This window comes from Microtus oregoni, unplaced genomic scaffold (assembly GCF_018167655.1).
Source record: "Microtus oregoni isolate MIOR12 unplaced genomic scaffold, Mior012 000007F_ref0000211, whole genome shotgun sequence".
Classification (NCBI taxonomy): domain Eukaryota; kingdom Metazoa; phylum Chordata; class Mammalia; order Rodentia; family Cricetidae; genus Microtus; species Microtus oregoni.
In genome coordinates this window covers 30,170,075-30,423,208 of record NW_024543066.1, presented here as the reverse complement: position 1 = coordinate 30,423,208, position 253,134 = coordinate 30,170,075, and the positions used below count along the sequence as shown (strand labels likewise).

The window sequence follows — 253,134 nt, the reverse complement described above, 5'->3', positions numbered from 1 at the left end:
GGAGTAGCCAGCCAGAAAATAGAGAATAAAGTTTTCATGTGGTTTTGAGTGGCCCTTGGTTTTGTGCCTAAGTAAACATCAAGGTAAAATGCCATTTGACAAATATGCTATAATAGTTTATGATGTGGGAATGATTTCTTATTAATAAAGAAACTGCCTAGACCCATTTTATAGGCCAACCCTTAGGTAGGCGGAGTAAACAGAACAGAATGCTGGGAGAAAGAAGCTGAGTCAAGGAGTCGCCATGGTTCTCCCACTCCAGACAGTTGCAGGTTGAGATCTTTCCTGGTAAGCCAGCTCGTGGGCTACAAAGATTAATAGAAATGGGTTAGATCAATATGTAAAAGCTAGCCAATAAGAAACTGAAACTAATGGGTCCGGCAGTGTTTAAAAGAATACAGTTTCCGTGTAATTATTTCGGGTAAAGCTAGCCGGGTGGCGGGACACAGCCCACCGCTCATATTTCAACAAGTTTATACCTGAGAAAGTTGTGATTAATATTAACATAAAGAGTGCTTTAGTGTTTGGAATATTTAGTCAGCAATAATATGTGTAAAATAAGCTACTGCTTAAAGGTATCATATTTTTTAAAAATTGTAAAATATTACTGTTTGTCTTTTAAAAATAAATGAATGTATAATTTTCTCACTTTGTGTTCTTAATAGATACAAATGAATTATTAAAAATTGATGGTTTTCTAAGCATTTGATTAGTCTCAAATTCACTTAGGATAGCTGGTAAATTAACATTTCCTTATTGTCTATTAACTCCATACACCATAGATGCTTGTATTGGAACTGGGATCCATCCAGCGGTAGGGCACATACTTAGCATGAGTGAGGCCTTAGGTTGGGTTCTAAACACTGCAACAAGGAACACTTAAACAAACATCCTATGTTATTTGTAACTTGAGATAACATAAGTCAATGTTCTCTTTCTTTGAAAATTTAATGTCTAGGCTAAGAAGAGATAGAATGATAGAAATTGGAAAAATAAGGGTTGAATTAAAATTCAAAGGTAGAGGGAACAGTACACTAAAAAGTGTTAATATACCAAAAACAGATAAAAATGTAACTTAAATTGAAAAGTGAGAGAGGTAACCAAGTGCGAAGTTTCATGGAACGTTGATTTGGTACATTGAGTTGATGGAGATGATGATACGTAAGTAGAAAAGAATGGCGTAAAAGTAATAAGAGGAAAAGCAAAAACAACAAAGCATAAATAAAAGTTTTCAGAAGAAGATTCATGGTAAATATAGTGACTCAAAAGCAAATGTGTTGAAAGACACAATGAAAATAACCCAAGTCATTTACTAGAAGGATTAAAAACTTGGTCAATCCCGAAATGGGTTAGTCTAATTCTTGTGCCTTGACATGTTGACGGTGATCCCCACACTCTCAGAGACAATTGTGAAGGCAGGTTTATCCAGAATTGAAACTAATTGACACTGAATGTGTTTTTTTTTTTTCCTTTTCCATGTCAAGGAAGGAGGTTTGTAAAAGGTTTAGCCATTTGTACCATCTCTATACTGGAAGCCCATTGAAGAGGTAGCTACACACACACTAGTGCAGAGCTGGTTGAGTGATTGGGCTGAGACCATTTCATAAACACAGAGGTTGTGACTCATAATCCTGTTCTTATAGTTTTCACAGTATGTGGTGGTTCTGCATTAATTCCTCTTGTTATGAAGTAGCTGTTTTCCACAACTCTCAAGGGGATCTTATAAAATCAATTGAATAACAACAGATAAGTACTTTGAGCTTCGCAGAGAGAAAACTTAAGCTTGTAATTGCCTTCTCCAACCATCTGCCTATTATTTTATAGAGTGATTTAGAGTAAATATAAGAGATGGGTTAATATTCTCCCTATCTTTTTGTCTCAATAAATTTCATAAAAAGAGACGTTGACACACTATCTATGTAGTGCATAGACAATTTTCATTAATGCCAAACATAATACAAGCAATAAAATCACTCTGTGACACATTTAAAAAAATATGTGACACCCATATACATAATCTTGCCTGAAACTATGCTTTTATATTATAGCTCACTTTTAGAATGATTTTATGTATACATTTTCCAGAAGAGAGGATAGAGTTTTATTAATTAACCTGTATTTTGAGTCCACATACAATTTTACTCACAGCAGAAATATTCAAAACTTTCTAGCTTAGTGTAAATATTCTGTCTCTTTACCTGAAATATTTGTCTTGCTGTACTAATATGTTTATGAGATCATTGAAGGTTCTTGAATATGTGAGATAGTAAGCAATTCATTTTTGCTTATTCATGTACCAAAGATATTTATTATCAAGTCGCCATGCATTGCAAAGGCAAATGCATATTGGGGAAGTAGAGACTCTGCAAGCACAAGCACGCTGGCTCCAGCAATAAGGAATTCCTAGATGCCGATTACTAGTCATTGGTAACAACGGGCCTCACCATCCATGTAATTCCATCATTGTCTCCCTAATTGTGATCAAGCTTCTCGGGGGTATGTTGTGTCTGTTTGTCCCTTGAATCTAGCTTTTAATATTGCTTCTGTGCAGAGAACATGCTTGTGGGGGGTGTTCAATGAAATGAACAGAATGGTCAATTTGTTGGGTGATTGAGACTAACATATTTGGTAACTCTTGGAAATTACTCCTCATGAATAAACTCTCCCCCATCATAAGCTATCAAGCCAGACAGAAGAAAAAAAATACTCTGTATTTTCTGATTTTTTTTTCTTGTCTGTAGAAACTAAGCTGTTAAACTTCTAGAAAGAAAGACTAAACTGAATAGTTATCACTAGAGACTGGGAAGACCAGGAAGTGGTGGTATGGGAGAAGTTAGCTCAGTGAGAGAGCAAGAATTTCTCATTTCTATAAGCAGAGAAGGAAAATATTAGTTCTTCTGATCTATGCCATTGTTGGTAAAAACTAGAACATGCTTTAAAGTTTATGGCTTTGATAGCTATGTGATGCCAAGGAAACACTCACTGCTCTGGTTTGATTGCTGTATGTTGCACACCCAGTCAATTATCCCACTTCACCCACAAAAATGCCAAAATTTTTTTACGTTTTGAAAGTTCTGAAGGGTATAAATAAGCACAAAGATGTCAGAATAGCTAAATACCATATAGATAATCTATAGTATTAAATAAATATTGTAGAATAAGTTGATGATCTTTCATGTGTGTTATGAATTTTTTAATAATGAAAAGGGATTTGAGGCATTAATTTCTTTCTTAAAATATAGATGGAGTAGAATTCGATGAGGAGTATCTCTGTGATGCCAGGGAGGTCTTCTTCATAACCCATAATTTAAGGGTAGATCACAGTTGAGAATTTTTGAGTGAGGCTAAAAAGAAAGAAAGTCATGATTGATGTTGCTATGGAAATAGATGAGGGCTCACTCAGCCCAGCAGAGGCTGTCCCAGTACAGACATGAAACTGTCACAAAAGCAAGATCTAGCAGCAAAGTGAGGCTTCGGATGCCTGGACATCTAGATGCTGGAAGGCTTGTTTTGCTTAAAGCTACAGCTCTGGTAAATAGAAGAATGATCGATAATGTTTTTCGTTTGTGCTATCTCAATGTTGTCTTTCACAGAGCCATCTCCTAATATATCTGTCTTCTAAAGAATGCCAACCTCTTGTAATTAAACTCCCTTGCCCTGCTATATGCATAATATTCTCTCCTTGGCTAACATCTATTTATTTTCTAAGACAATTCTACAATTTTATATTGGAAAGAAATTTTTTCTTTTGAAATTACTTTTTAAATTATCTTAAGGTATAGTTTCATCATTTCCCCTCCCTCTCTTTCCTCCTACTCCTATGTTTGCCTCTGGCTTTTCCAAATTTATAACCTCAATAACAATTATTTTTATTTATTCATATAAGCATATAAATGTCACCAGCTGAGGATGTTCATTTCTAGGGTTGAGTATTTTTGTGTTGGATAGCCAACCAGGCACCTCTCCAGGAAAGACTAATTCTTCTGCTCTTATCGGTTGTTAATTGTTTATAGCTCTTCCTTTAGAAGTGGGGATCAGTGAGATTTTTCCATATTTATATCAGGATGTTTAGTGCTGTTGGAATTGTCTTGCTTAGACAGTCGTATTGGGATTTCATAAATTTAGCTCATGTGCCATAAATAGAAGGTGCAGTCTCACGGTGGATGTCTTAGGGCTTCTACTGCTGTGCTATGACCATTAACAATTTAGGGAATAAAATGTTTATTTACATTTACAGTGCTGGTTACCCTATATCGCTGAAAGAATGAAGGCAATGCAGAACAGGAACCTGGAGGCAGGAACTGATGCACAGGCCCTGGAGGAATGCTATTTACTGGCTTGCTTCCATGACTTGCTCAGCATGCCTTCTTATGCCCTTCGGGAATACCAGCCCAGGAGCAGCAGTGCCTAAATTTGGACCCAACATAACCAATGATCAATCAAGAAAATATACCTATATTATTAGATTTTTTTTAAGAAAAATACCAATCCAAATTCATACTCACTCCCCTCCTCCTATTCCCTCCACACCTACCCTCCTAATAATCCACCCCCCCAACTCCCTCCAAAAACAATAGTTGCTGCAGTTAGTAGACGAGGAATGACTTGACCTTTGACCTTTTGGTGAGCCAAGTACTTTCCTATGGAGAATAAGCATTCAATGGTTTCAAATCACACCAAAAAAAAAAAAAGGAATACATGTGACAATTTTGGTTGAGCTAAATAAGTAGTAAAATTTGTGTCTTGTTTCTCTCTCTCTCTCTCTCTCTCTCTCTCTATATATATATATATATATATATATATATATATATATATATATATACCACAGGATAATCAGGAAGAGTCTCAAGAACCATTCATTCCAAGCTGGAATGTTGACTGGCTTGATCTTGTGCAGCAGGTCTCGTTCAGGCAACCACAGCTGCTGTGAATTCATGAATACAGAGGTTTGGTCACATCCAGAAGACACTGTTTAGCTCTGGTCCTTCCCAAACTGTATCTCTCTGTTTCCTCTTTCACGATGGTTTTCCCATGTTGAGCACTCTGTAGACATTTATTCTCTGCACTTTTACCAGTTGAGAGTTTCTCATCTGCCATCTGCTGCACAAAGAAACTTCTCTGGTCAGGTCTGAGAACTGATTTAATCTATAGGTACAGAGATATAAATTTAGAGGACAGTTTTGATAGTATGTCTGTCAATCTAAATAGCAGAGGAAGGTTCATCCCTGTGGCCTATGGGTTTCTCAACCATGAGTTCTTGGCGAGATTTATAGTACGAGGCTTGTATTACCTCTGGTGAACGGGGCCTTAAATCTAAGTAGAGAGTTGCTGCTTACTCCAGAATGTCTCTGCTCACTTTTTCACCCACAGGTGGATTTTGCCACACTGCTTCTTATTGTAGCTTATAATGCTGACAGCAGGCATACATGTGTGTGTATTTGTTTGTTTATATATGTGTGTGTATGTATATATATGTATGTATGTATTCTGGACTGTAATTTCTGGTACTAAGAAAGCTAACCAGTAGAAATGAAATTTCCAGATTGTTACCAATATACTATGAGCAAAGTATTTAGTATCTTCAACAATAGAAACTTAATATGAATTTACAGTGGGCAACCAGTGAATGTACCCTAGCCAAGAGTATATGCTTAGCACAAACTGGAGTCAGTGGGTTACTAAGACAATAGAGGACATGAAATTGGGAAGAGATAAATATAAGGAGTGGATCTGGGGAGTTATTGGTAAGAATGAGGACAATATAATCAAATGTGTTGTATATTTGTATGACATCCTCAAATAATAAAAAATGTTCTATTAAAAACTGTCTTTTGGTCATTTCACACACTCATACATCACTCTACAAAATATAAAATTTACCTGCTTTTTGCATGGCCCTTCAATGTTTGTTAAATGTCTAAGCCCTTCATCATGCCTACATCTACTTTGTGTGGATGACTAAAGGCCTCTTCACAGAAACTTCTAGCTTACAACAGGACACAAGACACTAGTGTCAAACTCATTACTTTGACAGAAAACAACAACAGCAACACAAAAATGGCATTTCAAAGCAAAGCTGAGTTTTCTGATTTTCCAGTATCCAGATAGGACAATTGTGGAAAGGATGTGGCTTTTACAGCTAAGATCACAGAATTATTGGATATCTGAAAGAAAGAGAGAGAATTTATCATAAAAAGCTGACATTTCTTTCTATTTTCTACTAATACAGCATAAGGATGCAAGTTCAGAATATTAAATTAAGAAATGTGCTTTAAGGGCTGGAGAGATGGTTCAGGAGTTAAGGGCACTTGTTCTTGCAGAGGACCTGGATACACTTCTCAGAATCCATAGCTCACAACTATCCATAATTACAGTTCTGTGAAGCTCAGGATTCAGTCTGAAATTTTGGAGAAATGGCATTCAATCTGAGGCTTTGTAGAAAAAGGACACGCCGTTCGTTCTGAAGATTTCATAGAGGTGAGAACTAACAGCTGGCTTTTCTGCTTCTCTGATCTTTCAGCTTTCCCCCTTAATATGTGACTCCAGGTTTTTATTAATAAGACCAATCAGAAATTGTGCTGGAGTTCTCGAAGATGTCATCTCCTCTGCTGATCTCTACAGATGTCAGGCATATAAGTAATTTCCTTGATTACATGTAAACAGAATAATCATATGCATAAATAAGTCTAAAATAAGAGGAAAAGAAAGAAAGAAAGGTGCTTTTTCTGCCTCACTGGCCAAACTACTAGGTAGAATAAAATATACTCAAACTGCTTTTATCTCTGATTGTGAACAGATTACTGAATGTTTCTGTGAATTTTCTTACCCAAGAAAATGCCAATATTATTAAATAGGCAAATATGGGATTCATTGTAATAATCACGGTACTTGGAATGTTATTCTATAATTCAATACAGTGTGTATAATTCATTTTCAAGCTTGTAATAGTTTATTTTTTGGAACATTTCAGGTGGATCACACCACCATTTCTAAGTATCTTTTATGTTTCTCAAAGAAATAATCTTCCTTCACATATCAGTCTTTCCCAGAACTTTATAATTGCCCCAGATTAGCCTCAAACCCTCAGTGAGTGTTGGGATTATAGCTGTGTGCTGCCATAGCCAGTTTGATTTATTTGATACCTGTTTACAGATAATAAGCTATTATGTTTGTTATAAAGAAAATTAGAACAAACATTAATTTTAATATTATGAAAGAGTATTTACTGAATGGGGTAGTGATAGGAAATCCTTAGAATTTTAATGTTTTCTCCCAATAGATTCTCATAAACAGAAATAAAGTGTGCTGTCTATCTAAAGAAGGCCTGGTACGTAAACAGAACCACAGAGGAACAAGAGTAATACACTCTTTTTGTCTTTCTTACTTTTGTCTTTTTGTTTCTATTTTCTGTCACAGTTACTAGTTGTTCTTACTGGAGAGGTCTAACAAATACATACACAACAATAGCAGCAAGGATTACCAAAAACAATAATTATTAACACAAAATCGAATATTTTCAGCAATCAATTCTTGGTGCCTCAGATGAGGTGAACTCTATATTTTTTTTTTGTCACTGAAATGTTTCACTTGACTTCTGAAAATTTAATAAAATGATTTTGATAGTTGATAACAGCCTCATCTTTTTTTCTTGAGAAAAGGAACACCACCAAAAATGGCTACACCCCCAACATACACACATGCATTCACTAAGACAAAAAATATCTTGGCTTGACTTCTTAGGCACCACAGTCTACAAGCTACAACTAAGTAGCTCTTTTGTGCACTATGGAAAAATTGTCTTTGTAGGATGGTGAAAATATGTTCGTTGGCAGGACAGGAAAATGTACTTAAAAAGTAGTTGTTCCAGCCATGGCATTTAGAAACCATAACAATTACCAGCATGGCTTGATAACCCTAAAGATTCAGTAGTGGCATGCATGCTTTGGTGGTAACCAACAACTGTCTGCTTGGTCTTAAGACTTGCTCAATAAACATCATTTTGAGTGAGGTAACCCAGACCCAGAAAGTTTTTTAAAGTGCTGATAAACCCAGTGGCATGTCTTGTGTTGCCTTCCCCTGGAAACATCAGACAAAATACTTAGGGAAGTAATTTAATTTGCTATATTTCCCCCTGGAGAGGCACAGTTGAGAAAGGCAAGGTAAAACAGGATCTATACTTCAGGGAAGATATATCTAAATAACATGCCAAAAATAACATGTAAATATATACATTCTGTGTGCATCAAAGAATCCCATATTTTGTGCTTTATATAGTTATAATTCTCTTATTGAAATAAATACTCTCTGTAATCCTCTAAAATATGCCCAACATTACTAACACCATTTGGGCAATGTATTTACTTTACTCATGGGTAAATTTCATCTCCTGGACAAGTTCACTTATTTTAAGTATATAAATCACTGTAACTCTTTAACCACCATGACCATGAACTTTGTATATTGTCTCCTCTTCCTTCTTTTCCTCCTCCTCCTTCTTCCACTTCCTTTTCTCCTTTTCCTTCTTTTCCTACTCCTTTTAATAAATTCAAGATTTTAAGATGAAAAATAGTGATTGAAATTTTCTTCTCTTTATTTTCCTATTGAAAATAGATTCTTCTCTCACACAATACATTATGACCATAGTTTTCCCTCCTTCCATTCCTCCCAGCTTCCCCACCTCCCTTATCTCCCAGATCCACTACCTCTCTGTTTTTTATTTCTCCAAGAGACAGCAACCAAACATGGCAAAATGGGATACAATCAGACAAAGCAAAGACCCTCATATCAAGGCTGAATGGGGAAGGCAACCCAATAGGAAGAAAAGCATCCCAAGAAGAGGCAAAAGAGTCAGAGATGAACTTGCTCTCATTGTTAGGAGTACCACAAAACACCCAGATAAAAGCCATAACATATATGCAGAGAACCTGGTGCAAACCCATGCAGTCCCTTACTTGCCACTTCAGCCTTTGTGAGCCCATATGAGAGCTTCTTAGTCCATTCAATGGGCCTTGTTCTCTTTGTGTCCTCCATCCCCTCTGGCTCCTTTCATCTCTTCTCTCTTCTGTGGAATTCTTCTCTTACGCTATTTTTGATAATTCATCTTGAATGTCAACTTGATGGTATCTGGGACCAACATGGAAAACATCCCAAGGGGTTCGACTGTGAGGGATCTTCTAGATTAGGTTAATGAGGTGGGGAAACCCACCCTGAATGTGGGTGGAATCTTTCCATGGGCTAGGGTTTTATACTAAATAAAAAAGATAAAAGGCTAAGAGAAACAGCATTCTTTACACTGCTTGAGTGTAGGTAAGGTGTAATGCAACCAGCTGCCACCATTCTGTGCTCTCAGTGATGGATTGCACCTATGAACTATTACACAAAATATACTTTTCCTTTGATAAGTTGTTTAGGTTTGAAGTTCTGTCACAGTAATAAAACATATAGCTAGTACATTATGCTTCTGTTATACTCTTCTGTGGCATGACTAATGCTGAGAGGCTTGAATGTATTTAGGAGATTCGAAGTAAGTAGTAATAAACAAATATTATTTTTTATTTATGCATAGATACATCATACACCTGGTCATGCTTATGCTGTTTTCTTTCATCAGTGTTTCATTTCTTCAATTTCTGTCTCTATTTCTCATTCAATTATATCCTAAAACTCTGTGCAATTAAAAGAGATAATGGGGAAAAAACTAATCTTAACCTGTGTATATATTTATTTATTGTGGAGTCCGTCAGATATCTCAAAATAGATTATGTAGGTGAATTCCCTAAATTGGCTTTAATTCATTCTATTATAGTTATTCTGACTCTAAAGCAAAAATCCAAATGATTCATTCTTTTTATTAACTACTCTTTTCCCTTTAAATTTATTAATCTTTAAATAGTCAAGCAAACAGAGACATTTTGACTTTACTTGTAATCATTTACTTACTCTGTATACTTGATTCTAAAAGCACCCAATCTAAAAGTATTTTAGAAACTACACTAATGGAACATTTTATCTCATACTCAAAGTATGAGCTTTATATTAAATATATATTAAAACTGTCTTGTTAGTTCTCTAGGTTTTGCCTATGAACTGTGTACTGTGGAAATAATATATCTGTAATTTATATCCTTGAAAGTTTTAAGGAACTGGTTTGGAAAATCATATGAATCAATTTATGTGGATCTAACTGGTCTGTAAAATATAACAGAAAACTTATGTACTTCATTTATTTGTTCACTTTCTCACTTGCGCTGTCCTTGAAAATCTTCCTCAGGGCATCAATGATGAGGGCCACCTCTTTATACCTATAGTCATGCTGGAAAGAACCATTGCCAATTGACTTAGATTTTCTAATAATGTCTGTACCGACCAGATGCAACCTGGCTCTGGCCACTACTCAGCAGGTTTGATATTTCTCCCTCATTGACTTCTTGGCACTTTAATCTCAAAAACGTTCCAAATCCTTTTAGCCCAGAAGTTTTCAACTCTTTCTTTCAACTCTAGCTAATGCAGATCTCTGACTTCATTGTATATCTTGTGACAGTTTAGAGAGGGTTTCCCTGTATTTCAGTAATCCTTGTGTCTTCCTACCCCTTCATATACTCTTGGGACAGAAATTATCTTGTCCAAGTATTTTTTATTTGATTTATTTGCATTTTAGAAGACTGAATACATTTTACTCTTGCAAGATTGACACCATAAATGCCATTCACCTGATTTTAAAATTCCATTCACTCATACAATTAATAAATATTAATTAGGGCTTATATCACTGGGATACTTTCTTGTAATGGAGAAAAGACAAAGAATATATAAGAGTTTACAAGATTTAAGCCAGGTGGTAGTAGTACATGCCTTTAATCCCAACTCTCAGGAGACAGAGGCAGGCAAATCTCTGTGAGTTCGAGGCCAGCCTGGTCTACAAGAGCTAGTTCCAGGACAGGCTCCAAAACCACTAGAGTGGTAGAAGACCATGACAGACCCTTACCATGTGACACTATGCTGAGCTTTATTTCCATATTAGAAATAATTAGGAGCCACTACAGTTAGAGTGAAATAACTTGCAAGATCAGACTTGCATTTTTTACTCATGATTCTACCTCGAATCAGGAAGGTGAGCAAATAAACAACAAAAATACCACCAAGAAAAGCAGAAATAGAAGCTTGACAATTGTTACACAGGTGAGAGGTGATTAATGAGAGTCATACCAAGCAATGGCATCAGTACCATACGGGCCTGGGGTTCCATTTTGGCTTCATTATCTACCAGCTGTGTGACTTCAGGCTTATTTGTAATCTTTATAACTTTAAGGTCTGAAGCTGTTATATGTGTAATTCCTTTATAAATGTATTAAAATGAATGTATTATATAAGTCACAAAGTGCTTAACCTACTGCTAATATTTAAATATTTGGCAAACTAGTGATGGTAATACAAATATTAAATCTACCTATAAAATAGGACCAACATCCCTAAATACAGAGAAATAACTCAACTTGTTAATTTAGAAATCAGGAATGTATATCACAGTTGATGGAGTAGGCTTTCTTACTGGGATGCAAAGATTTCATGACACAAAATCTGTTTATCAGATAGGAAACTTAACGATCATCCCTAAGCTTTATGTCACACTAAAACCCACAACATCTGCTCATACTTGTAGGACTTCCCACACATAGGGCCCCTTTGTTACTAATCATCTTAGGAAAATGTCCAACCCTACTCCCAACATATATAATTTAACCCTTGGACTTGTTAAATATCCAATAACCTTGAGGAGATCTTCAAACTTTTTCAGAACAGTACCCAAGGAGAATTTAACAATATTTTATTAATGACATTATGATATACTTTCTACCAACAGAGAATCCCTATGGATTTCATTCCATTTGTTTATGAATGTGTTCATGTCTCATCAGTGGGAAAGTCCTGGAGTCTCTGTGTAGGAGCAATGTTAAGGTTAGTACTACAGGCAATTGTAAAGCCAAAGCAAAGAGCAGAAAAGTAAAATCTTACTATCTCCCTAGGACTAGAACCTTGTGTACCTGGCAAATGGAATGATGTCCTAAAGATAAACCAATCCCTCAGCACCCAAGAGTTTGTCCAAAACAACTTTTTTTTTAAGTCTGGGAGGAGATATCTGCACTTGACTGATTTACTGAATATCTATGGGAGTTTTGTCCCTGCTGTACCCAAAGAACACTTCAAATCACCATTCTGATGAATCTTCCAGTTCTAGACTGAGCAGGCTTGGTTCCTTTTGGCTCAGGCTTTTTCACTACACCAAAATGTGGACAAAGATAAAGCTGTATAAATAAGTATAAAAAGTTTAGTATTTAACTGACACCCATTGCCCATACCATGCCAAGTCCTCTAAGTGAAAAATTCTGCGGTGAATGCTAAGGCAAATTTCATGAGACAGAAGAGAAGAAAATTCCCTGTAAAGAGAATTTCAGAATTGTTATATTTTAATAAAAGACAGTGAGTAACTATAATCCCTATTGAACAATGAATTCTCCTAGTGTTCTGTATGGTAGACAAGAACCTGCAAAGTAAGAAGATGGAGCCAGAAAAGAGTCTTTGACACATAGGCAAGGAGACACAACACAGACAAAGACTATTGTAGTGTAGAGATGATTGTGGATGGGAGTTGGGTGTTATGTTTTCATACATGGAGGAGGTGAAGATGTTTTCCAACTTTAAATATGATTTCATGGATTATAGATAGTGTCATTATTTTTCAAATACCCAACACTCAAATGAGTTCCAGTGATTTTCAGTGCATCTGCTAAATTTGAATCATCTTTGAAATAATCCAAGAATACATATAGTATGGGCTGGAGAGATGGCTCAGAGGTTAAGAACATTGCCTGCTCTTCCAAAGGTCCTGAGTTCAATTCCCAGCAACCACATGGTGGATCACAACCATCTGTAATGAGGTCTGGTGCCCTCTTCTGGCCTGCAGACATACACACAGACAGAATATTGTATTCATAATAAATAAATATTTGAAAAAAAAAGAATACATATAGTAGGTATTGAGATGTATGAATCTGAATTTTGACAATTCAAAGAAATGAAGTTTTGAAGTGAAACATGAGCTACTTTAGTGTAGAGAAGGTTGGTAAAAACATAAGAAGAGTGAAATATCCCAGGGAGACAAAGAGAGTATAAAGGAAGTTGAGAGTTGAGATTTCTTTGCCTTATAAAGACAAAATACAAAGTGACCATTACTAATATGGACATTTTTCTCCTTGATTCTCACAATTAGAACACCTTTTTTTCCCATCAATTTTATTCAACTATTGATTACTTCTTTATGTATGTCCAAATTAAAATATATATATATCATAAAACTGAAATTACACCATGTAATTAGCCAGGTAAGGTTACCGCCACAAATCTCTTACTGTGTGTTTACTATGTGCAAGATGTTGATTTTGGTCCTTTATGTGGAGTTCCTTCTTGTCCTCAGGAAGCTCTTGCTGAGTATAGCATCATCTTCACTTTCTTATGGAAAGAAATAGGTTAATAGAGTTTAAGAGAAAAGGAGAGGAAAGAACTCAAATTCTCACCCCTCCCCAAGTAACTATAGGCAGTAAATGGTTGTTGGGTATCTTAGTTTGGGTTTTTATTGCTGGGAAGACACACCACGACCACAGAAACTCTTATAAATGAGAACATTTAATTGAGGTGGCTTGCTGATAGTTTCAGAAGTCCAGTCCATTATCATCAAGGTGGGAAGCAAGATGGTGTGCAGGCAGATGTGGTGCTGCAGTGGTAGCTGAGAGTCCTACACCTTCCAGGAAACAGGAAGTCGACTGGCATACTGGGCAGTATCCTGAGCATACAAGACCTCAAAGCCCACCCTAAATAGAGTTACCCCCTCCAAAAAACCATACCCACTCTAGCAAAGTCACACCTCATAATACTGCCACTTCATATGAAATTATGAGGCCAATTACATTCAAACTACCACATTGGAGGAACATGAATCATGATCACTAGTATTGTATTTATTGTTAAGCTGTTCATGCTACACTACATAACTGTGATTCCATGCTCATGTAAGAAACTTAAACTCAGAGGATCAGAAGGAAAAGAAATGGAAGAAAGAAGGAAAAGGAAAAAGGAATAACCTTTCTTTAGAAATATTATAACATAAGAAAATGCCGCTGTATTTAAATTTATGAGCTAATAATATATGATTCAAGAAAGATTTTGGAAGAATATATTATTTCTAATTATATAATATTAATAACAATAATAATTGAAAATTATATAAATACATTGCTCTCAGTCCATACAATGATAACGATATGGCATATTGCATATGATTTCAGGGCTGATCACTTGGTGTTAGATAACCATTTGGGTGGCTCTTTTCCCAGGAGAACTGTTTCTCCATTTCTCAGCATTTCTTAGTACTTTGTCCAGGGTGGGGGACTTTGTGGTATTTCTTTCATTCCCAAATGAACACAAGTGAACCCAACATACATGCTAGTAATCTTTGTTTAGATTACCTAATAGCAGTAGTAAATATCAGACACTAGAACTGCTAGTAAAATATCTGTCAGTTTTTTTTTAGTTACTTTGTTTATATGCTTAATTCTATAGATCCATTATTTATGTTGTCATAATCTGTTTGAATTGTGTGTTGTAAACTTTAGAAAAAACACTACAATATACAAGAATGGCAGTTTTTTTTATACTAGAATGCATTACACTTTTACTGCAGAGTAAAGAGCTAGTGCATCAGAGCCAGTGGTTGACTGTTTAATCTGTTCATAAAAAAACAAAACAAAACTGGTCTTGGAGTCTCTGTACTCGGGTTAAATCATCTTAAGTTGTCATATGTTAAAAAAAAAGCTAGTAAGAAACTCATAACATTCGGTGTGACTTCTCCAAGTCCTAGGTGTAGTGGAAAGGATCCTCTAAGAAAAATATGGAGGTAGTTGTTTAACCTTTAACACACCTAAGGACCTGAAGCTGTTGATGCATGGTAAATGATCTTCCTGACTACAATGAAATTGACTTAAAAGGCCCAATGTATTAATAGGTTGTTTCTGTGTGTGTGTGTGTGTGTGTGTGTGTGTGTGTGTGTGTGTGTGTGTTAGGGATGTGTGTATGTCTACCATATACAGATTAATACTTGTTAGTTGCACATATATGTATATGTATATGCATATTCACACACACATATATATACATACACACATATGTACATGTAGATGACAGAATTCAAAGTTTGGAGTCTCTCATTCATCTCCACCTTTAGTTTTTGAAACAGAATCTCTACTTGAACCTATTTCTCATCATTTTGCTTAGGTTCATTGGCTGATGATTTTAAGTTCCTGCTTCTGTTCTTCCCAAATTCTAGGTTTTGAAGATGTGGCTGCCACATGTGTGTAGAGACCTGTGGGTTCTGGAGAGCTGAGTTCACCTCCTCATGTTTGCACAGCAGGCACTCTACAGATTGCAATCTCTTCAGCTTTGGGAACTATATTTTTTGATATAAAATTTAATGCCAGTAATTTGCCCATTTTGTTTGGGAGTTACCAAAAATAAGAAAAGCCCTTTACCCCTTGCACCCTTTCATGTAGAAGCAAATGCTTCCCAAACAGTATTGTTACATTTTGCTAACAATTCTCTAAATGTAGTTAATAAATACTTTTGCTAATAACTATAAAGCTTTAATATACTATCATACTTACTGAATATTAAACTTTGTAACTAACACATTCAGGTTATCTAGTACCCAACATTCACTAAGAACAGCTGCAGTGGTAAGTGACTTAAATGAACATTTAAGAAAGTTTCACTCTGCCCGTGTATGGAAACTCTGACGAATGACTTCAGAACTGTTGTTAACATTTAGCACCTTCACTTACTTGATGTTCATTTGAAAGGAAATCTCTTAGGCTGTTAATTATAAGAATGACAGCCTGGAGCAGAGTGAAATATCTATATTTTTTCCTAACAATTAAACACCTTTGATTTTAAGGTCAATGTCTTCAGTTAAGTCTTGCAGAGCTGTTAAAACACTGTTCGTGTCTCTTCAATTACTCTGGATAGACATTTAAGACTCCACAGGGAGAAACTGTGTTTCCAATATTATTGGATATACAACTGCCAGTTTTAATCCTCTCACTCTTCACGTATATTCCTTACAGTAAAAATCTGCCCTGGAGGGAAGGATGCATAGAGAACAATGGGCCTCACACCTGAGAAGCTCTTGAATAAGCACTAAAATGGTAACACCAAGTCCACTGAACCCTCAGGGTATTTCACCCAGTGATCTGGGGTAGATCCTACAGGTGATTTCTCAGGTGATCAACATCCTGCAGAAGTTGATGCTGAAGTGGTTGCTGGGGGGGGGGGGGGGTGTCACACTTTAACAACTAATAGCATTACTACAAACCTATCCAATTGGCTGTATAGGTTAAAAAGTATCTAAAATTGAAGATGTTTTGAAAGTCATACAAACAGATGTGAAATGTTGAAGCTGGTAAGAAAGGTTTTTAAGAAAATCAAAATTTATGAGGATGTTTATTTCTTTTATTTCAGTATTTTCAAAAATTATTTTATCTCACACAAGGTTGATCATACACAGTTAAAATGTTGAAGATTTCTTCAAATATACAGAAGTGCATCCACATCTTGGGACTGGACAATAGCAGCTTTATATTATTGCTCTAACAGGTTTTGAGTGACACAGGCAAGGTGTTTGGGACTGAGCCTTTTTTTCTTAAGAGAAAGTTAAAATCTGAATAGACTGAAAAATAAACCACTCTTCTTTTGATCCAAAAAATAGGGAAAGACACAGAGAAAATCCTTTCTCTTTGACCCTGGATGAACAACAAACATTAACTTGGTTGGGGATTATCAGAGAGAGATTTGAACATTGAATCATTGGTACAGATAGCAAAACCTGAACTGCAGTGAGTCACTAAGGGCTCAGTGTTGACAACTCTTCACATTGCAGCTCTAATTAGCTGAAAAACTGAGGTATGGAAGGCAGTCACAGTATGATAACATAGCTTTTTATGAGCTCTACCATATTTCTCTAGGGGACACTAGATAAAAAATAAAATGAGTTTTGGAAGGGACAGGGAAAAGATACCCACTCTCAGAAAAGCTCAAATCTTTTTTCTTAGATGATAAGATGGTTTCTAGCTCCATAGAAATAGTTAACTAGACATAAATCTCCTTTGGAGACTGAATGAATTATAAAAGGAAACATGCAAATCTAGTCTGGTCTAGCTCTGTATATGAAAAAAGGAAATACTTATTGTTGTGGGATATTTTTACACTGTGTGCAGATATGTCACTGTTATTGGTTTAATAAAGAGATGAATGAATGGCCAATAGCTAAGCAGGATATGTGTAGGTGAGACTTTCTGGAAGAGAAATAAAATTGTGGGTTGACAATGGGGCAGAGTTGCTAGGCAGAGACAGTGAGGAAGCAGGAGGTGCAAAATGACAGAAAGGTAAAAACCCACGAGGCAAAACATAGATCAATATAAATTGGTTAATTTAAGTTATCAAAGCTAATGGGACAAACCTCAGTTAAGGCATAGCTTTCATAAGTAATAATAAGTCTCTTTGTTATTATTTGGGAGCTGGCTGGTGGGACAGAGAAAGACTCCTTACAACCTGTACTCCATTCTCCTTATATTTTCTTTCAAAAGAAGAAAATATGATAATCACTTGTATGTTGTTGATAGTCCCTAAACAGAAGTTCACCAAAGTATGAGATCAAACTATACACTTATGAAATGCTTTGTCTTCCTCATCTTGCCAACATATGTGCCTAATTAATTTCTGTTATTAGTTTTTGATATTACAATAGAAGTATATCATTTTCCCCTTTCCTTTCCTCCCTCCAGACCCTCAGTGTACTCCCTTTTCATACTATCCTGAGTGAGGTGGAGGCACACAGGCCAGTTCCATAATTAACATTTGAGCTCATTCCCATGCAGAGAGAAAGGAGGGAGGAAATCTTCAAATGAACAGAGAAGTAACTAAGGTAAAGGGACTAAGGCAAAACATTATTGTCGCTAACTAAGGCGAAACAATGTTGTTAACTAGGTGAAACATTGTTGCTAGCTAAGGTGAAACATTGTTGCTAGCTAAGGTGAAACATTGTTGCTAGCTAAGGTGAAACATTGTTGCTTACTAATGTGAAACATTGTTGCTTACTAAGGTGAAACATTGAACTCAAGTTTTTCTTTTTAACTTTGGGTAGGAGAATGTTCATGAAAATAAAAACAACTTCAAAACCTTTTCACTCTATTTCAAATTTTTGGCATCTTTTCTTTTGTCTCTCACACACACACATTTCTAAACACATCAATATAACAGATTTAGTACATATAGTGATTCTTATATGTTTTTGTTTTCAGGGTTGAGCACTGAATATTTGGTAAACAATTGGTGTGCTTTACCTGGGAAGACAATGGATTTTATTCAGCTGTAAAGAATGTTGTCAATCAGGTTTGATGGTTATGGAGAGGTGGGGGCAAAGGGAGGGATATTGGTGGTGGCAAGGTTTAGACATGAATGAAATGAGAATGAGGGTGATAAGATGGGATAAGAACCAATTAACAACAAGTATGTAGAAAGGAGTCATATGGAAGCACACTACTTTGTAAGAGAAACTGACTTAAAGTTAATGCACTGAATTAGTGGATCCACACAGGACAGGAAAAGTGAGGAAGAAAGCGGAGGGCAAGAGGGGAGGGGACTTAGGAATGGGAGGAAAAAAAGTGAGAGGATAGTGTAGTAATTTGAGCGGCGGGGCTGTGTCCCCAGCATTCCCACTGCCCACAAGGCTAGCTTTACCAGAAATAATTACACGGACACTGTATTCTTTTAAACACTGCTTGGCTCATTTCTATCTAGCCTCTTCTAGGCTAATTCTCACATATTAATTTAGCCCATCTCTATTCGTCTGTGTTGTACGCCAAGACGCACTTACCGGGAAGATTCTAGCCTATGTCAATCCTGGGTGGGAGCTGAATCGCCTCCCCAGGAGCCAGGAGCATGGCATCTCTCTGAGGCATCTGCTCCCGAGAGGAGAGCTGTGGAGTCTGAGCTCACTTCCTCTTCCTCCCAGCATTCTGTTCTGTTTACTCCTCCCATCTATGTTTTAACCTATGAGGGCCAGCCAAGCAGTTTCTTTATTGCTTAACCAATGAAATCAACAGATTGATATGACATTCCCACATCAGGATAGAGAGAGGGAGAAGAGGGGAGGGAAGTGGGGAAAAAGTAGGGACAGGGACAGAGAATAATAACCTGATCTCACTCTTTCTTTCTTTACTCAAGAAAAAACTCATAGTTCTATGGCAGGAATTGATTTTGAAAGATGTTTTTATGACACTGAAAAAGAGAACTGAAACTCTTTGAAAAAAGAGTAGAAACATTTTAATGAACTATCTGGTTAAATGTTTGCGCAGGTTGAGGGTTTGAATGAATATGAGCAGATGAAGTAAAGTTAGACTTTATGCAATCTTTGTTACTTTCTTTAATTATATATCTTCATAATATTCAAACTTCTCCCATTCTTTTATTGTCCTCTTCCTGACCCTGTGTGACACAGTTGCTTTCTGTACATGTCCTATACTTGAAAAGATTCACATTATTGTTTTCTCTTTATCTTGTCTCTCTCTTTTTTTTTTAATCTACCCAACTGGTTTCTCTTCCTGTGTCTACATTTCCTTTTGTCCTAAGGATATGAATACATAATTCCTTAAACCCCTACCTCACACTAGAGTCTTACCAGTATTGTATGTCAAATTTTAAACCATGAACTTCAGAGAGAAACATAGTTTAGCCCATTAGAGATTGGATTAATTTGTGAGTACTCATTTCCTGATTGTGATGGGCACATTGTGCTTATGGGAGAGAACTCCCCAAATATTCATTTCTGCTGTTTGTTAAAAGTATAATGTTGTTCACATGAGAAGAAATAAGATAGGAGCTGCATGTGATGTGTCAAAAATCAGCAGTGTGGAGCAATTGTGTTATTCACTGTTTTAACTCGGAGCGTAATTGAGGCAGGTGGAACCATTTTTTCTGACTATGAAAGAAACCTGGGTAGATAAACAGAACCGTACAGGGAAAAAAAATCCTATAAACAAAGCTCTATCTCAGAACACAAGAAATATGGAAGGATTTCGATGACTGGGATATTGACTTTACCTGGACTTATGGTATCTTAGGTAAATAATTTTGATTGATAAGATATACAGTTATGATGGCCATGGATAAATTGGGAACATTAAAGTAAAGCATACAGTAAAATCATTTCTTGAAGTCAGAAGTTAATTCATTTTTAATTGACAGTTGGTGGCAATTGAGCATTTGACAGTTGATATGGAGCAAACGCATTACTTTCTTAATAAACAATCTTTTTTTCTTTTAACATAGCCATCAGGTATTTAATTGTGTGCAATATAATTAAATGATCAGTGTCTAGCCACAGCATATGACACACTAGAGAGAGTATAGGACAAACTTTTTATTTACTTATTTATTTATTTATTAAAGATTTCTGCCTCCTCCCCGCCACCGCCTCCCATTTCCCTCCCCGTCCCCCTATCAAGTCCCCCTCCCTTATCCGCCCAAAGAGCAATCAGGGTTCCCTGCCCTGTGGGAAGTCCGAGGACCACCCACCTCCATCGAGGTCTAGTAAGGTGAGCATCCAAATTGACTAGGCTCCCCCAAAGCCAGTACATGCAGAAGGATCAAAAACCCATTGCCATTGTTCTTGAGTTCTCAGTAGTCCTCATTGTCCACCCTGTTCAGCAATTCCAGTTTTAACCCATGCTTTTTCAGACCCAGGCCAGCTGGCCTTGGTGAGTTCCCAATAGAACATTCCCTTTGTCTCAGTGTGTGGGTGATCCTAGAGAAGCTAAATAAGAAGGTGAACCCAAAGAAAAACATATAGGCGTCCTCCTGAATATTAACCTTCATCAGGCGATGAAAGGAGACAGAGACAGGGACCCACATTGGAGCACAGGACAGAAATCTCAAGGTCCGAATCAGGAGCAGAAGGAGAGAGAGCACGAGCAAGGAACTCAGGACCGCGAGGGGTGCACCCACACACTGAGACAATAGGACAAATTTTTAAAGCGAAGGGCTTACTATCCAGAAGTGAAATCTTGAAAAAAAAATGTTGGTTCTTGAATACTTTTAAACAAAGTCAAATTAAACATGGTTTGTAATTCAAAGGAAACATGGGGACACAGAAGATGAGAGAGGACTGCTGTTTGTGTGCCGTGCTTCTCCTCTTTCAGGTAAACTCCAGTTTGTGCCCTTTTTTGTGTGTGTGTGTGTGTGTGTTTACGTCCATTTAAGTCAATGTCATAACTGCATATGACCATATCACTAATTTGTAGATAATAAAGAGATTTTATAGTTATAGACCCCTTGGATTTTAGAAATCCAGGCAGCCTCCTTGTACCCTAGTGTGTGAAGACATCCCTCATAAATTGATAAAGCACAGTACTCACACAGTGAAACTCTTGCATCACAGCAAATCTGTTTGGCACAGCAAATCTAATATCCATGTTTGTGTTCCACTAGCTCTTAGGCATTTTGTACTCATACCAATGCCTTATATGTAAGAATTTGCAACAATTATCTTATAAATGGGAGACAATTAAAAAATACAACTAAAGACTTTGGAAACCAGAGTTTTTCCACTTAAAGACTTACTTATACAGTAGATGAAACTTGAACTGATATTTAAATGATGAATGATTTGAAATGACAGAGAAAGAAGAATAATGGGGTTTGAGAGAGAAGGATCAGTGTTATACAAAGCCCCTCAAAGATAAGGAGTGTGGTCAGGTGACCTCTGTTAATTAGATCAAGAATAAGTGTATTTAGCTTATTATTTTGAAAGTATTAAAAGAAAAATTGGTGCCAGGTTTGGAAGATAAGACTATTTTGTGTATAATCAACTTTATGATATAGGACATGATGACCAAGCTTGGTCAGAACTTCCTGTGTAGCTGCATCTGTCTTCCTAACCCTATCCTGCCCTTATACACTCCAACATTCAGATCTAGCTAAAGTCATACAGTGTCCCAGCCCCATCTGATGAGCCACACTTATAGCATCCTTAACATCTAGGCTTGGGATAGACACACAACCTGTGCACCAACCCAACACCTTGTATCTACCTGGCCTTATTATGCTGACACCATATCCCAATCTTCTTGTCCCACCTGGCCTACATATAATTTGCTGCAATCAGTCCTGGTGAATCCCACTGTATCTATTTTACCTACAATCGTTATGGCAGACTTCCTCCATGTACTACAACCAGAGCCCTGACTCAGACTGGTAATCCTATCTCTGATGTGGGAGTGTCATATATCCATTGCTTTCATTGGTTAATTAATAATGAAACTGCTTGGCCTGATAGGTTAGAACATAGGTGGGTGGAGTAAACAGAACAGAATGCTGGGAGGAAGAGGAAGCGAGCTCAGACTCCATAGCTCTCCTCTCTGAGGCAAACGTGATGAAGCTCCGACCCAGGATGGACGTAGGCTAGAATCTTCCTGGTAAGTGCACCTCATGGTGCTATACACATTAATAGAAGTGGGCCAAGCAGTGTTTATATGAATACAGTTTGTGTGTTGTTATTTCAGGTAAAACTAGCCAGTGGCTGGGAGCCGGGTGGCAGGAACGCTGCCCGCAGCTCCCCTCAACACATCTCTCTCATTTCCTACCCTCCATGATTTTATTGACATTTAATGCATTTCCTTATGAGGTTTCCAGTCCCCTAAAATTTAGAAAAACTGAATACTGTTTCAGTAATAGCCATGGTTTATAAATAAGACTTAGACATTTAACAAGACTCTTAAATGTCTCTCTCTACCTTCTACTAATCAAAGTAGGTTCAAACTTAATTTTTATTACCCAAAGACAATGATATCAAAGCAAAGCTGGTATCTTGTAGAGGCTATTTTTTTTCTAAGTCTCTGCCATTGCGTTCTGTATGAAGTCTAGGAGGGATAATTAATATTGACTGAGCTACTTTGGCTGTATCCATTTTAACTTGCTTAGAGCTGTATCTAATGAGATAGATTTAGAACATTTTTCTGGCATGGCTTTGCTGACTAGCATAAAGAAAACTTTGGGTCATAATACATTTTGGGTAAAGCATACCCATAGTCTAATCTTAAAGTTTGCTTCCAGTTTCAGGAAGAGAAAAGTATACCATTATGTTATCCATGAAAATGCTCCAATACTTTATTTTAAAATCCCTGCTTCTAAGAGTGGCTTAATAATACAGGACTTTAAGAAACATCATCTATATCCTTGAACTGGCAAGCCAGCTCTAGTGTGGCAGGTATTACAATTACAGACATAAAGACTAGATGAAGATAAGGGGCTTCTGAGTTGATCACTTTGTCCTTCTTCCTTTATTGGAATGGTGATGAATGTTCCAGAGAGTGTCAAATGCATTTGGCCTTCTGCATTTTACCATTCATTCAAGGGTCAGGAACTCCTGGAACTGTTCTGTGCCACTTTAATATAGTTCCATGGTATATAGTCCACCCTTAAAAGCATTTTCAAAAAAATATTATTAATGCCAGTTATTGTGACCAAGTTTTATAAACTCTATACAGGTAAAAAAAATACACTGTCACTATACTTAGTTCTTTAATAATAACAGAAATAATAATACATGACTTGAAGTTTCAGTTGTATGTGTGCAGTAAAAATAATTTAAATGTAAGAATCAGTGAAGTTATAGGATTTACTAATGAAAAGACTGATACACTGAATAATTACGTATTTTAATTTTTTCTACTTTCACTGCTTTCCATGGTAGGATCTGTACTTTCTTTCCAGAATAAACAAGAAGCCTAGAAACATGACTAGGTAGTTATAAATTAATTTAGCTTCAGTAAATTGACTGAAGCTTAAAACAGCATGTGCTAGCTAAGTGCTTAGTAAGTGCCACAAACCGATGTTATTCCCATGGAAATACCTATTAAGTACTATTAGTCTAATTTTGCAGGTAAGGGAACTGAGGCTTGAAGGAGCTATATATCCCACCCAAAGTCAGACACATCTAATAATTGTCAGAATCAAGGTTTGAATCCTAGCAATCTGGCATTGTAATCTGTGTTTTTAACAACTGTGCAATATTCATTTGCTTTTCTGAACCTAGAAACAGTGGAGACTGTGTATGCCAGTGTGAGATGCCAGAAGTCAGTTCCAAGTGGCAGAGAGTGCAAGAATTGTCAGCTGTTAAGGAGCTCAAATAAATTGAAGCTGCTACTACTTTATAGTGCAATGGGGATAGAGATGAAGACACAGAGCAGAATCCAGATCAATGTGATGCCTGCCTTCCCAGAGCTTTACTGCAAGAATTTTTAAATATTGAAATGGAAATTTTGTGTATACGAGTGCTTTATTTGCATGGATATCTGTGAACCACTTGGGTGACTGGAGTCCAAGGAAGCCAGAAAAGTGTGTATACCATAGAGCGTGAGTTACAGACAGTTGTGAGCCATGTGGATGCTGGAAATAGGATCTAAGTCCTCTGGAAGAGCAGTTGGTGCTCTAACCTTTAAGTTCTCTCTCCAACCCCAGTGAGCCACATTTAATCAAGTTCCTACATAAATCCATTTCTCCTGAGAATCAGTTGTTTTATAGTAAAAAATGATGACAAGAAATATGTACTCTAAAGGCTTGACTTTTTCAGTAAACACTTCCACATCATTTTTAAAGGGTTTATTTCACCACATTGGTGGCTAAGGTCAGAGTATGTGAAGAGCTGTTCATGAATCCAAATGGAATTAAAGGACAAATTTGCTAACTCATCTTAAAATTGTAATATTTTTAAATGGTAATTAACTTATCCAAGCCCCATTAGTTTAGTTTTTCCAATTCAACTGTCTTGACCCAAGCATTCAGAAGAAGGTTATGTATCTAACAGATATTCTCCTTCTCAATACCCATGCCCTGCCTTTTGCTAAATAACATTGAATATCACATGTGCCCCTTACTATTATCATCCTTATTTAATCACTAATAGCCTTTTGCTTCTTTTCAAGAACTTTAGCCTTTGACTAGAAAGAACCATTGCTCCAGGGATGAAGATGAACATGAGTCATGTTTCTTTCTCCTAATCAGTGTGGAGCCCAGATCCCATGCTGCCTCTGAATACAGCCATTAGCATCAGTGCAAAAAGAAATGTCTCAGAGCTTTCATGTTCAATGGCAAGAGTTGATTTTGTTTAAAAAAAAAAAAGTCTGCCTTGCTCCTGAGCATTCATATAAGCTTGAACCTTTAGTGTTGCTAGGGGTCTATGAAGCCATCCAGCCCATCCCCTCCTTTCACTGGTTAGAAAGTAAGGTCTGAGCTTTTAAGTGAGTAGCAGAGATTTTAGGAACAACAAGAAATTGGAATCTCAGAGAAGCAGTTGTGCACACTTAGAACCATATATGCAGAGCAAATGACCCTGATAATGCATCACTTCTTGAGTGCGCATGTGCAGTATGCCTACTATGGGCCAAACTAAGCTTATGGTCCCTACTTCACATTTCACTTCCAGCCATCCTAAGTTATATGGTATTGCTTGTATTTTACAAAAAAGACATAGGATGCACAGAAGTTTTAACAGCTCATGAGTCTTTTTACAGGCATTAAGGGGGCGTGATGAACTGACAGTTTGGGCGCAGGAGTTTCTGAGTTCATACTATTCTCTCTTAGATTTGTAAGAGGAATTTCTTTTTACTAGTCATCTCCGGATTTTTGGCAAGCTTCTTTTAGTTTTTCTTTAGAAATGGTTTCACTCTTGGCCTTTTGTTATACAACATACCTACTCTTTAGATAAAGCACTGGAAAACAAAGAAACAGCAGTGACAAACACTTTCAGAGTGTTTATTTTAGGTGTGCATGTAAAGAGAAAATGGTAAATAAATTATAATCCTAAAACTGACAACTGAAATACAGGTATAGATGCTAAAGTTTATTCATTCACACAACAAATCTTTACTGAACTGCTACTCTGCCCAATGATCTCAGCTAGGTTATTGCGCTGAACAAAATAACACAGATTCCTTCTATTGATATAGCATATAAACCTGAGAAGAACACACAATAAAAATCAGTAGTGGGCACATTTATATGTAACATGTGGGGATAACTATATTTTGAAGGACAAAGAAGGGACTGAGATTTGGGGTGGAGATTTTAGGAGAAGTTGGTATTATATGTGTGTCATGTAAGAAACCAAGGAGAGCTGGGCAGTGGTGGCACACGCCTTTAATCCCAGCACTCGGGAGGCAGAGGCAGGCGGATCTCTGTGAGTTCGAGGCCAGCCTGGTCTGCAAGAACTAGTTCCAGGACAGGAACCAAAAGCTACAGAGAAACCCTGTCTCGAAAATCCCCCCCCCACCCCCCCAAAAAAAAAGAAACCAAGGAGAGTATGTTTGAGACTTTTGATAATGTTAGGACACCAGAGTCTGTGTTTCTAATACAAGGAACCTAACAATGTTGTAGAGAAGAAACTCCTGCTGACAGTCAGGGAGTTGTGAGTCACAGGGGTCAGAGCAAACCTAATGCAGAGGTCACAGGGCAAGATTGGGTTCAGTTCAAGGAAAAACTGGATGGATGGATGCTAGATATAGACTGGTGAACAGGAGGATGAAAGTATGTAATTGAGTAGGATGCAGCAACAGTAAGGACCAAGCCAAGGAACAGTTAGCAGAAGGCAAAAGAACTCAAGCAAGAGTCACTGAGTTTACACCATAGCCACATTATGCAAAATTCTGGAGAAACAAGGAACCTGGGTGTATTGAGGAGGAGAAGGGGTTGATTCACTTTGAAGAAGGCAGGTGGCAGGTTAAGTAAGCTGAAACAGAACATTAAATTTGGGGTTAGCCCATTAGTTATATAGGGTGAATATGAGGTAGCTCCCAGATAAGTGTTGTGTTGAGGTGTTTGTCTCTAGGGTGTCAACTTAGTCTTTGAGAGAAGTTAGAATAATGCGGATTCATCAATAGGTAATCCATTGATAGTTTCACTATTTGGCGGTATTATTGGGAGGTGGGACCTTGTTAGAGAAAAAGACATTTGGATTATTTTCTTAGGGCTCATGTGGATGTGGCCTTAAACTTATTCATATTATAGTAGTCACTGTATGAATATGAATAGCTTCTACTCCAACAGGCTCCAATCACCATGGTGTTATATAGGTTTTATGTCAGAATGAGCTGAGCATGGACTAACAGCTCAGAAACCATCCGCTAAAATAACACTTTCATCCAAAAGGTTTGTCACAGCAAAAGAAAACTATTTAACAGAACAGATCCTGGTCACAGTGACATGTCTTATTCTTGGATAAAGAACGGTAAGAGGGAGAACGCAGGGGGTTGACTTAAAAAAACGGAGAGCTGAAGACAACAAACACAGCAACCTGGAGGAGCGTAGCTGTGGGGAAACAAAAGTAATAGTTGCAGTTCACAGGGGAACACGTTTAAATAAATGGAGTGCTTTTAGGACTCAGGGGAATGAGAGTTGCGGAGCTGAAAAGGAAGCAATACTTTTAGAAGGTAGAGAAAAGAAAGCTATATAATAAGAAAAGGAGTGATTAAATGAAAGTTTTCTGGAAGACAAAAGGGAATGATTAAATATTTCTAATTTGAATTTTCGAATAATGTTTTAAAGCTATATTCCTGACATAAGCCGTAGCTTGAGTGTCAATGTTTTGTTGACAATATTGGACAAAGTAATACTCCTGGAGGGGTGGTGTATTTAAGAAAAATGGATCCTAGTGACCCCGATAGCAAATTGAGAATTGGCAGTTGTGTCATCAAACACATTCAAATAACATAGCACTATTTTTGTGAATTCAATTATATCTTCCAGAATTGGACTTGTGATAATGAAGCTCAAGAAGAATACAAATTCATTTATTTAAATCAGGTACAATCTCTACTGACTAAGCCTAGAAACATTATCAGGTTTTATCTTTTAGTTCCTTCCTTTTTATTCATAGTTGATCTTCCCTTTTTTCATATATTCTTCAACCTCTTTGAACACTGTTATATATAATTATTTTAATGTGGGTTTCCTTAGTTACAGTCATACCAAGTCATTCCTTCATAAAAGCATTCTTAGGTCACCTTGATCAAATTACACACGCACCAAGAACACCTCTTAAATCAAATGATTTAGACAAATGTGCTGATGATTATGCTTATTCTACATTTTGAAACTCTCTAATTAATTTATCATAGCATAACTTTTACTTCAGTACTGGAGGAACTTTATATTCTGCAATGCAACTCATGAGCTCGGGTATGATTTTAAAAGAGAAACGAAACTGAGTATTTTATGTGTCAGTCATTCAAAAAACAGGTGCTAATATTTTTCAGATGTCAACAAAAAACCATTTTTAGATATTCAAGTAAGACAATTAGACATGTAGTTCAGGTTACACTTACTAAGTGAGACATATTAGAAAATTGTCATGCAGAAAGCAGCACCATTTCTCAGTTTAGTGTTGTTATTGGCCACAGACAGGAGGGGAAAATAGCTTTGAAATAAAGAAAAGCATTTCCAAAAGCAGTGTATGGGAGAGATTTGGTGATTCTATCTCCTAATACACAAACCATCATTTATTCCACTTTGTGTTTCAAGAATTTTCCTTTTTCTTGAACTCTGCATGTGCTTGTTGATCATTTGGTCTGCTCACCATAGCTCCTTCAAAGGCAGAAGAACCACGGACTCCACCCAGGTGAATTCCATCTCTAATAAATATAGCCTGCTTCAAAAGCCTCACCTGTATTCCCACTAATACCTCAGTGGCTTTACTAAAACAAATACAAAGCAGGCAAGCGAGCAAGCAAACAAACAAAAACAAAATTAAACCTGTAAAAGGTCTTGTAACTGGCTACAGTGCTAATGTTATGGAGCTAGGGTTTTGCTACTGAGAAGAAGGGAAGGAGAAATGAAGATTTTTTTTTTGATTGTCAATGTATGTTTACTGTGATAGGACCAGGCCATGTGTACCCAATGAGATGTTTTATTAGAGGTAACTCAACATAAGGATCTTGGAAGAACTCTTATTATCAACTCCAAGAAGATATTCAAAGGAAGTGTGTGGGTTTCTTAGGGATGGGAAACTTAAGGAAGAATGTTTTAAAATCTTATCATCTGTGCACTAGTATTTTAATTTTATTTCTACTATTTTGTGTGTGTGATTCTAAATTTACTCAAAACTGTCCAAGTGGTTTCAGTCATTTATTTATTTAACTTGATTTTAAGAAATGTAGCTCCAGATATTGATGGGTTATCTGCAAATGAATTTTTACATGTAGAGTGGTTTTCTTTTTATTCCTTTAACTATTTTCCTTGTCTGGTCTAGCAATGCCTTTCCCCTAGACTGTGTATTTGGTAATATAAATAATTCATTTCATATATAACTTTCCATACACTGTTTTTGCTTCATCGTGCTAAATTTTACTATACAAGTTTGTTGATATTTTATGTAGTTCATCTTTCCTAATTTCAAATGATTTATAATGCTCCAGCATCTATATGTTTTTAATTTTCCCCTTGAAAGTTTGTTTTCTTTATAGTCTTCTTCCAAATGAAAGAAAATAAAATTTCTACTCAGATGATTCTCAAAATTTTAGTGGTTTACTAGTTTGCCTGTTGCATGATAGTAGCAATTCCATAATCTTCCATTCTTTTGCAAGCTAAAATCATAAATGCATAAATAGGAACTTAAAATCCAATGTTATACTTTTCCATTTAATACTTAATGATTACCCATGCTGTTATTAGAATACTAATACTGTACAGAAAATAAATGATGCTAACAATTTTACTGCATAGCATCAGAATATTACAAAGCATACAAGTAAAGAACGAATGCAGAATGATAAGGGTTGTGTGGGATACCAACTACCGTCATAGTTGAATGTTGGAGTGGTGACTGCCTCAATAAAAACAGTGGTTATCAAAGCTTACAGCCTTTTGGTCCCAACCCAGGAATAAAAATGCACAGACACCGGAGCCTTAGCTGGTAAGATGTAGAGATTTTTCAGATGACTGAAAATCACGTAAAACTGAACATCACGGTAAAGACAGCAATTCTTGGGGGCATACAGCAGAGTGGATCAGGAGTTTCTCAAGAAGAGAACACAACAACAGGGACAGCACATGGTTTGCAATGTGTCCCTGCCACTAGGAGAGGCAGAATGAGGTCAGCCGTATGCATGTATATGTGCATGTAAGGGATATTCCCGGTGTAACAAAGAAGACTGAGAGTATCACATAGGCCTGATGTGGGGTGTCCTTATGTATATGTGTTGCTTTAATTGGTTGATGAATAAAGATGTTTCAGACAATGGCTTAGCAGAGTAAAGTCATGCGGGAAATTCGAGTGGAGATATATAAACAGAGTAGGCCCAGTCAAGGAGACGCCATGTAGCTGCCTAAGGAGAAAATGCCAGAATATTACTGGTAAGCCAAGGCCACATGGCTACACATACATTAATAAATGGATTAACTTGAATGTAAGAGACAGGTAGCTAGGAATGCACCTAAGCCATTGACCAAACAGTGTTGTAATTAATATAGTTTCTGTATTATTTGGGTCTGAGCTGCCAGGAAATGAAAGCACAGTCTTCATTTACATAGGCCAGACTCTCTCAGATTGTGCTCACAGGCATTTACAATCCTCCATTTATTACACCCTATAATTTATAAAAAGATATGCTTGGGAAATACTGTTTCTTACACTATTTTTGTTCAAAAATTTTGAATAGAGCATCAACACTTTGTGTTTTGTGTGTTTCAAAATCACTATTTTTTATTTGTTTTTCAGTTTTGTAAAACTAAAAAGTTGGTAGTGTTGGAATTCAGAGAACAGTTCAAAAGCTATTGGGATCAGTCCACAAAGTAGGATTCTTAGTAAAGCATTCTAAGTGGAGAACTGAGATATTTTCAAATAATCAAGTATCAAAACATGATGATTGTATTCCTTGGAAACATCCTTCTCTTGAAATAGGGAAAGACAGATGTCCCTTAGCAGAGATAAAATTCTCCTGATGTAAGATATTAAAGATGAAAAGCAAATATTTTAGTTTAAAACAAATTCCACCTGAAAACATTTGATTAGAATGCAATTCAGTGAGGGAATAGGATTATTCGACACATAGTTCATAAATGTCTCAGCATCATGCTAATTTAATCAGAAGGATAGTATCAGTATGAACTTGAGAACATAGTATACATCACCAGCTTATCAGATTACAAAGAATGCCACGTGAGAAATAACATAAAAGTGAGCATCAAGTTGAGGACTCATGGGTTTTCCCCTGTCCACTTTGGTGTGTCTTTGTTATCATCACTGATCATATCACTTTTGGGTAGTCATATTGGTGAGGCTATGGATGTAGATCTGACACTATTAGAGACACAATATCCTTAATCCTCTGGTTCTTACAAATCTTTCTGTTCTTCCTTCTGCAAGGGAAGCAGGGTATATCAGAAAGTTTGATGGGAAGGTGGGGGGAATGATGTAATTGTATTATAATAACAAAAATTAAAAAAAGACTTTAAAAAATCAAATCGTACAAAACCTGGTGTCTTAGGAGCCAAAAGATGATTCAGGAACAATTTTTGCAACACGTGTGATCAGACATGAAAACAAAGACTTTATAGCATGGAGAGCAACTTTTTAATGTCACCCGAATAGAGTGTGCTTATTTTAAACATACAATATGGAAGGATTAAGAATGCATAAGTCTTAAAATTTATTTATGAGCATCTCCCCACTTCCTTTTTTAAACATCAAATTGCTTCTCTCTGCATCATACTTCCAAAAGGTTCCAGCAATAGTGATGACAATTAGGTGTTTGTGTCAAAGTAGCAAGTTAAGATGAATGATTATCAAGAAGAGTCAGTGTTCTATAAGTTTTATTAGGCACAAAAAGCTGAATCCAAGTATTCAGCATGTGAAGTGTGCATGCGATTCTCATATTTAGTGGCACTGTAGATTGTTCAAGTATCTGCATGTCGCATTTGACATAATAAAAGGTTAAGTCAAGGCGGGCGGTGGTGGTGCACGCCTTTAATACCAGCACTGGGGAGGCAGAGGCAGGCGGATCTCTGTGAGTTCGAGCCCAGCCTGGTCTACAAGAGCTAGTTCCAGGACAGGCTCCAAAACCACAGAGAAACCCTGTCTCGAAAAAAACCAAAAAAAAAAAAAAAAAAAAAGGTTAAGTCAAGATTTCTACTCTTTATAAACATTATACAAATGTCATACACATTAATCTCTAAGCAAAAGTAAGGTTACTATGTAGCATTAAAAACTTAAATCTAAGCCAATAACTTCTTTCAAATACTAACAAAGAAGTCCTACAACATGATAGCGTTAACACAGTGAGGAAGAATGTGTGTTCTAACACAAATACCCTTGACTATCTCGTGAATACATACAGTCCAGCGATGCATGTGAAATGCTGGGTGTTCTATTTCATTTTCTTTTCTTGTTTTTCTGTTGATCAAAAGAAGAAACAGGCACTTCTCTGAAGAAGCTGAGACCCATCTGCTTGTTTTATTTTTTATGATTGAAAGTTTCAAATTAATATTCAGACAATTTGTATAGCTGATCTCAAAGAACTTTAATTTTTAGATTTGGCATAGAGAAGAGAGTTAAAAATCCAGATTCTCAACTTATTTTTGCTAAAGTATTGGATGATGTATTATCAAATTGTTTCTCTTCCAAATGAAATTATTATTAGCTTTGAAAAGTTTCATCAACATAAATATACTAGAAACAGATAACAAAAGCATCCTATCTGAATTTATTTATAACTTATCTATCGACATAGATTCCTTAGTAATATGTAAATGTAACTTTCCTTTTCAAATAAACACTACTTTTTATAAATGGGTTCCACATATTCACAATTACAGAACTATCTATGGGTGCGTCTGTATTTTGTTACTTGCCTTTACTGACTGCCTTTACTGATCATTTAGAACAGTAGCTCTCAACCTTCCTAATTCTGCTTCCTTTAGACCCCCAATCATAAAATTATTTTTCTTATTACTTCATTACTGTAATTTTGGTACTGTTACGAATTGTATTGTAAATATCTGATATGCGAACTCAGTGAAAATGTCATTCTACTCCAAGGGATTTTGACCCATGTGTTTAGAACCTGTGATGTAGAAGAAAAGAAACATCTACTATTGGAAACATTAACTTAACCTTCTCTGTGATAGGGGAATTAGACTGTCAAAAACCAAACTTGTACATCTTAATTTAATAGACATTGAAGATTTTTAGTTGGATATATCAATGAGGACATTTAGAAATGACATAAAAATAGAGATAGTCACTATCCTTTATTTTATTTTATTATTTTTTTCAATACAAGATTTCTCTGTAGCTTTGGAGCCTTTCCTGTAACTAGCTCTTGTAGACTAGGCTGGCCTTGAACTCACAGAGTACTGCCTGCATCTGCTTCCCGAGTACTGGGATTAAAGGCATGCACCACCACCTCCCGGCTATTTTATTTTTTTTTTTAAAAGAAAACAAACTATCTTTTTTTCTTTCATTCTATGTACCAATCCCAGTTGCCACTGCCTCCCCTCCTCCCATTTCCTCTACCTTCCCTTAACCCCCTACACCTCAGAGAGGGTAAGGCACATTGCCTTGGGGAGGTCCAAGACCTTCCTACTATATTTAGGCTGAACAAGGTATCCATTCAAAAGGAACAGGTTTCCAAAAAGTCAGTTCCAGCAGTAGGAATAAATCCTGAATATCTTCAATATCACGATAGAACCTTCATCTAGCAACTGATGGAAACACAGGCATTGTCCTTTATACAATTTGAATGTCTATCTTTCATATGAATGTGGGGCTTCTGTGGGATGTCTTTGCAAATATCGGCAAATATCATATTCAATGGTTCAACAAAAGACAAGCAGAAAATGAAACAAACTGTAAAACTTATTTTTATTGTGTAGAATCAGAGTTTGAACTCAGTGATCTCAGTCTTCGGCATGCAAAGAAAATTCTCTAACACTGGTTTTTGGTTAAGATTTCATTTCCCATTCTATCAACTAAGTTGTAAGTCATTTGTCTTATATTCAAAATGAGTGCCAAAGCAACCAATCTCCATGATTCCTAATGTCAGTACTGCAGATATCTATGCAAGCACTCCAGGGAGTACTAGACACTAATATCAACAGGTCAGTAACTCATCCGGCTCAGTGACTTCCTTTATAGTATATATTGGGAGATTATGTAGGAAGTATGTAGGAAGTATGGAAAGCATGGTGTTGTAAAGAGATAGTAAGGCTGATATTTGTGGAATTGTGTGTAGGACTTCAGAATGCTCATTCTGCATCACAGACACCATAATCCCACAGACCTTCCAGAAATGAAGAGTAGAGAAGTTTCGTTTCCATAGATGAGAGCAGAAGGGTTACTGTATTCTACATTCAGAAGTGGAATTTTGATTTTGTCAGCACCTAGTGCCCTATCTAGACTGAAGAGACAATTTGTTCACGCCTCTCCCAGAAAAAGCAATTCATGCAACAGACAGATTTATGCTTCCTGGTCTTTAAACTGCTTAATATAACATAAGCTATGTGTTATAGTTAATCAGGAAGCAAATTATATATATATATATATATATATATAGGAATATATATTCTTGTATATATATATATACAAGCTATGCAGTTGCTATATATATTATTATTATAGAAATATATATGTGTGTGTGTGTGTGTGTGTGTGTATTCATTCCAAGAAATTCTGACATTGGAGAACAGTTTGAGGGACACATTTAAACAAAATAAACCCATTCATTTAAAGAGTTGGGGGAATTGTGCTACAACTTAGACAAGGACCTTTTCAAGTGTGAAGATCATTAGTGTCTTTATGTTTTCACCTTTGGGAATGGAGTACATTGGAGTTACTTAACTAAATCGCACATATTTCCCTTACAGTCACAGGTACATCACAAGTAAGCCACTGGTAATTTTTATAGAATTCTATATTTGATACATTATTTGTAGATCTCAAAAGCATTTAAACAGATTTGTAAGCCATCACTTAATCTGAAGGAATGAAACAACTTATGAACTACATGAACCATTTCAAATCGCACAAAACAAAGTATGAAGACATTGTTAATAATTTTAATGGCAATATGTCCCTAGAGCATTCTTTATATATTCCTCATTGTTTTTCCATATAAAGTGACATCTTAGCAAAATGTATCTATGAAATTGTAAAGGAAATTAGTCAAATGTGACTGTGACGATCAAGGTAGGTGACATTATATTCACATACCTCCATATAGATTTTTTTGTAAGCTATGGATAAACTCAAGTCATTACATACGCTATGCAATTGCTATATGATATATTCTTGATCCACCATCACAATTTTAGTCATATAAGCTATCTCTAAAGATCAGCAGTTTTTCATAAAGGTACAGAAAGTTTTTTTCATTGATATGCAAGAATCCTTGTAAGCTTAAATTTATTTTCAGTGAATGCTTATTTTTTGGCGAATAATTTAATAAATTCCAGTGTCTTGTACAGAGCTCTCTTCAATGACGTATTTTAGTTCCAATATCAAAGCTGCATTTTAATACCCTATGTTTTACTTCCCTGATATTTGCGCTTAACTAATGCCATAAAGCTTGATCCCTATGAGACACTTTATAAAGGAGAAGTGAGATTGCAAATGCTTGTAATAGGATTCTTCTTGATCATTTTCACTGAACTCTACAAAGCTGGGAGGGTGAATTGTGTGCGTTCAGTTCATGTGAGCTAGTCCCTTATTTTATGTTCGCTTGTCATTTCTGGTAGAGTTGAAAGCACTGAAGAGAGGATGCCATAAAGGGATGCTTTGATAACAAAAAAAGGAAATCATCCCTCCCCCACTTTTGCAGAGCACTCAAATGATGAGGTTGTTTCATAGAGGAGGCAGGTCAGATGCACTCAGGTTTTCAACAGTCTGAGAAGCCCTGCTGGGCAATCATTTCCTGTACTTGGAGATGACAGAAACTATTGCTACCGGTCTCAGGGAGTGTCTTGTGGTGTCTATATATACAGGTGGAATAGATACTCTGTCACCCAGAAAATCCCTCTCTCCCCACACTCTACTATCTCTGATATGCATTTATTTTATTGAGTTCATTCTTAACCCCTTGTGGTTATGAAATAACTAATAGCATGGAGCTTGTTAGACCTAAAAATAGAGATATAGAGTAATAGCTAAGCAGAATTTGTTCCAGCCAACCTGTCAATACCCCTTAATTTACTGATGGTTGCTTAGTACATTCGTTTTCAACTTTTGGATGAAGCTATAGTTAGGGGCATACAATAGGTTATTCCATTAGATTGTTTGCTAGTCCTTAGGTCCTCTTCACACTGGAAATTATATGAAATTTATTGCAAAATGGCAAAGGTTAAAATCAAAATGTTCCTCACTGATCTATAAGTGACACAAGATAGCACAATAATTATCATTTGTAAGCATAATTATATTAAATATACCCTTTATACAGACATTTTCAGCTTTCATAAAGTGTTTAAAAAATTTAAGAACAGAAGGATTTTTGCAGCTTTCTATTAGAGAAGCATTGCCATATTTGTATCTTATTTGTTTTTGTTTATGTTATATTTAAAGTATATAAAATATTTATGATTTATAGCACAACTGTTCAGAGGAGATTATACAATATAAGAATCATATACCTATATTCAGCTTTAAATACCTAAAGTATTTCATCAATTTTCTAATTTTGTAGATGTAAACACCTTGATTTCACATTATCAGACCCTTTTTATGTCAATTTTCTTAACAAACATAGTAATCGTTGTATTTGATGAATTGAGAAAAACATGGTTCAGAGAGATTTAATTTCACAAAAATGATGTGGCTTGAACATGTAGAATTCCAAAGGCTGTCACTGTTTCCCACTGTAATAAAAACTATAGAAAGAAATAGAAATAAAAATCCAGATATTCTCGTGATGTCCGCAATACTCTGAAGATCCAGATACTCCTCTTTGATAAGACAAACACATTTAAAGGCTTCCATTTCACACTGAGAAACCAGTTCTTTAAAAGTCTTACTAATCGGAGTACTACTTATCTCATTCACATCCTTTGACATTTCTATCACTCCTAAAGTGATAAGTTGCCCCCAGATAAGCATTTGTGTGATATTCAGCTCTGAAAATATCTTCACAAAAATCTGACAACCGTATATATAGCAAAAGTTCAAATTTTTTTGGTTATGCAAGTGTCTGCTTCATGTTCCAAGCCTCACGTTGCCTCATTGTGTTCCCAATATGGTTCCCCAATGTGTTTTTAAGATAACAAAGCACGTATGGGATGGTCTTTCATGTAGTTTCATGTAGTCCATGGAGTTGTTGTGGACTATTAATTCCTGGATCATTTCTTAAATAATGCTGGATTAAAGGTGTTTAAATGATGCAGAAGCCAAATAGGATTTGGATGGCAAGACCAACACAATCAATAGAATCTGTAAGTGCCTGCATGGACTCCATTTGACTCCTTCAAAAGCCTGAACTATTACAAATAAGAAATATATATATATATATATATATATATATATATATATATATATTGAACTTATGCAAAGGAAACTCTTTAAATCCAGAGTTTACATGGAAAGAGTAATGTTCAAAATGAAGAAAATTCATAGAAATTTCAAAGCCTAAACATTGTTCACAGCAAGCAAGGAACAGATGTCTAAACATACAGAGGAAGTCCAGTATCTCAGTTGAATTAAAGTATACAAACACAAATATATTTTCTTATTTATTTCCTGTATCCTTTCTGAATCTGAGTCAAATTTGAAAACTTAATCCAGACACTCATGACTAAAGAACAGCAGACCATGAAACAGAATTAAGCACCATTTGTTAAGATGCATTAATCAAATAACAGTTGATGACTTCCCAGCAGCCACTTTAATCCCAGATTTACACCGTCTATTATGCTTTGAAGACAGTTTCATTTCTCTTCAATATTCAAATTTCTTTCTTTACATTTTGCATTCCACAAATATGCAAAGCCCCTGGTAGATTAGGGAATTGGCAGGGAAAGCAATACAGAATGTAACCCAAGCACGTGAAATGCTAATTCCATTGCTACTCTTCTCATCCTAATACCTTTGATATTTGATCTTTTCAAAGAAGTTCAGTGAAGTTTAGGGTTCAACAAGGTTATGTGGTATTTTAGAATTTGAAATATAATTAATAAACTAATATACTATTTAATAATTGCAGATTAAGAAAAAAATCTATTTCCGTTTTGGCTTCGATTTTTGTAGTGAATAAACATGTTTTGATTTTCTTTGAGTTTTCTTTTGTGTCTGTGAGTGTCTCTGTGTGTGTATGCCATGTGCATGCAGGTATCACAGATGTCAGAAAAGTGCATTAGACATTCATGCACTTGATTTTTAGGTAGTTGGGAGCCACCCAACATGACTTCTGGGAATTGAACTTGTAATACTGGAACAGCTATTAGCAGCTAAGGCATTTTTTGAATTCATACTCTTATTGCCAGTAAATTAATTATGGGTAACCTCCTGCAGCCAATGGTCTTTAAGAGATTAGACCAGGTTGGGCGTGGTTTGGGTGCCAAAAGGTGCACAGGTCTGCCTGCTTGTCCTCTCTCTCCTGCTCGCCACACTTGGATGTTGGATTTTGTTTTTGTTTTTTGTTGTGATCTGTGAGTTTTTCTTTAATTAAAAAAAAAAACCCTTATTATACCCTATTTTGAGCTACTGTGGGATTTTTTTTTATTTACATTTTCCCTTATCTGATGCATTTCTCTTCATCTGGCATTCAAATTAACACTTTATAGTTCCATGATACTAATAAAAATAATACACTTGCAGTAATTTGGAATCATATGATGTATATAATATTATAGCTATTACTTAATTATTAATTACTTGGTATTTATTCTTTAACATTTTACATAATTCAAATATCACTTTTTGTATGTAATATTTGATGAATAATAAATTTATATATATTGTTAAATATTAATTCTATTTGGCTTCATGTACTCTATTTTCTCTATTTATATATTTTTAGATAAATTATTAATTGTTGATATCCAATACAGCTAATTTTATGAAACAATTATAGTAACTGGAGAAATGGCTTAGTGTTGAAGAACACTTGTGTGCCTTTAAGTCCAGCATTTGGGAGTCAAAGGCAGGTCAATCTCCATGAGTTTGAGGTCAGTCTAGTCTAAACAGCAGGTTCCTGGCCTGTCAAAAGAAGCAAAAAGCAAGCAAGCAAGCAAGCAAGCTAGCAAACAAGAAAAAAAAAAAAAAAACAGAAAAGCTACCACCATCATCAAAACACTTGCAGCTCTTTCAAAGAACAGTAATTTGGCTCCAGGTATCCACAATGGGTAAGGCAAGTCAGTCTTTAGCTCCAGGGGATTCCGCATCCTCTTCTACTCTCCACCTGTACTGGAAAGCATATATGTTTATATGCACATGGGGACATACACATACATAATCAATCTTTAAAAACAGAGATAAACTTTTAGGCTTTAGGATTATTTTACACTCTATGTTGTCTCTCTAAATTCCCATGTTGATGACCTATTCTCAGAGTAGTGCTATCTGGAGCTATGGCTTGGGAAAATGCTTATGTTCGGAAGATGATGTGAGTGCAGGGACCTTATGATAGACACAGTATCCTCAGAAGAAAAGATCAAGGAGATGATCACTTCTCATCTTTACAAAGAATAGATTAGATAGACAAAACAAGGTTGTGGTCAACTTCAAGCCAAGAAAATTCTTCACAAGAATGCAAGCCTATTGGTATATTAACTTCAGGTGCCCACGAGAACACATATCATACAGACACTGCAGAGTTATCCACCTTGCTACTCCTCCTTTACTCTTACTTTCACCTCTCCACATTACTACAAACAACTAACAGGTCACTCTGTGACTTTGCAATCACAAAGGACCACATTCTACCTTTTATCCCTGTTGCCTGGGAGCAAGCACATAGTATAGGCTACTTATTAACGAAGAATGAGGGCTAATGGGGTGAAGACTGCACCTTCCCTCAGAAACATTAAGATATGATAGACAGCCTTGTATGGTGGAACTGAATCAAGTCTCTCCTTTTCCTACCTTAAGATTCCATTTTGTAGCCTGGCAGTGGTGGCACATGCCTTTAATCCCAGCACTCGGGAGGATGATGGAGGAAGGTCATTGGTTAATTAATAAAGAAACTGCTTGTCCTCATAGGTTAGAACATAGGTGGGTGGAGTAAACAGAAAAGAATGCTGGGAGGAAGAGGAAGTGAGCACAGATGCCATGCTCCCCTCTCCCAGGCAGATGCGATGAAGCAAGCTGCCAGGTCAGACATGCTGAATCTTTCCCAGTAAGACTGGTGCTACACAGATTATTCGAGATGGGTTGATTGGGATATGAGAATTAGCCAGTAAGGGCTAGAGCTAATGGGTCAAGCAGTGTTTAAAATAATACAGTCTGTGTGTTGTTATTTCAGGGCATAAGCTAGCCAGGTGGCCGGGAGCTGGCGGCAGGAACGAGGCCCACAGCTCTTACTACAGATCAGGAGTCGCCATGGTTCTCCCACTCCAGACAGACGCAGGTTAAGATCTTCCCTGGTAAGCCACCTCGTGGGCTACACAGATTATTAGAAATGGGTTAGATCAATATGTAAGAGCTAGCCAATAAGAGGCTGGAACTAATGGGCCAGGCAGTGTTTAAAAGAATACAGTTTCTGTGTAATTATTTTGGGGCATAAGCTAGGCAGGCGGCTGGGAGCTGGGCTGTGGGAAGAGGCCCACAGCTCCCTCAACAGGAGGCAGAGGCAGAAGCAGGCAGATTCTGTGAGTTTGAGGCTAGCCTGGTCTATAAAAACTATTTCCAGGACAGACACCAAAGCTACAGAGAAACACTGTCTTGAAAACAGCAACGACAACAACAAAGATTCTATTTTGTATTCTCAGTGTTGATAATAAATCTATTACCTTGGAGAATAAGTTAGCTCAGCAACATCCTCTAGAACCTACTCATGCTTTTCTTTATCTGTCAAACCTAACACTATCCAGACTTTCAAATTAGTTTTTTATTGATTATATATTATTTATGTCACTGAGTCTATAGCATTTTGGTATGACAAACCAAGATGAATTTGATGCATATTGAGGAAAGCTTATTATGTAAAGTTTTAAGTTGTAAACATTTAATAATTTCAGTGAGAAACATGGGATATTTTCTCTGTTTGTTAGTGTTCTTTTTTGGTAACTGATCAATAATATGTGTACAGAATAGAAAACATTTATATGCTAATATTTACTCTCAAGGCGATGGCTTTAGGAGAATGAGACTTTTGGAAGATGCTGAGGTCATGAGTGTGAAGCTTTTATGAATGCAATTAGCATCTTTTTCAAGAGACCCTGGTGAAGTTAATGTCTCCTTATTTCAAAAAAGAATGAAAATAAAGGTACTGTCTATGGGCCAAAAAACCTGAGCCAGTCAGTGAGTTCTCTTGCACTTCATTCTTGGAGTTTCCAGCTTCTGGCAGTATATGACAAGAATTAGTATTATTTTATACTTTTAATTTGTATACAAAGCTTCTCTAAGACTAATGGAAAATCCTCACATATTTATTTTATTTTTACAAAAGTGTATTAATAATAAGTAAATAAAATATTGAATCCTGCCCAGGTAACCAGTTGTCTCTGTCAATTCTAAAATTTTGGAAGTTGCTTACAATGTACTCCCTGTCTACTTAGGTAATATTATATCCTCTGAAGTCTTTGATGGAGTTAAAGAATAAATATAGTTTTTCTTAGTTATAATAAAAGATAAAGTAAATATAAATATTGTAACTGTAATTCCTGTTTGATAGCTGTTTTCTTTTATGTAATTTTACTATGTTAAAATCTTCCTTTTTATATAAACAGAAAAGGGAAGGTGATGTGGGAGTCTTTTCTATGTGATGTCATTAATATTAATGAATAAAGAAACTGCCATGGCCTGTTGATAAGGTAGAACTTAGGAAATCAGGGAAGATGGAACTGAATGCTGGAAGAAGGAAGGTGGAGAGAGACACCATGGAGCCGCAAGAGTCAGACATGCCGGATTTTTGCCTGTATGCCACTGCCACGTGGCAATATACAAATTAATAGAAATGGGTTAAATTAATATGAGTTAGCCAATAAGAAACTTTAGCTAATGGAACAATCAATCAGTGTTTTAATTAATACAATTTTTGTGTGATTATTTCAGTTCTGGGTGCCAAGACAAACAAGTGCCCTCTTACAGAATCCAACATCATGTGTCAGCATGATTCTCCAAAGGATGGATTATGGCCTACATTGTAGAACAAAAAAAATGTTTCTTCCCTAGTTGCTTTTGGTCAGTGTTTCATTATAGCTACAAAATGAAACTAGAACACATGGTAGATCAGTCCTAAGGTTTTGTGAAATCTACATCCTAACTTCCATAGTGAATGTGTTAGTTCACACTCCCACTAGTCTATAAAGTTTCTGTTTTGTACACATTTCCATCAGCTTGTATGAATTATTTTCTTAAGGACTGTTCTTTTCACTGGGTAAGATGGGATAGCCATGTGTTTATTTTATTTTATTTTTTAATTCATTTTACATACCAACCACAGTTCCCTTTCCATCCTCTCTTCCCCCTTTTCTCACCTCCTTCCAATCCACCCCTATACTCCTCAGAAAGGGTATGGCCTCCCATGTGGAGTCAAAGCATGTTTTGGACAGGACAATGGCCTAGTTGAGTAAAGTCATGCAGGAAATCCTAATAGAGATAAAGAAAGAGAGTAGGCGGAGTCAGGGAAACACCATAAGCTGCCAAAGGAGACAGACACCAGATCCTTACTGATATGTATATTATATACATGATTAATAGGAATGGGTTAATTCAAGATGCAAGAGCTAGCTAGAAATATGCCTAAGCTATTGGCCAAACAGTGTTGCATTAAAAAAATGAGCACTGTTTTCTAGAAGACCTAAATTCTGTTTCCCCTTACCCACATGAGGTTGCTCAAGGCAACCTCTAATTCAGCTCCAAGGAATTCAACTCTTTTTTTCCGGTCCTTTGTAGGATATTTTGTTTGTGATCTAACAAATAAAGCTTTTCTGAAGATCAGAGTGTGTAGCTAAGTCACTAGTTAGACATGGAGGCCAGGTAGTGGTGGCACACTCTTTTAGTCCCTGGCCTTGAGAGGCAGTGGCAGACATATCTCTGTGAGTTCAGATTAGCCTGGGCTACAGGAGAATGATCAGTCTAAAAGAGAAAAAAAAAAAAAAACAAAAAAACTAGGTGGTGATGGTTCACACTTTAAATCACAGTACTTAGATGTCACTTGCCTTTATAGGGAGGTGGAGACAAGAAGGGATTTGACTAGATGGTGAGAGGAAAATAAGGTGTGAGGAGACAGGAGCTCAAAGCCTTCAGTCTGAGAACCTGTAGATACAGACTGCCCCATTAGGTCTGAGGATTCTTTAGAGGTAAGAACTAGTGGCTGGCTGCGCCGCTTCTCTGATCTTTCACCTCCTAATATCTGACTCTGAATTTTTATTATTAAGACCAATAAAACTCACTATGAACATGCATTCACACAGAGTCATATATCTTAAAATAAATTTTTAAAAATTCAGATGACTATAGACTTTATTATTAAGGCTTCATAGTAAACATTGAAGTAAGGTACGCTGGTAACTCTAGCATTATTACTTTTTCTCAGTTTAACTTTGAGGGATTTTGTGATTTCTTCTGAATATTAAGAATTTTTTGTTTGCTTTTTGTTGTGAAGAATGCCATTAGGATATTGATGAGGATTTGAGCAAATTTGTATTTTTTCCCAGGTGTCATAGACATTTTTACATTAATTCTTCTAATGTCTGAGCATATGAGGGGATCAATTCATTTTATGGTGTCGTTTGCTGTTTTTTTTTCTTCAGTGTTTAAAAGTTCACAGTAGGGGCATTTCACTTCATTGATTGGGTTTATTCTGGATTTTTTTTTCTGGGAAAAGTGTTCATTGGATGTAGGAAGGCTCCCGATTTTCATTAATTTTGTATCTTGTCACTTTGATGAAAAGATTCCATGAATCTAAGAGTTTTCTGGTGCAGACTTTAGATTCTCTCGCATATGGAATCATTCATCCGCAAACAAGGATAATTTTGTTTTTCCTTTTTTCTTGGTACTCCCTTTATTCTTCTGTCCCATTGTTCTGAGACTTCAAAATGCACATTGCATAAAAATGGAGAAAGTATATAAGCTTGTCTTGTTCCTGGTTTTAGTGGAAATGTTTGGGGTTTTCCTCATTGACTCTAGCCATTTACGTCTGTTTAATGGAACCTTTCTTACATTGAAATGGATTACTTCTATTCTGATCTCCAGCATTTCATCCTGAAATCATGCCAGATTTTGTGACAAGTCGTTGTTTGCATCTATTGAGATGAATATTTAATTTTTCTCCTTGAATCCATTTATGTGATGAATTACATCTATTCATTTGTGTGTGTTGAAATGTCCCAGAATTTCTGGAATGAAGCCAAGTTTATTATAGTGAATCATTCTTTTGATGTGTTTTTGAATTATGTTTGCAAGTATTTTTCTGAGAATTTGTGCATTTATGTTCATCAAGGAGAATTGGTATATAATTTTCTTTTATAACATGCTTTGATGCAGTTTTGATATTGGCTTCATGACATGAGTGTGGTAATACTACTTTTTGATTGTATGAAATAATTTGAGGGGCATTGGAGCTAGCTCTTCTTTAACGATCTTATAGTATTGAGATAATCAAGGAGGATGTCAATGAACACATGAAACACAGTTTTAGCCTGGAGTCAGGTCAGATTTAGCAAATATGTTTTACTCACTTCAGAATCAAGTATTTAAGTGTGCTTAATTTATTTTTATTTTTTTAAATATTTATTTATTATGTATACAGTATTCTGTCTGTGTGCATACCTGCAGGAAAGAAGAGGGCACCAGACCTCATTAGAGATGGTTGTGAGCCACCATGTGGATGCTAGGAATTGAACTCAGGACCTTTGGAAGAGCAGGCAATGCTCTTAACCTCTGAGCCATCTCTCCAGCCCAAGTGTGTTTTACAGTATCAATGAATTTCAGTTAATGAAACAGGAATGAAAAACATCACAAAGAATCAGTGAAAGAGTAAGTTGATTATTTGATTATTTGAATAAAAAGAGAGTGTAAAGCACTTAGTCAAAGCACCAACAGAATACAGTGAAGTCTCAAATTAGTATGATTAGAATTGAAAGGTGAGACATCATAACAGACATCAAAAAATACAGAAATCTAGCTAGTATGTAACTAATGCAAAATTAGAAAATCTAAAAGAAAAACAATAGATTTCTAGAAACAAATGACTTACTAAAATTAAATCAAAATGAGATAAGGATTTTATATAAACCCACAATAAGCAATGATAATGAAGATGTTATTTGGGGTTACAAAATGAAAAAAAGAAACCTAACTGATTAAAAAGTCAAACACAAACAGATTTACTTCATAAAAGTACTTTTTTTTGTTTTTGAGATTTAATTTAATGATAACATTTCTTCATTCTCTTCCCCCCTCATACCTTCCAATATACCTTTCCCAACTCTCCTGTTTTTTGAACTTTTACAATTACATACAGTATGTATTTGTATATATGTTTATATTCCTTGTAATGTGTGTATAGGGTTACTTATATGTGTGTTTTAAAACTTGACCATTTAACACTGGACAACCAATGAATATGCTCCTCCCTGGCAAAGACTGTATCTCCAGTTCTCTGCTTTCTTCAGTTACCTATATTTCTTTGTGTAGGGCAGAGACATTGTGGGCTCTTCACTGGTCAGCCTGACCCCCAGGCACATAACAATCCTCACAGGAACTCTTGATGAACTGCATTGTACTGCTTCTGTAACCACTGTGCTTTCTGCTCTCTCATCAAACATCAATACCTTTGTGGCAACGTTGTGCCCTATTCTTTTAAAGGTTATACCAAGAGAGTGTATCAAATTTGTGATTTATACCTTTATTAACCCCTGATCACTAATGTTGGGGCCTGCTCATTAGACTTGAGGTCACATAAGTGAAAATACTCTGGTCTGTGTGACTCATAAAAACTTCAAATGCATAAAGAGCTAGTCATGATCTCCTTCTCTTTAGTGAGAACAGTCTGGCTACAACTCCAACAGAGTTTTGAAATTTATCAATTACCAGTAAATTATTATTGTGCATATCATCTGGCTTTATTATTGAGGTCAATAGTATAGTCTGTATTATGGAACTGTCTATATATTGATCCTCTTTCTGTTTAATAGCTTAGTCACATTCCACTGAATTCAAATATATCTGTCTTGATGGATAGTCCCTTCATTTCCAAATGATCAACAAAATATCTAGATAATTTTTACATAAATAATTTTAGATGTCATATAAGTATTCCCTTCACATACGTTTCCCCTTGAGGGAAAATGCAAATAAAATTAACAGGTACAGACTCTGGCCAGAGGATCAGGTGGTTTACGTTAGCTCTTCGCTTCCTTCCCCCTCATCCAAATCCAGTTCTTCAGTTTAATCTCCAGCTCTGCAGCAGACAGCATGCTGTGGCCCCTCCCCATCTCTAATGGATAACACAGATCATCACCTCTGGGTCTCCCTCATCCCCATACTCATTGGTTTATCCCAGCTCCTAAATCTAGCAAGCACTTACTGGGAGCCCACAGGCCACTATGTCCAGGGAAGCAAGTAGGCTAATTGCAGATCTTCACCTCTTCCTCTTTTCCTCCAAATCCAGCCCCCAGTCTTAGCCTCAGCTTTGTAGCAGACCACATCCTGTAGCCTCTCCTTTTTCTCTGCCCCCATCTTTACCATGGCTAAAAACTGGATATCAAAAGAAGTAACAGAAAATTTACAAATTCATGGAAACTGAACAACTCGTTGTTGAATGAAAACGAATCATGAAAATGGAGAAATAAAGAGATTCAAGACTTTCTAGAATTGAAAGAAAATAAGTACACAATACACCCAAATTTATGGGACACGGTGAAGCAAGTTTGTAACACTAAGTGCTTGCAAGAAAAGAATGAGAGAGATCTCATACTAGTAACTTAATAACGACTGAAATCTTTGGAAGAAAATAAGAAATTCCACCCAAAAGGAATAGACTGCAATAAATAATCAGTCTCAGTGCTAAAATAAAGAAATCTGAAAAAAATAAAAAACAATCAAATCAAAACCAAACACCAGCAGTAAAAAAGCAATTTTAGAAAGTAATGAAACAGAGTTGATTCCTTGGGAATAATCAGTAAGCCTGACAGACCCTTACAAAGAATACCTAAAAGGTGAAGAGAGAAGTTTCAAACTAACAAATTTAGAATCGAAAAGCAGATGTAGCAACAGGCACAGAGAGAATCAAGAGAATCAGAAGGACATATTTAAAAACCAGTATTCTATCAAATTGGAAAATCTAAAAGAAGTGGATAGTTTCCTTGATACATACCACTTACCAAAGTTAAGTCAAGATCATATAGCAATTTAAATAGACTCATAACCCTAGTGAATTAGAATTGGTAGTTAAGTCTCCTAACCAAAAAAGCCCAAGGCCAGATGGTTTTAGTGCAGAATTCTGCCAGACTTTCATAGAAGGGTTAATACCAACAATCCTAAAATTATTCCACAAAATTGAAAGAGAAGAAACCTTTCCAAATTTTTTCTATGAGTCCACACTTACCCTGATACTAAAACTATATTAAGACCCCACAAAGAAAGAAAATTACAGAACAATTTTCCCTTATGATCATAGACCCACAGATACTCAATAACATTCTTGCGAACTTAGTCCAAGAATAAAAGAAAAAGTTTATGTACCATGATTGAGTAGGCTTCATTACAGAGATGCAGAGATGGTTCAATATACATGAATCATTAAATGTAATCCACCATAAAACAAACTGAAAAGCAAACAGACAAAACCAAACCAAACCAAACCAAACCAAAACAAAACAAAACAAAACAAAAAACCAAACTAAAACCCTGATCTTCTCACTAGAAAAACCTTTGAGAAAAATCCAACACCCTTCCATGATAAAAATCCTGGTGAGATTAGAGGTACATCTTCCTTTCTGGCTGTTTCCCAAAATTCAGTCTCAGAATGGATGGGAACACAATGCTGTAGTCAACCCTAATTATTCTCAGAGCTCTTAGGGTGTTAGTAATTTTCCTGCTTGGATCTTTCCAGCTGCTTTTAGCATCAGAATTACCAATGCATTATTTTTCTGAATCAGAGATGTAGAGTGATACATTCTGCTAAAAATGCTTCCACTATAATAATAGTAGATAACAACAATAATGCAAATGGATACACATAGCATATATGCCTATAATTTCGTTAGCATTAGTGTTTACAACTTGTGGTTTGGGATGTGATAGCTACTAAATAATTCATACAAGCTTTATATTCATTCCCTCAGATCCTGAACAATTTGAACTGAGACAACTTAGATTTTAATTCTAGCTTATAAGTTTCTATTTTGTCTGGGAGCAAAATATACACTTGATGTATAGATATATTTAGTTATAGATTCTTTTTTAAAAAATATTTATTTATTATGTATACAATATTCTGTCTGTATGTCTGCAGGCCAGAAGAGGACACCAGACCTCATTAGAGATGGTTGTGAGCCACCATGTGGTTGCCGGGAATTGAACTCAGGACCTTTGGAAGAGCAGGCAATGCTCTTAACCACTGAGCTATCTCTCCAGCACCTAGTTATAGATTCTTGATAATTTATAATTGCAGACAGTTCTTTTCATATAGGGAGAGAAGAGAAAACAAAAGAACTCATATATTATAAACTATAGATTAAATACTGCTTTTGTCATTGATCTTCACAGAATTTTAATATTTGTCTGCCATTTTCTTGTAAAAAAAAAACTGGGATGGCCTGGAAAGTAGTTGGTAGAAAGCTATTCATGTTCACTGGAACTTAGGTATTTTATGGGAGATGATTTTATGTAACTAAATTTAGAGAAAGAGAAAATTTGCAAGAAATTTTGGCCTTTAGCATATTCTACTTTTAAAAAGTTGCATTTTATTCAATGTCCACTAAATTACTAGTGTAAAATACCCTGTCAAAAAGTGTTTGCTGCCTACTGTACTTTATATATATTTTTTATATATTTATTTATTTTGCATGTGAGTATTTGCCAGTGTGAATGTGAATGTATGTGTGTTAGTGTGGTATATGTGTGTGGAGGTATACATGCCTGTATGACCATAGGGAGACAATAGGATTACATCAGTTTTCTGTCTATTCCCCAGGGGAAGATCTCTCCTTAACCCTCCAGCTTTCATGTTACAGACTGGCTAGAAGCCAAGAAACCATGAGAGAGACACAAAGAGTGTTAGGAAATGAAGAAGCATCCACTACCGTGCCTAATTGTGTTAAATCAGAAATTCTTTCTTTTGAACAGCATATACTAATGACATTAGTCTGGGATGAGAATGGTTTCTAAATCATTCTCCACTTTATGGAAGGCCTGTCTCTGGTTTCTCTTCCCTTGCTCTTTCAGTTTTCAGTACCTAAATTTTAGCTCTCTGCAAGGGTCCTTCCTGCCTCTACTGTCTCCAAATGAAGTAGTACAGAGGGAATTTGGCTTCATCCCACTCTAAAAGAAAGGGATGGAAAGTCACTAAGAGGAGGCAGAAATTGTCCACTTACAAACCAGTTTCTTACACCTCCCTTGGTATATACGTAGACATTTTCCCTGCTTTGAATGCTTCCTTGACAGTCCCCTCCCCTACTCTATTCACTTGAAGTTCTTTACAATGTCATCTTAAATATTGTTTTAGAGAGAGGGCATCATTTAGAGAGTTTTACAGCCCATAGCTACATTGACTTATTTGGGGCCCATTTCTCTAGTATCTACCATTGATTCTAATGACAATAACAAAAACCAAGATATATTGTATATATATATATATATGTATAAATGTATGTCTGTGCATACATATGCACATTCATATTTACATGATTATACATTGTATAATCTACACATTATGCAATATACAATATGATATATAAATGCAATATATTATATATTTATATATTATATATTACATATTATATAATATATATCCTCAAACAGCATGTCGTTTACCTTCCCTGCCTTCCATAATATCCAGCTTCTTCTACTACAGACTAATCCTTGTTTTTTCTTTTATAAGTTTCTTTAATACTGTTTTTAAATAGAATTTAACCAAGAACAAGTTTGAAAACAACATGCAGAGCCTTGCCTTTATTCAACTTCCTTATGGAAACACGTTACTGATTTTTAATAATGTATGAAACAAGAAACTTATACTGGCAACATACAGTGAATTGTGCTAGTGATCCTAATTAGATGTCATCAAGAGTCCATAGGATTTTCCACCTTGGAGGGTGACTTCAGTTTTCCAAGTTTCATGCAGTATGGGAAATGTACATCATAAGCACAGGGCAATCATTGTTCACTCGATGTCAATCCGGCTTCTTCTATGGCCTCTGCTCATCTCCAATTTCCAATCGTAGATAAGTCACTCCTGAAAAGCTGATCAAGGTGATGGTTTTAGGGATTTTCTTTTATTGAAAATAGTTTCTTCTCTAATGCAATACATCTAGACCACATTTTCTCCTCCCTCCACTCATCTCTTCTTTCCCTCCACCTTCCTCTCACTGGATTCAGTCTCCTCCATTTCCTTTCAGAAAAGAGCATTCTTCTAAGTGACAACTGAAAAACACTACAAAACAATACAATAAGACAAGGCAAAAATCCTCACTGAGGCTGGACAAGACAACTCAACAGGAGGAAAAGAGTTCCAAGAACAGCATAAAGAGTCAGAGACACAATTGCTCCCCCTGTTAGGAGTCCCACAAAACATCAAGCTATCAGATGCAACATATATGTAGAGGACCTTGTGCAGATCTCTGAAAGCTTGTACCTGCTGAAGGCTTCTCTGTTAACCTGTATGTACCCTGCTTAAATGATTCAGCCAGCTCTATTCTCTTGGTGTCCTCCATCCCTTTTGACTCCTACAATGTTCTTTCCCTCTTAACTGGGATTCTCCAAACTCCAAAGGGAGAGACCTGATAGAGACCTCCAATTTAGAGTGTCTCTCTCTGCATGTCTGGCTTGTGTCTCAGCATATGCTTCTTATTGCTATTGGAGAATGTTTCTCTGATGATGACTGGATGAGGTGCGGACTTATTAGTATAACAGAATATAATTAGGAATGATTTCATTGCTTTTTTAGACAAGTTATGATGGTTCTAACATACATCTCTGGGCTATCCAGTCTCCAGTTCCTGGCCATCAAAGAAGTGCCAGGTATGGGGTCCCTCTCATAGAGTGGTGGACCTCATGTTTATTCAGACTTTGCTTGGCTACTCCCACAAGTTCTGCACCAAGGTGATGTGTCTAAAGTAACTTTTTTCTCAGTAATCTTGTTCTGTGAATTTCATTTCTCTATGTTCTTTTCAGTCCATCTGCAAGGTTATTGCTATAACCTTGAACTATGATGTAGTTTGGTGGCCAGACCAACCTTCAGTGTATGTGCACAATACCTTTTAGGAAGGAATCTATGTTAGAGAAAAAAAAGAAGGACATTTTAGAAGAAATTTCCAGGGAGGAGCAAAAAGAAATAAAGAGACCAAAACAGGGAGAGGAAAAAATGAGGCTGACTCTGAAGGAGGGGTGGAGGGTGTTTGGAGAGTTTCTTGGTGCATAGCTCCAAACCTGCCACCAGGGAAGCAATGGAGACGCATGACGAAGGGATTGGAAGAAATGTGAGTTCTAGAAATTTCCTAAAATCCTTCCTGGGAACACACACACACACACACACACACACACACACACACGAAAGAGAGAAAAGTCTGTTTCAGTGGCTTGTGGTTTTGTATATGGATACTTCTGAAAGCAAGCGAGCCTGAGCACTCAAGCACATGGAGTGCTGGAGGGTTTTTAGACTGTCGCTCAGTTCACCACTCTCCAGGTCTCCAAAGCGCATTCATTCCCACCAGCACTGATGGGACTGCTCTCACTTTTGTGTGTCCATTGTTGTGAAAAGCATTAATATCTGCAGACAAAGCACTTGCCTTCATCCCTTGCCCTGTCCACTAGGACCAAATTATTTGTCCATTTGTGTTGTCCTGTCGATTTTATTTTCAACATTCTCGTCAGTCTGCTTGTGACAGCCCCTACCTTTGGACTCTGATTTAGGTCATTGGCTTTGTGACTTTCAGTGTTCCTATTTTCTTCCTCTCTTGGCCCCAATTCATTATTTCATATGGATTATAGATATAATCTTTTTGTGACAGATATCTGGATGGTAGTAGTCTATTTAATCAAACATACTTGAGTGACTTGTTGATACTGGGAAGGAGTTAAAAAAAAACTCATGTAACATTTTTTTTTTCATTCTGAAGCTTGCTGCACACTCTAGCATGACAGACGCTTTTCCCTTATTTATTCTAGCCTGTGGAATATGTAATTCTTGTGAGTGACAGGCTCCCTTTTCCTCCTTTGTGAATCTGCACTCACTCACTTGCAGGTTCTACTTACAGACCACTTTTTTCTTGAGATCCTCAGTCATCCCCTCTTGCAGGTTTGAGACCATCAGTCCTGCCATTGTCTATTTGGACAGCTCCTAGGACTTATAATATATTGTGATCATAATGGTTATTTATCTTCTTTGCCACACAGAAAATGGTGTGAGGAAGCAGTCTTTATTGTTCCTATTTACAGAGAGAGCTTGCACGCTCACTCACCAACCACCACCACCACCAACACAAAAAGCAAACAAAAGAAAAAAAATCTGGATTGTGACTAGGTGTTCTAACTTGCAATAAATATTGGTCAAAATGAATTTAAACATTACAAATTCTGCTCGAATAAAGATGGTAGATAAGATGACTGTCAAGTACCATATATTTGCCTCTTGCTAGCTACTATGGAATAAATTGATGCTGACATTACCTTGCACTAGTCCACAATTTATCTCTAAATAATTTTGTGATAAGGATCATTATTACATGATAGTTAAATGTAAATATTGTGATAGTATATAGCTACATGAGAATCATTTCCAAAGGAGTAAGACAGGGAACCATTTCTTACTTTTCTACTTAAGAAAACAATAATGCATGGCCTGGGTTTTGTTTTTATTATTTATTTTTGCCTTACAGGTCTTGTGACTCTATATTATGGCTTCTTATTTTGTGATTTTTGTGTATTTAGGGGATTTTTCTGTGTGTGAATGTGTGTGTCTCTTTGTCTATATGCGTTTCTTATGCTTTTTATTTGGATGTTCTCTTTGCTTGTTTGTTTGGTCTTATTCTGTTTTTTTCTTTTTGTCTTTGTTTTTACTTTATTTTTAGATGCCTGTTTGTTCTTTAATGAAAAAGAGAAAGAAATGGATTTGTGTGGGTGGGGAGGTGAAAAGGATCCGGGAGGTGTTGAGGGAGGGGAACCACAATCAAAATCTAGTGCATGCAAAAGAATCTTTAAAGAATTTCTCCACAATTAATATTTTAAAAGAATTATGAGAAATATAAATATTACCCACTAGCATCATCTTTGTCAGGTCTGGATTTTTGTGCTTTTGAGATTCTCATGATTCGCTGAGGCATCTGAGAGATGGATTCACCTTGAGTGGATATATTCAAATAGTCACCTTTCTGCAAGAACTGAAAATACCAACAATGTCTGCAGAAGCCAAGTAGGAATTATTGATAAAATGGAAGGTTAGTTATGCTAGTACATGGCTCATTAATGTCAGGGAAATAGATTGTTTTGTCAATTTAGACAGGAGTAGTCACTTAAATTCCAGGGGGTATGCTAATTGTTTTATCTATATGATCTCATTTTTATTGAAAACTACAATTTTTCTGATTAAAGAAAAAAATGAATGATGAGCCTGAATCATAACAAGTTTTAATTAGGAATAATTCACATGATTAATTTGGATTCAGCTTTGCCTGCTTCACATTAATTTTTGATATGGAGGTGTCTGACTTCTTGCATTTTCTAAATAATGAAGATGGATATCATCCCCCATCCTTTTCTTCAAATAATGAAGTGTCATAGTAAGGGAATCATAATTTAGGCAATGCCCCTGACCCAGGTATCTTCTTTTTCTTATATCTTTCTCTTGTATATGCTGATGCTGACAGTCAGTTGAGACTCTTTTGCTGTTTGATATAAAGTAATATTGATTTTCTTCTTTATCTCATTATTCCAATGCTAGCCGCTAGCTATTGATTGTGTGAGAAAAGTCTTCAAATGTAGGAAAGAAAATAAAAACCAGCAAGCTGAGAACAAACAAATGTCCATCCAAGGTCTATCAATAAAAACAACAGCAGCAACATCACTAAATCCAAATCGAAATAACAAAATTAACTAATTCAGCAGTCCAACAATTTGTCCAACATTATTTTAAATACTTTTCCAACTCTGTTAGATGAGTTTATAAAGAGCTGTGATCAATAAAATAGGTAATTTAAAAATTAAGAGGATAACTGATGTAACCCTGTACAACTAAAAGTAGTTCACACAAGGCTTGATCTCAGGTAAATACTCTTTAAAACAGTATATCTACAAGTCTATATGCTTTATAATTTCTGCATTGGGAGCTCACCATCCTCATGTAGAACTTCTAGCCTATACAATGTGCAAAATGACTCTGCCTATTTCAATGACAAAAATTTTGTCCTAAAATGCCCATTGATAATGTTCATTTGATTTCATCTCCTATACAAGTTATGACACAGCCAGAGATCATACCCCTTCTAGACTTAGGCAGACTTGGGATATCACTCTGTAAAATTCATCTCAAGGCTCTTATATTAACTTTTACCATGCCTGACTCTTTGTTTTCTTCTGTATAATGATGGTGGCCATATTCCACACCTCATTGTTGTTAAGATCCAAGGAGGCAGCAGCAGCAATACAGTGATTCCAACATGACACATTCTCAAATATAAATCTCTTCTCTGCATTACAAAGACCACTGTCAGCATGATCATTATCATCTTGCTTGTAGAAGTGCGTAAATCTACAGCTTTTAAAAATACTTATTTGTTTAACAGATAAGTGAAAGTTATCAGTGTACACAATTCAAATTTCCAAACTTGTAGAGACAGGCTCAGCAGAGTTTATTACAACACAATACACACATACAACTATATTTACACTCACATTCATAAAAAATTGACTCATCCATATATCAATGACTTGATTGCCAGGAAGTTTAAATTACACAGTAACTTTTAGTGATTTCATCTTCTGAGTAGCAAAATTAGAAGTAAAATTCCACAGTTGTTCAAGTCTTAAAATTTGACCGTAAGTCTGATCTGTAAGTCCACAGCAAATTAACTCCTCTAAACAGATTCCTACATTTGAGTGAAGGAAAGGAGTGCTGTTTTAATTTACTTTATTTTATAGTCTTATTGCTCACATTAGAGTAACTCCAGCATCATCTATGTAACTCATTGCTACGCTCTGCTGACTGTCTGAGATCATACAAAAGAAACTGATTCAGTAAAATCATGATATTTTTAGAAAAGATTTCAGTATGGCATCTGCAACGTGGGTAGAATTTTAACTGTTCAACACATCTATAGAAATAGTTACTAATGGCAGGAAGGTCAGCCTCCTTCAAGCTTTTTATTCACATACATAATGCTTTCTAGTGTTAACTTTCATTTGTGTTTTTTTGTCATGTAAATAAATAGGAGACTGGTATTGAAATGGTGCTCATGATGGACAGATTATACATAAAATACTATTTCAATGTGTGCTACAAGTATCCTTCTTGTTTACACAGCTACACCATGATTATCATAAAGGATAACTACACTCTGACTTTTAATGTTCTTCATTAGAATATAGTTCAGGCTATGAATTTGATTGGTTGTCATCAAACCCCATGTTTAATAAGAAGAGCACATGAGGGCATATGACATGAACGAAAAGCATTTTTTTGTGACAAATGTTTTGACTAGGAAGAATTCATCATCTCCAAAATAAAAGTAAAAAAAAATATATATTAGAAATCGAAATGTTCTCTAAGATACAAAATTGATGTTCAAAGAAAAACAAATTGTTTGTTGATTCAAATTTATTGGTACTAAGAGTCAATGCTGTGGGTATAGAGGAAATTATTTCAGAGATAACATACATATGATTGTCTACTTCTCAAATTGATCTAACTTAGCATTAGACAGAAATCATAGCTTGTTGATTAATAGACGTCAGGAGAAAATAACAGCATACAATGCACAGATTCCCATAAAAGGTAACAGAACTGATTAATATATTTTAACGCAAATTAAATGCTAACATTTAATACTAGAAAATATTGATTTAACAAACTCTCAGTAATTGTTGCAAAACAATATGAAATTATTAATTTTAGCTTAAGTATTCCTATTTTATGATATAACATTCACTTCCCAAAAGTAAAAATAAATGGAAATACCCATTTTAAGATGTAAATTTATGTTTATATGTTGGAACACTGCCAGTAGCATTTACGCTAAAAATATTTTTGGACTATGAAAAAGCTGAGAAAATATATGCATATAAAAGTTATTTCTGGGAATCATGTCTGATAATTCATAGCCATATGGAGCTGCTATAGATAGCTCAATTATAAATTGGACATTTGAAATGTCACTTTCCACAAGGGTAAAAATAAAGATAAAACTTCTTTAGAAAAATGCACTTTTTTTTTTTTGGTCAGGAACATTAAAGGTATTTCATTTTGGAACTAGAGGTAAACACAAGTCAGATAGCTTTATATCAGTTGTGTCTTCGACATCTTTGGTTTTCCAAATGAATAAGAGAAAAGTAAGTAAAGAGACTTGGAGAAGATCCTGGTCCTCATTCCTTTCTGATTTCTCTCATTGCCACAGACTTATGCCCTTGTGTCTTTCTGTAGGAATTACCAGTTGGTCTGCTTTCACTGACTTGTATTGATGGATAAAATGTCTGATTCATTACAGTGTAGCCTAAGCAAAACCAATAGAGTCATTGGCATTTGCCAACTTTTGTCTGATATAGTGATTGAAGTTCCAGTCTACTCAGAAGTAATGTCTTTCTTTCTTTCTTTCTTTCTTTCTTTATATTTTTTTAAAAATTGAAAATAGATTCTTCTTTCCCATAGTATATCACAACAACAGTTTACTCTCTTTCCACTGTTCCTAGCTCTCCTCCTCATCTCTTTTCTCCCCTGGTTCACTCTCTCTCTGTTTCCCTCCAGAAAAGAGCAGGCCACCAATAGATAAGAATCTAACACAAGAAAACAAGACATGATAAGATGAGGCAAAAGCCTTCATATCAAGATTGAACAAGGCAACCTAACAGGAGGAAAAGAGTCCCAAGAGCAGGTAAAGGAGTCAGAGACATACCCGCTCCTGGTGTTAGAAGTCCCACAAAAACACCAAGCTAATAGCTATAACAAATAAACAAAAGACCTGGTTGATGCAGATCCATGTAGTCCTTGAAATACCTCTTGTTTCAGTTTTGGTGGAGTAATAGTGAATGATGTGGGTAAAGACAGCAGCAATTAACATAGCAGGGCTCCTTTGGAATGTTCCATGTAGACGCCTCAGCTCTGCTAAGTATGCTTTTCTCAAATCAGTACAAGAGAAAAAGTATGAAAATGATTATGATTTTAAACAAATCAAATGTATATGAATATTGTTCAGCTACATAGGCAGTACTTAAGAGACCTCAGAAATATATTTTAATTGAATTTCTTACTAAAAATGTGATTTACAGAAAGTAGTTAATAGTAATAACTTGATTTGCTGTTATTGCAATACTTTAATAATATATAAAATATGACTACCTAGATATTTACACCAGATTAAATCTCAACTAATATTAATCTTTATGTATTCCCAATCATATTATGTATGTAAATAATTTTACTAGTTTCTAGCAAAATGGCACTATTAAATATATACAGATATAAAAATCAAGGGTGAAAAACAAGTCCAAATATTTATATGTGCTTAAAATATTAATATTATTTTAGTTTATGACAATTTCATATGTGTATATACTGAGATTCCACTAGTTACTTTTCTTTATTCCTATGTTTGTGTGCTCAATACATGTGTACGTATGATACAACATGTTTGTGACTGTGGTGTTCTTAACCTGGCCTGTTGCTGAAACCCATAGGATGAAAACTCACATTATTCTACTTTTTATTTCATAATTTTGTTCTGATGTATTTGAAATGAATTAGTTTAGAAAGTTATTTCTTCAGGTGCTTTCTTGCAACTTTATGGATTCCTGTAGGTCACTACACCCTTAGTCTCTTTTACTTAGTGAGGACACGTATGTGTTTAGGTGACATAGTAAAACTGAATATTTTAATTTATTATTAATTTTTACAAGGATTATTTGTTTCATATATTTGTAAGGAATAAGATGCTAATTTTTTAAATAAAGTTAAGTGAATCTAACTTTTTGCCTCCTCTTAAACTTACTAAAACTTCACATGTTAACCATTTACATTGTTCTTTAAAACAGACTCTATAAAACCTTGCCAAAACATGCAAATATTCCTTTTAATAGAATGATTTCCTTATCCTACCACTTCAAAGGATATAGTTCTAGTGGAGAATCAAATTTCGAGATAAGATAATGCAGATTATTTCATGTAATATTGTACAAAATTGATGACCATGTTTTAGTGTCTTTAATAAAATACAAATAAGTATTTGATACAAGTATTATAAAATATGATGGATAACACTAGTTAAGGGTTTGGATTTAATTTCTTTCTTATTTTTCATTGAATTTGTTTATAAGGAAGTAAATTTGTCTTACTATCACTCAATCTATAATCTTTAAAATGATTATAGCCAATCAGCAGAACAGTATTATTAAAAGACTAAGTAAATTTTTAATTAGCAAAATAAAGGCTAGACATGTTGTTAGTCTGTTAGCAGATGATAGCTAAACTTTGCTTTCGTTTTAAACAATGAATATTAAGTAGATCAAATTAAAAAAAATAAAAATAAAGATCGATTTTGCTTGATATCCAGGACAACGCTCTACAATGTTTACCTTAAAGAAAAATATAAGCCTCAGGGCAAGAAGTGTCTGCTACTGATGTAATTCTTCGTCAGTCTTTCACAGTCGTAAAAATGGCAACATTTTCCCAATAGCAGAAAAGCATTTCTTTCCCTTCCCTTCTTTATTCCCATTATTCCTCTAACTTCTGAAGATGATTATGCATTTGTCTTCTCTGAGTTCCAGCACATGTTTGCCTGAGGAGGTTTGCAAACTTTGGTTAATATTAACGAAATGATTTGAGGCTATATGCAGGCAGGAAACAAAACATGTTTTGATGGACAGGGTTATCTACTTGTGAAGGGTCCTTGGGAGAAGTTCATATCACATTTTACCATAGGGGACAAAATCATAGTTTTCAATATGCTTATCTCAAGTTTTTAAGGATAAAAGAGAGAAAATAAAAGTCATCATTTTCTCAACATAGCTCATGCCTCGCGTTCAGGAACAAAATGCTATCAGCTGCCTGTAAGTAAGTGAATGACTTGCCCATCAGAGCAATACCATATTTTTCCCTTATGAGAACTGATCAATAATTTAAAAGTCATGATCCTGAATAAAATTTGGAGTCCTGAGGGCTTTGGAGAGTCTCTCTATAACATCTCATAACAGAAAATAAATTGTTGCACTATACTCTTTGAGCAGTTTTGTTCCAGTAGTCCTGGGTTTTATACACTTATTTATTAACGCTTTAAGGCACCAGATCATTATTTGGAGTCATAAATATATGACTAACAAGACAGAATGCATGTTTGTATTTAGTAAGTGACTTGTAGTGAATTTTGTCTTACAGTTTCTCATCGTGAGAAGAGAAAGTCAGGCCTGGAACTCCAAAGGGAACCTGGAGTTAAGTATAGAAGCAGAGACCATGGAGACCAGTTGCTTACTGGATTGATCTCTAACCTTTCCTTAACTGAGTACTTAAAAAGTAAACTTCTTGATTCCAGAAAATGTGAGCCCCCACAAGCAAACACACACACACACACACACACACACACACACACACACACACAAAGATAACATTGTCAGCCCTTCAATATCTCAATCAAATCCAATCTGTGCCTTTTCTACAACTTGTCTCTTAGGCAGAGGGAAAATAAAATGTATAATATTCAATGTTATTTGTATATAGGTGTGTAATAAATCATTTTAAAATATGGCATAGTCAGTTATATTTTAACCTATAATTTTTTTTTAGTTCTTGATAAGTTTTTTTAGTTCTTGATCTGTTTTGATTTACATTCCTCTGCACAACTTTCACTTCCCTACCCACCAACTCTCTGTACTTTAAAAAAATATTTAAAAAATACTTTTGAGATTTTTCATACAGTATATTTTAATCACATTCTTTCTCCTGCCATAAGTCCCCCCAGAGATTCCCTATGTCCATACTTACCCTGTCCTTTCATTTTTTTCTTAACCCACCAAGACCAATTTATGCTGCTTGGCTTGAATTGCTATATTCAATTAGTTTTGTAAATGCTTTTTTCAACAATAGAGCCTTACTACAATCCTATATAGAGCAACCAACAGTCTTGGCAATTGTCTTTTTTTTTTTTTTTGTGGCGGGGGGATAGAGTCCCTTTGTCCAACAACTCAATTAGACATAATGTATTCCCAGTACTGTAAGATTTATTTGGAGACGAGCGGTGTCGATTTAGGGTTCTGTCTCTTCCATTATTTGGTGACTTCACTAGAAAGCCTCTCTCTCTCTCTCTCTCTCTCTCTCTCTCTCTCTCTCTCTCTCTCTGTGTGTGTGTGTGTGTGTTATGAAACTTCTACTGTATTAGGTTTCTGATTTCCATATGGCCCCTTAAATGGCTTTTAGTTTTAGTTGTACTACTCCATATCCCAACCCTTATCTGCCCTTTATCCCCCTTTCCCCATTTTATCCTCCCTTTACAGCACCCGCTCAGTCCTATCCATCAATAATTATCTATTTTATTTCCATTTCCTAGGGAGTTCTAGTCTGCTTCCAAGTCCCTTACTCTAGACCTAATGGTCTAGAGTTATATAGATTGTCATATGTTTATCAAAAACTTAAAAGCTAATATCCATAAATAAATAATGACATACAATATTTGTCTTATGGGGTCTGGTTTACCTCATTCAGGATGTCATTTTCTAGCTCCATAATTTCCTGTGACTATTTGAACAATCAAATATTATCCTGCTGTTAAAAGAATCACGAAAATGAAGTTTTCCTCTTAAATAGTACTTAGCTACTAAACTTTGATCATCACCGTTTGGTCCAGATTTCTCTTCTCCAATGTGTAGTTTTGGCTTCCTTGTGAAAACTCAGGTGGCTTATAGGAATGTGGGTTTATGTGTATTTCTGAGTACTTCAAAAGTCAACTTCTTCTTGCTTCAGGGAATGTGACACCACCCAAACAAATCCACAAAAACAGAAAATCATTGTCAGCCCTTCTAGACGTCAATTGAATCCAATCTGTGCCTTTTCTACAACTTGTCTCATAGGCAGAGGGAAAATAAAATATTATTTTATTTAATGTCATTTGTACATGGATACAATGAAAGAATCTTATTTCATTAATTAATGAGTGCATTTTTATCTTATGACCATGCTGTTTTAATTATCAAAGCTCTGTAGTATGATATTAAATCTGGGGTAGTAATCTATCCAGCAATTCTTCTTTTGTTGTTGCTTAGGATTGCTTTGTCTTTTTATTTCTCTATGAAATTTAATATTAGTGTTTCAATAGCTACAAATAAATGTGTGAAAATTTGGAATGGGATTGCGTTGAATTTGTAGATTGTTTTTATTAGGAAGGCTATTTTCACAATGTTAATCTACAAATCTGTCCTTTGGTATCTCCTTCAAATTTGTTCAGTGTCTTAAAGTTTGCATTGTATAAATCTTTCAATTCAAATATTATATTTCTGATGAGGCATCTATTTAAATTTTATTTTATATGGTATTGTTTGCTTAATTTTTTTACAGTGTGTTTGTCAAATGAATATAAGAAGTCTACTGCCTATTGTGCATTAGTGCTCCTTGACTTAAGAATGGTTAAAGAAGATGTGGTACAATTTTGTTATTCTTATAAAAGTCCAAAATCTTTGTTTCATTTATTCTTTGTACTGTTTTCTTGATTTCTATTTCCATTATTATCATCCCTGATATCTCTTCCTACCTACTTTTTGGAAGTGTTGACTCTTATTTTTGTGTTTTTTAAGCCTTCATGTGTATCATTAAGCTATTAATTTGAAATGTTTCAAATTTTCTGATGTAGCTATAGATTGCTATAAACTTTACTCTCATGACTGCATTCACTGTGTTCTATAGGTTTTGGTTTGATATATTTGGATTTTCATTGAGTAATTTTTAAATAAACGTGTTGTATTAGAATAACCTAAAAACACATATGCATACACATAATATACTTTTTCATTAAATAAGATCTATTCGGTACTTTAACCTGATGTGAAATAGGCTTTATTGTGGCTTCAGAAATCACAAACAGAATTAAATAATTGTGTGAAAAATTATGATAACAGTATTCATGAATTTTCTGTTCCAGAGAAAGCCCTTTCTTTATCCTGTGATCACCTCTTCCAAGTCTGTAAAGCAATGTTCTTCACTAAGTCACCAGTAAACCAGAATTTCCCTTTTGACTGCTTCTTTGCACCTTCATATATCATTGTTGCATATAGTTCTTTGAAATACATTTTATTTCTTCTTATGTAAATAATATCTGCAATATCTCCATTGCCCTAGTGGTCCTGGAGGACCTAGTGAACTTCATCCCATCGTATACTCATAACAGTCCTGTCTGGAAGAAATTACTCACTCCAGATCAAGTAAATGAGGTTTGGAGATCCTGGGTGAGTGTTCCAATCTAATGAGGTAATTGAAATCATGTGAATTTGATTTTCTAAGTGCTTTGTTACAAAACATCTTTTTACTGACTTGTTTATCTCTCTCATATTTTGCTTCCTGTCTTCCATGCTGGTTTCTTCTGTCTTATTAACGTCTAATTCTTGAGATGTTCTTCACTTAGTTTGCTGAGCTTTACTAGATAGATAGACTTAAAAATATTATGTTCACTCCTTCTGGCTTTCCTTCCTTCTACATATTCTCACCCCATAGCATCACCACCAAATTTTCTTATGCACCCAGGTACCTCCAACTCTCCCAGTTAATTAGACTTAAAAAATTATTCTGATGTATCTATACCTAGTAGGCTGCTAATTCTCTTTTATAATTGTTTCTACTAAGTAGTATTCCTTATTTGTTGGCATTGAGATTAAATGTATAAAAACCTCATTGGATTGGCCAAGAATATAGTAGAAAACACTGCAAAATCATTTTGGATTATTGTGTCAGTGTTAGGTCTTTCTTGAGGACTTTTTCTTGCATATAGATGTCTATAATCATGGATACTTAAGTTTTTAATCAGGCAATTAATTAATTTCAAGATGGCAGTCAACACTTTTCAAAACCCTTTCCCCAAATCTTATATTAGATAGACTGTTATTAAATTGTAGGGAATTAAAGAAACCAAATAAGGCATTTATTTAGTTTTATTTTTGATTTCATGAGCCAAGATGAAGCCCATTTCACATTAGATTACAGAATATTATAGATCTTTTTTAATGAAGAAGTATATCATGTGTCCATTTGTATTTCCATTGGCTATGTTGTGCTTTAAAATGCATTATTGCACACACACACATATATATAATTTGATATTAAATAGTGCATGTAAATTTATGTTAACATGATTAAATGAATAAAGTTAAGTGTATTTAAATATGATATGAAAATGGAAAAGAATTTTGAAAATTAAAGAGAGTTAATTTTCATGAAATTGGTTATATATTCAGATAATTTGTCCCTGTCTTTAATGAACCTTGATAATTTCTTAGTAGAAATTTATGTTCTCTGTAAAAATTCAAACTTTTCCTATGTATGTAAGTTTTGGTATATACTATATATATATATATATATATATATATATATATATATATATATAATTAGAATAGAACAGACAGTGTGAAAATGAGGGGGAAAGAAAAAAGAAAATTCAAGCAAAGGTCTTCTATTTTAAAATGCTGTTTTTATATTTTCTGTATATGTATTTCGAATTTAAGTATTTAAATCTTCTGCATTGTCTATTTCCTTATATGAATAGCCATAGATGCACAATTATAAGTATTAAATGATTAAAACAAAATTTTGACATTATTGTTAATGCCACACCAACAATTAAATTTATTTTTTATTTTGAGAAAAACTCTCATATAGCAGACTGATTTTTTTTTAAAAGGGTGAAATCCTTTTATTTCAGTCCTACCGTGTGCTGGTCTTACAAATATGAGCCAACAAGCTTGGCTATAAATATTTGTGATGTTATGGTTGGTTATTATCTTAATAAAAATAATATTTTATATATTACAGTTTGTAAGAAAACTATTGCATACTCCCTTACATACACTAGTAGCTATTTTTCTTTTTAAAACAATCTTATTTTACATACCCAGTTCCCTCCCTCTCCTATCCTCCCATGCCCCCACCTTCTCCCTGCTCCACCCACATCCACTCCTCAGAGAGGGTGAGGCCTCCCATGGAAGCCAAAAAAGTCTGTCACATCACCTGAGGCAGGCCCAAGGCTCTTCCCCCTGTACCTAGGCTGAACAATTCTTCCTCTGTAGGGAACAGTCTTCCAAGAGCCAGTTCATGCACTAGGGACAAATACTCATTCTATTGCTAATGGCTCCACAGACTGCCCATTTCACACAACTGTCACCCACATTAAGATGGCCTAATTCAGTCTTAGCTGTCCAGCTGTCAGTCTGGGGTCAGTGAGCTCCCACTAGCTCGAGTCAGCTGTTTCTGTGGGTATCATCATCATGGTCTTGGCCCCATTGTTCATAATATTGCTCCTCCCTCTCTTTGATTGTACTCCAGGAGTTCAGCCCAGTGCTTAGCTGGACCTCTGCATCTGTTTCCATCACTTACTGATTGAAGGTTCTCTGATGACAATTAACGTAGTCATCAATCTGATTACAGGGAAGGGGAGTTGGTTTAGATATTTGAAAAAAATTGAGAATCTCAATTTCTCATGACTTCTTTCTGAAGTATTAAGCATGTTCTTCAAGTACAAGCAGTTTAACTCATTTACTATCTTTAGTATTTAGATAAAACTGCATTATGAAGTGCAAAATTGTAGGAGAGACAAACCTATCTCTCCAGTAATCCCTTGATTAGACTCAGTTTCTCAGTTCTTCTTGCAGGTATATGATTGTGCTGAACAAGAAATAATGTTGAAGGATGTGAAAATTTATATGATTTTTAACTGTGAGTATGTCTTTGGTAAGAAGAGTATCATTGTAAAGACAATATGAATGCTAAGTCAGGCTCCCAACACAATTTCAGTAATAAGAATACTTTGTTTCAGATAATATCAAGTGTTCCATGTTTCCTGCTATATAAATGTTGAAAAAAAAACACACCACTAGGCACCAAAAAATGACAATAATTTTCAAAAATTAGGTCAAACCTTTTTATTCGTGTGTGTGTGTGTGTGTGTGTGTGTGTGTGTGTGTACCACATGTGTGCAGGTAAAAAATCAGAAAATGGAATCACATATTATGCACCTGGAGTAGCAAGAGCTATAGGCCTTTGAATACGAGTGCTAGGAACTAAACTGGGACCCTTTGAAAGAGAACCAAAGGTTTTTAACCACTGAGCCATCTCTCAGTGCGCTTTATTAATCCAACAAATGACAGTGGGCAGCAGAGTGCAAAATACTCAGATATATAGGCACACAAACACTGCAAAAAATCTTTACATTGCTTGTCTTGGTGGTTTTTGACCCAGTGACTTGACGGGTGTAGAAAAGAGAGAATCTGGGACCAGAAATTCAGGAGTAGCCTTGGCAACATGTCAAGAGCTATCTATTTACATATTAATAGCTACATATATGTTGTAAGAAATGTCTTCTAAAGTATTCTTATTGGGATGTACTGGTGAATAATTAGCTTAATTTCACTTGAAATGTTCAGTGAACATATGTTTTCTTTTTCTAAATTTGTATACATTCTGTAATTGATCAAATTTATGTGTTTGCCTTATGTATTCAATGGGGAAGGGCAGCATTTGTGACCTCTTCCTCAACATGACTGTGGAGACTCCAGTGAATCTGGCTAAACTTCCAGTGTATACTAGCAGCATGTACTCTCTTTCTCTGAACTCTGGGTCCTAAAACATGGACCCAGTAAGTCATGATGTCATCCAGATATTAACCCTGGCAGCTGTGATGGCAGTATCTGTGGTAGGTTAGAATTTATGGTATTAGATTTTATTATACTTAGACTATTATGATTAGACATCCACATTTGCATTAAGGTTCTGATGAAGGAGAGCTCATAATTTCTGAGCATTCTGCGTTCCTTATCACCGCCTTCAGTCATTTCTTTTCTCATCCCAGTAACCCACATCTGCTTCTGTTCTTGAAATCAGCAGCACTGATTAATAACCATGCAGATTCATCATAACACATGCTTGTAGACTAGTTTCCACATACTTGTCTTTGGACTTATATAATTTCAAAATGTTCAAAAAACTAAAATATGTTCCATTATTTTTTATACTTTAAGTCTTAGGAAAGAACTGAAAAGCCTCAAAGTCACCTAATAGATGCTACTGAGGTTTGCAAGACCACTTCATAAACACAGGAACACAATGAAGTATGGTCTGTTATTTGGTTCTTAATTTAAGTTGGTCTATAAAGTTTAATAAAGGGTTCACTTCAGATACTTTTCTTCTGAGGTATGTGAATCTACTTAAGTAAAAAAAAAGATGTATTTTGTAATCTATACCTGAAAAAAAAGATGATACACTTTGATTTCTCCTACAGAGGAAAATGGTAGTTATATGCTTCAAATTCATTCACACAAAATATTATTTTTAGGTTGACAAATAAATAATGTTTCCATAGCATAAGCTACAACCTGTGTGTCACAACACCCAAGATCATTGGAAAACAAAGACATTTATATTACAATGCATAATAGTAGCAAAAAATAGTTATCATAAAAATAATTTTATGATTGCGAGGTCACAACATTAGAAAGGTTGAGAATGACTGACCTACATTTTTTAGGAATAACAAATTATATTGTTATTGTACAAGAAAATGTTTGAAAATTTGGTATAATTTATTTTCTTTAGCATATCAAATGAAATATCCTTTTTAAAGTTCTTTAGAATGATGCTGTCTGTGGATATACACACATTCAAATACCCAACTGACATAATTATATTTGATTTTGAAAGCCTGACTGCAAAGCCTTCTGTTATTTAATCCAGCTCTGGATTAGTTCTGACTGCTTTGCAGATTTTCGTGTATCTCTTAAATGTCCCCCCTATCATGTCTAAAAAGGAAGATAAAAACAAAAAAGGCACAATGTTTCTTCAGTGCCATGTCACCACGGTTCTGACCACTAATGCCTATCATCATGAGTGTAGGGAAAAGGTCAGAGCAATCAGTGTGACAATCTCCCAAGAATTGGAACAAGGTATTCTGGGCACCAATGGGGACATTTATGATTAATATTCTGTTGTGCATCTGAGTGAGACTGTCCTTTACTGTCTGACAGTAAAGCTGCTTCTTTATGTACAGGTATGTGCAGTCTACAGGTTACCACACTCCAGTAAGCCAGTATAGATGAATTACTTTTCTTTATTTATAAGTATAAAATGTGATTTTATTTTTTTAGGCCAAGTATGAGCGTATAGGCTGTTCTAGTACTCATTTTCTTTTGTTTCTGTGATAAAACATTAATCAAAGTTAATTAAAAGAGTAAGGAATTTATTTTGCTTATTTTCCAGGTAATAGTCCTTTACTGAGAAAAGTCTGCAGAAGCTCAAGGTAGGATCCTAGAGAAGAATGAATGCTTACTGGCTTTCTTATAGGCTCACATTCAGGTTCTTTGCTTATATGTCCCAGCTCCTACTGCCTGAGGATTTTACTGTCCACTATGGGGTGGGTTCTACTTTATAAATTAGCAATCTAGAAAAATACTTCCACAAACATGACCATAGTTGTAGCAGGAGTGGCTCCTTGTTGGGGTTTCTGTCCTGCCCAGTTCCCACAGTCTTTAGGTCCCAAAGAAAATACACAGAAGTCTACATTAATCATAAACTGAATGGCCCATTAGCTCAGGCTTTGTATTACCTCTTATAACATATGTTAGCCCATTATTCTTATATATGTTAGCCACATGGGTCAGTATTTTTTTCAGCGGGGGGGGGGGGGGGGGGGGGGTGTCACATCCTGCTTCTTCTGTGGTCTGGGCAGGACTGGAGAGGGAGTTTCCTTCTTCCCAGAATACTCCTGTTCTCATCGCCCCACCTCTACTTCCTGTCTGGTTGACCTGCCTATACTTCCTGCCTGGCCAATCAGCATTTGTTTAAAACATGATTGACAGAATACAGACAATTCTCCTGTACCACATAGTTACATGTGATGGATTCAATTCTTCAATAGTGTGTCAAATTGATAAATAGGATTAGGTGTTTTTTACGCTATTTCTCATTCTTCATAGACATCCCTCTCCTATCTTTCTCTTATCACATGAGTGTTCTACATGGCGCCCTGAAAGAATTCCACTCACCCCTGACAACTTCCACAAGGCTTAAACCCCAAGCACCTTCCATTCGCTTAGTCATTGGGTTTTTTGTTTGTTTGTTTGCAAAGGGAGGGAATTTATTTTTTATTTGTCTCTCTGTCTGTCAGTGTGAGTATCTGCCATTTGCGAGAAAGTCCCCTAAAAGACCAGAAGGAGGTTTTGGATCCCCTGGGCTGGAGGTACAGTTGGGAGCTGTCAGATATGGATACTGAAACTGAACTCAAGTCCTGTAGACCAGTATCAGCCTCCTTCAACAGCCGAGCCAGTTCTTCAGGGCAGCTGTCGTTTTAGTCATAACCTGTAGCAGTGGTGCAAACTGGGTTCTTGGATAAATATGAGCAGGGCTGATTCGTAAGTATAATAATTACACAGTTTAGCTGTATCTGTCTTCGCATGCATTTAGAGTTTACTCCAGACAGCAATGCTATACAACAAAATCTGGAAACCACTGCTACTTCACCAACCAGTCAGAGTCATCTTTATGTTAATAACTCCTGCGCCATAATTGCCATATTTTTATTTTATGGAGAAATGTTTACCTTTTACTCTGCACTTTCACTCCATCAGTGCAATTCCCTAAGCACTGGAATTAGAAATAGAGAAATTTGCTAAGAAAGGATATTATAGGTGTTTTTCTTTTATACATGGTTAATTACAATTCTAAGTTCTTTGAGCATCCTTCCATTGGCTTTGTTTCCCTAGCGGTTATTTTTTTGCTGTCCTCTGCTAAATCTTTTTAAGCTTTTCAAATGTGTATATTAAGTTAGAACTCTCTATTTCTGTTACATAAACATTATCTTTTGAAGCTGCTTCAAAAGAGTATTTGAAAATAAATGAAAAATGAAATATTCTAGCTAGCTAGTCTTTCAGATGATGACTGAAAAAAATTAAATAACCTTGATACGTTAAGGCTCACATAAAGGAAGAGCATTGGTTTTCCACCTGCTATGTGATTGTTTTCTTACATAAACAATGAGATATTCTGAGAATAAACCAAACGGTACTTGCTTTATATGAAACTTTATGTGTTGGAGGATGGCTTTTACTGAATTTGTTAACATTCCTTTATAATCTCAGTGCAGGATGATAGTGAAACTGGGACACTCAAATGCTAGTTTTCTAGGCACACTCTTGCATTTTATTTAAACTCCTGTTTTGTTTTAACCCATAAACCCTGTATTTTGCCTTTCTTTAACTTTGGGTGTTTTAATTCTACCTCATTAATTACTATCAATAATGAACTTCAGTTCAGAATGCATATGATTGAAAACATTTTATATACTATCATTAAGGGTGTTCATAATTAATCTTTGGCATTCATTGAGAAAGTTAATAAAGTATGGGAAATATCATAGATTATTTGCATATTGTCCTGCTTGGTTTTTGTCAACCTGACACAAGCTAGAGTCATGTGGGAAAAGGAAATGTCAAGAGAGAACATGGCTCCATCAGAGTGGCCTGTGGGCACGTTTGTGGGGCATTTCTCTGATTAATTGACTCATCTGGGAGGTCCCAGTCCCCCGGGGCCAATAGCACTCATGAATAGATGGTCTGCAATCATTAAGAAAACAGAAAAACAAGTCCTGGGATGCAAATCCCTAAGTAGATTAAGTTACTCTCCATGGCCTCTGCTTCCATTTCAGACTTCAGGTCCCTGCCCTCCTTTAATTCCTGCCTCGATTTCCTTTTGTGAAAGACAGTGCCTGAGACAAGGAAGCCATACAAATTCTTTCTTCCTCAAGTGGCTTTTGGTCACAGTGTTTATCATAGCAACCGAAAAAAATTAACATACATGGAGAACAGGTTTCTATGAAATATAGCAATATTAATGTCTTATCATACCTGTTTAGTAGACATATTTTGTGTGAAATCCTTCATGGTTTTCTAGTGTCTATGTTACCTGAATTGCTTTGGCCTAGTTTACTTGATATCCCCTTAATTTTCTTTAAATTTATCCATAGCTTTCTAACAATTAGACCTATTACTTAATTATAAGACCAAGAATGTTCTATAGTTGTAGTTCAGCAAAACAAATATGTAGCTACAATAAATAATAAATATTCTCAAAAACTACCCACACTTGTATGGCTTGTTAAACTCTGTGGTTTGAATCATGTGTTTTCATGGGAATTCTGGCAGTCTAGCTAGGCAGGTATTCACAGGATGGCACTACATTGGTGTTCTTCGTATACAACACAAGATGCCTCTGTAGTGAATGACTGCTCATCTACTATAAAAAATGGGATACTTTTAGTGCATCTAGAAGTGTATTGCACAATGGTGATTATAAGTTGTGTATGAAAGTCAGAATAACATTTTATTATTTTGGAAAATATCTTTAATAACTATTAATTGGTTTTATTGATCACTATTTTAGACCCATACTGTAATTAAAATAAAAATAAGTTTCTTTGATATTTGTAAACTTTATTAAGGGAAATCATTAATGATATTCATGTTCATTTCAAATTTGTTTATAAAATTAATGAACTACCCATGTCATTGCTATTTTTATTCACCTTAAATACAATTCTTATTTTTTTATTTCGAAATATAGTGATTGGTTGTTTGTTTTTTTTTAAATTTATTTACTTATCATGTAGACAGTGTTCCTCCTGAATATAACCTTGCAAGCAATAAGAAGGTACCAGATCTCATTACAGATGGTTGTGAGCCACCAGGTGGCTGCCTGGAATTGAACTCAGGACCTCTAGAAGAGCAGCCAGTGCTCTTAACCTCTGAACCATCTCCACAGATTAGGATTGCTTTCTTAATATTACCATTAACACGAGTGACTGAGGTAGCATTGTGGGTATTATCTTTCTTCCTGTTATGATTACACAAATAGTAGGATTAGTTTCAAGGTGTAAACTTTAAAGAGGTAAAGTTTTATAATCCTTTTATAAAAAATTCCTGAGTTTGGTGCTAATATCTACAAAATTCTGTATAAATTTGTACTCAATACTTATAATATTTATAAGTTTAACTTTATAATATTTATAAGTTTAACTTGCCCTTAGTATATACCAGAAGTCTTGTGGTTTGCCTGCAGTGTTATTTGGGAATGTTGTCAATCTGTACCGTATGTTGGTAGTTATTGTTTCCCTTTATATTTCATGGTATGTTTAGTAAACATGAAAGTGCTTTTCATGTACAGGGTGCTATTCTTACTATCATTATTTCCCAAACACAAACATAAAAGACTTCAGAACTTAATAAAGAATATTGGTCTTGTTGTAGTTTTTAGTTATCATGAAGCAAATTTCTATATAACTCTTGGCCTGATAGATCAATTTAACAGTGAAGTTTAGGTAGGTGAGTGCTATAGGAAATCTTACAGCTTGTGGTTACTTGCCTACTGGGGCGTGGCCTCTTAAACTATATATGCAGATGCAGAGCCTGTGTCTGCCCCTTTTTCTTCTTTTTTCCCAGCTGCTCTTTCGGATTGCAGGATTGCAGGATTCAGTCTCTTTTCTTGGTTCAAGCAGAGAATTCTGATTTGTGAGTTCACCCCTAAATAAATAACCATCTGTTTCTAATTCTGAGCTAGTGTGGGATTTTTTGTAAAGCGTCTTTTCCACAGGTGAGGGATCTGGACATGCTTAAGTTGTCTCCTTCAAGGTTACCTACTAAGCTTCAAGAAGCTTTACTAAAAGACCATAGTGTCACTTTTAGGTTCAGCTGGAGAATTATCTATTTCTAAGCTTATTGAATGGTTACTAGCAATATTTAGAGCCTTACATCTTGCTGTTGGCTGGATTTCCTTGGCACATGGACCTCTCCATGACAGCTTCCTTCATCAAATCAAAGTTGAGATGGGAAGAGAGTCAGCTAGCAAAATGACAGCTATAATCATTCCTAGTCTAATCATGAAAGTCACATTTAATCAACTTTGCCAAATTATGTAATTCATATTGAAGTTACTAGGACCTGCCCATGTTTCAGAAACTAAGATTGCACAGAGCGAGGATGAGGGGATGGGAAGTTTTAGAAACTATCTTATGTGTTTGCTTACCATACTGTGAGTGAAGAGAAGAGAATGAACTTGAATTCCAGAGCTCTGACAATGCAGCTCGCACCACCTGCCAAACAGGCAGTGAGGGATAACAGCTGCCAACCAATATATGACTGAAGCTCTTGATTATTTGGTAATGGTTCTTAGTTTTCAATCTTCTTTTTCTCACAATGTCATTTCCAGCATAAAGAAAAAGAGCTTTTTGTAGAGGAAGTAGACCTTGCTGCAAGCTATGATGAACATTTCAAGTGGGTGTTACTGTCAAACAAGTTTACTCACATCCAATTGAAGTTCCTGTATATGTTTAAATATTGCAACTTCTAAATTATGAGCCTAGTCTAGGACCTTGCTCTACATTAATGAAACAAATTGTATGGAACACAAATCCTTGACAAAGTGTGAACTATGTTTTCAATGTTTATCCCTTTCAAGTAATTTTAGCACATACTAATTACATGTAATAGCAGCTGCCATTAAGTTTTTATATCTGTATGTAATATATTTTTATTACACTACCTCCTCTTGCCCTCCTTTACCTCCCACTCCCACTAATGTTCTTCCTTGGTAGTCTTCCTTCTACCTTCATGACTATTTTTGTTTCTGTGGTGAACTAATGATTATTAACTTATAGTTGTTTGGGTAAAGACTTATTTACAGGAGAAAAGAAAACTTGCCAGGGACTACACCACTGAAGATCTCTCTCCTCTCCCAGTGACCACTTACTGTGCCCAGATCCTTACAGATGCAAGAGGCCTTGTGAAACCCTGTGGTCACTCCCACCACTGAAACTTATTAGTTGCCTGTAGATGCTCAGGAAGGGGCAATGTCTCATGAGCCCCTAGGCTCTCCATGATGGACTGCTGGCAAGCCCAGTATTGGCAGGCCTTGGAAAATTTGGCATAGCTGCTGAGAGTTTACTAGTGCAAAATTTACATCTTTAACCTTCCTTTATGTTCCCAGAACCCTATAGAGGATGTACAAATTGTTCTCTCTAAGTGAGTGTTCTGTAGTCATTTACTCCCAGTACTTTAGGCAGTTACAAGTCTGTGACATAACCAGTGCTCATTGCAAAGCAGCTCTGGCAGTCTCACTAATCTATTGGCACAGATATTTAAAATAAATATTTAGCAGAGAATTTGACAGATCTACCATGTCATCACAGATTACATCATAGATGTACCATGCTATCACAGTAACAGAAAGTGATTGACTATCTCACAATAGTCGTATTGCTGTTGCACTAGTGGGCACATCTTTCCTGGCAGGTCAATAATGTAGCATGCAAGGTATATAGCTGAGTAAAACTGTTGACAATTTTTTTCTCTCTCAGGAGTTTGAATGGCGCCTTCCAGCACCAGGAAAGTTAGCCAGTGAACAGGAATATTTCAGGTCATTCCTTGTTTTATTTTTCTATGTCCCGTAAATCCAAGCATGTATATTTTTGACAGTAGGATCTTGACATCTGCTTCTGGTAGGTAGCCAAGAATAATGGTAATAGTCTGTATTGTTAGGGTTACAAGTATTTCCCTGGATCAGAACTCATAAGGAGGGAGCCTACCCATGGCATGTGAACTTTCAAGTAATAACCTTATGGCATTTAGGAGTCTTTTTATATACCACATAGGATATCTTCATTAACATTTTGTATTTTAAGCAGTTCATGTTATGCGTTGAGCACATTGCCTTCTCATAATCCACTACTTTCTCATTTCTTTCTTTTCCCCTCCTGTTGGATCCCTTTGTTCCCAGGAAATATTTGTTTAAAACACACACACACACACACACACACACACACACACACACACACACACACACAATTTGTTATCTACATTTAAATGCGAAGGACCACAAATAAGAGAAAATAAGATATTTGTATTTCTTCTCTTAGCTTGATTAACTTCATGTTATTACATCCAGGTGTGTCTATGTTCCTACAAATATCATAGCCTCATTCTTAATTATAGTTGGTTAGAGTTCTGACATGTACATTTAGCACATTTTCCTAGTCTTTGCTTTTGTTGTGGGACACATAAGTTGGTTTCATAATTTAGACATTGTTGGTAGTAATCTTTAGCAATGAGGGTGAGTTATAGATATGAGTTATAGATAAAATTCAGTGATAACCTACATTAAACTTTTGTTAATTTAGGTGGGTTCTTCCCCTACACACATGTACATTCTCTCTCTCTCTCTCTCTCTCTCTCTCTCTCTCTCTCTCTCTCTCCTCTCTCTCTCAAAACATCAAGTAAGGGCTTTATTTATTATTTGGTTTTAGTTGAATTCATTTGTGTTATTCTGGCTGTTCAGGTGCTTATTATGTAGCCAGGATTAGGATTGATTTGACAATTGTTCTGACTCAAGCCCCTATGTGATGTAATCAGAAGCATAAATCACCATGCCAAGTAACTAACCCTCAAGTCTTTATCTTGTCCTCTTAAATATAATGTTGTCTTTGAGTAACAGTAGTATGCTGTCCTGAATGTATACAGCATCAGAGAGAAAGGCCAAGTATTGTCCTACAACACTTCAATCTTAGGTTTTCAACTCCGTGAATTTTTTTTCTTAATTAAATGCCTACAACTTAATTATAATGCCTGCTCATAAAATAATCAGTGACTGTCTCAAGGTGTCAGAAACTACCCACTGAAAATGAATGTTTTCTGCTATAGTACACTGGTTTAGATGAAATCTCTATGTTTTACTGATTTGTATATCTACAAATTTCAAATATTTCAGGTTTAGGTTGTTGAGCTCTTTGAATCCAGATCTTCATTCAAGTGATATTGACTTACACATAAATATTTATCTAGCCTCACTGAAAATATTTATAAAGTCTTGTGGTGCTTTGTGGTAATACAAAGTATTTCTATTCAATCTATTTGAGTATAAATGCAAATTGTTGTCTCTTACATCCCCGAAATACACTACAAATTTTTTGCTATAGACAAACTGTAACGCATAAGGTGATCTATTTCCATCAGTTATTAGCAGATCGGTTGCCATTGTTACTTGATTTTAAAGGTAAATCCTCTACTGACCCAGTTTCTGCATGTTTTCTTTAGGTCTTGAAGCAGATTTATGCTCGCCACTCAGATTATTTGTTCATCCTTTTTTTTTACTCCTTTTTCCCTGCAAAGATTGTCAACTTTTAAGTTTCATGTGACAGTCAGTAGGTGACATGATATTCTAAATAAAGCAACACCAGGCACCAAATCCATAAAAGTGCATATAAATTGTGATTTCTTCTTTACTAAATGTATTGGAATGTAACTATGCCCTCGGAGAGGTCTTATTGTAACTCTTCAATTATATTGCCTTTCTGTGAGCACAATATAATTTTAATGATTTCCTTTGAAAAACTAAAGAAGAAAAAATAATAGGCACCTTACAGCTGATAACTTGCAAACATATTGTTGACATAACCACTAGTATCCCATTTGTTTAGTCAGAGAATATTAATAAATATGGTTATAAAATTAGTCAAGGAAGAATAATGCTTTGCAATTCAGAACTATTTATGAATAAAATATTACTATATAATTGACCCCTTAAACTAATTTATTCTGAATAAAGCCTTTATTTTATAATTGTGAATGAAAGGACATTTGAAGTAATCTTGCCCTGAAGCTGAGTGCCCTGTAAAATATTTTTGATTTAGTGCAATTATATACGCTTTAGAAATTCTGTGTAAAGGAAAGCCTTCCTCCATTCTGTCCAACAAAAGGCTCAATTGAACCATGGGAACATTAAGTTCTTTTTACAGTGACCATTTAGAATATTTATCCCAACTGCTGCATTCACAACCTGCCATATGGTAATAAAAAGCTATTCAGTGAACATATAATAAAACACTTCTGATCCATATTGTAACACCAATCTTATCCTGTAACCAAGTTGCACATTTTTGGAGAATTTTAAAAACTGTTCTCTTTGTCAGTTTTTGTGTCATTGTCTTTTTAATGCTTGGGTTTGGGGGCTACAGATTCTTGTGGTGTTTAGAAAAGGAGACTTTTCCAAAATTGAGTATAAGTATATGACAATATATTATTTGAAAATATGTAAAACACATTATGAGGAAGGCACATCTATAAAGATAATCCTCCAGCAAAATATCAAATATGCAAAATAAAATTTCAATTTAAAGATTTATCTGAATGAACAAAAGTGCAATTTGTACTCCTGTATAAATAATAGCCTTGCATTTTGAGCTCTGGAGAATTGAGGTATAGAACAGGATATTTATACTTAGTGGATAACAGACAGATATGAACACCTACAGTTTTGATCCAGGTTCGTGATTTTGTTATGGAATCATCTCATAATTTATTTAGTCTCCATGCTAGTTGAAATAAATTGTGACTTTTCTTGAAAATTTCTAGATATTTTGAATTTACAAATAAGTATTATTTGGCATGAACTCTCTGTTTATAATAAATTATAAGGTGAAATGACTATTTCTTATGATGGATTTATCTGTTTAAATATCTGACATTATCAGACATTTGACTGACTCTGACAGTGAAGCACACAAAGGCATAAAAAGAGCTAAGTCTAGTAATGCAAAGTGCCTCTTAATTCAATTGAAAGACCTAATAGATTGAAGCTGATGAAGGACATTAGGAAAATGTAGAAGAACTGAGGAGGTAACTGAACTAAGCAGAACCTAGCCTCTCATTCACAATCCTAATTCTTGAAACATGACAATGTCAAGTCACAAAAGAGAATTAACATAAAAGATGAGATGAAGATTTATGCTGAGCCAACTTTACAATTGGGGATTATGATGGAACTTTTGGGTAGGCCAAGAGATATATAAAATGGGAGCGTGGAGGAAAGAAAAGGACCTCAGTATTCAGGATGACTGGATTTGGAGAACCCCTAGTTGCTGATTTCAAAGAAGAAGAAAGGGGTCATGAGCCAAAGATTGTGGCCAAACTCTGGAAATCAGAAAATGTAAAGGAATTCATTTTTAAGGCTTCAGAAATGTATTATAACTCACCAGACCTTTTTCGTAGCCAGTTGGACTACATTATAGATGTTCAGACTGCAAAACTGTAAAATATTGCATGTTTATTGTAAGGTCATGACATCTAGCATTATTGCCAAGGTTGTGTTAGAGAACTAATAAAACAGAAGAACATCTGCATGCTGAGGAGCTAGGTGAAGAAAACAGAAGCTATTCTGTTGAAGAGAGAGGTTAACTTGAGCCCTTGAATAGTCCAATTACTATAAGTATTTTCTATATCTGGATGCCACTCAAGAGGGGAGAAAGAATCATATATACTTGATATTATTTTCCTTTGTTTATTTACTTTTATCTTCCCTTTGCTTTCCTGTTTTCCCTCCCTTCCCCATCCCTTAATAGTGTGTTTTCCTATGACTACCTACTTTTTCTATATCTTTTCTGTCTCTATACCTTTCTTCACCCTCCCTTCCTGTAATTCATTCTTTTGCTATTCCTTTTGTTCACCCATCTTTCCTTTCTTTTCCTTTTCATCTCTGTTCTTTGGGGGCATTTGCACTTTTGATATTCCATTTACCTTTTTTTCAAAGAGTATCCTAGGCATTGAATTAAAAATTCTTGTCAGAAACAGCTTTCTCTATTGAAAGGTTTTCCACAATATTAAGACCTCTCCTTTGCTCAGGTTTATTAGGTGTCTACATCTTAAGCTGTACTCAACAATGATAGTACAAACCAGAATATAAATCATTAATTTAGTCTTGGCTACAGTGGGCAATGCTGCCATGAACATGAAAGGCAGTCTTGTGTTTTAAGATGATGTGGGATTCCCCTTTGGATGCTGTAAATACCATTGGTTAATAAAGAAAATGTTTTGGCCTGTAATAGGGCAAAATATTAGAGCTAGGCAGGGAAAACTAAAGTGAATGCTGGGAGAAGGAAGGTGGAGTCAAGGAGAAGTTATGTAGCCCCACTGGAGACAGATGCTGAAACTTTACCCAGTAAGCCACAGCCTTGTGGCAATACACAGATTAATGGAGATGAGTTAATTTAAGATAAAAATTAGCCAGAAATACACTTAAGCTACTGGCCAAACAGTATTTGCAAATAATATGGTTTCTGTGTGATTATTTCGGGTCTGAGCAGTCAAGAACAAACAAGTCGCTCCTACAACATTAAGATACTGACCTTTTACATATTTACTAAAAGGAGAACACCTGATAATTCCAGAGTCAATGTTTTTAAGTAATGTACATATTGTTTTCTATAATAGCTTATATTAATTACATTCCTGAATAGAATACACAAGTTTTCCCTTTATTTTGCTTCTCATAAAAGAATTATCTCCGCCATTTGTCAACATAGGCAATAACTGAAAGACATTAATTGAGATTAAGTGCCAGACATGGAAAGATAAACTGTTTGTGGTTTTATTGGTACACTGATTACCATGAAGGAAAGTGAGATTATTGAGGGATGTTAACAAAAGGCAGTAAACATTTAATAATAGGTTGGATAATAACAGGTATGTCATTTTATATGATGATCATATTATACTGTAAGTGAATAACACTGTATATTTATAATTACTAAGATATCAGATCTTAAATGTTCTTATGCCAGTATGTATTAATATATATATAAGTGCATATGCACAATCAATTAATGACAATAAACAGTGTAGATTATGGTTATGTTAACTAACTTTCCTTTGGTGATCATTCCAAAACTTAAAATAAAGGATCGAATGACTCTTTGTATAACTAAATATGTATATATTAAGCATATATGTATGGCTTTACTGGCTAATAATACAAAATAATGCTGTGAAAATTGGAGAAAAGAGAGTTAGCATCCATTCCTAATTATTTATTCATAGTCATCCCTAGAATATTCTGTATATATCTCTTCGAGTACTCATTGTTTCTCCATGGAATGATGATTTTTGAGTTTGTCAGAGTTTCTATAGAAATCTCATGTCTCTCTTTTTACATAAATATTTTATTTTTCTATTTACTAGGATCTCATATTCCCTACCTGTTGTTTATTTGTATATAGTCACTTTTTCAAGGTTGTCTATCTTGTCATCTCCTCATACAGATCCTTCATGTTCTTGCGTCTTCTACAATGAAATGTAAACTTTGTGTCACCTGGTCCAAATACCTGACAAAAACTATTTATGAGGTAGAGAGTTATGTTGGTCTGTGAATTTGTGAGATTTGTCCCATGGTCCCTTAACATCATTGCTTGAATCTGAAAAGGAACAGATTTAGGGAGTGGGATCATGTGATGGAGGCTTTCATAGCTGCTAGGAAACTCAAAGAATTAGTAAAGAGAAGGGAGAAGGTAGGAAGTAGGATGTATCATAATAGGCAAGGACTCTCTCTGAAGAAGCAGGAAGTTCTAGCATCTCCCAATTATCTATTCAAGTTTTGATTGATGTGGGATAAATGTAGCTACCACATCATTAGTCATCATTTGTCCCTGGAAGTTTCTCCCCCCTCTCTCTCCTTCTCTCTCTGCAAACATACATACACACACACACACACACACACACACACACACACACACACGGATGTACTTCACTAATATTCTAGGCATCTAAATCCAATCAAGTTTATAAGTGATTCACCATCATGTGCACTCTAAGAGGCAAAATATTTGGCACAGCAGTCAGAGACATTTTTGATTATTTGCTACTAAGATGAAGTCTTCCCTCATTTGTGGCAATATTCTCCTGTATACACTGTTCTTATCGCTCATGTATGTGTATAGGCTCCTCATTCAAACTGCATTTATGAAATGCCAATTAATTTCTAGGCATTTAGTTTAAGATTTATATTTTTACTCAATTTTGTTTATGAACAATGATATGTTCCTCTTACTTTGAAAGTTTATGTTAAGATGGCTTATTTTTAGTCGAATATGCAAAAGAGTTAAAATTGGCTACATATTTCCTTGGCTAAAATAAACATTTATTTTTATTTGTTTGCTGTTTTGTGAATATGCCTAGAGGTATTGAGAAAATTTTCATAAATTAAAAGTTACTCTGTGGGATGTGAAAAATGGAGTAGACTACAGGCGTCTACACAGCAAACAAGCAGTAGCAGGGTGTATGAATTTCTTCTAGTGTAAGCTTACTGTGTTCTAAAATGATGACAATTTCATATTTCTAGCTAAGAATTTGAGAATGTGGGTATTTGGTAACTATCATCATGTTAAAATTGCATAATGATGCATTTGTCTTTTTGAAATATCATAGAAATGAATTTAAAAGACTGGCACTTGATGAGCAATGTGTACAGGTACAATTTGCTATTTTTAAGCATGTCTGAAATATTGATTTTGTTCATTATTGAAATTTTACAGAGAAAAATACTAGGCAGATATGAGTTTTGAAATATTTTTAGACAATTTCTACACATTTCTTGTCAAATATCTAGAATTTCTAATTATATAATTACTCCGTTTTTTTTTACTGAGTAATTTAAAATTACCTAAATGTTCACTTAGATTGAAATATTCACCATAAGTTCCAAGCAGAATAATGTTTATTTTCAATATCAAAGTGTGCTACTTAGACCAGTTTGGTGACTCATGCCTTTAATCTCAGTATTCTGAAGGCAGAAACAGGAGAAACTCTATGAGCTTGAAGCCATCCTGATCTGCGTGAGTCACAGGCCTATCAGGGTTACATGATGAGACCTTATGGTAAATACATAAGTAATTACCAAATTTTGTGTGTGTGTGTGTGTTTATAAAATATATATGCAGAACATACACATAATAATTTCATATCAAAGAAAACAAGATTTTGCAGTTTATATAGTCTTATAGCTTAATAAATTTAAGATTCTTTACTTCAATATAACCAGAATTCCAGTTTGCCTTAGTATCAATACATTTTCTACTTGTCTATTTCTAGTTCACATAATGTATTATATGACCATTGGAGACAAAATTTGTGTCTGATTAAAGTGAAGCTATCATATACTAATCGAATCAATGTATGTTTACGTGAGTTTATTTGCTAAAACTATTACTGTTAGTATGTTACCCAAGGTATTATTAAAACTTTTAATAATTACTAATCTTTTGAGAACATTTAAGGCATTAAACAAAATATGTTCTCTCTCATTTTCCCTACTTTAAATAACCAATTAAGAATATTTAAATAAATTCATCATGCATGTATATTTTTATTCCAAAACAGTATTCTTCTATAGTAAAATTAGAAGTAAATGAATACTTTATACTCATTAATTTCAAGGACTTGCTTAAGCTATTGGTCAAACACCAACTTTAAAATATTCTGATGTCAATTCTTGGTTAAGCTAAAAAATTTGTACTAGCCTTGATCTGTAAAGATATGCTGGTATGTGTTCTTATTTCAGCTTCCAGTGAAATTATTTGTGCTAAATTATGTCAGACTGCATCTGGAGTTGACATAATTACATTCAGAATGTGGGAAGGCAACATCAAGGAAACAACTATTTAAACAACAGAAATTGAGTGAATTCGTGCAAACACCAACTGAAGCTTGTGGTATCTGGGTAGAAATTTCAGAAAAAGTCATGGAAATAAAACAAACTAAAGAACACCTTCCTAAAAATACCCTGCAGGTTAATCTCCTCCATCTCTAGGATGAAATGGTCACAATTATCAACTCGTAAGTTTTTTTAAGATCCTCATCCCTTATTTTTAAAGGAACGAGAAGGAATTTTCTAGCCGAGTGTTTTAAAATCAGAAACCCTAAACTAGCTTCATGTTTCCAGAAAAAAAAAAAAAATAGTGCCCCTCCCTCGAAAAAAATTCCAAAGCACAAAGATGCCCGGCCACCTGGCGGAGACTGAAAAGGATGCCCTGAGTCAGGGACAGACCTTGCTCTAAACACAAAGAACAAGCTGACAAAACAGGATGGGAAAGAGCAAAGACCATGCACCCATGCCAAATGCCCCTCAGGGCCCTTGGTAGTTTTTACCTTTTAAAAAGCTAACCCCACCGAGGGCCTCTAACTCCTCCCTACCTTGCTATTACTAGTGCTAGTACTGGTGATGAGTTCCGTGCTAGCTAACTCGTATTATGTTACAATAACAATAAACCTTGCTTGTTGCAGTCTGGACTTCTCTGGTTTCTGGCGGTCCCTCTGGGGGGTCGTAATCTGGGCACAACAAGTTTTACTTTGACGTCTGTTTTCACAGATTTCAATTCATGGTCTCCAAATCCTGTTATTGTAGGTCTCCATTTTAGAGAGCAGTGTGATGGAAAGTACATGCCAAGGGAAAGCTGCTCCCTACTTGGCAGGAGAGAGGACAGGGAACATCCACAGTGGTCTAGGACCTTCATTTCGTGTCTGCCTTTTAAAGGTTGCTATGCCTTCCTAAAACAATACAAGTTGGGACCAAAACCTTTAACAATGAAACTCGATGTTTGTTCAGTACCCTTAAATGTAAGTCAAGATATTTTCAGGTTACACTATAAAAAAAAAAAATCCTAAGATTTACATGTAAACAGGTGATTAAGTTAAATTAAAATCAAAATAAAATAAAAAGGAGCACCATGACACATTTAAAAAAATCCATCTGCTTCATCAGTAGAAACCAAGGGTGAGCAATGGTTAACTTCTTGGTGAGCAATGGTTAATTTCTTGTTCAAATGAAGTTGAAAATTTTTGCTTCATTTTATGAATATTTGTAAAAAATTATTGTCTATAAAGAGCCTATCATTCTATTCTATTCTATTTTATAAAACAATCTTATTTTATTTTACATACCATCCCAGATCCCCCCCCCCGCCTCCTACTGCTCTTCCCTTTTTTCCCCCACCCATCCTCCCATCCACTTCCCTCAGAGGTATGATCTCCCATGGAGAGTCAACAAGGCCTGTCATATCACTTGAGGCAGGATTGGGGCCCTCTGTCCTATATCTAGGCTGAGCAAAGGATCCCTCCATAGAGTTTATGCACTAGTGATAAATATGGGTTCCACTGCCAGTGGCCCTAGAAACTAGGGATAGAGAAAATGGAGTTGGGGGAAAGACAGAGAGGGAGAGCAAGAAAGAGATATTTTGACAGAGGGGGCCATTATGTGGTTACTTAGAAACCTGGTGCTAGGGAAATTTCCAGGAATCAACAAGGATGACCTCAGGAAAGAACCTAAGCAATAGTGGGGAGGGTTCCTTAACTACCCTTTCGCTAATAAGCAGATTGATTGTCACCATAGAGCCTTCATCTAAGAACTTTTAAAAGCAGATGCAGAAATCCACAGCTAAGCACTGGGCCCAACTTGTGGAGTCCAGTCGCAGAGAGGGAGGAGTGATAATATGAGCAAAGGAGTCAAGATCGTGATGAGGAAACCCACCCAAACAGCTGAACCAAGCTAGTGGGAGCCCACTAACTCCATATTGACAGCTGGGGAGCCTGCATGGGAACAAAACAGGCCCTCTGAATGTGGGCAACAGTTGCGTGGCTTGGGCAGAAAAAAAGAAATAAAAAAATGAAAGAAGAAACTTAAGGAAGATGGTTTATCTACTACCTGGTATGATGTTTCCAGAGTGCTGATGAGACCAGACATCATTCATGCACCCATAGTAACCTGCTTCCTCCCAGTATGCACCAGTTCTGAAAGTTTTTTGCTTCCTTTGTTAATGATGTAAAGCTGTGTTACATTTGTCTATTCTGCATTTGTTTAATTATGTAAACATGTGTTCCTGTTTTACCTTGTCTACCTAAGGCTCCTGATAGGTTTAATAAAAACTCAATGGACAACAGCTATAGAATAAATAAGAGAAGAGAAGGAGATAGAAGAGAAAGGAAGAGAAAGAGCAAGAGACTCCCGGGGCCAGCCAGGAAGTCACCATCCAGCAGACACAGAGTAGGACATACAGAAAGAAAGTTAAACAAAAAAAAAAAAAAAAAAAAAAAACAGGCAAAATGTGAATGAAGAGACACAGGCCAAGCTATAAGAGCTAACAAGAAATGAATGTAAGGTAGGCCAAACTTTCATAACCAATAAAAAGTCTCTATGTCATTATTTGAGATCTGGTTGACAGTCCAAAGAGAAAGGCTGGTATAGATTCCTGAGTCTTGATAGAGGACTGTAATAAAGGCATCCCAAATAGGACTGAGTCCTCCAGTGTCTCACTCTGCATGTTGTTCCATGCAGTCCACTCTGTTAATTACCGTCCTCTGCAAGAAGTTTCTCTGATGACGATTCAGTGAGTTGATGATTTACGAGTACATAAGTACTTTATTGGTGATTCTTATATCGCTGTATTCATATAGCATAATAATATAGTAAGGTTTCCCACGCCCTATCTGCTCTCAGGTTCTTGGCCTGATTAATAGTGTAAAGTATGGGTTCTATCTCACGAAATGGGCCTGAAATCCACTGAAAGGTGATTGGTTACCCCCATAGCATTTGTGCCACTATGCAAACAGTGGTTCTGTCTAACACAAAGGGATCTCACAGGTTTGTACCTATTGTAGCTCACAGGTTTCTTCTTAGCTGGATAGGATTAACAATTACTTTTTTTTTTCTCAGTTGTGTGCATAGTACCTTTTGCCACTGTGAATGCCAGTCCGTAGTGGCAAGCTTCAAGTTGAGCACCAGCTCAGTTTCTCCATGTTTGATGGCATAAGTATGCGGTTACTTCATTCTTAGGGTCATACCACCATTTCCCCAATGTTTCCTGCTGGCTCTGTCTGTGTTTAAGGACTGTGAGAGTCAGGATCAGTTCTGCTCTCTTAATAGATAAGAAGGCATTCTTATCTATAAATCTACATGTCTGAATTTATGTTAGTGTCATTTATTTCTCAGGAAGTGATATTCTGTATACTTGTTATACATATAACTAATGCTAATTTTTTACAGACTATCATTTAAAATCAAGCATATGATTTCCAAATGGTACATTGTTTTTACTTCCAAACCTGTTCCTTTAATGCTTCTGAGGGATGAGACGTTGTTAAGGACTTTATTTCTTATAGCTTTATGAATGGTAATAGTAGACCCAGTGTACAATGATATTAGAGTGACTTTGAGAAGGTACAAGGTTGAAATCAGAGACCCCAAGACCACTAAATAATGGATGGAATACCTACAGATCCATCCTAAGGGATTTGATTGTTGTATATAGTTGTTATGCATGGCTTCTTCTCTTTCCCTCAACTTCTGAGATATTGCGCAGTTTTGTTTCCCATTGCTGTGAGACCATATTCTGACAAAAAACAACTTCAAGGGAAAGAGAATTCATTTGGTTTATAATTCCAAGTTACAATTCATTACTGTGGACAAGCCAGTTACTGAACTGAAACACTACTCTGGCAAACAGTCAAGAGCACATAGAGAAGGCATGGTTGTCCTCAGTACTTTCTCCACTTTGTACAGTCTCATACCCAGAGAATGGTGTTCCTCATCCGGAAACTGAGTCTTCTAACATCAATCAATGTAATCAAGATAATCCCCTACCTAACACATGCCCACTGGCCAACCTAATATAGGCAATACCTCATTAACATTCTCTCCTCAGGTGACGATGGATTGTTGTCAAGTTTACAAAATTAACCAGCAGTGCTGTCTTGCCTTTTAGTCTTCTATACTCGTTTCAGCTGTCCACAATTCCTTCTTGACCTAATTATCTAGTGCAACAGAAGGAACCACAGACATAAGACATAAATAAAAATGTTGAAACTTAGGGTTTATATGAGTAGAAACATGAGAAAAATATGTCTTACATAATGAATGGAAACAGTTAAATAAATCTCCCAATGACTTTTATTACTCAGTTGGTTTATATTTGTTTAACACAATTATTCTCTTTTAGTAGAGTTAACTTGATTTATATTAGACTCCTTCTATTTAAAAATAAACTTTGGACCAACCAGATGGCTTAGCAAGTATAGGCCCCTTCTTCTAAGACTGGCCACCTGAGTCTGCTACTTGGAGTCTCCATAATGGAAGGAAAAAACCAGTTCCAACAGGTTGTTCTCTCCCCCCACCACCCCCGCCACACAAACACGTTAAACAATTAAACTCATTGGACCATTTTGTGGGTCTGCACACTATTACCAAGTTTATTTTAGTTCCTTTTTTGAGACAACAGAAGATATAATACTAAATAACACAATATCTGCCTCTGTTTCAGACTGTGGATATTTAATACTCTAGAGGAATGTTCTAATTTCAGATTTAAAATTTAACTTCTGTTCCAATGACTCCAGCTCAACAGCATTAGTGATTTCATTTATATTACAGATTCAGAGCACAAAGTGGATATCTTCTGATGTCAGATGGTGCAGATGTAAAACTCTCTGCTGCTTCAGGTGCTGGATATCCTTGAACACACTGCCAGGAGCATGCTGGCAGAGATTGATAAAAATGTGCTTTCAAATTTGAAAATTACCAATAGGACATGTTGTGCCTTCTGGCTTTTTTTCTCCCATTTGCTTTGTTTCCCATCATAATAACATGCATGTCTTATTGGTGTATAACCTTCAAAGCCTAATAAATCATGCATACTCATTGGAATAAATCAATAAACCACTAGCATCTTTAATAAGGGATATTCTCAGATAATGAAGCCACTGCCCATTTGATTCTCTAGTATGGCGTGACTCTGTGCCCTCAAATTGACTAGATACTCAGGCTGCTAGCCAAGAAATCCACAGGTTTTCAGCTATCTCCCTGAACATATGTCTCTCAGAGGAGATATTTTTTCTGAGTTCTTAAAATGCTCTATTAGTTCTCAATAGCTGAGTTAAAACTATTATTGTCTGTTCTGTTGAACATGGGCAATATTTCCCAGAGGTCAGTCCCCTGAAGGGTGACGTTTTGTAAGATAACCAAGGAGTCAAATGCAGTTACACGCAGTTTAAAACATCTCCATTTAGATCGTCTTTGAACAACCCTTAATCTTCTGGCCCCATAGGAGTTGAATTCCCAGTAAGGTGAAATGGTCATTTAAAATTACACGTAGGACCCGATGTAAGTCTGCATAATTCCCTTAAAATAATGTCAAATATCTGTTTGATAGAACCATGTAATACCATTCTTTGTGAAACTATGTTTAACTTATTTTATATGTTTCTAAATGGGCCATTACAATAGTATTCATCTTTAAAACTTTTAGAAGTACTAGTGATTGTTAAGTTTTCCTGTACCCCCACAAAACACAATCACAGGTAGCAAACCACTTTTCTAGTGAAGAAAATGTGCTAATACCCTAGCAGAATCCATATTTTCAGGAGTAAATATGTAAAGATAGAATAGGTCTTAGAAATGTGATTCAATAAGAGCAAATTTAAGAAGAAATTTTTGGACTTTTTTTCAGTTCCTTTATTGAAATAATTGAAAATTAAGATCATAAGCATCAGAAAGATTTTGAGTAGTATGTACTATGTACTTAATCATTATACTCCCTGAAGAGATGGGTTGTCTAGACTCTAGGCTGACCAGTTTGCAACTCCAAAAGTGTGATTGTCCTCATTTTCTTGAGGGGAGATGCTTGTCTTGTTTGAGAGCATGCCTTCCTCCTAGCAGCGTTTGGAACTGGCTAGTGGATAGTGTGTGTATGAAGATGTCACTTTGCCTGGCACATGCTGATCTTTTCTCCAAGTTTGTATTCTAGGGTTCTGATTGACAATTCTGTACTAAGAACTGAGTATAGCATAATACTCACGGTGGGTGGTCATTAAATATTGGCATAATGAATTACATTTAATGTAATTTGTGCATGGCATGGTCTTCAGCCTCTGAATTAGTTTCAATTTGACTTTTTCTCTAAAAATTTCATCATCAATTTCCGACAGATAATATAATCTAATGAGACAAAATTAATTTAACCAATATATTTCTGCTTTCTTTATGTTTGAATGTTTCTCCCTGACAAGATTCATCCTGTGATTATTATGAAACGTGAAAGTTTGAGTGTCTCAGTCAGTCTTCAAAGTGAAACAATTAAACATGAAAATACAGCTAGCCCTCAGCATAATTGCTGTTACAACCAAGTCATATGTAATTAAAAAGAAAAACTGAGTGGCAATTATTTCACACTTGAAGTCAGTATATCAAAATCTTCCTTCTTGGTCTGTGTTTTAGAGTTTTTGAATTGATGGCCAACTTCAGATAATCACATTAAATTTATGAAATTAAAGCATGTTCTTTTTATGAAAATTGGGGTCAGGCATTTATTTTGTAACTATTGATTTTCATAAAACTTCTAGTTCTATGGTGCAATTTCCCTAAGAGTAAAAGATGAAGCTCCCGGTGCAACATCTGCTGCTGTGAATATAATAACACTCTCATCCAGTGAGAACAGATGCAGCAACTGTGAGGTCTTGTCTCTGGAGGGAACTACCATGGGAAAAATCACCCTGTACACATTCCGTGGGCCAACATGAGCACAAATGGTAACCTGTTTGTAATTTTTATGTATATACAGCAAAGTAGAGTTACCTTAAAGCAATGTTTCTGCTCAGTAGACGTTAAAATAAGTTTCAAGGAATTTTGTAGCTATATGAACACATGCATTATTATCTTTTAAGTCATTATTGCCCTTAAATTTTCTAGTATCACCCTAAACATTGTTGTGTATTGTTTCTTATATACACAATATCCTATTCATTGTTAACAAGTTATATTTATAACAACATAAGATATTTAATAATTTTAAGTTTATGTTTTATGTATCATGGGGTAATCACTGGTCTGCCTTTGAATTGTGGATGCTGCCCAGAGCTTTGAAACCCTATCGTGGAACAGCAACTAATACCCTTGGGCAGTCTCAATTCTTTTATTCCTAGGTTAGTGAGGTGACATTTCTAGAATTCTTTTGTAACTAGGTATGAATGTGTGAATCTTCAAGATGAATGTTGGGCAGAGGCAGCACAATTCACTTAGTAAACAAAGCGGTTCATGGATAGAAGACTGTAGCTTACACATTTCACAAGTTCCTGGTGCATCACCCCAAATTATCACATACTGCAGACAGCAACAATTGCCTGTTAGAGCCCAAACCAAGCCAGCAGTCTGATATTCACCACAAGAAGGCTTTCAGTTCCTTGAAAGACTTGACAAGGGAGGCAGTCATTCTTTATGATCATTTGTTTATACCCCATACTCTATCATAACTAAAATTTTGGTGTATCTTAACCAAATTAAGCTGATATTTACTGAAGTTTAATAAGGAGGTATTTTAAATGTAATGTTTTATTAAACAGTAATAAAATTTAATAGGCAACACAAAGGTAGAATTCATAACGTCAAGAGAACTTGATTTTGAAAAATATACAATTATTATAGCTTTCCTAGTATAAGAAGTTATATACCTTATTCAGCATTGTCTCCATTAAAGGGCAGAGTTCTTTTCATTTGTCAAAAATACAATTTATAGCTTGGAAAAATTTTGCAAGAGCCTCATTACAGGTTTTTTTTTTGAAAATAAAGATAAATTCAGTTTTCTATAATTACTTATGAATTGTGCCTGGTTTGTCAAATAATATTTCTCAAGCTTATCTTATTAATCCTGCTAGTTAGTGCAATACCTTAATCACTAATCTTCATGGTCTTGTAATCTTCAGATTCTTTACCGAAACAAGCAGACCCACCCAAGGGAAGTAGATCCCCAAATATCCCACCACATATTCCCTATAGTCTCTGTATATTATTTTATTAGTCTTATTAAAGTACATTTGAAACTCTGCAAGTAGTTCCCACTTTCCTTGCTCTTGGAATTTTTTTTAAAATATACAACGTTTTAAATTATGGTATTCATTCTCATTTTGTATATTGAAAATCCAGTTGCACTTTTGCTTACATAAAGAAATAAACAAATGCAAAACTCAGTTGAATTGAAGCGCACAAATGTCTGTTTCAGAAAGCAATGTGTTGCCCAACCCCCTCAAAAAAATCTGTGAATATAGTTAATGAGATTGGATTGAATGCTGTATATTGAAAAGTTCTAGCATAGTCACTGTAGAGATGATCTTGCACTTTGAAAACTGCAAATTAGCACTCAAGGTTTGGAGAATGCTATAAAGTGTGTGAAGCTTACACAAGATATACTAAAATGAATATGACTGGCATATACTTAATATGAATTTTACAAGTTGTCTTCTTCATAAGAAAGTAAAGAAATATATAACTCCCCCAAACCTAATATTTATTCTGAGTATGATCTGCATAATTTTAGACTCATCTGTTATAGCTGAAAAGACATTAACTGTAGATAACTCATAAAGAGTCAATTCATCTTATACTTCACTTCACTATTTGTAATATATCTGAAACATATTTCTAATATCTGGTATCTCATCTCAAAACTTCATTTCCACTTCTTCTATGATTATTGGTGTGTGTGTGTGTGTGTGTGTGTGTGTGTGCATGCACACCCTAGTGTTGCTGTTGCTTATATGTGTTTAGGTCTGGCCAAGGGCTCATTCCTGGAGAAAACTGATTATTTTCCATCTTGGTAACCATTTGTTTCCTGTATCCCTTCAGCAAAGGGTGAGCCTTGTGAAATTGCCTGTAAATGCATTGAAATGCAGACTAGCATTGTCACTTTGCAGTCATTTCTATGCCATCATATTGTTGAGGTTTTATTGGTGCAGCATCCCTGTCAAGTCTAGAAGATAGCATCTCTCAGTAGGCAACCTATCCTTCTTACAGTCTTTACATCTCCTGCCTTTTGGGATTTTTCTCTGAGATTTACATGTAGGTGCTGTGTTATAGGTGTACTGTTTGAGATTGGGCACCTCATGTTTGTATTTCTAGTACTAAGAGGGTTACCCAACATGTTATCATGTCTGAGGCCAGCTGGAGCTACATAGTGAGTCTTAATCAAAAGAAATGAAGAAGGAAAAAGATAATAGGAAAGAAAAGAAAAAGAAGGGAAAAAAGCATGGGTAGAAGCAGAATTGCAGGTTTCTGCCAACATGATTAGCTGTAAAAATTCTGCTTCCTTGTTAGTAGGCCAATCTCTGACATCAAACCTCAAGTCTGTGGTAAGGATTGATTTCGACAAATAACCAGAAATAACTTACCAGTGCAGATTAGTTTAGCCTTTCCAAGAAAGCAGAACCATGAATATGGTCTATATTTATACTTATCTATAGCTATGTATATTTGGCTGATGGCCAAGAGCTGATGTGTCTATCTTGAGTCACTTTTGGAGTTTAGCATCTTGAAGTGGCTGAACGAGACCCAGGAGCATTGCCCAGTGCTGTCTCTGTTAACCACAGCAAAAGACTGCTTTCACAGTAATAGTGTAACTAGCATTAGGTAAAATAATTGGGCACTACATCCTTTCCAAGTCAACAAACAAAGCTAACAATCTCATTTTTCTTCTACACAAAGAGTAAATCTGGGTAATTCATTACCTTTAGTTAGGTCTTCAGATAAATAACCTCAGGAAGTCATCAGTCTACTGAAGATCACATCTAAGGAAAATAAGCTGTGAAGGAGAAGCTGTACTTGGGGCTCGACCTGCAGTAGAAGTGAGAGAGCATCAAAGAAAAATGTAAAGCAAGGCATGATTTTCCCAAGTAAAATCTTTGCACAAATGTAACAGTTTTTTAGTTCATGAATTAACCAAATAGAAAGCAACACACCCTCCCTTATAAACAAGAAGAAAGTTGAGGTGGGCAGAGTTGGACAGGGGTGCAAACTTTTCTCTTCACAAGCTTTTGGGTAATTTTCACTTTTCAAATGGCCAATCCATGTTTTCTGTGTATTTTCTCTATTGCTTCAGAGCAATAATCATCATGACTTATGCCAGCAGTGTCCTAACAAACTGCCAAGTGTTTACTATCACCAGAAACAGTCCTTAGAACAAAGGCTTATGAGTAAGCTCTTCAGTTCCACCATCATACATGGAACAACTCTTAAGCATATCCTGTCTAGTCTCTCAGGTATCCCCACTGCGATTGTGCCCATCTCTCACTATAGTCACCCACCCGTGGTTACAATCACTGTAGCTTTCCTCTCCTGTTTCTGCCACTTTTCTACCCTTTCCCTGATGATTTCTGGGTCCAGCTGTCAAAGATGCCACAAGTACTTAGACTCCTTGACATAGACTCTTTTATTGGTATGTAGGAGAAATTGTCTAAGATGGGTTGGAAGCAATTTACAATGAAACAATATAATATAAGATGTTCACACTATTTTTTTAAAAAAATGGTTCACTGAGTAGAGTTTGGACTGAGCCTGATAACCTGGGTTCAGCCCCTGATGTCCACATAATGAAAGGAGAGAACTATTTCAAGTTGTTTCTGATCGCTACACAAGCATTGTAGCTTATATATCAACCACACATCAAATAACTTAATAAATGTGACAAAGTAAAACTTTCTATGGAAGTATTTTTGTATAATTCAGCATAGGATGAATTTATTTGAAATCAATATACATTTTATGGCCTATTTATATGTCTAATCTAACTGGAATTTTAAAAATGTTGATCTTGAAAATTTAAGTATATTTATACATAAGCCTTTACAATAATGATAATATTCATCAGAAAATTTATCTTTATAGCTTTGCCTACTCAAAAATATTAGAACTGTGAAAAACTGAAATTTCTTTTTGTTAGACAATAACTTTACAGAGCACCAAGTGTAATTAGTAGTACATATTAATTGTAAATATAATTAGTATCATTATAATATTTTTATCTGTATACATGGACTTAAGGAGTTAAAAGATTTATTTTTATTATTTTCAAATTTTTGTATCTGCTTGTAGGTATGTGGACATGAATGCAGATACTTGTAGAGGCCAGAAGTGTCTGACTGCTTTGAGCAGTAGCTACATACAAATGGAGCATGACAAAGATGCTGATGATTGAACTTAGATCTTCTGGAAGAGCAGCAAGCGCTTTTAGTTTTAGTACTAAGCCATATCCTCTGTTCTGCAAAAAAAAAAAAAGTACTTAATGTTTATCATTGTTCTGTTCCATGAACGTTCACAGTCATGTGATGTAGGAGGTTCTGTCTATGTGTTGCTTTCATTGGTTGAATAAAGAAACTGCCTTGGCCTTTTGATAGGGCAGCACTTAGGTAGGCGGAGTAGACAAAACTGCATGTTGGGAAGAAGGACAGCCAGGCAGATGCCATGAATCTCCTGCCTGAGATGGACATAGGTTAGAATCTTGCCAGTAAGCCACAGTCACATGGTGATACACAGATTTAATAGAAACGGGTTAATCAAGATGTGAGAGTTAGCCAATACGAGGCTAGAGCTAATGGACCAGGCAGTGATTTAATTAATTTCTGTGTGGTTATTCTGGGTGTAAGCTAGCTAGGCATCTGAAACCAAAAGCAGGTCTGCTCCTCTCACACAACAGTTATGCAGACCATTCAGATTGATGGGTTTATTATTATTCATGCACTTAGGACAAAAGTATTTCTAGGCAAGACACAGCATGTAGAAATCTGAAATTTAAAGTAATAATGTATTTTAACATATAAATGAATATGTTTATTTTGGCGAAGTTTGTTAGCAAATCCAAAAATAAATTTGAAACAAATGCTCATAAGTCTTGTGTAAAAGCTTTAATTTTTATTTTGTATAGCTATCATACCAATGAGAAGAAGGCGAGCATCCAGAAGAATATAATATAGTAATAAGAAGACATTTTTTCTAACACATGAAAAGGATACAACTATATACACCACAATTATAGTCTCTTCCTTATGTGACTTCCTCCTAGAAGAATGACTAGGGAATGTATTATGATGTCATATAGTAAATAACTGTTCTGACAGTTTTATATAGGAGAAAATCACATATAGATGTGGCTACAGTGGTAGCGTATATAAATGTGAGAAAGTTGTTTTTGTTTTCAATACAATTACTATGTCACAGCATCATCTTATATTCCCTCTGATAAAGTGAACAAGAACAACATCCTTTGAGGTATACCTGGTAACATCTGTAAAATGATCCTCCATACTTGCTTCTTAAAAATGATCATTTTTGTGTAGGGATTGTTTAAGTTATTCATTTCAATGATAAAAATACATGAGATAATCAATGCAAAGGGGAAAATATTTTTCCTCACTGATGACTTCAGATGTTTGAGTGCATGTGCAGCGGGCCCATTTGTGCCTCCAGTGAGGCAACATCATGCCACAGTGAGCATGTGTCAATGGAGGCTGCTTATCTTATTGCTGCCAGAATGCAAGGAGAGAGAGAGAGAGAGAGAGAGAGAGAGAGAGAGAGAGAGAACAAGAAGAGAGAAAGGAGGAGGATACATGGGAGACTGTATATGATGTGTTAATTTATAGCACTAGTGACGTTTTTATACAACTATATCCTTATTACTAGGATATACAAATGCCCAATAATGACATTTAATTGTGAATTCATCAATAGATAGAAATATTCTTTGGGTCAAAGTTCTAGCTATTCAATCACTTTCTCAAAACCCACCTTCTTATAGTGAAACGTTTTAAATCACAAGGTTTTTCCCAGGCATACCGTATCAGCAATATTCACTGAGAAGTTAATAGAAGACTTAACAAGTTATAATAGTCGTGTAAGTACCTAGCATGTAGTTATTAAAAGTGATAATAAGTAGCCTTTTGACTATGAATCGTGTAGTACAGACTACCAACATTGTCGGTGGTGTGGATATCTCATTGTCCTTCATTCCTGTGATCTGGAGTTTGGACTTATCATTTGTAATCCATCAGTATTCCTCAGGAAGGCCCTAGTAGTATTATTAAAATTCCTTAGCAAACTATTGAAGATGATAACGTTAAAAACATCACCCAAATATTACGTAGGCCTATTGTAAAGACAATGAAGCCACCTCTTTTTAAAGAAAGTCACATTCCGGGTCTCAGACATGCTTCCCTTCCTACCCCATTACCTCTTTTTGTTTAAACTTTATGCGTAAACTCTATGTTAAAAGTATATTTTAATGGACTCCAACTCCTCTTCTAATTGGCTGGTCTTATTTCTTTCTCTTGGAATCCAAGGTTCTGTTTTTGTCTATATTAGAGTCTCTAAAAATTTAAGGGAAGGTTTCAGGTTGCTTCAGGTGATTGTGTGAGTCTGTTCCTTCATCTCTGTCTCTATGAACAGCATGTTTGATCTCCTCAGGATTTGCATGTATAAGAATACTTGAAGATTTAGGAACCACAATATATAGACTATGGGACCATGTTTTAGGTGAGAATTTTTCTATTTAAAAGTGGTCCACTCTCAAAATGTCATGCAAATATAATGGCCAGTGTGTGTGGAAGGCCATGGAATTTCATATCTGTTTACATTCTTTACTTCAGCTCTACACAATTTGATGGGCTCCTTCTGAGTAATAAATTGCATTAAGTGTCGGAAGGCTAGCAGCTTAAAGACTTAGTTGTGGGACAGAAATATGCATAAACAAATAATCTGTGTTAGCTATTTGCCAAACATGTCTGTATATCTCTTAGTTAGAAATATTGTCCTTCATTAACTATGGCATGATGGGGGCTATCTTTGAAATGCATGATGTTAACAAATGGGTCTCTACTAATTTTTGAGAGGAGTTATAATTTCAACCCTAATAAAATATTGTACAGTAAATATTGTTACATTTCATAGAATAATTGAAAGACCTTTGATCTCACAAAAGAATCTGTATTTTTTTCCCTCTGTAGCATCCCTACAAACTCTTAATGCGTTCCTTACTCAATTCAGTAGTACCTTCAATTTGTATTTTGTTTTACAGGTCTTGTTCCTTTTAACTGTAATCAGTATATGCATAAAATGAAACTCCAATCATGTTTAGCACCCTAATTGTGATTATTTTTCTCTTAATGAATCTGAGTATTTTAGAATATCCACTAACCTGGGGTATAGTTGTCATGTTTTAACCCTTTCTTATGCTGGTATCACTGAGCTGAGACTCAACAACTCCCATCATGGACTGCTATGTGCAATTCAGATTGTCAGAAAAATGATTTTATTTCTTTTCGAGAATCTTGGCGATAAAATCAGGAAACAACTTTCTTAAGTCAATTGTCTGGGTGGTGTCTCTTAGCTTTATAATATTCATTTTTGTCAGAAATCCTTTTTCTAAATTCAGAACTGAACACAAGAGCATTTACTCAGAATGTCTACAATGAGGTAATAGATTTTCTGTTCCAGTTTATAGATTCAACTTTTCCTAGAATTTCTGAGCATACATATAAGATTTTTATCTTTTAAAAAAGATGACATAAAAACCTTGTTTTCTTGACAGAAGTATAATACTCGCTATTTGTAGACTTATTTGCTCCAAATATATGTTTGTTTGAATATCAATAAATTTACAGAGAATATATGAAAAGAAGGAAAACATATATTGTCTTTTTTCTAATGTGTCATATTTACTAAAAATACAAAATGGTTGTATTTTTTCCTTCAATCTCATTTTAGTTTTTAATTTCACATAAATTAGCTCGGTGATAGAAGATCTAGAAATGTTAGATTACTAATATAAAATTTAATAAAATATTTTGTCCTGGACTACTTCCAATTATCCTAATTAAAGAAAATTGAGCAGCCAGAAGAGGCAGTTAGTCATTGCTAAGTCATATTATGTTTTTGTACTAACAGTAATGCTAGTCATGCAAATTTGAAAAACACACTGGAATGTTAACACTATCATTCAAAGTCATGAAGAGGCAACTAACAAGGAAAGATGGGCAAGGCATTGAAGTTAATGAAAGCAATCAAATACCGGGCAGGTAGCTTTCTTGGGGAAGGTTAAGCAACTGATGTAGAAGAGTAAGCAATTCTAAAGTAAGATATGAAATAATAGAGCAAATTCACTGTGTCAAACCGAATAGCATATTTCAGCTAACAACATAGTGCTCCTAAAATCTATTCATAGCAGATAGAAGACAAGAGAAAATTGGCTCTCAAAAGTGACAGGGGAGAATTGTATCTCCTGGATAAGGAAAAGATTTGCTAAGCAGATTATTTTTGCTCCCATCAGTACAGAATGAAGCATATTTCTGTGTGCATGTTTCTCTTTTATGTCATTTCCCAGAATCATTAGGACCACAACCAATCAGAACTGGCATCATGGCTCTGTCCGACCCTTAATTGCCATTTCAGAAAATGCAGATAATTCCAGTGGTGCTCATTTTCGCCCCATAGGTATCTCCATTGCTTTCTTGATGAAACATAGAAGTAGAAGCTATGGTTTTCATTCTAGTTAGCAACTCTGTCAAGGACTTTAAACGTGTGAAAACATCAGACCCTGGAACCATCTCAGAGACTCTGCCTCTGTGTCTTTTGTTTTCTCACGTGACTTTCTTCACCCTTTCCGAACCTACCTGATTGTGTCAATGTTGATTTATTTTGTATAACACATGGTACAGCTGGAGTAATTCCTTTAGTCGCTGTCATACTAAGTAAGTGATAGCTGCCCTTTTATCTCTAATTCTGTATCCTTTTTCACCTGGTCTATAACACAGGAGTTACACATTTATTAACTGTTCTTTGATTTCAAGCTAGGCTCAGTCAATCACAGGTACTTACAATGTGTATCTACTTCTTTTTTTATCCTTGGGGATCATGAGAACTTTCTACTGTTACTAACCTCTAAATTGATTCACTATGAGCCATTCAGCTTTCTAGCTATTTTATCCAATGTAACCACTGCTTTGTGTTAAAACCTCTCCATGAAATATCTAAAATTGCTTCTCTTTCCTGGATGGATCTTAGCTGGATAAAAACATATTAATCTGTCTCTTGCAAGTACCATATTCATAGATGCTAAATCAGAAAGTTGCCAAAGATAAATCTTGGGCTTTGGGACTAAAAAAAATCATGGAAACTTGCTTGTATAATATTTCAAACAATAAGATATATAGTTTTTTTCCATGATAAGTACACTTTAGTGTAAGTGATTGTAATCTCTTTTGGGGAAATATGCTTGAACCAAACCATATTGAATAAAAGGTCTTTTTATAATCTCACAAAATAGTTTAATTCATTGATGAATAATGAGGATATATAAAGGAATGTTCATCTTATTTGAGGAAAGAGAAAATATTCAATGTTAATATTATTTATGAGACTTAAGAAGAATGACCTTGATATTAATTTAGCTAGTTGTTCTCAGGTAGTAACTTCTTCAGTTTAAGGAAGGCATTTGGAAGTTTTAAAATTCCAAAATTTCACCATAGTACTACTTCCTGTGTGCTGACATTTTTAACACAGGGTATATGTAGGGTCAAATAAAATAAGTCAATTCTTAAGATTTGGTGATACAGATAATTATGTTCTTGGTGGTGGTAGCTGAATCAGGATAATCCATTGATATTTAATATACCTAAACTTAATAGAGCTGGTAAAGAAATCATTCATTTAAACACTTGCTAAGTGGTCACAAATAAGGAAGTCATTGATGTGTCTATGACAATCTTCATGTTTAGTAGTGATGTGCGAGATAAAAAAAAAGTATGATGAGTTTGAGCCTACCAGACTATAAAATTATTATAATCTCATGTTGAATACATCAAATTCAGTCTTTTAAAGAAAATTTAAGCAAAATTCAACAAACAAAAATTATAATCTACTTGAAGATGTTTGTTTTGAATTAACAACCTAGAAAATATCTTAATAAATTTCATTAACTATAAGATGAGACAACTGAAAACAATTGTTTCTTGATGTTCACTTTATGTATTTAATTTAGAATAAAAGAAAAACCGTTTATACAAAGTACTATTGCCATGATTTTATGGGAGCACAAATTGACACCAGAGAGATTTGTTGATTGCCCAAGCCACATAGCTCCTAACAGGCAATGCCAGGGTTTGGTCTTAGATCAACTGGGTAAAAGTCCATACTCTTGTTCAATAAAGGTTTGTCTTTCCTGTCCAAAAATACCACAATGTCCACTGTACATTTTATGAAGAGAAAATCAATTCTACACTATTAAATGAGCAGCGTCTAAGTTCTGTAGGAGCAAAGTTTTAAATTTTATGGAGAAAGCAGTTTGTTGGAAAGTAAAAGGTGTTTGGAATCCATTTAGCTTCTCAGGTAGCTCATCTGATTGATCAAAACACTTGAAGTGGTTTCGTTGGGTGATCAAGAACTTTAGCGCCTATTTCTGAACTCATCGCTGTTGTGAATGAGGACCAAATAGTCATTAAAAATGAAATTCAAGTTGAGCTATAGAAATCTGTTTCCACTCCTCTCTGGTGGAAAATGTTTGATGTATGAAGCAAAGGATATGCCAGTGGCTCTGTGCCCACTGTGCAGCAAAGGCTGGCATGCCAGAAGAGAAAGTAACCAGCAAGCCAGGAAATCATTCTTCCATGAGATTCACTATGCATTGTCTTTTTTCAATAAACCTCATTTCAAGAAGTTTACGTTGCCTATTTGTTTCAAGTGCTTTCTATCAATGCCTGCCTATACATACCAATAGCAAACATTTTGATAATATTGATGGTAAATTAATTTCATTAAAGGTAAAAATCTTTTTTGAGCTGATTTAATGAATAATTGTGAAAATGACTTAAAAGCAGGGAATAGGAGTGAATTATTGAACATATTATTAGTGTGTGAGAGAAAAAGGAGAGAGAGAAAGACACATACACAGAGGGAGAGAGAGAAAGTGAAAGCGGGAGAGAGTGCTCAATCTTTGGTCTGTGCTATGAATTATTCTTATCACACTGAGTTGATCTGGAATGGAAATAGAATTAACAAACCACAACCTTTAGAAACAAAGGAGTGATGCCTAGTTGTAAATGTCCCTGATCATTAGGGTTTCTTTAGATATATTTTTCTAAGAACAACATGACAGGTAAGGAGAATTGCTGTATAAGAATGGTTCTTTTTCCTAAAACCACACCTGTTACTTCATGAGGATAGAATACTCATTAAATAAACTGACACAGGAAGGAGCTTAGTAAACATAGAAACATAGAATTCCCCAGACATTCCCAAAGCAAAAGGAAGAAGCCATGGAAAGGACCTGTAACTTTCCCCAAACACTTTTTCAGGTTTTAAATCACAATCAGCATTTTATAGTACTACAGCCTGGAAGTTTGAATTGTTTTTTACATGAATGGTATTGACCTGAATTATTTTTACATTAATGATAAGATTTGGCTCAAAGACAAAAACTCTGTGACCACAGAAATGCTTGAAGTCGATTATTTTCTATCATAACAGCACTGAATGTCTATCCTGGGAGAATTGAAATTCAGATATTTAAAGCTGGCTGTGCCCTAAAATTAATAAACTTATCTAGCACATGATTGTTCTCAGCTACTTCAAATTAAATAGTATAGGTATCAGATTTGTCAAAATGAAATACAAAATTTAAATCCTGTAAATTACTTGAAAACATATGGCAAAAATTAGCATTTCAATTTTTATTACAAGAATAAAAATGACAATAAATGTGAACAGTTCTATAGAAAAAGGGATAAAAATGTAGGCAGACCTTACATTGTAAGGATCAATGATCATATTAAAATGTTCAAATGTAAGTAGTTCAAAATATTGCATTTAAGGTTTATAAAGGTGTTGGAGAATGGTTGTTTCACTAAATGCTCTCAGAAACACAAGATTATTTACCAGCGTAAACAAAGATATTTAAACCATGAATGTTTTAAAGTGGCTGAATACTATAAATAATACTAACTGATGAAGTCAACAACTTGAAAATGATAATATAATGAAAAAATTACACAATAAAGACCTATGATATACCAAAAAGTACAGTAACCTGCTATAAATTTGTAACGCAGAATAAAAATATAAAATGCTCTCTGTGATTTACTAATGAGTGGAAACAAATTACTTACTTTTTATATCTTTTTAAGATAAAGCATTTATGACGGAGTTAATACTTTTGTCCTTGTGCTGCACTATGCTTGCATTAATATTTGAATAATCAAAAAACTATTGTAAAACTATTAATTTAAAATGAGTAGATGCAATGAGTTTGTGTAATATATGCCACAAAAAAGTTTCTTTTTCTAGAGTTGGTAAAGTATCTTTACGATTAGAAATATCTTTAGTTGTTCATTTCCTTAATATCAATGGGAGCTGTAGTCAACAGCCATTAAAGAAAATAATTCTCTAAAAGAGTTCAGAGTGGGAGTTGGAAGTAATTAGCTATTTTATAATACCAACACAATTACTAGCCTAAGTTTTCTTTTAATGTCTACAACAAAAATATACAAATATTTCAGGAAAAATTGGCAAGAATCACCAGTAATTAATAATAATTCCTCTTGTTTTATTGAGACGTCTAAATTCAGCTAGGAGGTTCTCAGTTTGAGGCTTTAACAGAACTATAAATGATTGCTTTGCATGCTGTGATAGGTGTCAAAGATGCCTTCTGTGTGTGACTAGGTGTAGATATTGACTGTCTTCTAACTGATCATCTGGTTCTGAAGAGCAGACTGTTCTCACGCAGCTTCCTCAAGTGATTTTGGATTGTTACAGGATGAAATGACTTCTTCCCGTCTTATGAAATAAGGCGGATACCCTGACCATGTTTGATTGTCTGCAATGTGAATCACAGAGTCATTCACAAACATAAAGGAAGGGCACTGAATCAGTTAGTTACCCTTCCGAAGCTGTGACCATACACCTGACAAAAGCAGATTGAAGAAGGCAGGGTCAGTTCTATGCTCCAGTTTCTTATGGTGGGGATGTCATGGTGGAAAGATTTGAGATTACTCTGGAAACAGTCAGGAAGCAGAGTGAAGTGAAGGCTGGTGCTCAGCTTCCTTCCTCCTTTTTATCAGCCCAGGATTTCAACCCATCGAGCATGCCACCCACACTTAGGGTGGTGACTTTTTATCACAATCTAGAAACGATGTCAAAAACATTCTTAGAGGTTTGTCTTCTCAATTATTCTATGTCTTGTCAGGTTGACAAGAGAGGGCATCTGATGGTCCACATCCTCTAAATGTAAGCCCTAAATAAACCACCTTGCCTTAAAATGATTCTTGAAACAACAATAAAGGTAACTAATACAGATCCTGCATCAGAAAATAATAGGCTGGAATATATTTCACTATTGGGAAAAGGCAATGCGGTAACAGCTATCACAATTCACAATGCCATTAGTAACAGCACATCCCTTTATGCTACTTTGGCCTGCCAAAGCTCCACTGTCTTACTTATGCTAAGGTTACACCCATGAGTAACACTGTGAGACAAAAGTCTGGATTTTTTTCAGTCTCTCTGCAGTGATGGCCCTTAGTCACTCATCCACATGAATACATTAAATTCAGGCTGGTAGCCAGAATGCTATGATTCAGCAATGTACTACAACAATTCACCTTTGAACTTGGGAAAAAATCACTTATTTCTGAACCTATATTTTGCTTTATAACCTAAGACAATAGACTCATTTACTACCTTTAATTCCTTGCTGTCCTATGCCTACAATTAATTTCTTCCCTTACCGATGTTTTTCTCACCGACATTTTGAGGTTTTTCTTTAACTTCATGCTGCCTTCTTTCTCACCTATGCCCTGCCTCCTGCTCCCTTTTTTTTTTTTTGAATTTCTTTTTCAATATTTGTCTGGTATTTTACATCTGTTATATATCATTTCTTCTTCATTGAAAATCTCCTGAAGGAAGGAAAGTGTGAGGCTCAGGAAACTTAAAGGTTTTATGAGACTCTCTGGATAACAAAACAAGACCGAGAGACCCCTGTCCCTAACTCTGTGGCTGTATGAGCAGCAAATATTTTCTGTTAAAGGGAGGGTCTCCTCTTCAGTGTTGTAGCTACCTGTAAGTTACATAGGGCGCTTTACCCTTGGTCATCCTACTGACATGGAGTTCACAATATTGTAGCTGTCAATTTTGCTCATACATGTAACCTCCATTCCCTACACACCTGTAGGTAACCCCAATGAACTTCTTGATGCAACAGGTTGGGCTTGATTGGAATTATTTCTTTGATCTATTCCTACTTTCTTTATCTTTGTGAAGAGAAGTAAATTCACCAGGGATCTAAGTAAATGCCACTTGAGAGTATAGACACCTATTTTAAACTATTCTTCTTAAATAATTTCCCTTTAACATTCATTAGCATTATTTAAGTGCTCCTCCCAAGTGTCTATGGAGCACGACAATTAAAGTACTATTAATGGGCCTTTGTTAAAGAATTGTTCCCAGAAAAAAAAAAAAAGAATTGTTCCCAGTCGGGTGGATGGTTGTGGCGCACATCTATAATCCCAGCATTTGGGAGGCAGAGGCAGGCAGATCTCTGTTAGTCTATAAGAGCTAGTTCCAGAACTGGTTCCAAAGCTACAGAAAGATCCTGTCTCAAAAAACAAAAACAAAAACAAAACACAAAGAAACAAGCAAAAGCGAGTGAGCGAGCGAGTGAGAGAGACAGAGAGAGAGACAGAGAGAGAGAGAGAGAGAGAGAGAAAGTTATTTCCTTAGCTTCTGCGCTTTCCTTAGCTGACTGTTTTATAGCATAATAGTGACATGTATATCTGGGCTAAATATTTAACAGGCTTATTGGCCAATTATATTAGTGTCCTAGTGCTAGTATTGACTGTCAAGCTGACACGTCCTAGTATCACTTGAAAAAAACATTATCAATTAAGCAGTTATCCTTTTCCGATATGTCTCTGGGCATGGCTGTAGATTATAGTCTTAATTGCTGATTGATATGGGAGAGCCCAGCCTACCATGGTCACATGTACATTCCCTGTACAAGTGGTTTTTTTGGCTATTTATAGAAACAAGCTGAACATGAACCTGGGTGAGTGAGAACAAAGAGTAAGTCAACACAATCCATAGTTTCTATTTCAAGTGTCTGCTTTAATTCCTGCTCTGGGTTCCTTCTTCTTCTTAGTAATGTCTTTCTGTGGTTGGGTATCATGGTAATTGTAGCCTCATAAAAAGAGTTTAGCATTGTTCCTTCTGTTTCTATTTTGTGGAATAATCTGAGGTGTATTGGTTTTAGTTCTTCTTGGAAAGTCTTGTAGAATTCTGAGCTGAAACCATCTAGTCCTGGCCTTTTTTTTTTTTTTTTTTTTGGTTGGGAAACTTTTGATGACTGTTTCTATTTCTTCAGCAGTTATTGGTCTGTTTAATTGGCTTATCTGGTCTTGATTTAATTTTGGAAAGTGATATTTATCCAGAAAGTTGTCCTTTTCCTTTAAGTTTTCCAATTTTGTGGAGAATACATTTTTGAAATATGACCTGATGATTCTCTGTTTTTCCTCTGTGTCTGTTGTTATGTCCCCCTTTTCATTTCTGATTTTGTTAATTTGGATATTCTCTCTCTTTTGGCCTTGGTTTGGCTTTTGGTTAGTTTGGATAAATGTTTGTCTTTTTTGTTGTTGTTGTTGATTTTTCTTGAAGAACCAACTCTTTGTTTCATTGATTCTTTGTATTGTTTTCTTTGTTTCTATCTGTTGATTTCAGCTTTCAATTTGATTATTTCCTGCCATCTAGTTCTCTTAGGTGAGTTTGCTTCTTTTTGTTCTAAAGTTTTCAAATGTTCTGTTAATTCACTAGCATGGGACTTTTCCAGCTTCTTTATGTAGGCATTTAGTGCTATGAACTTTCCTCTTAACAATGCTTTCATTGTGTCCCATAAATTTGGTTATATTTTGTGGTTATTTTCCTTGAATTTTAGGAAGTCTTTAATTCCTCCCCTTATTTCTTCCTTGACTCATTGATGATTCAGGTGAGCATTGTTTAATTTCCATGTGGTTTTGGGTTTTCTGGAATTAGTATTGTTATTGACTTCTAGTTTTAAACCATGGTGATCTGATAAGGTACATTGAGTTATTCCCATTATTTTTGTATTTGTTGAGATTTGTTTGGTTACTGAGTATTTGGTCAATTTTTGAGAAGGTTCCATGAGGTGCTGAGAAAAAGGTATATTCTTTTCTGTTTGGATGGAATATTCTATAGATGTCTGTTAAGCCCATTTGAGTCATAACATCTGTTAGTTTGTTTATTTCTCTGTTCATTTTTTTTGTCTGACTGACCTATCCAGTGGTGAGAGGGGAGTGCTGAAGTCTCCCACTATTAGTGTGTGGAGTTTAATGTATGATTTAAGCTTTAGAAGTGTTTCTTTTACATATGAGGGTGCCCTTATATTTGAAAAATTGATGTTCAGAATTGAGATTTCCTCTTGATGGATTTTTCCTGAGACTAATATGAAATGACCTTCTTTGTCTCTTTTGATTGATATTAGCTTGTTAGATATTAGGATAGCTACACCCAGTTGTTTCTTAGGTCCATTTGATTGGTATATTTTCTCCCAACCCTTTACTCTGAGATGATGTCTTTCTTTGAGGTTAACATGTGTTTCTTGTATGCAGAAGAAGGATGGATTCTGTTTCCATATCCAATCTGTTAGTCTGTGCCTTTCTATAGGTGAGTTGAGTCCATTTATATTAAGGGATATTAATGACCAGTGATTGCTATCTCCTATTAATTTAGTTTTCATTGTTGGTGATGTCAATTTGTGTTTTTTTTTCCTTCTTTGGGATTTGCTGCTATGAGAGCATCAATTGTCTGTGTTTTTCTTGGTTTAGCCAACTTCCTTGGTTTGAGTTTTCCTTCTAGTATTTTGTGTAGGGCTGGGTTTGTGGCTAGGTATTGGCAAAATCTAGTTTTGTCCAGAAACAACTCGTTCTGTCCTTCTATGGTGATTGAAAGTTTTGCTGGGTATAGTAGTGTGTGCTGGCATCTGTTGTCTCTTAATGTCTGTATAGCACTTGACCATGACCTTCTGGATTTCATTGTCTCAAAGGAGAAGTCAGGTGTAATTCTGATATGCCTACTTTTTATGTTACTTGGCCTTTTTTCCTTTGCAGCTCTTAATATTCTTTCTTTACAACGTATGTTTAGTGTTTGATTATTATGAGGCAGGACTATTTTTTGGACCCAATCTATTTGGTGTTCTGTAATCTTCTTCTATCTTCATAGACATATCTTTCTTTAGGTTGGAAAAGTTTCTTCTATGAATTTGTTAAGTATATTTTCTGTGCTTTTGAGTTGAACTTCTTCTATACCTATTATTTTTAGATTTTACCTTTTCATGGTGTTCCATATTTCCTGGATATTTTGGGTTAAGCTTTTGTTAGATTTAATGTTTTCTTTAACTGGTGAATCTATTTCCTTTACTGTATCTTCAGCGCTTGAGATTCTCTCTTCTATCTCTGGTAGTCTGTTTTTCATGCTTGTGCTTGTGGTTCCTGATAATTTTCTTATGATTTCTGTTTCTATAATTTCCTTGGATTTCTTTCTTTGTCTCTATTTCAGTTTTCAAGTCCTGAATAGTTTCTTTCATATGTTTGATTTCTTTTTCTTGGTTTTCTTTAAGTGATTTGCTGATATCTTCCAATTTTTTGTTTGTCTTTTCCTCGATTTCTTCTTTAATCATTTCCTCTTTAATCATTTCAAACATTCTCTTGAAGTTATTTTTAGGTCATTTTCTTCTGCATCATCTATATTTGGTTGTTCAGGTCTTGCTGTTGTAGGATCTTTAGGTTTTACTGGTGTTGTGTTGCTCTTTGTGGTGTAGCATGTTATCTTACCTATTCTATTCATCTTTTCCTCTAATAGGTATGGTTGGGGATGTCTGAGATTCTGTTGAATAATCTTCTAGGTGCCAGTGAATCCAAAGCTTAGATAGTTGTTCCTCGTGGTATAGTCAGTGCTAGAGTTCTAGCTATTCCATTGGTTACTCTGTGTTCCTGGAGATAACTCAGTGCTCCTCTGTTTTGTTTTGCTCCCTTGGAGTTTGCTATCTCAGGCCTACTTTGGCCTAGGTTACTGGCGTTCACCTGTTTCTGTAAATCCTGGTCTGGATTCCCTCCTTCAGAAGTTCCTGGCTTGGAGTTGGTCCTGCAAAGGTTTCTGGCTCCAGTCTACTGCCTCTGATTTCCCAGGTGCAGGTGCACCCAGAACCGCAGATGTCCTGGCTCAGGCCTATTCTTCTGAGGTCCCAGACTCACATCTGGCCCCACAGAGATCTCTGGTTCCTGAATACTCCCTCGGAGGTCCCAGATTTACGTCCAGACTGGCAGAGGTCCTGTCTTAGGTCTAGTTTCTGGGAGATCCAAGACTCATGCCCAGACCCACAGAGGTCCTGGCTTAGGTCTACTCCCTTGAAGGTCCCAGATTCATATCCTGACCCTCAACGGTCTGTGGTTCTGGCTCACTAACTCTGGTTACTACCCTATACCTGTTCTGATGGAGATTGCTAACTCTAGGACATCATTTTAATTTTTTGAATTTCAACAGTATTGGTTGTTACCTTTCTGTAAAATATTGCTGCCCTCTTTTGGGGGGGAGGGGGAGGTTTCAAGACAGGGTTTTGCTGTAGCATTGGAGCTTATCCTGGAACTAGCTCTTGTAGACCAGGCTGGCCTAGAACTCACAGAGATCCAACTGCCTCTGCCTCCTGAGTGCTGGGATTAATGGCATGTACCACCAGTGCCTAAGAAATTGCTATCTTTTTATTTGTAAATAAAAAATGTCAACAGGTATATCTACATACTTGAGCATGTGCATGCGTATGTGCATAAATGCACACCTACACACATACATACACACAAATACAATCACACAATTTATTTTCTCTGAGGAAATGTGGAAAATTAGCTTCCTGTTTATAATATTGGAGTCTTTGCATTATCAAATGTTTAGCTGTCTCTGAGTATTTCAGAGTATGTAAGTTTGAATTTGATTCAAAGCTTATGTATAAAAGGAACTCCACTTTTGTTTATCTAGCATTATCTGAAGATATTATCTATCACATTCAGCTTACATGTGAATTGCCTTTTGTCCACGGTGTCACATGACACAACGGGAAGCAGAAATGTGTCAGGGAGGTTCTGATACCGAGGAGCTTGACGTCCGCCAGCATTAGAGCTGATTGACTTATGGGGAAAGTATAGTGAGACCACTCAGATTGTGCTGGGGAAAGACTGCAGTAATACTAAAACTTTGATTAATGCTTTAGTGTTGGAACAAATTGGTAAGTTAATAAAGTTTGCAGGGATAAACATTTTGACATGCAGAAGAGAATAATGAGCGCATAATGTAAAACAATATGGATAGTTCAATGGATTTAAAAGGTATTATGTTTCTGGCACAAAGTATATGAAACATCATATGGTGAGAATTAAAGCGCTGAAAGTTGATACAGATCAGCATCCTTCTCTAAAAATTTTGGATTTTATTCTGCAGAAAGTTGGGTTGAAAGACTCAAGTATATCATGAAAAAAGCAATATCATGAATAATCATGGTTCATAGATCACAGTACTCTGTCACTGCAGACAAAGACACAGAGAAACTAAACTATGCTAAGAGTAAAATTTCTAGAAATAGGATGAGTATATTGTTACCTTCAACTTATGATTACTATACAAACTAAAATTATTAACAACAAAATACCAAAAGACAATGCTGATGCACAGAATTTCTAATTCTATTCCCAGGTAAATAGCATTAAGAAGTTAGCATGGATAAATTCAAGTTTAATCAAATATGAGAGTTCATGATTTAGGAATAGCAAAGGATATACTTTGCTATAAAGCAATAAAAATTTAAAAGAAGAAAAATAAATTTCTTGACCATAATATAGTAAGAAAACAATGTTATATAAAATTAAACTTTGAATACCAGTAAAACATTTTTCTTAAAAGAAAATGAAACTAGGATTTTGATTTGTAGGCTGGTTTTCTTTGCTTTATGTTTAAAAACCACTTATAAGTGAGAACTTATGATAATTGTCCTCCTGTGTCTGGGTTACCTCCCTCAAAATAATGTTTTCTAGATCCATCCATTTGCCTACAAATTTTAAGATGTCATTAATTTTTCTGTTAGAACTCCATTGTGTAAATGTCCCACATTTTCATTTTTCATTCTTCTGTTGAGGGGCATTTAGGTTATTTCCAGGTTCTGGCTATGACAAATAATGCTGTTATGTTTTGTTGGTATCTTTAGATTTATGTTATGTGGTTTTTTGTATTTGTGTGTTTCTTGGTCTTCTTTTTGCTTTGTTTGTGTTTTACGTTTGCTTGAGGGGGGCTTGGGAGAGGGGTGAGTAGGAAAATGGGAAGGATCTGCAAGGAGTTTGGGAAGGTTAAAAGCTTGATTAAAATATCCTGTGTGCCCTTCAGCCAGGAAAGCAGAAGTTCTCTACCTGGAGACCTTCACTTCTCCCTCCCTCACTTCTTGCAGATCCAGTCATCCAGGACAGCTGACCACCTGCTACAGCCTCTCTTCACTTGCACCGCATTTTCTGTGATCAAATAGATCTTCCCCTCCAAATATCCTCTCCCCTTTCATTGTTTTAGGTAACCCCAATTTCAGTGGGAATTCCCTGGGGGTCCACTGTTGTAATAAATTCCACAAAGAGAAGTCACACCATTCAATGGGACTCACATGGAAGGTTTATTGGGAGAGGAGAAAGAAAGGGGCAGAGAAGGGACCAGAGAGGGGGCTGAGAAGGGGGCAGAGAAACTGGCAGAGCGGGGGCAGACTGGTCCCTGGGGAGAAGAGTGGCAGTAGAGGAAAAGGGGGAGGGGAAGGGAAAAGAGAAAGAAATAAGAGAAGAGAAAAGAAGAGAAGAGAAGAGAAGAGAAGAGAAGAGAAGAGAAGAGGAGACAAGAGGTGGGCAGGTCCACCTTTTAAAAGGGAAACTAAGGAATTTGTACAGGGGTGCACTTAGTGGCTGCCGCTGAGAACTTATCCTGTCAGGACGCTGCGGGCAGGCCAGTACAGATGTTTGAATGCTAACACCCATAAGTCAGAAAAGCCTGGGAAGCATGTAGGCTAAAGGCAGATCTTCACCTCTCCCTCCACTCTCCAAATCTAATTCCACAGTCTCATCCTTAGCTTCATAGCAGAGCATCTGTGCCCTCCCTGGCCCCATCTCCAGAAGCTCACATAGCTGCAGCATAAAACAATGACCTTAAAATAGCCTTTATGAATATGTTAGGGATTCTTAAAGAGGAAGAAGATAAAACCATTTAAGAAATCTATGAAAACGGAAGCAAACAGTAGAAGAAAATAGACAAAACAATCCAATTACTGAAAACATAAAGAGAATCAATAAAGGAATCCCAAACTGAGGTAAAAATAGAAATAAAAAATTTAGGAACTCAAAAAGGGATTTCAGAAGTAAGCATCAGCAGAATATAAGAGATGGAAAAGAGAATCTCAGACATTTGTTTTAAACAGCTTAACAGTATTGTTTATGTTACATGTTATTTATTTGATAATAGAAATTATTGTTTCACCTAATTTTATACACCTAATTTTTCTTGACTGGAAAATTAATTTGTTCTTATTTCTATTTTCACAATTTTAATAACATACCTAAGTACTACAACTTATGAATGTTGCTGTTTTTCCCAAAATGTTTGCTTAGTTCCTCTTTTATTTGACTATACCAGGAATTTTTTAAAGAAAGAGTGTAGTATAGGAAAAGTTTTTTCCCCTTTTCAATAAAAAACAAACCAAAAAAGGGTCAACATTCTTTCCAGTGGATTAGAAAATTCTCCTCTTGTCTGAGAAATGCTTCTCCGGAGTATGTGAAATACAGTCAGATTTCAGTTGGTGTGGCTTTACATGGATATGTTAACTAGGAACTTCAGCATGCAATCTCTGACAGCTCTGTGTATGCATTCTCAGAAAAATAGAGAAAGCTGAAGCTGATTCAGAAGCTGTCCACAGAAGGGATTCTCTTCTCAAACCTCTTTAAATGTACATATCTGATGGACAGTTACTAGTTATGATAAAGAAATCAGTTCTATAAAAGCTCCATCATTTATTAGAATTATATGCCAGAATTAAATATATCACAACTCCTGAGAATACTTTGTCTGTAGAAAAAAAAAAACAAGCAAGCAAAAAACAAACACCTGTTTGATAAGCCTGTGACTCAAGTGCAATAAGAAACGTATATGATAATTCGTACCACTAAATGTAAAGGGCCTCCTCTGTGCTCTTCAGTTTGGCAATTCATACATCCTTATACAAACTAAGGGATTATATTTTTGTTATAAGTGTCTTTAAAATGTTTGTCTCTACAGCTTCTTCAGGGAAATAGTCTCTATTCTCTCTTCAGTGTGACTGTTCATGTGGCTCTTTCCTCCTCACTCTTAAAAGTGTGTTGCTTTTATTTCAATCTTTTCCAGGTACTTTGGCAGTTAATCTAAATTACTAGTGTCTTTCCCTTGTAATACAAACACTTAAAAAGTTGCTTTTCATTTTCCTGAGCATGCCCACACAATCTTTCTTTGTACATTGTACTTCAGAGATAATGCTTCATTCTCCACTCAATGTCTGAGACACAAAAAGGTACCAATTTAGCTCTTTATTGTTATTTGCTTTACCTCAAAGGATGGCAAGAAATTTTAACTCCCATGTTCCTCTTTTTGGGTCTGGCTTACCTCACTCAGGATAGTGTTTTCTATTTCCATCCATTTGTATTCAAAATTTAAGAAGTCATTGTTTTTTACTGCTGAGTAGTACTCAAATATGTATATATTCCATACTTTCTTCATCCATTCTTCCATTGAAGGGCATCTCGGTTGTTTCCAGGTTTTGGCTATGAGACAATGGGGATGTTCTATCAGGAACTCACCAAGGCCAGCTGGCCTGGGTCTGAAAAAGCATGGGATAAAGCCAGAATCGCTAAACATAGCAGACAATGAGGACTACTGAGAACTCAAGAACAATGCCAATGGGATTTTGATCTTACTGCATGTACTGGCTTTGGGGGAGCCTAGGCAGTTTGGATGCTCACCTTACTAGACCTGGTTGGAGGTGGGTGGTCCTTGGACTTCCCACAGGGCAGGGAACCCTGATTGCTCTTTGGGCTGAGGAGGGAGGGGGACTTGATTGGGGGAGGGGGAGGGAAATGGGAGGCGGTGGCGGAGAAGAGACAGAAATCTTTAATAAATAAATAAATAAATAAATAAAAAGAAATTTTAATTACAGACAATAAAGACTGGGAAATGTTAAGATTATTAAAGCAAATACTTCTATCTCACATTTTCTATAATTTTTGTTTATGCTTTGGCAACTGCATACATGTGTTTATGATCATATTCGACGCCCCCATTTCTGACCTCTAGCATTTTCTGTATTGTTCCACAACATGTCTTCCTCTTTATTCCTGAATGTGAGGCCATGCAAAGAAAAGTAGGTACCTTATTGGTGATACTAACGTGCTGTCACTGGGACATGCCATCGCTGTGGCACTCATGAACTTGTTTTGTATCTGAGACAGGTCTTGAACTTTTGATCCTCTTGCATCAGGATTATAAATGCCTGCGATTCTTTAATGTCGTTAAAATATTAGCATGATTTGAGAATTTGAAAACAGCATGGCACCTCCATTGGTATGGGGAGGACCCACAGTTGCAGAATATTTATATGTTTTCTTAGTTTTAAAATCACATTTCTGTGTACTTCAGAGTGTTTGATTGTTAAAGAAAATATAATATTTGGTACATCGCAGGCACTTATTAGCTATGTTTCTCGCCTTTTTCTTTTGCTCCTTTTTATGTATATGGAATAAATTGGCAATACCTCTGGGAGGAAAATATATAAGAATGAATTCTAGAGCTGGAAACGTATTTTATAAACACATTTTGGCTCTGGAAACTCCCATCTTAAGAACTGTAGTGTTGAACCTTTTCCTTTTTTTTTTTTTTTTTTTTTTAATTCCAAGCCTCTCACAGGTTCATGCTTCAGCCTGTCTTCTCCCTTCCCAATGCAATGTTCTGCTAGATCCGTTTACTCATAGTTGAAAATGACTCATGAGATTGAATGCTCCCTGGGAAATTTGCATTTTAACAGAGATCAAAATTGTAGAGTGCATGCAGGCTCCTTAGCCACAGAATGGGGGAAGCCATAACGCTCAGGGGATGGGAATTGTTTTTCTCTTTTAAATCCAGACTCTCCACAGGCATCACTAATTTAAAAACCTCATACACCTCTTGCCTTTCATACTTTCCCCATATGAATGAGAATGTGTACTTTTCACATGCGTGTCTCTATGAGCCATGCAATGAAGCTTTCGACTAATTTTGGAATTAAGCATCACAAAGGGACGGTTGTCACAGGAAAGCCCTTTCCGTCACGGTCCGGAATCATTCATGCATCTTCAGTGAAGCTGAAAGGTTTAAAATTCTCGGGAAATTTAACCTCGGATTCATCTCACTTCGATATACTCTATCCTATATTCTAATTTATCCGAAGATCTCGTCATACATTTCCCCCAGTCTTTAGCATTTAAGTCTGCCATCTGCTTAATTTGTTTTACTGTGCAGGATTTAGCTGGAAGCATCATGAAAAGAAAGCACTTATGCTTAGTAGCTTTCATTTCACAAGTCAGGAGAAAACAAGGTTTTTAAAACCAGCACAGAGCTGAACATCGTTAAAAGCAAATAGCAGAAGAGGTGGGTCAGAAGCAACACTTGCCTTAATGTGCTAAAGACAGAATTTTTTTTTTTTGCATGTTTGGTATATGAGATGGAAGGAAGAAAAAGCAGGTAGAATAGGGAATGATGATAAGTACAGTCTTCTTCAAATAGATGTAATATAACATGGTTGTGTAAAACTGACCAGCGCTCACCTATGTGTCTGTGTACTGGGCCCTTCTGTATGCAGATAATATACCCCTCTGTGAAATGTGAATTACAAAGTATCATGGGTTCCTCCTACTGTAGACACCATTCCCTCTGTCTCCAGGCACATTGTCGTCCTTTACTGTGGTCTTGGATGCCTTTTTGAGTCAATCCGTTTTACAGTGTTTTTCTGATCTCTGCTGTGAACAAATATTACTAACAAATGTTTGGCTACGTGGGTCCTTTGTGCTGGCTACTGTGGATTACAACTCATCTTTTAATTGTTCTGTGATAAAGAACAAATAAACACTTTGTACTTCATGATTTTCATGTTTAAGATAATGATTCCTACAGTTCCCAGGAAGTACATATAAGATACACAAAATAGTTTCTGGAATAGACGAAGTATTTTAGAGCTTTAAACCTTACTCTCTTTTGTCTAAGAAATCACTGAGGTCAATTTTTCCTATTTCTTTCTATTGTTACTCTTTTTATACTGAATTTTTATTTTTTGAATTAAAGTAATTTGTTCTAGTTACTAAAAATATATGGGTTTGGTGATCAGGAGAGAATAGCTAAGAAAACAAACATTTTAGATGTCTAGTCCTGAAATTCTAGCCTTAGAGCTATGGCATGCAGAGGAATAGAGAAGACCTAGGGAGTGGAGTGTTGACCTCCTAAAACACTTAGACTGAATCAGATTGCTACCCAGGGAAGACCCTTCCACCACAAATAGCATGGGATCTGAAATAGTTTCTAATTTTTGTGTAGAGGTATAAACACAGATGTTAGTTCGAATTCAGTACTGGAGAAGTACTTGCTGTTCCCTCAAAGGCTGATAAGTCAGTGTCTCATTCAGCTGCTTTCCTCAGTTCCAACACCATGATATTAAATGCCATAACTCACTCTTGCTTAGCTTGGATATTGCTCTGAATAGGTGGACAACCTATAGCTACATGATAAATCTAAACATTCCCCCAAAAAACCACGTCCAAATTAAGCTTGCAGATCAAACTATGCATGTGATAAACATTTTCATGTGACAGGAGAGGAAAGTGAACATCCTACAGTGATTTTCAAGCAAAGACCAAAGTTTGAGGAGAATTGGGTCAGTTTCTTGATCAACTTCTTCCCATGTGGTATCTAATTTACTTCAGAGCAGTTTCAAAGATTATTGGAAAGACTTTCTGGAGGAACATTATTTAATAAACAACTTCCTATTGGCATAGGGATTGTTTTATGGATGGAAACATAGCCAGAGCTGACATTTCTATGACAAATTAATACCTCTGAAACCTCAGCTGACTTTTGCCCTGACGGTTCTCTGCTTCCTCTCTGGACTGGTAGCTCCCACCCAGCCTTGATGAGTCTCATCCTAAATGTGATTTTCATTTAGTAGTTTCTGTCTCCTAGCAATGTAATTTAGTGTATCTGCCTGGGGCGGTGAGGCCACTAATCACTCTCTTAAATCCAGGCTGAATTAGGTTACAGTATTCTTAATAAAAGTTACCTTCTCCTTTATTTCTGGACAAGGAGTTGATAAGGAATGTACTGGTTTGACCTGGCTTTCCTAGAATTTGGGCATTGTCTTGAGCTTGAATTTATTGTATTAATTCTACAATTTGAAATATTGGGTTAAAATATTGCAGTCTTGAATTATGATAATTTTTGAAGTCTCTCTTTAAATTTACTGTCTGGGTGAGTGCCCCAGTCATCACAGAATGATGTTGATCCTATGGAATGAAGCGTCCTCAGGGTTGATGGCTTTTAGAATCTAATATGGTATTGGTTTATGTGTCTACCTACCCTGTTTGTTTGTTTGGCTTTGGAGTCACTCATTTAGCATTTTCCTTTCATAAGTAATGCTTATAAATCTTGGTCACTTAGATATATTGGATGTCACCTTAATACGGAGTAGTTTAAGGTTATCACATTGCTTTGAAATAATTTGAGACAAAGATATCCATCCTTTTTTTCTTTCCTTTCTCTCTTTATTTCTTCCTTCCTTCCTTCCTTCCTTTCTTCCTTCCTTCCTCTCTCTTTTATTCCCTCTCTCCCTCCCTCCTTCCTTTCTCCCTCTCTTCTTCTTCTTCTTCTTCTTCTTCTTCTTCTTCTTCTTCTTCCTCTTCTTCTTCTTCTTCTTCTTCTTCTTCTTCTTCTTCTTCCTCCTCCTCCTCCTCCTCCTCCTCCTCCTCCTCCCCTCCCCTCCTCCTCCTCCTCCTCCTCCTCCTCCTCCTCCTCCTCCTCCTCCTCCTTCTTCTTCTTCTTCTTCTTCTTCTTCTTCTCTCTCTCTCTCTCTCTCTCTCTCTCTCTCTCTCTCTCTCTTCAAGAAACAGTCCAGGAGGCATTCTGACTATTTATTGTTTTCAGTTTTCAGTCCATCTTTAGCTTCCAATGTTTTTCTTTGCCCATCTGAAATAATTGGCAACATCTGCATAGAACGGGTAAAAACATATATTTAGTGCTACAAATGAAGGTTTAGAAACTTACCAGAGATGAATTACTTTCTTTGTATTTCTTACCTTGTTTCTTCTGAATTCAAACCTTTGCTCGTCTGTTATACAATATTCTATAATCATGTAACATTTATTGTATTTTAACCATTTTAGATAAATATGTCAAAGGATAAACGCAAAGTAATTTAAGCAGTAAAATGGACACATTGATATAGATACAGAGAGAAACTAATTTAAACAGAGCCAGATCATTTTTTCAAACCATGCCATAACTCTTTCTCAACATCTCTCAATCTGTTTCTCTTTGTTAGACCACATACCCAGGGAATTATTGTCCTAAAGTGGTAAATTGCTTATGCCGAAGTGTGTATCTATCTGTCTGTCTGTCTGTCTGTCTGTCTCTCTATCTCTCTATCTATCTATATTCAGACCCTATTCAACATAAAGCTGGAAAATTGTGGAGAGGTTCTAATTAGAATTGCGTGTATGTCTTCCCTTAGTTATTGCTGTGTCAAGACCACAGTGTACTCTGGTGGGTCAGGTTTGATAACAAGCTTGCCAGTGAGATTAGCGAGACCAGTCTGTTCTACTGCAAAACAAACATGAATAAGGATTATTGTGAGTGATGAGGGAGCAGTTCTTTCAAAGATGGATAACAGAGAAGACAAATGATGATCAATATTAATGTGATAGGCGTCTGCCCTGGTGGGCAGAGCCAGTAGCATTGCATCTTTAGCTCTGGATGAAGAGGGGAAGAATAAAGGGATCAAATGAAGTAAGAAGTATGAACACTCTCCAAGGATAACCTGTTCCAAGCAATATTTCTGCTCTTCTTGGGGGCAGGGGAACGCCTCCTTCTTAGGACATGCTTACTTATACCTTGTTTGTCTCAGCGCAGCGATAGATGAGGATTTCCTTTTTCAGGATGGCAGTTTTCTCTTCTGCCATTAAGCAGTTCTAGTAAAGTACGTGAAATGTGTACAGTTTGTAATGAGGAAAGTAGGGAGAATGCTGCCTCGAAGATACCTAGTGTCCCTCCTGCACAGTAATTAGTGTACAGGGAACATGGAGAAATGTTTTGCATAAGTCTATTTTTATAAGCTTAATTCCACTTTGTATTAAATACAGTGACTTCTGGTACGTTCCTAGTATTATCTTACAGCCCTTAATGACACTGCTTTTTAAAATACTCTGCATATATTTATAATTTTGAATTATAAAACAGAGAAAATTGTAGGCAAGCACCGAATAAGACTGTTCCCAATGAATATTCCCTAGCAGATTTCAGTGGAGTACTTTCAATTCCGTCAGCGTGTATGAGTACATTGAGTTCGGAAATGAAGCAAATGTTTAAGAAGTGATTATATAAGCCAGCTGATTCTCCTGAATGTGGTGGGGAGTGGGCATGTGGGGGGGCAAGCTGTCTCAAGGGCACGTAAAATATCTTACTTCCCACACATTTCCAGCTCTGACTGCGTCTTCCACAGGCTCCAGGAACACGTCCCAAGCATGCGTTACTTTGAACTGAGAGGAAAACAAATATTACTTAATGATTCCGTTTTCTTAGGGGCTTTAAAATACACGTGTTCATGGGACTAATTTTATGTTCAATTTCTTGTGGATGCCCACACCTTCATTTTCCCTTTGAATACTTGTATACCCTAAATTTGTGGAGAGTTAGAAAAGACGGGGATGTACCTTGAACTTCCTTGAAATGGAATCAATATTATAAAATTATGACTATATATACACTTGTCCCTTAAGAGGGCTTATGCAGTGTTACAGAATATTCTGGATTGAATCCAGAGAAGGATAAGAACCACTCATTTAGAAGAAATGTGTTCTGAAAATATGTTTATGTAATAAGTCAGTGAAGATATTTGAGTCCCTACTCCTTGATGCATGAAACAACTATGGGAATTCCACACCTGGTTGCCTTCACTCCCTGTCCTTTGTAACATTTCTGTATTTACAACAGAGTCTTCTGTTTAACCAAAGGATACATCCCATGTATAGCTCCACTCCTCTAGGAAAGGGGTACAAAATTCTTCAAAGAAATATATAATTGTGACAATCCCCCAAATTGTACAGCACCATGGAAGGATGTGGCTGCTGCAAAGATTCCATCTCTCATCTTTCACAAATTTCCAGTGGCATTTCCTTTTGGTTGCAAGTGTAGGAACTGAGTTGGCTGACTGTCACATTTTCCCTTGTCCTCCAGTGAGGCTGGCAGCTCTGATTAGCTTCTCCTCAGAGTTGCCCAGAGCTGACTACATTAGAATGTTAGAGTGTTATACAATTTTTATTTCACTGTGTGGCTAGCATATGGTGTGTGATGCTAGGTGTGAAATGATTAAAATGTTAATGAACAGTTTATACTTGGGTTTACAAAGACCCCAGGCATTTAGAAAATGCTGGTCTATGAAATACCCATGAATGAAAATGACCCCACGTATCTGTGCATTATACACTCTGCAGATGTGGGTATTATATACTCAAATAATGAAATAAAAGCCTAATAGTGATGATGGTATGTGACATGTATTTGCTCATAATTTTGCTGAAATGAGAAAGTGACATGCAGAATTTGAGCCTGGCTTCATTATAGATGTGGGAAGATAAGGTATTTGGAAAGAAAATAATATGATATTATTGAAAGTGAAAGTAGCTCCTGTAGAATTTCCCTGAACGTTAGTACATCGAGTCTTATGCATAAAATACAGCTTTGGTCATTGTTCACAATAGAATCTGATTCCTTTCTTGGGTAAGGACTCTGTAATCAAGGCACCTAATACACAAGGTAATCTTATAATGTTCAAAACATCAGAAATATCATCAAGTGTAAGCTGTACACTTTGTCTCATCTGTCTCATCTCTTATATAAACAACTTCTAAATGACCCATGCTTAATTCACATGGCACCAAAAATATTTCTATTAATACATGAAAAAAAATGAATAAAAAGAAATGGTAAAATACAGACATGAATTTGGCACTTAGTAATTCTTTTCATTATAAGTTTTCTTTCACTGACGGGATTTTTTTTTAAGACATGTTAATTTCCCCAGTGAAGTATGGTCAACACTACTTGATTTTCTATTGCTTATTTATTTACCCAATTAATTCTTTATTATTTAACTTTTCCAATATACACAATGGAGATAACAAAAGAATATATGGTCTAATATATAGATTTCTAGCTCAACTCAGGCTATAACAGTGTTTTGTGCCCCTATCTTTATTTTAATATTTCTTTGTACAATATTACATATAGAAGTTTCTCTGAATGGTGAGTCATACCTCAGTCACTGCTAAATAGCAATCTATGTCTGTTAGTATGCTGGTCCCTTAAGGAACTTGTCCTAACTCATAAAATAGTGCCACTTGGACAAAATGAACCTGACACAGCACCTGTTTTTAGTATAAGCTTCCAAGATTGAATATCTCATTTTCTGTTAACCTGGATCAACAATGTCTTTATCCAATGAAATAATTCTAGTCAAAGATGTTTCAGTTGATCTAGAAGTGATATTAAAAGTAATTTCCATCACTGGGTATTTTGATGCCCAGTAAATGCTATTGATTTTTATGAATTCTTGCTCTCTTTCTTTCTCTTCCTCTCTCTCAGTATGTAAATATATGTTGTGTTGATTAGAAATGTATATATGCATATAATAAATATATTATCTTTACTTATATAAATTAGTTATTTCATTTATATATTATTACTGAATGCATGTGAGTATTTTTTTACTAATACAAGAGGAGTATTTATGAATTTGATATTATGTTTAGTATTTGATACACTGTCTCAAATGGGAGCTCATTGCTTTTCTCATTCATTGTTGAAATCTTTTCTTTTTCTATTATTAAAATTTACTATGCAACATCTAATAGACTGGGTAGGGACAATAACTAAGAAAGAGATCTAGCAGCCAGGCGGTGGTGGTGCATGCCTTTAATCCCAGCACTCGGGAGGCCGAAGCAGGCAGAACTCTGTGAGTTCGAGGCCAGCCTGGTCTACAAAAGCTAGTTCCAGGACAGGCTCCAAAGCTACAGAGAAATCCTGTCTCAAAAAACCAAAACAACATATGGGCAGAAACCCTGACTGCTCTTTGGACTGGAGAGGGAGGGGGAGGGGAATAGGGCATGGGGAGTGGGGAAGGGGGAGGGAAAAGGGAGGCGGGGAGGCAGAAATTTTTAATTAAAAAAATTTAATAAAAAAAACAAAAGAGACAGAGAAAGAGAGAGAGATCTTTGTTAGAAAAATGGCAGAAAAAAAAAACATTGTTTTCTTCTCTCAATGGCCTCACAACTAGTTGTGTTTCTCTGAGGTTGGACAGTCAGAGCAGTCCAAATTTAATCCTTTAAAAGAAAAGTATGCTAATGAAAGGATTTTTTTAAATATATACTTGAAGATAACGTCAAATAAAAGGAAATATCCTATTCTCGATCATTCTCAATGTCAGTCACATATTCCTTCTCGTGTCTCAAATGTTTAAGAGTGAGAAAGAAAATTTTGTTCTCCCATACATTAATTCCTTAAAGATTTTAGTGTTTTCTGCATAGCACTGGTACATCCCCTCAGGTCCAGACAGAAGCTGTCTAGAAGAATGGTGTCAACTTCTGTAGTAGTGGGTGAGATCAGGGACGTGCTTGAACCATTTCTAAATCATCATTTTTGTTTTATGGGTTTTGAAATATCATCCCAGGAATGAGCAGAAATAGGAAAATCAAGAAAAAGAAAAAAATGTAGAAGAATTGGAATTTAGAATTATAATTGAGATATAGAATTAGAACTAAGAAATTATAGGCAGTTGGGACAGAATTGGAATATGAAGAAGGACACTAAAAAAGAAATCTTACTCTAGTTCAGAATTGAGTATAATAAAAGGTTATTTATTTAGGGGTAGACTCACAGATCACAATCCTCTGCTGTAACAGGGAAGAACCCACAACCAGAAAAGAGGCGATATGTGTGCTTTACATCAACATATATAGTATAAGAGCCCACGCCCAAGTGGTCAGGGAAGTTAAAGGCTACTGGCTGTAGGAATTCCTACAGCAAGAACAGAGTACAAGGAAGAGAGAACAGTAAAGAGACATTCTGAAGAAAAATTGACTGTGAGTTTATTTTTTTCCCCTCAGATCCCCTTAATCAATTTTCCTTCACTAACTGTAGAACCTTGATTGGACTCTGTAGCAGCCTGAAAGAGTGGTACCTCAAAAGGACCTTGGTATAAAAACCAGGAAATCTAAAATATGTATGGTGTTCTTACATCTCTGAAAAGAAAAAGCTAATAAGCATTAAAATACTTTGTAAAGTTCAATTTTCTACAAAGTTTTTGAAGGCAGGTGACATGGCTCATCTGCTAAGAAAACTACTTACCACATTAGTCTAATGATATTGATTGTATCTCTGGAACCCACATAAAAGTGGAAAGGGGAAAAACAAAATCACTGAGATATGTATATCCCTACAAACAACAATAAAAAACAAAATTTAAAAATTGAAAGGTTTTCAAGGTACAAACACTTTACATTTCTTTTACTCAAAATTATCATCAACATGTTAGATCAATCAACTAGAACAAATGAAGATATAGAACATCATTTGATACTTTATGTACCACATGGGCCTGCTAAAGTTTTGTCATACAAAGATTGCAACAAGATTAAAATTCAGGAATGTTTGGCTCCAAATTACAAAATTATAATAGGAAATTAAAACAAACAACTCAGAAAGTAATTTGCAATTATTAATGATAGAAAGATTAATGAAGGAATATACTATAGGCTTTTTTATTGGATGAGGAGTGTTCATGATTCACATTTTTAGGTGTTTAAACACAGCACAGATTTATTTAATAGTTGTCTTAGAATTCTAGTTTTGTAAATAAACACCATGATCACAAAAACTCTTATGAAAGAAAGCATTTAAGTGGGGGCTTGTTTAGAGTTTCAGATGGTCAATCGATTATCATCATAGGAGAATGCATTGTGGTAGATATGGCACTGGAGAAGTAGCTGAGAGCTCTATCCTGATCACTGCCATAAGCTCCCTTTTTGAGGTGACTTCTACCAGGATTCTAGTCACAGCAGATTCATACATGCCCATCTGTCTGTCTCTCCTTGTGGCCTGCTGCATTCACTCACGGAACTGTGCCATCCCAGCCTGGAATGAGCTGGAAGTATAGATGTGTCCCAAAGAAGACTTCAACAATTTCCTATTTCACCATCCTTCTCTACAGAGCACTCCTTCTGTACAGAGCTTACAGAGAGATTGTCTTTGGGCAGCAATCATAATATGTCAATCTTCTCTTTAATCCCTTCTAATGATTTCTTACTGTGATTCAAATATAGTCCAAATCTCTTGCCCTTGCCTAGGAGGCCCTGTTTATCTATCTACTCTCTTTATACCCAAAGTCACCTTGAGTTATTATATATATTTAAGTATTTCTATATCTCTATATATATTTAAAAATTGTTTGGAACTGAAATAGAATTATATCATGTTCCCCTTTGCTTTTTCCCCTCCAGTACATTCCATGGATGCTCATTGCAATCCCTCTCATGCTTGTTCACAGCTTGTTGACAACCTCTCTGTGGGGCAATGATCTATTCCCTGGTGCTGGTGTTTTAAATAAACACTGATTGGCCAGTAGCCAGGCAGGAAGTATAGGCAGGGTGACCAGGCAGGAAGTAGGGGCAGGACAACAAGAATTCTGGGAAGAGGGAAATTTCAGTCTGCTGCCATGACTCAGCCTCAGAGGAAGCAAGATGTGACTGCCTCACCAAAAAAGGCACCAAGCCATGTGACTAACATGAGACAAGAATTATGGACTAATTTAAGTTATAAGAGTTAATAAGAAGCCTGAGATACTAGGCCAATCAGTTTATGTATAATGTAGACCTCTGTGTGATTTCTTTGGGACTTAATGACTGCCAGAACTGGGCAGGACAGAAAACTCAGTCAACAAACCTTTTTTATTTTATTTTATTTTATTGTTGTTTTTACATGTATGTTTACACATACACAAATACACAATCACCTGATTCTGTTTTTATTGTTTTCATGTATATTTTTTTTACAGAACAATAATGGGCTGCTACTCTCATTAGTAATTAGTTGTCTGTAGTTATTTGTCTGGAGGTCATCCCTGGGAAACGGTGCCCCTCCACATTAACATGTCCATTGATAGCGCCATTGCCCAGGTATTTTTTATGAAATTATATTATCTCTAGTACCTTTCAGACAGACTCTGATATGGGATTCCCCTCTGTATGCTGTGATTACCATTGATTAATAAACTATTTTGGACCTATAGGAGGACAGAACAGAGGTAGGTGTGATGGAGGAAGGTCATTGGCTAATAAAGGCACTGCCCTGGCCCATTTTATTGGTTAGGACATAGGTAGGTGGAGTAAACAGATCAAAATTCTGGGAGGAAGAGGAAGTGAGGTCAGAGACTCCACAGCTCTCTCGGGAGCAGACGCCTGAGAGAGAGATGCCATACCCCGCTCCCGGGATGAAGCTCTGACCCAGGATGGACTAGGCTAGAATCTTCCCGGTAAGACCGGTGCTCACAGATAATTAGAGATGGGTTGATTGGGATGTGAGAATTAGCCTGTAAGTGCTAGAGCTAAAGGGCCAAGCAGTGCTTAAAAGAATACAGTGTCTGTGTAATTATTTTGGGGCATAAGCTAGCTGAGCAGGCAGCCGGGGTGCTGGGGACGCAGCCCCGCTGCCCTTATTACTTCAGTAGGTGGGGAAAACTAAACTGAATGCTGGGAGGAAGAAGGTGGAGTTTGGAGATGCCATGTAGCCACTGCCAGAAACAGACAAACTCAAACCTTGCCAATAAGCCACAGCCACGTGTTGATACACAGATTAATAGAAATGGGTTAAACTAAAATATAATAGTAAGCCAACAAGAAGCTAGAGCTAATGGGCCACACAGTGATATAATTAATACAGTTCCTGTATGGTAATTTCAGGAGTTTGGGCAGATGGGGGAAAAAACAAGTGGTCTTTATACTACAAGACTCTGTCTTTTTGTTTCTGGAGCTGCCCTGTCTAGTACGATACAGAGTAATCATTGGTGACTATTTCTCTCTTGATTGATAATTGACCAAGTTAAAAAATTTAATCCAAATTCACTTCTTATTTTAAAACCTTACTATAGGCATTATTATCAACTATTTTGTTTTAATTGATATATATATATATATATATAGAGAGAGAGAGAGAGAGAGAGAGAGAAATGCTAATTTTTTGTTAAATTAGATTCAACAAGACTCAATAAAAGTAATAAAATTGGCTATTTTAGTGTTACTTTTTATATGGGCTTTTATGCTGGGAGCAAGGTACATACCTATAGGTTCAGCCTCTTGTTAGACTCCTGGGAGGGAACTGATTACCTGAACACAAATCAAAGCCAGTTTTAGCAGAGTAAAGACTGAAGCATGAAAAATAAAAAAAAACAGACAAAAAGCAATGAATCCATACAAATCATTCAATAAACTTGCTAAATTTTTATGCGCCCCTGGAGATAACGCAGCAAATCTTTAATTGAAACAGACTCTGTTAGAGCACATATACATTCATCTTTAGTCAGTTGCTATACAAAGATTCCCATAGAAACTCATAAAAAAAAGAAAGAAAAAAGAGAACCATATTAATTCATTTTAGTTTCTTCAAATGATGTATATTTCAGTGTTTGTATGTCTTCTTTTTTGGGAGTATATATTTCTATTTTCTTTGAGTTTCATCAAAATTATGTTTATCTTTCTAGATAATTGTGAATGTATTTGCTGCTAATGCTCCAATAAGCAAAGTACTGGCCTGCCAAACTGCAATATAAATTAATATATAGATCCCTCTGATTTAATCTTCACTTTTACAGTCTTTTCTTTTTGAAGTGATTTATTAAGTCCTTGACAATTTTATGCAATATATTTTGACCACATTCATCTTATTCTCACATCTTTTTACAGTTCTACCCCCATGCCATACATACTCAACTTTGTTAGCTTATTCAATATTATTTTTATAAATGTCTTAAGTGCTATCAGTGTTGCCAGTTCACTCTTGTGTCTGTGAACAGTCATTAAAGTGTGCTAGTCAGACTGGGAGCCATACTCTTAAAGAAAATGAAGTCTCTATCTCTCCGTGGTTAAAAATTACTAGTAGTTCCTCAGATAAGGGTGGGAATTCATCCCAACTTGCTGCTCAGTGCTAAAGCTTTGTCTGTCTGGAGCTTTCTCAGGTCTTGTGCAAGCTAATACAATCACCATGAATATATTCATGCAGTTGCCATACTGAATCTATAAAACAATCTCCTCATAGTCATCCATGGTCTCTGGCCTTTATGGTCTTTCCATTGCCACATCCAAAATGATACCTGAGCTTTTGAAGGAGAAAGGTGTGATACAGCTGTCTCATTTAGAGCTAAACACCCTAAAGTCATGTATTCTAAGGATGTTGACCAGATGTGAGTCTCTGTTCTAATTCTCATTACAAATAAAAGATTTTTCTGATGAGGTTTGAAGAATGCACTAATTAGTGGGTATAATGAGAATTTTTTAAGTAGTAAGTTTAGGAGTATGTCCCATTGCCATAATAATAGCAGTAGCCACTCCCCAAAGTCCTATGACCTCTTTATCCTTAGGTTATTGGCCATGTTAGGACTTCTATTTTCTGGACCAGACCTTTAACTCAACCATAAAGTGGTTGGCTATTCCCTAATTTGTGTCAGTATGACATGTTCATTGAGTCAAATATCTGATGTCAGCAGCAACAATAATTTTACAGTCTAGTTCTAGAAGGTTACCAAAAGATAATGTAATGACTTCTAACATTTGCTAGTATGTGAATCCTCACTGGCCAACATCACCATTACTGGCAACCCATTACAGATGTTGGGTTTGTTTGTATTTGTTAGCCTTCAGTATCTAGTATCTAGTAGGAGAATGGTTCCCAGTAATAGGGTAAGTCTATTCAAAATGAATGTATATGTGTATATTTGAATATACATCTGTATTCACACATACGTATGTATATGCAAGATTCTGCGCTTATACACACATACACCCAACATACACACATAATATATGTATATATATATATATATATATTATAGCAAAATATAATATTTATTTCAGAAGGTCTTTAATGTTAGCTAGTTATCTCCCCAGCCCTGTATTAATCACTCCATGTGGCCCATTAGTAATTGTCTGGTCTTTGTGAGTTTTGCAAATGAAGAACTCACATCTGAAGATTCAAATCTGACATCCACAAATGGGGGAAAATGTGCAATTTTTATCCTATTAAAACGGAACTACCTCACTCAGAATGATTGTTTCCAATTCCATTTACCTAGGAAATGCCATATATTTATTATCTATCAACCTTCTAATGGACATCTAGGCTGTTTCTATTTCTTTACTTTTGTGAATAGATTAGAAATGAAAATATCCAGGGTATGGTCATCATATAGAGTATATTAATATCATAAAATTAATTGAAATTACTTACTTTGAAAAACAAACAAAAAACAAAAAAGAAATAAAAATAGATAATCAAGCATCTCTATTGTAGGATGTATAGTCTTCTTTTTGGTATATGCCCAAGAACAATATGGCTGTATTATGGGCAAATCTATTTCTAGCTGTTTGAGAAATATCCACACTGGATATCCACAATGACTCTTTCAATACATCAAGACCATAATTTTCATATACTACCTTCTTATCATAACCATAGAGAGTGGTGAGATGAAATCCCAAAGAAATTTTAATTTGAATTTCTCTGATGACTAAGAAAAAAGTTTTAGGTACTTATATTTTACCTTTTGGTAACTTTCTTTTTTTATTCTAGGCCAATTTTTCAAGTTGGTTATTTTCTTGATGATATACTTGTACTTTGGTTTAGAGAAGTGTTTTAGTTTTATGATTGCATTTAGTTACAATCCTGTTGTGGTGATAAAATACCAAAACCAAAGGCTCAATAAAGAGAGAGTTAATTGTGGTTCAATAGAGATGTAAGTCTGTCATGGTAAGAAATAAACATGGAAGCAAGTAGCAGTCACAGCTAACAAAACAGGAAGCTAAAATATCACATTTTTAACTTCAAACATGAAGCACAAAGACACACACACACACACACACACACACACACTTGTAGATTGGTGTTCAGTTTTTCTGAGGGCTATTCACTCTGTTTTTCATAAGGGTTGTATTAGTTTGCATCCCCAAACCTTGTGAAAGGCAGACTATGTTGTTGAAATTAACATTTAAGAAGTGTGCAATAGAAGCAGAAATTTCAATTTCAGATTGCTATAAAAATAGCAAAACAGTTAAATCCATGAGTATTTTATGTGTGTGTGTAATTTCAAATGACCATAATATGATACTACTTAGTTTTCTGTCATTAAACCTCATAACGATTATTTTGTATACATAAGGCTACAATAATAATAAACATAAAATTTAAGATTTACAAAGTTAATTGAGCACACCTTTACCTACAAGCATGTTTCTATATAAAATCTTAGTTTTCTAAATCAGAAGAAGATAGAAATTTAGATAAAGATAATATGGATTTAGAAACAAGTAGTGCAAGGTGTGTAATGGAAATATCATTATCACTGAAATGTACCATTTTGCACTTGTACCTACATTTTGTCTTTGTGGTTCAAACATTATTTAATATGAACACTAAAATGTCTCAGTTGGTAAAATATTGTCCTTTAAATATTTTCATGAATACAGACAATAACACTGCAGAAAACTCCAGAAAACTAATTGATTCATTTTAGGAATGTCTTTGTTTATTCATCTTTAGATTTCAAGCACAATGGAGCTTTGTAGAAGTAGCTATAATCCAAGTCTCCAAGATAAGTGAACTGAAAAGAAAATAAAGTTGTTTTACGATCTTCCTAAGAGTTAAGCTAGGCCAAGAAAACACATCACAAATGCTCCATTCAGATATACACCAGGGATTAGACTGTATTTTTCATGAGAAATTTCAAACAAGGGCACAGAGATTATTTACAAAGACGGAAGTGAAGTCTCTCTGCTAGTAGCAGAAGGAAACACTTTTTTTTTTCAGTAAGTACTCTTTCCAGCAGTAACTGGGTTTCTAAAAAGATGATTTGATATGGTTCTTAGCAAGGACAACAATATTACAGTCAGTTCAGGCATGCTTACTACATATCAACAACAATTCTCCAAGATGTGTATGTGTATTCAATGCACACTTGTGTGTGCATGTGTTTTAGTGTTTATAGGCCTGTATGGATGGGTTAGTGTAATCTTTGTGGCAGTGTTTTTTCTTTTGTGAATTATAAATACTGAGGGACTCAGACAGAAAGAGGGCTAAAGAAGTCTGGAAGGAAAGAGGAAAATTTGTGGTCAAGGTTTTAGAATACATTATGCTAAAGTCGAAATCTTCATCTTATAGACAGGATTCATATTTCAGCCAGTGATACTAAGATTTTGAAATAATTTGAATATGTAGTAATACATATTTTCTTACCGCAATATGTAAAATTTTGGGTTTGTTGAAATACACTTTGAGCAAATAGTATTTTACTTTTTTATGTGGGAAATGATCTGAGTCCCAAAGTTTCCTTTGTTTCCAATATTCTTTTATCTCTTATCTCATATGGGCTTGAAAAACACCCACATCAGTCAATATCATTGTCTATAATACTTCAGTGCACAAAATTGATTCAGCATTATTGACACAAAATGCATATACAACACATAATAGAATTAAATTATTTTGTTGTAAATTATTTTCATGAGTTATAAGTTCGAAAATGTATGTTTAATAATTCAAATACACAATTTTTAAATGTATTTTACTCTGCCTATAGGTTTGAAATTGAGAATAGTTCTCCTCATCTTGATCAGGCAAAACTAGTGTTGATAAATGCTTTTCCTCTGTGAAAGTATCTTCCTAAATATATATAAAGAAATATTTAGTGAAATATTGTGCCTCAGATAATATTTTATGGGCTTGAATTACATAACAAAAACTATCAGTGTAGAATATACAACGTACTTTTTTATATTTTAAAGATATCAGTTAAAACAATCATTAAGAAATTAACATGAAGTTTAGAAACCAATGCTGTATGGGAATGAAAGTTTTCCTTGTAAATTTGTCAACATATCTCTATACATTTGGTCTCTCCATCTATGTTCACTTCTGGGGACAACAGATCATATATTACTAAGTGTATTAATTATGAGAGTATTTTGCTCACCCAGAAAATAAAACTGCTGAAAACTTCTCTATTAAAGAAGGTTAGTACACAGAAATGATTGCCAGAAAGGTGACGGTTTTATGATTAAGCAAGTTGTATTTATCAGAATGGCTGAATTTGCATGCTGGTATCCTGAATAAGCCTGAGACTATTGTCTGATCTCCTTGTTCTTTAGTTGGTTGCTTCTTCTGTACAAGCAGGGACAATGATCTTTATTTAACAGAATTTAATAGAGTTATGAATACTAAATGAACACTTTTTTCTGAAGCAGTAAGCATGCAGTAAATGTTAAGAGAAATTATGAGAACATGTAGAATATTATGATTCCCTCCACCATCCAGCTGCAGTGATGTTGTATGTACTTAGACAGAAATCAATACTGGGAAGCAGATGCTGGATTGTGCTCTCATTTTCAAATTAAATATTAGTCTTTTAAAATCACATGTAAACCTATAAGGAAGATAGTCAGATTAAGCTCTGTGAGAATGATGAGTTACTCATTCTAAATGCCAACTAGACCAAGAAAGAATTGAATCTGAATGAAGAAGATGCCAACGGCTTTGGATGCCTTATGGGTTTAAGGAAAATCTAGAAATCTTTAGAGAAAATGTAGGTATGAGAGACCATTCAGAAGGAACACTGAAAACTAGATAGATGTATTTTTCTGTCTTTTTAATGACATAACTTTTAAAGCCAATACTTACATAATTATAAAACTACGCCATGCTTGGGAATTTTTTTTTTTTTTTCGAGACAGGGTTTCTCTGTAACTTTGGTGCTTTTCCTGGAACTAAGTCTTGTAGACCAAGCTAGTCTAGAACTCACAGAGATCCATTTGCCTCTACCTCCCGAGTGCTGAGATTAAAGGCATATGCCACCATTGTCTGGCTTTTGCTTGGGAATTTTTAACTACATGTGAGAACTGCCTCTTTTCTTTGATTTGTGAATCCTTTTTGTTGTTGTTGTTGCTGTTTTTACAGGGTTTCGCTGTAGCCATCATGCCTTTCCTGGAACTAGCTCTTGTAGACCAGGCTGGCCTCGAACTCACAGGGATCCACTTGCCTCTGCCTCCTGAGTGCTGGGATTAAAGACATGCACCACCACTGAATTCTTTTAATGGAACTTATTAGTTTTATTATAAAAGCTTAGGCTAGAATAAAACAGAATGTGTTAATTTTTCCTAAAAAAAAATCAGAAAAAGTTCCTCAGTTATTTCTTTAGAATAATTTTAGCTGGAATTTGATTTTTGTTGGAAAGCTGCTAAACACTCTGATTTGTTTTATATTTTATTCATTAAACAACCTCTAGGTTCGCGGGGCATAAGGGAGATCTCTGAATGCAATCAGTAATGTTTCTACAACTATAAAATTTTAAGGTTCTGCTGGGCAGTGGTAACATATTCCTTCAGTTCCAGCACTCAGGAGGCAAAAACAGGTGGATCTCTGAGAGTTCAAGGCCAGCCTGGTCTACAGGGCTAGTTCCGGGACAGCTTGGGCTATTTCACAGAGAAACCCTGTCTTCAAAACCAAAAAGTTCTAAGATTCTGCAATACACTTCACTGTCTTGGTTTGCAGCCATAGGGGAGTAAAGTTATTTATGCGTTTGTTGTGTTCAAAATAAACCCTACTTGTAGCACTGTTTGACAAGTCTGGATTACTTTTCAACACACAGGCTTCTTAGCTGCTGTGACTTAAAGTGGAGAACAAGCCTCTCTCAATTCTTTGAGGTGATGATAAGAACTCGTTCTAAACTTAATTTGACTCATCTAACAGTTCCTCCTTTACCAACTATTAACTAATATGTCTGACCCTGGCGACATTCTTAGTCATTATCTTGCTCAGCACAGTGGATGAAAGATAAGGTTTGTATCTCTAAAGGCCCCAGCTGGAACTCTGACACTTTACTTTCTCTGTGAATTTGAGCAATTAACCTCTTAGAATCTTATTTTTTCATTGCTAGTATATGAAAAATACCTTGTGGAGTTCTTGAGAGGATACAAATAAGATTATGCTTTTAAGTGCCTGGTACATAATAATTATTCAATAATTGATAGTTGCTATTTGTAGCAAAGATTTATTTTCTAGTTTCTGTATTCTAGGCATGGTTTGCTTGTATTTCGAAAAAGAAAAAGAAATCAAGACATGCTTCTCTACGGTGATATGACTGATGAGAAGGTCACATTAGTGAATTTGACAGAGGTAATCCTGATACCGTTATTCCTGAGAGTAACTAGAATTTTATAGGAGAATATACCCACAGAACTCATTCATCCAATATATATGAACATTTAATAAGATTGTAATGTATATTATATTTTTCCTCACATTCAGAATATCAATGAAATCAAGACATGAAGGTAGTGCAAGGAACTTGTTGGCGCAGTGAAGGGAATCTGTAAGATTAGGGTGATGGGAGAGAAGGTAAAAGGGGAGAGAATATGATTGAGTGTATTATACACAGGCATAAGGTATATGATACAAGCACTTGTATAATCTCTGTCCATCAACAAGCAAGGATGTAAATTGCAGCAGGTGTGGTGCACTTCGAAGTGTTTCTTCTTGAGGACTTTCATCATTTTGATGTTGGCAGCCATTCCGAAATAAAATGATTTGGAAGATCAAGAATGCAGAAGCATAATACTGGAAATACTGGAACTGGCCAATCTTACACAATATGTTTGAAAGCCAAAACCACACAGAACTGAAGGCACAGGAAATAATATCTACAGTATAGTCAGCAAATTTTATTAAAGGGTCAAATACTAATATCTTCGGGTCTATGGAATAAAGACCAATGACGATATAGTGTGGTATTTATATAATCATCTTACTTGTAATTACTTATAGATGTGAACCTCATTCTTACCTCCAAAACCATAGGTATGGACTGCAAGCTGGATTTTGTCCAAGGGCTATAGTTTGTGGATATAAAAGTTCCATAGTATAAGGTATGATTGTACAACTTTACGTCTTTGGGAGGAAAAGAGACCAAAGGAAAGAAGAGAAAAGTTTAAAGTCATGAGGAGCCAGTGGTTTGAAGAAGGGAACTGATGCATTCCTAATTAAGGGATAACTGGGGGATCAGAGACATCTTGGGAATGAAACCTAGCTGCCTGGCAGTGACAAGTGACTTTCAGTCACCCAAACCTCACCAGAATCAAAGAGAGGGATAACGGAAGTGTGCTGGGGAAGACCAGGTGAGGACATCTCTTCATAAGGAGTGAAGGAACAGGGTGGGCGGGAGGGCATAAATAGATCCGTTCAGCAAATGGGTCTAATTCTCTGTGATGCCTAAAAGCTGGCACGTCCTTTTGTGGTGAGATAAGGTTTGTTTTGTAAGACAGAATGGGAAATGGCCCACGTGCCTTAACACTGTAAAGGACTGGGCTGGGTGCACTTACTAAAAGAAAAGCAGGAAATGCAAATGGGACGTTTCCCCTCTCTGCTGGGTCTCCCTTCATATACAATGTTTCTTAGTTAATACTAAAATATTATTGTTTCTCTTTACCTGAAATTAGTTCTCATTTGGAGACAATACTGTCAAGGAAAGTGCATTGCATACCTTTGCTGGTGTTCTCCAGTCTCTGTCAGGGTATTTTAGCAGGCTGTGATAGTGACCATCCCTTCACACCATAGGGAGTCCTTTATAATCCAGGAACTCTATGAATAACACTTCCTTCATGATTAGACATTCCTCCACCAGAGCACTCTTCCTGACATGGACCTTAGTGAGATCAGATTATGTGCAACACAAACCTACGGAAGATTGTTCAGTTTGTGATATCATCAAGCAAAAATGCCCTCAGATACAAGTATGTGATGTCTCCTTACACGAGATGACTTGGTCTCACTCATCTTTCTAGAATTACAAGTTTCTGTCATAAAAGCAAATCTTTGGGATTTTGTAGCTATTTTTTTTTTCCTTCCGCATCATCTAACAGAAAGATTTTGCTTGCTTTTCTTGTTGGAGATGTTTTTCTTAGGCATTCCAATTTTCTAGTGAGCACACAACTATTACAATAATTTCTCCCTCCCTAAAGGTCATTTATATGTATATATCAATGATACTGATACATATATGTGTGAGAGAGAATGGAATTGTCACCACAAACTAGTTTGTATGAGTTCTATTTTATGAATTCTAAGAAATAAAAAAGCATATTTAAATAATGTATATTAAAATAACTTCAAATAAATGTTCAATATTTATCTTATTAAATCACACATATTTATGTATGTTCACACTATGTTTTTAAGTTGTTCTTTAATTTCATGTGTGTGTGTGTCTTTCTTAGTGTGCACGTCTATAGGCCAAGTTCATGAAGTGCCCCTGGAGGTGAGAAGAAAATCTTATATTCCTATAACTGCGGTTATAGATGGTTGTGACCTATGATATGAAATGGGAACTCAGGTCTCAGAAAGAACAGCTAGTACTTTTAAATTCTGAGCCATCCCTTCAGCTCCCAGTTTGTACTCTTAAGGTCTATTGACTACTCAATAAAACTAAGAGTGTAAATGAAAAACTGCTACTATTTTAAAAACACATATATTAATAATTCATGAGGAAGAGAAGAAAACTAATATTGCATAGACATATTTGAACCCCTTTTTCTTTTTGTTTGTTTTTTTTTCCGAAAACTCTTTTTCTAATTTCAGGATTTACCCACATCATTGAAGTAAATGAGTTCTGTGTACGCTGATGAATCTCTCTCAGAAGTTGGAGCAACAAATGATTTTCCTTCTGAGACAATTTTAGCTTGTCCCTTTCAGAAAAAAGCAAAACAACAACAACAGGAACCATAGAACTATGAATAGAGCCACAAGTTACCTTGAAGAAACATCTGGCCGTAGAATGAAATGCTGTAATTAAAACACAATCTCAAAAATAAACAAAAGAACATAAATTAAAAATATGAAATTGAAATGTCAACCTACAGAATATTTTCAGACCTTATGGAACCAGCATATATAATTTCCAGATTCCTAGACACAGTAAATAAAAGGCATATTTGTTCTCAAAGGTCTTAGACTAGAAACCCTGATGTGCTGGTTTGTATGATAAATGTCCCCCATAGTATTGGGCAATTGAATAGTTGGTCCATAGTGTTGGGTGGGTAAGTTTAGGAGATGCAGTTTTGCTAGGATGTAAGTCATTGTGGATAGGCTTTGAGAGCCTAGGGCTGGGCAGTGCTTAATGTTTCTTACCAAACATATCTCAGACTAAATTTCGGCATTTCAGCAACAGTTGCTGTGCCTCCCAGCCAAATTTATCCGAGATATAGTAAAGTACCTCATTCTTAATTTGGAAACTATCTGTGTCTTATTAATTAGATCAACGAAACAAGCACGTTTGCCTAATTCTAGGCACAGTGAAAGTTTATTTGGCTTGAAAAAAAAAAACTGAATTTGACATACTGTATAGCCGAGTTCTGAAGAGCTTCCTATGTGTGCACTTGGTAGACTAAGCCATTGAAGCAAACAGTTCTGCCTGGGGTACTTATCAGTGTGTCTTTAGCCAGAAGTCACTTGAAGGTTTGAACATAAAATCTCTATCTTATCTATCATAAACTGTTCAGTTTTGCAGAAACCTGGGCTCACTTATTTTTTACTCTCCAGTTTTTCCCTTAAAATATAGATCAAGTTAATTCTGACACTGTGAGAGTTTCAGTTTATTCGGTTTTTGAGACAGTCTAGAAATCTCTCTTATTTTTTATTTATAGTCTCCATTCTGTAAGCTGTTCTCATTCCCATGTTCCTTGCCAGCCATTAAATGCTCAGCTTCTCAGTGTTCCTTCCAAAATATCTCTATCTCCTACTAAATTATTAAACAATTCCCATTGAAATGTCTTTCCTTAAGTTAGGGGAGCCAAACAGAGCATCATCAGGAATAGTAGAGCACACACTTTTCTTCCCTCCTTTGCCAAATTGCTTATTAATATGTTTCACTTAGTACAATGTTGAAATTCATCCAAGAATGTGATATTTGGGAGGATCTTTTCTAAGCTAAAAATTTAGAATGACTGTTTTCTATTGTTTGAACGCTTTATAACTTTCTCACAATTCAAAAACTCGATCAGACACTATTATATCAGTCATTAAAGAGTTGAATAGGTATTAACATTAAATAAAATTTATTGTTTGGAACATTTGTTTCTATATTTATATAATTGCTAGAATGTTAAGGTAAAATATACTTTATATCTAATGATTTTAAATGAAGTTTGAAATTATTACTCTCTCTCTCTCTCTCTCTCTATATATATATATATACATATATATGCTTAAATAATTAAATAACACCTTAAATTTTATTGGGTTTGTATTGCTTTGAATTTTATTTTCTTTTATTAACTTTAGTATAAATAATTTTTAATATTTATTTAAAAAAATTCAACATTCTGTCATGATAATTAAAAGCAATATACTTTTTATATTGTGTTGGAATGATGTATTAATCATGATTAGAATACAAAGACGAAGAAAAATTTTCAGTAAACTACTTAAATGGAGATATGGAAATGACGATTATATTTAAACGTCTCTGGTGCCTGTGTTTCATGAGATGAGTAGCCTCCACACTCTCTCTCATTATGTTCTATCTCACCACCCACCTAGACCCATGAATTTCAGACTATGACTAAGGCTTCTGGAACCACAAGCTAACATAAGTACTTTTTCCTGTAAGCCATTGTATCAGTCAGGGTTATCTAGAGGGACAGAATGAATTTATAGAATGAAGAAAGAGAGAGAGAGAGAGAGAGAGAGAGAGAGAGAGAGAGAGAGAGAAAATTATCATAATGGCTTAGAGGCTGCTGTCTAGCTAGTTACATATGGTTGTCTATAAGCAGAAGATTCAAGAATTCAGTATTTGTTCAGTCCACAAGGCTTGATGCCTCAGTTCCTTTTCAGTATATGTCAGAATTTCGAAGAAGTAGGCATTAATGACAATGAAAAAATGGATTTACTAGTGGGAACAAGAATAAGCAGGAAGAGAGGGCTTAAGTTTTCTTCTTCCAAGTCCTTTACAGGGACTTCTATGAAAAGGGGTGACCTAGATTAAAGGTCTATCTCTCTACCTTAAAAGAGCTGAATTAAAGGTGAATCTTCTCTCTTCAAAGATCTGTATTACAAGTGGATCTTTTCACTTCAAATAATTTAATTAGGAAAAAAATAATCCTCATTGGTGGAGCCAACCATTTGGGTTTTCATTAACTCCAGATGTAGTAAAGTTAACAACCAAGAATAGCCACAACAACAATATTTATTGGATATTTTACTATATGAATGCAAAAGTTACTAACTTATTCAGCTTTAAGTCATTGGTTTAATGTCATTGGTTGCAAATTCAGTTCCTCATTGATAGTGGCAGAAAGGACTTCAATTCCTCAGAGTTGTCTTCATTTCTTTCTGTAAAGGCCTTTTCCTGAGGTAGATTATCCCATCTCAGCTGACTTCACCAGAGTGAGCAACTGAGAGGGCATAGGAAATGCGAAGGACAGAAACTAGAGAATTCCATAGCCTATTTCAGAGGTGGCCTGCTTTCACTCTGTCACACACTGCCAACTGTAATGATCTCACTAGGTCCAGTGCAAGGTCAAGGACATGGTATTACATAAAGACCTCAAACTCAAGAAGCAGGGATCAGTGGAAACTATTTCCGGGAGGCTAGAAATAAAACCTCCTATTATGAAAGTATATTGATAGAGAAAAATCAGTTTACCAGACACTTGTGTGGACAAGAGGTCATCAACCAGAAGGACAGTTAGACTCCATTGAGTTCTTCATGTACCTACACTGATTGGTGAGGACTTTAAGTTATCTCAGTTAATTGCTCAGATATTTTGAAGGTCACTATACCATTCTGTAATGCTTTGGGCAAAACACAGGTTCATAAAGTACAAGGATTGTAGGAAATGTTTAGCAAAATTTGAAGCGATAATTTAAAGTTAGTTTTCTTTCTTATGTGAGATTATGTAATATAATCTTTATAAATTCTCATCACATGGCTGACAACACTTGATGAACCATCTCTATTCCCAGTGTTTTCAAAATGAGTGTAGAGAGACTAGGTAAGTGTGATATAACTGCAGGCTGAATGCTATTCCCAGGTGAGAGTTTGAAAGAATTAAATTAATTATCAATTCTACTGGGAAGTTTCAGAATGAAGACAAAAGGATGAAGCCAAAATTATTATCAGGGAGCCCTTGCAAGGGGAAAAGTAAGTGACAAGAGGAAGTTTCCGGGATTAAAACCTTTTCCATCACAAATGTCAACAATACAGCAATTGTTATCACACCTGTTAAAATATTTATATTATCACTAAAAAGCAAGACACTATATCACTACATTGGTTATGGTAGAGTGTGATATGATATCAATAATCTTATATTATCCTGTTTAAATTTTTTTTCTGTTTAAATTTTATATCTATATTAATGACTTAAAAGCTGTTTATTTGATGACCATTTCATACAAGCAAAATTACTACAGTTGGCAAAAGTACTTGAACCCACTGGATGATATGATTTTATTGCAATAAAATGTCATACTTGAAAAAATGAGAGAACTAATTTCTTTTTTTTATTGCGAAAAGAAGAAAAAAAAACATAAACAAAAAACAAGTTTCCACCTCCTCCCAGCCTCCCATTTCCCTTCCCCTCCTCCCACCCTTCTCCCCATCCCCCCACTCCTCTCCCCCTCCCTCTCCAGTCCACAGAGGAGTCCGGGTTCCCTGCCCTGTGTTAAGTCCTAGGTTCTCCCCCCTCCGTCCATATCTAGGAAGGTGAACATCCAAACTGGCTAGGCTCCCACAAAGCCAGCACATTAAGTAGGATCAAAACCCCCTGCCATTGTCATTGGTGTCTCATCAGCCCTCATTGTTCGCCATGTTCAGAGAGTCCGGTTTTATCCCATGCTTTTTCGGTCACAGTCCAGCTGGCCTTGGTGAGCTCCCCGTAGATCAGCTCCACTGTCTCAGTGGGTGGATGCACGCCTCGTGGTCCCGAATTCTTGCTCATGTTCTCCCTCCTTCTGCTCCTCCTTGGGACCTTGGGAGCTCAGTCCAGTGCTCCTGTGTGGGTCTCTGTCTCTATCTCTATCCATCACCAGATGAAGGTTCTATGATGATATGCAAGATATTCGTCAGTATTGCTCTAGGATAGGGTCATTTCAGGTTCCCAATCCTCAGCTGCCCAAGGAACTAACTGGGAACCTCATCTTGGGCACTAGGGAGCCCCTCTAGGGTCAAGTCTCTTGCCCACCCTAAAGTGGCTCCCTTAACTAAGAATTGTGGTTCCGTGCTCCCCTATCCACCTTTCCTTTATCCCAATTCTCCTGTTTCCACAGGTCCCCCCTCCTTCCCTTCTACCTTTTCTCTCCCCATCTCCCCTTACCCCCATCCCACCCCACCCCCAAGATCCCATTGTCTCCCCGGAAATTTGGTCTACTTCCCTTAGCCAAGAGGACAACTATATGTTTTTCCTTGGGTTCACCTTCTTACTTAGCTTCTTTAGGTTCACCTATTGTAGACTCCGTGGTCCTTATTTATGGCTAGAAACCAATTATGAGTGAGTACATCCCATATTCATCTTTTTGGGTCTGGGACACCTCACTCAGGATAGTGTTTTCTATTTCCATCCATTTGCATGCAAAATTCGAGAAGTCATTGTTTTTTACCGCAGCGTAGTACTCTAGCGTGTATATATTCCATACTTTCTTCATCCATTCTTCCATTGAAGGGCATCTAGGTTGTTTCCAGGTTCTGGCTATTACAAATAATACTGCTATGAACATAGTTGAACAAATGCTTTTGTCATTTGATAGAGCATCTCTTGGGTATATTCCCAAGAGTGGCATTGCTGGGTCCAGGGGTAAGTTGATCCCGAATTTCCTGAGAAACCGAAACACTGACTTCCACAGTGGTTGCACAAGATTGCATTCCCACCAGCAATGGATGAGGGTACCCGTTCCTCCACAGCCTCTCCAGCAAAGGTTATCCTTGGTGTTTTTGACTTTAACCATTCTGACAGGTGTAAGATGATATCTCAAAGTTGTTTTTATTTGCATTTCCCTGATTGCTAAGGAAGTTGAGCACGACCTTAAGTGTCTTTTGGCCATTTGAAATTCTTCTGTTGAGAATTCTCTGTTCAGTTCAGTGCCCCATTTTTTAATTGGGTTAATTAGCATTTTAAAGTCTAGTTTCTTGAGTTCTCTATATATTTTGGAGATCAGACCTTTGTCTGTTGCGGGGTTGGTGACGATCTTCTCCCAGTCAGTAGGTTGCCTTTGTGTCTTAGTGACCATGTCCTTTGCTTTACAGAAGATTCTCAGTTTAAGTAGGTCCCATTTATTCAATGTTGCCCTTAATGTCTGTGCTTCTGGGGTTATACATAGGAAGCGATCTCCTGTGCCCATCTGTTGTAGGGTATTTCCCACTTTCTCTTCTATCAGGTTCAGTGTGTTCGGGCTGATATTGAGGTCTTTAATCCATTTGAACTTGAGTTTTGTGCACGGTGAGAGATATGGGTCTATTTTCATTCTTCTACAGGTTGACATCCAGTTGTGCCAGCACCATTTGTTGAAGATGCTTTCTTTCTTCCATTGTATACTTTTAGCTCCTTTATCAAAAATGAGGTGTTCATAGGTTTGTGGGATAAAATCCGGGTCTTCTATACGATTCCATTGGTCGACTTCTCTGTTTTTATGCCAGTACCACACTGTTTTCATTACTGTAGCTCTGTAATAGAGTTTGAAGTCAGGGATGGTAATGCCTCCAGAAGATCCTTTATTGTATAGGATTGTTTTGGCTATCCTGGGTTTTTTGTTTTTCCATATAAAGTTGATTATTGTTTTCTCCAGATCTGTGAAGAATTTTGATGGGATCTTGATGGGGATTGCATTGAATCTATAAATTGCCTTTGGTAGTATTGCCATTTTTACTATGTTGATCCTCCCAATCCAAGAGCAAGGGAGGTCCATCCATTTTTTGGTATCCTCTTCAATTTCTTTCTTCAATGCCTTAAATTTCTTGTCAAATAGATCTTTCACTTCCTTGGTTAGATTTACGCCATGATATTTTATGCTGTTTGTGGCTATTGTGAAAGGTGAAGCTTCTCTGATTTCCCTCTCTGCTTCCATATCCTTTGTGTATAAGAGGACGACTGATTTTTTGTAGTTGATCTTGTATCATGCCACATTACTAAAGCTGTTTATCAGCTGTATAAGTTCTTTGGTGGAGTTTTGGGGGTCGCTTATGTACACTATCATATCATCTGCAAATAACGAAAGTTTAACTTCTTCCTTTCCAATTCGAATCCCCTTGATCCCATTATGTTGTCTTATTGCTATTGCTAGAACTTTAAGCGCTATATTGAAGAGGTATGGTGAGAGTGGACAGCCTTGTCGTGTTCCTGAGTTCAGTGGGATGGCTTTGAGTTTCTCTCCGTTTAATTTGATGTTAGCTGTCGGCTTGCTGTATATAGCTTTTATTATATTTAGGTATGACCCTTGTATCCCTAATCTCTCCAAGACTTTTAACATAAATGGATATTGAATTTTGTCAAATGCTTTTTCAGCATCTAATGAAATGATCATATGGTTTTTTTCTTTCAGTTTATTTATATGCTGGATTACATTGATAGATTTTCGTATGTTGAACCAGCCCTGCATCTCAGGAATGAAGCCTACTTGATCATAATGGATAATTTTTCGGATGTGTTCTTGGAGTCGATTTGCCAGTATTTTGTCGAGGATTTTTGCGTCGATATTCATGAGTGAGATTGGCCTGTAGTTCTCTTTCCTGGTTGAGTCTTTGAGTGGTTTTGGTATCAGAGTAATTGTGGCTTCATGAAAGGAATTTGGTAATGACCCTTCTGTTTCTATATTGTGGAATACATTAAGGAGTATGGGTATTAGGTCTTCTTGGAAGTTCTGGTAGAATTCTGCATTGAAACCATCTGGTCCTGGGCTTTTTTTGGTAGGGAGGTTTTTGATAACAGCTTCTAATTCTTCGGGACTTACAGGTCTGTTTAGATTGTTCACCTGGTCCTAGTTTAGTTTTGGTAAATGGTATTTATCTAAAAAAGCGTCCATTTCTTTTACATTTTCCAGTTTTGTGGCATACAGGCTTTTGTAATAAGATCTAATGACTCTCTGAATTTCCTCTGTGTCTGTGGTTATGTCCCCCCTTTCATTTCTGATCTTATTAATTTGCGTGTTCTCTCTCTGTCGTTTGATTAGTTTGGATAGGGGTTTATCAATCTTGTTGATTTTCTCCAGGAACCAGCCTTTTGTTTCATTGATTCTTTGGATTGTTTTCTGTGTTTCTATTTTGTTGATTTCAGCCCTCAGTTTGATTATTTCCAGTCTTCTACTCCTCCTAGGTGAGTCTGCTTCTTTTTTTTCTAGAGCTTTCAAGTGGGCTGTTAAGTCTCCAATATGTGCTTTCTCTGTTTTCTTTAGGTGGGCACTTAGTGCTATGAACTTTCCTCTCAGGACTGCTTTCATAGTGTCCCATAAGTTCGAGTATGTTGTTTCTTTATTTTCATTGAATTCAAGGAAGACTTTAATTTCTTTCTTTATTTCTTCCTTAATCCAGGTATGGTTCAGTAGTTGACTGTTCAGTTTCCATGAGTTTGTAGGCTTTCTGGGGGTAGCATTGTTGTTGATCTGATAAGACACAGGTGGTTACTAATATTTTTTTGTAACTGTGTAAGTTAGCTTTGTTACCAAGTATGTGGTCAATTTTCGAGAAGGTTCCATGAGCTGCAGAGAAGAAGGTATATTCTTTCCTCTTTGGGTGGAATAATCTATAGATGTCTGTTAAGTCCATTTGCTTCATTACCTCCATTAATTCTCTAATTTCTCTGTTAGGTTTCTGTCTGATTGACCTGTCCATTGGTGAGAGAGGAGTGTTGAAGTCTCCTACTATTAGTGTGTGCGGTTTGATGGCTGCCTTGAGTTTTAGTAATGTTTCTTTTACGTACGTGGGTGCTTTTATATTAGGGGCATAGATATTCAGGATTGAGACTTCTTCCTGATTAATTGTTCCTGTTATGATTATAAAACGTCCCTCTCCATCTCTTCTGATTGATTTAAGTTTGAAGTCAACTTTGTTAGAAATTAGTATGGCCACACCTGCTTGTTTCTTAGGTCCATTTGTTTGGTAAGCCTTTTCCCAGCCCTTTACTCTGAGTAGGTGCCTGTCTTTGTGTTTGAGGTGTGTTTCTTGTAGACAGCAGAATGTTGGATCCTGTTTTCTTATCCAGTCTCTTAGCCTGTGCCTTTTTATAGGTGAGTTGAGCCCATTGATATTCAGTGATATTAATGACCAGTGGTTGTTAACTCTGTTTACTTTTTTAGTAGTAGGGTTTGTGTGTTTTCCTTCTTTGATTTGCGCTGGTGAAGAGTCTCTAGATGACTGAGTTATTGTGGTCATTGTTGGACTCCTTGGTTAGTGATTTTCCTTCTATTATTTTCTGTAAGGCTGGATTTGTGGCTATGTATTGTTTAAATTTGTTTTTATCCTGGAAAATTTTGTTTTCTCCATTTATAGTGAATGAAAGTTTGGCTGGATATAGTAGTCTGTGCTTGCATCCGTGGTCTCTTAGTTTTTGGAGAACATCTATCCAGGACCTTCTGGCTTTCATGGTTTCCATAGAGAAGTCAGGTGTAAGTCTGATAGGTTTACCTTTATAAGTAACTTGGCCTTTTTCCTTTGCGGCTCTTAATATTCTTTCTTTATTCTGTATATTTTGTGTTTTGATTATTACATGGTGAGGGGATGTTTTCTTTTGATCCAGCCTATTTGGTGTTCTGTATGCTTCTTGAACCTTCATAGGTACATCTGTCTTCAGGTTGGGAAAGTTTTCTTCTATAATTTTATTAAGTATATTTTCTGTACCGTTGAGCTGCACTTCTTCTCCTTCTTCTACTCCAATTATTCTTAGGTTTGGTCTTTTTATTGTGTCCCATATTTCCTGAATGTTTTGTGATGAGAGTTTGTTGGACTTGCTGTTTTCTTTGATCAGAGTGTTTATTTTCTCTATGTTATCCTCAGAATCTGAGATTCTTTCTTCTATCTCTTGTATTCTGCTCATTATACTTGATTCTGTAGTCTCTATTCGTTTACTTAGATTTTCCATGTCCAGCCGGCCCTCTGTTTGTGTTTTCTTCTTTGCCTCCATTTCAGTTTTCAAATCATGAACTGTTTCCTTTATCTGCTTGATTGTTTTTCCTTGGTTTCCTAGGGTATCATTCACTGATTTACTCAATTCCTCGAACTTTCTATTATACTTCTCATCCATTTCTATAAGGGCGTTTTTTATATGCTGTTTAAGGGTGTCAATCACTTTCATGAAGTCAGTTTTTTCTACTTCTTCTTGATTAAGGTGTTCATGTCCTCCTGTTGTGGGGTCACTGGCTTCTGATGGTTTCGTTTTGTTTTTCAGATTGTTGGGAGAATTCTTGCATTGGCGTCTGCCCATCTCTTCCTCCCAATACTCCCCTTTGGATCTTCTTTTACAGGATCAGGTCTTCTTGCCCACTGATGTACCTTCCCAGTGATGTCACTCCCCAGAGATGTTTCTCCACAATGATGTTTCACTCGGTGCCCAGATTTAAAATTCCGCGCTGCTTGGTTAGCTCGCGAACAAAGGGCCCACCCTGCTCCCTGCGGGCAGGCTATGGGAACAAAGGAGCTACCGGCCACCCCTTTGTCCTCCCGGTTCGGGTTCGGTCCCAGCACCCTAGCAGGCTGAGCAGGGAGGCGCTATGCCCCAAAGGAGGGAGGGAGGGAGGGAGACAGGGGGTGTGGGGATCTGGATGTAAGCTGAATGGGATGGGAAGAGAGAGGCGGTTTGGGCAGTATAGCCCCTGTAGGATGGCCAGGAAGTGTGGGCGGGCTGAGGTATGTTCGCAGCTGCCGAAGCACTCACTCACCACAATGATGTTTCACTCGGTGCCCAGATCGAAACTCCGAAACTCTGCGCTGCTTGGTTAGCTCGCGAACAAAGGGCCCACCCCGCTGGCTGCGGGCAGGCTATGGGAACAAAGGAGCTACCGGCCACCCCTTTGTCCGAGAACTAATTTCTTAACCAACTTTTCTTGTTAAAGATATATTAAGAACAATCTATAGCATTTATTAATGATAATTATTTATTCATATCATGAATGATAAGAAGAAACTAAATGTAAAAGTTATGTGTAGATACAATTTTTGTGTGTCAGAATCAGAGATATCAGGTATAGAATAGCAAAAGTGGCAAGTATTTACAATCTTAGCAAAGATGCTTTTAATACAGTTTGTACTATTAAAGCTCCTTTTGCTACTTAAACTTATGAATAATATAACTCCATGAGAAAATTCCAAAAAAGTGTTGAAATGTGGCAATTCCATTCATTGTTTCTCCATGTATAAGATATGATGATGCTGTGAGTACTCCATTCTGTGTCTACTAACAAGGGAAGAGTAGACTATCCTCTTGGAAAGAAATACTCTTAATCAAAATCAAAAGCAAATGAGCATCTTAGTCAGGGCATCTATTGCTATGAAGAGACACCGTGACCGAGGCAATTTTAATAAGGAAAACATTTAATTGTGGTGCCTTACATTTCAGAGAATCAGTCCATTATCATCATCATGGTGGGACATGGTGACATGCAGGCAGACATGGTGCTGGCAAGGTAGCAGAGGTTTCTCCATCCTGCGCAGGTAGGCAATAAGAAGTAGTCTGAGATTCTGGGGAGTATCTTGAGCATATATCAGACCTCATAGCCTACATAGACAGTGACACAGTTTATCCCACAAGACCACACTGACTAATAGTGCTGCTCCTTTCAGGGACCATTTTCCTTCAAACCACCACATTGAGTGATAGAGCTAGGTCATAGAGTAAATTTATTTTTGGCTTCTTGAGAATTCCCCACACAGATCATGACCCAGCTATATCAATCCTTGGTGAATTTCCAAAGGACTTCATATCTTACAGATACAGATATATATATATATATATATATATATATATATATATATATGTATACTATATATACATATATATATATGTATTCATTGATGATTTAGTCACAATAGCTAGAAAATGGAAGCAACTTAAAACTCCTTCAACCAATAAATGGGTAATGAAAATATGAACTACATATGTGTGTGTATATATGTATATTATGTATATATACATATATATTGCTATATATGTATACTGTCAAATACTATTAATCTTTAAAGGAAAACATGAACTAATGAAGTTTGCAGATAAATGGGTAGACTAGAAATGGTCATATTTATTGTGGTAAGCCAGCTCTAAAAAGAAAAATGTCATATGCCCCCTCTCTTTTGAGGCACTTAGCTAGCTCCAAATCTTCAGGTGCAAGTACATAGCCTAGAGTATCTCAGAAACCAGGAAAGTGAAACAGATGCATTGACAGGATAGGGAGATTGGGGAATCATACAGAGGGGGAGAGTAGAGAATAAGTGATCTGATCAGGAAAATGTAAAAGTAAGGCTCTTTAAGGAGTAGGAATGGAGTAAACACAGCAGGAGGAAGTTAAGTAAAAAGCAATAAGGATGTCTGAAAAAGCTATGAAGAAATATACCGTTAACAACTTGCTTTTCAAAAAGTATAATATACATCATTATGTGTATAAATATGCATCATTTTAATGAACACATTTTATTTGCCAGGAAAATGCTTCCTCCAAGAGTCTAGGACCATCTGATAAAACCCCAATACCGTACATGAAAATTCCTCTTTAGCTTGTTAACCAAGTCTTTTTAGGAGAAAAGAAAAGAAAACATATAGCCTATTTCTATTTCCCTTGGTTGCCTCCCTGAGATGAATGATAAGTCTCTTTTTCTGAAGACACTTTGAACATCAGAAAGAGTGTCCATAGATCCATTAGCTGAAACTAACCTAAATGCCTCCTCCCTAAGGATTAGGTTTCATGGCACCAGAGGCACCATGCAAGCTCCCAAAGGAGGAAGGCAAACAACAGTTCCACCCAGTTGTAACATCTGTGAACCACTCTAAGGATCAGCATGGAATGATAACCCTAAGGGTCCAGTATTGGCAGATATACTTTGGTGGTGATGAATAACACTATAATTGGACTATGACTACCTACCTTCTCAGGAAGAGGAAACCATAGCTGGTACAGGAAACCTACATAAATAATGTATGCTAGTGATGTTATGATTATTAGAGAAGAATTTGGAGTCAATTCTTACTAATCCATCATAATCTCTCATAACTATGTAAATATTTTTTCTTTTTACTCACAGAGACTTGTAGTCTTCATCACTCATCAAAGAAACCTCTCTGTGCAACAGACAAAGGCAAGTACAGAAAACCACTTATCAATATGTAGAGTTGTCCATTCTCAATAGACACACGTACAATATGACAACCACAACCAAGGCTCAGGGAATATTGCCAAAGAAGGGGAAGAAAGTTTGAAAGAGACAGAAGATCAGGGAGTATGCTGTGATATTGTGACTCCATGTATTATCAGATGTTATACCCATAAAATCTCAGCAAAATGAGCTAAACAAGGATGACACCAATAATATACCAGTGTGAACATGAAAAAGACCCTGAGGCCTCTCCCATATACAAAAAGTCAAATACAACTAAGGAGAGCTAAGAGGATGAGAAATAGTCTTCTCTGGGGAAAAAAAACACATCAAATAGTTACCCAATACCAAATGATCAGCCCTAACAATAGACATAAAGTAATATTATGCAGACTGAGCAGGTGATGTTTAGAAATGTATGTGTACGTACAAATATGCATGCAATAATTAATGAAAAGAGAGCCCATGAATTTGAAAGAGAATGAAGAAGGGTATATGGGAGAGCTTGTGGAAGGATAGGGAAAGCAGAAATATAATTACAATCAGAAATTTAAAACTTGTGATTATAATGAGAAGTCTAGTTTAATAATTTAAAATAAAGATTGCAACAGACATGTAAAAGCTGCACATGTTATTAGTACAAAGTTAATTCTTTCCCTGAGAGCATTGAAAGTGAAATTATAATCAAAGTTGTAGAGTGAACACAGGATCAAGGATGATTCAAACACTTAATGACATGAAGCCATGCCAGGCAAATATATTCATTTTCTTAATAACCATTAACAAACCTCTTGTACCCTCTTATAAAACTATCTTCATTGAGTATCACATCACCCGGACCTCATCCTTGCTACTGACTGACCCTCTCAGGCTCATTCCACTGCCATCTTTGAGCATTATAACCTCTGGCTTCCAAAGTCTCCACTATTGATTCCACTATCTTGCTTGACAATTTTAAATGAGTGGAAAAATAAACATTTATGTTTTAACGTTAGACACTGCAGCCTTCTGAACCTCAATGAATTCTTCCTCTTCAGCACTCCAGCACCAGTAAATTGTTTCATTAACCACAGTCACAGTATCTACTAAGCTTCTGAAATCTAACCAACTACAACCCTCACTTTACTTCCAGGATTTTTAGCCTCCTACTATAATCGTTTTCCAAATCCACATAGATTTAGACCATTTCCTAGACACTTTTCCCCAATTGGTGTGGTCTTTTAAAAATTTGTTTTCATCATTGTGAACAAACTGGTCATTTATCATGAGTTGCCTAATGACAGAACAATTTATTCTGATTTCCCACACATTGTATTTAGTCTGAACCTTCTTCTGCTCTCATATGTGCCCCACTTTGGATGATAAATTACATTGTTACCCAACTATGACACATAAAACACATTCTCTCTTGGGTCCTATACACTGTTGCCTCATTCTCTTTTACTGAAACTGCTGTGAGCTCATAATATTATCCTTCATTTTCTGGATCACCCATTGAGTTTACAGAAGCCATGGAAACCTCTGCTGAAGACGGACATTAAAAAGAAATCCCACAGTAGCTCTCTATATTATCTAAATAATCTCAGAATATTCCCATACCACTGTCTGCCTTCATGGACACAACCAGCATCTGAGAAATTTGAAGTTCTTTGAACCCCATTTTCTTATCAAGTACTTTCTGATAAGAACAACAACAACAATAAAAAAACAGAGATACATAAGAAAAGGACAGAAACACAGAATAGAGTTGGGAGCGTTTGTTTTTCATATGCTTACATACCCCAATCCAAAAGCAGGGAAAGAAGGGGCAAAAGACTGCTTTACCATGATACAAAGAACAAATAGAGCAATTACCTCTTCAAAACCTGAAATATCAAGAAACTATATCATGAGATAAGTATTCTGTTTAGTCAGGACATGCAGTGGCCACAATTTAGGCCAAGAATCCTGCAGACAGCCATACCCTGAGTCAAACTTCCTGTCATAACCTTGAAGGAATAAGAATAGGCCTGAACTCTCTGAACTCTGACCAAGGTAGAATGAATTCACATCCATGGGGCCTGACATGATTGCAAAGACAATTTATTTCTTAGATCATTAAGATGGTTAACCCAGCAGATATTTCTGACATTCAAAATTAGTCATTTGTTCATTCTCATTCCAACTCCTTTCATTTTTATTTATTTTATTTTTTAATTATCATACTTTCTTAACTTGTGAAAGGGCTCTGGCTACGTCTACCATATCTAGAAAATCTTTATATATGTAATTAGAGCAAGATGCTTCCCAACACTCAAATATATTGCCCCTTAACCTACATCACATTCCAATAGTTTCAGTATTTGTCTCATTATTGAGGTTTTTTTTTCATCCCAAGAATATCCACAGTAAGTCTCCCTGATATTAAAAACAATTCCATAGTTTGTTGATGCCATGTATTAGCTTTTGTTTGGCAGTATCTGCATTTTCATAAGATGGCTTCTGCAGTAGTTAGTGATCCTAGATCTATGATATTGTCACTTCCAGCTCATCTCATGGTGTTCTTCCTCTTCTCTCATCATTCTCAATAAACTATTGCTCTATCGTAGCCTCTACATGCTCCTCAAAGATCTCTCGTGTTTTGAGTTCTTAACAATCCTCTCTTCTTCTCTTCTTTCATGAGTCTGGTTTACATTTAGGTACTTTGAGTGCCTGTTTTTCTACATCTTCAGAGTCAAAACATGACCCTGTCCTTTTCCTGCTCTCCTCACTGGCCCTGCACACCTCATCAGAATCGAGCTGATTGCCTGAATGGTTATTGTAATCACCTTCATGCAGGTTATGAACTATCATTAGAAGTGTATCTATTATGGAGAGTAATAAGGTGAATTGCTTCTCATATTTGACCTCAGTCTTTTCCAGAACACTTCTTTGCTACTCAGTGATACTTGGCATTCCTTGTCAGACTCTGTCTATTAGTAGCTTAGCTAAGAAAGTATACTATTATTACCCTGATACAAATAAGGATATTTTACCCCCAAACTCTTTTTAAATTTTTTCTTTTATGGTGAGATAAATTCAAATAAATTATATAAGTCATATATGACACAAAAATAATCCTTATCATCATCATATGCTTATTGGTGGCTATTTAAGCTTAATGGGAAACTAATGTTTCAAGGACAGAACTGATAATACTTGCAATATTAGTATCAACCGAACATCTTGTAATGTATTCAGAAATATGTGTTAAGAATGCTAGGTGGTATTTATTTTTCCACACTATATGAATCATACTGAGAATTCCTTCTTTTAAAGCTATGAGCATGAAGAAGACCCTTTATATTCAAATACCTCTGAAATTAATAAAAATAAAGGCATGCAAACACATAGATTTTTATTTAAATACTAATATGTTGATATTAAAATAAGTTTCTGTATAAAAGAATAATAGAAATATGCTGTCTCCATGAAGAAATGTCATGGGAAGTCTTAACTATATGTTGACTAGCATTTGTTTTCAATACTTCAGAGTTCTAGATGTCCCAGAAGTCATGTACCTTAGGATTGTAGCTTTCAGAACAAAACTCTGAAAAAAATATGCAAGTATCTTATGATAATGACTTAGTATTCATATTTGACATTGATGTTCTATGGATAGAAAACAACAAAAAGAAACATTTATCAAAAACCTCTCTTCATGACTCTTGTACTATTGCATAAGAGTAGCTTGGCAAAGAAAACATTCATTTTAATTTTGAGTACCTAATAAGTTTGCTTTTTCAAGCCTTGAACTATTTTTCAAATATTACTATAAAAGTACCTCTATTCATCTTACCTTCCAGGCACCTAGTCACTGAAAATACATAAATCATCTGAGAACTAATAAAACAACCAGAGGCTAGCAGAAAGAAACACAAGAAAATAAAAGTGTCGTCTTATAGACCAATACATACAATCTCTAATAGACTGAAAGTGAGAAAAAAGAGGGCTTGCCTACAGCAAACATGAGTGACATGTGAAAAGAGCCACATGCATAGCTGTGGAATGTTTGATTTGTCATTAAGGAGAATGGAAATCATTATATATATATATATATATATATATATATATATATATATATTCCACAAGGCTTTGGAGATCTTATCCCAAGTGGGCTTTAAAAAATAATTGAAGCACAGGGTTGTCTCCTGTAAAAAAATAGCAGTAGACCTTGAGGAAAGGGCAGAGGATCCTTTAATAGCCTTTCAAGGTAGAAGATTTTCTTGTTGATATTTTGTGTTTTCTCCCCGAATGAGATGAGAGGTTTTATTTGTAATGACCTAAAAGAATTTAGTAGGAAATAAACAAATACAAATGAAACATACAATTCTGGCAATACGGTTTGATGGTTAAAAGCTTTTGCTGCTCTTGCAGTAGACTTGAATTCAGTTCCTGGTACCCATTTGATGACTAATGGCAACTCCAGTTCATCTGATGTCCTCGTCTGGCTTCTTGACTTCAGACATGGTGTGATGAACAAACAAAGAAGCATACAAAAAAAAAACACCCACTCTCATAAAATAAATAATAAATCAAATAATTTTTAAAAGGATAGGGGGTCAATGTGATCTTTGTAGATCTCACTTTCTTCCCCTTTCTTTCTGTGTGTTTTTTTTTTTTTGACCCTGCATTCCCACAACTTCTTTCGGTTCTTTGTTCAGTTTGTTTTAGTGTTCATTTATCTTTACCTTACTTTGGATTAGAACAGAGATAATACTTATCTCTTACATCTCTTATTTAAGTGCTAGACCTGATTCTCAAACAACCAGTATCAAGTGGCTTTAAAACAGCTCTGAAACAGACCACAGGTTAGTAACTGGACTTAAAGACACAGAATCTTCAGGAAAGATTTATACCCATGGATGTTTATAAGAGAAATCAAACAACACCAACAGAAACACCACACGTTCCAAAACTCATTCAATTAAAATTTCCTCACCCATTTACCATCTTGAAAATGTTTCTGTTATCCTTACTCTGCCTCTCACACCCACTTCCTCGCTTTTTCTCATTCACCACACATTTTCTATCACTGCAGAAGGGTTTTTCCTGATTACTTTAAATGGTATTTGTGAAATGCAATCATTATCTACATTTTCTTCTTCACATAGCGTAATTACTTTGAGATTCATCTCTACTGAATCTTTTCTAGGAGAATAAGAATAGCTTACTCCCTACCTAGACTGCTTCCTGGTGGCAAAATTATGGATCCCAAACTCTTCAGTATTACTGTGAAGAGGTGTCATTAACTAATCACTTCCATAAGCACATAATTCATCCAAAATAATCAATTTGGGGGGAATTCTGGTTGAGGTGTCTGAATATCTTACCATCCTCTCTCCAAAAATCTGAAATACACAATCTATTGAGCTACCCCACTAGCCTTAATACTTTCCTTCTGTCAGCTCACTGTCTCCTTCCTATATAATCCACAGTTCCTGCCTACATATTCCCAACTGAAGCAAGTGCACCTTCCAACTACTGTTATTCAATTCAAGATGTCAACAATGGAGATTCACCGTGGAAAATTCTGTCTGCATTCATCACCTACTCAAGGTAGCATTTTCTTAACAAGGTATTATGCTCTTTATATCATCTATGATACTATCCTTAATAGAGCTGTAAAGTATAATATTTGAGTCTGCTTATTTGGATCACTCTGAAGACATATTATTTTACATGGAGTCTTGGGAAAACTGGAGCTGAGGCAGAGATTAGCCGCCAGGAAGATGACTGGGACACGTTCTTTGAAATAACACAAAGGTAGGATTGAAGGAAATGAAAGTGATTTAACTATTGAACAGCAACAACAAAAGAAGTCAACTGTCTTTACCTCATGATAGTGACTGTAATGTGATCATCTGCTTTGATATTCTGTCTTGATTTATATTCCATGATAAACTATTCCCTTGAAGTGTGAGCTGAAATCAACTTTTTTTTCTTGTGTTGCTTTTATTAGTTTTTTATCATACCAACATAAAAAAAAAAGCAAAACTAAAACTGGTCATTATGGACTTTGAAGGTATGCAAGAGGCAAAATGTTAAAATATTACTTAAGTACTTGAATTGAGTTATTGTAGAGTAACTTTGTACAAACAAAGATGATGAGGCCTAAATTCTGAACCTTAATATGATAATAATGTGGAAACAGATCCCTTACCCGAGGAACCTAAGACACTCACCTGCAGAGATTTTGTATTTTGTTTCAAGTTCAGTGCTTTAGTAGGACCCATCCTAAGGAATCTGATCAGTAGAGATGACACTTAAGAGGCAGCCCTGATACAGTAAGGAGGACTGTGTCTGAATGCTACCACTTTCAGATGAAAAGGCTAGGCAAGCTGCATGCATGAATTTGAGTGTGATGTGTTTCTTAAGAAGGCAGCTGAAAGGGGCTAACTTGGTACAATTTTGACTAAGAGGACAGGGGAAGGGATAAAGAGGAACTTTAGAATCCCGGTGGCAAGAAGAAAATTATGAAAAGTCAGAGGAGGCAATGATTTACTTCAGAGAATTATTGATGATAGCAACCCAAAATGGGAAGGAAAATTCATCTGAGAAATTATTCTGTTTCCTCTGAAACTGACCAAAAGTGAGATATAATGTCTTCCATATGCATAGGGCACCAAAAGTATATTCATAGATATTGGTAATATAAAACCTGTGGCTCATTTTCTGTGTTCTGTCAGACACTATTCCAACAATAAAGAGGTCAGATAGAATTTTCCAGTAGAGGAGTGAAAGAAAAAGGAGAAAGTTTATCACAAACAAACAAGCCAATGACTGGAGCTGGAATATCTAAGTTAGAAATGTATACAGGTTTGACCCCATCTGGGACCTAAGCGTTCATGGATGCAGGTGAAGGCAATTTATCTATTCCCAAAAGCTCAAATGCTTTCTGAGAATAAAGAAAAGTGTACCTCTAAGTAGTGTACACTCCAAAGTAGTGGTGAGAAGAGAAGTCTGTGGTTGTAGCCACTCAAATAAACAGGGTAAATAAAATGCTTCACATTAATAAGCTTATGGGATATTTTCCTCTTTTAAGAACCACAGAATTAGTAGTTCCATTTCAGGCTGAGAATTAATATCAGCAATTTATTGTCAGCTTCACACCTCTTTAAAATACTTTAACAGAAATTATTTTATTTTTTAAATTATATATATTTTTTAAAATAAAAAAAGTATTAACCTCTGAGTACAAAACTATCTGAGACTGTCACCAGTCAAATTTTGTTATTCAATAGTACTTTTACTGTCCTGAATGCTATATTTTATGATCATTTTTGAGACACTTTCAACATTTAAGAGGATTTCATTTTAGCACGATTTCATGTTCTTTAAAAATTTTCATTCTGAAATAACAGGTTTTTATCATGCTACTCTGTATTATATATTTCAAGCCGTTTACCACCTGAATTTCCTCTCTGATATCCCATAATTGGTATCATTCAGATTCAGTGAGGAACCAAATGCATGGAATGGAAATCAGTCTGTACTCTGAAGACCCTACAGCTTTCTCTGCATCACTGTGTGTAGTTGTTTTTTTTTCTTCAATATGAGCAAGATTCCAGAATGGAAGTGTTCCATAGCCTGACACAGACTTAAGGAAAGCTCTGCTCTCTTTGAATGCTGCTCTTATTCCAAACTACCATTTCAACATTCTACCCCACTGTGTTTTTCTGTGGACATTCTGAATTAGCAGATGGAATTAGTGAGGATTGCGAGAAGTCAAATCACTTTTTATCCTCATTGTGATAATAGATTCTGTTGTGTTCACATGAGCTTAAGAGTTTCTATGCAATCAGCCTTTTGTTTTACCTTGAATGTGTTAGTGCAGACTATATGCGAATGAAGCTGCACAATCAGAATAATGAGTGGGAAATTGTTGATGGATGTGAAATTGTTTGTGGATAATATTACAGATGAAGAGAACACACCATGGACCATGCCTGTTTTCCACCGCTCTTCTAAAGCAGGAGTGATATTAGCACATACATTGGTATGCCCAATTGACCAAGTTATATACACCAAATGAGATACTCAGTACTTGGAAGACATTTAGCTTTGTCTGAAAGCTTTTTTTTTTTTATTGTAATACCACAGAGAATCCATTTGTATAGAGGTTTTTAAATGTGCTAAAAGCATGGCTGGGTCATTTCATTGTTGTATGAACACTGTAGATCACACTTTCACAAACTAAGATGGTGTAGCTTAAGCTATGTGGAATAGCCTATTGCCCCTAGGTGTCAGACATGTACAGCATGCTACTGCATCTAATTCCCAGACAACTCTAAGACACTGACAAGTATTAATGCTTCAAAACATACAAAGTCATATTGACGACTTAAAGATCATATAACAAAGGAACAAGGCACGATGCCCATTGGAACTTAGGTGAGTAGGAGGATGAGTAGTTAGGAAAACCTGCATCATTCCTGCTCACTGCTGTAGATCTAGCTCCGGGTTCAACTGTGACAAAATTTGCCCATTCCAGAGTAGGAGCTTGAGGATTAGAATTATTAAGCAAACAGAAACAGAGATATGAGAGAAATATGAAGCAGAAACACAGAACAGCATCAGAAAAGAAATTCAGTGAATACTGAACCGCCCATGTTTATTTTCCACTTGCTTATCTACTTCACTCCAAAAGTGTGTGTGGGGGGGGGGGGCATCGGACTTCATTAACTTATAATAAGAAATAGACTTGAATTCTCCAAACTTTGTTCTGGGTGGGGCGGATCCACTTCTGCATCTAAATACTAACCACACTTTAGGCCAGGATCTCTTGTTTGTAGCCATACCTGTTGTCAACAACTTTGAAAGAGCAAAAATAAGCTTATACTCTCTTTAGTCAAGGTAGAACAGGCTGACATCTATGGGCCCCCACAATCTAGAAATGCTGTGCTCTTAGGTTTCACCAAATTTATTTTTAAGAGGTTTCTTATTTTCTTTCTTTAATAATAAATTAAACTTATATTGCTCTAATTTAACTTTATGACATAATTCATTCGAAAGAAGTATTGTCACATTACACACAGAGGAGTGTACATGCATGTTGGTGTGCACACACACACAAATATACACATAAAAATTGAAGGATTATTTATAGGAAAGAAAATGGATAAGTAGGAGGTAAAATGATGAATAAGTAAAGTGCAAAGATATGCATATATAGAAATGTAAAAGTGAAAATGACTATATTTCATGTTTAGCAAAGAATGTAGCAAAACTAAAGACAAAAGGAAAACAATGTGTCCCAGTGCTTTGTCCAACAGTGTTTTCCAAAGATTTAGAAAAATCACTTTCAATTATATAACATCCAACTACATGAAAATCATATTTCTTCCTTAGCCATACACACACACTTGAGTTGAAAGTACATTAATAAAAGCACTTCACACACACACACACACACACACACACACACACACGAGTGTGCACATGCACACATACACACATTCCTTCTGACATTGTAAGGGTACATGACATTGGCATTACTAATTGTTACTACTGGGCACTCTGGATCACAACTTACTGAGTTGGAAGAGATCCCTAAAGACTCAAATACAGCATATAAAACTGAAATATGCAATACTTCATACTTAAAATCTTGGGCATAATTCCAATGAATAAAAATATTAAATAATCTTTCAATATTTAAGGAGTTCTGCTTCACATCATGGGTGAGATGCAGTGGACAAAATGAGAATGACTTCAACAATAATGCTGCAGGCCATCTCATCATATGTTGATCTTACATTTCTAAATGCCTTGCATAAACATATTTCATGTCTAGAATTTTTTTTCCAATATAAAAGTAGTGACATAATTATACATTTAGATTTCCCCCTAAAACATCAGTCAAACTGTATAATTTGGTTTGTTCAAGTATCCATAAGTAATAGAATTGCAAAATCTAGATTTGATTAGATTCACTGCTTGATTCATAAGTGCCTTTTGGTCATTAATAATTTTCTTATAGATAACTGCCAAGTTCTATATCCATAGTTTTAATCTTTAGTATGTTTTAAGACATTTCCCTATCAGAAAAAATATGAGTAGGCTCATATACACACTAAAGACTGTCAGTTCTTTCATAATATTATCACTATATATTTAGTAGTATAAATATAAAATATTTTATTGTCATGTATTGCGATTAAGTTCACACATATAAAAGAGATACTGAGGGACTGGCAAGATGACTCACCATTGAAAATGTGTATTGCTTATCGATTTTCCTTTGGATAAAGAAAATGTGGTTCATTTACACAATGGAGTACTACACAGCAGAAAAAATATTATGACATCTTGAATTTTGCAGGCAAATGGATGGAGCTAGAAAACATCCCTTTGAGTGAGGTAACCCAGACCCAGAAAGACAATTATCACACGTACTCACTTATAAGTGGTTTTTAAACATAAAGCAAAGAAAACCAGCCCACAAATCACAATCCCAGAGAACTTAGACAATGAGGACCCTAAGAGAGACATACATAGATCTAATCTACATGGGTAGTAAAAAAAAAAAAAGACAAGATCTCCTGAGTAAATTGGGAGCATGGGGACCATTGGAAAGGGTTAAATGTGAGAGGAGAGGCATGGAGGAGTGCAGAGAAAATGTAGAGGTCAGTAAAATGAAAAAGAGGAGTATATATTGCTATTGGAGAGACCCTGAGTTCATTTCCCAACACCCATGGTGGGAAACTCATAACTGCCTATAACACCCGCTTCAAGGCATTCAATGCCTCTGGCTTTGTGGGTACCTGCCATCAATTTGAAATACCCACACAGATAGACAGACAGATGGCAAACAGAAAATGTAGCATGTAAGCACAACGAAATTCAATTTTTTATAAGAATGAAATCATAACCTCTGCTGGAAATGAATAAAATGAATCATAGGTTAACCCATATAAGATAGACCCACAATATGAGGGCCCTAGTTTTTCATATATATATATATATATATATATATATATATATATATGTGCATATAATGTGTATGGGGGGTTGTAGATCTGGAAACTAGAAAAGGGACCAAGAGATGGAAAGATTAGATTGATGTGGGACTCCGCTATGTGTGCTGTGATTATCATAAATGAATAAAGAAACTACCTTGCTCTGTTGATAGGGCAGAACTTAGGTAGGCAGGGAGGACTGGACTGAATGCTGGGAGAAAGAAGGGTAGAGTTAGGGGACGCTATGGATCTGTCCCCCAAAGATAGAGGTGCTGAAACTTTGTTGGTAGGCCACGACCTTATGGTAATATATAGATGAATAGAAATGGGTTAAATTAAGATGTAAGAGTTAGCCAACAAGAAACTAGAGCTAATGGACCAAGCAGTGATTTAATTAATACAGTTCCTGTATGATTATTTCTGGGCTGGGTAGCTGGGATGAACAAGCATTCTCCTTGCAACAGTAGATATTCTGAGGGCAGGGGGGGGTAACGAAATGGATACAATATGAAGACAAAAGCATAAAGTATCTGGGAGAAGAACTACAACTGGAAAGTGAGAGTCAGTGGTGGGTGTGGCTGGTAGAAGTATGTCTATTGATGAATAACAACAAGGTACCCAAGAAGTGCCCTTAACCTGTAACTCTGTGTGTTGACTTGAAAACTAAAACAAAGATAACAAAACTAACAAAAACTAAAGTTTTGACACACAAAATTTTTAGACTATTCATTAGTATACTTGCATTTGCATTTGAATGCAATACATGCCATAGGTTGAAATTGAGCCAATCAAAATTTTGATTAAGACCAGTAAGAAGAATGTCAGCTCAAGCTGTTAGAGAATATGTAGAGAACAAAAATAGGATCACTAGTAATACTGAATAATAACCATCACTTGAGGTTCTTTTTGATCAACATAAAATGTTATGCAGAGATGATGAGTGGACAATTCTCAAGATAGATATTTATATACTGATTATATAGACCCATGCAAAAATATTTTTAATGAATTATTTGATACAAGACAGATGAGCTTTAGAAATCATTTTCATTCATAAGGGCTAGTGATATGGCTCTGTGAGAAAAGATGCCTATGTCAAGCCTGAAAAGGTGAGTTTGATCTATTGATCCATATGATAAAAAAAAAGAACCAATACCCCAAATTATTTTCTCTCTCCCTCTCCCTCCCTCCCTCTCCCCCCCTCCCTCTCTCTCCCTCTCTGTAGATCTGTAAAAGATACTCTAACTGGAAAAAAGTGGCATGAACATCATGGAAGTAATCAACCTCTTTGGACTGGATTCAATTCCTATTCCACAAGATAAAATCCATACCTGTCACAAATGGAGACCCACAGCAATGCTATAGGAAAAAGAACTGATGCTGCTTTTCAAAATGTGTTTCTGCTCTGATTAATAATGCTATATTACTAAGTCTGTTTTCTTGCCAATATATTTTCCATGACCACCCCTACATGCAAGATGTCACCATAATTCTGCATCCTAGATAGTTCTGAAAAGCAATAAATGAATTGTAAGAAATGTAGAGTTGAAATGCAGATTCTCTTTACTTTATGTATACCAGAGTTCAGAGTCATGAACACTAGCAGTATTTTACTGAACTGGACTGAAGACCTTTTTCTCAGGCAACACCTCATAACTAAGAAATGTAACTTGACACCTGACAATTTGGATTATCTGAAAATACTTTAGATTTTTTTTTAGGCAAAGAGAGGATTTAAAACAATTTCCAGAGAAGTAGAAATGTCTTTGAAATTTTCTGCTTCATGAAAATGTCTGCCAGATAATATGGGCCTATTGGTTGAAGAAGAATTCTCCAATGATCCAGAAGAACTTTGGGTGACTGTCCAGGCAGAGAGATGTCTCTGTCAATTCTAGTGTTTTGGAAGTTGCTTACAATGCACTTCATGTTAGCTTAGGTAATATTATATCCTTCTGGAGTCTTTGATGGAGTTGAAGAATAGATAGCTATAGTTATAGTTTTTCTTAGTTATGATAAAAGATAAAGTAGATATAAATATTGTAACTATAATTTTGTGTAATACCTGTTTGTTATATGTAATTTTGCTCTATTAAATAAAATCTTCCCTTTTGTTTAAACAGAAAAAGAGAAATTGTGTGGGAAGTCTTTCTGAATATGTGTTGGTTTTATTGGTTAATGAATAAAGAAGCTTTTTGGCCTGAGACAGGGCAGAATAGAGCTAGGTGGGGAAGACTGAACTGAATAATTGGAAGAACAAGGTGAAGTCAGGGAGAAGCCATGGAGCTGCTATCAAAGACACATGCTCCAAAACCTTTCAGGTAAGCCACAGCTACATGGCAATACACAGATTAATAGAAATGGGTTAACTTATGATATAAGAATTAGCTAGAAATATGCTTAAGCTATTGACCAAGCAGTGATTTAAATAATATAGTTACTGTATGATTATTTTGTGGTCTGAGCAGTGGCCTCCACCAACACCATATTTATCCTTGGGAATCTATGACATCTAATTATATATCCTTATTAATGTGAGTAAATACATTTTGTAGAAATCACCATGTTTGCACAGTTGCTGGATAAAAGATTCTCAGGACAATATTGCGTTCCTGAGGAAGTCCATACTCATAAACACAATCTGTTTTTAAGGTTGCATAAGTGACGCCAGGAAATCACAGCATCTTCAAAACAGCATATGATACTAAAAATCACAGCAATATCTAAACTGATATGTAAGTTCACTAAAGAGTTAAAAGATAAGACAATATTGAAAGTGCTTAAAAAAGAAAAAAAAATGCTATTCTAAAATCACAAAATCAACTGTTAAGGCCATCTCTAAGCAGTAATGATAATGAGGATCATGAGAGCATTAGGGAACTCTGTATGGTGAGATGAACATATGTATCTTGAGCAAATAACTGTGTTTAAAGAAGAGGAAAACAAAATTATAGCAAAAAAGTAAGTTCTTATATAATTGAAAAAGAAAGGAAGAAAAGGCTAAATAAATATTGAAAGGCTAAATTGTGGCACAGAGAGGGTGGCCCTTTGTTTGTCCCGGCAATCCTGCTAGCTTACACCCAAAATAACCACATTGAATTTGTATTAATTAAATTACTGCCTGGCCCATTATCTCTAACCTCTCATTGACTAACTCTCACATCTTGATTTAACCCATTTCTATTAATATGTATATCACCATGAGGTCATGGCTTTCCAGGCAAGATTCAGCATGTCTGATTCTGGTGGCTCCATGGCGATTCTCTGACACTGCCTTCTTCCTCCCAGAAATCAGTTCTGTCTCCCTGCCTACCTAAGTTCTGCCCTACCACCAGGCCTAAAGCAATTTCTTTATTAACCAAAGAAAACAACACAAACACAGAAGGACCTACTACACCACTAAAGCACATAAAATTGTAAATGTCTGAATGTCATGATTTATACAATTTGTATATGTGATATTTAAATGTAACAATATAAAATGTTGAATGTAAAAAGAATTCTCCATGTCTAATGGGCCAACTTCTGAAAAACCTTTTAAAACAAAGCCAAAGACTTGCAGGACACCCTAGTGGAATAACAGAGTTAGTTACAACTTGAGGGCCTGAATTTGGATCCCAAATCTGGAAGTGACTTCAGTATGCTTGTATTCCAAGTGCTTAGAATAGGGAAGGGTCAAGACAGAGGATCACTGGGTCTTGTCTACCAATGGGTTAGCTAAAACTCCCGAGACCCGTGTTTAATGGAAGATATTGTCTCTAAGAATTTATGAAGAAAATACAGTCTCTCTACCCTCTGCACATAAAGAAGCATGTTCATATATATATACATATATATTATATATATATACATCACAACACATACACACATACAGAAACAACACACACATGTAAATCGCACACAAACCACACAGACATATACTACATGTATGCACATATGACACAAACATATACATACACATACCACAGAAACATACAAACCACAGATAAACACACACCACACACATACTATGCAGACAGCATACACACACACACATGTATACACACACCACATACCAGATGCACATATATACACATAATGCACATAACAGACTAAATAAATTTATTTATCTATTTAAGTAGAATAAATACCAAATACGAGACAATGGAATTTTATATACCCTGCATATCTATATCATGAATTAGTGTCTTAAGATGGCAGTTGTATTCAAAATTTCTAAGATTAAAAACTGAATAATTTTATTGTTTCAATAAGTCCAGAGGCAAACAGATGTTATATTTTGGAAATGAAGTTATTCTTTCAGTTTATAGTTTAAAAACAATATATTTACTCCACGAAACCTATAATGGATAAAAACAGTTTTCTTTAAAGGTCAGTTTGCTTACTCTTATTTCTATTCAATCAGAACTTATTGGAATTTAGCTCAGAATAGTTGTTCTTCCTACCAGGTTAACAAAAACATTTCCTACTTAAAATGCCAAGCTTAGTACAATACTAACTTTATATTTACATGAACCTTCCCTTCTGAATATTTTTCTACATCCTTACTATTCATTTTTTTCTATTTCATTTTATATTTTCACCCCAAACTACTTTTTTTCCCCCCTGTAAACCAGTACAGACAGAAAAGAACAAAAGATGTGCTGAGAAATTTTTCCCCAAAATCACACGTTTTTTTTTTTTTGTGCAGTTCAGGCATCTGAAAGCAAAGGTACCCATTAAATGTAGCTTCAGGCAGACATCAGTCAAGTCATCTTCATGCTTGATTGTCTTGAGAGGCTCAAAAGGCACCAGGCAGTACTTCAGAGAACACAAAGATGCTGCTGAAACACTAGTGTAACTTTGGTGTGCTGGCGGCAGGCTGTGACTCTGCTTTCTACACTTCTATTTCTTTTTCAAAAAATATCAAACCATGCCATTACCCTTAGGAGAGAAAGACCAGGGGTCTGATCCAGAACCACTGATTAACTGACAGCCCAAGGAGACCATGATGTGTACAAGAGATGCTGCTCAGCTAAACAAAGAGCAGTCTTGCCTTAGGATGCCTTTTGGTCTTCAGAAATTCTTGACCTTGATTACCAAAGTCATTTTCGCTCAGAGATTGTGTCAAAGCTTCTTGACATAAAGTGGAATGCCTGTGAATTTTGATGAACACCGCAGAGAAATGAAACCAGTGCATCAAGAACGAGGCTATTGAATTTTGCCCTCTTCACATGTAAGATATACATTTTTTCTAACAGTATTTCCTTAAACCAAACCAAAAGCACTTTTTAAAAATTGTCATATTTGGCTTGTTTTTCAGATGATAAAAGCTTTCCCTCCTACATCTCTCATTTTAGTTAGGTCACTCTTAGCATGAATATCCTCCTGATATTCAAGCAACTTACCTCCCTAGCTCAAGAGCTGTAAGCATGATCTCATGGTACTTTGTATCTGCAAAGAGCACACTAGTAAGCCAGAATTTATTTTTTAAAAAAGAATAAATAAAAAAGAAATAGAAATAGTTGATGATCGATAGAGTGATAGAGTTTGAAAGTGATGAATATTGATTGATGAATGTTGAAACTAGACTTTAAAATGCTAATTAACCCAATTAAAAAATGGGGCACTGATCTGAATAGAGAATTCTCAACAGAAGAAGTTCAAATGGCCAAAAGACACTTAAGGTCATGCTCAACCTCCTTAGCAATCAGGGAAATGCAAATCAAAACAACTTTTAGATATCATCTTACACCTGTCAGAATGGCTAAAATAAAAACACCAATGATAGCCTTTGCTGGAGAGGCTGTGGAGGAAGGGGTACCCTTATCCATTGCTGGTGGGAATGCAAACTTGTGCAACCACTTTGGAAATCAGTGTGGCGATTTCTCAGGAAATTCGGGATCAACCTACCCCTGGACCCAGCAATGCCACTCTTGGGAATATACCCAAGAGATGCCCTATCATATGACAAGGGCATTTGGTCAACTATGTTCATAGCAGCATTATTTGTAATAGCCAGATCCTGGAAACAACCTAGATGTCCTTCAATGGAAGAATGGATGAAGAAAGTGTGGAATATCTACACATTAGAGTACTAATATTTCTTTTTTGGCGGGATTGCTGTGTTCCAGCACAAAATGTCAGGAAGACAGAGTGCAACCTCAAGAGTAGGTTATCTATGTACTCATCCAGGGGGAGCGACTCAGTTTGCCAGACTTGGCAACAAACACTTTTAGCTGTTTAGCCATCTTACCAGCTCAATTTTAAAATTTCATTTTATGAAGAGGGATGGGGAGGAGAAGACGGGGGATGGGGGAGGAAAATGGGAGGAGGGGAGGAGGTGGAAAATTTTAATAATAATAAGAAGAAGAAAAAATAAAAAATAAAATTACATTTGATGCATGTATGTGTGAGTGTGTGTGTGAGTGTGCATTTATGTGCACATGTTTTGTAGTGTGTGAAGAATTTTTGTTTAGCATAAGCTACACACTAAAGAAAAACTTCTTCTGGCAAATGAGGAAATGTTAAAGCATCCACACCTAATAGATGGTCCCTGGAATGACTCCTTTCTAGCAGAAATCACATTATGATTTAGTCAGCCTTGACAGTGGATGAGATAATGGAGTTGTTGAATTTGCAGCTGGGCTGTTTTAATTGTTCCTTCCATCACTCATTATTGAGTGATACTCGACTCCCATAATAGTAATTTGAACAAAACTTCCGTTGTTGCAATACATTAAGCTAAGCTTTCTCACTTTAGAAGTAAACAATTTAGCACCTTAATCAGTGTTGTTAGACACCTGAAACTGCTTTGTAAACATCTCTATGCTCTGCTACATATGTCGCTTCCATTTTCTGTAGAAACATTAATTAGATTGGCATGTGAGAAGGAAAGTGTGGACCACGTTATTAAGGTATGAACTGGGCATTTACAGTAGCACATCCTGAGGACTGCAGAGACTAAATGTTTAGGATGAAAACAGCACATCTGGACAAAATCAATAGCATCAAAGGACTCAGTGCAGTTCTGATTACTGTGGGGACATCATTTCAAGGATTCTGCTAATGCAAAATGCTTATGAAGCACCTTTTCTTCTGCAGGTCCCTTATTAGGTGCAAGAGAATTTTCCAGTGCTTAAGATAACTGTTAGATTGAGCAACACAGCTGAAGATAAATCTATTTTAGGTTTTAATACCAAACCAGAATATGGCATTTAAGTTGCATTATCAGTTCAGGTAATAAAACTCCATGTAAAACCTGTTAATTAGTCCTAACTAGGAATGAGGAATGATTGATAATGCAATGATGAAAATCAATTGCCATGTGCTAAAAATGGCTAGCTGTAACATTGCCCACGGTTAGATTTTATTTCATTTGTCATTGCTCTTTTTACCATGACCATATTCAATTAGAAAAAAAACTAGCACAAATTATGGTGTCATACTTTTTTCATAATTTAAAAAATGTATTTGTGGGTTTGAAATAGGCAGGGGAAGGAATGTCCTTACAGTCTTTCCAAGGGCAGAAGAAATGAAAAGAGTAAGTTTCTCATCCAACTAAATAAACACAAAGCAGAGAATGTTAATAGATGATTCAACTTTTCATTTGAAAAGTGTGTTGGAATTTCTCTCATTAAGTCATGGCTTTAAGGATTGATTCAAAGAGAACCTCTCTGAAAAAAATTGGATGACTGTTGGTTGCATATACACATAGCTTTCCCCGGTGTAATTTACATTGACTAAGATTGGATACATTTTATGCTTTATGCTGCTGAAATTTTATGGGTTTGGAGCCAAAGTCTAATTTCCTTGGAAATATAATTTTAGGGAAATGCTGCTTAAGTATAGCCTCTAATTACTACTTAGTTCTTGTCTCTTTCTGGAAAAATAACAGCAAAAACTAAAGCTCACAAATTCCGCTTAGTAGAACAGGTCATGTAGGAAATAACTCCAGGGAAAATGAACTTTCACCATTTATTCTGAAGTGGCAACTACCACCCAATTGGGAACTGACTAGAGAAGATTAAAATAAAGATGTAAATTTGGTTCTCCTATCTTCTGAGCTATGTGTTTGATTTATCTATGGCCCTCTTATTTACAGTGATAGTGAGATAATCCTTTCAGGGAAATAGTGAACTTAGTAAGGCTAGTTGAATTTTTTGTTAAGCATACAGATTTTAAAGTTATGAATAACATAAATTACCCATAACATATTTTGAAATACATTTTAAATTTTGAATTGAATTCCTTGCCTGTTAGTACAGAGTTATTGGATTGCAGATTGTAGCACAATAAACTGAGTCTCTCAATAGTGCTTTATTTTTCTGTGATTTTTTTTTCTGAGTTAATTGAGCATTAAGTATTTTTAATATATAAAAAATGGATAGCTAATTTGAGAATGTGTCTGTATCTTGCCAGGCTTCCAGATTATGGCTATCCTCCTTCTGCTTCTGAGTGTTGAGATTACAGATGTGAGCTAATACCCTGATTTCACTCTGAGTTTCTTCTTGGCAATTAGTGTGTTCTAACACTGTCCTATTGTGCCATTTCAATTTTTTATTTTAAAAATAAAGTGATTGTAATACAATTCCATATGTCTTGCTTACTTTGTAATGTCCTTTAATATTAAAGAAATTAAAATCTTGGGAACTGGAGAAATGTCTCAGGGATGAAAAGGGAAGCTTCAGTCACATACACATACTGTTCTAATAGACTCAACAAAAAATTACAAACATATAGTAAAATTGTCATTTTGAGTTATATATGTTTCATAATCTATGTGGTATTTCATGATATTCCTTCATGATGCCTAGAAGGCTCATGGGGAAAAGTTAGTTTTATTTATATTTATGCATAATATGAGTTCAATCCAGATCTTTGAGCTACTATATTTCATTCTACCACTGAGGTAAACTCCAGCTTAAGTTCTTCTGGGAAGCATAAATTTAAATACAATAAAACAATTGCACATATGTTAGGCAGGCCTGTAAGCATATGGAGGTAAGAGCAGGGTGACAAGCAAGCATGGGGAGGTCAGATAGGGTGACATGCTAGTGTGTGTAGGTCAGATTGGTGACATAAAAGTGTGTGGAGGTCAGAGCGATGACATGCTAGTGTGTGGACATCATATGGGTGACATACAAGTGTGTGGAGGTCAAATGGGTGACATGCTAGTATGTGGATGTCAGATGGGTGACATGCTAATGTGTGGATGTCAGATGGGTGACATGCAAGTGTGTGGAGGTCAGATGGGTGACATGCAAGTGTGTGGAGGTCAGACAGGTGACATGCAAGCATGTGAGGTCAGATGGGTGACATGCAAGTGTGTGGAGGTCAGATGGGTGACATGCAAGTGTGTGGAGGTCAGATGGGTGACATGCAAGTGTGTGGAGGTCAGATGGGTGACATGCAAGTGTGTGGAGGTCAGACGGGTGACATGCAAGTGTGTGGAGGTCAGACAGGTGACATGCAAGCATGTGAGGTTAGATGGGTGACATGCAAGTGTGTGGAGGTCAGGTGGGTGACATGCAAGTGTGTGGAGGTCAGATGGGTGACATGCAAGTGTGTGGAGGTCAGACAGGTGACATGCAAGCATGTGAGGTTAGATGGGTGACATGCAAATGTGTGGAGGTCAGATGGGTGACATGCAAATGTGTGGAGGTCAGATGGGTGACATGCAAGTGTGTGGAGGTCTAGGATCCATTAACAGGAGTGTGTTACCTCCTTCCATCATGTGTGTTTCGTGGAATTCAGGTCTTCAGTCTTAGTGACAATAGACTATACCTAAAGTTCCATTTCATTGTCCTATTGACAAACTGAAGACTATTGACAGAAGTTTCTGTCCTGCCCAGTCCTACAGACCTTCTGTTCTAAAGAAACACACAGAAGCCTACATTAATTATAAACTGGCTGACCTATTAGCTCAGGCTTCTTATTAACTAACTCTTCCATCTTAAATTAACCCATAATTCTCTTCTGTTTAGTCCCGTAGCTTGGTACCTTTTATTAGTGAGGCATTCCATCTTGCTTCCTCTGCATCTGGATGATGACTGCAGACTTAGCCTTTCCTCTTCCCAGAAGTCTCCATCTCTTGCCACCCCACCTATACTCCCTGCCTGGCTACTGGCCAATCAGCATTTTATTAAACCAATACAAGTGACAAGTCTTTACAGGGTACAATAACATTGTCCCACAGCACTTTCCCTCTTTTTTCTTTTCAAAACAAGAACTCTAAATCTAATATCTTTTGTTTAGCTTTCTTTCCTGATCATCATCCATAACAATTTGTAATCAACACTTTAAGCAAAGACAATAAATATTGACCCAGAGTTTTAGTTGTTGGGCTGTCCCAATTTGAATGATGAGAAACTTACAAGGACATTCTTATGCTTTTATGTGGTAGAAGAGGAATAGGGAAGAGAGATAATGGAAGAGATCGAAACAGAGAGACAGAAACAGAGAAAGGTAGAGGATACACACATACACGCACACACACACTTGAATAAGAAACCTACTGCTAAGATAATATATATTATATTATATATAATGTATATAATTTTAGTACTTATTGAGAGATAGGGTCGTCCAACTCTAAGATAGTAAATTAGCAGCAACATTCAACTAAGTTCATACCATTGAATAAATTAAAAAAAATCACAAACAACTATTAAGACTTTGCTAAATGATTTTTTTGTAAGTGAACATCTTGTAAAGATACTACTATGTGGTAAGTAATGTTGCCTATGTTCAAGAATCATAGAAAGTTTATTCTTCCCAAACATTTTTCAATTCAGAATATTCCATGCTGTTTTTTATTGTGGTTTTGTTGAGTTATAAAGCATTGCAGCTGCTTCTGTTCAATATTAAAATGCAAATGGGTTAAATACAAATTCTCAAAGAACAGCTGAGAGTATGGACATGAGTGTGCATGCATACATACCCCCCCACACGCATGTATGCATGTAAGGACACACACACAATTTTTGTATTTTAATCAGCACTAAAAGAAACAACAGAGTCCTCATTCTCAAAACACAAGCCAATAAGTCTCCTTGGTCACTGAGGACTAGACAATGCAGAAACTTCTTTCTCCATAATGGTTTCTACCTACAACTCAGAGACAAATGGGGATTATTAAAATAAAAGAAGTAGCATAAACACCAGAAGGAAAGGTTAAATATATTTGAAGCACCATTTATGAACTGAGGCACCTGCATAATAGTTCTTTTTAGTTGTTGAAAATAGATGCTGATTTGCTACTGATGTTCTGATTTTTGTTTCTTATATGTTTATTAAGAAAGTTTATTAAACTTTCTTTTTTTTTACTCTTTTTTTTAATTGAGAAAAGGAAAAAAAAAAACAAGTTTCCGCGTCCTCCCAGCCTCCCATTTCCCTCCCCCTCCTCCCACCCTTCTCCCCCTCCTCCCACCCTTCTCCCCCTCCTCCCACCCTTCTCCCCCTCTCCCCACTCTCCCCACTCCTCTCCCCCTCCCTCCCCAGTCCAAAGAGCAATCAGGGTTCCATGCCCTGTGGTAAGTCCCCCCTCCGTCCATATCTAGGAAGGTGAACATCCAAACTGGCTAGGCTCCCACAAAGCCAGCACATTGCGTAGGATCAAAATCCCGTGCCATTGTCCTTGGCTTCTCATCAGCCCTCATTGTTCGCCATGTTCAGAGAGTCCGGTTTTATCCCATGCTTTTTCAGTCACAGTCCAGCTGGCCTTGGTGAGCTCCTGGTAGATCAGCCCCACTGTCTCAGTGGGTGGGTGCACCCCTAGTGGTCCTGACTTCCTTGCTCATGTTCTCCCTCCTTCTGCTCGTCATTGGGACCTTGGGTGCTCAAAATGGGGCACTGAACTGAACAGAGAATTCTCAGCAGAAGAAGTTCAAATGGCCAAAAGATACTTAAGGTCATGCTCAACCTCCTTAACGATCAGGGATACGCAAATCAAAACAACTTTGAGATATCATCTTACACCTGTCAGAATGGCTAAAATAAAAAACTCCAATGATAGCCTTTCCTGGAGAGGCTGTGGAGGAACGGGTACCCTCATCCATTGCTGGTGGGAATGCAATCTTGTGCAACCACTTTGGAAATCAGTGTTTCGGTTTCTCAGGAAATTCGGGATCAACCTGCCCCTGAACCCAGCAATACCACTCCTGGGAATATACCCAAGAGATGACCTATCATATGACAAGAGCATTTGTTCAACTATGTTCATAGCAGTATTATTTGTATTAAACTTAAAGTTTAATTTTCGTTATTTTTTTTTTTTGGAGAGTTGTATCTTCTACTCCCTACTTGTTTTATTTTCTCCAATGATTCAAAACTCTAAGCTTTGTAAATTGTTATCCCATGCTTACAAATTTCTTTCACCAATATTAATAAGTTTTCTCATACACAGGCATTCGTAGAGTACTAATAACTCAACTGAGTTGCATTTAACTTGCACATATCACCTACACAGATAGCACCTTGAATTTATGGCAAAATATGTATATGCCTATGGCCACAAAGCAGTCTAAACATACTTGAAGCTCAATTTCTCCTAAACCTCTTCATCAATGTGCTTGGTTCTTTTTGACTGTCTGGAATGATTATACCTCACACATACAGACATGGCTAGTTAGACTTTGGTGCTGTTGAAACTGTTGTCGATAAGACCTCTCTCACCTTGCTTTCTCTCCATGTATTTAATTTCCCTTTTAATCTATAAAGTAAATGAGATAGTTTTCAATCCCTTTGCCCTAGTTCTAGGGAAAGGGTGGGGATTCATTAAATATATATTAATATGTATTCTTGTTTTCTGCTGAGTGAAGCATCCTACTTTTAAACAATGATATATTAATAAGCTTTATTGGCATGTTCTTATTGCTTTCATTTCCTTATACAGCATATAGTTTATCCAAATATTGGCATTTAGTGGGAGAATTAAGTCATATTGAGATAGAATTGTGTTGCCAGAAATCTAACTTATAACACTGGTTAGGATTCTAGTCTCAATTATCATATCATAAAAGTATCCAGTGTCATGGTTTTTAAAATCCATTCCCAGTGATACTTCTTTTGGTTGTATGACACATAGTATTTAAAGATACACAATATTTTCTCATCATTGTTTCTTTTTAAAACCATGGCATCATGTTTCATGGAACTTATTCACACATTGACTGAACCCTGATACTTCGCATTTTAGTAGCATCAGTTCCCCAGGGACCTCTTTGCTATGTAGAACAGGAGAATCTGCACTTATGCCTCATTTAGAAGCAAGGAGGATCCACCCTTCTGTAAATAAATAAAATGCAATTTACAACAGGCTTTATTTTGGATATTTTGACCATCATGTGAAACTATTTCCATATTAGAGAAGCCAGAGGGTGGTTGGAACATATCATCTGCGCAGCAACCTTATTTTAGTGTTTTTGATTTTCAAAATTTTAACTGCATAGTACAACGTTTGCAGGCATGTTTATCAAGTAATATACTACAATCAAAATATGTGCTTAGTGTGCCTTTTATTCTTATGCCCATCAGGTTAAATTTTAATTAAGTATATTTCCATTTTTCTCATTTGATCTACTATGTATTTCTCAGGTGCTTCATAATGTGGCCAAATTCATGAAAAGCTGATGAAGTAAATTAACCAATCAATATATCTTTCATTGGCATCCTTGTATTTAAAATTATGTTTACTTTAATTCCAAAAACCTAATTTATGTGATACAATAACTTTCTAATGCATCATAGTGTCGAATCATCATATCTTCCTATTTTGTAATTCTCTCCATGAAATTTTAGTACAATCGAGAGCTTAAATATGGGCAATTTATAAGGAAAATGAATATTGACCCAGAGTTTAGTTGTTGGGATGCCCCAATTTGAATGATGAGAAAATTACAAGGACATTCTTATACTTTTATGTGGTATAAGAGGAATTGGGAAGAGAGATAATGGAAGAGAGCGAAACAGAAAGAGAGATCGAAACAGAGAGACAGACAGAAACAAGAGAAAGGCAGATGATACACACACACACACACGCACACACACACTTGAATAAGAAACCTACTGCTAAATAACTGCTCATATAATGATTATGGTATTTACTCATTCATGAACATGACGTCCTTGAGGCCTACTTACCTAATAAACTTTTCACTTTTTAGTATCATGGCAAGTAAGTTTCAACACAAGTTTTGGAGGTCACAAGCACTGAAATCTTAGCATAGCAGTAGTGGTGATAAGTTTTCCTGTTGCAATGCCTCCTTTGTCTGTGCTTCTAATAGGGATAAGAATTTATTTTGATAACCTTTGACAGGTTATACTGATATGCCATATTAGTAATTCCCTAATTTTACTAGTTCATATTAATTGTCAGAAGTAATGGGTTTCATCATCAAAATTTCATGCACTTATACAGCGAGATTTGATTATATCCTCTTCAATTACCCTGTCTTAACTCTCCTGTCTTTTACTCATAATTTTACTTGTATTTCAGGTTTGAGTTATGACACACAATGTGTGATATTTGTTTTTATGGGTCTTTTTTCTAATGCTGATCAATACTGTCTCCACTTAAATTCATTTTCCTTAAAGGAATATCATCTTGTTTCTCTATATATCCAAGTGATGCTCTGTTCTGTATGCGGATGTAACTATTTTTTTACCTACTGTTCTGTTAAAATCTCCTCAGCTGGTCCTATAACTTGACTTTTGTAAATAATATTGTGGTTAGCATGAGGATGCAGGTATTTATTTCGGATGCTAACACTGATTCCTTTGGTCATATACTCAGGAGCAGTATAGCTGAATTATATTTTAGATTTAAGAAATCTCTAAACTGATTTCTCTTGTAGCTGAATTAATTTACATCCGCCCCAGTAATATATGAGGTTTTCTTGTTTCCTACATCCCCACTAACACATGCTGCTTCAATGTTTCTTGATAACAGCCATTCTGACTGGGGAGAGATGGGATTCAATGTAGTCAGGCTTTGGCATTCCCAGGTGATTTACAGTTGATTATAGTGGTTGTGAGCTTGTACTTTTTTCCCTTGAAAAGTGTCTATTAAGCTGCTTAACTTACTTATTGATTGAATTGTTTCTTTATCTAGTGGTAAATTTTTGTTTTCAATAGGCTCTTGAGCTCCACATAGTTTAGACTGCTCTTTTTCTTTAGATCCTCTGACTCTGCCTCCTAAATGCTAAAACTTCAGGTTAGACAGATAGTCGAGGCTTGTCTTTTTCGAATGGTATGCATATTATTTATAAAGCATGGAAATAGTTTTAAAAGATTTGTCACAGTTGTCTTGTAAGATGATGCATTAATTGTTACCAAGGCTCAGATAAAATTTCTGCTTTTATCTGGGTCTTGATATTTAAAATAGGTTTGCTGTACATGACGCTAATTTCTATCATGTTTATAATGCCTAAAAGATTGTCTTTGAACACCAGTGTGCTCGGATCATGCATGTTTGGAGTAACCATATGTATAACTGAATTAAAGACAATCTCCACAGCATTGCCTTGTCATGATCATTTCTTGTTCATCATTTTATTCTCTTTTACTAATCAAGCATTTATTATTGTTCTAATTTCCTTTCTTCTTAATCTTTTTTCTGCTCTATTTTTGTGAATTCTGCAATACTTTTCCCTTTATATTACACTATCCTTTCTTGTTTTAGTAGTGGTGGTGGGAAGAACTCTTACTTACCCAGGATGGTGAGGAACTCCTTGGTCAAGAAACTTTACATCGGTCTTGAGTGTTGTAGCTATATACCTGTGCCCCCGTCTATCACACAGTATTTGTGCATAATATGAGAAAGAAAGCTTTTATCTCTGAGTTTTATTCTAAGGATAATGTGACACTTTGCTTAGTCAGAGGGGAGAGAAGGTTCCACACTTCAAGGTCTGGAATCATATGAACAGACTATAAGCCAAAGAACACAGTTGGTACTCAGAAAGCAGAAAAACCAAAACAATATACGTTGCCACAGCTTCCAAAAGGCATACAGATATAAAAGCAGGAAGGTTTGCAGTAATCTTGCCTAAGAATCCAGAGTTTCACACTGCAAGAGTATGGATTTGTGTTGTCCTGATCCACTACATCTGTAAAAGTTTTTGTAATAGAAATAGGAACCCAAGCATTGCACATTTTATGTCTGCCTTTTGTTCTGTGAACATTTTCATGGAATTATAAATTTTCCATGAGTATAAAATTTCAGTCAGTAGTATTTTTCTCCCTTAAAATATTAAATATTTCATTATATTCTTTCTTGTGTGCATGTTTTTTTCCCCTGAAATGTCTCTATTTATTTGACTATATACATGCTTTTATTCTCCCTTCCTTGCTGCTTTGGGAGATGGCTCTTGGTGGTTCATTGTTGTTATTCAGTTATAGCTTTGTTGGTGTTCCTCTCTGTGGGAGTCACGGAATTTTCTGAATTTGTGGTTTGGATACCATCATTAAAGTACAGGAAATTTTCAACCCTTTGTATTTAAAACCCTGTTTGCTCACTTCCCAGGATGCTGCTCCAGTATGTAGTATGCCATCTGATGTTCCACAGCTCTTCAGTGTCCTATTGTTTTGATCACTGCATTTCCATTTAGTGATTATTGTTGACCTGTTGTCAAAGTCACTGAAATATTTTCTTGGCTCTGTTGAATCTACTGAAAATCACTTTATTTAATTCTATTTTTTTTATCCATTTTACATATCAACCACAGTTCCTCTTCTCCCTTCCCTCCTCCCACTCAATGCCTGCCCCACCATCCACTCATCAGAAAGGATAAGGCCTCCCATTGGAAGTCAAGGTAGCCTTGCATATCAGATTGAGTCAGCACCAAGCCCCTCCCCACTGCATCAAAGCTGAGCAAGGGATTCTGCCATAGACAATTGGCCCCCAAAAGCCAACTCATTCACTAGGGATAGATCTTAGTCCTCCTGCCAGGACCCCACAAACAGAGCAATCCACACAGCTGTCACCAACATGCAGGGGCTCTACTTCAGTCACAGGCAGGCTTCCCAGCTGTCAGTCCAGAGTCCATGAGCTCTCACTAACTCAGGTCAGCTATCTCTGTAAGTTTCCCCATCATGATCTTGACTCCCCCTTTCTTTTATAATCCCTTCTGCCTCTGTTTGATTGGACTTTGTGAACTCAGTCTGGTGCTTGGCTGTGGATCTCTGCAACCGCTTCCATCAGTTACTGGATGAAGGTTCTATGATGACATTTAGGGTAGTCACCAATTTGATTACAGGAGGAGGCCAGTTTAGGCACCCTTTCTACTAAAGGTCACTTGGAAGAAATATTTCTCTTCTTTGTTCTTGATTTCCCATCTAAGAACACATTTTCCCATTGCTAAAAGAATAAAAATTCATGTTAATTCACTCTTCTGCTGTCTTCTTTCACTCAAAGTTGCAAACAATGAACACAAATATTAAAATTTCCTCACATACGTTCATATTTATCTAAATTGAAAAGTTCTTGCTTGAACATAAAATCAATACAATCTAGATAGTTTTGAGAAGTAGATGAGTAAATATAAATTGCTTCACAAGGCCTTTTTTTAAGGACTTCAAGGATAGATGTCATTAGCATATCAGGCACTTATCAGCCAATGAAAACAACGTGATGGGGAATTGCTGGTAGGTGAAGTAGGTATTTTTGCACATTAAAAATTTATATTTCTACTACTCGAATGGCAATTGACAATCAGCTGGGGTGTTAAAATTAAACCTTTGGCAAGTGTGCATGGTAAGGGGGGGGGGGTCCTTTGGGATATGGTCTTTCTGAGTATCCCATTTTGGCCTGGAAATGGAGGTGATGTTCCTGTTTCAGCCTTCTCAATACTGAAATTACAGGTTTCTGTCACCACACATGGATTTAACATTAAATTGAAGAATGTTATAAAAGAAAACTAAGCTTGGTCTTGTGTAGAGCTAGATTAATTATTTCTTTTAAGAGGAGGGTAAAAAATAAAAGCTATTTTTCTTAGGAAGAAATACATTTTGTACAAGTAGAAAAACAGCGAGCTTCTGAGGACTAGATTTTAATCTTAAATTTTAAATATATTTTTGTTTATTATTTGAAAATTTCATCAGCCCCAAATTCTTCCTTTTACTTCTCATCAGGACACAAGCAAAACAGATACCTTCTAACTAAGTATTTAAATACAGACACAAGAATAAATATTTCCTAAATATTATATGTCCCTATCTAAGCATATAAAATGAAGATACATTCTTAACATAATAGAAACTGGCACCCATACTTAACATACATATACAATCAATCAATCAATAAAAGACAAAAAAGTATTCTAGAATCTGAGTTAAATATATTTTTTATTTAAGACAGAGAAAAATCTCCCAGAATTGTGTTGCATTTTTCTTTTATTGAAAATTGGTTCTTCTCTTTTAAAAAATATCCAATTATAGTTTTTCCTCCCTCTACTCCTCCCAGTTTTTCCTCTCTTCCCATCCCTTTTTCTCCCCTTCCCTCCACTCCCCTCCCCTCCAAATCCACTCACTTTCTATCTCTCATACCTCGTCTCTTAGATAACAAGTCTCTAAGAAACAGCAAGCAAACATGACCAAATAAAATGCAGCAAGATAAGCCAAAATATAACATATAGAAGTTGGATACAGCAAAACAACAGGCAAAGAAGAATCCCAAGAGTTTTCAGAAGAATCAGAGACCTGCTCATTCTAACACTCATGAGTCTCAGTAAAATGTTAGGCTAGATATAATATCTATACAGAGGACCTGATGTGGTCCATGTAGGCCCTGCACTGTCTGCTTCAGTCTCTGTGAGCTCGCATGCAGCTTGCTTAGTTGATTTGAAGGGCCTTGTTCTCTTGACTTCGATCCAACAAATTTTCTGCCTCCTGTTCTGTGAAATTCCTTGAGCTCTGAGAGAAGGGATTTCATGGAGACCTCTACTTAAACTCCCTGCACCACCCTCCCACCACCCCCGCACAATATCTGACTGTGGGTCTCTGTCTTTGCTCCTCTATGCTGCTGGAAGAAGTTTCTCTGATGGTAATTGGCTAAAGTTCTGAACTTTGAGTATACAAGAATAGCATTAGTGGTTATTTTATACATATTTTTTAGACCAGTAGTGTTTGATTTTACCGTAGGTCTCTGGGCTATCTGGTATCTGGTACTTGGTTACCTAATCAGTGTCAGGCATGGGTTTCTTCTCATGGAATCAAGTCAAGTAAGCTATTGGTTGGCTACTCCCATAAGTTCTGTGCCACCATTGCCCTAGCATATTTTTTCAGGCAGGACAGATTGTAGGTCAAAGGTTTGCGGCTAGATTGCTGTCTGGGATTCTCATTTCATAGCCTCCAGAGTACCTTCCTGCACCAAAGAGACTAGAAATTATGGGTAAAGGCTCTATGTATGTACCAGTTCCACCTCTGCATGTTCAATGAATTGTGTGAGTGTTGTCTTCAGAAAGGGCCCTTGCTGTTGGTTTGCAGAGAGCAACACTTCATCTTAGCAGCAGCCTGAATTGTTTGGGAATTTCCATGGGACCTTCTGAGCCATCAACTCAATTGAGTGCAGCACAGTCCCGCTACTTGAAGCCTCTCCTGGTGACAAGCGATGGCCAATTGAGATTCTCCTGTTACTGGAAGTCCTCATGAGGATCACAATTACACATTCCAGGAAGTTTCTACTATGCTAGGTTTCCATTCCAGCTCTCTCTCTCTCTCTCTCTCTCTCTCTCTCTCTCTCTCTCTCTCTCTCTCTCTCTCTCTCCCATCTTATCCTAAACTGATTAGCACTGCTTCCAGTGTCCCCAGAAAATCTATTTTATTCCTCTTCCCAGGGAGATTTATGTATCCTGCTTGACTCCTTCTTTTACCTAACCTATTTGGATCTATGGATTATAGTTTGGTGACAGAACAGTTAATATCCACTTAAGAGTGAATAGATACCATATGTTTCTGGTTCTGGGTTACGTCACTGAGGATGACTTTTTTAAACTTAATCAGTTTTCCTTCAAATTTAATCATGTTTTTGAAGCAGCTGAGAAATAATTCATTATTTAAATATACCACATTTCATTTATCCAGTCTTCTGATGAGAGACCTTTAGATTGTTTCCAGTTCTAGGCTACTAGAAATAAAGCTGTTACGAACATAAATGAGCAAGTGTCCTTGTAGTAGGATGGCGTGTTTATGCCAAAGATGGGTATAACTGGGTCTTGAGGTAAATCAATTCCCAGTTCTCAGAGCAACTACTTTATTGATTTACATAGTGGCTGTAAAGAATGTACACCAAAAATGGAGGAATGTTCCCTTTGCTGATCTACATGCTCTCCAGCATGAGCTGTCAGTCGTGTTATTGATCTTGGCCATTATTGCTTGTGTAAGATGGAATCTCAGAGTAGTTTTGATTTACATTTCCCTGACGGCTAAGAATGTTTAACATTTATTAATGTTTCTCACCCATTTGAGTTTTCTTTATTGAGAATTCTGTTTAGATCTGTTCCCCATTTTTAAATTGAATTATTTGGTTTTCTGATATCTAGTTTATTGAGTTCTTTATATATTTTGGAATGTATTCTTCTACCAGTTGTGGAACTGGTAAAAATCTTTTCCACTCTGTAGCATGCCAATTTTTTTTTTTTTTGATTGACGCTGTTCTTTGCCTTATGGAAGCTTTTCAGTTTCAAGAGTTCTCATTTACTAATTGTTAACCTTAGGGCCTGCACTATTGCTCTTGTGTTCAAAAAGTTGCCTTCGATGCCAATACATTCAAGGCTATTCCCCACTTCCTATTCTAAGAGGTTCAGTGTTTCTGGTTTAATATTGAGGTATTTGATTCACTTGGACTTGAGTTTTGGGCAAGGTGGTAAATCCGAATCTGTTTGCATTCTTCTACATCCAGCTGATCAGTATGATTTGTTGAAGACATCATTTTTCAAGTGTGTATTACTGACTTTTTTTTTCATCAAAATACAGGTGATCAATGTGTGTATTTTTAGGTTAATACCATGCAGCTTTCTTTTCTTTTTCTTCTTCTTTTTCTGTAGCTCTGTAGTACCACTTGTAATCAGGAATGGTAAAAACTCCACAAGTTCTTTTTTTGTTCAAGATTGTTTTAGATATCCTGAGCTTTTGTTTTTCCATATGAAGTTAAGAATTATCCTGTGAAGTTCTGTTAAAAAATTGTAGTGAACTTTTTAAGGAGGATGTATTGAATCTGTACACTGCTTTTGGTAGGAAGCACAATATTATGTTAATCTTACCAACCTATGAACATGGGAGATATTTCCATATGCTGATATTGTCTTCAATTTCTTTATTCAAGGACATTAGGTTTATTAAAATACATTAGGTTTTTGATCATACAAGTCTTTCACTTGCTTGATTAGAGTTATATATTATTTAACTGCAAGTTGTATTATTTGAAGTTACTGTGATGGGTATTGTTTCCCTGATTTTTTATCAGTTTACTTGTTTTTTGTATACTGAAAAATTGCTAGTTTTTTCCAATTAACCTTTTATCCAGCTACTTTGCTGAAAGCATTTATCAGCTGTAGGAGTTTCCTGGTGGAATTTTTTATGGTCGCTATGTATGCTATCATATCATCTGCAATATTGATACTTTTACTTTTTCCTTTCCAGTTTGTATTCATTTGGTCTCTTTTGGTTGTCTTATTGCTCTACCTAAAACTTTAAGAAGTATATTGAATAGATGTGGAGAAAGTGGACAACCTTGTCTTGTCCTTGATTTTAATGGAATTACTTTGAGTTTCTCTCAATTTAATTTGATATTGGCTATATCCTTGCTGTAAATTGCCTTTATTATGTTTAGGTATGTTCTTTGCATCCCTAATCACTGCAGGACTTTTATTATAAAGGAGTGTTGGATTTTGTGAAAGGACTTTTCTATCTAATAGGATGATCATGTGGATTTTGTTTTTCACTTTGTTTATATGGGGGATTCTATTTATTGATTTTCTTATACCAAACTATGCCTGATACTCTGGGATGAAGCCATTTGATCAATTTTTCTTTTTGACCGAGTTTACAAGTATTGTGTCCAGTATATCTGCATCTATATTCATAAGGGAAAGTGGCTTGTATTTCCTTCTTCATTGAGTCTTTATGTGGTTTGGGTATCAGGGTAAATTTTGTTTCATAAAATGTAATTGAGCAGGGTTTCTTCTTTTCTAATTTTGTGGAATAATTTTAGGAATATTGATGTTAGCTATTCTTTGAAAGTCTGGTAGAATTCTGGTCTAATACCATATAGTCCTGGGATTTTTATTTAGTTGGGGGCATTCTAATGACTATTCCAATTTCACTAGAGGCTATACATCTATTTAAATTATTTACCTAATCTTCACTTAAGTTTTGTAAGTCCTATTTATTGAGAAAATTATCCATTTCCTTTAGGTTTTCCAACTTGATGGAGTAGACTTGTTTTTTTAAATTTTTATTAATAATTGGATTTATTCACTTATTTTGCATCTCAACCACAGTTCCCCTCCCTCCTTTCCTTCTCTCCTTTCCCCCACCTCTCTCTACACTCCTAATCCACTCTGCCTATGTGCTCTGGTAGCACACATATGATAACTGAAGTGCAGGTTTTTAAAGTATGTCCTCATGACTCTTCCTATTTCCTCAGTATTTTTTGGTATGTTGCCCCTTTTTTTCTTTGTTTATTTAGATATTTTCTCTCTCTCCTTTAGTCATTTTGGATAAAGGTTTCTCAATTTTATTTTCTCAATGAACCAAATCTTTGTTTCATTGATGTTTTTTAATTGTTCTTTGTTATTTTTGTTTCTATTTTATTGATTTTAGGCATGCTGTCTGATCCTTTTGGATTTCTTACTTCTTTTTGTTCTAAAGCTTTCAAATATGCTAATAAGTAGCTAGTATGAGATATTTCCAAGTCTTTTTTTAATATAGGTACTCTACACAATGAGCTTGTCTCTTAGCATTGCTTTCATTGTGTCCCATAGGTTTTAGTATGCTATGTATTCATTTTCATTGTACCTGAGAAATTCTTTAATTTCTTTATTTCTCTGTTGACATATTTCTCATTCAATAAAGAATTGCTCACTTTCCCCAAGTTTATGGAAACAGCTTTCTATTGTTAGTGTTTTTGTTGATATCTGGCTTTGCTCTGTCATGGTCTGATAGGATGCAGGGAGTTAGTCCAATTTTATCCTGTCTGTTGAGCCTTGGTTTATAGTACATCTTTTTGTACATTTATAGGCATCTCTTCTTTTTAGGTTAAGAATATCATTCTGTGATTATGTTAAAAATACTTTCTGAGCCTATCAAATGGAATTCTACATTTACTTTTGTTATTCTTAGGTTTGGTCTTTTCAGAGTGGGTGGTCTCTCCAAGTATGTAATCAATTTTGAAAGAAAATTCTATGAAGTGCTGAGAAAATATATTCTACTGGGTTTGGGTGAAATGTTCTACAAATATCTTTTAGGTCCATTTGGTTAATAAGGTCTGTTAGATCCTGTATTATTCTGTTTACTTCTTGTCTGAATGACCTATCCGTTGGTGAGACTTGGGTATTGAAGCTTCCCATTATGAATATGTGAGGATCAATATGTGGTTAGTTTTGTAGCAGTATTTCTTCTACAAACTTGGGTGCCTTTGCATTTGGAGTATAGATGTGAATAATTGAAATGTCACCTTGGATTTTTCTTTTGATGAGTATGCAGTGCCCTTCTCAATTTATTTTGAGGATTTTTTTGGTTTGAATTCTATTTTTTATAATTTTAAATGGCTATACCAGCTTGCTTCAAAGATCCATTTGCTAGGAATATGTTTTTCCAGTCCTTTACTCTGAAGTAATGTCTATCTGTGAAATCAAAAATTAGTTCTTTTTCTGTATCTAAGACAACCTGTGGATCCAGCCTGTTACACCGTATCTTTTATTGGTGAATAGAGACCATTAATAATAAGAAATATCAATTATTGATGATAGTTAATTGCTGTTATTATGTGTTGTTGTTGTTGTTAGTGTGTGTGTGTGTGTGTGTGTGTGTGTGTGGTGTGAGATTTCCTGTAGGTGTTTTTTTCAGTTGAAGTTAACCTTCTTAGGTTGGAGTTTTCCTTCTAGTATCCTCTATATGCCTGAATTTGTAGTTATTGTTTAAATTTGAGTTTATCATGAAATATTTTATTTTCTTTATCTATGATGATTGAAAGTTTTGTTGATTATAGTAGTCTTGTCTGGCATTTGTTATCTCTTTGAGTTTTCAGGACATTTGTCCAAGCCTTGTGGCTTTTCGAGTATCCATTGAGAAGTAGAAGTATTTGTGATAAGTCTGGCTTTATATGTTGCTTGGTATTTTTCTCTTTTTGTGTTTAGTATTTTTTATTATTATATTGCATGGGCACTTTTCCTTTGGTCTTAATATTTGTTGTTCCGTGTTCTTCTTGTATGTTTGTAGGCATCTCATTTTTTTTTAGGTTAGAAAATATTATCAGTGATTTTGTTGGAAGTGTTTTCTGGGACTTTAAGTTAGTATTCTTCTACTTTGGTTATTTTTATTTTTCTTATGTTTGGTCTTTTCATAGTGTCCAAGGTTTCTTGCATCCTTTGTGTTAGTAGTCTTTTAGATTTAAATTGTTCTTTGACTTATATAGCCATGTCTTCTACTGTATTTTCAATGCCTGAGAGTCTCTCTTTCTTTTCTTGTATTCTGCTGGCAAAGCTTGCACCTTTAGTTTCTGTTTGAATCCTTAAATTTTTTATTCCCAGAAATCCATCAATTTGTTTTTTCTTTATTGCTTCTATTTCCATTTTCAGGTATTGAATAGTTTTATTTTTTTCTTCAACACTTTATCCTTTCTTGGATTTCTTTTTTTTTTTTTTACATTTATTAAGTTTCTCTTAAGGACCTGTCATTTTCATTCAGGTGGCTTTAATGTCTTTTTCTGATGCCTCAGACATGTTGGAATATTCAGGGCCTGCTGTGGTAGGATAGATGAACTCTGATAGAGACATATTGCCCTGGCTAATATTGATTGTGATTTTACATTGGCCTTTAGGCATCTGGGTTTGGGATGAGCTGATTCCTGTATTTGTTTTTGTTGGGTGGGTGATTTGTTCCTTGGTTCCTAATTCTCTGGATTTTCTGTGAGTATGATGACTGTATATTGCCTGTTTTTGGTCTGTTCAGTTCGTGTGTTCCAGCAAATGCCTACTGGTGTTGGAGATGAGAGTAGTGAGATGAATTGGGGAGAAGGTGGGTTGGAGGAGAAAAATCTTTGTTATCTGTTGAGGTTGGGGTCAAAAAGGAAAGGAGTATCACAGTGAGTTTCTTGTTATAGAGCTGGGGATAAGACTGTAGGATTAGCCATCAGAAACAGTAGGAGAGGTGTAAGCTTGTCTTCAGTCTGCTTGTTACCCTGAGAGAAGTAGCCGGTGAGTTGGCAGGGTGTGCCTGCTGGAGTTGGGATCTGTGACAAAGCAATGAATGAGTGGGGAAAGAGCGTTGGATGGGGAATATTGGTGGGATCCTCAGGATATGGGAGCAGGGGATCTGGGAAAGCTGCCATAGGGTGTTCTGCTGTAGAGCTGGGGTACCTGCCAGGGGTATTGGATTTGGGGGAACAGAGATGAGAAGGACTGAAAATACTCTACCTGGTTTTCTGGCAGGCATGGCCAATGGGCTAGCAAGGGATGTCTACTAAAGTTGGGGGCTGGGATAAAGCTAGCGAGTGAGGAGACAAAAGTTGAAGAGGGAGTGGACTATGGGACCCAAAGGAGATGTGCGCATGGAGGAAGGAAGGCTGCAACTAGTATTTTGTTGCAACACTGACAGGACAAGATTGGGGGTTGGATTTGGAGGGAACTGGGGAGTGGTGAGGATCTTTCATTAGTTTCCCTGTTTTGATCAGCTGGTGTGCTCACTGGGAATGCCTGCTGGGGTTGGAGGCTGTGATAATGGAGTGAGTTGAAAGAAAACATGGGAATTGGGTCAGAGAGGAAAGGGAGACTGCAGCTGGTTTCCTGCTACAGAGCTGGAGATGGGACTGGGGAGAAGGACTTAGATGCAGTAGGAGGCATTTTTCCTTTCTATAAATTCAATATAATATTAAAATATAGGATAATATTTAAAATGTGGTCATAAATTTTAAAAATTTATCCTGTGTTAGTTGTGAAATGTTAATGTTCTTCTCTTAAGAGATATATTCTGTAAATAAATCTTAAAAATATTGTCTCATAGGCAATGTTCTTTTGGTATAAAGACAAAATGATATTTAAAATAATACTTTTTCCCACAAAATAACTTCAACCTACTTATTTGATTTTATTGATGAATTTATGAAAATTGTTCACTGAAGCAGAAAGTCAAGACAATAACATATCGGATTAATGTGTAATATACTGAAATACGTAGCTGTTTTCTATTTGCTCAAAAACTGGAAGATAAACACGAAGAGACAAATATTCTCATGTATAATCTAGTTTGAAGTTCTATGACAATTTTTATTTGGAATAAGAATGTAGAAGCTGTTGGCCATTATGAAAAGAAGCATTTTTTGTTAAAAGTTAATGCAGTGAACATATATTTGGCAGTTGCTAAATTATTGGAAAATAAGTAAGTTATAACTTTTTTGTTTGTTTTGTTTTTAAAGTACAGGTACTCTTCGTGGTTATCCACAATGAGGAATAGAAAGACCATACTGTTTAAAAAAATAAAAAAAAAAACACTCACTTTCGATAAAAGAAATAGAGAAATCAGCTTGGAACTGACCACGAAGTTTCCCCCATGCTGGCCAGCTTACAAAGTGCCAGCAGCTGCTCTACTGAACTCTGTATGTTACAAAACCGACCTGCTGGCAAGGTTTGACTAATGATTCAATAGTGGTATAATGATTGTGGCAATAACCAACGGTTGGCTGTGGATACGAGGCCTGCTCTACAGGAAGGATTACATGCTGATCAAAAGCCCAGGGCTAGTGGTAATAGGCCCTAAGGGTAGGAACTTAACATTATTGTCATGCTAAATAGACATACCATTAAACCACACTCTAAGTATTTTTATTTATGCACACACATATGTGGTACTCTAAACTTTGGTCAGGGCAGCTTCATTTTACAGTAGTTACTGTAGATACTAATAACTGGTCAGAATGTCAAACAAAAACATCTCTGAGTGCTCAGCTGTGTATGAATCAATTTTATCAAATTCTCATCATCCAAGTTTCGGAAACCACATGAAAGACAATAAAAGGTCCAGAAAATCGGGAGGAGTGCTGTGAAATGCTATGTTCTGGACATGCCATGGTCATTGTACTCATGAACAAACTGCCTCTATGGTGGCTTACAAAATTTCTGCACAATATCTAGCTAGTCACATCACAGAATGGCTTGGAAGAAGCTTCTATTCGAGGAGCTATTCACAGATGATAGCTGCTGAAGGAGGGGGAATCAGTTTGGGAGTGTAGCAAGTAGGTTGATTATACTCAAATGGATGACCAGGTACCATGCACATATGAGACATATTAATTTAATTCAGCCCACTACACTAATAAAAAACACAGGTATTTGGAAAGTATATGGAGTAGGAGGGAGGTAGTAATGGATAATATGATCAATATAATAATAAAATACTATATAATAATAAAGTATCATTTTAAAAGATCATTCTATTAATATCTTAGTCTTTAGTAGTTAACTACTTGTGATATTTACATAAGGTGAACTTACACAGTAAATCGAAGATGGACTAATGAATATAGAACAAAAACAGTGCATTGGTGGAAGATCAATGGAGCAGGTAGATGGGATATTTGAACAAATAACGGTGAAAAAGTGACTTGAAAATAGTGAATCTATGCATTAAAGAAATCTATCAGTCTCCATGTAGTATAAGCAAGGTCTTCCAAAATACTTATAAGTAGTTGATTTTTAAAGAGCAGAGGCTATGAAAGGCATGATGAGAGTCATGTTTCAGTCTTGCGCATGGAATCCTCAGAATAACTTTTATTCCATGTCATAGCAGAGGATGTGGGATTGCACATTTAAAATGACTGAATAGAATAAGTGACAAATATCTTTTATTTGCTGAAAATTTAAGAGGACTTTCAGATAAACCAAAGATGATATTTGGTGAAAATTATAAAAAGATAGAACAAAGGAAAAAAAACAAAGGAAAGCAATGAGAAAAAAATTTATTGTAAATTAAGCCACAGTGGCAGCTATAAAAAACAAAACATTCATTGATGTGTTATAAAACAGCATACTTTGTTGATTTTTGTTGAGCTCTACGTTTTTCTCTGCTCCTCTCCTTGCCTCTCCTCTCTCCTTCAGTTCTCTCCCAAGGTCCCCATGCTACCAATTTACTCAGGAGATCTTGTCTTTTTCTACTACTTATGTAGATTAGATCTGTGTATGACTCTCTTAGGGTCCTCATTGTTGCCTAGGTTCTTCTCTGGGATTGTGATTTATGGGCTGATTTTCTTTGCTTTATGTTTACAAAATACTTATGAGTGAGTACATTTGATAATTATCTCTCTGGTACTGGATTACCTCACTCAAAATGATGTTTTCTAGCTCTATCCATTTGCTGCAAAATTTAAGATGTCATTATTTTTTTTTCTGCTGTGTAGTACTCCATTGTGTAAATGTACCACATTTATCCATTATTTGGTCGAAGGACATCCTTGTTCTGGATATGAAAAACAATGCTGCTATGAACATAGTTGAGCACATGCCCTTTAGGCACAATTGAGCATCCTTTGGATATATATCCAAAAGTGGTTAGTACTGGGTCTTGAGCAAGGTTGTTTCCTATTTTTCTGAGAAATCACAACACTGACATCTAAAGGGGCTGTACCAGTTTGTATTCCCATCACCAATATAGGAGTGTTCCCTTTACCTCACAACCTTTTCAGCATATGTTGTCATCAGTGTTTTTGATCTTGGCCCTTCTTCGAGGTGTAAGATAGAATCTCGGAGTTGTTTCAATTTTCCCAAAGACACTTAAGGATATGTTCAAAATTCTTAGTCATCAGAGACATGCAAATCAAAACAGTGTATTATTTTTAACAAAAACTTAATTTTTATTTTTTACCAATTAAGACTCAGGAACCAGATTCTGGAGTAAAACCCTGATAGATGCAAGAGGCAGAGAAAGCACCAAACTGACCTACCTCATCCACCAATGTCCCAGATAGTGGGCCTTTCTCCTATGCCATATCAAAGAAAATTCTTCAAACTCAATCCCCTTCCCTTTAACTTTCTGTGCATCTCCATCTGTCCCCCTGAATCTCTCTTACTCTCCATGTTTTTTTTTTCTGTCAACTGGTTTCTTGTTCCTGCTCTTGACCTATGGTTGTCTTTATTTAATCCTGTTTGCAATATTCAATCAGAAAACTCTTGGGTTAAAGGTGTTTTCTATGGCTGAGCCACACCACAAACTAGAACCAAATTTTTCAGTAATTAACACAATCTTGGCATTTACAATACATTCAAATCGTCAGCAATAGAAGCACATTTTATTTCCTACATCATTTTAAAAAAACCCATGAAAAAGTATAAACCCTGGTTTCTCTGTACTGACCCATTCCACGATCACTTTTAAATAATCACTCAGATGTTTAATATTAATTACAAAATGCTTGGCTGATCAGCTCAGGCAGATTACTAACAAGCTGTTATATTTAAATTAACCTATTTCTATTAATCTATGTTTTACCATTTGTCTTGTGACTTTATGTGTGCTCTGATACATCTTGTTCTTCCGGGGGTTGGCTGGCATCTCCCTCGATTCCACCCTTCTTCGTCCCCATATTCAGCTTGGCTTTTCTGCCTAGTTTTATCCTGCCTTGCTATAGGCCAAAGCAGCTTCTTTATTAACCAATAAGAGGAATACATATTCACAGCATACAGGAGAATTCTCGCACAGCAAAAAAAAAAAAATCTCTGATAGATATCTGATTCATGGTGATTCAATTTGTGAAAAGAATTATATGAGGGATGGAGAACTACAGTGGGAGAGAAACATGAAAGATATGGACCCCTACACCAATATAAAATGAGAGATTTAAGCTGAAAACTGTTACAAATAGAGGTAGATATTAAATTTATATAAAGAATTCACTCATATATGTCATCTAGATCTTATATCTCCTTTAGATAACATGTAAAAGAGCCATAAGGTATGACACTATGAGGGAATCTCTACAATCAGAGTTGAAGGACACAGCACTTCGTTTTAATTAATGATTGTGGACAGTAGATGAATAAAGTATATGATCTGAACAGCTGTTTTATTTTGTTTGTATGTTTTGCTTTTTTTTAAACTCCTTCTTTTAACATTTATAGCTTATTACTCTCAGCAAAAGGAAAATACACTTTTCTTAATTGCAATGACAGATTATTTTACATAAACTATTTCTTAGTCTAGAAATTTCAAAATATTCAAAAAGATTAAAATTTTATACATAGTATATTTCTTGAAAAACAAGAAAAAAAGTCTTGAAATAATGGAAAAATGAAAAATTTACCACAACCACCAATAGATCAAAGAATAAACAGTATGAAATCAAAACAGTCTTTTCAAGTCACATTCCAGACCCCATAGGGTACCATAAAACAGGAGATATTTATGACACTCATTACATGATAAAGGGAGAAAAATCTTAAATTATTAATCTAATTTTATATCTACATTTTCTAACTAGAAAAAGAGCAAATAAACACAATGCAGAAGGAAGGTCAGAAAAAGACCCGGTTAACGCAAATGATATAAGAAATAGAATCAGTGCATAAATTTGTTGAAAGGACATCGCTTGTTTGAAAATATTAGAAACTGGTAAGAAGTAGAAACACTAACAAAGAAAGCCATGAGATACAACTAAGTAAGTTAGAAATCTCTCATTTGTATATTGGTGTAGCTCTCCCATATCTTTCAAGTTTTCTATCCCAGTGCCATACCATCTGGTCAGGTGCCATGGCACTCAAACTTTATCTCGGCCTCCAAGAAGCAGAGACAGGGCAACTCCATGATTTTGAGGGCATTGTGGTCTATATATTGAGTTCCAACTCATGTCTCACTACATAGTAAGACCCTGATGAATAAGAAGACAAACAGGAGTGGGAGGAGTCATCTGTCTATTAACCATCGCATACCAAAAATCTAAACAAATGCCTGCCATAGACAGATTCCTACAAGCATGCATGCCAGTAAAGCTGACTTTAAAAGAACTCATAACTCAAAATAGTCTGAATTAGCATGTCCTGGAACTAGCTCTAGTAGACCAGGCTGGCTTCAAACTCACAGAGATCCAGGGCATGCTCCAAAGCTTCAGAGAAACACTATCTGGAAAAACCTAGCTAAATAAATATTTATATTAAATATCCAGAATATATAGATTTCCATAGCCGGAATTGAAAATTCCCCAGCTAAGAGAAGGAAGTAGATAGGAATTTTTTAATCAGAAATGATTGTTCCTTTTAAGTGATAGAAATATTTTGTAACTAGATGAGTGTTGCTTATATATCAGGATCAATGTTCTGTAACTAGCTTTATTTTAAATTGCTCAATTTATGCTAGGTTGAACTCACCACCATAGAATATTTTTAAAATGAAAATCAAAATACTCTCAAAGTTATGAAAATTATAACTGCCTTTCTCAAGTTCACTTAGACCCTATAGCAAAAGTCTCTACATAAAAGAAAATATGAACTTGACCTATTAATGTTTACCATGACCAACTTATAGCAATGGAGTAAGACTCTATAGTCATAGGCTGATAATTTATCAGCCATGTAAAACTGAGTCGCGTTGTAACTAGTACAGGTTTTTCAGAGTGCACTTATATCAACTGAAAGTAGGAATGTGATTAGGTTTCTCTTTCACAGCATGACCTCTTATGGGCTTGGACTGAAGAGATGGACTTGAGATGGGTGCCTCTGGACACTGCCTGCCTCGCACAGGAATGGGAATCAGTTGTATTAGCTTCAGAGTACCTGCCCATTTACAATGCCTTTTGTACACAAGCCAATGGATCTAGGGCCCAGCAGAGCAATTCCGTTTTCACTCTGCAGCACTTTGCCATAGCAAAACACTTGTATTGGATTAGAGTGCAATGCTGTCTGCACTTTTCTGCTCACAGTTAATTATGGCTTAGAAACAACTGTATTAGCAGCAGGTATTACTTTGTTTCCCATTAAGATGCACACATGGAGGTTTGTCTAATTCCTTTCAGTGTGAACCCAGTGAGGATCTTTGAATGGGGAAAGAATCATATTATAGTCATCCCTTCCTAATTTCAGAACAGGGATTGTTGGAGACTGACTTGATAATAAAATAACCTGATCAGTGTGAGGTAAATTCTCTAGTTGAGAGGTTTGCGGAGCAGTGTAAGTAGGAACTTAATGATCTGTCAGGCAAGTCATTTACACTAAGTCTCAAGGAGAGAAGAAGCATTTAGTAGAAAATAGAGTTTGAAAGGTCAGCAAATGGAAGGGCTCGACAAAAATTTGTATGAAAGGGAAAATTAGAAGAAATTGTACCAGTTAGAAATGAAATCTGTATATTGTAATTTGATTATTTGAAAGCTGATCATTCAATTTCATCCTAGTCAGTCTGTTTGCTTTTCTCCTGGTTACTCCAAGATAATCCAGTTCCCTGATGATTAGGGTTTGAAAGGAATGCTGACTGAATGTCTTATCCAAATTACCCTCATGTGCAAACTCTATAGGAGGCGAGACATAGGAGTCTTTACCCATCTCAGTGCTGGTTCCGGTTATAAGGATGCTTAGGGCTTCTTTAACAGCTACCTTGTTACTGTGATTTCAGTATGAATTCACATACTAAATTTTATCACAAACATTAACATAAAAATGAATAATAGCAATAGAAAATCTTTTTGTTCGTATTTGAAAACTGCTTCAAATTGGGGGGGATAGTAGCCAAATTTCTGTTTTTATTTTTTTAACTTTCTTTTTGTTTATTCTTTGTTCTTTCACATCATGCATCTCTATCCCATTCATTTCCCGTCCATGCACATCTGCCATCTACCCTTACAGCTCCCCCCACCCCAGATAAAATTTAAGAAAAAGAAAGAAAAGAAAAAAAAGGGGGGGGGGTGAAGATCTCATCAAGGAAGCTGTAGTGTGACGTAGTGAGTCATGCAGTAAACCCTGTTGACCATATATTTTTACTTGCAAGTGTTCATTGCAAAGAGTGAGGTCTCTGGTTTCTGCTACACTATCGCTGCAGGGCCCTCACATGGAACGTCTCTTGGTTAAGCTGCTGTTGCCCTGAGTTGTGGAAATCCTGCAGCTTTGGGTCTGCAGGATTGGTTCCTTCATATACTCCAGCAGATCACAGAAGGGATGGGCCAACACCTAACCCTGGTTCTGGGATTGGGAAGTTGCAGGGTTGATCAGTCTGCCAGCTCTCCCTTATCCTCACCACCAGGGAGAGATCTCCAGCAATGACCAGGTAATTCACCCTTTGCAAAGATGGGGCAGAGCCAGCTCCTCTGCTTTCAGGTTCTCAGTTACAGATTTCCCACATCTACACCTTTAGGGCCAGCTTTACAGTGTAGCTCAGACATGGTGTAGAGGCCACTCTCCTGAGTGCTACAGCAGATGAGAAGCAGGGCTTTCCCTCCCTTTCTTATAAAATCAGGAACAGCTCTCCCTCCTGCCTCAGGCATCCATGGTCATGGTGAGGAGGGGAGGTGTGAAGGGGTGGAGGAGGGACATCTCTTTCTTGCCCATGCTGCCACATGAAAGGTGACAAAGAGGACAGCTCTTCCATGCTCACAATATCAGGGCTGGCTTACCTAAGCCTCTGCTAACAGGGGTTGGCTCTGTTGTATTGCCCATATGAGGTCAGGACCATCACTCACAAGTGTTGCAGCTGGTGGCAGGCAGGAGCAGCTCTTCTGCCCTTGCCTTTCTAACCTTAGGGCCAGATCTCCTACCTGCCTCAGGTGTTGATGGGTAGAGGAGGGGGGAGCACATTTCCCTGGCCAGTGTTGCCATATAAATAAGTAATGGGTACAGTTCTTCCATGCTCACAACCTCAGGGCTGGCTCACCCACACCTCTACCAACAGGATTGACTCTATTGTGCTGCCCAGGTGAGGTGCAAGGCCTGTTTTCCTGGATGTTGAGGCTCATGGCTGGCAGGGGCAATTGTAGCCTAATTTCTGAATCTGCAAGTATTTGTAGCATGCCTTGTAACAGAAGCCAGAGACAGACAAGACACAAAAAAGCAATTCACTGGAGTCCAGCCTCATCAATTATTTCAAAAATACTAATTCATGGGCTTGTCTGTTTACTTTGTGATAGCCAGCTTGTAGGTGTCTGTACAACACGAGAGACACATTTCCAGGCACTTCCTCAACTCTTCCTTTCTTTTCTGTAATTCAGTATGTTCATAACCACACATGGACTGTAAAATTAAAGGTTACAGAATCTTTCCCTAGGTAAGGTGTGTATTTAATTATGTTCATTAAAAGTAAAGGTTACACATTAGGACTGTGAGTTGCTTTTGCTGCTGATGCTCCCTTTCTACTCCTAGGCTGTAGATTTATTTACACACTCATGCAAGTCACTTTTGTGTTGAAATTGCTGAAAATACGTGACAGGATATTAGACCTCAATTTTGGCAGAAGCTGTTTCAGAGGTTTCTCTGTTGTCTGTGTCATCACTGAGTAGAGAGGAATAAATCAGGTAATACAAAGAAGATGAGGAAGAAGAGGTAAGAGAAGAAAAAGAAATGCCAAAAACAACAAGAATAAAATACTAATGAAAGACTAGAGATGAGAGATAAAACACTTCTATGCTGAATTATTTTCTCATCCACAGACATTCTGAGGAGATGATACCAGATAAGACCAGCCTGATACCTACACCGAAATTTCTTATAACGGTGAGACATCACATGGAAGAAGTTATCCTCAATTATTCTACTACAATGTAGAGCTTTGTGTTCAGAAGATAAGTGTCACCAAAATGAATCTAAGGAGGTTGAACATAAAGCTTGATATTTTTTAAATATTACACAGAAGAAAGGTAATGTTAATAATCAAAATGCCAAATCAAAAAAGGCTTTAACATTGGCTTTTCCTAAGCAATATTTTAATTCATGGCCATATTTAATCACGGACAAAAGATGGTCAAATTAAACAAAGGTAAGATTTCTCATTATATTTCATAACCTAATGTGAGCCAGATAATAAAGATTTGTATTTACTTAGTTAAAAAATCGATTCATTTTAGGTAGTAGTATATTGGTTATCAGAGAGAAGAATTGATGTTGGAGAGTTTTTACAAACTCTATGACTTTATAGAAATAATGATTGTTTTAGTTATTCCGTACGCCCCAAATATGATACCTGAATTGTTCCTGCAGAGTATTTAGGAAAGTAGGCAAGTTAGAATCCTTGGTGTTCTATGTAGAACCCATGCTTCCCCTGGTCATGATCTATGGAGAACAGAGAGATGGAAATTCTTTACTTCACCAAGAATTGAGACATTTTACTACTGTGACAGTTTAAGTGAGAAATTTTCCCCACAGTCTTGGTCATTTGAAAATTTGGTTCCAACTGATGGTGCTGTTTTGATGTGGTATTGTTGGAGGAATTATGCCCTGGAGGTGGGATTTGAGAGGCTAAATACTCTTCCAGCTTCTAGTTCACATTCTCTGCTTCATGCTTGAAGTTTAAAGTTGTGGGCCTTTGGCTTTCTGCCCCCAAACCAAATCTCAACTCTGTCATGAGGGACTCTTATTACTCTGGAACTGTATACCTAGATAAACCCTTCCTTCTATAAGGTGCCTTAGTCATAGATTCATCACAGCAACAGAAAACTAATCCCAGTACCAGGGACTGAAGAAAATTATGTCCCTGTCTTCCTTTACTAGTTAATGAACACAGCAGATATAATAACAAAATAGAATAGTTATTTATATTTCTTTAATTAACAACATGCATGATTTTGAACTACACATGTAATTCCCTAAACTTCAGACTACTTATATGTGGAATACTGGAGCAAGCTTGGATTTCTTTATAATACTATCTAGGGCTAAAGTTCTATGACAATAATATGTCATAACTTCACACATATTGTGATTTATTATGTTTTATTTTGTGGTGGTGATGACTGAACCCAGGCCATCATGCTTGTCAGGCAAGCAATGTTCTAGCACACAATTCTTGGCTAGATAATGTGTAATGTAATTTCCAAAAAAAAAAAAAAACTTTAAAACCTTGCTATTATTTTTATCACCTTCCAAATGAATTATTCATTTTAATGTATTTGTTGTGACATGGAAAGTGAAGTGCTCACATTGTTACTCTAAACAGGAAGAATGATAATGATCAGATAAAACACTATGGAAATTTGTGGAGGAACTAATTAATGTTTTTTTCAAATAATCTGCATCACTTTGAAATTTAGATTTCTTCTAGGAAATGAAAGTTTTTGTACTTCTCAAGTTAGTAACTTAAGTTACTGTTGATTCGACAATCCACATTAAAGGTCATATGGGGGAGGATGAGCTTATTTTGGTATCTATTTGGTTTACTTTATTGTTTTAATCAGATTGCACACAGTAAAACTTCACCTCATGTAAAAGACTAATAAACAAATAAACCCCAGTATACCACATACTATATTTTGCTTGTGATAAAATTACCTGAGAAAAGCAATTTAAGAAAAGACACGTATATTTTTAACATAGTTTGAGGTTATAGCTCTTTATGGTGGTGATGGAATGGCGGCAGGAGTGTGAGATGCCTGGTTACGTGGAACCCACAGGCAAGAAGCAAAGAGTTTGCTTTCTAAATTTCATAAATTCCAGAACTACAGCTCATGGAGCAATGAACTTGATTTCAGAGTGTGTCTTTTGTCTTCAGTCAAACCTTTTAGGAAACACCCTCCTAGACACACTCAGAGATATATGTTACCATAGTGATTCTAAATTCAATCAAATTGACAATGACAATGAACTGTCACACCTACCGAGCAGAGATAGAAATACATTTCAATGTGAATAATACTACCATGAAAATAAGTAATTGTTAAAAATGTAGAATGTTGCTAGCAGATTAAAAATTTATTATGCATTTTTCTTTTATATTGATTTTATTGAGCTATACATTTTCCTCTGCTCCTCTCCCTTCCTCTTCCCTCCCCTTCTACTCTCTTCCATGGTCCCCATGCTCCCAATTTACTCAGAAGATCTTGTCTTTTTCTACTTCCCATATAGATGAGGTCCATGTATGTCTCTCTTTGGATTCCTATTAGGTTCTCTGGGATTGTGAATTGTAGGCTGATTTTCTTTGCTTTATGTCTAAAAGCCACTTACGAGTGAGTACATATAATTGTCTTTTTGGGTCTGGGATACCTCACTCTGTATGATGTTTTCTAGCTCCGTCCATTTGCCTGAAAATTTCTAGATGCCATTTTTTTTTCTGACTCATGTATTATAATTAGTCATGGTCATCTTCCCTGTACAGTACTCTTTGTTTGCAGAATCCCAGCCCTGGCTATGTATGGCTTTGTGAGACAGGAACACTCAAGACCTGCTCAACTTGGAAGATCTTTAGATTTAAAAAGTTATTTCTACTCAGTGCCTTGGGAACATAGCCAGAAAGAACAGTGTCCCATCCATGCTACCTTGTTGATAGTTTTCTGTGCCTTGGCAGCAGTAGGCACCCTCAGAGGGACTCAGTGTATCAGTTCTCTGTGGTGTGCTGAGAGCGAACCAGCCAGAGCAGTAGAGAGTTCATCTCTTTATTCACGAGTGCTCATTGTTCTGCCTTTAAACCTCTTTGCCTCCTACACTCAAGTGGAGCTGGGCTGCGGTGAAGAAATCAGTGCTTTTGTTCAGATTTTATGAAATCATTTTACTCCTTTGCAATCCTGTCCTATGTAAAGATGAAATTTGTGTTAATGTTAAAGATTGTCATGGAATAAAGTAATTGGCGCAAAATAAATAAATAAAAACACACCCCAAAGTGGGAGAGAAGAAGCCATCAGCCTGCTCAGTGCCATTAAAATCGAGTGGCAACACGCACACACACACAGACACACAGACACACACACACTCATACATCTGTATTAGGTAGTTTAATCTGGGCAGGTGAGACGTCAAGGGCCTATCAGGCACCTTGTTATCGCGAGCAAATATGTGAAGGATATAGGAGGGAGTTAACGAGACAGAGAGAGGTTCTTGTCCTGTAGAGAGTGGTGGATCTGAAGAGGTGAAGGCCCTGATGAACAGGCTGATGTGAGAGGCCTGCTTGCCACCTGGAGACATAGTATCATCTGGACCTGGGCTGATGCAAAGGTCCATGTCTTGGTATCTTGATGGCTATTACCACCGAGGTCCTTGAGGATGCCTGGGGTCAGGACCACCACATGGTCCTACTGCGATGTCCATCTTTGGTGATGTACATTGTCAACATTAAAATCAAAAGCTACAGGAACCCCCTGCCTCTGGGTTGCAGCCTGGGGCCATGTTGGAGTCTGAGGGACATGTTGCTGCTGAGAACATGCCAAAATCAGTGGCCTGCACTGTCACCCATGGTAAAGGTGATCTCTAGGCCCAAACTGCTACCAAAGGCCTTGTCTGGTTCCAGGGTCTGCTTCGATGTCCAAGGCTCTGGTTACCACCAAAGGCAATGCAAATGCCCGGGTCTCCGCTGTCACCTGAGGCCATCTTGGGGCTTGAGGGTCATGCTGCTTTGGGACCATCCAGATGGGGTGACCAGTGCTTACACTCAGGGTCATATTGACACCCAGCCTGAGCTGTGACTGGGGGCCATTTCTGGGTCAGTGGCCCTGCTACAATCAGAATCTCTGTTGAGGTCCCTGGATTCTCTGCCATGGGGTGTGTGGAGGCATTCGAAACTGCAATTTTCAGGGGTCAGAACAACACATGGGACCAGGTTGGAACTGTTGGGTCCATCTGAATCTGAGAGGCCTGGGTTGCCCCAAGTTGCTGCCGATGGTCACATCTGGTTCCATAGTTCTGCAGCATCTGGAGTCTGTGTGGATGTCCACAGACCATATTATCACAGGGGCCCATGAAAATCATGCATAGAACCATGTGTTGAAGCATGAGTTGAAGTATGAGGACCTTGCTGATCTGACCCCACCTCTCACTGACCCAGAGTAACTTTCTCTGCTTTTACAGGAAGAGATCCTGAACCTCCTGGGCTATAGGAAAAATGGACCCCAACACAGGAACTCTAGCCCCAACCCTAATAGGAGAGCTGGTCCCCCACACCTCACGCCACCACTCACCATTGCATTGGGAGAGCTGGCTCTGCCCCTTACATGACAGGAGTAGTACTCTAGTAATAAGGGCGACGGGGCTGCGTCCCCAGCACCCCAGCCACCTGCTCGGCTAGCTTATGGCCCGAAATAACAACACACAAACTGTGTTCATTTAAACACTGCTTGGCCCTTTAGCCCTTACTGGCTAATTCTCATATATTAATTTAGCCCATTTCTAATCATCTGTGTATGGCACCCCAAGGTGCGCTTACCAGGAAGATTCTAGCCTATGTCCATCCTGGGTCCGGAGCTTCATAGCGTGCGTCTGCCCAGGAGCCAGGAGCATGGCATCTCTCTCAGGCGTCTGCTCCCGAGAGGAGAGCTGTCCAGACTGAGCTCACTTCCTGTTCCTCCCAGCGTTCTGTTCTGTTTACTCCTCCCACCTATCCTCTAACCAATAAAATGGGCCAAGGCAGTTCCTTTATTAGCCAATGACCTTCCTCCATCATAGTACCAGAGGACCAGACCAATAAACTCAGCTGCCACCCAGGCACACATTCCGGTAATGAATTTGGCACTCAACAGCTACTCCATCTGTGACCTGCTGGAGTGTGAAGAACTGATCCTGGAAGAACCATAGCCACAGGATCTCCACGACTCTGGGCAACAGCAGGATGTGGGAGAGGAATGATGGCTGGTGCCCAGTATTGAGGGTATACCACAGACAGAGTCTTGAACCTGATCAACAACTCATTCCAATGCCACAGAAATTGATGAAGAGGCAACGGAGAGATAGAAGAGTTGGGTGTTATTCTTTTCTTTTTTAAATTATTGATTATTTTATTTCATTTTTATCTTTCTTTGAGTGTGCAGTACAAAAGGGAGAGGTGGATATGGAGGGATGGAGATTAGTGTGATTGGGTTGCATGGTATGACTTTTCCAAAGAATCAATGTTTTTAAAAAATGGAGATAAATTGTTAGTCACAATGACCAGAAGATCTAGCTTTCTTAATCTTGGAATAGGATATCAAGGTGGTAGAGATTCATTAATAGCACACAGCCAATATTTTAAAATGAAAGCTTGAAAGTATTTGGAAATACACATAAATATGCTCTCTAATGCTATATTCAATCTCCTATTCTGTGTCATAACCATTGCAAAGAAAGATGAATGAAGGACATAACCATTAGAAATAAACAATTAAAACTATATTCTAGTTTGTACCATAGATAATCCACATCTAGCCTGCACATAGATAATCCCAAAGATTGCAAAAGTAACCTTCTACTGACAAAGAAAAATAATGACACAATGGATTGAATTGTTAGAAGACAGCATACAATGCTAATGCATTCATAACTTCAAAAATGTGTTTTCATTTACTACAAACAAATATTTTTTACAAAAAGTTATAAACCAGTGAGATGCAGTAACATGAAGCTGAAGATTCTTCTTGTTTCAGACAACACAGACCTGATGGAAACACATAAGCCTATTCCTTCATCAGAAGTCTAGAAGCTTGTTATGGAATATTAATTTAAGATGTGTACATTCATTGCTGTGGAACACTTTAATGATTCAATAATGTCTTGCATTCTTTTGTGTTGCATTTGTTTAACTCTGTGAAGTTCTGTTCCTTCTTTCTGTCTAAAACACCTGGCTGCTCTAATGAAGAGATGGTCAATAGCTAGGAAGGAGAAAGATAGGTGGGGCTGGCAGGTAGAGCGAATAAATAGGAAAAACATGGGAAGAGATCAAGGAGCGAGAGAAAAGGAGAAGAAGAGAAGAATTTCAGGGGCCAACTACACAGTGACACAGCAAGCTACAGACTAAGAATCAAAGAAAGAAACACAGAAATAGAGAAAGTAAAAACCCAGAGCCAAAAGATGGAGAGGATAATTATTTAAGAGAAGCTGACTAGAAATAAGTCAAATTAAAGCTGTGAATTCATTTGGGAACTGGGTGGCAGTACCCCCCAAAGAGTTAAGAGTAAAAAAAAACAACCAACTACAGAAGTCAATAAAGAGGTCCTACACCCCAGCAAAGCAGAAAAACTTAGAATAAAATCAGACAAGAGAAACTGTCATTGTATGTGACTAGAGACTATCCCAATTGTACGCTGATCTATAATTAGGAGATTCCACTCCCAGGTTTTTCTGGGGAGGTAATAATTCTGGAACACACATGCAGCATATTCGTACATTTTGAGAGAGCTACTGAACTAAGGGTTTCTGTCTCATCTCAGTGAAAGCCTGCTAAGAACAGCTTCCAGGTGGGTAGACAGGAGGAGCAGAGGCAGTCTTTTGAACTAGTGTGTACTCACTGCCCATCTCTCTTCTTTCCAAGGGCACAGGCTATAAAGGGGAGAAAATTCTCAACTTCTGGCTTCTCTCTGGGCAACGAAAGAGTTGCAGCATGTGTCCAAATTTCTGGCTTGAGAAATGCCCCAGGAACTGACTTCCACGTCTTCTGTGTGAGTTCTGATAGGTGTTGTGCTCAGAGGATGCCACAAACAAGACAAGAAGAACTTGTCTCTCCTGCAGGAGTATGCCCAGGCAACAGACAGAACAGGAGAGCAATCAAAAGCCTGAGAAAAACCCAGGCCTCAGCATCCACTCAGTGTCTGACTTCCAGGTTACTTGAAGTACTAACATCACTCAAATGAACATGCTCATAATCCCTGACTCTTTTTGGGGGGGAATTGGAGAAAACCTACTCCATAGGCCCCACATTTATGCAAATAAACACAAAGGAAGATGAGGATTGTCAGACTCTGAGTAAATGAACTAGCAAATACTTGTCTCATTGGGATTTTATATCTACAAATACCAAGAGGGATTATGTACAAAAAAATGTTGGTAGTCACATAGATGTCATTGGACAAATTGATGAAAGCCTTTCCTCATAAGACTGTCCAGGGAGACTTGGAAGAGTTGACCAGTTCTGTGAAATGGATAGTAGGTAAAATAATGAGGGTCATGAAGAAACAAAAAGTGGGACAAATGAAAAGAAACCTATTCAAAAGAAGCAGAAGAATAAAAATGACCTGACAAAAGAGATAAAAGAAAATGTTTATTGAGTTATGGAACACAATAATTGAGACTACTAATGATGAGGTAAAAAATTTAAAAGAAATAACCTAAATGTTAGAGTTAAAGAATACTATGGTTGGACTTTTTTTTTTTGGTTTTTTTTTTTTTTTTTTTTAAATTTATTTATTTATTAAGGATTTCTGCCTCGTCCCCACAACCGCTTCCCATTTCCCTCCCCCTCCCCCGATCAATTCCCCCTCCCTCATCTGCTCGAAGAGCAATCAGGGTTCCCTGACCTGTGGGAAGCCCAAGGACTGCCCACCTCTATCCAGGTCTCGTAAGGTGAGCATCCAAACTGCCTAGGCTCCCACAAAGCCAGTACGTGCAGTAGGATCAAAAACCCACTGCAATTGTTCTTGAATTCTCAGTATTCCTCATTGTCCGCTATGTTCAGCTAGTCCAGATTTATCCCATGTTTTTTCAGGCCTAGGCCAGCTGGCCATGGTGAGATCCCAATAGAACATCCCCATTGTCTTAGTGTGTGGGTGCACCCCTCGTGGTCCTGAGTTCCTTGCTCGTGCTCCGTCTCCTTCTGCTTTTTTGGTTTTTTGACAGCCTTGTTATTTCTACTAGTAAATGTTTATTTTAGTTTATTTATCTTCCCTTATAGAGTGAATAGTATCATCTTGGTCTATTTAAAAGTATGTAATAATGATTTGTTGTTGTTTGGTAGCTACATAGATAAATATAGGTAACGCATATGTACATACTTTCCTTCAGGTACTAATTTAAATGAGAGGTTAGTTCTAAATTATATATATATATATATATATATGAAAAAATATTTAAATTGACAAAAATATTGAAATATTTCTGTCAGGCTTAAAAATGGTATATTTCTGTGCAAGTTGATGCATGATCTCTAATGCAATAGTGTTCGTAGGCATGGTTGTTAAGTCAGGGTGTAAGGCTCTCAGTAAACTGAATAATACTTTCTTTCCATAAATGAATTATTTTCTGGAGGGATAGAGCCAGCTATCATGAAGGATGCTGTCTAGTAAGGATGCTTGCTGTTCATCTTGCACACTGTGCCTATTCTCTCTTTACTTTCTTAGTAAGAACTTCAGGTGTGACTGACTTTTAGTCGTTATAGCCTTCATAACTGTGAGCCTTTTTCCTTGACAAATTACCTACCAATAATGATGCTATTGTAGAAATAGAAAGAAGCCCATGATCTTGCTTTCAGTAAAATATTGTGGATTTTTCCTTCAGTTGCTGAGATGTATGTTTTATGGTATAGATATAGAAGGTTTCAAGGATTTTCTGGAAACCAGGGTGTTGTGGAGTATTGTTTTAAGATGTGTTATATTCATTTATGCTGTGGAATATTTGTTTAGTGATACAAAGATGTGTTGCATTCTTTTATGTTGCATTTGTTTAACTCTTTGAAGTTGTGTTACTTTCCTGTCTAAAACTCCCGATTGGTCTAATAGAAGCTGAATGACAAATAGTTATTCAAGAGAGGGATAGAAGGGGCTGCCAGGTAGAGAATAAATAGTAGGAGTAGAGGAGAGCAAGGAGTGAAAAACAGAGGACAGGTAGATGCCAGGGGCAAACCACATAGAGGCACAACCAGGTTTAGAGTAAGAAAGAAAGGTATACAGAGTAGATGCTTAGGAAGGCATTTGTTCATTTCCTGGCCACCCAGACTCCCCAAAAAACCAACAGAAACTGCATTAATTAAGTCACTGCTTATCCAATCACTATACCATATTCCTAGAAAACTCTTACATATTAAATTAACCCATTTCTAAATGTAAAAGAAATGGACACTTTTTAAGATAAATACCATATATCAAAGTTAAACCAGGACCAGGTGAACAATCTAAATAGACCTGTTAGTCGTGAAGAATTAGAAGCTGTTATCAAAAACCTTCCTACAAAAAAAAAAAAAAAAAAAAAAAAAAAAGCCCAGGACCAGATGGTTTCAATGTGGAATTCTACCAGAATTTCCAAGAGGAGCTAATACCTATACTCCTTAATATATTTCACAGTATAGAAAAAGAAGAGTCATTGCCAAATTCCTTTTATGCAGCTACAGTTACTCTGATACCAAAGCCACATAAACTCAACCAAGAAAGAGAATTACAGGCCTATCACACTCATGAACATCAACGCAAAAATCCTCAACAAAATACTGGCAGACCGAATCCAAGAACACAAGAGAAAAATTATCCATTATGATCAAGTAGGCTTCATCTCAGAGATGCAGGGCTGGTTCAACATATGAAAATATATCAATGTAATACATCATATAAATAAACTGAAAGAAAAAAAAACATATGATCGAAAAGCATTTGACAAAATTCAACATCCCTTTATGATTAAAATCTTGGAGAGATTAGGGATACAAGGGTCATACCTAAATATAATAAAAGCTATTTACAGCAAGCCGACAGTTAACATCAAATTAAACGGAGAGAAACTCAAAGCCATCCCACTGAACTAAGGAACACGACAAGGCTGTCCACTCTCGCCATACCTCTTCAATATAGTACTTGAAGTTCTAGCAATAGCAATAAGACAACATAAGGGGATCAAGGGGATTCGAATTGGAAAGGAAGAAGTGAAATTTTCGTTATTTGCAGATGATATGATAGTGTACATAAGTGACCCCCAAAACTCCACCAAAGAACTTTTACAGCTGATAAACACCTTTAGTAATGTGGCAGGATACAAGATCAACTACAAAAAATCAGTCGCCCTCTTTTACACAAAGGATATGGAAGCAGAGAGGGAAATCAGAGAAGCTTCACCTTTCACGATAGCCACAAACAGCATAAAATATCTTGGGGTAACTCTGACCAAGGAAGTGAAAGGTCTATTTGACAAGAACTTTAAGGCATTGAAGAAAGAAATTGAAGAGGATACCAGAAAATGGAAGGACCTCCCTTGCTCTTGGATTGGGAGGATCAACATAGTAAAAATGGCAATTCTACCAGAGGCAATTTATAGATTCAATGCAATCCCCATCAAGGTCCCATCAAAATTCTTCACAGATCTGGAGAGGATAATAATCAACTTTATATGGAAAAACAAAAAACCCAGGATAGCCAAAACAATCTTATACAATAAAGGATCTTCTGGAGGCAGTACCATCCCTGACTTCAAACTCTATTAGAGAGCTACAGTAATGAAAACAGTGTGGTACTGGCATAAAAACAGAGAAGTCGACCAATAAAATTGTATAGAAGACCCAGATTTTAATACACAAACCTATGAACACCTCATTTTCGATAAAGGAGCTAAAAGTATACAATGGAAGAAAGAAAGCATCTTCAACAAATGGTGCTGGCACAACTGGATGTCAACCTGTAGAAGAATGAAAATAGACCTATATCTATTACCATACACAAAACTCAAGTCCAAATGGATTAAAGACCATCAATCTGAACACACTGAACCTGATAGAAGAGAAAGTGGGAAGTACCCTACAACAGATGGGCACAGGAGATCGCTTCCTATGTATAACCCCAAGAGCACAGACATTAAAGGCAACATTGAATAAATGGGACCTACTAAAACTCAAGCAAAGGACACTGTCGCTAAGACAAAAAGGCAACCTACTGACTGGGAGAAGAACTTCACCATCCCTGCAACAGACAAAGGTCTGATCTCCAAAATATATAGAGAACTCAAGAAACTAGACTTTAAAATGCTAATTAACCCAATTAAAAAATGGGGCACTGAACTGAACAGAGAATTCTCAACAGAAGAATTTCAAATGGCCAAAAGACACTTAAGGTCATGCTCAACCTCCTTAGCGATCAGGGAAATGCAAATCAAAACAACTTTGAGATATCATCTTACACCTGTCAGAATGGCTAAAATCAAAAACACCAATGATAGCCTTTGCTGGAGAGGTTGTGGAGGAAGGGGTACCCTCATCCATTGCTGATGGGAATGCAAACTTGTGCAACCACTTTGGAAATCAGTGTGGCGGTTTCTCAGGAAATTCGGGATCAACCTACCCCTGGACCCAGCAATACCACTCTTGGGAATATACCCCAAGAGATGCCCTATCATATGACAAAAGCATTTGTTCAACTATGTTCATAGCAGCATTATTTGTAATAGTGAAAACATGGAAACAACCTAGATGTCCTTCAATGGAAGAATGTATGAAGAAAGTGTGGAATATATACACATTAGAGTACTATGCTGTAGTAAAAAAAAAAAACAATGACTCCTCGAATTTTGCATGCAAATGGATGGAAATAGAAAACACTATCCTCCAGCAAAGGCTATCATTGGTGTTTTTTATTTTAGCCATTCTGACAGGTGTAAGGTGGTATCTTAAAGTTGTCTTGATTTGCATTTCCCTGATTGCTAAGGAAGTTGAGCATGACCTTAAGTGTCTTTTGGCCATTTGAAGTTCTTCTGTTGAGAATTCTCTGTTCAGATCAGTGCCCCATTTTATAATTGGGTTGATTAGCCTTTTACGGTTTAGTTTCTTGAGTTCTTTATATATTTTGGAGATCAAACCTTTGTCAGTTGCAGGGTTGGTGAAGGTCTTCTCCCAGTCAGTGGGTTGTCTTTTTGTCTTAGTGACAGTGTCCTTTGCTTTACAGAAGCTTTCTAGCCATAAATAAAGGACAATGAGCTTATAATTCATGTTCCTAGAGAAGCTAAATAAGAAGGTGAATCCAAAGACAAACACATAGGCATCCTCATGAATATTAACCTTCATCAGGCGATGAAAGGAGACAGAGACAGAGACCCACATGGGAGCACCGGACAGAAATCTCAAGGTCCAAATCAGGAGCAGAAGGAGACGGAGCACGAGCAAGGAACTCAGGACCACGAGGGGTGCACCCACACACTAAGACAATGGGGATGTTCTATTGGGATCTCACCAAGGCCAGCTGGCCTAGGTCTGAAAAAGCATGGGATAAATCCCTACTAGCTGAACATAGCGGACAATGAGGAATATTGAGAATTCAAGAACAATTGCAGTGGGTTTTTGATCCTACTGCACGTACTGGATTTGTGGGAGCCTAGGCAGTTTGAATGCTCACCTTACGAGACCTGGATAGAGGTGGGCAGTCCTTGGGCTTCCCACAGGTCAGGGAACCCTGATTGCTCTTCGAGCAGATGAGGGAGGGGGACTTGATCGGGGGAGGGGGAGGGAAATGGGAAGCAGTTGTGGGGACGAGGCAGAAATCCTTAATAAATAAATAAATTAAAAAAAAAAAGAAAACACTATCCTGAGTGAGGTAACCCAGACCCAAAAAGATGAACAGGGGATGTACTCACTCATAATTGGTTTCTAGCCTTAAATACAGGTCACAGAGTCCATAACTGGTGATCCTAAAGAAGCTAAATAAGAAGGTGAAACCAAAGAAAAACATATAGTTATCCTCCTGGCTATGGGAATTAGACAAAATTGCCAGGCAAAAAATTGGGTTCTTGGGGGTGGGGTGGGGTGAGTGTATGGGGAGATGGGGAGAGAAAAGTAAGAAGGGGAGGATGGCGGGAAGTTGGGGAAATGGGATGATTGGAATAAAGGAAGGTTGCATAGAGGAGCAGGGTAGCACAAATCTTAGTTAAAGGAGCTAACTTAGGGTAGGCAAGAGACTTGAACCTAGAGTGGCTCCCAGGAGCCCAAGGCGATGTCCCCAGTTAGTTCCTTGGGCAGCTGAGGAAAGGGAACCTGAAATGACCCTATCCTATAGTCATACTGATGAATATCTTGCATATCACCATAGAACCTTCATCTGGTGATGGATGGAGATAGAGACAGAGACCCACACTGGAGCACTGGACTGAGCTCCCAAGGTCCCAATGAGGAGTGGAAGGAGTGAGAACATGAACAAGGAAGTCAGGACCACTTGGGGTGCACCCAGTCACTGAGACAGTGGGGCTGATCTATTGGGAGCTCACCAAGGCCAGCTGGACTGTGACTGAAAAAGCATGGGATAAAACCAGACTCTCTGAACATGGCGAACAATGAGTGCTGATGAAAAGCCAAGGACAATGGCACAACGTTTTGATCCTACTTCATGTTCTGGCATTGTGGGAGCCTAGCCAGTTTGGATGTTCACATTCCTAGACATGGACGGACCTTGGACTTTCCACAGGGCAGGGAACACTGACTGCTCTTTGGACTGGAGAGGGTGGGGGAGAGGAGCTTGGGGGAAGGGGTGAAGGGTAGGAAGAGGGGGAGGGATATGGGAGGCTGGGAGGAGGTGGAAATTTTTTTTTCTTTTTCTCAATAAAAAATTTTAAAAAAATGGATAAATAATTAAAATTTAAGTTTGAGATTTAAAAAGAAACTGTTCTACAAACGCTATGCTTCTTGTAAATCAAAGATGATTTCAGAAAACTGAATGGAGACTTGTATTTCCTTCTGCATATATTCTAGAGAATAAAACAGGATTATCAATATAAAAATGTAAAAAAAATATATAAATTTATTATTATTTACCATGAGGCTTGTGGCCTACTGGTAAGGTTCCAGCTGGCAGCTCACATCTTTCCTCTCTGGTGTCTCTTTCCTCTGCGATGACTGCAGACTCAGCCTCTCTTCTTCCTAGAATTCTTCTGTTCTCGTTGCTCCATCTATACTTCCTGCCTGGCTACTGGTCAATCAGCATTTTATTAAAGCAATACAAGCAACAAATCTTACAGGGTCCATGATCATTGTCCCACACCAAGTAGAGAAAGATAAAAGCCCAGAGGCAAAAGGCAGATAAGATAACTTAAGTTAGAAAAGCTGTCTAGAAATGAGACAAGCTAAGGCTGCAATTCATAAGTAAGAGTAAAAAAAAAAAAAAGAAAAGAAAAAGAAGAAACCCAACTGCACCAGAGGCTATAGTAAATGATTGCATTACAGTTCCCTTTTACTATAAAAATATGTTCCTGTGTTTGGAAATATTGGAAGAGATGTTTGTGGATTTCTATTTTAAAAAGTTTGGCTTTTGAATGTGCATGGGAGTAACTAAGGAGACCAGAGAGTGTATTGGGTCACTCAGAGTGGAGTTACGGGTGCGGTTACCAATCTCATGTGGAAGTGAGAAACAAGTGCCCTTAACAGCTGAGTTCTCTCTCCAGCCCCTGTACTTCATCTTTGTATTTTCTATTTTTTAGAAAGCATCTTCTTTTATTATTGAAAAACCATGCTTACATTTATTTTGCTATTGTTCTTCAATTTATTGGGAATTTTAATCATTTGGGTGTCCATGAAGGTGTTAATGTCATTTTATTTTAAGCCCGGCATAATCCATTAATTTCATTGAATGTATATATTAATCTTGAGAGTTTTATAGTCCAGCAATATGCCAGGCTTTTAATTTTCTCAGATATAACTATATGTCACTTAAGTTTTTATGGTGGTTATAATTCAAAAGTTTTATTTTTCTTATTAAATTGATACCTGTTTAAAATCATTTTAGCCAGGGTCTAATGTACCCATAAAATGTCCACAAACGCAGTATAAGCCACAGTTGGCCCTGAACTCCTGATCCCCATGCCTCTACTTCCCCAGTGCTGGACTTCCAGGCATAAACCATCAGCCAATTAAAATTGATTCGTACATATTTCATATTTTAATATGACATAAACCATGATATAATCCTTCTCACTTTCACTGTTAAGCAGATTTATTTTTTAAGTGTTTTCGTGTATTAGTTGATTTTATTCTTTGAGTTCTAAAATGTTTTATTTTATTAAAAAGTATCATGGATTTTCCTTTTAAAAAAAGCTATTTATTTGAAGCAGGATTGATCCTGAAGTCCATACATTTGTGGTCGATAATATCCTTTAAGCTCCTTTATTAAAGTAGGTTTCCCTTTTCTCCTTCTTTCCTTTCCCTGCTGTTCTGTCGCTTCTTAAAATAGAAAGTGTTTTATTTATTCTTGAAAAATGTAATACTTGTAAACAATGTATATTGATTATATGTACCCCATACTCCCCAGGGTACCCTTAGCAGCATATCCTCTCCTCATTTCAGATTCCTTCAGATTCCTCTCTCTCTCTCTCTCTCTCTCTCTCTCTCTCTCTCTCCCCCGTTTGTGTGTGTGTGTGTGTGTGTGTGTGTGTGTGTGCACTTACTTTCAGAACTGTTATGTTACTAATCTCCACATTTGATCTGCCTTTTTTTTTTGCAGAGAGAAATTTGATTAACCTATACGTATAAGGATAAATATTCATAATGTAGCATTATCCCATGTCTACTTATCAAACAACAGTTGTAGATTTCTCTTATGAACCTATGATCTCCTGAACTATAATAGTATATTATTGTAGTATAGAATCATTGTAGGATGTTGTGTTTTAATAAATAAAGCTAGCCTGCAGATCAGAGGGCAAAGCAGCTATACTAGTCAGCCATAAAGGCCAGGGAATGATGACACATACCTTTCATCTCAGAGGCAGAAAGATCTTTGTGTGTTCAAGGCCACCCTGGGCTATACAAGATTGAATCTGCCTAAAAGACAAATAGAGCTCACACAAAGGTGATCCCAGCACTTGGTATTACACATCCTTTAATCCCAGGACTAGAGAGGTAGAGACAGGAGGTGTGATATGACTGGGAGGAGAAAGGAATATAAAGGGGAAGAGACATGAACTCAGTGGACTGTGGAGTGTGGAATCTCAGGTTTGGAAGTTTGAGGACTACCCCTTCAGTCTGAGCATTGGTAGAGCTAAAAGGTCTCTCTAGAGGTGGTCTGTTTTTTTTTCTTTTCTTTTTTCTTTCTTTTTATCTTTAGGTTGAACCCAATATCTTTCTCTGGGTTTTTGTTTTTCATGGTACATTGAAACATTGTTTTTGACAAGGGTTATAGTATGAGACCTGAATTCCGTTGCGTACGTCAGTCCCCAAATGCTATCCAAAAGCAAATGATTAGCATCATAATTTCTATGCTATTATTGAACTAATGTGCACATATTTCCTGGCAATATTGATTTCTTGGCAGTATTGGATTTTAAGGTATTTTTATTTCATCAATAAGAATACATTTGTTCTATTTTCAAACATTTACATGTGTTTATCCTATTTTATTTTATACAGCTTGTTTTCTTAGTAAATGAATCATAGTGACAGACTATCATTATTTTTCTGGAACATTTCATACTTTTCTAAAGAAACTATTGATCTGCCTGAGATTCTCTCTTGCATCACATGTATTCTGTTTATGAAGCTTACCTCTGTGACACCTGTTCAAGTTCCTAAATTTTTCACTTGCAGATTTCCTTCAGTTTGCATTTTCTTTATTGATTCTATTTCTACTTACAGGTCTAAAGCTGTTTTATTCATTTTCTTTCTTTGCTTGTATCTTTTATTTTTTTAAAGACTTTCAAATGAGTTTATTAATATCCTCTTGAAATATCTCTATCACATTTATAAATGCTATTTTAAAGTCTTTATCTATGTTTCAGTTTTGTTGGATTTCTCAGGGTCTACTTTAGAATAGCTGCTGGGGTCTAATGGAGACATATTGTGCTGGCTGTTGGTGATTGTGTTTTACACTGTAGTCTAGGCATCTGGGTTGGTTAGGAAAGATTGTAATTCTAAATGCTGACATCTGCTCTTGTCTTTGTTAGGTGGGTATTTTGTTCCTTGGCTTCTTTTCTCTCTGGTTCTTAGGAGTATGTGATGGTTGTATGTTTCCTGGCAGGAAAATCTTCTGTGATCCTGTCAGATGTAACCCCTAGATTTCTGTTCTGGGTTGAATGTATTTCTCGTTATTGGGGATTGACTCTTAAGGACAGGTTACAAGCACAGGGTTCACAATGGGAGGAAGGCAGGGTGTTCTTCCTGGATCTGCTTAGTACCATATGAGCAGGGATAAAGAGTGAGTGTTTTCCACAGCAGCTAGTCTGCTCCAGAGCTTTGGGTGAGATTTCAGGATTGGATTTGGAGGGCACAGAGGAAATGTGAAAAATCTACAGTTAGTCTAACTTCTTCCCTGGCCCAGAAATAGTCTGAAGGTTCTCAGGAAATGTCTACTGGAGTTGTTGTCTACAATAAAGATTCTAGCTTCTTTCTGTCTGTCTGTTTGGCTCATCTATCTGTCTATCTATCTATCTATCTATCTATCTATCTATCTATCTATCATCTATCTATCATCATCTGTCTGTCATCTATCTACCTATCTATCTCCTTCTACCTATCTGTTATCCTCACAAACTCATAGCCAATGTGCCAATACTCACAATGTCTTTAAATATTTATAAATGTATCATACCCAGAATATAAAATTATTACTAGTTCTGAGCTATAGTATAGCAAAAGATCTTGAAAATTTCCTGCAGAAAGCAGCCTCAGTGTTTCTATTGCTGAAATAAACATCTTGACCAAATGCAACTTGTGGAGAAAAGGGTTTATTTGGCTTAAACTTCCACATTACTCTACACTGTTTCAGAAACCAGGATTCTCCTCCGCCATTGTGCTCTGTCTACCCACCTTAGCTTCTCGCCATGTCTTCTCACAAGACTTTCAGAATCAAGCAATTCCTGGCTAAGAAACAAAAGCAAAATCTTCTTATTCCTCAGATGATTCAGATGAAAACTGGCAACAAAATCAGGTACAACTCCAAGACCCTGGAGGAGAACGAAGCTGGGTCTGTACGGAGTCAACAGTGGCAAGAGAGTTTACACTGAATCGTGGTCCTTGATGAGTGTTACAAGATGAAGTTTAACATTTTCAACCTGGAGACTTGATCATGTTTAAGTTGGGAGTGGTTTCTCCAGTAGTAAAACGTAGAACCTTTTGGAAAAAAAAAAAAAAGAAACCAGGATTGGAACTCAAACAAGGTGAAATCCTGGAGCAGGAGCTGATGCATAGGACATGGAGAGGTGTTGATTACTGGCTTACTCAGCATGACTCACTCAGCTTGCTTTCTTATAGAACTCAGGACCATCATTGCAGGTCATCACAACCTGTAGTAGGCTGGGCTGTCTTGTATTAATCACTAACAAAAAAAAAAAATTCTACTTCTCTGTGGCCAGACCTTATGAAGGTATTTTCTCAACTGAGGATCCTTCTTCGGATGACTGTAGATTGAAAGTCAGTATAATTAGCATATACACAACTTCTGTACATATGTGACAAAATTTAAATTTGTCATTTGATATATTGTTTTTAATACTACAGTGCTAAGCTTATGATTAACAACTATTAAAAAGAACTATCCTCATAGCAACTCTGAGACCTGCTTAAACAAATGGGAAAACTAGGAACTTTTCAGTTACTAATTGTCTGTGAAGGAGTATATAAACCATTTAACAATAAGCTTCACACTTTATTAAAACTTTAAAGCCTAGAGATACTTGAGCTATTCATAAAATTACTGTCCACACAGAAGAAATATCAGCTGAGTAAAATGTAAACTCCAAGATAATTCAAATTCACTACTGGTTTAACTTGTAAACCTCTTGGATTTCTATACCTCTTGCATACTTTCAGTATTAAATTATTCTAAATTATATTGCTTTTTAGATGTTTCAATGACACAGTGAAGGATACTTAAATTATTAAATAAAATCAGTTGCTTCTACTTGTATTTTTAATTATCTTCAAAAAGTGTGATTTACTTTGAAAAGCAAAAAAAAAAAAAAATTTAGACACCCAACCAGTGTACCCACACTTCAAAATTTGTTCTTCATCCTGTAACTGGAGAGTGTCAAACTCAGCTGAACATCTAAAGAGAGGCAATTTTGAGTATGTGAGCTTTGTCAGTGTCTATTTCTGCTTTGCACTTATGTGAGCATGGCAAAGCAAAAAAAAAAATTATCTGTTAAGAATAACTGCCATAATAATCATTTCCGAAATCTGCTGAACTGATCCTCATATGTCTACCCAGATGGTGAAGTGGTGAAATGGAACAGAGGACACCTCAAGGCAGTTGTTGTTGCTATTCTTCGGAGGATGTCTATGTGGAATCATACCGTAGCAGAGCCTAGTGTCTGAACTATAACTCAAAAAGATGTTTTCAGTGTTACACACAAAACGTAATAGTAATTTGCTGTGGATCAGCTCTTCTGTTCAAATACAGTTATGGATTTTTACTGATGGTACAAGCCCAAGTGTATTACAGGCTTTGCTCGAGAAATACCTTACAAGCAACACCCACTTCTTTGTTCCTGAGCCCCTCGCATTATAAATCCCTATACTTTCTGTTCTAGGGCACTGAAATACATAGTTTGGGCTGCAAAACAACACATGCCAGAAAGATCAGAGGGAAAGAGGAGGTTATGTGTGGGGAAGCTGGGAAGAGCAGAGGGAGGGGAAACTATGGATGGGATATATTGCATAATTCAATAAGAAACCAACAAAAAAATTTTAAAAACTGTTTAAAATGTTCCAAAAAAGAAAAAAGAAACTTGTTTTTATAGTTCAAAATCCCTTTGAATTACAAGTATCTTAGAATCAAAACAGAAAGGAAACATTCATGTTAGTAAGGATATTTAAAATAATAAGATACAGAATATGGCATAATATCTTTCAAATTCTTATTGTGAATAATTTTATTTTCATACAGTATATTTTAGATCACTGTTTCCTATTCCTCATGTCTTCCCAGATTCTTCCCACATATCGACACAATCAATTTGTTCCTTTTCTCTCACTTTAGAAAATAAACAGGCAAATAAACAAACAATACCTCCCCAAAAGTATAAGAAACACATTTTCACATAGACATGTACACCCCCCCAACTTCATAAAAACACAAAATAGGGTATTATAGTACTCTAGAATAAGTGCAAACAAAGAATATGAGACCTAACATATTTCCAAAACTACTGAGTTTAGATTGTGTTTACCATCCAATGCTGGGCATGGACCCTGTCCTAAGTATTTATTTATCTGTTTATATTTTTATTCATTTTGCATTCAAATATAGTTCTCCCTCTCACCCTTACCCCCCCCCCCACCTCCCCCACCCCCCACTCCCGGCTTACTCCACCACAGAACACCTTCTATCAGCTGCTCTCAAAGGGTAAGGCTCCCATGCTGGAGTCAACAAAGCCTGACACAATAAGTTGAATCAGGACCTAGCCCCTCCCCCCAACCTTGAATACTAATTTTCCATTAAATGGCAAGCTGTTGTCAATTGGAGGTAGCTTCTTGATAAAAAATGTGAGATCATATCTTCACTTTGCCTTCTCAGTGCTCTGATTCCATCTGTCTTTGACTTGTGTGGGCCCTGTGCATGCTGCCATAGTCTCTGTGAGTACACATGTGTGTCAGCCCTATTGTGTCTGGAAAACACTGTTCCTTGGTAGCACCCGTCTGCTCTGGTTCTTACAGTCTTTCTGCCCCCTCTTCTGAGGAGAGGGGTCAATGAAGATGTTTATTTAGGAATGAGTGTTCCAGTCTATCGCTTCCTGTACCTTGTCCAGCTGTGGGTCTCTGTATTAGCTCCCATCCACTGCAGGAGGAAGCATCTCTGATGATAGCTGAGGGAGACATTGATCCTATTTGTCTTTTTATAACATAATCTTGACTCTTTCATTTGCATGGGATTTTTAATGTACTGGCACATTGTTAAATCTTTTCATTTTCAAGCATATACCACTAACTGCAATTTAACGACAGTTCCCATGAGAACCAGATTCAGACACTTGTAGACAATTCAGTACCCATAGCCTATTGTTGTAACTCAGTCATTATCATACAACTTCTAAAAGACACTGTGAAAATAAAATCTCAATATAAACAAACTACTAAGTTTCTTCTAAATGTTTCTCTCTCTCTCTCTCTCTCTCTCTCTCTCTTTCTCTCTCTCTCTCTGTCTCTCTTTAATTACCATGATTACTACAGCTGTGTTTTTTTCTAATGCACATTTTATTATAGACTTTGGATGAAATCTTCCTTTTTGGTCTACTGTGTGTTTCCTCTTCACTGTCTTCTTATTTCTTCACTTTTAAAAGGAAAGATCAGATAAACTAACAAGACATTTTTTTCTGGGTCAAAATGTAAGAAGGAAAAATTTCTTTTTTAATAATATTGATTTGATAGTGACAATAAGCTTAGTTCTTAAAAATGTGGATTTGCTTTAAAATTAGATTCAAAGTTTATTTCATGACTAAAATGTAGTGTTAATTTAGATTGGTTTTGGTGCACTAATCATAATCTTTGGGAAGCAGAGGCAGGGGGATTACAAGTCAGAACCTGCCTGGCCAATGCAACAAGACTTTGTCAATATTTAAAAAAATCATACATTATACAATTTATTTTTATTGTAACTATCCTTAATTCCACATTTAACTCTCTACAACCCTCAAAAAAATCTACCTCCAAGTTTAAAATACTTCTTCTTTAATAAGCTATTTATTGACTTTTAACCGACTGAGAACAATTCATGCTATCCTTATGTACATGGGGTTGGGATCATCTCCTGGGCATGGGAAACCTATCCGTGTCCTCTGTCCTAAGAAATGCGACTCTGTCTTTCTTTACAGCTATAAACTGCCAATCCTTCTTTTAGAGAGAAAACATGTAAAAGATGTTCATTTACTCAACAAAAAACATCTTCCTTGCACATAAACAATTCACAAATTCAGAAACCAAAACAAGACAGAAATATATATTTATTCTCACTCCCACAATTCAATAATCAATGCTAAAGTGACTGCAAGTATTACAGTAAAAATTTAAGAAGCTAATAGGTTTGGAAACTGAAAGTTCAAGACTCGGCCTTGCTTATCTGACCTAAGTTTGTGTACCCTTGGTTGCATTGTGATATAGAAGCAATTGTTTTTATGCAAGGATTATTTTTTTTTTTAAAAAAAAAAAAGGAAGCCAGAGAGATTCAGAGCCCAAGCTTGCCCCTGAGCACTGACCAAAGACCAGAGACCAGAGAGATGTCCACTATTCTCTTCTGAGGATTATACCCCACAAACTAATTGCTTCCTACTGCACATGACATATTAATGGTTTTCTCACCTTCATGTCACATTCTGGATCAAAGTCCTAACTCATGAGATACTGGTAACTATGGCAAAACACATAAAAACAATAGAAACTCCTGTATGGTATTGTGGTGTGGATATGTAGTGTATCCCCAAAAGTTCAACAATTGGTGGTACTATTGACATACAATTAATAATTTGATCACGAGAAGGCAAACTTTCTTAATGAATTAATTCAGCTAATAAGAATTAAATTGATTTTCGTTGATGCCTAGCTGAATGAAATAGTCCCTTGAAAGTTCTGTGTTACAAAATTCTATCATTTATCATCCATCTTTCTCCTATCTATCTATCTATCTATCTATCTATCTATCTATGTATCTATCTAATCTATCATCTTCTTCTTCCTTTCTTCTTTCCTTCCTTTCTTTCCTTATGATGTAGAATGAGCTACCTCACTCTAACACATGTTCCTGCTGTTACTGTCTCAAGCTTCAAACTAATGGCCACAAGTTTGGCCACACATAATGACAAGTTGGAACACCTGAAATCTTTCATCAAAATAATTCTTTCCCCCTTTTAATGGAATAACAGCATTATTAAGTGACTTTTAAGTAACTATTAAGTTCTGACTTTTAATTGACTATACATTTGATACATTTGAAGATGAACTAAATCCTGGTTTTATCCTCTGAAAATCAGAATACATAATAATACAGAGTTACATTACTAAAAGTTGTTTATATGAACCAATAATCTGTGTCATCCTAATCTAATTTAATAACCACTGAGAACATGGAGTTATGATATATTTCAAGTATATTAGTATTATAGAAGAATAAAAATTAATTTTAATTTAAATTTAACTAGTTACATAAGCTAGTGCTTAAACTACTGGTCATTGCACTCTTAAAAGATTAACTGATATTACCAGAGAAATTGAATTGTGATTAAGATAATAATCTATTATTCTTCATGGTATTAGCAAAGATCAAATATTTGCCAAGGTTTTATGAGTTTATCTTTTTTTGTAAATTTATCGTGTTAAAGAAATACATATTTTTATATGAAAAAGAAAAATTAGCAAACATTGTAAAAATCATTTAGTCTTAAATATTAATGTTTTGATCTTTCACTTTTGCTTCAAAATATAACCTAACAAAATAAGAAATTTTCAAATTAAAATTTTTGCTCTTCTAGCTCATTATTTTAAAGGAACATTAATCACCTGCTTTAAGAATATATTAAATCACTGTAGGTACAACTTGTAATAACAGTTTGAGAAGTTATACTTAATTACGGAAAGAATTTATTTAAATATCTAAGGTTGATATGAACTCTGTTATAGTAAGAAATACGAATACTATCAACTGAGGAACTATATTCTGTCCCTCAAGTCAGCAACAATAGTTGTGCATCTGTGGGAAAATCAAATACCTGCTCCGGGTCTTGGTTTCTTGCTTTCAGAAAAAAAAAAAAAAAAAAAAAAAAAAAAAACCAAAAAACAAATCTATACAATACATTTAGTTTTATAAGTCTCCTTTCCTGTTCTCAATTGTAAGTCCCAGAAATATATTTATAACATAGTTGTGTTGCTTTCCACAGTTGTAGTTACTAGGACTTGGATCTTTATGGAGAAATTAATAGGTACCCTGAGGCAGTTTCCTTTAACTGGGATAATTTGTCAAACAGTCTTTGAGACCTTGTTGTTGAGCATGATCAGAGAGAGGCAAAGAATACTTGGACTTGCCTTGTAATAACTTTTAAAGGAGAGTGCTTAGCTTAGAGTAGTGCTATAAGACACTCACAACAGCCCTATAAATGAGCTAGGCAGAAAACAGGTGAAATATTAACCATGATGAGAACTTAACAAGGTTCAAAAGTCAAATTGGAAGTCAAAGTACAACCTGTGCATTTAGATTTTTAACAATAAGAATTATGGTGCAAAACTGCAAAGAAAATTTCTAAATTATTGGTTGATGGTAGAGATGAACTTCATAGGAGGTAGTTCCATTTTAACAAATGTATAATTTGGTCACGATATCACTAGTCGAAACTAGGAAAAAAAGGGATGCTATTTTTGAACTGTGAATATATGAAAGATGAATGATCCTTTGGGATAAAAAATTATAAATAACCATGAATGCCATAAAAATGAAATTCTAATGTTTTAAGAAGCTAGATAGAAAGAGGAATTAAGTGTTTTCCATAGTCTTTAACTGTTGTTGCATCTATGTTTATAAATAAAACCTACCGAGTTCATTTGTTTTCTCATATTGTAGCTGGAGCTTTCCTGTCCTATAGTCACTCTCAAATATCACTCAGAGGCTTAATATTAGTTACAAATGATTGGCCAATGGCTCAGGCTTCTCACTAACTAGCTCTTACATCTATTCATTTCTATTCATCTATGTGCTGCTCTGAGGCTACTGGTTTTTAACTCCAACCCATTCACTGTGTCCTATTTATTCTGGTTGGTGAGTCCAGACTCTGCCCTTTTTCCTCCAAACATTCTTCCAGTCTGGCTCTCTGTAGTGACATTTCAATTGTATTTTAATAAATAAAGACTGCCTGAAGATACGAGAGTAAAACAATCCCACTGGTCAGCCTTATAGACCAGGTTATGGTAACACACACTTTTAATCCCAGCGGTGTATGCCTTTAATCCTAGTCCTAAAGAGAAATATAAGATGGGGGATAGGAGAGCTCTCAGACACACAGTCTGATTCTGAGATTCCAGGAGGCAGGATTGCCGTGTCAGATTGAGGTAAAAACAGTGGCTGGGTGTTTTGCTTCCCTGATCTTCAAACTGAGCTCCAATTTCTGACCCTGAGTTTTCAATTAATCGTGCTTCATCTCTCCTGCCTAACCTTATTCTGTTCAGCTCTTGGCCAGTCAGTTTGTCTATTAAGTCAACCACAATGGCATATATGCACAGAGTGTAAATGAATATTCCACAGCATATATGTCTTTAAGAATGACATTTTGGACTTCAATAACTAATCCAAGAGTTCAGTCTTAGAGAAGGCTGTTCATTCCTCTATCAACATCCATTATCTTCCTGTAGTTTTTCATCTAGGGATGGAGCCTTATGACAATTCTCCCATTCACTTTTGCATGTATATTAGCATTCTCTAAGACACAGAACTGATGGAATTCACACACACCCCACACACATATACACAAACCATACACACACACACTGTATGTTCTAAAAGATTGGCTTACAGGCTACGTGTGGTCACAGTAGTTCAACAGTAACTCTTTCCTTAGTAAGAGTCCACGAATTCAGTAGATTTACAGTCCAAGACATGGGTTGTCTCATCAGTTATAATCTTGAGTTTGAGTCTGGGAAACTCCCAGGAAGCTGTGGTCTTCATTCTATGTTGGAATCCTGAAAAAGTAGGTTCTAATGCCACCTAAGGAATGCCTCAGCAACAGGATAGATAATTTTGTCAGTGAGAGTCATGACAAGTACACAAAGAATAAAATTTTCAGCAAAAGAATTACAGACAACCTACTGACTGGGAGAAGATCTTCACCAACCCCTCAACAGACAAAGGTCTGATCTCCAAAATATATAGAGAACTCAAGAAACTAGACTTTAAAATGCTAATTAACCCAATTAAAAAATGGGGCACTGATCTGAACAGAGAATTCTCAACAGAAGAAGTTCAAATGGCCAAAAGACACTTAAGGTCATGCTCAACTTCCTTAGCAATCAGGGAAATGCAAATCAAAACAACTTTGAGATATCATCTTACACCTGTGAGAATGGCTAAAGTCAAAAACACCAACGATAACCTTTGCTGGAGAGGTTGTGGAGGAAGGGGTACCCTCATCCATTGCTGGTGGAAATGCAATCTTGTGCAACCACTATGGAAGTCAGTGTTTCGGTTTCTTAGGAAATTCGGGATCAACCTACCCCTGGACCCAGCAATACAACTCTTGGGAATATACCCAAGAGATGCCCTATCATATGACAAAAGCATTTGTTCAACTATGTTCATAGCAGTATTATTTGTAATAGCCAGAACCTGGAAACAACCTAGATGCCCTTCAATGGAAGAATGGATGAAGAAAGTATGGAATATCTACACATTAGAGTACTACTCAGCGGTAAAAAACAATGACTTCTCGAATTTTGCATGCAAATGGATGGAAATAGAAAACACTATCCTGAGTGAGGTATCCCAGACCCAAAAAGATGAACATGGGATGTACTCACTCATAATTGGTTTCTAGCTATAAATAAGGGTCACGGAGTCTACAATAGGTGAATCTAAAGAAGCTAAGTAAGAAGGGGAACCCAAGGAAAAACATATAGTTATCCTCTTGGCTAAGGGAAGTAGACAAAATTGCCGGGGAGAAAATTGGGATCTTGGGGTGGGGTGGGTTGGGGGTAAGGGGAGATGGGGAGAGAAAAGTTAGAAGGGAAGGAGGTCGGGCCTTGGGAAAGCAGGAGGAATGGGATAAAGGAAGGTTGGACAGGGGAGCACGGAACCACAATTCTTAGTTAAGGGAACCACTTTAGGGTTGGCAAGAGACCTGACCCTAGAGGGGCTCCCAGGTGCCCAAGCTGAGGTCCCCAGTTAGTTCCTTGGGCAGTTGAGAATAGGGAACCTGAAATGACCCTACCCTTGAGCAATACTGACGAATATCTTGCATATCATCATAGAACCTTCATCTGGTGATGGATGGAGATAGAGACAGAGACCCACACTGGAGCACTGGACTGAGCTCCCAAAGTCCCAATGAGGAGCAGAAGGAGTGAGAACATGAGCAAAGAAGTCGGGACCACGAGGGATGCACCCACCCACTGAGACAGTGGAGCTGATCTATTGAGAGCTCACCAAGACCAGCTGGACTGTGACTGAAAAAGCATGGGATAAAACTGGACTCTCTGAACATGGCGAACTATGAGGGCTGATGAGACGCAAAGGACAATGGCACGGGGGTTTGATCCTACGTAATGTGATGGCTTTGTGGGAGCCCAGCCAGTTTGGATGTTCACCTTCCTAGATATGGACGGAGGTGGGAGGTCCTAGGTCTTACCACAGGGCAGAAAACCCTGACTGCTCTTTGGACTGGAGAGGAAGGGGGAAAGGAGTGGGGGGAGGGGGAGAAGGGTGGGAGGAGGGTGCGTAAGGGGGGAGGAGGGGGAGGGAAATGGGAGGCTGGGAGGAGGTGGAAACTTGTTTTATTTTTTTTTTCTCCTTTTCTCAATAAAAAAAGGAAAAAAAAGATGCGAAATGCAGAGAGACTACACTGTATTTAATAACACATCAACTAAAAAAATAAATAAATAACTCATCAACTAAAAAAAAAAAAGAATTACAAACAGCCCCATTCCCACTGTTATTCCCACAAGAAGATCAAGCTACACAACTGTAGCAATATGGAGAGAACCTAGGTCAGACCTGTGTAGGCTCCCTGAGAACTGTTATAAGCCCAAATTAGTTGACTGATTTGTGTGTGTGTGTGTGTGTGTGTGTGTGTGTGTGTGTGTGTGTTGTCCTTGACCCTTCTGGCTTCTCCAATCCTTTCTCCCAATATTTTCAGAATTCCCTGAACTTTGCCTAATGCCTAATGTTTAGCTATGAATCTATATCTGCTTCCATCAGTTACTGGATGATACCTCTCTGATGACAATTGGGTTAGGTACCAATCACAGAAGATGGTCAGTTCAAGCTATTTATCTGGTATTGCTAGGAATCGTAGCTGGTGTCATCCTTGTTGATTACTGGGCAATTCACTTGAGCCACATTTTTACCTGACCCTGAGATGCACCCCCTTTTCAGTAGTCACTTTCGGTATTCTGCCCTCTGTCCCCCACCCCCAAACTGATTGTTCATCCTCACCGGCCCTCAGTCCACTCACTCTCTTCCCAAGAAGATCTGAGTATTATGTGATGTTTTACTCTTTTGGCTTCTGGGGGGCCCACTACTCAGCTCCAAAATAAATTACACACAGAGGCTTATTCTTAGTTTGGAGTGCAGGAATGTTTGGCTTGTTTCTAGCCAGTTTTTCTTATTTTAAATTATCCCATTTACCTTTTGCCTCTAGGCTTTTTCCTTTTTTTTTCCTTTTGCCTCTAGGCTTTTTCTTTTTTTTTAAATTATCCCATTTACCTTTTGCCTCTAGGCTTTTTCCTTTTTTTTCTGTATATCGTAGTTTCACTCTTTCTCTGTGACGGACTTGGTGGCTGGGTGTCTGAGTGACTGACCCCTGACATCCTTCTCCCCTATTCTCTCCTTCCTCTTCTTCCTTTTGCATTCTGTTTATACTCTCTGCCTGCTAGTCCCACTTATCTTTGTTCCTGCCTCTCTATTGACCACTCAGCTTTATATTAGCCTTTCAGGTGTTTTAGAAAGGCACAGTAACACAGCTTCACAGAATTAGACAAATACAACATACACAAAAGTAACATCTTAAGATAATATTCCCCAACATTTCCTACTTTTTTCTAAACAAAAATGAAAAGTTTTAACCTTAACATAGTAAAACTATATACAATAAGAACAATTATCAAGTAAAGATTACATTCACAATGTACTTAATTCCAATTCATTTGTATCTGATAAATTTAAAGAAAATGATCCATAATCTGTCTTATATTAGTAAATCCAAAATTTTATCCCTAACTTACTTTCTATCATATCTAAGGAAAACTTTAACTATCAAGTCTTCCACTCCATCAAGAAGGATATAATATTTTTAAATTACTATTTGATAATGGTTCTTATTGTATTCAGTTTTACCATGTTAAAGTTAAAATTTTTCATTTACCTTACATTTTTAAATGAACTGCATAGATACAATACCTTAAAGAAGAGTAGAAATATACAACACGATATGTTGTAACAAAAATAACCTTAAATTGGTATTATCTTTACGTGACTTTTTCTTTTATTCTTACTGTCTCTTTAAAGACTTTATATTTTTAACTCATTTCTTTTTATAACTGCCTATACCCATTTCCTTTCTTTCCTAAGTTTGCATACAGTATAAAACACACTGTGCTGCAGAGACTGCTTGTTCATTCCCAGTCGCCGAGACCCAAAAATATTCACACAGAAACTGTATTAATTATAACACTGCTTGGCCAATAGCTTAGGCACATTCCTGACTTACTCTTATATATTAAATTAACCCATTCCTATTAATCTGTGTATTGTCACATGGTTGTGGCCTACCCATAAGTTTCCATCAGACATCTGTCTCCTGCAGTGACTCCATGGTGTCTCTCTGACTCCACCTGCTGTCTCTATATATCTTTTCCAGCCTGGCTATATTCTGCTAAGTCATTGGCAGAAAACAGCTTGTTTCTTAACCAATGACAATAAAACATATTCATAGCACACAAAGTGGAATCCCATATCAACAGTGAAACCTATTTAGAGGTTTTTTTTTTTTTTTTTTTTTTTTTCATTGTTGAAGGAAGTCAAGACAGAAACTAAAACAGGACCTGGAGGTACTGGAGGTAGAAGCTGAGGCAGAAGCCATAAAAGAGTGTTGCTTACTGGCTTGTTCAGCATGTTTTCTTATAAAACTCAGGACCATCAGCTCAGGGATGATACTACCCACAGTGGGCTGGGCTCTCTCCCATCAATCAGTATTAAAAAAATGTTCTACAAGCTTGCCTACAGTCAGATCTTTAGAGGCATTTTCTCAACTGAGTCTCTGTCTGCTCAATTGACTCTAGCTTTTTTTGAGTGGATGTAAAACTAGCCAGCACAATACATTAGGAACAATTTCTGTGAATTCATGAGCTTTGTGAGATGTCTCAATACTACCTTTCCACACTGGGGAAAATCTGTGTGTTCTCCTTTTCACCCCTGTGCTAATCAAGCAAACTTCTAATAGATTTCAGGAAGAGGAGTTTTAGCGAGCAGAATCCTAAACCTCCGTGAGATAATAACTGGCAGAGGCTTAAACCAGAAGTCCTTTCTTTGCCTGGATCTTTTCTGGGTATCTCACATCTACCATCTGTTTCTTAATTTTCTCACCTGAAAATTGGAATGAGCTTGGTTATTTCTTCCTTCGCTTACATTTTCCATGAGTGCTTACTAAAACTGGCAGATTACAAAGACTCACCACCCTACAGAGCTGCTTATCATAAAGGAAATATGGCCTAAAGTAAATGTATTCATTTCTGCCTGATATTTAAATGTATGTAAGAATTTATGTATAAATATGTACATCTAATTTAAGTATGCATTTGCTAATACACCATTAGTTAAAGCAGCAGTAGCTATAGAGAGTAGGCTATGCTTCCTATTTGGATGAATTCAAATGAAACTTTGTGGAAAAGAATTGAAAGACAAAAATTGCATGTATAGACTAGAAAATTCAAGTAAAATATGACCCGACAAACCTTTTCTTCTGCATGCTATTCAATACAGTTTGATAAAAAAAAAACTAATTTGAAGAGTTGTCTCTTTCCTATAAATATAAATGGAAGAAAGGCCCTCTAATTTATACATTTAATCCCAGATAATGAGAAAAGTCTTATCTATGAAGTCTATAAGGACATTTTAAACATCCAGACTGAACAAATAAAAGCTAAGCATTGTAAGTCACTTTTTTTTGTACCCTGTGGGTAGTGTCAGCAGCTGAGTTCCTCTCATTCACTTTTACTAAAGTCAAGCCTCATATGAAAGAGATCCCAAACTGTTTGCTTCTAAACAGCACAAAATGACTTTATTGTTTTTAAGTCTCCTTTTAAAAGTCTTTTAATTGTCGAAGTTTATGGAGAGAGTGTAGTAATTTTAAACACGAATAGAATATAGGCAGAGCAAATCAGGGTAGTTCACAGTCCCATCTTCAATCATGCCAAATGATATTAGAGATAATTTATATATGAAGTATGTAAAAAATGAATTATTTATGTTTGGAGACAGAGCCTGAGCAAGGTCGCTCCAGTGCCTCATTAGCCACTATGCCCTGCCAAGTTCTAGTGACAAATGTCATGGGAATTACCAGTCAAGAATTTTTGAATCCCTGAGATTCTCTCTTTTTCCCCTTTTGCATTCTCTCACCTCTTCCTGTAAAAAGCTCAGCTGGGAGCATGTTTGGCCACCAGAGCCTTGCACAGGAGTCTAGCTGCTGCCATGAAAGTAAAAGGTACTCTCCTGAGTCATTCTGTCCCTCGGGATCAAATCCAGGTTTAGTCTCTGTTCCATATGGTAACATAGCAGGTGTTAAATCTGTAATGTTATGGAGTTGAAGAAATCGCTATTTTTATGCCAATTGAATTGGAAAGAAGCTGAAGTTGAACATGGCCCCCAGTCAGATAATCTAACCTGCAGCTGAAGAGAAAAAGTCTTTTTTTTTTTCAGGACTTAATTTTCAAAACTACATTGCATAATTCAATTGAACTGTGGGCATGCCACGAAAAAGAAGAAAAGTTATAAATCTGGTAGTTCTTTAGAGTGAATTAATACATGATGCTTAAATGTTATCTGCAGTTTTTACAAGAGAAATGTAAAGGAAACATCCAAACAACCATTACTTTTGCTATTGTTGGCAAAGATTTTCTCAGATTATAATGCTTTAATTGTATTAATATAGCTCACTTCTTGAAAAAAATATTGCTCACTTCTCTCCTCATTTTCTCTTCTTCCCTCTCTGCCCCTCCCTCCTTCCCTCTCTTGCTCTATCAATCTCCCTCCTCCCTTTCCCTTGCTCTCCCACCCCCTCCATATATTATCTCATGGTCCACGTTCTACTGTAATATCTTTGTAAGACTTTATCTTCTAGATGCTCTTATTTGACTTATTGTGAATACTGCAGTTTAAGCATGCTTTGTGTTAGTAAAGTGTGTCAGAAAGTAGCAGTGTCCAGTGTGCTGAAATGCTGTCTTGAAGGTGTGGGGAGGTGACTTCATAATGTGAAGTCAGCAGGTACTTGCCATAAACAGAATGAGAATAACTTCAATCTAAATGGAGGTCCAAAAAGGAAGTAAAATGATTAGCTTTATTGATAAGTGTTTATTTTAAGTGGAGCATAAATCTGTACTAACAAAGGTTTGGCAAGATTCCCTGTTTTAGAATTCAATCATATATTTTATGCCTTAGATAGCATCATTTCTGTTGTCTTTGTCTTTCATTGCTAAAGTCATAGCAACCACAAAAATAGTAGTATATTGATTCATTACTAGAAAAAATACTGTGAAAATCACAAAAAAGATGGTACTCCTATGCATTTGTGCTTGTTCAGAGTAAAACTTAAATGGAAATGCCTGCTTTATTCATTGTTCTTTCATTGACTATCATGAGAACTGGGTCATATTAAGTGTGTGGCAGTTTTTAACTGACTGAATTGCATTGCTTAAAAATCTATGTATTAGGAACTGGAGGGAGAGAAGTCAGCACCAAAAGGATGGAGGGATCTCTAGCACTTACATTTTATATTTAGGTTCATCTTTCACTTAGTGAAGCTGAGTAATGATTGGCCAAGTTTTATATAGGTTAGGGTTTAGAGTAGATAACAGGAACGTAAAATGGAGAAAGGAAAAAACAAGCCAGATAATATATATACTTTATATAACACTTCTTTTATAGGACTCTCCTTTCCTACTTAACAAAGCCTTAAGACTTGTTCTGAAGTTCAGATTCCCCACCTTGTCTTTCTGCACCTTCTAGTTGTCATCTTCTAAGCATCCCTCTGCCTTTATGTACTTAAAGCCTCATCAAGAAGTGTAAACCATTCTCAGTGTGACCACAGTTCGGATGATGGCAGAACTATCTTTTCTTTAAGTTTGCTATCTGTTTGCTTTACATTTACATACCTGGAAATCCAAGTACAAGAAAAGCTGTTTTTAAAATATCATTCAGAAAGGTTGGGAGCAATGGTCCAATTGGTTAAAATGCTTGCTGCACAAGCATGAGAAGTGAGTTTAGAATCCCAGACTCCACATAAAAAGCCATGTGTGCATCTTTAATTCCAGTACTTGGAGAAGATCGAGACTGGTGGAGTTCAGGGACTTGATGAGTAATCAGTTCAACTAAAATTTGAAACTTCTGGTTTAGTCTGTAAGAGCTTGTCTCAAAAATATGGCATAGATAAACAAATTACGAATAAATAGATAAATAAATAAATGATGTAGTGTTTTTGGACTGGTCAACAAATTGACTCACAGCAAAAAGTCAGTTGCTGTCAAGACTGATGACCAGAGTTTGATTCCACACACCCAATTGTTAGAAGTATAAAACTGATGTCTTCAAGTTGTTCTCTTGACCTCCACACTTGTAACATAGCATGGGTATATATATATATATATATATATATATATATATATATATATATAGTAAATGTAATAAAAAGGCATGTCATGTCATTTTATGGATGCTGGTATATAACATTACAGTCACATACATGCACATGTATACCTCACAGACACAGAGGAGAGAGAGAGAGAGAGAGAGAGAGAGAGAGAGAGAGAATACCAATTCAAATAGTCACTTCAATAAAAGGGAGGAAACAAAAATGTAAAGTTTAGGAAAAGTTTTCTTAGCTCAGATATGCAGATGCAAATCAGATGGTACTAGCTTATACCTAATAGTTTAGAAAGGGGGAGATGATGGATGCTACTTCTAAAATTCCCACCAGATTCAGCAAAAATTAACTGCACACCTTCCATATACCAGATGGTGTTCTATGATTAATAAGATGCTATACGGTAAAATGCAATTTATAAATCAGAGTGAACATGCTCAAATGCAGTTGAACTACAACTCAGTGATTGCCCAGTTAGCACAATGACAACAGTGAAGAGTTGCAGAGGAGGGGTGATCCCTCCAAGTGGGATTTTAATGGATCAACTACAGAGAACATGGCCTTTAATATAAACACAGAACTGAGAAAACGTAAGTTAAAAAGAGTTCTAATGCAGTCAATCAAATTCATCTTCCCCCTTTCAATCCAGCCTAGAAGTTGGTACCCTTATAGAGAAAAAATAAGGGAAATGTATTCCTTCCAATTCCTTCCTACAAAAACAAAATAATATAAATAAATCAAAATTATCAGAGAGTGGAGGTTGCAGGTAAGATTACCAGGATGCCATTGTTCCCTTAGAAGCAGTTGGAGAACTGGCAGACAGAAAAGCTAACGGCCATGGACTTGCCCAGAAGGGCATCAGTGAGAAGTAGGCCTTGAAGCACCACAAAGAAATTTATGATACAACAACATCAAGAAATTAGCATCACTTCAAAAGTACTTTAAAGTGATCTAACACATAAAAGTTAGTAGTTGTTTGATATAAATTAAGAATGCTGCTGAAGGCAAAGACCATTTTCCAAGATGAGCCTTTTCTAATCTTAATGTGTAAGTTGTAGTGCAGCATAGAAACACACAGGAGGGAAAGCTAATAAAATATGGTAATAACAGGTTACAGACTAGTTCCTTGACTTCTAAAACATCTTCATTGTAATCAATCATCATTTGACATTGGAGTGTGCATAAGGTTTAATTTAGGAAATGTTATTGGGTCCGCTGATAATTGTACATTTGAAATAAGTTGGGACTCCGTCCTTCTTGGTGGGAAGATGTTGACAAAACTCAGCCCTGTTTCCCACATTCTAACCACTCTGGAGCATATGGCAACAAACACTTTCATCTTCTTCATGGCGGATGTCAGCAAGCACACATTTCTTGGAAATGTACCGTCAGTGTTCTTTTCCCACAGCTCAGGTTGAAAGAGCAGCCCTGTCTGAAAGCTGCCATTCTGTTACACCCAGCCTGTTATAAGCCATGAGGAAGAAGAGAGACAGCACTTATGGCTTCCAACAATTTTGTTAGTTCACCACACAAATGGGTCACTGATCAATCAGGGTTGTAGGACAAAGACTTGGGAAACTTTTCTTCCTGATAGCCCAGAGCAGGGGCAGAAGTGGGATTTATAAGCATAAAATCCAAAAACAAATTACAGTGGCAGTTTTCCACAATCAGGACTTAGAGATTAGGGGCTTCCTTGAATGTTCCATCATTGTCAAGTGATATTCAGTACAAGCCTTTCAGTTCAAACAATCAGATTCATTTGTTCCTCCTGTGGTAAGGAACAGTCATATGTTTCTAGAGAACTAAAGACATACGTGTCTATGGTTTAGGAAAAAGGTTGATCAGCCATTGGAAAGGTCTCAGCTCCCCTACAGCTTGGGAGCCTGAACATATTTCACCCTGCAGGTAAAATGGAGTCTGAAGTCAAAATGGCAGTATTCGGGTCAAAAAGCTTTTGTTTACTCCCTTCAACTCTTAATAGGGAGGAAAGGGGAAGGCACCGATGGGGCTGTAAATTTTGAAGTCTTCTTTTCTGTCATAATATATACTGTGTTTTCCAGATATGATCTTTAAAGTTTTTGTTGGGAGCAGTGAGACCCCAGATCCTGAATTTCTTGTTTTCTCCTGATCTGAGTGCCTACAGCTGCTCTGAGCACCTTCAGGAGTTCCTAAGGCAGGAGAGTGGTTTCTGGTGAGTTTGGCTGGGGCGTGGCTATCGCTATATAATCTGCCCCTGAACACAATAAAGGGGGCATTCTTGGGGAATTCAAGGATGACCCGTGTTGCTATCTTTCTGTCTGTGTGTGTCTGTGTATTCTAACCTCCAGCCCCCTTGCCCGAAACTCACGAACTGGGTGCCAGCACACAGAGCACAGACACGGGGGCGTGGTGCGCGGCATTTGGAGGTCTCCACCGAGATTTTGGCAAGTTTTATCATAACTAACAACACTGTATACTATTGCCACATGAGTAGCCAGTGTGGTGGGCTCTGAATAAGGATGATCCTCCTAATGGAAGTAGGTGTTATACTTCAGACTGTAATGCTATTCCTGAAATGAAACCAAGCCCACAAGAAGAATGCTGGATAGTGTTAAAATGTTAGAATTTGTATTGTAAAGTTTTCATACAAATGAGAACAAAGAAATAAAACAAACAAAAACCTTTCACCCACTTAAAATGTAAAAATTGGAGAATTTTTATTGACATTCAAATGAAATGTTGGGCACTATTTTTGTTGTTTAAAATTACTGTGATATTATATGAGAATAAAAAGTCAAGAAATTGAGCCGGGCGGTGGTGGTGCACGCCTTTAATCCCAGCACTTGGGAGGCAGAGGCAGGCGGATCTCTGTGAGTTCAAGACCAGCCTGGTCTACAAGAGCTAATTCCAGGACAGGTTCCAAAACCACAGAAAAACTCTGGCTCGAAAAACCAAAAAAAAAAAAAAAAAAAAAAAAAAAAAGGACAAGAAATTGGAATTAATCTTTGCTTGATAATAATTCTACTTAGTAAATATTACTATTATTGTCTTACTATTATGTATTTTATTGACTTCTTTGCGCTGTGATTTAATTTTAAATTATTTTAAGCTGGTTATTGCTTAGCATTGGAGCAAAACTCAAGTCCATTTTTGTTGTAAAATTTATTAACCCTCCAGTGATGTTATACATATGATCTTACTTATTTAGAGTATTCTCTTTAATAAGTATGAATTAGTTTCACAAAGAAAATAAATTCCATTTGCATGCAAAATTCAAGAAGTCCTTGTTTTTTACTGCTGAGTAGTACTCTAATATGTATATATTCCATACTTTCTTCATCCATTCTTCCATTGAAAGGCATCTAGGTTGTTTCCAGGTTCTGGCTATTGCAAACAATGCTGCTATTTGGATGCTCACCTTACTAGACCTGGATGGAGGTGGGTGGTCCTTGGACTTCCCACAGGGCAGGGAACCCTGATTGCTCTTTGGGCTGATGAGGGAGGGGGACTTGATTAGGGGAGGGGGAGGGAAATGGGAGGCTGTGGCGGGGAAGAGACAGAAATCTTTAATAAAATAAATAAATAAAAAGAAAATAAATTCCTATTTGAAAACTTCTCGAGCGTTTTAGGCAGGTATCCAATCAGTAACCTGAATTCAAGGATTATGTAAGTGCTCAGGTGGTTGAAGCAGTAGACGCTCAGAAGGTATGCTTTGAAACATGGTTGACAAAGCAGCAAGCCAGACAGTACATTATTATAATTGCAAAACCTCACATCGTCTTTGCTGTTTATTGTTCAGCTTATTCCTTCCCTTTTATATACCTATGAGCAGCAAGTTTGTTTCTGGATTAGATTTTGAAACAGAGGAGAGTAAACAATTAACTCATCAATTATGCTCAGCTATTAAATAAAATGCTTTTGGTGTGAAGAGTGTTTTCAGTTATTGTTTAAGTACTACTTGATGTGGGAGGTCCTTCTGTATATGTGTTGCTTTTATTGGTTAATGAATAAAGAAACTGCTTTAGCCTGTGATAGGGCTGAGTAGAGCTAGGCAGGATACCTAAACTGAATGCTGGGAGAAGGTGAAGTCAGGGAGAAGTCATGGGTCCACTAGAGGAAAACAATACCCTAGTACCTTGTCATTAAGCCACAGCCATGTAGTGATACACAGATTAATGAAAATGGACTAATTTAAGACGTAAGAGCTAGCCAATAAGAAGCTGAGCTAATATTCCAAACAGTGATTTAATGAATACAGTTTCTGTGTTATTATTTCGGGAGTCTGGGCAGCTAAGAATTAAACAAACAGCCTCCAACAAAAACTACTGTCAATTAAGAATCAATCAATATTACAAAAAAATCATTTCATGTTAAAAATGCCATACGAAAATGATGACACTACATGGCAGGATTTTCAATTGCCTTAAGTCTGGGAGAAAATAAGAAAGATATGAATTTACAGAATTTAAAGTCATACACCAATAACATTGTACCTTGATTGTAAAAATGTAGTGAAAAATCAGAAATCTAAAATTAGGTAAATGTAAAGAAATAGATGAGCAATAACTTATGAAAATGGGATTTTCAAATACTTGAAGATTCTAGAATGGATAGTTTACTTCAACTTTAAATCAAATCATTAAAAATGTGATTAATGAGTGACTATTGGTCATGGGGTTATTTTAATGTAAGAATAATCATATTATGAATGAGTAGTGTTAATTTGTAACTTTGTAGCCTCCCACATTTTGGTAAGGAATGAAAGAAGTAATGGGCAATAACATTTATGCATAAAATTTGTTCAAAGCTCAGTAAGTACCAGACAGAATGCTAAATTCCTTTACATGCCCCATTTGATCTAATCCTCTTAGCTTCCCTATGAAGTACCATGATTTTATATACTTTATAAAATATGAAAATTGGCTTGTGGAAGTAAAATGATTTTTCTGAAGGTATAATTTCAATACATTTTCATGCAATTTTATTAGAAAATTATTTTCTGTTTATGGCTGTGAGATTATTGGAGTCACATTTAATCTGATAAATTATGAAATTTGATAAATCCCTCAGGCTAACTTTCCTTCCTTCCTTTCTTTCTAAAGCAATTACAGAATACACAGTTTTCCCACAACATTTTTCATTGGGATTATAGTGGTGGTGCATCACAAGGGAAAAATTTTGCTATATATTGGAAATATCCTAGAGCTGAAGAAGGAGTGTGAAAATATGCAGAATGAGAAAAATGTACCTTGTGGTATATACACTGGATGGGCATGTAATATAATTTGGAGCTTATATTCCTGATAAAAGCCAGAGTAAGAGACAGGACACAGTTTACACTAGGGTCATAAAGTGTAGGCAGAGGCCTCTTGTTCTTTTCCCAAAGTATTTCTTACACAGAAACTGTATTAATTAAATCACTGTTTGGCCAATCACTTAAGCATATTTCTGGCCTACCCTTATATGTTAAGTTAACCCATTTTTATTAATATGTATATCACCACATGGCTGTAGCTTACTGGGTAAGGTTTCAGAATGTCTGTCCCTGGTGGAGGCTACATGGCTTCTTGTAACTCTGCCTACTTTCTCCCAGCATTCAGTTTATTTTTCTCTGCCTAGCTCTACTCTGCCTTATCACAGACCAAGCCAACTTCTTTATTCATTAACCAATAAAAGCAACACAAATACAGAGGACTTCCCACACCAATAAAGGAAGAAATAAATGAAATTTATCTATAGTTTGTTCCCAGACTTCCATGGAGAAATAGATCTACGCAATGTGGTACATAGATCCCAGGTAAAGAGTCACCAAAGGTACTTTTTCAGCTAAAAAAAAAAAAAATAGCTACATCCGGTTGGTGATCCCTTTATTCTTATTTTTTTTTGTTATTGTAAGTGCAGAATGTCTGGTCTCTACATCATACACTAAAGCAAAGTTTGAAATACAATAAGACAGGAAAGTGTGTCAATGTTCTTCAAAAGTCCCATCACCACTTCCATTCAGATAAAAATCTCATCATCATAACAGCTAGAGCAGAGCACTCTCAACCTGTGAATTTAGGAAATGGAATGCTCCCCTGTAAGTTTGAAAACACCACAGGAATTCACAAATATATAAGAAAAACTAACAGTAAGAACACAATACATTTAAGAAATGGATCAGCAGGAAGCCAGGAATGTTTAGTCTATACAGTATGTACACAGGAAGAATATCTTGAAGAAAACAGGGCACACATCAGAGAGAAAAAGCACAAGAGGGAAAGAGAGGAGGCATTGTACAGAAGAGCAAGGAAGGTCAGCAAAGAGAGCAAACTCATCAGACATAGTGAAGACAAAAAGAGAGAGAAAGAAAGACAAGGGAGGGGAAAGAGCGAGTCAATCGATATATAAAGTAACACACTGCAGATAAAGGAGTCTGCTGACTACTTTAGATATACATAGAGAACCTTTGGTGCATACATTCAAAAGCAACTTTTAGAATGAATATACAAATATAATAAATACAGTTAAACATAAATGTGTAGATGAATAATTGCTGACCCGGGCTGTTCAGGATTCTGACACATATTAGGTCAGTCTCCTTTGAAAGTAATATATTTGTTTAGGACTAAAAGTGATTCCCATCATTAGTAACAATAAATAAGTAAAGTTACTAAAAATCTCTTGCTGGTTCTGTGAATATATCATGCCTATGTTGTGAAATATGAAGAAAACTAATGTCTGTAACTATTGATATCAATTTTTATCATTTTTAAGTCAGTAGTTTTTAAAATGATTTTGGCTAGAGATAATATCAATAAAATAAAGCAAGCAGATATTTCACTAGTCTGTTTTACTCTTCTTTTTTTGGGGGGGGCACCATACAGCTTTCACATAAATCACACACGGAGGCTTATATTTAATTATGAACACCTGGCTTTAGCTTGGCTTGTTTCTAGTCAGCTTATCTTATGTTCTTTCAACTACCTTTTGCCTCTGGCTTTTATCTTTCTTAACTTCTGTATATCTTTCTTTATGTTTTTCTTTGTCTCTTGCTGTTTAGCTGGGTGGCTGGTCCCTGGCATTCTCCCCTCCTTGTTCTCTCACTGTTTGCTCCTTATTCTTGCTCACTCTTGCTTCTCTTTTTATACTCACTGCCTGCTATCCCTGCCTATTCTTGCTTATGCCTCAGTATTGGCTGTTTATCGTTTTATTAGGTCCATCAGGTGTTTTAGACAGGCAAACAATTACAGTTTTACAGTTAATCAAATTCAGCATAAACAGAAGTAACAAACCTTAAAATAATATTTTCCATCAATAGTCACTAATTTTTCTGTAGTCCCAAAATGATAATCTGTGTGCATTTATTTATGAGATTATGTCTCATGTAACTTGGGTTGGCCTCAAAGTCTCTATAAGCTCATAAACTTGCATTCCTTACCCTCGTGCCTCTACCTCCTAAATGCTGGGTTTGGAGGTATGTAACATCATGTCTATCTCTATCTACTTGTTTATATTGAAACGTTCAGGTACTATTATATCATTCCGGAGTCTTTGATGGAGTTGAAGAATAGTTATTATTATAGTTTTGTAATTTTTTTGTTATATGTAATTTTCCTAAGGTAAAATTAAAACATTTTTATTTAAACAGAAAAAGGGAGTTGATGTGGGATTTTTCTTTGTGTGCTGTGAATACTATTGGTTAATAAAGAAACTGTCTTGAGCCTGTGCAGGGAATAGAGGTAGGCAGGGAAAACTAAGCCGAATGCTGGGAGAAAGGAGGCAGTGTTGGAGAAAATCCATGTAGCCCTGCCAAATACAGACACTGAAACATTTCCTGGTTAGCTACAGCCTCATGATGATACACAGATTAATTGAAATGGGTTAAATTAAGATGTGAGAGTTAGCCAATAAGAAGCTAGAGCTAATGGCCCAAGCAGTGATTTAAATAATATGGTTTCTGTGTGATTATTTTGGTTCTGGGCAGCAGGAAGAACAAGCAGCCCCCTCCAACAAAGGAAACTTGATCAATAGTATCTACTGTTAATTAATCAAGAAAAAATGCCTAATATTTAATGTTATAGAGCTAAAGCAAGAGATAATTAATAAATTGTTGTTTCAAGATGAAGCAATAGGAGTGGAATAATGTGGGCAGGGGATCATTTTATGGCATGCTCAATTCTCTTTATTACTTGGTTTATAAATCACACATTCTAAAGGCACAAAAGTGAAATTTTATTACAGATTTTAAAAAAGAGATAAAATGCAGAAATATAGGTATGAAGACAGGTAGAAAAATTATTTTCTATTTTACTAGAAAAATAAAGTCTCTGAACACAGCAAATAGGATTGACAGTAATCCAGATGTGATGGCTGAGAACTCAGAGAATTCACTCAGGTCAGAGAAATAAAAGATAATACTTATTTCAATGATGAATGCACATTATATCCTTAAATTCAAAGAAAAATATTTTAATTTTTATTTTTTTTAGTATATGAGACTATAGGATTAGGAAAAGGGACTACACTGAGATTGTAATTTAATGCTGGTTTGTGTCAGTAATTTTTCTCCTTATGTTGCTAAATCTCTATGGAAAGATATGAGTTGTTGGAAGGAAAACAGTGTGTTGATATGGAAACACATAAGTAGGATACCAGTTCAATGACAACTGATTGTTTCTGTCATCACCAGCTAAAATAATGCAGAGACTCCAAATTCGGCTTGTATTGTCTATTGTAGAAATGTTGCAAATTTATTTAAAATGAAAATTTTATCCATGGGTTGAGGTAAATATAAGTAGATATATTCAGACAGAAGTCTTGGTGTTTATAAACATGCAAGCCAAAAAAATAGATATTCAAATAAAGTAAGGGTAAACAGATACTATCATTATGGAAGAGCATGACTTTTGGAAAATTCATTAGAGTCAAATAAGTAAAGTTGATGATCATAACCATTCTCATCACAAGGATTTGGTGAACACATTTAATAAGGTAGTAGCACAAAACCTATATATTAAAGTTATGATTTTTTATTAAAAATTTCCACCTCCTCCACTCCTCCCATTTCTCTCCCCTTCCCCCCACCTCCTTCCCCCTCCCTCTCCATTACAAAGAGCATTCAGGGTTCCCTGCCCTGTGGGAAGTCCAAGGTCCTTCCCCCTCCATTAGGAAGGTGAGCATCCAAACAGACTAGGCTCCCACAAAGCCAGTATATGATGTAGGATCAAATCCCAGTGCCATTGTCCTTAGCTTCTCAGTCAGCCCTCATTGACCGCCACGTTTAGAGAGTCCGGTTTGAGCACATGTTCCACCAGTGCCAGTCCAGCAGGCCTTGGTGAGCTCCCATTAGATCAGCCCCACCATCTCAGTGGGTGGGCACACCCCTCAAGGTCCTGATTTCCCTGTTCATGTTCTTCCACTGCCAGGCAAATATTGGGAGCTCGGGGGTGGGGGTGGTGTGGGCATAAGGGAAGATGGGGAGAGAAAAGTGAGAAGGGGAGGATGGGAAGAGCTTGGGGGAATGGGACGGTTGGGATGAAGGAAGGGTGGATATTGGAGCAGGGAAGTATATATCTTAATTAGGGGAGACATTTTAGGGTTGACAAGAGACTTGACTCTAGAGGGGTTCCCAGGTGTCCAAGGAGATGTCCACAGCTAGTTCCTTGGACAGCTGAGGAGAGGAAGCATGAAATAGCCCTATCCTATAGCCAAACTGATGAATATCTTGCATATCACCATCGAACCTTCTTCTGGTTCTTGCTGAATTTAGCGGACAATGAGGACTACTGAGAACTCAAGAACAATGGCAATGGGTTTTGATCCTACTGCACGTACTGGCTTTGGGGGAGCCTAGGCAGTTTGGATGCTCACCTTACTAAACCTGGATGGAGGTGGACTTCCCACAGGTCAGGGAACCCTGATTGCTCTTTGAGCTGATGAGGGAGAGGGACTTGATCGGGGGAGGGGGAGGGAAATGGGCGGCGGTGGCAGGAAGGAGGCAGAAATCCTTAATAAATAAATAAATTAAAAAAAAAAGAACCTTCATCTGGTAATGGATGTAGATAGAGACTGAGACCCACATTGGAGCACTGGACTGAGCTCCTAAAGTTACGATTCTTTTCCTAAATCTTTGTTCCTTCATCTTGACATTGAAACCAGAGCAGAAGCTACACCAGGTCATTGCAATCTGTGACAATTTGATAGTGAGATTGAACTCATTTTCCTTTTTTTTTTTTCTTTATCAGCTCAGGGAAATTGTTTTAAAGTTTTCCCCTAATACTTTGACTTTATAGGTAAGATACTTAGGATCAGTGTTTACAGTTATATTAACTTTTTGGAACCATTCTGAAAAACTTTTGTTAGGACAGAAGGATTACTAAATAGAAGTTACACTAATAATCAATATAATTATAAATTTATTTTAACTTGGAAAAATAAAACAAGGGAAGAATAAGTAAATTCTGTTATGAAAATATTTCTGATTTTTTTAGGATTATAGTGGATGTTTTTTTAAATTGAGTAAGTGATATATGAAACTTGGTGACTTGAAACAGTAAGGAGCTTGAGTATCAATACTGAGACTATCAATATTAACAGCAGAGTGGATCTCGAGGACCACAGACTTCTGTTTTGTTACTGTGTTATCCTTTGGTGTTCTAACACACATAATTATAAAATATTTTAGTTCATTACTGATCTTCATAATATATATTCATAGGGTTAATCATAGATTTTTTTATTTTTGAAATTGTTTCCTAAAGTCACACTTGACAGCTTCATTCATATACATGCAAACTCTAATTATTTTATTGTGTTGACAAATCTCTTAAATGTTAATCTTAATCTCAGGAATCATGTAAAGGGCTTGTGTAACATCCACAAGATATTTTCTTTATCAGAAGGTAGGATGAGGAATGGAGGAAGAGGGCCTTTGGGAGATTTTGCAGCAATATCTAAGTATGTTCTCTCTAGGTGACATAATCCTTCTGAAAAATGCCTGTTCTTATCCTAAGGGAACACAGGCTGTGTTTGCGATATTTCAAGATTCCTAAACAAGTCTTTCTGTGCTCTGCCATGAGGTAATGCTGCATGGAATAAGAAGAAGATTGTAGAAACAACGGAGTGGAAATGAAAGCAAAGGAGAATAACACTATATAAAGTAGTACGCCAGGATTTGTTGCAGCAAATATAGGAAGACTTTTTAAATGTCATTTTTAGTGTGATATTATGCAGAATCTAATTCATTTATGGATTTTAAACTATTTTTTTCAGAAGCTTTAAAAACCCAAAATACAGTAAACAATATTCTTGATTAACACAGCAAAATTTAAAACACAATCTTAAGAAGGCAAGATTTTTTTCTTCTCTCTCTCCCTCTGTTTCTTCTTCTCTGTCTTCCTTTCTTCTCTTTAATTGCTTTCTACCTATTTCTCTTTCTCTCTAGCATCTATCTATTTATCTATCTATCTATCATCTATATCTATCTATTTATCTATCATCTATCTACCTGATATCACTCATTTCTCACCAGAAAGTGAACTAGAATTAATTTTTAGTAGATACTGTTCTCAAGCATATTCTGGTTTCCTCCTAGGAGATCAGTCTAAACATAAACTCAGAATATATTAATTATTCAAACTGATTAATGAGATAACAACACAAGAACTGACACTAAACCTTACATGATTGATAAAAGCCTCATTGTTTTGATAAGAAAGAACAGGTTTTCATAATGGCCATGTGATCCCATAAAAGGGATACTGACTTAAAATGTGGGTATTTGCATTATGGTCATATGTAAATGAATACAGAAAATTCAAAAGGAAGTGTAATCCTCAATATCAATACATTGTAAAAACTTAACTAATATTTACTGGTGATAAAATTGCAGTAATTTCAATATGATGATAATGTTGCTTCCCCAATCCCCAAATATTCTAATATCAAGTGACTAAACAGATGGTTAAACAGAAATACTTTTTCAATTGGCCCTTCTGTTAGTGAACATTCTGAGACACTTTCTCTGGACATCTATGTTAAAGAAAGAGAAGCATTGTAAAGGAAGCTCAATAACTAGAATTATGAAATTGAAATCAGCTTAACACTTAATATATAGTTTGTGCATGTATTTATATGTTTGTGTACATATATATATACATATATATAACATTACACATAATCATTACAGATTTGTTCATTAAAAAAATCACTTACTAATTAAGATTACTAATAGTGTGAATGTTCATATTTTTCCAAAAGTTGTCATATAACATAATTTCCAATCAAAATATTTTGCAAGGCTTTTTTAAAAAATGATTTACACAGATTCCTGTAGTAAAGCATCTTGATAGTGGATAAACATATCTAGCTTCTGATATTGGAGGATTGCTCAGGATTTAAGAATATAGAGTCCTCTTTCAGAGCACCTAAGTCTTGTTCCTAGTAGTCATGTAAAGTAGATCACTGTAGTGATATTTCAATTGTATTTTAATAAATAAAGCTTGCCTGAAGATTAAAGAGTAAAACAGTCCCACTGGTCAGCCTGGCCAGGCAGTGGTGACACACACTTTTAATCCCAGTAGCCATGCTAGTTTGTCCTAGATATTGGGTGGTAGTGGTGCAGACCTTTAATCCCAGCCCTAGAGAGGAATATAGGATGGGAGGAGACAGCTCTCAGACACAGTCTCATTCTGAAATTCCTGGAGGCAGGATCACCATTTCAGACTGAGGTAGAGGCAAGAGCCGGTGAGTGGTTGTTTTGCTTTTCTGACTTTCAGGTTGAACCCCAATACCTGCCTCTTGGTTTTTATTAATTATCTTAAAGATCACAACCACTAGTAACTCTGCCTCCAAAAAGTCTGATGCTTCTGGTTTCTACCAGCACTGAATACATATACACACAAACAAGAGTTTAAAAAATCTTTAAAAATAATTATCAAGCTATTAAAGCAATTACAATTATGTGAAGGACACCACAACCCACTGGAAAGGGATTCTATTGGTTCATGATATCATGTTTTCAGCCTCATGAAGGGAAATTAGGGTGGTATAGAATTAATAATACGTATTTAAATCTATACGTGCATAAATGTCAATTGGTCCCTCTCAAAGGTGAGAGAATACTAATTCATTATATCAAGCATCAAAAAATGAAATAATAGAATTGATCACTACTCATATTTTTCTTTTAGAAAATGAACTGATTAGAAATAATACATAAAAGCATATTGACATGGAGTTATTTAATTAGATAAAGGCAAATAAACAGCATATTTTAATATCAACATTTATTTTCCCTATGCTGATATTCAGTTGGTAGCTACCTCTTCTTTTTCTCTAAAGACACCAAAACCTGGACAATAAATACCTACTGAGGAGAATCTAAGTACCCCATGGATCTTGTAAAACATAATAATTCTAGATCAAATTCTGTATTCGGCTACTAAATATATAGAATAGAGAAACTCATGCAACTTCCCAAGAGGAAGCATGAGAAATATTAGCACTTATTCCATTACATACTAAGGATCTAAAAGGCTTGTGAATTACATAGGTGCATCCATACTCAGTTCTACTTGTTTTAGTTAGTAACATTTCAGAAATATAACCTAACCATATCTAATATCTGGTAGGTTGCTTCTCCTTTAGTTTTCTTCATAGTTATCTGGGTCCTCCCTTACTCTCACACCTATTAATACATTTTGGTGATATTGTCTTTTGAAGACTGAACTACAATTATGCTTGAATATATTTAACTTTTGAAAAATTCTTCTTCCCTGTCTTCCCTGCAAACCCTCCCATGTATCTCTTGTCATTCAAATAAATGGCCCCTTTTTCTCTAATTGTTATTTCATGTATATATGTATATTGGTTTATGTGTATATTACTGAATATAACCTATAGCTTAATCCATACAGTGTTACTTATATTGATAAATTTAAACTATATTTTATTTTTATTGTTGCCTTGTTAAATTGGTTAAAATTGTAAGAATATTCAGAATGGTCTTCCCTTTTTTCTTAAAATTAACTTTGCTTTATTTATGGACTATGAATTAAATGGGCTCCTTCCAAGAGTCAAAAATCACCTAACAAAACTTCAAATGTCTGACATGAGTAGTTTCTTTTTGAATTGTTGGCTAGGATTGCACAAGTGATTTCCTAAACAATAAGTTTTTTGCTGTTGCCTTCGGTTGTCACCTCCCTTCCCCTCCACAGGTAGAAAGTAAATGCCTATTGCAGAAAACACCATGAATTTCAGAAACTACAACCATAAATCCCTGAGCTAGAATTTATATGAATGTCCTTCCTTAAAAATTAGCATTTGTGGTACCAAAGGTCATCATGCAAGTTCCCAAAAGAAGGCAACCAACAATCCTATTCAGCTATGATGCTTACGAATCATACCAAACACCAGCATGGCACAGTAACTCCAAAGGTGCAAGACTGGCATGCATACCTTGACAGCAATGAAAAGCTTTCCCTACTCAGACATAAGACCTATTCAGCAAGAGCAAAACCGATACTGGATTCAGAAATGTTGGTAATTGCTTAGTGATAGTGAAGTCATGGTTATTGGAGAAGAATCTACAGCTACTACCAGCCCAATTCCTAACAAGCACTCTACAAACATGTGTCCTTAACCCAACAGATAAGTGTAGTTCTCGCTTCTAATCATCTTTTCAACAGTCTACAGAATACCATAGCCAATAAAAATGCAGAATTTTGGAGTCCAGTAAGAGAGGATACATCTTCAAAGTTTTTGCTTCATCTTTGTAAGATTTTATCTTCCGTCCTTTCATTATTTATTATGTTCTTTATTTCTCATCAAAATTCTAATGTAATTATATCTGCAGCCCTACTGTGTGTAACTAAGAGAAACATAGTAGAGAGAATGACTAAAGCTTATAGTGGGTTATTTTTCAACACGGTAAAATATGAATTATTGTATTAATGTAGTTTTTCATTGTTTTTAACTTCTTCTGACTATTCCTCTCTGGAATAAAGCAAAACAAATGCTTTATTTTTATCTTTTACTATTTTTAGGCACTCACTCTTATTTATTATTTTTACTGGATTTTCAATATTATTTCCTTTTGGACTCCCTCTTATTGGTCATATTACATTAATTAAAATATTTCCATACCAATTGTTCATATTTTGAGCCTTTTGATCATGAAGGAAAATGACCTATAATTCATACTTGTATTTGCAATTTCTTTTTGATATAATAGAGCCAATAACTTAATTGGTTGATACATCATCATAAGAAAAATGGGTGCTTTGAATTAGAAATATAACTTTTTTTAGTCACTGACCATGTGGTAAATGTGTATTATTCTCTGGGTTTGATTCAGAACTGCAAAATTAAGAAATAATAATGATAAATAATGAACTGCCGTTTTAGAAATAGAATCTTGTTAAACAGTTGCTATTTAACTCTTAAAGTTTTTATACAATGTGCCATTGAAAATAATGGTGCTCTTATTCTGTCTCTCTGTCTCTGTTGTCTCTGTTTTTGTTTCTTCCCTATGTGACGGATTAACTTTGTAAGAAGCATCTACTTTGATTTACTTCTGCCTATTCCACAGGAATGTATACAAATAAGGAACCAACTCAGGGCTTTGGCCATTGTTGGTACACCACATACACGGGGTGATTATGCTCACTATTGCTGCAATGATGTTGTGTGTACTTTAATTTTCTCACAGAGAACTGGGTTTCTAGGCAACTCCTCAACCCTGCACATGTGTATGAATTTGCACAGCCCTATCATAGAAGCATAGATGTGAAGAGGTAGAGGAATGTCTCATGAAGTCATGTGGTTATGTGTGCTGTTTATCAGCTAGGAATTTTCTGGGTACCTGGATCACTGAGTTTTGTGGGTGAAGGTGTGTGGACTGGATAAATATGCTTATTAAATACCACTCTTGGTGTTCTTCTTGTGGGATTGTGTGCTAACTCAGAGGGCAATACAAATGCTTTCAATTTGTAAAGTCTATTACGTATAAACATTTACTGAGGTGAAGGGGCATAGTTATTCAAAAAGATGGACATTCCTAAGTTACAATGTGAGGAAACCGAAATGCGAATGGAGGCGACAGTGTGTGGAAACCAAAGGATATTCTTAAGTAGTGGTCAGCACATTAAATCCTTGGGAAATTAATAATTAACACTGCGAATTAATACAATAAGTTGTAAAGTCATTTTCAGTAACATAAATGGGGTAGATTGAAAGGGATTTTATTGCTTGTCTTATAAATACAGTATCCTTTAAGACAAAAGAAATCTGATATCTTTTCTATTTGGTTATTTTTCTACTTGAGATTATAAACCAAAAAAAAATTTCTTTGCAGCTTCATAAAGGTGAATTCTCTACCTTTTGAGTAAAAAGCTTATAATTTATTTTATACTATATAATTACTTTTATTATTATTTACCTAAAGTGAGGTTGATCTGTTTGATGCTGTATCTATTGAATTAACAGCACTGAATAAAGGAGTGAGTTTGTGTATTGCTAAGCTGCTTGTTTTATTATAGACAAAACATTCATTCACCCCAACAATATTAACCCTGAGAAAATGTCTAAGTTGCTGTATTATCCTTCAGGCAAAGGCATTGGTGAGCCAATTTACTACAAATAGAAGCCTTCTGAAAGTCAAACTCTGAGCTGCCTGAAGGAACACACTTATTGAGGTAATTGAAAACGATTTCAGAAACAACTACTTGAAGTAAATCCTATCACTTCAGTGGCTCAAAATTGAGGAAGAATTCTAAGTTTGCTTGTGGGAAACAAGTAGAATATATGAATACAGCAATTTTCTTCATGTCACTATATTGCTAACAGCAAAATACAACAATCTTTAATGTTTATTGAGTCTCCTTTATCTTTCTTTCTTTCTTTTTATTTCTTTTGTTTTCGTTAACAATTGTTATTACTTCTCCAAAACTAAGAACAGAACGACAACTTAAACAATTCTGTGTGATATTCTTAGGTGCATCCTGTTATATAATGCTTCCTTCTCTTCCTCTCCTTTCTGTCTATTAGAGGAGATTAATATATGTCATACAAATTAAACAAAGGAGAAAAATTTACTTTTGAGATTTTTAATTCTAATCTTTGTCTTTCCTATTCACACTTGTCTAAAAAGCCTGTTACTGAAGTTGTGAACTCACTGCCCTGATGTTGAGACTGTGAACTCACTGCCATGACACTGGAAAATACAGGACAAACCAAAGGGTGGCAGAGGTTTTGTGCTCCCTGGTGATATACCAGCATCTCTTATCTTGAGATTTTTAAAAAGTAATTTTTGTGCTACTTTCATAAAAGTTTTGTCATAAAGTATGGTTTTGAATAGCAATAAACTTAAATGCCTTATATCTGTACACATAAAGCCTCCAGCATAGTTTTATTTACTACTGAAGAACTGACTCTACATCCAAAGAGCTAGAACCCTGAATCTGAAACTTCTTGAAGTATGCTGAGAGATTGTCAACTCTGCACTTTCCAATTTTGATTTCTTACTCTAATGTCTCCATTCCTTGAGCAATGCACCACTTCCATTCTCATTTCATTCCAGAGCCAGCGACTAAAAATCAATAAGATGGTTTGTTCTGTGTTTTAACTGGTGTTAAGAAGAAAAGTTGGTTTTATGTCTTAATATTATTGGGGAGTTTTCACTGTAACTCAAAAAAAAATGTTTCATGGAATATTTTTCATGCTAAAAAATATTTACTCTTTGTATCTGTAGTTTGTTTTTAGTTTTTTTGGAGCCAAGGTTCTCAAAGTAATTTTCTTCTAAATAATAAAATAAACACCTGACGTCAAAATAGTATTAAGGCTAACAAACATATACACATTTCACTAGTGCAAGGCCGAGATAGTATTTGTTTGCATGCTTAGAAATATTGCAATTTTTAAACATATAAAGGAGATTAAACACTGAAAGGAGACCAGATAAAGCTGTACTTGTAGGAGACAATAAGTGAAAGTAGCAAACAGAAAAAGAATTTCCATTTAAAGTTAAAAAGATTGGACATTGGAAATCACACAGATTGTGATAGAAAGGCTGAACAGAGAGGTAAAAGAGGAGTACTCTGCAAAACACTAGGAAGCAACACACATTCAAGTAGCTCTCTACTGAATAGAGGAAACTGATGCTTCACCTAAAATGTAAACTGGACATTGGTGGTGAAACATATTTACAGTTCAGGCTAGAGAACAAATCCATAGTCCTCACATCCCTCAAATCAAGACAGGGCACTCGTAAAAAAGCAACTGCTCCAAGGTGGGTTGGCAGTGGTAAAGAGGACTGATTGTCATTCTTATGTCGCAGAAGGATGTGGCTGGGCACATTCCTTGGGAGAAACTATTGTTTAAGACTCAGTTGTACTAGTGTATGATAAAGGGGGCAATTTTCACTCAGGGAGTCTCAGTTATTTCACACAGAATCATGTAGGAGAAAAGGCTGTGTGAGGAGGCTGTAGAGAGGAAGGGAAGGCTGAATGCAGAGATGCTGAAAAACCTGGGCTGCTGGAATTTCCAACTGTGAAAATATCTGTAGTCAGTAAACCCACAAAGCATAGAAAAGAGCCCTGTAATAACAGATCTCAGTGTTCCTCCTGTTTTCCTCATATTAGGACTTTGTTATATATATTTGCCCCCCCTTCTCCAAAGTGTGCAGGTGAGAAACCTGTGGTGTGAGACTCTACCTGGTATATGTACTCTGTAACTCTAAGTGGTCAAAAGTGGCTTCTGATGAACAAATACATGTAGCTTTGAATCAATTCAAGCAATATTGACCTACTTTGTAACCAACATGGTCTCAGAACGTTTGGGCAGGATGAAATAAACAAAAATACTGGTACTGAATAACTCAATGAATCCAAGCAAACAATACAGTAGAAGCACCACAAATAAACAAAGCACTTCAGGAGAAAGATATCAGTGATATATGATAAGATCAAAGGAGTATTACTATCAGATATCAATAAAGAAAAAAAAATGAGAAGAAACACAACTACAAAAGTTGTGAACATATGGTCATGACCAAGAAGAAAAAATTAGGAATTCACAATATTGAAAAAAAAATCTGGGACAATATTAAAGGCATAGATAACTATTCGATGTAATTATGATATATAGATTTCAAAATCTAGGAAAAGAAATGTACATCCAAGCAAAAGAGACATATAGAACCTCAAATACACATAAGCAGGTTAACTTCTCCAAGATCTATAGTAGCCAGAATTCTTAAACTATAAAATAAAATATATTATAATCATTAAAAATTAACTTCAGTTGACTCACAGAAGAAAATATATTAGAATATCAAAACTTTTAACACTGACTTTAAATGTTAGAAAACCATGTAATGATATGTATTTCAAATTTTGAAAATAAATAGTTGCTAGAAAAATTGATATAACCAAAAAGATATCTTTTAACATTGAAAACCAATGAACATGTCAAGGCAAGTACACACAAGAGTACTCCAATCAAGTAGAACAATCTCAAGGGAATTCTATAAAAAGGAGTAAGATGGCTTGAATTATGTGAGTTCATGAAAGAATACATTGACTGAGAAAACTAGATGAATACAGGTAGACAAGAAATAAATCAATTATGACCAACTTAATAAGGTAGAAAACCCTACTTTGAATATGAAAGATGAAAAAAACATTATTGGTACAAGCAAATAGAAGACAAAACAAAAATTCAACAGTCCATAACTAGAAATTGTAAGGATTTCTCTGTCCTAAATGGAAATGGTTTTAAATCTACAATTAATGACAAGACTGACTTAACTGGATTAAAAATCAAGGTTCAAATAGGTGTTTTCCAGGAGATGCAATTCAATGGGGAATTACAGATGAACTGAGAATTAAAGAATGAATGTCATTACGCTAAACAAATGGAGTACTACTCAGTGGTTAAAAACAATGACATCTTGAAATTTGCAAGCAAATGGATGGAACTAGTAAAAACCATCCTGAATGAGGTAACCCAGTAGAAGGAAACTGACAATATCTTACCATACCCTCAATTACTTTCCATACTGGTAAACGGAAAGAGCTTATACCAGCCACACTAGTGAAAGACTGTCAAGAGCAGTCTGTTGGAAACTGTTACTATACTGCTTTTGAGGGGTATTCTTCACAATTTTTGTAGCTTATAAAATAAATACAAAAATAAATTTGTATAGAAACAGCCAGGTTTTATTATTTATTATTCAATATTTATAAGAGGAAAATTAAATGACTCAAAGTGAATAGTATTGATAGCCTGTGAATCTAGCTCACAATACTATCTCCCAGGGCTCATGTCAGATGCCAAAGTTTAGTAAAGGAAACTTAGAAAATTTCTTATCTGAGTGGTTAAATAATGTACTCATGCCAGAGCCAGAGACCAATGTGGGTCTGGGCATGAGTCTGGGACCTCCTAGGAAGTAGCTCTGAGCAGAGACCTCTGTGAGACTGGACCCTAGCTTGGGTCCTCCTCAGGAGTGGGCCCAGGCCAGGGATATCTCCAGAAACACAGCTGAACCAGTGATCTCCATTGGAACAGGCCTGAGGCAGCAAACTCCATAGGAGCAGGTACAAGGGAGGTACAACTGAGGGAGTAGGCCAGAGCTAGAGAACTCTGTAGGACCAGAGTCAGTAACATCTACTGTCACAGACCCAATCCAATAACGTCTGCAGGAGCAGGTCTGAGCCAGCAAACTCTGCTAGAGCAGGCCCAAGGCACTAAGCTCAGCAGAAACATCCACAAGCAAGCAATTTCCATCGGAGAATGTTTTAAGGGTCACTGGTATTACAGAGTGACCCCTAGGAGCACTGAGCAACCTCCAGGAACATGGAGTAATCAACGAGGTGATTGGAATCATGGACCTTACTGCACCATAAGGAGAAACTGTCTGATTCTTGGATCCACTGGCACCTGAAAGATTGATCACCAGAGATACAAAGAGCTCAAATTACACCAACCACAGGAAAAGATGGGTAGACAAGGTAAGAAAAATGTAACACCACAAAGAGCAACACAATACCAATAAAAACTAGTGGCGCTACAACAGCAAGACATAAACAACCAAATATAAATGAAACAGAAGAAAATGACATAAAAATAACTTTAGAAAAATGTTTGAGGCCCTTAAAGAGGAAATGAAAAATTCCCTCAAAGAAATGGAGGAAAAGACAAACAAAATACTGGAGAAATCAACAAATCCCTTAAAGAAAACCAAGAAAAAGCAATCAAAAATATTAAAGAAACTATTTAAGACTTGAAAACTGAAATAGAGACAATAAGGAAAACACAAGCTGAGGGAATTATAAAAATGGAAATTATGAGAAAATGATCAGGAATCACAAATACAAGCATAAACAACAGAATACAAGAGTTGGAAGAGAGAAAATTAAGTGCTGAAGATAGATTAGATGAAATAAATTCATCAGTAAAAGGAAATAGTAAATCTAACAAAATCTTAACACAAAATATCTAAGAAGGATAAGATACCATGAAAAGACCAAACCTAAAAATTATAGGGATAGAAGAAGGAAAAGAAGTCCAATTCAAAAGCAGAGAAAATATATTTAACAAAATTATAAAAAAAAAAAAAACTTTCCCAACCTAAAGAAAGATATGCCTATGAAGATAAAAGAAGCTTACAGAACACCAAATAGTCTGGATCAAAAAAAAAAAAAAGTTCCCTCACCACATAATAATCAAAGTACTAAACATACAGAATAAAGAAAGGATATTAAGAGCTGCAAAGCAAAAAGACCAAGTAACACATAAAGGCAGACCTATCAGAGTCTTATCTGAGTTCTCAATGGAGACAATGAAAGCCAGAGAGACAATGAAAGCCAGAAGTTCCTGGTCAAGTGTCCTGCAGACATTAAGAGACCAAGGATGCCAGCCCAGACTACTATACCCAGCAAAACTTTCAATTACAAACAATAAGATATTCCATGACAGAACCAGTTTTAACAAATACCTAGCCACAAACCCAGTCCTACACAAAGTACTAGAAGGAAAATTCCAACTTTTTTTTGTTTGTTTTGTTTTTTGAGAAAGGGTTTCTCTGTAGCTTTGGAGCCTGTCCTGGCACTAGCTTTTGTAGACCAGGCTGGCCTCTTACTCACAGAGATCTGCCTGCTGGGATTAAAGGCGTGCGCCACCACTGCCCGGCTGGAAAATTCCAACTTAAAGAAGTTGACTACATCAACAAAGACACAGACAAAAGATGATCTCACAGCAGCAAATCCCCCCAAAAAGGGGAAAACACACAAAATAACATCACCAACAATAAAAGCTAAAATAACAGGAGATAGCAATCACTGATCATTACTATCCCTTAATATAAATGGACTCAACTCACGTATAAAAAGACATAGGTTAACAAAAGATGTGAAAACAGAATCCATTCTTCTGCTGCATACAAGAAACACACTTCAACCTCAGAGATAGATATCATCTCAGAGTAAGGGGTTGGAAAAAATTTTTCAATCAAATGGAACTAAGAAACAAGCTGGTGTAGGTATTCTAATATCTAGCAAAATGGGCTTCAAACTAAAATCAATCAAATGAGACAGAGAAGGACATATTAGTCACAGGAAAAATTCATCAAAAGAAAATTTCAATACTTAACATCTATGCCCCAAATACAAGGCCACCCTCATATGAAAAAGAAACACTTCTAAAGCTTAAATCACACATTAAATCCCACACACTAATAGAGAGAGACTTCAAAACCACATTCTCACCACTGGACAGGTCTGTCAGACAGAACATTAACAGATTTATAAGGGAACTAATAGATGTTATGACTCAAATGGACTTAACAGACATATATAGAATGTTCCATCTAAACACAAAAGAATGTACCATCTTCTCAGCACCTCATGGAACCTTCTCAAAAATTGACCACATGCTAGGAAACACAACAAACCTCAATAACCCCATGTATCTTTTTTTTTTGTTAAATAAAGGAGAGATCTCAGATCAGTAACTTAGAAGCATATCTGAAATTTCTAGCCATAAAAGAAGAAATTATGCTTGAAAGGAATAAATTGTCAAATATAATCAAATTCAGATCTGAAATCAATAAATTAGAAACACTTTGTCCACTAAAAACAATACAAAAAGTCAATGGAAACAGAGTTGATTCTTTGAGAAAAATCAGCAAGATTGACCAATCCCTTAACCAAGTAAACTAAAAGGCAGAGGAAAGAAGATTCAAATCAACAGAGAGACCAGACATTGAGAAAAGGAGTACATTAAAAAGCTGTACTCCACCATATTGAAAAATATAAATGAAAGAGATAATTTTCTAATTAGATACCACTTACTATAGTTAATTCAAGATGAGATAATCATGTTAAAAAGACTTATAACCCTTAGTGAAATAGAAGCAGTCATTAAAACTTTTCCAAGTAACATATAAACTCAGGGTCAGATTCTAATAGTACAGAATTCTTGCAGACTTTCAAAGAAGAGTTAACATCAGTATGCCTAAAAGTATTACACAGAATGGAAATGAAAGGGGCATTGTTCAGTTCATTTTATGAGGTCATGGTAATTCCGATAACCAAGTAAAGACTCAACAAAGAAACAGAATTACAGAATAATTTCCATTGTGAGAATAGATTGCAAAAATTCTCAATATTTTTAAACTGAATCCAAGAATATATCAATAAAATTATCTGCCATAATCAAATAGGCTTCATTAAAGAGATGCAGTGATGGCTCAACAAACACAAATCAAGACATGTACTCCCACTATATAAACAATCTGAAAGACAAAAACTAGCTGATCATATAATTAGATGCAGAAGAAGCCTTTAATAAAATCAAATATCTCTTAATTGTAAAATTTCTGGAGAGATTAGGAATTCAGGGAACATGTCCACCATAAGGGGCCATTTGCAGCAACTCCATATCCAACATCAACTTAAATGAGAGATAAACAATCCAATTCCACCAAAATCAGAAGCAAGCCAAAGTTATCCAATCTCGCCATATCTTTTTAATATAGTGTTTGGAGTATAATCTATCTAGTGAAATAGACAACTAGAGAGTATCATGGTTACAGTTTATAGATTCACTGTAACCTTCCTATGACTGACTGACTGACTGAGAAAGACATCAGGGAATAAACATTATTCACAATAGCCTCAAAGCTATAAGATATCAAGGGATAAGTTTAACAAGGTAACTGGAAGGCTTGTATGATAAAAAACTTTAAGACATGGGAGAAATACATTAAAGAAGATATCAGAAGATGGAAAGAACTACCATGTTAATGGATTAGTAGAATTAATATAGTAAAAACTGCCATAGTTTCAAATCAGTTTATAGATTCACTGTAATCTTCATCAAAATTCCAACACAATTATTTACCGACTTTAAAAAGACAATTTCATGTTCATATGAAAAAAAAACACAAATTAAGATCTAAATAGAATCACAAAACAGTAAGGGAGACACAGACCCAACTTAACATCTTTTGACACCAAATAAAGCTTCCAGTACTGGAAATAGTTTCTATCTAATAGAGATTTTGGCTAAACAGATTCCTTAGGAACTCTCAAAATAACACCAGCTATAGCCATGAATAGACAAGTAAAAATGTAAAATAGACATTGCTTTCTACTAATTATAGCAATTCCAATCCTGAAGACAACACCTCCACAACTCATTAAACACATAAATGAAACTGTGCCTACCTAAGTTCTTTGTCCATATGGACTACTCTTCTTGTACTGGAGATACTCTATAAATTACCAATGAAGACATGTAAACACAAACCCAGGCTACAAACTCTATAGTGGTGTCTTGTCTGAAAGATATTCTAGTGCGATGGTGAAACTAAGCTTGTAGGAATAACCAACCAATGTCTCTTTTGCACTCCAGGAGATGGAATCCATGCCTGAAATTCATTGAGTTATGGATAACCCAGTAGTAGTTAGTCCAGGGACCTACAGTGAAACCAAATTTTAAAAAGCGATAGAATGACTCCTGGTAACATTCTGCTATACTCATATATCAGTGCCTTGCTCAGCCATCATCAGAGAAACTTCTTCCTGCAGCAGATGGTAACAAATACAGTGACCCAAATACAGGTATTATACAGAGAATGACAGACCTCGGAACACTTCTCCCTTAAAGGTTGTCTCTAGTACATCTTGCCTCAGGGTTCCTGAAATCCTGTAGAAGAGGAGGTAGTAAGAATATAAGAACCTGAGGAAATAGAATACATCAAGGAAATAATTCTTTCAAAACACAACAGGACAGATGCACATACAAACTCACAGAGACTGTGGGAGTAGGGAGATTCCATAGGTCCTGCATGAGTATATGCCAAGTGGATTACAAAGCTGAGTGAGAAAGTGGATACATGCCCCCATCCCTAAGACAGAAACTTTCTAATATATAAACAAACCCTAGGAAATTAAAATTTAGTGGTCTCCAAGAGGGTCTTACTGGGAGAATAAACTACTCTTAAGTTTAGGCTGCATGCCTAGGAGTAGATGGCCAACCAAAAAGGAACTTAATGGCATTTGTAGATATTCTTGTTTCATAATGTCATGCCAGGATTTTTCCTTCTTTTTTTTAAATTTTATCTTTAAATTTTTTATTTGTATTTTTTTTTACCCTATAGTTTCTTTGTTTGTTTGTGTGTGAGTATTTGTCACTAATGTTTGGATGGTTTGAAGAAAACTACAATTTTATAGGGGGCTTGGTTTTTCAAGACAGGGTTTCTCTGTAGCCTTGGAGCCTTTCCTGGAACTAGCTCTTGTAGACCAGGCTGGCCTCAAACTCAGAGATCCACATGCCTCAGCCTTCAAGTGCTGGTATCAAAGGCGTGTACCACCACTGCCTGGCAGAAAACTAGAAGTCTTTATTGGCCCATAACTGTTGCGTGACAGGTCAAGAGCAGGCATTGAACTTTCTGAGCCAATATATCAGAAGGGACCTGCTGGTGTGAACCAGAAGCCTACAAGTTCTTTGTTTTAAGCTATCAGCCTTCTGTCTCAAGTAAGGGGGTTGATGAAGAAACTGTTCATTTTGGAGATTTGCCACCTTGTTTACTTACTGCCTACCAGGAAGTCTATATAATCCCTAGTACCCCCTTGAATGAACACTTCATGGAGGAGACAGATCATAGAATAGATTGTATTAAAAACCAAACCAAA

At 36.2% G+C, this 253,134-nt stretch overlaps 1 long non-coding RNA gene and 1 pseudogene across 1 annotated transcript; both read left to right on the top strand.

The window, feature by feature from the left end:
- The first annotated feature begins 18,449 nt into the window (after positions 1-18,449).
- On the top strand, positions 18,450-147,514 carry LOC121450515. The gene is made up of 3 exons (XR_005974621.1): positions 18,450-18,492; positions 21,235-21,299; positions 147,472-147,514. It is a non-coding gene; the product is annotated as an uncharacterized LOC121450515 (long non-coding RNA).
- A 63,747-nt stretch (positions 147,515-211,261) lies between these two features.
- Positions 211,262-211,475, top strand: LOC121450707 (annotated as a pseudogene).
- Positions 211,476-253,134: the final 41,659 nt, after the last annotated feature.